Here is a 288,358-nt window from a genome sequence, read left to right as displayed (position 1 = left end):
ATGAGGAAACTGAGACAAGCATAGATCAAGTAACTTACCAAGGGTCACATAACTAAGAAATATCTGATGGAAAATTCAAAGTCAGGCCCAGTGTTCTATACACTGCACCAATTAGTTACCCTCAAAGAACTTTCAAAGAACAAATAATAAGTCTGCTCACCAATTGAGTGGAGATAATGGATGATGGAGAAAAGATAAGATTACTTGACTTTTCTTTCTTCTACTCATTCTGCCAAAGAATGAATTATGTGCTAGGAAGGATAGAACATAAATAGTAGAAATCTTAGTAATGAGATTAGAGGAAGCAACTAGGGGGCAATAAATATGAGGGGCAATATAGAATAAAACTCATATTTTAACTACTTCACAATTTTGCTTCTGCTTATCTTTATCGAGAACACATTTTATGAATTTTGTTATCCTGACTTTAACCTTAACCATTAAACAGAAAATGAACTTAATGAATAAAAAACACAGATATTTTGGTACTCTTTACACTATACACATCAATTTAAACCATACATTTCTGTTGAATAAGTTGAGAATTTTTGAGGTTGAATTTTTCCCAAGTAAGGTCTGTTTCGATTAAATCTACTTGTATTAATTTTAGATTTTAAGTTGTCCAGTCACAATCAGCTTGCCAAAGGCAAAATGAACTGAACTTATGGTAGACAAATAAATGTTACCAGGTTTCCTGGACAGCATATGCCAAGTTTACTTAATAACCTAGACTATGATAGGTAATTTGGGAACCAAATTCATCTCTTAGGAATTCTGCTTTATCCATAAGTATGGTGGAGCACATCTGTAAATCCCAACTACTGGGAGAGACTAAGCCTGTCAGATGTCTTAAGGTTGGGAGTTCCCCAATGCAATTGCCTATGCTGATAAAGAGTATCTACAAGATGGGGGCTACCATGTTGCCTGAGCAGAGGCAAGAAAGTGTGTCTCTATTTTCTCTTTGTAGAGATAGGAGTAGTGTAGATATATATTACATATTTTAGTAAATATATTAGTTAGTTTCAATGAACTTATACTATTTATGTTTTCTTCTTTGTTATTCATGATTATTCAGTCATGCTTCATTGAATCATGTATCTAACTCAGGAAAAAGCCAAGAATTAGAAAGGTCTTCAGAGGAAATCTAATGAAATGTTTTCATTTTATAAATGAGGAAATTGAGACCCATAGATATTGTGTCTACTCTAACGTAAAGTAGGCAGCAGAAGTAGATTTCCAAACAGACCCTTGAAAACTAGTGTCACTGCCCTTTTTCATTATATAGCACTCTTCCCCAAGATATATTTGGAAATAAATGTCAAGTTAAAACAAAAGATTACTATTTTTTTAATTTAAGAAGTTGGGGTTTCTTTGAGGAGAGAATTTCTTTCATCTAGGCAGATGATAACCCATTTCTAATTTATGTGCAGTCATTGAGAGTTACTTGAAAATCAAGACATTAAGTAGCTTGAACCTACCTACACAGCTTTCTGTATCAAAGTTGGTTTTGAATTCCATTCTTCCTTCAATCTATCCCCCATGGCGTGCTGCCTCTCATTTTTATTTGGCATTTTAAAAAATAATTCTGTCTGGAGGGAACATGCCAATTGATGAATCCATCTGAGGAAGTACCCACTTTAAAAGAAGAACTTTATTAATGGTTAGATAGCATCCTCATAACCTCTATTCTTTCTCCAGTAATTGCTGTTCCCTGACCCATTGGTCTGAACAGTTTATTTCACTTAGGGAAAATGATGTGTCTGTCACACATTAATAAAACATGCCCCTGGATTCTTTCATACTCTACTAGCATTTTCAGGTGGATGTATTATAATGATCCCAATGATGAAAGGACTATCAAAGTTAACTGTGCATATGAAGTAATATGCAAATGTAATGATCTTCATTTAGTCATTTAAGACAGGAAAATGAGAAAGAAAATATCAAGAGAACCAAATAGATGATACAGTTGAACTGGTCTCTAAAGTCAAGCAGAATTACCAGGCAAGGCCTGACACCTTGAGATATCTGGACAGATGTAGGATCTATGGCTAATTTAAAGTCATCCTCTAAAAGCCAAATAAAAATGACACTGAATTGATGACAGGCAATAAAGACCAAGTATTCCCCTGTAATCAGACTTGTAGTGGGGGCTGATTCTCTCTGACAGGGATACTGAAACTGCTTGAGCCAAACAATACTCATTTAGAAGTTTTTCAATTTCTGTTCATCCAAGGATGGTTACAGTAATTTGTGAGGCTTCACCATCCAGAAACAAGCTACTTACACCAACTGCAGCTCAAGCCACTAAACTATTAAAAAATTAAATTCTCTATTTTCAGGGTTTCCAACAAAAGGGCTGGAAAGTAAAAACATGCTAAGATTTGTAAATAGCTTCTTTTCAATGGCCCACGCTTCCTTTTTCAGGAAAAGAGGGAGTTGAACTAGATGCTTCCTAAGGTGGCTTCCAGCTCTAGATCTTACAATCCAGGGATTCAGAAAGTCAATTATTGGACACAAAGTGACTTTGTGTCAAAGTGGGCTGTGACTGTGTCTACATATATAGCAGGAAGACAATATAAATCTTCTCATGTGTGATTGAATTAGTCAGACTAATACATGGATGGGATGATGGCCATAATGAATACTTTATTCAAGAAATATTTTAAAAACTACATTGTGTAAAGCATTATTTTGTCCTTTGTGGTAGGTATAAAAATAACTAAGATTCAGTGTCTGGCCTTAAAATTTTGTTACCTATTTGGAGAGATGATATACATAAATAACTATATTATAAAGTATGGTAAATGCTCAAGAAAGGTATAAAATAAACAAACAAAAAGAATGTGCTTCTGAGAGCTCAGAGGAAGGGAAGTTTCCTTTTTGGCAGGGGAATCAGAGGAATTTTGATGGTGAAAGTGAGTCTTTCTTGATCTGTAATTTCTATGTGGTATAAATCCCTGTGATTCATCAATTTGACCAAAAATTGTGGTCAATAACTGTATATAAGTTAGACATTAGTTATGATCTGCCTAGATGAAAGAAATCCTCTCATCAAAGCAATTCCACCCAGGTCTTTGATCTTTAAAAATATATATATATTTGTTATTTTAACTTCATATTTATTTCTAGATATATCTTGAGAAACAGTGTTGTATAACGCAAAAGGCAATGGCACTAGTGTTCAACAGTCTGTTTGGAAATCTACCTCTGTTATTTACTTTGTATTAGACTAATCACTTAATACCTATGAGCCTCAGTTTCCTCATTTATAGAAGGAAGAAGTTTCATTAGATGGCCTCTGGGTACCTTTCTAATTCTAGACTATTTGCTAGGCATCATCTAAATAGCCAGTTAAACCAATAATTCAATATCTAAGGAGGAAAAAAGAAATAGTTCTAATTTCTATTATGCTGTTTTCCTCCATTCCCTTTGAATTGTTTCTGTTCATGAATCCAGAAATGGATTTAGAGCTAACATCAAGGTAAGAATTTGAACAAGAGGAATTTATTGAAATTAAATAGGTTCCATAAAAAAAAAATCTAGTCATCCTTCCCACTTATACTAGAGAAGGAATTCTGTTCAATAATTTAAGTCAAATGAGCAAAAAATGTATTAAATGTAACTGTTTTGAGTGCCATGTTATGGCTTAGAAGGCATAGAATTTTAGATCAGGTGATCAGATGTGGCCACTGGCCTTGGGCAACTTTAGATTTCATCAGGGCATAAAAGAGGATAAATAGAAGCAATTGACTCAGTGATTATGTGATCAAGAATATTTATTTAGCATATTTGAAGACGGCAGTAGTAGGTGTCATGAAATGATGATGGAAGTATTTTGTAGTATTGGAACAGTCAGTAAGTCAATGAAGACATATTAAGTGGCTACTATGTATATTTGGTGTATACAAAGAAAGATGAAAAACAGAACCTCCTCTCAAGGGTTATAAGAAGGGAATCACACCGCTGTTTATAACCTTCCCAACTGAGATGAGGACACAGGGTCTGGGACAGGTTTGTATGCTTGTTGACAGGTTGATAGATCAACATTTTTTTTAACCAATTACAGCTTTTATAAGCACTCCACCATTACTTTAATGTAACTCCTTCCTTTATGTAATGACAGAGAATATTCTTTTTTTTTTCCCCAGGAAGAGCATAATTTCAAGGTTACATTTGTGTTCTGGGCACAAATAAAGGCAGCTTAACATCTTGGTCTTTTTTTTCTGGAAGTCATTTATTTGGTGAGTTATGTAATAATTGCTTCATTTCATAGAAACTTTGATTGAATCTACTCATGGTATGATTATGGTACTGAAAAGGTGCCAAGTATAGATCAAGTTCATTTGATGAACTTGATGTTGCTTTGACCCACAAGTAGGACATGATTGGCCTAAAGGTTTTATAAAATAAGCACCAGGCACTGCTGTTAAGGGCAGGCAAAAAACCTTCAGTGAAAGAAAGCACTTAGTCATAGCCCTGACTGGGAGAAATAATCATATCATATATCTAAAGTCAGTGTGATGCACACTTAATGCGTGACTTTGTAAAGTACTTTGAGATGTATTGAGTGCTAAAGTTATCCCACAAATACATATTTCCTTCTATTTTAGTGCTCCTGATATAGACAAGTAGAAGAATGTTTAGGCTACTTCTGTGAAGTTTTCCAAGAGGAGAAAATAGAAAATTGGTTGTGTATTTCTAAATGACAAGAATTGTCTTTTTTCCATTTCTTTATGGGTATGAAAAGTACCTGAATTGGGACCTAATAACACTTGGGGTCCCATTTTGTAAAGCCTTTTTTTCACATTTTGTGATAAAAGCTCACTCAGAGTTTTGAGTTATCTCAACTGCTTTCTCATTACAAATAATCAGCCATTTAAGAAACAATGTATGTGGTTCACTCTACTTCTCAGCCTTTTGCACACAAACACACAAGCTCGCATGTCCTTCTTTTCGAGATATATAGCATAGTTTAAAGGTGTAACCAGAGCAGCTAGGTGATGCAGTGAGTAGAATGTAGGACCTGAAGTCAGGAAGACATCTTCTTGAATTCAAATCTGGCCTCAGATTTTCATTAGCTATGTGACCCTGGACAAATCACTTAACTCTGTTTGCCCCAGTTTCCTCAGCTGTAAAATGACCTGGAGAAGGAAGTGGCCAACCATTCAATTATATTTGCTAAGAAAACTCCAAATAGAATCAGAGTCAGACATGACTAAAACAACTGAACAACAATAACAAAAAAGGTAGAACCGTTAGCCTTAACTTAAATCAGGAAATATGGTTTAAAAAATCATTCTGCTAGTGGAGAACACTCTGACATGAGTTCATTGCAATATAATTCAGCAAGTATTTCTTAGATACCTACTTTATTCAAGATATTGTACTAGGTGCTGAGTAATTCAAAATTGTTTAAATAGCCTATTGTCTACCCTTCAGAAGTTAGAGTTGACCAACTGGCCTAAAACAGACACAGATGAGGACATTGGTTGTGGTAGGAATAAAGGAGAGATCCAGAAAAAAAAGTATTCAGGAAAAATTTAAGGAGGGCATAATAGTCTCATAGACTATAAGTAGAATAGGAATAATAATTGCTGATATTCTCTAGTTGTCTCCTAGGATTGTTGTGAGGATAATTGATTTGAATGTTGCCCCAGATGAAACATTTTTTAAATAAAAATCTGCAAGGATGAAAGAATCTGCATAAATTAATTTGAATTTCTCAGAAATTAAGCACAATATAAATATATATTCACACATATACACCTCGGTCTTCCTGACAAACTTTCTCACTCACTGTTCCTCTCCCTCCCTCCATCTCTCTCTCTCCTTCTCCTCCTCCTCCTCCATCTCTTTATATATACATATTTGTTTATGTGTATATATATTTAATGAGATGTGGATCTTTAGAGATGATGTGTTTAGAACTTAAATTTAGTTACCAAAGTATTTTTTTCTTGTATCTACAATGATTAATCTTGAATTTGATAAATTCTAAATTTCTCCAAATTGGGAATGATTTTTTTTTCCTTCTTGGACCAGATTTGTGATGTCATTGGTGACCAAAATTCCAAGAGAGAAATTTCCCTCTCTTATGGCTGATCAGGATTGGATCTGCAATTTATAATCTCATTAAATTGCCTTGGACATGAAAAAATTAAGTGATTGCTAAAGGTCATATACAAAATTGGGGAGCAGCTGGGTGGTACAGTGGATAGGATACCAGGACTAAAGTCAGAAAGATTCATCTTCCTTAATCCAAATGTGGCCTCATGCACTCTGTGACCTTGGGCAAGTCACTTAAACCTGTTTGTCCAAGTTTCCTCATCTGTAAAATGACCTGGATAAGGAAATGGCAAACTTCCCCAGTAATTTTGCCACAAAAAAACCAGGATGGGGGCAAGAAAAGTCAGCCACAACTGAAAATAACTGAACAACACCCACATAGGATATGTCTTAGAGGTAGGACTTGAACTCAGATATTGCTGATTTTAAGGCCAATTCTCTAGGCACTACATGGCGTTGCTTTTCTTGGAAATGTTTAGTTCTCAGTTATACAAAGACTTCTATTGACAGAATTGGAATAAACTAAATATGGATAGGCGTTCACCTTTGGGTAAATAGGGAGTAAAATGTCAGAAGACATAGAAGGAAACCTGTATTCATCTTTTCTCAGGGGATGTGACACATGATACCCATTATCTTTTTTTAGGCTGAATTGGTTCCAAAGGAAGAGAATAGAGTGGGCCAGTTAACCTATACTTGGAGTAATTTTGTCATTGGTCTTTTTGGCAAGGCTATATTCATCCAAAGGGGAATAGCTTTGGTCTCTTAAGAGGACCACCTCCTTTGCTCTTTGTGTGGTTGTTATGGGCTCCAAAGGCTTACAAGTGAGTCTAGACAGATGAGAGGAATTTGAAAGTGAGAGTTTATTGGTATAGAACAAGATGCCTCCCTTTCTGTGTATCTAGGAAGGCAAATTCTACTTTCTGGCATTTAAAGGCTAAATCCAAGATGACCCAAGAATATTGGAGGTTTCTTAGATTGTTTTCTGGAATCACTTCTGAAACTTCCATCTACATATCAGGAATTTTTACTTTTCAACTTCTCTTCACAAGAAATTTAGCCTAATTATTGTCTTTACAAAGATTCATGGGAGCAGCCTAGAAAGAATGAAGATATAAGGCCAACAATTTTCAGCTTTGGCTCTGCTTTTCCAGCCTCAGCATTCATGAGCACAATTCACATAAATTCTGAGGGTGAGGAAATATGCTTCTAATCTTCATAGCACATGGCTGCAATGCTCTAATGTGTGTGATAGTGCATTGTACATATTTATCAAAATAATCTCTTTGTTTGGTAGGCTGCATTCCTGGGAGAAAGGGGGGGTGGGATGAACAATTTCCTTCCAAATAAAAAGGCAAAGCCAAACAAGGGAAGGTTTGAAATCAACAAACAGAATCTGATTTGAAAACATCATATGGTTAGAATAGGAGTTTGTAGAAGAAGTCAATTCAAAATAGTAATCATTAAAATTGCTCTTAAGGTTATATTCCATGCTTCCTGCATGATCTTTTCTCACTATCCTACCACTATAACTTTTGACTCTGGGAGAAAAAGAAAGAAAATATAGAAAGATAACAATGTTTTTAATTTACACAATTTCTTTTCTCTCAATGACATGCAAGGAGTACCATAACCTTAAGAACATGTAAGCAAAATTTCAAATGAATATACTGTCTTTGAGGGCTTAAAAGTTGCTATAAGTTCAAAGAAACTTTAACTTCCATATAATTTCTAATTACCATGTCTGTTTCTTGAAACCCTCTTTATAGTCTTTAGCAGGCTTTCAAACAAGATATTTATTTAATGATTACTGAGATGGTTCAAAGAGCTTGGTTCTTTATTCTCTAACCCATCTCTACTTTACTATATCTTTCTATTTACATAGTAAAGGCCCTCCTCTCACTTCCCTTCCCTTCCCTTCCCTTCCCTTCCCTTCCCTTCCCTTGCCTTCCCTTGCCTTCCCTTCCCTTCCCTTCCCTTCCCTTGCCTTCCCTTGCCTTCCCTTGCCTTCCCTTGCCTTCCCTTGCCTTCCCTTCCCTTGCCTTCCCTTGCCTTCCCTTCCCTTGCCTTCCCTTCCCTTGCCTTCCCTTCCCTTCCCTTCCCTTGCCTTCCCTTGCCTTCCCTTCCCTTGCCTTCCCTTGCCTTCCCTTGCCTTCCCTTCCCTTCCCTTGCCTTCCCTTCCCTTCCCTTCCCTTCCCTTCCCTTCCCTTCCCTTCCCTTCCCTTGCCTTCCCTTCCCTTCCCTTCCCTTCCCTTCCCTTCCCTTCCCTTCCCTTCCCTTCCCTTCCCTTCCCTTCCCTTCCCTTCCCTTCCCTTCCCTTCCCTTCCCTTCCCTTCCCTTCCCTTCTTCAAATCTGGCCTCAAACACTTACAGATTATGTAACCATGGCCAAGTCAATTCTTTTTGCTGCAATTCCTCATCTATACAATGAGCTAGAGAAGGAAAGGGCAAACCAATCCAGTATCTTGATCAAAAAGCCCTAAATGAGGTCACGAAGTGTCAGACATAACTGAAAATCATAAGGTATATAATATGAGAGTGTAAGAAAATACTTACCAAAGATTAGATTAGTTCAGTGAGAAGAGATTTCAGGGAGGTAGGGAGCTTGAGAATGATTCATGGAAGAAATGACAGTTCAGTTGCACCTTGAAAAATAATAAATAAGTTGATTTTGGTGATTCACAGAGCCATCTAGGTTATGCTTAGCTAAGAAAAATTGGCTTGTGGGGCAAAAAAAGGAAAAGAAACTTTTAAACGTTTCCATTGTGCTGACATAGCCTGCTCCTCAATTCTCTAATACCAAGCAAGTCTTCGTACCATCACCTCTTTAACACAATTTGAAATGTTAGTGAAAATTTGAAGCAGGCTAAATATCCTGCCAAATATCAGGATGCATCAGTTCTGAAGCTAGGACAGCTGTTAAAGTGTTTTACTCCCAGTTTTAAAATATATTTTTAGTCTTATGAAGTTTCTGCAGTGTGACAGCATCCTTTAAAAAAAATAAAACCCTCATCTTCCATCTTAGAATCAATAATATATATTCATTCCAAGGCAGAAGAATAGTAAAGACTAGGTAATGGGGGTTAAATGACTTGCCCAGGGTCACCTAGCTATGAAGTGTCTGAGATAAAATTTGAAGCCAGGACCTCACATCTCTACACCTGGTTTTCAATCTGTTGATACAACTAGCAGTCCTCTTGACAGCATGTTAACTAAATTTTACCTTAGGTAAATGAATGTATTATTGAAAGGTTTTTATGTTTGGGTTTTTTTTTGTCTTTTGGAGCTGGAAAAGTTATTATAGTTCATGTAGCATCTTGCTATTATCTTATTGATGAGAATGCCAAGGCCCAGGAGGTATGGCAACTTGCCTAAAATAATAAAAATAGTAAGTGGCAGAGGTGAGATTAGAACCCCTATCCTTTGGCCTGTGGGAGAACCACACTATTTCCTCTTGTGGCAAATGTTTCTAAGATTGTTTTGTGGAAATCACAGTGATTTCTGTGGAATGCAATAATAATACAAAATTTGCCCATGCTTTCATAGAGCTTAAAAAGCTGCAATAAGGAACATCTCATTTCATTGGATTTGGGTATTTGTTGTTTCATTTATCATTAAGCCTGCTTTCTCTGGGGCCACCTCTTTTATGAAGAACTCTAGTACATTCCAAAAACAAAACAAAACAAAAACAAAAAAAAAAAAAAACAATTGTATTTGATGGAATGGTCAAAGTACATTACAATCAAGCTGAATTGCATGATTAAAATGATTGAAGTTTCTGATGACATTTTAGTAGCATCTGATATTTACATTTATGAAGATCTTATACTGCCATCTCCCAGAATAGGGTAATGACTGGCCAGAGAAAAGCTAAAAAATAAGAGCTCTGTTGCATTAACTATTGTTTCCCAAAGAAATATTTTATTTCTGCATTTATCTGCCCATAACTGATAGTTTGAGGTTTGGGGGAGGTAGGTAGGGGAGCAAGCTTTCCAAAACTTCTAGAAAATGATCTCAACCTTTTTTTGACATTTATGTGTTTTGCAAATAGGAGAAAGGATAGGAAATCAGGTACTTCTCCACTGGCAAGTAAATATGGTATGACAATTTGTTTTGGAAAAATAAGTTAAACAAGCCACTGGAGGCCTGGGAATGTAGTTTCTTCCACAAGCCATCTGTTACCCATATTTCTAGAGAAAAGAAAAGAGCGTATTTTGGCCATCATAAAAATATTGTAGGCTACTAAGCATAGCATCACTATAAGATTTTCTGGCTGCCCACCCTGTAGGTGCAACCCTCAAGAGTGGTGGGAAGTAAAAGAGAAAATTAAATATGACTGTCATGTTTGACATTGCAAAGAAGACACGTTTATGAAAAAAACACACATGTTTAAGAAATCTCCCAATGTGAAAACTCATGGTAAATATTTGTACTTCAGCCAATGTCAGACAACATGTGGACCATTAGCAAATACACATTGATGAAAATGATTATATTAATGATATCAGCAAATCATTAAAATGTGAGAGGAGCATGTTCTGATATTTGAAAAGCAATCATTTTGGTCTTTATGGATAGCAAGAATTCATTTAGTTTTTCTCACAAATGTACAAATGGCAAAATAAAGATTATCTGTACATCTTATACGTTTGGGGTTTTTTGTCTTAAATTATTAGTGCTGGAAGGAACCTAAAAGATAATCTTGTTCTACCCTCTTGTTTTACATCTAAATAAACTTAGGACTAGAGAGGTTCAATGACATGTCCTAGAAAAGAAACAAAGCTTATAGATTTCTACTCCAGCTCTGTTTCAACTACATGATATTCTATTTTATTAATGTCAACTAGAAGATAAATTTGTTTTGTCTATTTTCCTCCAAGCATGTAGATTATTTTTCACAAAAGCCTTCACCTATAGCTGCTAATGTCTCCCAATTGAAATGATATATTTTATATGTATTTTACCTATACATTCATATATACAACTTGCCTCCCCAGATAGAATGCAAGTTCTTTAAGGTTGGGGATCTTTTTTCACTTTGAGCTCCGTAGCATCAGCACCCAGTTCAGTGCCCAGTACGAAGTAGACATTTATACATGATTATTGATTAATTGATTAACACTCCATCATAGCATGGAGGTAACCCAGGATTCCTAAAGGCTATGCCAGTGGAGCACAAGCATAGGCAGTTTCTAAAACCATGGAAATACTTTATTTTACTTTTTTTTAAGTTTTATGATATGCACTTCTCATGGGAGTTTTTCGTATCTTCTGTCCAATATTTCTGTGACTACAAAAAAGCAAGTTGGGGGATGGGGAGAGAAATACCATCTTTATGTAGAATTTTCTCAAAACTATTCTTCACTGCTTTCCTCCTTTTGCTACTGTAATGGAAAATTTTATATGCAGTAGAAGTAAAAAAAAAATTTGTTATATAGAAGACTTCAGCAATTTCAGCTTATAATAGATTTCACCACTTATTTCTTTAGCTAGAATATGTGAAAGAATAAATAATTATCTCTTTAATTAGATAAGTTACCTTAAAAACATCGATGAGCCAGATTGTGGATTTTTTCTTCATTACCAGGAAAGCCTTTAAATGAAAGTCCAACAGCAGGCTGTCTATCATGGGAGGTGAGAGGTAGCTATATAAATTGAGAGCAGGTTATCATCACCAAATTAGTTCTATCAAGGGATATTTTTTAAAGCTACAGTTTCTTCTGAAAATTGTTCCCTTGGATGTAAAGAGATCACTACATGTAGAATGTAAGGTGTATCTATGTGGATGAAATCATGGATTATTCATTCTATCCTTCAATAAATATAAAGCACCAACTATGTGCAAGGAAATGTGATAAACATTATGGTTCAAAAGACAAAACAAGAATCAGTCCCTGCCCTTGAGGATCTTACCTTCTACTCAATCTTTGAAAAATTAGAACATGTATGTTTTCGCTGTGATTACAAATTGCTGGGGGAGCAGAAGTGTATTATTCAACCAGATAGTTAGTCAGCACTCTCTAAACTCCAGTCGTTTTTATTCTCTGTCCCACATAACTTAACACTATATTACATGGATTTGATATGCTGATCATGTCCTAGGTAGTTGACCTATCTTTCCACTTGGCTTCACTGATGGCATATACCTTATCAAAGATTTTATATGTATTTTGCTCCCATGGGACCCATCACAGCCCTACCATAGCACATAGCAATATTCAATAATAGGGTTTTTTTTTTTTACTGATTGATCTCCTACTGTGACAGAAAATTATACCAGAAAAATCAAGATGCAAATGAATTGTCAACCCAGATTTCATAGACTGAATCTGTCCTATGCTAGCAGATCTCCTCATTACTTTTTATACAGACATACTCTTGGACAATTATAGTGGTTAATTCCAAATAGGGTAAGTTTTATATAGTTTTGTTTATCCAAATAATTGACAGGACATGAAGAATATTCCCCTGCAGCTGTAGATGATTCAGCCTTTCTTCTCTCCTCATGGTTGTTTATTTCTTGTCTCACATCGGGAGCTGCACTCATTCATTAATGTGACCCACAAAACCTTTAGTGGTCACTGTTCTAACACCTACTTCCATTGGCAAGATGTATTCTTAAAGGGCAGCTACTTTTCCTCCTAGAGGTTTTAGGGATATTCCTGAGGGGTCAGTGTGATTTTCTCATACTCTTGGTTCAATCTCCTATTACATCATATTCTGCCCCTCAAAGTATTAGCTATCAATTGCAATTAACATCATCCCTATATCCGTGATTGATCCAGTGAATAGTGGGTCATTTGATCAATTATCATTGATGAACTTTAACAAAGAGATATGAAAAGATAGAACAAATGCAAAAGTACAAAAATATGCCCACCCCTAAAGAGGGGGGGCACACTTTCCCCTCTAACACCTTAGGGCAAGGGTCCCCAAACTTTTTAACCAAGGGGCCAGTTCACTGTCGTCAGACTATAAAAAAACTACGAACAAATCCCTATGCACACTGCACATATCTTATTTTAAAGTAAAACAAAAAACAAAAAACAAAAAACAAAATGGGAAGAAATGCAATATTTAAAATAAATAACAAGTAAATTTAAATCAACAAACTGACCAGTATTACAATGGGAACTATGGGCCTGCTTTTGGCTAACAAGATGGTCAATGCCTGGTTCCATATTTGTCATTGCTAGCTGTAACAAGTTCCAGAAGTGTGGTAGGGTCTGGATAAATGGCCTCAGGGGGCTGCATGTGGCCCCCCAGGCAGTAGTTTGGGGACCCCTGCCTCAGGGCACAAGGAAGGGTTTTTCATACTTAAAGTGGCTGGGATTAAGCATTTGTTCCACTTCCTTTTACTTGTGAATGTGACAGGCACTGAATGAGGTGTTTCCTTTCTGAAGGGCAAGGTGTCATATTTTTTTTTTTTTTTACAGTTCTGGGCTTAGTCCTTCAAGAGATTCCTTGGGGCTAGGCTCCTTCCCAGGCTCATCTGCCAACAAATGTTGGTATGGACTTGAATTTCTGAACTTCTAGTGTTCTTCAAACCTTTTGAATATTAAAAGAACATGACCCAATTTATTCCATCTACAGCACAATTCAAATAAGAGAAGAGAAAAAACAACAAAGAAAGAAAAGAGTTACTTGATGTATTCATAGTTTCATGTTGACCTGGATGGAGAAGAGAGGCTGTTGGTGCTCTCTTCACTTGGAGGCTTACAATATTTCATTCTTCTTTCTTAAATGCACCCAGAAATAAAAAAAAAAATAAAAAAAACACTGATTTGACCACATGGCTTCCTGTGTTTTCACACTTAATTCCAGTTTAATAGTCAATCAAAAGGCTCTTCTTCCCCATACAGTAAGTACAAAGAAACAACAGGAACAACATACCCTCACATGTTCTGAGGTGCAGAGTTTTTTTCTCCATTCTACAATTCTACCTCATCTTGAACTTCCAGAAGCTTTTCCCCTGGCCCAACTACACAGCTATCACCCATATGGAGGGACTTGAAAAGAATATAACATGCTACACAGGCTCCTAAGAACTGAACACACATTGATCAGTGCTTATTACATTTAAAATTGAATTTTCTTTTTGTTTCTGTACTTGGAAGAGTAGGATCATGTTAACTGGTCCTGTTGGTCTCATGTTCATTGATTGTGTTGGTTGTGGTTACTGAGCTTTATCTCAAAGACTCTAGTGACACTGACCTCATGAGAAGAATGCTGGATTTGAACAGCAGAAGATAATTGAGTCTCAATGGTTTGATATAAAATCTGATGAGACTAAAGTCTTGGATCATGTGTACTACCTGTATGTCCTTGGGCAATTAACTTAAGCTCCTTAAGTTTTATTTCCTAATTCTTTAAATGAAGGAAATTGGACTAGCTGGAGATTTTTCTCTGATATTCTTTCCAAGTCAAGATCTATGATCCTTTCATCTCTGGTTCCAAGTTTGCTGCTTTTTAAAATGGAGGATTTAGAAAAGATAACATCTACATTACCTTTTACTCTAAAATTTGTGACCTCAAATTAAAATGTGCCTCTGACATGACAGTAGGTTAATTCAACTCATTTGTAAAGTATACAGAATTATAAAACTTCTTGGTTTTTAGAAGATGAAATAAATGTAGATTAAAGAAAATATTTTAAGCTTTAAAATGACACATAATGAGCTCCTGAGTGATCTGCCACTAGAATTGTCTTCCTGTGATTGGTGACTAGAGCAGTATCAAAGAACTTCATCCTTCATAGGAATGAATGTAGCAACCATTCTCACTTTCTTTGGGTCTTCTGTTCAGTTCTCTTTCCACCATGGACTTCTAGCAAAAGAGATGTTCACCTGCAAGGATCCATAGTGTTTATTTAGCTCTATGGGAGGTCTTCTTTTCTGACATAAGTTCATGCCCTGTAATGCCATCAAATGGTTTGAAAGGGAATAGAACAAATCAAGCAGAATTTCTCCTTATTGTTCCGTTCAGCCATCCCTCCCAAAGTGTCAATGGAGCCTCAGCTTGAATATCTCTGCTGAGCTGGGACCCACTACTTCTCAAAACATCCCATTTCACTTTTAGTGAGTGAGCTGCATTGTTAGGAAGTTTATTCATAAGTCAAGCCTACATCTGGCTTTATGAATATAGCCTCTGATTATGTGAACAGGGTTCTGTCCTTTTAACAACTCCTGCCTTGACATCTTATTTCTATTGCTTCTTCCTGGTACTCACTTCACCAAATGCTCATCAGGCTACATTCTGCACAGATCCCTCCAGACTCTGGTCCTTTCCATGTTCTATCAGTCACCATATCAAGGCTATCTTTTGTATTTACTGCCCTTTTTTTAAACCAACCCCAGCAATCTGTCTGCTTCCTACTACCAAGGCAGCATGCCATAATGAATAGATGGAGTGCTGTACTTGGAGTTAAGAAGTCTTCCACTTCAGACACTCCATAGTATGAGATCTCTAGTGGCTCAGGGGAGAGAGCACTGGATAAAAAATACCCAAGTTCAAACCCAGCCTTAGATACTTACTAGCTTACTAATGTCTCTGTGCCTCAGGTTCCACTCTTTTAAAATAAGGGTAAACTTAATGAACTCATTGGTTGCTCCTTGTAATTTAGGCAGAACAGGGAATAACACTTCCCTATCACACACAAAAAATCTAGTCCTTTTACTTTCTTATAGTATGGCAACTTCCTGTAGTCTTGACTGCAAATGAGCAAGTGAAATATTACTGCATTCTGTCCTACAGAATAGTGGGATAGAAATTACTTTAATTGGACCCTAATACAAAGGCCTGTTAGAAATTCTTTGGACCCTAATACAAGGGCCTATTATGAATTGATGCTTGCTTACTCAAAATTTTACATACATAGATTTTGATATTTTGATTCTGATTTTGAATTTTTTTCTTTCTCCCAAAGTTTAACTTTCTTCCATTTTTCTTTATGTTTTTGGTTTGTTTTTTTCTTCTTCTCTTCTTTTGATAATTGACTCATTCACTTCCATAACTCAACCATGCATCCTGAGCTGAACTGGGTGTTTCTGAATACCCACTTGCGGGGGGGTTGTATTTTAATAAAAATCCAAGATTGAGAAATTTTTGTTTCAGAAAGATCTTTAAGGAAAGAAGTTTGCTAACTCCTAAAATTCAGAGAATGAACTGTTTGCAGAAAGATGCCTGAAAAACCTATACTACGTCAAGAAGATCCAGAATGAACTTTGGGTGTGGTTGATTGAACTGAAGGTTGATTGAACATTTAATTTGAATGTATAATCTTATGCCAAAAGGGAACTGATCCCGAATTGTTTTTGTCAATGCTCCAACTAAAACATTGGTTTTGCTTTCTCTCTTCTATTCCCCTCTTCGCTCAAACTATTGTCGTTTCCTCTTAGAAGGTAAAAATGTTGTATGCACCTGCAGTAAGAAGATTTAGAGGTACAAGATAGTTATGTATAGTGATTAATTGGGGAGACTAGTCCCCCAATCATCACCAGGGGGATTGTAAATTTTAGTTTTACTCCACCCTGCTTAGACTTTAGAATTATAGCAACCAGGAATGTATATATCCCCACTTAAGGATTAAGTGTGATGAGGATGGCCTATTACCAACATGTGCTAGCAAGTGACAAATCAGAAACAATTGACAGACCCCCTGGGTTGTCCTAAGCCAAGCTTAAGCTACCATTCATACATGTGAGACACATGTGATGTGAAGTGATGTAATGAATTGCCTATTTATTTTGCATCACTTCCTCTCTCTGGGTTCTTTCTCAGCAACATTAAGCTCTGGGCGGTGTTTTGGCATGCTGGCAGTGTTTTGGTTTTGTATTGTGGTTTATAGGTGAGGCATCTTCCCTGAGCGAATTTGGTGAGTGGTTAAGCTGATTCCTCCTTTCCTTGACCTTCTGAAATGACACTATCCTCCGAGGAAGCCCCCAATCTCGGAGGAGACCTTGTGGCTGGAAGCTGAGCTAGATTTAATCTTCTGAGAAGGCCCCTTGGCTGAGGCCTCTGAACTCCCTTTGACTTACTCCAGGTTGGAGAAAATCTCCTACTCTTACCCTTTTCTCTTTCTTCTTAATTTCTTCCTTTTATTATAATTAAACCACCATAAAAAATCCCAAATTGGCTTGAGTATTTTATTGGGATTGAATTTAAATCCTTGGTGACCACTAATATAATATATTCAGTCAACAACCCTAATTTTACCCCTAACATCCTCCTAACTTCCATATCATGAATTACCTAGAGGGAATACCCCCCCCCCTTGAATATTGCTATTCAAGTAGTATCTGAATACTTCCAAACCTCTCAAAATTTCTATCTTCTGTCATTCTTTAGCATTATAGATTGAAATAAAAGCAGGACCCTGCCATTGACCCTAATAGTCACCATGACCCTTCTATTGTATAGTATACCTAAATTTGAGTAGAGCTACCCATATAGGATATTAAGTTTGAAGGATATTTTTAAAGGAAAATATATATGAGAAAAAATATATTATAAAAATAAAGGGGAAAAAAAGGAAAAAAAAATAGTAATCCTTAGAAGTCTGTTCACAGTCAACCATAATGCTTTCTGGCAATTTTATCAGTATTTCAGAAACATCAGTAAAGTCATTTCAAGATTTAATAGGAACCAATTTTTTTTTCAGTAACACAGATGAGGACACTATACTTCTCTCCCTTCAGAAGAAAAGTGAGTTACTCTGGATATGCATTGTCAGATGTATTCCCTGTGCTGGTGAGTTTTGCCACACTTTTTTAATAAAGGATACTTCATAATGGTGTTATAGAGGCAGATTTTTTTAATAATTGTGATTTAGAGAAGACTTTAAGAAATGTACTATTAATTTAAAATGAGAAAACTATGAATTTAAAATTGTAAGTCAAAGATATAAATCCCTCCTTCCCCTAAAAAAACAAGAATTTAAGACCCAATTATAGGCATCATAAGATACCAGGCAGGTTGGTCACAAGCAACAAGGTACAAACCTAGAATTAGAACAAGAATGCAAGGTCAAGGAAATATCAGTGGCAAGACAGGATTAATGTTGATTTGCTCAAGTTGTAGTTTCATGAGGATACTTAAATTTCCTGTGCCTGAAGACCCAACCTCCACAAATGCTAGCATATTAGCTCCTTGGTAGTGCTTTTAACTTCCGGACTAGATAATAGGTGAAAATTGATTTTTTGGGGGGTGAATGCTACCCTCTAGCTTGTTAACAGGGTCATTTAGAACATAAAGCAGGAATGAAATAAACGTGCGTTATCGTTTTGCAGTTTGCCTGAAATTCCCCAAAGTTATGGAGACTTTTTTTAAAAGATAAAAAGTAATTTGGCTTTTCTGTAATTTTGTGTACTTGTTCCTTTCAGTTTGTAATAGAAATGACAGAGATGGTTTATTATTATTTTTCCTTTATGGAGTATCTTTCCTCTGATATACTCAAGGCACTTGGTTTAAAAGCAAGATGGGAAATCAGGCAGGGAAAGGGCATCAATCACAAAAACCACAGTCTGGTTATGAGACAAGTGTCTCTTTCCCTTAAAAAACACACCAATGCCAGATGGCCCTTTTTATACTTTTCCTAATGTAATCAGCATTAAATGTATACAAAGTTTATACACCCTTCATTCAAAGAATCTTGATACGATTTAAAAAGGAATTTCTCCCTCTGGCATTAGAATAAAGCATGTTAATGCATAGTGTTTGGAGTTGGATTGTAATAGCACTTATGAAATTTATACTTTACAGAGTACTTTCTATAGAGTCTGTGAAGTAGTTAGTGTTAATGATAGTACCTTCAAAGTACCGATATTTAAATGTCTTGCCTGGGATCAACCAACTATAAGTTTTAATTCAGGATTTGAACCCATCACCTGATCCTAGGTCCATCTCTCTTTTCCCTATCTTAATATTACCTTTCTCAACTCTAAGCTCTCTGTCCTGTGTAAAATATAAGCTTTGTCAGTCTAATTGAATAGTTGCTGATATAATTTGGTTGGATATTATTACTGGAACATTTTTGTGGTTATTCAACATATGGAAAGATTTTATTGAATTAGTAATATTTGATAATTTGATAATAAATTTGATTCAGTTAGTATTAACTAATATTTATGTAGTATGTTATAAGTATTCTAATTTTATCCTCATAACAATAATTGTAGGTGTTATTATTATCCCTATTTGACAGCTGAGGAAACTGAGGCAAACGAAGGTTGTGACTTGTTTGAGGTCACACTAAGTCTCTGAGACTGAGTTTGGATTCAAGCCTTCCTAAATTCCTAGTGTGGCACTCTATCTAGTCTGGCACGAAAGTGCTTCCACTACTCATAAATAAGGCCATTTAACCAGTGAAGTCTTTTCCTAATCACACCAGTGTGTTGTCATAGTGAGGCTAAGATACCACACTAAGCAACACTTTTACTCGCACTTAGTTTTTAAAAGGTCATCAAATAAAAGAAAAAAGTATCCACTTTTTAGTGAACTAAAATTTTCCTGCTTTTGCTTTTTGAAACTATTATGAATGAGCTATGAATGACCTATAAAAGAACTATTAATTTTCCTGTAATAAAAAACCTACAACACATAATACTAAAAAATAAAGGAAAAAAAAGGTTTATGGCAAGACAAGAAACACGTTTCCATGTTGAGGCACATGGAATCCAAGCATAACTTCCCACAATAAATGGAAATTGTAGATGCTACAAAGTGCTAAACATCTGTGTGGAGATAACAAGGATGTTGTCAAAATTAACATTTGGTCAGTGATGAAAGAGACTGGGATAGGAATGACCAGGTCCTAATGTTATGGGGTTCAGATGTGTACCCATGGGGTTTGGGAAGTATACCTTTTGAAAGAATGCAAGACTCCAAAACTTAGCTTAAAAACAAAAAGAGAAATTTATTAATTTAGAGAGTAATGTTGAGAATGGCCAGGAGGATAGCAAGGTGGAACAGCAAGATGGAAGGTTGCTCCCAGAACCCATCAATTCTGGGGATTTTATACTCTTGCAACAAATGCTGTGTTGACATGACTCTAGAGAAGTCATCACTCAGGCATTTGGTGGGGTGGGTTGGTCATCTGAATGGAGTCTACCTGGAGACATAGGGAATAACCCTCATAAAGATTCCTTAGTTTTAGGGAACAGATAGATGTCTCAGATGTAGCCTGATAGGATCGAGGCGTAGCCTGGAGATGCATCTCTCTGCCCATCTTAAATCTAAAGGACGATCAAAGGAGGACAATCATCTCAGGGTCCTATAGGGGTCATTAGATGTTTTAGGCTAGGAGTCATGAGGATGTAAGAGAGCAAAGGAATTTCCATGATAATAGTTTGCCTGAGCTTCTGGAGGTACAGTGCCCATGTCACTAACGCCTAAACAAACCCACTGAGGAAGACTAGGTGGTTGGTGACTATCAGGGAGATCCATTGTTTCTGATGGGAGAAAGAGTATGGAGTCAGGGCAAGAAACAGACAAGAGTCTAAGCAAGAAGGTGTAAGCATAATGGTAGTCAGACAGTAGGGAGCCCCTGGCCAGGTTCAAGGTCAGTAACAGTGAGTAGGGCAAATACTTGAGGAAGAATATAAAATTGTACTATGATGCTGTGTGGAGAGATTAGGGGCTTCTAAAGTACAGAATGAGCAGAGACTAACTTTGAATGGTTAAACAAACAGCAATATTTTATTTTTCTTACTTATTAAAAGGAGGAAAATGATAGCATAGGACTGGGTGGGGTTGAGAAGGCTTAATGATTAAGATGCCCTTTTGGCTTTTGGCTTCCAAGGAGAGAGAAAGGGAGAAGAGGACCAAGAACAAGAACAGAAAAGGAAGAGAAAGACAGGGGGAAGATGTGGAGAAAAGAAAAAACGAGGGGGGAAGAAGGGTGAGGAGGAGAGAGAGGTAGAGTTTTTGTAAAAGTTCAGACAAGAGTTCAGAAAAAGAGAAGCAATGACTAGAAGAGTTCAAAAAGCAGAAACAATTTCAGCCCAAGATTATGTGTTTTCTGATGTAGTCTGCATGAGAAAGAAATTCTTACCCATTAACTTCACAGAATTGACTTAAAATACTTCAGAGAACTTAAGGAAAAGATGCCTGACTGGGAGAGCTATTGGCTAAGAAAGAAAGCTAAGGAAAGATGTTGTTACTTCTGTCAGGAAGAGTATTACTAATCATTACACTTCAAGCAATTAGAAAACTGAGTTGTAGATGGATGGAGAGAAACCATTTAAATAAAAATGACCATTGAAGTATGGACAGACACCAAAAGAATAAATTGAGAAAGAAAGGTCTGTAGCTTCTTCTCTTCAAGAAAATGCTTTATAAATACTAAACCCTGATCTGATGCTACTTTGAATGGTAAAAACAACAGGAATACTTTTCTTCCTTATTCAGAGTAGGAAAAAATGAATGCATAGAGCCTATGGATAGTGGAAGATGTGATAGGAGATATAACCAAAGCCTCCTTCTTGGAGAGTATAAAAGAATCCTGGAGTCCTGGGGGAAGCAGAAGAGGGCAAAACATTTCTGGAAGCAACAAAGATTAATGACAGAGGAAAAGCAGAAGAAAATGGTGCCTGGTGGGGAGCAGGTCTAAGAAAGAAGAGTTAAATATCAGTAAAGGACACCAGTAGCTTTGAAAAAAGAGGCAGGAGTTATTGCTCTATACCTTTGCTAAAGTCACATGTTTCCTTTATGTTTCCTCTTCAGATGTAGATGCCTGTATAATCCAAGTGTGGCTGTGTCACACATAAATTCTATAAAGTTACATCTCTTCCTCCTCCATCATTGCAGTGAACCTCAGGCCATTAATGAAACATGCTTTCTGTCTAACAAAGAGATGATGGACATGAATTGCAGAAAGATATACACATTTTTTTTTGTATATGGCTATTACATAGATTTATTTGGCTTGACTATTCTTCTCCATCACAAAATGAGGGTTTATGTTTAATTCTTTGGAGAGGAGATAGAAAATGATAGCAATAACCTTCCCCCCCCCATCCTCCCTGAAAAAAAAAATCTTATTGAACACACAAACATACAGAGAAGAGAAGTAAGGAAATTCAGAGAAAGATAGAGATAAGCAGGTCAACTTAGAAATGAACACATTTAATTTATATGCTTTTTAAAGATAATTAAATAAATATGTAAACAAAAAGAATGACAATCACTGTCCTCAAGGAGCTTATACTTTAATGGAAGACACATTAAAGAGAGATAAAAAAGTGGTACAACTGAGCTATGGGGTCAGGAACAGAACTTTTCAAATTTAAATTGATTAAAAAGCCCATTTACACTGGTTACCTTTAATGGGTTTTTTTTTTCCTTAACTCATCCTTTCTGTCTTTATAAATAACTCTAAAACAGAAGGGAAAGGGCTAGACAAATGGGGTTAAGTGATCACCACAAGTAGGTAGTGTCTAAGGTCAGATTTGAACCTGAATCCTCCTGACTCTGGTCAGGAGCAGTCTGGTGCTCTATCCTCTGGGCATCCTACCTGCCCTAGACTATTATTTCTCCTCTCACCATTTCTAGCCTGGTTTCTAACCTTATCATTATTAATAATAATTGCCAAATCTAATGGCCCTTTAAAAAAAAAAAAACCTTCATCCTTCTTAACTTCTCTGTAATCTTGGACACTACCCATCACTCTTTTCTGGATATTCTCTCCTATCTAGGATTTCCTGCCACTGCTCTTCTGGTTCTCTTCTAGCAATTCTTATTTCTTCTCAATGTTCTTTCTTAGACCTTCCTCCAGGTCTCTACTACTAACTGAGAGCTTTCCCAAAGTCTTTGTCCTTTGCCATCTTTTCTTCATTCTCTACCATCTCTCTTGGAGAGCTCATCAGCTCCCATGAGTTTGATTATCTCTGACAACCTTGTTTTATGAAACCTTAAAGTACCCCTGGAGCACCCTAGATAGGATTAGTAGGTTTATCCTACACTGAACAATTAACCTTCAAATACCCATAGATCTTACATAGGATTAATAGATATAATCAAATATGAAATACCCTTTTGTCTTGGAAATTTCTACCATTTTATCTAGGTCACTCCCAGGTATTCCAGCCCCTGGCCAGAATCATCCTTCCCTTCTCTCCCTGTAAGCCAATCAATCATCCTTCCTTCCCTATACTCCCTAAAGAGTATATAAGACCCCTAGTTCTTAAGTTTCAATGGAAAATTCCCATTCCTGGTGCATTTTCCCAGAGTCTTAGTGTGGTGGTGATGTGTGTGAGCATGACTCTGTTGGTGGTCATAAAAGCATTGTCTCCCCTGCCCTGATTAAAGATGTCTTCTTTCTATCTGCTTTGGTGGTTTTATGTTTTTCCAGGTTAACATCTCTAAGCAGATGATTCTCAGCTCTATTTTTCTAGCCCTGAGCTCCTGTGTTATATCACCTATTACCTCTTAAACATTTCAAGTTGCACATCCTGTAGACATCTCAAACTCAGCAGGTAAAGGAATTCAGGATTTTCCCTCCCAAATTCACCTCTTATCTGAACTATTACTATTGAAGACACTTTCTTCATTCTCCAATCACCCAGACTTATAATCTCAAAAGCATCCTCAACTACCACACTCATTCATTACATATCTCCAAAGTGTTGTCCATTCTCCTTCACAAAATCTCTAGTAAATGCCCCTTTCTCTCCCTTCCCACAAGCCTCCACCTTGGTATAGTTCTTCATCATCTTATGATTGTATTATGGTTGGGTGTTTCTGCCTTAATAAAGCCTCTTGTCCTCCACTAAGCCACCAAAGTGATTTTCCCAAAGCCCAGATCTAACCCATCTCATTCAGCAAATTCCAGTGGCTCCTTATTAACCCTTAATCAAATATAAAACCATCCAGGAATTTTATACTTTAATTCCTACTATCTACTTAAAATTCAATGACATTTGCCATGTCCTTCTTATAACACAACACTCCATCTTCTGACACTGTACGTTTCAAATCTGCCTCTGGGATGCCCTCCTTCCTCACTTCTTCATTTCCCTGGCTTCCTTCCATATTTAGCTTAAATTCAACCTTCTTCAAGAAATCATTCCTAGTTTCCCTTCTCTTTCCCCACTTCCCTACTAGGTCCTTCCCTCTTAGAACTTATGTGCATATAATTTATTTGTATTTTGTCTCCCTCATTAATATTTTAATTCTTTGAGTAAAGGGTCTAAGTTTGTTTCTGAGGGGGCCTGGGGTTGCTTTTAACATTTCTCTTATCCTCATCTCTTGGTACATTTAGTAGTTAGCATATAGCAATCAATTAATTAATGCTTATTGACTCTCCCTTGCAAAGTGCCTTATATTTAACTACTTTGAATTTAATTATATTTTTCACTTCATATTTATGCTGGATATGCATAATTTACTAAATATGCTATTTATAAACTAATATACCATATGCATATTATTGTCCCACCCATTAGAATAGAAATTCTTTTGCAGTTTGGGATTTATTTAGTCTTTCTGTTTGTGTCTTGGCTCTTGGCATAATACCTGATACTTAGTAAGTACTACATTGCTTTTTGTTAATTAGTTGATGTCTTTTCAGCTTTTTCTTTGTATTAAGAAATATTTGTTTTAATTGGTGTGGTCAAATTCCAACATTTTTTTTAAAGCTTTTAAAAATAATTTTAAGAAATGACATTCTAACCACTGAATTTATATTCTTTGATGGCAAGGTGAATGCAAAGTTTATCAGGTAAGTGTTAAAATATTCCTTAATTTAACATGGCTATGTAATTTAAATAATATTGCTATCCAGTGACTATGACCTCTGCCTGAACGATATAAAGTAAAGTGCATTAGTGGGCTTATGAGCCATTGGTTGTGAAAGGATTCTGAGTCACAAAGTACCTAGGATGGTAAAAGAAGTAGGATATAGCACTGGCTACTCTACAAAAAATTCTGGTTTTCTACAAGTGTGATCAAGTCCATACTTTCTATACAAAATACATTTCTTTATATCTCATTTTATTATGTCTGAAACAAGAGCAAGACTTGCTTAACCTTATAATGTGAACTGACTTTTTCATTTGAAATTATACTAAGAAATTTATACTTCAAATGCAAAATGAACTCATGTGAAATAAAATAGCTAAAGAACTCTCTTTGTGGGAATCATTTTCTAGCACTGCCATAGTTGGTAAATAATAATGGCTAGAATCTATTTATAGAAATTTAATTTAAAAGATACTTTTATCTCAAATCCCTGGGATCTTGGTAATAAATGTTGTTCTCTTTTTTTTTACTTACTGTATTATTCATCAACATAGGGAACTACAATCACAGTCAAAGCTCTCACTAAGGAGTTCCCTTTTCCAATGTGAAAAGGCACCTTTTGTACAAATTCCAGTCAGAGACTCAGGGACCAGAGACCTGAGAGGGTGGGTGACTTGTCCAATATCACACAGCCAATCTGTATCTCAAGTAGTAGCTGAATCCAGTCATTCTTGCTTTTCTAGCTTCAATGTACTGAAGAGAAATGTGCAATTTGACGTGAAGTGACATTTTTGGGACCAAATAGCTAATGAATGAGCCAAGAAATTGGAGTTTTGACTCTTAAGAATGATCAATATTTCTTTTACCACTCAAGGCTGGCATAATGTTGATAACCCACTGTAGCATTTTATGTCTTCTTTAGATTTCTATTTTCATATGATATCTTGCCTTTTTTTCTTGACTAGACCTTTCTTTTTTTTTTAATTGGAAATCAATTCCTGTATTCTCACTAAGCATCTATCTAATTCAGTATTTTTATGATGCTAAAATATGAAACTTTGTTATGAAACTAAGTGTCTTGGTACAAATGGGACTCTTGTAATCAGCCCTTGATAATAGATGCTGTAATTATATGACTAGAATGGATCACATTGATTTTTGTGTTTGTTTTTTTTCTAGTTTTCTTGAATAATCTTATCTCACATTATTTTAATAACATGAACAAGTACTTTAATTGTTTTGACAACCCATAGACTCTATTCCATGCCTTTTTAATCAATATGCTTTGGAGTTGTTTTGAAAAATGCTATATGTTTTACTTCCAAAAATAACTTGATGTGTATCTTAGCTTGCTCTTGTTGTGATTCAAGGCATTAGATGTTCTGCTGGAGTTTGAAAGAACAAATATTTTACAAATATTTATGACATGTTTGTCTAGTAACTGGGAGACAACCATTTCACTTATCTCTCCAATCACCCAGTGGCAATCTAAGGTGATTCTAAGTACTGCCAGAATTTATTTTTCAACTCTTCTTTACTTAAGTAAGGGATTGATGGAAGACAATAGGAGTTCCTGACATTGACCACAAAACTTTGAAAGTTTTCAGTGCAACTTTCACTCTTCTAAGACATATAAGAGACCCTCAGACCTATACTGTAGAAAGTTGTTTTACCTTTGGTCACCCCATAGTTCTTTTCTACAGCTTTTCAAGATTAGCATCTTGATTCACCTTTCTAAATCATAATTTGAGAACTTTAGTGTCATACCCATTGTTTTTTAAGTCATTAAAGCATTGAATTCATAAAACAAAATAAAACATAGTGATTTGATAGTGGAGTCAAAAGAGTTATTCCCTTTTATCTCTCATGAATATTTTAATCTTTCAGTATTTAACTTATGTAAAACTAAGGAATCCCATAGATAATCCAGTACAACAGATAAAGTATCATCTGTGAAAGGGAATTTCTTTATCTTAACTTAATCAAGTACTTTGGAGTGCTCCACCCTTTTAACTCAGTCAGGAACTCATGAAGCCTTTTGATAAGAGTTTACACCCTCAGAGGACTGGAGGTGGATCCCACAGACACTTCCCCCTAGGCAGTACTAGGCAATTTTGAAGCTGTGATTGGTTCCTGTGAAGTGGGAGAGAGATAGGAAGTGACATAGAAAAAGGACTATAAAAGATGAGACCAACAAGAAGAGTGCATCATTCATTCCTTGGCTCTTCAAGGAGGAGACTCTCCTAGGAGAGGATTCTGGATTCATTCTGCATTGGTGAGTCAGATTGGAGGAAGACTCTTGGAAGAAGTCATGTTATCCTAGGCTCATCCTTGAATAGAGCTTTCTGTGCTGGAGAGGCTTGTGGGATGAGTGGCTTGAGCTGAAGGAAGAGACTTATAATACTGAGACACATATTGAAGAGGTTATCAAACTTCCACATGGAGACTGGGACCTGAGGGAGCTTTTGTCAGAGCTGAGCTGAATTTTTTTGGATCGGCAATTATAGGGCTAGGAAATATTTTCTACTTCCTGCTTATCTTTCTCTCTTTTGTTGTATTTATATTATATTAAATTATTGAGTTACTAACAGATTTTTTTTTACTTAAGAAGTTCATTATTTTTATAAATGGCAACCACAATTTCACTTTAATAACTCTCATATTGAGTCAAACCTAATTTTAAATTTTACACATCATAGTTTTAGAACTGTTAGGGTCTTTGTTAAGTGTTTAGTATTTATTTGTCGGGCACTATACTTAGCATCAATCCCCTAAAAAGAAGCAAAAACAAATTCCCTATCCTTTCACTCCAAATCTAGTGCATTTCTCATTGTAACATGCTATTACACATTATCCCTACAAAAAAAAGAAGTATATTATTCTATCTTTTGGAGGGTCAAACTTGGTTATTCTTTCATTCATTTTCAATTTTGTTGTTCTTTCTACTTGCAATGTTGTAACCAATTGTATATATCATTTTCTAATGCTGAATATTTCAATTTGCATCATTTCTTTCCATGTTTTTTTCTGAATTCTTTATATTTATCAGTTGTTATAGTATAGTATTATTTGAATACATTCATGTACCACAATTTGTTTATCTATTCTCCTATAAATAGACATCTAATTTCCTCCCAGTTCTTTGCCACTAGAATAATTCCTAAAATAAATATTTTGGTGTATATGGACTACCCTCTTTTTTAAAGCATTGTCACCCCTTGGAGTATATGCCTACAAATGGAATCTCTAGGTCAAGGTATCTTCTTGAACATCTTTACATTCAGTAAGAATTTATCCCCAACTCACCCCTAGCCATATCACTCCATTTTATCCTGTATATAGATTATTTGCATGTATTTTCTTTTCCCTTCTTTGACTGTGAAAACCTTAACAGTGGACATTATCTTTTACCTTTGGCTAATATATTTATAATACATAATAAAATGGAATATTATTTTTTCTATAAAAATGATAAATGTAATCCAGGATAAATTGGAAATAATCAACTGAGGGAAGGCACTAAAATTAAGAAAGATAAGAAAAGGCTTCTTGTAAAAGTGGATTTTAGATTGGACTTGGAGAAAGGAAATATAAGTGAGGAGGGAGAACATTCAATGTATTGGGGCAGCCAGTAACAATGCTAAGATTAGGGAGATAAAATACATTGTGTGGGGAACAATGAGGCCAATGTTATAGGATCACAGAACAAAATGGGAGGAAAAGTGGTTTGAGAAAGATGTAAAGCCACCGGATAGATGGAAGGCATATTATGAAGGACTTTGAATACTAAACAGGATTTTTTCTTGGAGGTTATAGAAAGTTTATTGTGTGGGAGAGTGACTTGGTCATACCTGCACTTAAGGAAAATCATTCTGACAGCTGAGTAGAGGAAGGAGTAAAGTGGGAAAAGACTTGTATTGGGGAGACCATTAGCAATGTAAGGATAATTTTTAGTGTTTTGACTTAAAATCTAAATAAGTAGTTGCCATGGGAAATTCCCAAATATGAAAATACCCAAGTCAGCTAGGGATTTATGGAGATTTTAATTAATAAAGAGTGAAGGAATTAAGGGAAGAAGAGAGAGACAGAGAGTAAGAGAGAGAGAGAATTAATTTAAACTGCTCTGGCTCAAGCTGAGCCACACAGTAGTTAAAGGCCTTGGCCAAAGTGGCCTCCCTGAGCCTAAGGGAAAGAGGAGTCAGTCTTATTACTCACCAAGCAAGCTCCAGTCCTCCACTGAATCTCCTGAACTGAGTTCAGAATCTAACTCAATTCAACTTTGAACTCAATTGTCTCCTGACTTTTTACCCCTTCCTTTTAAAATTTTCTCTTATGTCACCTCCCCTAAATTATTAGGTCTACCAATCATAGTAGACACTTTTTACCAGGACTGCCCATTCTTAGTTCTCACCTTCTTGGGTTCTCACCTTTTCTGGTTAGATTATATCTTCTGAGTACTTCACATCTCTTTGTTAAGCTTGACTTTTGTAAGTTACTTGACCTTTTTAGGTACTAATTTAACTTTTATAGGTACTTAACACCTTTTTGTATTAGATCTAAAAATAGACGTATCTTAAGGTTCTAACTTTACTATAAGGTATGAGTTAGGGACTTTCATTGTTCGATCAGGAGTTTACAACTTTATCTTCCCCTAAGGCACTGTCTGAGTAGGGTAGAGTAATTTCCAAGTTCCCAATACATTCTTGATTCTTGTTAGACCAAGTATCTCCATTGTTACAATAAGGGAATAGCTAAACCAAATCTTGCAAGGTACAGTCTGAGTAGTTTTCAAGATTCACAGCAAGATATTGCAATAGTTCAGACATGAGATTAGGAAAGCCTGTACCATGGTGGTAATAGTATCAGAAGGGAGAAGAGGGAATATAACAGATGGCATGAAGGTAAAATTAATAGGTCCTGGCAATATATTCTATATGGAGGTGGGGGGTGTTGAAAGCAGGTAAAGAATCAAAGATGACACATAGGTTACAAGTGTGGGTCATTGGGAGGATGATCTTGCACTCAGTTAGTAATAGAGATTTTTAGAAGGGGTAGAGGTTAGGGGAAAAGATAACAGTTTGCTTCTGGAAATTTGTGGTTTAAGATGTCAATGTATCTAGTTTGAGATGTCTAATAGGAATTTGGTGATATGAGACTAAGAGTCAACAGAAATGGTAGGGCTAGAAAGTAGATGTAAGAAACATTAACAAGGAGATAATGATAACTGAGATGGCGAACCAAATGACATCACCAAGTGAAATTGTAAAGAAGAAAAGAAGACCCAGGACAGAGAACACATGTTTGGAGTGAAGTGGCATCATTCTCTTTTGTTTTAAAAAAATACATAAGAGAAGAGGGGGAATGTACCCCTGAGGGGAGGCTTGGACCCTGAGGTATGGAGAAAGAGGGAAAAGGAGGAGAAACTCCTTTCTCAAAGTGGAGTTCAGGGGAGAACAGTGGATGTAACGGGTTGGCTCAGGGAGAGGAGAGGGGTTTTGAAAATTTTCCCCCTTCTGCCTTCCCTCCTTAGCTAAAGCTGCTCTCCCCAATTCGCTCTTGTCCCTCTTGTCCCTTTTCCACTACTCGAGACCAAAAAGGTCTCTCCTTGATCCCTTCACTCACACTCAGCTTGGGGAACAGATAGCTTTTAATGTTGACTCAATCAGATAATACAAAAGGAATAACGGGCAAGGAAGAATGGGAAAGGAAAGTGGGAAAAGGGGGTTCCTATCTCTATCTAAACCAGCAGTTCTCAACCTCTCAATTTGTAGCAATGAGAATACATAATGCATATCAGGTATTTACATTCTGAATCATAACTGTAGCAAAATTACAGTTTTGAAGTAGCCACCAAAATAATTTTTTGGTTTAGGGTCACTGCAATATATAGAGGAGCTGTATTGTGGGGTCACGACATTAGAAAGGTTGAGAACCACTGTTCTAAACCTTTTTCCCTCCCTCCTAGAATTTGGTGGGGGAAACTCAGGACTTGGCAGCCTGAGCCTCCTGAAAGAAAGTCAGGTTGATTCACCCCTGGGCAACAGGAGCTGAGGTAAAGTCTGCTCAGGTTTCTCTTCAGAAAGTCCTTTCAGTTGGGAAGTGTTGGGGGGAAAGATTTCCAGTCACCAGCAGGAAAAATTGGGTAACCCTCAGGAGAAAGTCTTTATCCACCTTCTCTCTTCCATGTCTTAAGATGGAGAGACCCTCACTGCTCTCCTCACCAGAGTCTTCTCTCCTCAGGAAATTCACTCCTGGGGACCTTCCCCTGTTGAGATGATCAATTTCACATACTCTTCAGTCTGACACTTTTTCTCTAGTGACAGCCTCTATCACAAATCTTCCATTTCCTGTTGTTTGCATGGTGCCACCTTGGCCCATGCCAGTTACTTATCTTCTATGTCTATTCTAATCTATCTATGCTACTTATTGTTCCCATCTAACCTCCCCCCTCCCAAAATAACAAATATAATCCTAATCTGTGTATTTGCTAATCTAAATTCCTATTTTATGCTAAGACTGAGTTGTGGGAAGAGGATTAGGATTATGTGCCAACAAAATTTTTACAATATAACAATTTCCTAATACAAAAGTCATTCCTATTACAATCAATATAAAATTTGAATCTTAAGTAAAATTGAACTATCCTATGCCTTATATAATGCTAATTCCAATGTAACAATTCATAACATTTATAGGTATATATATATATATGCATATATATATATATATAAACATGTATCTAATGAAATCTGATTTATTCTGTCCCTATGTTACCTCTCTAGTTACAAGAGTCCCTTTTCCATCCTAAACTACTCTGTTCCTGTCTATTAACAGTATTTTAACTTTCCTTTCTGTCTATATTAGTGGATTAGATCATTATTATGATATATATATATATATATATATATGTCTGCTATTTTTACACATTTACATATGTCACAAGTTATTTGAATACATATATATCATTTGGTAGTAGAGATCGATTTACAAATATACAATTCATGGGCTGTCCCTTATTTACAGTATAGCCCCTAATGTCAATGTGAAATTTGTTTGTGTTTTAAATATGTCATGGTGGATGCATATTTATTCCAATGTATATGTGGATGTACTTCCCTATATGTGAAGTGTACGGGTTAAAATTATGGCTGAGACTGAATGTAATAATATTTTTTGGTCACCAAGGATTTTATTTATAAAATCCTAATGAACACCCAAGTCAGCTGGAAATTTTATGTTGATTTAATTGACTGTGGAGGAGATTAAGGAGAAGGAAGAAGGAAAAGAGTAGGTTCCCCCCTCCCCCTGCCTGGCTGGTACCAAGCAGGGAGATTAGGAGATAAGGTTTTGGAGTATGACGGAGGAAGGAGTCAGGCTTGAACTCCAAAAGGGAAAGGGCTAAGCCAAGATGCCTGAACCTGAAATCAGCTCCAGGGCAAAACTCACAACCAAAGCCAGACAATAGCTGCCACCATGCCAAGATGTCGGAACACTTAGCACACTGCCAGCCAGAGTCATCTCTCCAGGAAAAGAGGAGGAGAGAGAAAGTGACATGCCTTATTTGGACAGTTTTACATCACTTTCCTGTGTCTCACCTGTACCAATGATGGCTTAGCTTAACTTAGGACAGCCCAGAGGTCTGTCCTTTTTTCTGCACATGTCTGTTGCCTTTTTTCTCAGATACTTAATCTTTGAGTTTGGTGCAGACCTTCCTAGTCTTGTTAAACTAAGGAGGGTGGGGAAAATGTGGACTTCCAAAGACCTGATTCTGTTATTCCAAGTATCTATATTGTTATTGATCAGAAAATAGCTAAATCAAATCTTCTAAAGAATGGACTGATTAGAGTGGAATAGTTTTAAAATTAATAGAAGCTAATGTGATTGATGATTAAAATTGCATGACCCATTTTCCTGAAGTTCATTCCCTAAAATGTCTTTGATTCAAAGTTCTTTCCAGTTGTCCGTGTATCTTCCATCTTTTGGTGTTGCTTGAAGTTTGTCACAGGTTTGGGATGCCTTCTCCTTTACAGGATATGTACTTTTCTATTGTCTCACCTTGAAAGATGATCTCAGGTATCTGGAACTACAGGATCATGGGTGTGTGTAAGATTAAAATGTGCGTGCATGTAAGAGTGAATATTTTGTTTCATGTGGGTGAAACTTTATATAGGATGTTTGTGCCATCCTCATGAGTAAAAGTGAGATTTTTTTTTTATCTAATGGATGTAGGTAACTTTCTTAATGTGTGATTGTAAGGCAATTATCCTATTCCTATGTGGTTGATTGTTGAGGTTAATAATATTTTAGTCTAGGCTTGAGATTGAAATTCGTATATAGGTTTTGGGAGGGGGGAGGTATATATTCAGTCTTTGACTTCTATCTTTACTGGTTGTACTGATTTAATCATTCCCACATCAATCTTATGTGCTGCCCATACACCCTGTGGAATGTCTGTAGGAATGTCATAAATAGAGATAATAACCTGCTGCTGATCAGTGGTCTCATCAAGCTGCTCCAAAAATAATAGAGGATAATGTTTCAGGGATTGTTTTGGTAAATGGAGGTAAATATTTCCTGATTGTTCACATTGTAAAGTTACCCCAATTTTACAAAGATTATCACATCCCAAAAGATTGTCTGGACACCCTGGTATTAGGTATGTATGGAATGTATGATCAATGGACAGTGGACCTAACATTACCATCTTAGATTTCAATTGTGGGATTTGTTCTATCTGTCCAGTAGCACCTGCCACTGAAACCATACCATCTATCGTGGTGTCCTGTGGGAGTGACTTTAATGGAGTCTTGTAATTTTGATCTCCCACATTGATCCATACATAGGGTTCTTGTATCTCTGCATCATATTGCAAACTAGATATTGTGTTGTTTGCATGCACAGGTTTCCCATTATCATCTTTATTTTCTTGCCCCGGGGCTTGTAATATACTTGTATCACTTTGGACCACTGCTGTCTGTGAGCTAACAGGTTGCACAGAGGAAAGGTTTGTGTTTGTATTAATTTCAGTTTGAGAACTGCTTGAATGCAGTTTCACTATAAAAGACTCTTCTGTTCCCACTCTCTTAAATTGTTTTGCAGTCTCTGGTTCATGGAATAGCAAGTCATTGGAAGTTTGATATTGATCTATGCTAAACACATCCCCAGGACTGGTACCTTTGAATGATATAGCATTTCTTGGACAAAAGTCTTTGGCTTTTGGATTTAAGTTCGTTCTCCCCTCATTTTCCCTTCTTTCCCCTCTTAGATGTATAATTTTTTCAGCTCCAAAGACTCTTGCAACAATGTCTAATTTACACTATCTTGTCAGGATGGTCAGCATACTTAACTTGCTGTTTGAAAGGTTTGCTAGCCCCATTTGATTTTCCACTGTCTAGATCCATTCAAACAAGCTAAAAATTTTTCCAAAAAGGATTTAATCTGTGCCTTGCTTTTCTTCATGCAGTTTTGTGTGCACGAGTATTGTGAACCATAAATGTCATGTTTCAGGTCTGCTATTATCTGTGAAATTTCATTTTCTATCTCAATTATAGCTTTTTGTATTGTACTTAAGTTGCTTCCCTTGGCATCTTGCCCAACTATCTGTTTCTCCACCACAAAAATTTTAAAATTTTCATTTTCCTTTTCACCATCTCCCTTTGTGAACTTTATGCTTATGCCCTCATGTTTCCTCCCTGGGGTACCCTCCAAACTTGTCTCTTTTCCACTAGATAATGCTAGAGCCTGGCATCATTCAGTATAATGCTTATTTGTCTCTACAACTTCTGAATAATGGGGTTTTGCCCCAGAAGCTATTGCTGCTTCCATGGATTTCAGGTCTGGGGTCTCCTGTTCTCTAAGTCTGCAGTGAAAACAACAGTGCTTGCTATTAGAGTCCAATCTCCCATAGTTTTTGTTATTATATACTTTTTCCTGATAATATGCATTTTTACCTTTTCCTTCTCTCTTATTTTGACCCTGTTCATAGCAATGTTTCATCAGGCAGTTTCTTACTATGTGTCCTTGATGAGAACACAAAAAGCAAGTCCTGGTGTCTCTTTGCACCCTCTGTTGACTTTGGGGTGTCTGTCTATACTGTGTGGTTTGTCTGTTAAATGTCTTAATTTTAGCCAGGTTCTTAACCTCCTCTAATTCTTTCTGCCTTAATATTTCAGAGGTCTCTTGGATCTTTTTCTTTAGATCATTCTTTTCTTTCCCTTGATCTATTTTGTTATCATGAAGATAGGTGTCAGTGTCTCTAAGTTCATTATGTGAGCTGGTGTCAAACTTAGGGTAATAATTCCTGAAGAAATCCCTCAAGTGCTTATCACAGCCCTTGAGAAATTGTCTCCTCATATGTACTTCTTTTGAATCAAGGTTAAAACCTAACAGTCCCTCAGTATTTTTGAAAAGGTGATCAATAAATGAGCTTGGGTGTTCATTTTTTTCTTGGGATAATCTGTCAAATTTTCCCCATGTATTGGGTCTTTCTGACAATTGCTTCATTCCCTGCAATAGATCCTCATGGCATTTTCTTAGACAAGTTATTGATCTTGGATTAGAAAAATCCAGATCCTCAAAAACTTCTGGCCAGCTCGTGAGTGAAGAATCTTTTCTAGTTTGCTCAATAAAATTTTTATGTTCCTGGGGTATAAAAAGTTCAGATAAAAGAATTTCTACATCCCCAAAATCTGGTTCATAGAGGCAAAATGCTCTTTTCAGTTCTTTAATTGAGAGATGCGGCTCTAATAAAAATTTAGGCATAAATTTACATAAAGATTCTAAGTCATGGATGGTGAATGACTTATGAACCTTCGCATGTAAAATGCCAGAGTTATCAGTGACCTTAGCTACATCATGCAAAGGCATAATCTTTTGAACCTTTGATGCATTTGAAAAATTGTTAGCAGATGCATTAATTGGTGCCTGTATGTTATTGGCAAGTTCATTTCCTCCGACTGCACCTAATGGCATCCCAGTATTAGTATTAGTAACTACATCATCCTTATTAGTCTGTCTCGTCACATTCCCAGTCCCCCCATCAGTTCCCTTACCCATGCTTTGTTTTCTCTGCATATAATCCTGGCAAATCTCAATTATAATAGGGATCTGACCAAGCAATGTTTCTAATCTATTATCAATGACTAGAGCATGCACAGTTTTCTTTGGGAAGATCAGGTTAGCACCAGCTTTGATATTCTTTAAACACAACATACATTTGGAGTATGATTTGCCAGAGGAAATTTCCATCTAGATAGTTCATTGGCAAATGTGTCCATCCCATAGTCATATTGGTTAATGTCTCTAAGAACATTGTCTATAATCCCTGCCACTATATTATAAATGATACAGTAGCTCCAATAAATGGCAATTATTCCTAGCACAGTCAACGAAAGTATTAGTTGTAATATGTTCCCCATTAGATGGTTTCTAGGCTCTAACTGTCAGGAGTTAACAGTTATAAAATAGTTGTTGTCCCCACAAGCTTTGCTTCTAGCTAGATAGTAGTTTCCCTTTTACAATAGACTCTCAGTTTTGTAACTGACCAGCGTGGCACTTGGTAACTGACTTGTTCTCCCCCCCACAAGGAATCAAGGTGTTTTTGATCATGTGTGGAAACTGCTAGGCAGAGTCAGTGACAAAGGCTGCTCGCCTCAGGAGTTGTAATTGACAAACTTCACAACTGACAGTTGATGGCAGTTGGTGACAGTAACTAAAGGTTATTATTTTTTAAATAAATGGAGTCCTTTTAAATCTGGGGTGCCAACTGTCTTAAAAATATAAAAAGAGTGGGAATGTACCCCCGAGGGGGCACTTGGACTCCAAGGTATGGAGAGAGAAGGAAAAGGAGGAGAAACCCCTTTCTGAAAGTGGGGTTTGGGGAGAACAGCATATGTAACAGGTTGGCTTAGAGAGAGAGGGGGGGGGGGTTTGAAGATTTCCCTCCTTCTGCCTTTCCTCCTTAGCTAAAGCTGCTCTCCCCAATTCACTCTTTTCCCTCTTGTCCCCCCTCCACTACTCGAGACTGAAGGGTCTCCCCTTGATCCATTCACTCACACTCAGCTTGGGGAACAGATAACTTTTAATGTTAACTCAACCAGGTAATACAAAAGGAATAACGGGCAGGGAAGAGTGGGAAAAGGAAAGTGGGGAAAGGAGGTCCCTGTCTCTATCTAAACCCTTTTCCTCCCTCCTCGAGTTTGGGGGGAACTCAGGCCTTGGCAGCCTGAGCCCTCTGAGATAGTCAGATTGATTCACCCCTGGGCAACAGGAGCTGAGGTAAAGTCTGCTCAGGTTTCCCTTCAGAAGTCCCTTCAATTGGGAAGTGTTAGGGGGAAAGATTTCCAGTCACCAGCCGGAAAAATTGGGTAACCCTCAGGAAAAAGTCTTTATCCATATTCTCTCTTCGAAGTCTCAAGATGGAGAGACCCTCACTGCTCTCCTCACCAGAGTCTTCTCTCCTCAGGAAATTCACTCCCGGGGCCCCTCCCCCGCTGAAGTGATCAATTTCACATACTCTTCAGTCTGGCACTTTTTCTCTAGTGCCAGCCTCTATCACACTTTCCAATAAGTAGAAGAGTAGAAGATCCTGCTGAAGACTTGATGAAATGGCACTTCACCCCTCACATCAGAGGAAGAGATAGATTCAATGGAATAACACTTTTCTTCCTGAGAGAGAATGGAGACCTAAATGGAGATGTGCTACAAGGTTAAGGAGCACCCTATCCTTTCACCAGAAAGTCACAGGAAATAGTTTTATTGTTGTTGCTGTTGCAAAGTGTTACTATGAATATTTTGGCATATATGTAGCCTTTTAAAAATCATTTGCTTCTTTGTGGCATATGTTGAACAGCAGGATCTCTGGTTCAAAGAATAGAGACTCTTGAGTCACTTTCTTGGCATAATTCCCAATTAGTTAAAAAAAAATGTTGGACCATTTCATGGCTCCATTAACAGTGAATTATGGTGTCTGAGTTTTAAATTTAAAAAAAAAAATCAAAATCAAACATTCCAATTTTTTTTGTCATTTTTACCTATTTATTGGTTTTAGGTGAGAGTTCAGAATTATTTTGATTTGCATTTCTTTCTTAGTAAAATGGAAAAGTCTTTCATAAATTTGCTAACAATGCCTCCTTTGAGAAATGTTTTTATTCATGATCTTGACCAATTTTCTATTGAGCAATGGCTTTTGATCTTTTATTTTTTAGTTAATTCGCTACGTTTTTAGATATCAGATCATTGGCAGAGTATTCAAAGACTTTTTTTAGCCAATTTCCCCCTTCTTATTCTATTTGAATTAATTTTGTGTATAAGTTTTTCACAAATGAAATCAATTTCATCTTTTGTGATCACCTCTTCCTCTCATTTGGTTAAAATTCACCCCCTAGCTAAACCTGTGAGTACTTCTATTTTTGGAAATATGGGATTTTAATACCATATTATATATCTATTGTGAAATTATTTTGATATAGGATATAGAGAATTGCTCTAAGTATAATTCTATCAAACTGTTTTCTCGCTTTCCAGAAATTTTGTCAGGTAAGGAGTTTTCACAATTAAGTTATGTTGGGAGATTATATTGAGTTATTGACTTCAGTTATTTCTGATTCTTCATATATAGTCAGATTCACTTTTCTGTTTTTAACCAATACCATATACTTTACTACTTTGTTAGCTAATTTGAGATCTAGAGGTGCTAATCCATAATACTTCCTTTCACAAAATGTTTTCCTTGAGATTCTATATTAATCAATAAAAAATTATTCCTTAAGCAATTATTACATGTCAAACACTGTAATCTTCTGTTCCCCCAAATGGGTTTTATTATTATTTTATTCTGTCTATAAAATAGTTTCTATTTGATTAGTAAAACATCACATCTATAAATTAATTTAGGTAGTATTGCCATTTTTGATACAGTGGCATGGATGACACAAATATGAGCACTGAGGGGTCCATCTCATTTATTTACTTGATAAGAATTTTTTAATTATATCTTTAGAGATCTTGAGTATTTAATCATAAATTCACTGCTAAATATCACATGACTTTTGTAGTTATTTTTAATAAGATTTTCCTTTCTATTATTTTCTCTCAGATTTTATTTTTGCTTTATAGAAATGAGATTGATTGTTGTGTTTATTTATTCTTCTTTATTGAAGCCATTAAACTTTGTTTATCAAACTTTGTTTATTCTCTAGGCTATTCTAAGAAAGATGTCATGAGGAAACAGGGATAGATTTATCTCTACTTCACCTATTTTTATGCCTGTAATTTCTTTCTCTTATTTATTGTTATTGCTAATATTTTTGTAACTATGCCAAATAACCACAGGGAGATGACATATATGGAGTTTACTCTTAAATTTATTGGGAGAGTTTCTTTGTTTTACCCATTGCATATAATGCTAGTTTGTTAAAAGATATATACATTTTATTGAAGTCTTCCTAATAGCATTAAGGGTGAAGCAAGGATGTCCATAATCACCACTATTTTTCAACAGCATATTGGAAATGCTACTTATAGCAATATGACAAGAAATAGAAATCAAAGGAATAAAAAAGTCAATGAAGAAACAAAATTATCACTCTTTTAAGATAATATAATGGTATACTCAGAGAATCTTAGAGAAACAACCCAAAAACTAGTTAAAATAACATTGCTAAAATTGCAGAATATGAATAAATCTATAAATCATCAACATTTCTATACATTACCAAATTTTTTTAAAACAACATGAAGATATAAAAAAGAGAAATTATATTTAAAATCATTGCAAAAATATAAATAACTTAAATGTCTACTTGCCTAGACAAACTTATGGACTATATGAACATAATTATAAAACATTTTTCACATAAATCAAGACTCCTATTTTAAATGGCACATGCTTGAGGGAATAAGGGAAAATGGGTACAATAAAGAACAATTAGTGAAGCAGTGAACTGGTCCAACCAACCAGAATAATTTTGAAAAATGCCCAAGGAACTATAAAAATGCATTCCATTTGATCTTGTAATTCGACTAGGATATAGACTAGGTCTATATCCTAAAGAGATCAAACAAGAAGGAAAAAGTCCTTTGTATAAAAGATATATTTGTATCTGGTGTCTTTATGTTAGCAAAGAATTGGAAGTGGAGGGGGGGGATGATATCAATTAGGGAATGGCTGAATAAGTTGTGGCATGTGATTGTGATGGAGTACTACTGTCTATAGGAAATGATGTGGAGGGTCAGAAAAACATGGGAAGACCTTTATGAATAGACTCAAAGTAAAGTGAGAAGAACCAGAGGACCACTGTACAGTAAAAGTAATGTCATAATAATGATCAACAGTGAAAGACATGGCTAGTCAGATCATTATAATGATACAAGAGAATTCTAAAATACTCATAATGAAAAATTATTTTCCATCACCAGAGAGAACTGATCAACTCTTAGCAGGAATTGAGTGTCAGAGGGACAGAAAGAATTTAGACCTCAAAATTTGAAAAAGAAAAGAATGTAAAAATAAATAAATAATTATTTTTTAAAAAAATCAAATGTATTACTTTATTTTCAAGATTTCCTCTTTTTATTTTAGATGTTTTTTTATTGACTTTTTAAAGTATTCATTATATTCTTTCCTTTTTTACCATTGCATTAAAAATATTTTCAGAGAGAGAGAGTTTTCTTTTGAGGTTGGATTTAATTTGAGAGTAAGGGCTGCTGAGTTCCCATTATAAATATTATAACTTTTTAGAGTTAATTGATAAAGGATTTTACCTTCTAAGGTACTCTTCTTGAGCATTTAGGTATATTACTATATATTTAATTCATTTGGGGGGGATGGTGCTTGGTTTGAAATGGGTTAGCAAATAAAGAAATTGACCCATGTATTGACTTGCTGGTCATGTGACAGAAGACCATACCATATTTAAAAAACAAAACAAAACCAAAAAACCTTTACCTTCTGTCTTAGAATTGATACTAAGTATTGATTCCAAGACAGAAGAGCCATAAGGGCTAGGCAATTAGGGTAAATGACTTTCCCAGGGTCAAAAAACTAGGAAGTGTCTGAGACCACATTTGAACTCAAGTCCACTCTACTCCACGCCTGATGCTCTTATCCACTGTGCTATTTAGCTGCTCATACTATACTTTTCAACAAGATTTTCAGTGTCAAAGAGAAACTCCAAATCAAGAAAGAAAGAAATGACATATATCAAAAAGATGTATTGCTACATAATAGCATTAATTTTATTTAAAAAAATAATTTATGAGGGTTCATTATTTGAACTGTGTGATTCATGTATTAAGAATCACATTTTCGATATAGCTTTTTTGGAGCAAATTCTTACAGATAAAAAACTGTATTTGCTTCAAAGTATTTTGGAAATTAAAATATATTTGAAATTCAAAATTACTTTTGATTGCTTCCTAGAAAAAACAGAAGATTTTGACTTTGAGACAATGGTAAAAAAGTCAAAAAGATTATTGAGCTCATCACCTAAGTATCTCCAAAGTCCTTAGGGATCCTTGAATTGAGGGAACATCTTTTCATCTCATTACATTGTGAAGGACCAGTCCTGGAACCGATTTTCTCCCTTCCCTGACCCCCTTGCCCCTAGAGCCCCTTCAGGCAAGTTAATGAAGAACTAGTTACCAGACTCTGGAATGTGCTAGGAACTGATAACTACCTCAACCCCAGGAGTTCCTGTCACCACCCCCTCCAGGATCTGATAAGGACCCCAGCCCCTGGAGTTTCTGTCAAGTTCCTGTTCACTCCCTCTACCACAAGAATTTTCTGGTCACTCCAGTTTATAAAAGGACTTTGAAATCCCAGAATCAGGGCTTGAGCCATTATTTTTTGAATGCCAAACCCAAACTGCAGTTTGTTTAATAAACTCCCTCCTGTGTGTTTCATTGTTGGTTATTGTTTCATCCTTGGGATCGATTGACCGGGCACTTCAATTGTTGCTGTGGGGATAAGGAGTGGCAAGAATACTTCCTTTTCAGAATTTAGTGATGGGACCTAGAGTTGAAATCATAAAAAAACAAAACAAAACAAACAAACAAACAAATAAACAAACCTCAAATAGTTAATGTTGGACAGCAAATAGCTTAGCTTTATTTGGCTGTGATATTCATTGATATGTATAAGCAATACCAAAAAAATCACAGTCATGATGTTATTCTAAGACAAGACTTTCTCTAGACTATCCTTTCTTTCAATTTTTATGAAAGAAAGTAACATGGAAAATCAGTCATTAACAACAATCTGTGAAATTAAAAAACCCTAGACATTTTCCCTTTGAGGGATGTTAGAATGAGAGGAAGGTTATTGATGTGAAATGTTTCCTTCTGTGCATACTTTGATGGCAAAGCTGTCTTTGATAATGCTCCTCTGTAAAACGCTCCCAACTCCTCAGATTAGCATTACCTGTCAAAAAGAAGAAAAAACTTAAATTAGCAGAAAGCTACCCCTCCCCTATTTTTTCTCTTTTGTCCAACTTCAGAGGTCAGAAACAAAGCTCCAGGATGGCAAAATATTTTATGCTTTGTGAATATTGATTAGGCTAGAGTCTCATTTACATGACACCAGGAGCTTCTGCTGTCTCCCTATGCGATAATGAGTTATAACAACCTTACATTTTCCTTTCAGTTACTCCTAACAACAGCTTCTCCCAGCCCTCTCTTTAAAATAAATAAATATTTAATTTTATTCAACAAGTATTTTAAGGGTCTCAAATATTTAGGGAGACACGGTGACAACAAAACCTTTTTTAAAATTTATTACACACTTGGAGAATGATTTGGTCACCACTGTGTATTTATGATAATGGCTGAAAAATTCTGAAGTCATGTGTCCCAACTTCTGAAGTGAAATAAAGAAAATTAGATTAATTTGGGTAGATAGCATGTTTTGATAAACTGAATACATCTATCACCTATCCCCACTTAAAGCTCATGTTCTTAGATGAAAACACCTTTATTGAATAAATCAACCAAATAAGGTAATTCAATTATATAAGTAAGGTCCTTATCAATTTAAAGGATGGAGAGATATGGGATGAAATGAAATGAAATGACCATAAGCAGGCATTTTGTTAGGATTGTCTAAAGAGACTCAGTAATACCCTCTGTGACTTATATAAAATAGTGATCCAGTTAGGAGCTCAGTATTCAAGGGGCAGACCAATTCTTCAGTGGGAGCAGTTCTAGCCCCACCCCAGAGAAAGAATTGTTTGTAGAACAAATGAGCTTTTGTCTCCTTTCCCAACCCCTCAACAAGAGGAGACTGGATACTTTCAAGGATTTAGAAGATTTGGTCTTCTAGCAACAGTTTGTACATCATGGGCACTGGAAAAACTAGACACATTGAAGAAAGGCATCTATGACTCTGCAAGCATCCTGGATGAAAATGGCACCATGTCTATAAAGGGAACATTAGGAGGTGAATGGAAGAAAAGGGAGGACCTTTTTGCCATATGTTGTCTCTATTCCTGAACCAACTTTTCCTCCACTTTCTGGGTACATATAGAAGTCTAAAATATTGGGAAGATTATTTTCTATCAACTATTCTTACTATATATGTAAGTATTCATTAAATAAGCTAAGTCATGTTGACTAATTGACATAAATAATATTTGTGTGTATGTGTGTGTGTGTGTGTGTGTGCATTTTGGGGGTGACAAGAAACCAATAAGACCCTGTGAACACTGGTACTAGCGAAACCATTTCTAGGTCACAAGGGATATGTGTGACTAGATAAGTAGCCAAGCGCCCTCTGAGGACCCAAACCATCAATACCTGTATGAAATTAAAATGACCCAGTGCCTGGACCACATTCATTCATTTTGTCCAACAACTACTTGTCTAGTACTAACTATTGTGCAAGGCAATGTGATATTCACAATGTTAAATCCTAGAACTAGAAAAAAACCTTATAGGTTTTCTAGACCAATTTTCCCTCTATAGAATATTTGATCCCAGGCTTGAAATGATCAGTGTATGGAATGTTTTTCTTATCTGTTTTTTAAAAGAAAGGGGAAACATGTCATGGAGTATTTTTGTTTATTGATGAAAATATCAAAAATTGTTTTAGCTAGTTTTTTTGTTGATTCTCTAAGGTTCTCTAAGCATACCATCATATTATCTCTAAAGAGTGATCATTTTGTTTCTTCTTTGACTTTTTTATTCTTTCTATTTCTATTTCTTGTCATATTGCTTACCTAGTGTTTTTGATAAGTTATTGAATAATAGTGGTGATTATGGACATCTGTACTTCACCTCTAATGCTATTGGGAAGGCTTCAATAAACTGCATATATCTCGAATTAAACTACAAATTAATGGAAAGAATTTTAGGTATTGCATTGCATTCTCTTTTGTTGGCTCTGTTACTTTCATTCTAATTTGGCTTCCTCTTTCATGTCTTTGCTGATGACTTGCTGATGATTTGATCATATCAAATAAGAATTTATCAAGTATGATAACAGGGCAGCTAGGTGACTCAATGGATATAGTGCTTGGTCTAAAATTAGAAAGACTCATCTTCCCGAATTCAAATCCAGCATTACTAGCTGTGTGACCCTGGGCAAATCATTTAACTCTGTTGGCCTCAGTTTCCTCATCTGTCAAATGAGCTGGAGAAGGAAATGGCAAATTACTCCAGAATCTTTGCCAAGAAAAACCCAAATTGAGTTGTATAGAGTCAGATAGGACTAAACAACATCAGGCATGATTAATCTGATTCAGGGGTTTTCTGCCATGAGGGACCAAGGCATAAAATAGAGACTGAAATAGAACAATTCATATGTTTCTCCTTCTCATTTGCATCTTGAAATTACATAGATTTGCCAAAAATAAACCATTCATTTAAATGGTTATATCTTAAATTAATGATTAATTTAACATTGAAGAGAAGGGATATCCTTGTTTTACCATGTTTTTTATTGGGAAAATATCTAGGCATCTCCAAGGAAACTAGTACAAGCATCTCCATCCATCTTTCCAGAAATTTATCTTTTCAAATATTTATTATATTCATGTAGATATAATACTCAAATGACACTTCTATACCAATAGAGTTTCAAAAGATAAATTAAGTTTCTACTTAGTGAAAGGCTTTCCTACATCAATTGATATAGTATGGGTTGTGGCAGTTTTATTTTATTGATTTGTTTGGCTAATATTAAAATATCCTTGCATCCCTAATATGTGGTTGTATGTGTTTTTAGGCAGAGGAACATATAAATACACAGTGAGAGAATGTTCATAGTGAGTAATTTTACTGTAGGATTTTATTTGCTTTTATATCAATATTCTTAATGTAATGATATATAGCATATATTCTTTGTTTTTATTTTATCTCTATGTTTGAATGTTATGACAATATTTGTCCATAAATGCAATTTGGTAGCATGCTTTCTTTTTCAGTCAGTAAAAATAATTTGTGAGGTGTTGGTATGAAATGCTTTTAAAACAATTGATACAATTCTTCAGTAAGTTCAGCTGGATCAGGTTTCTTTTTAAGTTTTTCACTTTAGTTGTTCTTTTATTATTTATTTAAACTTATTTTCTGAGATCAGTTTGATTAAGGTCTCTATTTCTTATTTTGTCACTAAGGTAATTTTACACTTTGTAGGCAATTATCCATTTCCTTTAAATTTTCCATTTTTTCATAGAATTGTTTATACTAGATTATGAGAAATTATTTTTTAAAATTTCCTCTCTATTGTGAATATACCTTAGGATTCATGTCTTCATTTTGGTGATTTGATTTTCCAAAGACAATATTATGTTAATAATTTGGAGATTCTGCTATTCTTTTCCATTTATTTGTTTTTTGAACTTTATTTTTTTCATTTTTTTCTCTTTCTCCCCCAAATTTCAAAATCATGTCTTTCCTATTGTTTAACCTATTGATTTTCTAGGTTGTTGTCATTGAATTTTTTCAGTCATGTCCAACTATTTATGACCTCATTTGGAGTTTTCTTGGCAAAGATACTGCAGTGTTTTGTCATTTCCTTCTCTAGCTCAATTTATCGATAAATTAACTGAGACCAATGGGGGTAGGTGACTTGTTCAGGGTCACATGGCTAGTAAGTGTCTAAGGACAGATTTTAATTCAAGAAGACTCATCTTTCTACCTCCAGGCCTAGTGCTCTATTCCCTGTTCTGTAAGTGCCCCAAAGTACAATTTTAAATTTATCTATTCAGATATACTCACACACACATACATATAAAATTCCTAGAATGCTTGTTCAACATCTCATAAATTGATTATTATTTGGCCTAATTCTCTTTCACAGCTGTTAGTTTTTCCTTGACTTGTTTTTTTTTAACCTATTCTAGTCAGGATTCCATTGTGGTATATTCATTTTGAACTCTGTCTTTTAAAATTATTTTATCATTTTAACCAATAATTGTCATGAACAGACATGCACAGTACAATTATACCTTATTTGCAGTTAAAAGTATGAAGAAATGTCACCAGCACAGAATGAAATCAGAATAGTGTCAGAATGGGATACCCCAGGAGTGAAACTGTAGGAAACTGGACATGGAACACAGGAATGAAAGAGGGAGAAAGACAGGTAGTTAAAAAATAGAGGTTTTATAGTACTAAAGTTCCACATTAACTAATTTTGCCTAGGATTCACTAGAAACTAATAACCTCCTGTTTTATTGTTAGTAGTTATGGATTTACATTAATAAAGATAGATAGACAGATAGACTGATATTCAGAAAGATAGACTAATAGTCAGATAGATAGATAGGTAGATAGATAGATAGATAGATAGACAGATAGACAGACAGGCAGACAGGCAGACAGGCAGACAGACAGACAGACAGACAGACAGACAGAGAGACAGATAGATAGATAGATAGATAGATAGATAGATAGATAGATAGATAGATAGATAGATAGATAGATAGATAGACAGACAGACAGACAGGCAGACAGGCAGACAGGCAGACAGGCAGACAGATAGGCAGACAGACACACAGACAGACAGACACACAGACAGACAGACACACAGACAGACAGACACACAGACAGACAGACAGATAGATAGATAGATAGATAGATAGATAGATAGATAGATAGATAGATAGATAGATAGATAGACAGACAGACAGACAGACAGACAGACAGACAGACAGATAGATAGATAGATAGATAGATAGATAGATAGATAGATAGATAGATAGACAGATAGATGATAGACAGACACATAGACAGACAGACAGGCAGACAGGCAGACAGGCAGACAGACACACAGACAGACAGACAGACACACAGACAGACAGACACAGACAGACAGATAGATAGATAGATAGATAGATAGATAGATAGATAGATAGATAGATAGATAGATAGATAGATAGATAGATAGACAGACAGACAGATAGACAGGCAGGCAGGCAGACTGACAGGCAGGCAGACTGACAGACAGACAGACAGATAGATAGACAGACAGACAGAAGTATTGGTATATCCTGATACCTACACAGAGGAAAAGAACCCCTGACTGGCACAATATTTTAACTGAAACATGCAAATTAGGATACCAGGATATAAAATTAGGTGAAACTAAATGAAATCAGGAAATGGACCTAAAATTACACATTTTGTCACTTTTTACTTATCTTTTCTCTTTTATTTCCATAGAATTTTATTGGAATTGGTTTTGGCAGGGAATTTAAAATGAATTCCATAAAGGCATAAAAGCAGGTTGATGTAAAAAGTTCTGAATTTTGAGACAGGAAGAACCAAGCTGAAATCCTGCCATAGACACCACTTTCTAGCTGTTTGATTCTGGGCAACTCTCTTAGCCTCAGTCTCCTCAGCTGTAAAAATGGGGATTATGATAACTTCTACTGCAGATTGTTGTGAGGGTCAAATGGATGGTATATGTGCTTTTTGTCTTTTTTCCCCTTTAATTTGCTGTTAAGCAGTAGTTATAGTTCTCTAACAACGAAGACCTTCAGAGTACAATGCTGATTTTTCCACAAGTAATATAATATCTCTAATCATTTTTCAGAAAATACAACTATCATAATTTTGCACAATAGAATTTATGTCAGTTTCTTCTTTAATGATTGACTTCAAGGCAGTATTTCAGTTATTTTCTGAGAACCTTTGAGTTCTTTGATCATCTATTATTTTTTTTCAGCAGCAAGTAGTTTTAGAATGACTTTATATCACTCCAAGAGATGGCAGGTTATGAATCTGAAATACTAACCTGCCCAGTCTAAAGAACTATTGAATGTCAAGCTACAAAGCACTGCAAAAATAGATTTCATAATAAATAAACTTTCCTTCCCTACAGAATATCATTTTTAAATCCTAAAATGTCCCTACAGACCCTTTGACTGATGCCTCTACTAGATCTATACCTTAATGAATTAAAAGAAAGAAGAAAAAGACGGATATTTACAAAACTATTAATAGCAGCACTTTTGGGGTGGCAAAAACAAAATGGAAATTAAGGTTGTCCCCATTAACTGTGTAATGGCTGAAAAATTATGGCATGTGAATATAATGGAACCTCCATATTGTAAGAATTGAAGATAGGGATGATTTCAGAGAATCATGGGAAGAGTTGCATGAAATGATGTAGAATCAAAGTGAGTAGAACCAGGAAAATAATCTGTAAGATAATATTAGAGAGAAAAGCAGCTTTGAAAGGCTTAAGATCTCTCATCAATGCAATGACCAATTAAAATTCAGTGAAACGATGTTGCATGCTACCCCTTTCTGGGAAGAAAAATGATGAACTAAAGATATAGAATGAGAGTTATTTTTATGGACATGATTAGTGAGGGATTTTTTTTTTGCTTCATCATGTTTAGCATAGTGACAGTTGGTTTTTAATAAATATTTGATGATTTGACTTTAAGCAAGCAAACATCAGTCACGTATATATATATATATATATATATATATATATATATATATAAGCATCATTGTTGTGAGTTTTCTTTTTCTTTTCTTTCATTTCTAATGTAGGGAGAAAAATAAAATAAATTCTTGTTAATATAATAGTAACAAACATTTTCTTTTTAAAAAAGCCCTTACCTTCCATCTTGGAGTCAATACTGTGAATTGGCTCCAAGGGCTAGGCAATGGGGGTTAAGTGACTTGCCCAGGGTCACACAGCTAGGAAGTGTCTGAGGTCACATTTGAACCTAGGACCTCCTATCTCTAGGCCTGACTTTCAATCCACTGAGCCACCCAGCTGCCCCTAGTAACAAACATTTTTAAAAGGGAGAAAAGGAAAAAATGAACTTTTCCTCTTCTGCCATTTTCTTCCATGGAAGAAGAAGCAGACACTGTTAATCTTTGGAAAATTGAGAGGGAAGATTTGGCTAATTCGCTTACTAATTTCTACAAGATCACAAAAGAAATGTAGTAAGTGACATTCTATTGTTGTCTTCCCCTCTTCAACTTTTTTAGCAGGAGTTAAGTGATTTGATTAAATTTGCTAAACAACCCAGTTCAGTCCAAGAAGCATTCTCTTATGGAAAAAATAATACTGTATGCTAGAAGCTTGAGGTCCAAAGACAAAACAAAAATCAATCCTTGTTTTCATGAAATATCTTTTGAGGGGTGGAACCTGGGTCTTTGTCTTATATTCAGCTATTGCATATAATGTTTTGGTAAAATAATGTTATAGTAAAAAAATTCAGTAAACAGCAAATGAAAGAAAAATTAAATTTAGAGCAGTAGAAACAGAACAAGTAAAAACAAATGCTAGAGGTGACACTATTTTAAAAAGTATTGTGAAATTATTTTACATATATGTTCATGCATCAGAAAATAATTGTATTAATTATAATTTTAGCAATGACTTTATTGTAGCACTTTAAGGTTTAAAAAGTGATTTGTAAATATCTCATTTGAGCCTCACTACAATGCTAGGAAGTAGATGTTCTTATTATCCCCATTTTACATGTGAATAAAGTAAAGGAAACAGAGGTTAAGTGATATGGCCAGAGTCACAAAACTAATGTGTCTGAAAAAAACATTTGAACCCGGGCCTCCATGTCTTTAAACCAAATACTTTCATCCACTGGACCACCTAGATAACAAAAACAAATTGGGAGGAAAATTCACACATAATGGTATTGCAACAAAAAAAAAAAGTTGATTGAGAGGATCTAACTCACCAAAGACCTTTAAATTCATGTTCTCATCTCCATAAAAATTTTATGAGAATAGTGGACACATTTATTGAAGGAACTTGATGAAAATATAAGAAGTGAAGGTAATCTTTTGGATAATTTTCTGTAGAGTATATTTCTACATCTTCACAATCATTCATGTAAACCATCTTGCTACACCCACAGATATTTTCAGTGGAAACTTATTACTCAGGAAATGTTTTCCTGCTTGTCAGACAGAATTCTCAGAATTTCTTGAGTTCTGGAAGACTTTAATTTAACTTAGGAGAGATTAACACAAATTCTCATGGGATACTGAGATTTATTATCTGACAACCCACATAAGATAGCAATCTGCAGATATTTAATATGACTACAAAAGGCCATGTATTACTAATTATTCAGTAAATATTAAAATATGTAGCTTGCTCTAATGTATTGAAGTTTCTGCCATTAAATACATAATGTGCATTGATCACCATTGTGATTTTTAGATTTTTCCCATCTTGCCTAGTCTGGCACCCAGGAATGTGCACACCCACACTACATGGGCATGTGCTCAGAAATGACAAATCAGAAACAACTGATTGTCTCCTGAGCTGTCCTAAGCTAAGCTTGAACCACCATTGGCACATGTGAGACACAGGAAGTGATGTAGAGAACTGCCTTTGGAGTTCTCGTCACTTCCTGGGAAGAGGGCTAGGTGCAAGTTGGATTCTGGAACTCAAGCTTGGAGGAGCTCCCGCAGATAGCTTTCCTTCAATTGGTCAGGTGAATGAAAAGGGAATGAAAAGGACTGATTCCCCTTTCCCTTGACTCTCAGGGGAAGGCTGCCCTTGACCAAGGCCTTGAAATCCTGCCTGGCTCAGCCTGAGTCGGAGCAGTTTGAGTTAACTCTCTCTCTCTCTCTCTCTCTCTCTCTCTCTCTCTCTCTCTCTCTCTCTCTCTCTTTATCTCTCTCTCTCTCTCTCTCTCTCTCTCTCTCTCTTTATCTCTCTCTCTCTCTCTCTCTCTCTCTCTCTTTATCTCTCTCTCTCTCTCTCTCTCTCTCTCTCTCTCTCTCTCTCTCTCTCTCTCTCTCTCTCTCCTCTCTTAATTTCTTCCTCATAAAATTCCATCCTGACGTGAGTGTTTCATTTTAGGATTTGAGAAATTAAAATCCTTGGTGGCCAGTAATTACTACATTTAGTCTCAACCCTAAATTGAACCTTTATACCATGTATGAGATCCTTCAGGATAAAACCTTCTATAACTCCAGGTGGTGAGGGTCTGGCTCAGGATGGCCATTACCAATTCTCTCCATTTCCATAAACACCTAAGCACACCTCAGACATTTGTTTGCATTATGTCAGCATAATGTTGGCTGAATGCATGTGCATGTTGCCTATGAGAACATCATATCAGTTTTGCATCTTAGCCATTTCTTATCATCCAACCAGAAGAAAATCACTTTTAGAGACATTGAATCTATCTAATAACATGTACTTGTCAGGCTTTATTGTTGTTCAGTGGGTTATCTTATAGTTTCTTTTTTTTTCCTCCAACTCATTTTTTTTTAATTTTATAGTATTTTATGTGTTCATTTCCATGCATTTTTCATTAAAGACAAAGATCATTTTCTTTTCCTCCCTCCCACCCCCCGCGGCCGACGCGTGATTCCACTGGTATCATATGTGTTCTTGACTTGAACCCATTGCCATGTTGTTAGTATTTGCATCAGAGTGTTCGCTCCGAGTCTTTCCTCTGTCATGTCCCCTCAGCCATTGTAGTCAGGCAGTTGCTTTTCCTCCGTGTTTCTATTCCCTCAGTTTGTCCTCTGCTTTTGGATAGTGTTTTTTTCTCCTTGATCCCTGCAGATTGTGCAGGGACATTACACCACCACTAATGGAGAAGTCCATTATATTCGATTATACCACAGTGTGTTTGTCTCTGTGTGCAATGTTCTCCTGGTTCTGCTCCTCTCGCTCTGCATCACTTCCTGGAGGTTGTTCCAGTCTCCATGGAACTTCTCCACTTTATTATTCCTTTGAGCACAATAGTATTCCATCACCAACATATACCACAATTTGTTCAGCCATTCCCCAATTGATGGGCATCCCCTCATTTTCCAATTTTTGGCCACCACAAAGAGCGCAGCTATGAATATTTTTGTACAAGTCTTTTTGTCCATTATCTCTTTGGGGTACAAACCCAGCAGTGCTATGGCTGGATCAAAGGGTAGACATTCTTTTATCGCCCTTTGGGCATAGTTCCAAATTGCCCTCCAGAATGGCTGGATCAGTTCACAACTCCACCAGCAATGAATTAATGTCCCTACTTTGCCACATCCCCTCCAGCATTCATTACTTTCCATAACTGTCATGTTAGCCAATCTGCTAGGTGTGAGGTGATACCTCAGAGTTGTTTTGATTTGCATCTCTCTGATTATAAGAGATGTGGAGCACTTCTTCATGTGCTTATTAATAGTTTTGATTTCTTTATCTGAAAACTGTCTATCCATTTCCCTTGCCCATTTATCAATTGGGGAATGGCTTGATTTTTTGTACAATTGATTTAGCTCTTTATAAATTTGAGTAATTAAACCTTTGTCAGAGGTTTTTATGAAGATTTTTTCCCAACTTGTTGTTTTCCTTCTGATTTTAGTTACATTGCTTTTGTTTGTACAAAAGTCTTTTAATTTGATGTAGTCGAAATTATTTATTTTACATTTTGTGATTCTCTCTATGTCTTGCTTGGTTTTAAAGTCTTTCCCTTCCCAAAGGTCTGACATGTATACTATTCTGTGTTTACCCAATTTACTTATGGTTTCCTTCTTTATGTTTAAGTCTTTCACCCATTTTGAATTTATCTTGGTGTAGGGTGTGAGGTGTTGATCAATTCCTAATCTCTCCCACACTGTCTTCCAATTTTCCCAGCAGTTCTTATCAAATAGTGAATTTTTGTCCCAAGACCTGGGATCTTTGGGTTTATCGTATACTATCTGGCTGAGGTCGCTTTCCCCCAGTCTATTCCACTGATCCTCCTTTCTGTCTCTTAGCCAGTACCAAATTGTTTTGATGACTGCTGCTTTGTAATATAGTTTGAGGTCTGGGACTGCTAGGCCCCCCTCATTAGTGTTTTTTTTCATTATTTCCCTGGATATCCTTGATCTTTTGTTATTCCAAATGAACTTTGTTATGCTTTTTTCCAAATCAGTAAAGAAATTTTTTGGGAGTTCCATGGGTATGGCACTAAATAGATAAATAAGTTTGGGCAGGATAGTCATTTTTATTATGTTGGCTCGTCCTACCCATGAGCAGTTAATGTTTTTCCAATTGCTCAAGTCTAGTTTTAGTTGTGTGGCGAGTGTTTTGTAGTTGTGTTCATATAGTTCCTGTGTTTGTCTTGGGAGGTAGATCCCTAGGTATTTTATTTTGTCTAAGGTGATTTTGAATGGGATTTCTCTTTCTAGTTTTTGCTGCTGAGCTGTGTTGGAGATATATAGAAAAGCTGATGACTTATGTGGGTTTATTTTGTATCCTGCAACTTTGCTAAAGTTGTTGATTATTTCAATTAGCTTTTTGGTTGAATCTCTAGGATTCTTTAAGTAGACCATCATGTCATCTGCAAAAAGTGATAACTTGGTCTCCTCCTTGCCTATTTTGATGCCTTCAATTTCTTTTTCTTCTCTAATTGCTACTGCTAGTGTTTCTAGTACGATGTCAAATAATAGAGGTGATAATGGGCATCCTTGTTTCACTCCTGATCTTATTGGAAATGCATCTAGTTTATCCCCATTGCAAATGATATTAGCTGATGGTTTTAGATATATACTGTTTATTATTTTTAGGAATGGCCCTTCTATTCCTATGCTTTCTAGTGTTTTTAATAGGAATGGGTGTTGTATTTTATCAAAGGCTTTTTCTGCATCTATTGAGATAATCATGTGGTTCTTGTTGGTTTGCTTGTTAATGTGGTCAATTATGTGGATGGTTTTCCTAATATTGAACCACCCTGCATCCCTGGTATAAATCCTACTTGATCATGGTGAATGACTCTTCTGATCACTTGCTGAAGTCTTTTTGCTAGTATCCTATTTAAGATTTTTGCATCTATATTCATTAGGGAGATTGGTCTATAGTTTTCTTTCTCTGTTTTTGACCTGCCTGGTTTTGGAATCAGTACCATGTTTGTGTCATAAAAGGAGTTTGGTAGAACTCCCTCTTTGCTTATTATGTCAAATAGTTTGTATAGTATTGGGATTAACTGTTCTCTGAATGTTTGATAGAATTCACTGGTGAATCCATCAGGCCCTGGGGATTTTTTCTTAGGAAGTTCTTTGATGGCTTGTTAGATTTCATTTTCTGATATGGGATTATTTAGGAAATCTATTTCCTCTTCTGTTAGTCTAGGCAGTTTGTATTTTTGTATATATTCATCCATATCACTTAAATTGGTATATTTATTGCCATATAATTGGGCAAAGTAATTTCTAATGATTGCCTTAATTTCCTCTTCCTCAGAGGTGATGTCCCCCTTTTCATCTTTGATGCTGTTAATTTGCTTTTCTTCCTTCCTTTTTTAAATTAGATTGACCAGTACTTTGTCTATTTTGTTTGTTTTTTCAAAGTACCAGCTTCTTGTCTTATTTATTAAATCAATGGTTCTATCACTTTCAATTTTATTAATTTCTCCCTTAATTTTTAGGATTTCTAGTTTGGTTTTCTGCTGGGGGTTTTTAATTTGGTCAAGTTCGAGTTTTTTTATTTGCATTTCCAATTGATTGATCTCTGCTCTCCCTAGTTTGTTAATATATGCACTCAGGGATATGAATTTACCTCTGATTACCGCTTTGGCTGCATCCCAAAAGGTTTGAAAGGATGTCTCGCCATTGTCATTTTCCTCGATGAAATTATTAATTGTTTCTATGATTTCTTCTCTAACTAAACGATTTTGGAGTATCATATTGTTTAGTTTCCAATTAGTTTTTGATTTGGTTTTCCATGTACCATTACTGATCGTTATTTTTATTGCCTTGTGGTCTGAAAAGGATGCATTTATTATTTCTGCTTTTCTGCATTTGTGTGCCATGTTTCTGTGACCTAATGTATGGTCAATCTTTGTGAATGTGCCATGTGGTGCTGAGAAGAAGGTGTATTCCTTTTTATCCCTATTTATTTTTCTCCATATGTCTATTAATTCTAATTTTTCTAAGATTTCGTTCACTTCTTTTACCTCTTTTTTATTTATTTTTTGATTTGATTTATCTAAATTTGATAATGGTTGGTTCAAGTCTCCCACTAATATGGTTTTACTGTCTATTTCTTCCTTCAATTCTCCTAGTTTCTCCATTAGAAATTTGGGTGCTATATTATTTGGTGCATATATGTTGATTAGTGATATTTCCTCATTATCTAAAGTCCCTTTTAACAAAATATAATAACCTTCCCTATCCCTTTTGATCAGGTCTATTTTTGCTTTGGCTTTATCAGATATCATGATTGCCACTCCTGCCTTCTTTCTGTCACTTGAGGCCCAGAAGGTCTTACTCCATCCTTTAATTCTGACCTTGTGGGTGTCTACCCGCCTCATGTGTGTTTCTTGGAGACAACATATGGTAGGGTTTTGGATTCTAATCCATTCTTCTATTTGTTTACGTTTTATGGGTGAGTTCATCCCATTCACGTTCAATGTTATGACTGTCACTTGTGGACTCCCTGGCATTTTGATATCCTTCCCTAATTCTAACCTTTCTTCTTCAGCTCTACCTTTTAGTCCAGTGATTTACTTTAAATCAGTCCCCCTTGTATTTCCCTTTCTACCCCCCTCCCTTCTAATTCCCTCCCTTATTTTCCCCTGTAGTCTTTTTAAAAATTCCCCCCCCACCCTCTCCCTCCCTTGTACTGCTTCCCTCCCCACCAGTCTGTTTTTTACCCTTCTACTCCTCTATAGGGCGCAAATCTATTCTCTTCCCCAATGGATTGGATTGTTCTTCCCTCTTTGGGTCAGTTTCAAAGTACGTAAGAGTTGAATATTTCCTATCTCCGACCTCTTTACCCTTCCAGTGTATCGATGTTCTCCCCCGTCCCGCCATGAGCTTCTTTGTGACATATAAATTTACCCCCATTTGTTTCTTTTCCCATTTCTTTTAGTCATAACCTCTTTTCTTTTTTAGCTTTAGTCATGTATATATATATATATACATACACATGTATATGTATTTATGCATGCATATCTCTATATACCTATTTATGTCTTGTCCTTTCATCCTATACAGTTTGTCACTGTTCCCTCTGAGTGTAGTTCTTCTAGCTGCTTAGGTGATAGCAACAGTTTTTAAGAGTTGCCAATGACCTCTTTTCTTATAGGGATACATATCATTTTAACTTATTGAGTCTCTTAAAAAAAACCTTTGTTGTTGTTGTTGTTTTTCCCCTCTTTTTTAATTACCTTTTGATGATTCTCTTGAATTCTGTGGTTGGACTTCGAATTTTCTGTTCAGGTCTGGTCTTTTATTTATGAATGCTTGGAATTCCTCTGTTGTGTTAAATGACCATACTTTCCCCTGTAAGAATATAGTCAGTTTTGATGGGTATTTTATTCTTGGCTGTAGGCCTAGTTCCCTTGCTTTCCGGAATATCATATTCCATGCCTTTCGGTCCTTCAGTGTGGATGCAGACAGATCCTGTGTTATCCTCACCATGTTTCCATGGTATCTGAATGGTTTCTTTTTGGCAGCTTGTAATACCTGTTCATTTATCTGATTGTTTTTGAATTTGCCTATAACATTTCTTGGTGTTGTCAGTTGGGGATTAAAAACAGGGGGTGATCTGTGGATTCTTTCAATCTCCACTTTCCCCTCTTGTTCTAGGATTTCGGGACAGTTTTCCTGGATAATTTCCTCTAGTATTATGTCCAGGCTTTTTCTTTTGTCGTGGTCTTCTGGTAGTCCAATTATTCTTAAATTGTCTCTTCTTGAACGATTTTCTAAATCGTCTGTTTTGTGAATGAGATGCTTCACATTTTCCTCAATTTTTTTATTCTTTTTGTTTTGTTTTATAGTGTCCTGCTGCCTTGTGAGGTCACTTGATTCTAGTTGTTTTACTCGGGTTCTTAAAGATTGGATTTCATCTTTGGCTTTTTGGTCGTCTTTTTCCTTCTGGTCTGAGTTTCTTTGAAGACTGTCTTTCATCCTCTTTATCTCGTCTTTCATCTCCTTTGCTTCATCTTTCATCTCCTTTGCCTCATTTTCCAGCTGGATGATTTTGGCTTTCAGGACACTATTTTCTTGTTTTAGTTCAAGTGCCTCTGTTTCCAGATGACTTATCTTAATTTTTAAGTTCTTTTCCCAATTGTCTTCAGCCTCTCTTAGCTGTGTTTTGAGTTCTTCCACAGCCTGTATCCAATTCGCTGGGATTTCTGGTTTATCGTTTGCTGATCTCTCCCCCTCTGTTCCATTTGGTGAGTAGTAGCTGTCTATTGTAGTTTCTTTCTTCTGTTTATGTTGTTTGTTCAAATTCACCCCTTCTTTCCTCCCTGTATTTGTCTGTGCTCTTGTTCCTCTCATTTTTCTGTTTTTTAGGGACTTCTATCAGTCTCCCCTCTTGGAGCTTTAACAGAGGATCTCTTGGTGTAATCTCTGAGGGAGGGTTGTTGGGGGTTTGAGCTTTCCTGTCCTCTGGAGGCTTTTGATTGGCTTAAAGTTCAGCAGTCAGTGAGGATGGATGGGGAGCCTGGGCTTCCCTATGTTCTGGAGACTTTTGATGGGATTGAGTTCAGCTTATTTGGGATGGGTTTATTCTGAGTTTTAAACTTCCTGGACGGCTGGAGCAGATATGGAGGATCTCTAAAGCTCTGGCCAGGCTGCCAGGTCTATGCTCCTTCTAGGCTGCCATCTTGACTTCGCCTCTAGGTTTCTGTTTTTTCAGAAGACCCAGCTCTCTAAGGGGGGAGGGGTTGTGGCTTGCCTGGACTCTGAGGGCTCCTGATGAGATTAGGTTCAGGTGGTGTGGGCCGAAAGATCCCAGAGCCAAAAAAGGGAAGGGAAAAAAAAACAAAGCAGCCACCTCCTCTTCCACAGTCTGTGTTGAGTGCCCAGAGACTGGCCGAGTTACTTTCAAGGAAAGCTCTTTGGAGCAACCCCTTTGCCAGCCCTGAGTTTTCTGTCCTTTCAGTAGCTCTGAGGGCTCCTGATGGGATTAGGTTCAGCTGGTTCTTTCAGAAGACCCTGCTCTCTAAGGGGGGAGGGGTCGTGGCTTGCCTGGACTCTGATGGCTCCTGATGGGATTAGGTTCAGGTAGTGTGGGCCAAATGATCCCGGAGCCAAAAAAAGGAAGAAAGAGAAAAGCAGCAACCTCCTCTTCCTCAGTCTGTGTTGAGTGCCCAGAAACTGGCTCTGGTTACTTTCAAGGTAGGCTCTTCGGAGCCACCCCTTTGCCAGCCCTGAGCCCTCTGTCTTTTCAGTAGCTCTGAGGGCTCCCGATGGGATTGGGCTCAGCTGGTGCCCCAAAGCTGGGACCTCCCCCGAGACCCAGAGGGAAGAACCCAGCCAGGGGGCCACAGGCTTCCCCCTTCTCTCTATGCTTCCCTGCCGTCTGTGTTGGGCGCTCCGGAGACTGGCTCGGGTTGCTTTCAAGGTGAGTCCTCAGAGCCCTGAGGTTCCCGCTGCTGCCTTGGGCTCAGCACTCTGGGTTGGGGGGGATGGGTCCTGGGACCTTCTTTCTGTCTACCCCTTAGATCTGAGTGATCTAGGGTTCTGGCTTTTGGGGTGGGGTACCTTTTGATCCAGGTCCAGGAGGAGGTTTCCCCAGGTCTATCCTGTTGTTCAGCTTGAATTTCGGTGGCCTAGGAGCACTTTGTTTGCGATCGGTAGGGAAGGGTTTTGGAGGTCTGAACTTTCGCTGCTTCTACACCGCCATCTTGACCGGAAGTCTATCTTATAGTTTCAAAAGTATTTCTGTAGATTTGGGAAATATTTCTCAATTCACTTCCAGTAATCTTTGTATAAATACTCTAGAGTGGTAGACTCTATGTTTCATTAATATTTAATGAATTTTTGTGAGGATAATTTCTTACTCTACTAGGGGCAATTTCACAATTCTGAAAGTATACTTTAAGACTGATATTTATTGCTTGCATTTAAATTTCTTTAAATGCTTTAAGTTTCAATATGCCTCAAGTTTAAATTAAACTTTTAACATTAACATAAACTTTTAACATTTAAACATTGAAAATGCCTTAGGTTTAAATATTTTAAGAGATAGTTAATGCTTCAATTGCTTATGTTTTTAATTGTCTTTGAATTTGAAAATTTGTGAATGTCTCTTAATGTGGAAAACATGGCATTTCTAGATATCACTGTCCTTTGGTTCAACTTGAACTCTGGATTCAAGTTCAGAACCTTCGAGCTCTAGTTTTCTTAGGTGCATATTAAAAAATTGAACAATAATCAAAGTCCAGTGACATAGTCACATAATTGGAGAAAAATTCCATAAGAAGAATGAAATGTTTACTATATTTTATTGATGGACATATGCTGACTAATCACATATTTAGACTCTATTTCTTCTTTAACTCCAAAGACATACTTTAATTCTATTCAGTGGTCGTGATAATATCTGTAAGGCTAGATTTTTCCCCTGGTAAATGCCTCATTTTATATTAGTTGTTACTGGCATTATATTGTTAGTGGCACATTTTAAATCAGGAACAGTTTTCATATGGGATATAAAACACTCTAGAATTCTAGCTATTCTAAAGCCATTTAAAATATTTGTAAGATGTGAATGAGCCATAAGAACTGAATTAAGTCAAAAGCTTTATGAAAATCTCTTAAAATAGTATCAGTGTTTTATTATTTTCAGTAGAAAATCTGATAAATTGTCAATGAGTTATTCTTCACACTTCAGGAACTTTTTGGCACAACCCTTCTGTTTCTCTGTATATTGTTTTGTTATAACTTTTTCTAAATTTCTTAGTAATATAAGGTATGAATGCTTTGAATGAAGTACCAGAATACATAATTGGTCTATATTTAATGAGATTGTTAGTATTTCTCATATTTTTGTTGTAAATATATGATGACTTCTTTGAACAAAGTTGGGTTTGAATCTTAGAGGAAATTCACAAAACACTTTGTTAATATTTCACATATTTTTGTGAAAACTTTGAGCTAATTATTATGATTTTTAGTTAGGTCTACCACTTTCAAGTATTACAGAGAAGATAAAGCAGGTAGACAGGTGCTAGCCAATAGGCTTTAAACCTGTCAGTGATCTAGGAGAATGTCTACATCAAGCATGGTGGAATGGGCAGAGGAGAATCATTTGTTCCTGTGGCCATGCAGGAGGCTGAAGTAGGTTCTGTGGAGTGCTTAGAGATTTGGTAAGATACAAGAGATGCCAAAGTCATCCACTGCATCCCAGGCTGTCTCTAGTCATCCTGGAATTTGTCCTGCTCCTGGACTTTGCTTACTCTGGAAGAGAGAGTGAGGCTGATATCTTTTGCAACTGCCTCACTGAAATCCAATTTACCTGAAGTCAACACATCACCCCACAATGCCTTTAATCTTCTTTGAAAATGAAGAATGAGGGGGCAGCAGGATAGCTCAGTAGACTGAGAGCCAGGCCCAGAGATGGGAGGTCTTAGGTTCAAATCTGGCCTCAGACACTTCCCAGCTTTGTGACCCTGGGCAAGTCACTTAACCCACATTGCCTAGCCCTTACCATTCTTCTGCCTTGGGACCAATACACAGTATTGATTCCAAGATGGAAGGTAAGGCTTTTTTTTTCTTTTTTTAAAATAATATTTTATTTGATCATTTCCAAGCATTATTCATTAAAGACAAAGATCATTTTCTTTTCCTCCCCCCACCCCCCATAGCCGACCTGTGATTCCACTGGGTATCACATGTGTTCTTGATTCGAACCCATTGCCATGTTGTTAGTATTTGCATTAGAGTGTTCATTTAGAGTCTCTCCTCTGTCATGTCCCCTCAACCCCTGTAGTCAGGCAGTTGCTTTTCCTCGGTGTTTCTACTCCCACAGTTTGTCCTCTGCTTATGGATAGTGTTTTTTCTCCTAGATCCCTGCAGATTATTCAGGGACATTACACCACTACTAATGGAGAAGTCCATTACGTTCGATTATACCACAGTGTTTCAGTCTCTGTGTACAATGTTCTCCTGGTTCTGCTCCTCTCGCTCTACATCACTTCCTGGAGGTCGTTCCAGTCTCCATGGAATTCCTCCACTTTATTATTCCTTTTGCACAATAGTATTCCATCACCAACATATACCACAATTTGTTCAGCCATTCCCCAATTGATGGTCATCCCCTCGTTTTCCAATTTTTGGCCACCACAAAGAGTGCAGCTATGAATATTCTTGTACAAGTCTTTTTCCTTATTATCTCTTTGGGGTACAAACCCAGCAGTGCTATGGCTGGATCAAAGGGTAGACAGGCTCCCCTCTGTCTCTCTCTGTTTCCCAGCTGTCTTGGTGCCCCGTGACTGGCTCAGGTTGTTTTCAGGATGTGGCCTTCTGAATAGCCGGTGCTGAGGGTTACTGTTGTCTCAGAAGACCCTGCACTCTGAGGAGGGAGGGGCCATGGCTTCCCAGAGCTTCGGGGGCTCCTGATAGGATTAATTTCCCCTGGGTTGGATTGAGTGTGTCTTAAAGCAGGGACCTTCCCTGAGACTTGGACGGAAGGATCCATCCAGGGGGCTACAGGCTCCTCTCCCCGTCTCTCTCTGTTTCCCTCCTGTCTGTGTGCCCCCACGACAGGTTGTTTTCAGAGTGCAGCCTTCAGAATAGCCGGCCCTGAGGTCCTTTTGCTGGCTCTTAGGTTCCCGCTGCTGCCTCGGACTCAGCGCTCTGGGTTGGGGGGGATGAGTCCTGGGACCTTCCTTCTGCCTACCCCTTAGATCCAAGTGATCTTAGGTCCTGGCTTTTGAGGGGCTGTACCTTTTGATCCAGGTCCAGGAAGAGGGTTCCCTGGATCTACCCTGTTGTTTGTTTTGAATTTTGGTGTCCTAGGAGCATACAGTTTGAGATCGGTAAGGAAGGGGTTTCCGGAGATCTGAACTTTAGCTCTCTCTAAGCCGCTATCTTGACCAGAACTCTGGAAGGTAAGGCTTAAAAAAAAGAAAAAAAAAGAAAATGAAGGATGAACACCAACAAGAATAGCAGTTACTACCCCATCTGTATCTATGAGGTTGTGTGAAAGTCAGGGGAATGGCCCCAGAATGGAAAGCAATAAAACTGTACAACTGAAGAAGGAAGATGTACTCATTTTTAGCATCATAAAACCATTGATTTAGATCTGGAAGGGACCTTAGAGGTTGAGTCCAAACTCTTCTTTTAACAGATGAGGAAACTGAGGCCCAGAGAAGTCACATAACTTTCTCCATATGGATATAGCTGGTAAGTGTTCAAGGTTTGAACTCAGGACTTCCTGACTCTAAGTTTAGTCCTCCAATTTATATAGTTAATGTATGTATGTATCTAAGAGGCTAAGGGTGAGTAGATGAGCTTAGTTATTTAAGTAACTCCAAGTTCTATATAAAGTAGCTATGATGTAATTATGGGTTACATTAATTTGATTTTTCAAGTCAACTTGGATTTCTTGAACACTTACAATGTGCCAGGCACAGGCTCAATTCTAGAGAAATAAAAAAAGTAATCTCTAGAACCCTCCACCAAAACCTAACCTTGTTGTGAATCAAAGAAGATCCTGTGCTCTTGAAGGCTCTGGTTGTGAACCAAAAACTCTTCTAAGCTTGTCCTAACAAAAGAAGGCATAATTATGATCCAAATATTTGTTTAATTTTGGAGATGCTCATTGTCAAAGGACTGGCCACAGGAAGATAGCTTTTTTTTTCTCCTGCCATATTAATTGATGAAGACCAGGTACTAAGACATATCAGGGGATAGTGTCCCCCAAAAATTAAAAGTTTGGATTCTTGAAGTATTAAGATACTTGTCCAAGTTAAGAGATACAATATCATGATGATCTCATCCCTGGAAATTTGTTTTGGATTCCTCATTTTAAATGGATGCTGACAACCTAAGTTGTATTCAGAAAAGAGAAGCAAAGATGATAATGGTTGAGAAAACATTTCTTATGAGGAAGTCAAGGGAAATGATAGAAGGAGTTAGGAAGGCAAAAATGAAGATTTTAATTATGGAGAAAACTCAGGATTGACATAAAAGTTGTCATCACATCTTAAAGGTGTAGCATCACAAAGAGGGATTGGAATTATTTTGTGGACCTGTAGTGGTGAGGATCAATGATGAATATTTTTAAAAGGAAGATTTGTGTTCAATATAAACATTTCTTTGAATGAAGAATAATTAAAAGTAGAATGGTATGTCTGGAAAATACTGAGACTCCCATAATACATGTGTTCAAATGGATCATCTGCTGTCCTAGAGAACTCATATGGTTTCTGTGGGTCTCATTTTTCTCATTTGCAAATCCAGAAAATAGAGAAAAATGAGTTTTGGGGAACTTTGAGCTTTGGTATGCTGTAATTGTATTCTGAAGAACTGGTATCACTGTAGTAAATGAGGTTCTAGTCAAGGAATGGTGGCTCTAGGACATCAAAGAGGCCAGAAACCCTATCACATGGCTTACTCATTGTGAATGGTCATTGCTTTTGCTCGAAGGATGCAGCCAGCAGCTTTATTTTGGGGCTTTGGCTGACCTTTTCTTGTATTTGTTGCAGCCTAGCAGCTCAATTCCTGCTGAAGAAAAGACCCCTAAGAATTTGGATTCAAATTATAGATAGGAATCTTCCTTTTTCCTTTTAGTACAAATTACATTAATGGAAAAGTGGAGTTCCACAGGATAGTCAGAGGAACAGGACAGTGATTTCAGAAATTTTCTGAATGAAGTAACTGGGGAGTTCTGATCACAATCATGTTTTGGTTTCTCCAAAGTAATTAGGAAATATTGTTCAATTACAGGCAAGAATGCTTCTTTTGAAGTCAGTCTTCCCTTAGAATATCCAATGGATGTTTTTAAAACTGTCTGTTCCATGTGGCTAACCTAAAGTTAGGTATAATTAAAGATGATGTTGCTTATTCTCACTTATTCCTGGCTTCCCAAATATTTATAGATTTAAATAACAAAGATTAAACAGTTACTGGTCTGACCATTCTTCCACAAGACAAGAAGAGGTATCAATGGAGTTAAAAAGAGATTAGGGTTTCCTAATATGCAAACTGGTATTCAATTGCAATTCATCAGATATAGCATTGTTTAAGTGCCTTCTGTTTATATTTCACTGGGGATAAGAATCACAAAATGAAAAAGCCTTGAAGCCTGCAGAAAATGCTTCCTCTCTTCTTTCTTTATTACAACAAACTCTTTGTCCCAGAGGTCAGAGTTTGTGTATTTAAGGAAACTGAGAAAAGGAAGTTGTATAGATGTGTTTATTTGCTATTGCCATGGCACTGTATTAAAAACCCTAGCTTCAATTTGTTATTTTTACCTTTTAAGACTTTTTAAGGTGTTCAAAACAATATCTCTCTTTCATTAAAGGAGATGTTAATTCCAGGGGACAATTTTGAAAATATAGAAATAGAGCATTTAAAGAAGAAGCAAGGAAAATAAAATTCTCAAACATTTCCTGAGATATTTCTAAACTAAATCCCCATCCAATAATGTTTACACTTTTTTTTGGTGGTCTATGAAAGTCTATAAAAGTTATTGAAAGCAATTGTAGAAAACAACAGGAAATCTAAATGAATTGGTCTTTTATTACAAGTGGTGTAGGAGGTTCTCTTCCCTCCAGGGGACAGATGGTGACTAAGAGGTTCAGTTTATTAAGCTACAGCATCATTTTGACAGTGGGATGTTGAAGTCAGGGTTCAAAAGTTATTTCCTCTGGCAGATTTTCTTTCAAGAAATGCCTTATTTGTGTGTGTGTGTGTGTGTGTGTGTGTGTGTAGACAGAGAAAGAGAGCATCTTCTAAATTGTGCTTTTTTTTCCTTTTTTCTTCTCCAAATAATTTCATTCAGTGACATTAAAGTACCTCATAAACACAATTAGGATAAAGAGAATTTTCAGAATACTTTATATGAACGGTATTTCTTTCAAAAAAGATCTGAGAAGATCTATAATAGTCATCATTTCTAAAATAAGAAGTGCCTGATTGTTGCTCAGAAAATCAAAGCAGGAAATGATGCTTCATTAGAGCTTCCATATCTAGTATGTGATCTATATATGATACATATCATATCTATATATTATATATAGTTTATATGACATACCATATACTATATATACACATTCTTTTTGTGTCTATACATATACATATACACCACAGCAGTTGGAAGAAACAAGAAAAGTCTCATATAGAAGATGACATTTGGTCTGTGCTTTGAATGAAACTAGAGTAGAAGTAGAGTTGAGGAAGAGGTGGGCTTTCCATGGATGGGGATTGTGTGGGACAGATTTTATTATATTTTATTTTATGTAATTGCATGAGGATCAGAGATGTTTCCTAAATTTGAGGAATTCTAGGAAGACCAATTTGACTGGATCAAAGAAAGTATAAAAAGGAGATTAATTTTTCATTAGTTTAGAAAAGTACATAAGAACCAAGTTATTAAGAGCATTAGATGCCAAGTCAAAGATTTTGTACTTTCATTAAAGAAAAAGAAAAGCATTTATTGAGTGCTTATCAAGCACTGAGAAAACTGCTGGAGATACAGGCACCAAAAGCAAGATAATTCTGGGCTTTGATGGAATTTCCATCCTATCAGAAGTAAATTTGAACCACTGGAATTTATTGATCAAGGGAGCTCCCTGGTTAGACTTCCTTTATGATTCTTTAGGAATTACATCCTTGCTGTGACTTGTGTAGTTCAGTGAAAGTCTGAGCTATTTGCAGAATTACTCAAGATGCCTAGGTTGTAATAGAGAGTTCTGACAAAACAAGACCCACTGAAGAATGAAATGGAAAACTATTCCAATGTATTTGCCAAGAAATCCCAAAAATTGGTATTGAAATGATAAAAGATATGGCACTAGAAGATGAGCCCCTAAGGTCAGAAGGTATCCAACATGCTAATTGGGAAGAGTGGAGGACAACGACAAGTGCTACTTATGGAGACCAGGCCAAACCTGAAAGGAAGCTCAGCTGCAGATGTGTCGTGTTGAAAGGAAAGTTTGATTCTATAAGATCATTATTAAATTGGATCATGGAATATAAGATTCACAAAGATAAGCTGACAAACACGAGATGGAAAGATTAAATATTGGCATCTTGGGTGTCAGTGAATTTAAATGGACAGGAATTGATCAATTTCATTCCGACGATCATGACATATACTACTGTGGACAAGAATCCCTTAGAAGGAATAGAGTAGTCCTCATAGTCAATAAAAAGGGTGAAAAAAGCAGTCCTGGGGTATGTAATCTCAAAAATAACAGAATCATACCTATTCAAATCCAAGACAAACTGTTCAGCACCACAATAATTCAAGTCTACATTCCAACCACTGATGCCAAAGAGGCCCAAGTTGGTCAATTCTTTAAAGATCTATATCTTCTATAAATACCTCCCCCCAAAGATGTCACATTCATCACAGGAGACTGAAATGCTATAGTATGAAATCAGAAGATAACTGGAATGACAGGGAAGTTATACCTTGGAGTACAAAATGAATCAGGGAAGAGACTAATAAAGGCTTATCAAGATAACTCCCTGGTTGTAGCAAGCATTCTTTTTCAACAACCCAAAAGACGATGCTATCCGTGGACATCACCAGATGTTCAATTTTTAAATCAGCTTGATTATATATTTTACAGTCAAAGGTGAAGAAGCTCTATGCAGCCAGTTAAAATAAATCCTAGATCTGACTGTGGCTCAAACTATGAGCTTCTTATTGCAAAATTCAGTCTTAATTTGAAGAATGTGGGGAAAACCATCAGACTGTATTTGTATGACCTAAAAAAACCCCTTATGAATATGAGGTAGAAATGAATAGATTTAAGGGATTAGATCTGGCAGATAGAATATTTGAAGAACTATGGAGAAAGGTTTAGACTATTTTACAGAAGGAAACAGCAAAATTCATTCTAAAAAAAAAAGAGCAAGAAAGCCAAATGGCCTTACAAATAGCTGAAAATAAAAGGAAAGGGAAAAGAAAAGGAGAAAAGGAAAGATAAGTGAATAAGAAATTTAGAGAATAGCCAAGAGAGATAAAAAGGTTTTCATAAATGAGCAATGCAAAAAAAATAGAATGAGAAAAACAAGAGGTATATTCAACACAATTAAAGATATCTGCAGAATGTTCCATGCTAAAATGAGTATGATAAAGGACATTATTGATTGCCCACATAATATAAAATATAGGTGGTCCATGAGATGAAATTTCCCATATATGGGGTAATGGTGGGACCCTAGGGAATTCAATAATTTTGATTTTTCAGAATAGCATTTTGCCTCTAGATAAATACTGAATTGTGACTGGTATCCAGGTGCCAAGAAGTATGCCAAGGTGGAATAGTGGGATCAGTCATATCTCAAGTCGAGAACTTTTTTAAGTAGTTGGAATAAAGTAGAAACCCATTTATGAGCCCTACCTTCACAGCTTGAGGGATAACTCAAGTATATTATTACCTAATGGACAGAGTATATATTCTATTCCTTTACTGAATTAATTAACAGGACATTTTGTGTGGGCCTGCAGCAGCCAAAGAAAAAGATGTGCCAGGTTTGGGAAATCACTGCTACAGCACTACCAAGTACAAACCAGTATAGATACCATTTGACCATACAATCTAATCCACTGATATGTCTGGAAGAAAGAAATGAAGATCCTGGGGCCCAGGAACTTCCTCAGTTAGAGAAGCAGTCACCAGGTGGATTCATACACATTGAGGATGCTGTGATAGCCTTGGGAAAAGGGCAAATGGGACACATGGCTAAGGAAGGTAACAAATGAAGATGAATAGTTGGAACAGGACCAGTTAAGTTGAATAGAAATATATGGCACCAAATTATGCATGCTGTGCCTATCAAATAATCAAGAAGATTGCAAAATCCAGAAAAGAAAATCAGTTATCACTTTAGTGATATCTTGATTCCTCATTCTCCTTTGCCCCACAAATCCAGAGATGTTGCCAAAATTTGCCTTTACTTCCATATTGTTTCTCTCACTTCTTTCCCTCCTTTCTAGTCTTAGCAGGTAGATAGATCAACAAATAGAGCATTGGAAAGGGGGATCAGGAACACTTGAGGTGAAATCTCGTCTCAGACAATTTCTCGCTTTATGATCCTGGGCTGGTCAATTAATTTCTGTCTGACCCAGTTTTATGTAAAATGAGGATGGTAATAGCTTGTGTCTAAAACCATAGTTGTAAGAATAAAATGAATTCATATCTGTCACATATCGTCTAAACCTTAAAACATTATATAAAACAGAAAAATATTATCATAATCATCATTATTATTAAATTCATATATACAACCACAAATCATTATTCAGACCTTCTTTCCCGGTCATCTGAACTGCTTCAAAAGCATTGAAATAACTTTCCCTTCTAATAATTTTCCCTCTCTCTCCATTGCTGACAAAGTGTTTTCTCTAAGATACAGTCTAACCATGTAACATTTACTGAAAGTCCAACAGTTCCCTATTGCTTCAAGAAATATGTGTGTGTATATGTGATACATATAAATATTGATATATATGTGTATGCCTCTGTAGTTTTTAAAGCCCTGTCTAACCTGGATCTAACCAACTTTTCTGACCTTTTTATAAATTACTCTTCCTCACACTCTGGTTCTGTCAAACTTGATTTCTTGTTGTTCCTCACTTATGACACTCCATCTCCCTTCTCCTTCCTTAGACTGACTGTCCTCCACAATTAAAATGCTTTTCTACCTAACTTGAACTCCTTAAGATTCTTATTTCTTTTAGAAACTTAACTTTTACACTTTTAAAACCTTAAAAATTTTAAAAACTTAAAAAGTTAAAAATATCTTTAAAAACTTAAGAGTACCTCACAAGAATTCATATTCTCAGACTCAAAGATCACTGTAGATGATGGATGCTATCATGAAATTAAAAGACATTAACTGCCTGTTAGGAAAATATTGCAAATCTGGGCAGCACACTAAAAATTAGAGACATTAATTTGCCCACAAAGGTCTGTAATAGTCAAAGCTACAGTTTTTCCAGTAGTAACATATAACTGTGAGATCTGGACAATAAGGAAAACTAATCAATGCTTCTGAATTATAGTGCTAGAGAAGACTTTTTAAGAATTCCTTGGATAAAAAGAATATTTAATCAGTCAATACAAGATATATTTGAAGCTGAAGCTTAACTGCTTTGGCCACATAATGGAAAGACAAAACTCATTGGAAAACACCCCCATGATAGGAAAGATTGAAGGCAAGAGGAAATGGGAACAGCAGAAGATGAAAGTGTCATTTCATTAGGATAGATAGCATCTTGGAACTAATTAACCTGAGCTTGGACAGATTTCTGGAAGGAGGATAGAAAGACCTGGTGCATTATGGTCCATGGGATCACGAAGAGATGGACACAGCTAAACTGAACAACAGCTACATAAGAGTTATCTTCTACATCCATAAAGTCTTTCCTCATCCCTCTCCATTACTTTTAGTGTCACTTCCACCAACTTTCCTTAATATTATTTTGTATACATATACAGATATTCTTTTGTGTCTCTTACATGTACATATATGTACATATTCACATATGTGTATATATGCATGTGAATTGTGAATGTACATATTTGTACACACACTCACACACACACACACACACAATGTTCCTAAAGTCTTAGTGAGGATTTAAGTCACTATTGTTAAAAACTACACTAAGACCTGTGAGATACACTACATATGTGTATATACATATGTGTGCATATATCTAAGCATATATAAAAATAGTAAAAAGGGCATAGGCATAGTAATTATTAATTAATTGTAAATCTTCAGTTGTCTATATCTATATCTATCTATCTATCTATCTATCTAATGTAGCCATAATATATTGCTATAGGGATGATCTATATTTATGTCTATAATAATATAATAATTACACATTATTAATGATATAAGAATATAATATTCCCATCATCATTTCCTGTCATTATGTCATGCAATAATTATGTATCTATTATCTATTATGTTTGTTATCTATACCTATCTTCACAAAAGAATATAAGGTCTTTCAAGGCAGATTTCATTTTTTATTCTTTGTATCCCCAGAACCCAGCTTGGTACCTTACAAAAGGTTTTTAATATATTTTTGTTGATTGATTTAGCTCCCAATTAATGAGCCATGACACATAAAATAGATAAAAGTTGCTATGGAAACTTCTTCCCACAGTTTTACCTTCTTTTTTCTTATTTCTTTATTAAATCAAAACAAAAACCCCTTACCTTTTGCCTAATACTAAGCATTGGTTCCAATATAGAAGAGTAGAAAGGGTTAGGTAATTGATGTTAAATGATTTGCTCAGGGTTATACAGGTAGGAAGGGTTTAAGGCCAAATCGGTACCCAGGATATCCAATTTCTAGGCCTGACTCTATATTCTTTGAGCCACCTACCTTCCCTTCTACTTTTATTTTCCACTGGATTCTAAAGTTGGAAGGGATTTCAACGATCAGCTAATTAAATAATGACCTAAAGTAAGAATTGCATCTACAGTATCCCAGACAGGTATTCAGCCACTGCTTAAAGATTTCTGGTGATTGAGAACCAACTAATTTCTAAGACAGCACATTCCAACTTTGGATAACTGATTATTAGAAAGTCCCCCCCCCCCCCAATTAGACTTCAAAGGCATTGTTTGTTTGTTTAATGGGATAATACTGTGTGTACGATATGCATATGTGTATAGGTGTATCTTCATCATCAGGTGGCTAGCCGACTAGTGATTTGTCTTTCTTGAAAATTAAAGTTGGTCCATTGCCAGTGATGTACTCAATGATTTTCCAGTGTGGAAGACCCTATAAGCAACTAGGTTTCACAGACATAGCCTTTGAGAATCCAGTTTGATCTCAAAATGAAGGATTAGCATGAACAGGCTATAATATATGAACAATGAAAAACATGGAGGAAGAACAGAAGTAGTGGACATTATCAAATAATTGTTTGAAGAAGAGATGATGGGCTGGTCACTTGGCAAAAGTGAGGAATAACAGGTAGATCTCCAGAGTGCTCTACCAGTCACCTTTTCACCTTCCATCTTAGAATCCATAATGTAAATTGGCTCCAAATCAGAAGAGCAGTAAGGACTAGGCAATGACAGCTTACCCATGGTCACACAACTAAGAAGTAAGTGTCTGAGGTCACATTTGAACCGAGGACCTCCCATCTCTAGGCTTGGTTCTCAATCCACTGAGCCACCAAGCTTCCCCCTAGTAGTTTTGATGTTGGATCAAAGCAAGAAACATCAACATATCAGGTTGACCCTCTCTTCTGACCACCCTCCCATCTTGGGAACAAGTATCTTGGAAGACTGAAAAATTTACACTCTGCCTTCACTTCCTCTCCTCTTCCTCACCCCTTAACCTTTTACAATCTGGTTTCTGACTGCATCACTCAGCTGTAGTTATTCTTTCTTATGTTACCAATGAACTCTTCAGAGTTTTCCCAGAAATCTTTGTCCTTTTATCTTCTCCCTGTACATATTATATTTTGGTAACCTCCTCAGCATCTATGGGCTTAACCCTTATTTCTATTCAAATGACTTCAGAATCTATGAATTCAGGACTATTCACTGCCCTGAGATTTAGTCTCCCTCTCAAAAACTCCAATCGGACATTTCAAATTAGATGCCCTTCACATTTCTCAATCTGAAAATGTCCAAAACTGAACTCATTATCTTTCTCTAAAAGCTCCTCTTCTGTTCTAAACTTTTTTTCATTTGTCAAAGTTATCACTCTCCACCCAGTCATCCAGATTTGTAACCTCAATAATGATCCTTAACTCCTCACTTTCCCTCATCCCACATATCCAGTCAATTGCCAAATCTTTCTATTTCTGCCTCCACGTTAGCTCTCATTTCTGACTCCTTTTTTATTTACTGCACTTACCACTTTAGTTTGAGCCCTCATTATCGCTAACTCAGATAATTATTACAGCCTCTTAACTGGTTTCTCGCTTTCAAATCTATGATTACTTTTATCAATCGAGCAAATGGATGTCAAAGTGATTTTCATTAAGTATAGATCTGATTCTGTCAGTCTCCTAATCATTTGATTCTCATGACTCCTTGTTGCCACTAGGATGCATTTGAAAACATTGTCCCAACTATTGTTCAAACATTGTTGCAAGTTACTCCCTTTTCCAAACTCTGTGATACCACCAAACTTGGCTTCTTTTTGCTCCTTTTATATGACAATTCTTGACATCTCTGCTTTTGTACTAGCCTTCCTCCAGGCCTGGAATCTACTCCCGGAATCTACTCCTTTCCCACCTCTGCCTCATAAAATTTCTTCTTTCATGATGCTGATAAAATACTGCATTTTACATAAAACCTTAAACTCTCTGCAAAACTACCTTATATTGAAGGATTTTGCATTTATTTGTCTTTGTTTTTCTTCTATTTATTTTTATTTGTCCATTTCTCTTTTTGTTACCTTTCCCACTAGAATGTAAACTCTTTGCAAATAGAGACCATTTCTTTATTTTTGCAGTGTTTAGTCCCCAGTACACAGCACATACTAGTGTTTATTTAGTACATATCTCTGAATGCCTCATTTGTTATGCCTCATATATTATGCCTCGTTTAGCTAGATTTTGATAGTCAAATGATTTCTGAACCAAATTACATCTATGGTTATATTTATCAAGGAAATCTTATATGCTATTAACATATGTATATGAGATACTTGACCAAAAGCTTTTAAAATTTATTTCCATTTACCAAGTCCAATTTATTTTTATTATTAATAATTTTATTTCGATAACAATAATAAATAAAATAAGTAAGTTTTTATTTATACAATAAAATACTTTTTATTATTAATAAAAAATAATCATAATGAAATCTTCCATCCCCTAAAGCTTTTAGGCAATGGCATAGATATGAAGTTTTGTCTGCTATAGGGAAATTTGCAAAATTCTCCCTATTTCCTTTACATATCTTTATCAGTTATCATTTTAATTCAGTAAAGAAGTAAATCATATTCATAATTATTTTATAAAGATGAGAAAAATAATTATATGAGTTAATAGTTGTAAAAAAAATTCCTAGGATTTTTGGTGGCCTGCAAAGTTAATATGAGCAAGCAATACAGACTGGTAGGCAAAAGACAATATGATATTAAACCCATTGAGAGAGGCATAATGTCCAAAATATAGAAGGTGATATCCTTCCAGGCTCAGCTCTGTTTAGATCATATATGGAATGTTATTAGATAGCCAGAAGAGGGTTATCTGAATAGTTGGTGGGCCAAGACCATTTCATATGTTGTTCTGCAATAATTGATTAAGTAGATTTCAGAAGCAGAGTATTTCCCTATACAAGAGGAGGTAAAAAAGTCTGGATGATGCTGTATTGAGGATATCATAGAAAGAATTCTTACATAGGAACACGCTGAACTAAATTGTATATGATGTTCCTTATAACTAGCAGATTCTGTTATTCCTCTCTATTACATCTATTAAAATATTTATTCTTTAACATCCATGATTTTTCCTTCAATTATTTGATATCCTTCTGATATTTCAAAAACCAACTCCAGAATACTTTTAAAATTGTGTCTCCTCAAAGAGGGCTTAACAAACTTCCAACTGTCGCAGTCAGAATGCAGATCAAAAAATATTATTTTTAACTTTTGTCTATTTGTGTTTTTATTTGGGAGTTTGGTTTTATATGGCTATTCTCTTACAACAATGAATGATATGGAATTATGTATAGCATTATAATATATGTATAACCCAGATTAAATTGCTTACCATCTCCAGGAAGAAGGGAAGGGAAGAAGGGAGATAATTTGGCTCTTACAACTTCAGAAAATGTATGTGGAAATTGTTATTGCTTGTAATTAGGAAAATAAGTATCTTAAAAAAAATAAAATTATGTCACCCTTAGGATGAAGTTCTGTATGTACTTGCTATGACCCAGTTGTTCCACTGGACTAAATAACTTTTTCACTGCCATCTTTAATTCCTCACACAGTACCTAAGACGTTAGAAGCCAAATTCAGTTCTTCTGTTCTTGATGATGAGAATAATTATAGGAATGCTGACAAATTTATTCTATTCTCTATTACTTGTTTGTTTCATGTATCAGTGTTGTTTAAATTATCTGACTTAAACACACCACACCACATATTTCTCTATTCTTCAGATTTACATATCAGATAGAAATATTCTATACCTGCCTTAGTAACCTTTAGCAGGTTTCTACTGTTTCTACTGGATCAGGGATTTCCAACCTATCTTCTTTTGACATCTATGGATATACATTGACATTCCTTGAAGCACAAAAGCTTGCTCTATCCTCATATGATACAGTTCCATTCTTTATTAGAAAAACATAGTAAATACTACCTAACTGTAAATCTTCAATTTTTTTCTGTTTTCTATTCTTTTCTATACATTCTTGTATTCTCCATCCTAATACTGCTCAAAGTCTGTAGCCTAAGCCTAGACTTTGTATTTTTCCCCTTTTAAACATTTGCTTCATTTTTTCATGCAGCATTTTATTCTTTCTAATAACCTAGAAAGTAGAGAAGCATTCTTCCAACCCTTTCAGCATCTTCTCCTATAGGGAAAAATTACTCTGGTCCTGGTCCAGAATAAATCAGAACCTCTGAATTTCTCAGACTCACAGGTAGTGACACATTCATTTCTGGATAGATATTCATTCACCTAAAAACAGGAAAGAACAAACATAAAGGAGGCAACCTAAAACCTAGACTCAGGTTTGCTCTGGCAACATAAATGCCTTTGATGTCATGTATTCTTGATAGCCTGGTGATAGATGTTCAGGCAGAGACAACTAGCTTACTCCCTCACCTCATTGTGCAGAATGATCTGACATGATTACAGAGGGAAGGGAAGAGAATATTGATAGTAAAGCCCCTCTTTTTAAAACATGAACAGAGTCATCAGTGTTTCCTGATTGTGAGTCAATAAAGGCACTGATCATGTCAGAGTAACAAGGCTCTTTAGCCCTGAGCTATCGTATAGGTGGAGGCAGCCAGGAAATTTGCCATTCTCAAAACTCCTAAGCAATAATTAGTCACCATGTCCTGGGATCCCTTAGAAGTTCCAGAGGGAATGTTGGAGGGAATGGGGCAAAGTTGGGACATTAATGCATTGCTGGTGGAGTTGTAAGTTGATCCAACCATTCTGGAGGGCAATTTGGAATTAAGACCAAAGGGTGATAAAAGACTTTCTGCCCTTTGATCCAGCCATAGCACTGCTGGGTTTGTACTCCAAAGAGATAATAAGGAAAAAGACTTGTACAAGAATATTCATAGCTGCGCTCTTTGTGGTGGCAAAAAAAAATTGGAAAATGAGGGAATGCCCTTCAATTGGGGAATGACTGAACAAATTGTGGTATATGTTGGTAATGGAATATTATTGTGCTCAAAGAAACAATGAACTGGAGGAGTTCATGTGGACTGGAATGACCTCCAGGAATTGATCTTTTCATTATATAAAGTTCCTTTTCTTAGCTGACTTTGATCCATATTTATATACAATTCCTGTCAAGGCCCTACTATGAAGAAGAAGCATTCCAGAATTGGGGCATAGCCAGTTAAAATGTATAGGGTCAGGAGATGGAGGGTCTCATGAGAGAAAAAACAAAGCATGTGGTATGATTGTGATGGAATTCTACTGCACTAAAAGAAATGAGGAGCAGGTTAATTTAAAAAATAATATATAGAAAGACCTACATGAAATTATGAAGAGTAAAATGATCAGAACAAAGACAACACACACACACAAAAAAACCAAATATTTCTTTTTTCAAAATGATTTTTGTATCTTTATCTTCAGAGGAAAAATTGATATATAGAAATAAGCAAGACATAATTTTATTTATACATATATCTTTTTGTCAAATGATGCCTTCTTTCATGCAGGGAAAGAAGTGAGGAAGGGTGACACCTAGGAATTTTAATGTAAGAAACAAGAAAATAAACAAAGAGGACAGTATCAAAGGATCTTAGAGAGTGTAGAAAGGGGAAGGTATAAGAGTGGAAAGGTAGAAAGAAGTCAAATATTCAACAGCTTTGAAACATAAACTAAGAATTGTACATTGGATTCTGGAAGTAATAGGGAGCCACTACAGTTTATTAAAATGGTGGTAGGAGGGAGGAAAAATCACAATAAAATTTGAACTTTAGGAAAATAATTTTGATAGCTGAATAAAAGAATGGAAAAAGTATGCAGAAAATTGTATTGGTGAGACTAATCAGAGTTTGATTTGATTTGAACTATACATATTAGATTCCTGCCAAGGCCTACTATGAAGAAAGCATTTTAGATATATCTGGTAGCCAGTGAAAATGCATAAGCTCAGGATATGAAGGGCTTACATGTGAGAAAAAAACAAAGAATGTGGAACACTATTGCAACAGTCAAGGTGTGATGTAATGTGAATCTGTCTTTGCCAGAGTATGAGAGTGTCAGAGTAGAAAAGGGCACATAAACAAAAGATATTACTAAATCAGAATCAACAGAACCTGACAATATTTGTATATGGGGGTATTTTGAGAGAGGAATCAAAAGTTTTGAGCCTTGAAGACTTGGTGGATAGTGGAGGCCTTAACAATAATAAGGGGAATGGAGAGAAGGGTTTTGGGGGAAAGACAATGAGTTTAATTTGTGATATGTTGAGTTTAAAGGACTGATGGTACATTTGGATTGAGATGCCTAAAAGGCAAGTGGAATGTAAATCTGGAGGTTAGGAAAGTGGTTAGAGTTGGAAAATGGATTTAAGAATCATCTGCAAAGAGATGGTAGTTGAAACCATAAGAGCCAATGAGATGACCAGTTGCAAATGTTGAGAAGGAACAAAGAAGAGGGACAAGAACAGACTTCCAGGGAATACCTGCCTTTCCCAGGAATTATTTAAATGAGGATTAAGCAAAGGAGACTGAGAAGGAACAGACAGACAGATAAGTGAAAACTTAGAGAAGTTAAAGGAGTTTGAAAGAAAGTCTAAAAGGCCACAGAGTGACCAAGAAGGATAAGGATGGAGAAAATGCCATTCTATTCGATTTGTCAATTAGGAGGTAATTGGTAACTGAAAAGAGTAGTGTTAATTTAATGATGAGGTCTCAAGCTAGACTTCAGAGAGTTATGAACAGAATGAGAAGAAAGGAAGTAGAGGAATTAGTTATAGATAGCCTTCCCAAGGAGTTTAGTCATGAGAGGGCATGCTGTGTCCAGTGATGGGGCTTTTTTTATGATAGGAAAGACATAGCATGTTTGTTGGCAACAGGAAAGCAATTAGCAGACAGGAAGAGATTGAAGATTAGTGAAAGATTAGGGAAGACTGAAGGGACAGTTTGCCAGAGAAGACAAGGTAGATAACACGATCATTCGTGTATTATAGGGTTTTGCTTTGGCAAAGAGAAGAGCCACCTTTTTAGGTGAAATAGGGCTTACGTAGGAGATAGCGAAGAAAGCAAACAGCCTCAAATTTTCAGAAAAATATGAAGCAAGACTTGAAAAGAAAGTGATTAAAGGAGAGAAGCAAACTCTTTGACATTTGCTTTGATCATGGTCTTCCCTTTGCTCCTTGACTGGAAGAAGATCTCATGAACTTTGGAGGTTTGGAAGATTTCCCAACTTTTCATCACCATCTTAGTGGCACCTCTAGTTGAGCTAAAGGTAGTGTGACTAGATCAACAGTCAAAAGCAGGCTAGACAAAAATTCAATTTCTACAGAGAGCAATGAAGAAGCTACAACAAATGTCTTGAAGATTTCAGCAAAATGATTTCCAAGAGGCTTGAGTTAACCTTTTCTCCCCATACTCTCCTTAAGTTTGAATCCATTTTCCACTGAAAATTGTTTGTACTAGTAGAAGAGTAGGGTATGGACTCTTGGGGAAGTGGGGGAGGAGACATTGTCTACATACCATTCTTACTATACCAGTTGAGTAAATATTCCATTTAAAAATCTAAACAAAAATGAAACTAGATTCTCAGCTGAGAAAGCAGAGGGAGAAGGAGCCATGGGAGGTTAAAGGAGGGATGAAAAGGATTTGAAATGGTGATATGATGAGTAAAATAGTAAATTGATCAGTAATGTATAAAATAATTGCCTTGCTTAGGTGAGAACCCTGTTGAGATTACATAATAAATTTGTAGTAGACAGTGGGCACAGTTTCATGATTTTCTCCATCTTCACTTGATAACGCATAAGTAGAAGTGAAGGCAATGAATCATGGAAATAACAGAAAAGAGTACTGTATGCAGAGTTCATCTGATTCACCACAGGGCCAGTAGGGAGAAGGTAAGGGAGTATAACCAGTGCAGAGGTGCTGAACTGAGGAAGAACTGATCAGTGAAGGGAGCAGAGATTATAGTAAGAATAAATAGGAATGAAGAGCACAGGTACCTAAAAATAAACTTCTCCATTTGTTGATAAGTGAACCTACAATGAAAATATCAAATTGGTCCCTTCCATGTGATGAGCATTTTAGAATCCTAGATTAAGTATTAGATGAGGCAGCTAAAGCAGGCATTGTAGAGAACTTAGAGCATCAAAAAAGTAAAAAAAATCATCCAGTACATCTTGGATCATTACCAGTTGTCCTGATTTCTGTCTTACTACTGGACTTGGTTGACCCTGAAGAGAGGAGGCCAACACTGAAAACGTTTCTGCAAATATGCTCACTTAAATCTAATTTATGCTTGAATCAAAAAATATCACCCCATAATGTCATTGGGTTTCTCAAAGATAAAGGACAAACAATACTAACAACCACTATATGTACAAAACTGAGAAGTATTGAGGATAAGAAGACAAAAAATAAATAAGTAAACTAAAAAATCAGTTTTGACCTCATAGGAGGCTGGCTGCTTTGTGCTAAGTAAAATTAACTAATAACTAATTAAATCTATGTCCTTATAAAACAGGTAGGCTTGAGAACTTTGTATTTATTTTTAACACTGCATACTCTCTTTCTTATACATAGCAAGCAAGTTGTGCCTCTTTGATTAAGTAATTGATTAGCTGAATAAAAAACAAACTAAATCAGCTGAATTAATTTCCCCTTAGGCAGTGATTTCTTAAATTTGCTAAGTGAGAAATAATGATCCCTAGAAATGGCCATATTTCAGCATCTAGCCTGTAACATTCCTTCAATAATGATGTGTCATCATATAGAAAATAATGATTTTAAATTCAAGGAATTGGAATTTTTCCTAAGTCTTGTAGAATGAAGTAAAATCCTACTTTTCCCCAAAATATGATTTTAATGGAAATACTAGTTTCATGACATGAGAACAAGTGATAAAATAGACTTAAAAATATTTAGGAAACCATTCAGGAATTTACAAATTGAGCTTTTATGTAAATTATTGATCTTGGACTCGGGATTAATACTTGTATGTTTTATTTCCCATTATTATTTAATAGTTAGTGATTTTTCCCAATGTTTTTAATCAAACATTTTAGTAGAAGTGACAGTAAGAACAGAAAAGAACAGGTTCAGGTCCTGTCTCTGACACATATTATCTTTGTTATGTCATATAAGACTCGACCTCTCAGCCCCTCAAGAAACCTTCTAAGAAGAGAAGTTTCAAAATAAATATTAATCTGCAGTGAGAGAGGGAATTTTCCCTCTGGGAAGTCCCTAAATCAATTAAATCACAGGTCAGATTAAAAAAATAGAAATTTGATATTATATGTGAATAGAAACAACCAAAACTTTAGTAACTATTTCTATAAAGATTATGTTCAATTCATTACATTTCTTTCTTTCTCCTTAAGTGCTCTGGATTCTCTGTCCATTTATTCTCATTTACCTTTTCTCTTTCCCAAGAAAATCTTCCTTTATGGAAAACATGGCCCATTCGGGGAAAAAAAAAAAAAACCAAGAACCTAAAACAGAGACTATGTGGTATTTCATATTCTCTACACAGTTAATGATATCCTAAAACTACTAACTCAAGTGTCTGCATGGGTGATTCTTGTGGGTTTAAAATCTAAAGCTTAATGGTGCATCAAGGTAGGGTTTTTTGTATTAGATTCTTTCATGATGTATTTATTTTCTCCTTCAGAGGAATAAAAAGAGAAAAGGCAAAGAACTTCCCTTGCATGTGGGGGAAAAGTTACATTAGAAACCTTCCTCATTTGAAGATATATTTTTGGATGCATCAGCCTTTGCTTTTTAGAAGATGGATTTCATTTTAATCTTCCTTAGTAAATGAGCTCTGACAAACTGATATGTTTTGTAAAATGTTAACTGTTCCCCACAAATTGAATGATTACCTAGCATGCATATTGATAAAATGTCTTCACTTTTAAATCTTCATACTAGTCTTCACTAAACTCATAATCAAAATGACTGCTCACTAATGAAAATGGTCCTCTAACAGATATAATCATGGCCACCTTGTTTTTTGTTGTGTGTTTTTTTTTGGTGAGAGGATACAGGATGCTGTGAGGGTTTACCAAGCCCTTCTCAGGGTTGTTCATCCACTTTTAGTGTCCATTTATCATCCAACTCTCACTTGTGGCTCCAAGAAGCTCTAGTGGCTTTACCTGGGCAAAACTGTCTGGACTGGTGGGCTAAATCAAGTTGAGAGTAACTGATAGCCTTCAGTTGAGTGGTGTCTACCCCAGGCATGTGAAGAGCCCCCCATGGAATGGGTAGATGAGAACACTTTGTTCCAATAGCCATGATGGTGGCTGAAGCACACACTGTAGAGTGGGTAGGACTTGGTCAGATATCAAAGATCCCAAGGTCATTCACTGGATCCTGGGGCAGAGCCAGTCATCCTGACTTTGTGTGCAGCCACTGGACTAGGATGGTTTCTGGAAGAGAGAGTGAGGCTGGTGCTGATAACTTTGTGGCACTCTACATCACTTCATGACATCACTGGTCATCTTTAGAAGGAAGGATCAACAATAGGTTGGTAGGTATAAACCAAAGAGAGATGATAAAGCATTACTAGCTGTACTGATCACTGAAAAGCAGCTTGTTTGTATAATTAACATATATGTTAATATTACTATCTTCTATATAGCAAATGATAATATAGTGATAATGCACTACATCTCTGGTGAAGACCTTTTCAAGCCAGATGGTAAAAGTAGGCAAACCTTGAATATACCTCCCCCAAAAGAAACAATAGGCAAATCATTAGAGAGGGAATAGCAATTTAGTTTTACAAAGAAGGATTCTTTTTAAAGGCTGAATTGTCTGACTGGTGGTAGAGAGGGGTGAGGGCATGGCCATTCTAACAAGGAATAATAATGAGAATCGTGATTTATTGCCCAGCTCCACAGGCCACCGCACCATCAGGGCAGGAGAGCAGGAAAAGAGAAATCCAATCATGTTCTCATAGACCTCTCAGCATGGGCTTGACTTGCTCATTAGCCAGTATCAGGAGTTTCACAGTCTTCAACATGAGAGAAGTTGTTTCCTCGAATCGGGAGGCCAAACTATGGTTTTTCTTGCCCTTCACTCCCCAGCTGGGAGATTTGCCTTTTTTGGACCATCATGAAGTTACTGCTTTCCAAGGTGAGTTTATATTCCCTGTGGATTGTTTGCCCATTTAAGCTAATATGCTTTCCTGATGTCGGGTTCCCTGGTAGAGAAGGCAGTGGGAAACTGAAATTAATATATGTAATGCCTTTCCTCCTTTATAATTACACTCACAGACAGATAGACAGACAGACCCACAGACAGACACACACACATACGCTTCTCTAGAAGCAGTTAAAACATAAATAATTTATTCATATGCTGTTTCAGTTTGAGTTTGTTTGTAAATCCTAAGAGTTTCCATGAAAACACGTCCAGTTGCGATGCCTGTGGGCTTGCTCTGTGGCTTGGAGCTAAAGGCCAGGGCACTTCCCAGATTTTTTCTGTCTTAAATCATTTCTGCCCAAACTAGAGAAACAAGCTCTGTGGTCCCGACTGAACTATCCAGACCAGGATTCTTGCCCCCAAACCTGAAGATCTTCTAAATCACAAGATGACGGTAACCTTAATCTTGAATTTCTTAAAAGCCTCTCAGTGCTGCGTCACAAATTGCAGGAGGATAAATATTTAGGGTGGCCCGTCCTCAAGATTTGAAGATGAGCCGAGTTCAGAAAAGCACACATCTTTTTTTCATTAAGAAAATGGCCTTGGCAGCTGCATGTAAGATGTTCAGTAGACGCAGTGAAACAGAACTGGCTATTTTAATGCAGCACAGTCTATGAATCAGCAGCCAGTGGTGGTTGTCTGTCAGCCCCAATCAGAATTCTTATCCTGTAGCAACGGGCAGATGGAGACCCAAAGTCCTATTCCAGTTCTGGAATGCATGCCATCTTCTGGATAAAATCACCTCTGTCAAAGCACAGCTGGGATGTTTGGATCCAGGGCAAAGAGGGAGTCATCTTTCAATAGCCCTGAGGTAGAGAAAATGACACTGTGTTACATCTGTTTATCTTTGAGAATATGATGAAAGGCAAGGTTATAGATAAACCAGGGCTGACTCTGGACTTTAGCAAAAATGGATTTTAAATATACATTAGACTCTGTAGATTCCAATTTCAATGAAATAGGTAATTTGTTAAGAAGTACACTGAGCAAGCAGAGCCTACAAAAACAAGTAGCTTCTCCAAATGTCAGGTTAACTGGGGAGTCCAGGGAAGATTTGGTTGCATTTATAGCTTCCTTTTCCCATGACAGAGGAAAATGGTTAACTCTGAGCATGTAGGAATATGCAGTGATAGTATCAGAGAGAAACTAAAGAAGCCTAAGAGGAAGAGAAAAGCCAAAAAAAAGAGAGAAGTGCCCAGGTTTTTGCTCTCATTTTGCATAGGAGGTAGGCACCAAAATATTGGAGATCTATAGAAAATTGTGGCTATCTTCCCTGAAAAAAGAGGGGCCTGTTATACTACAGTGCCATGAGGAATGGAAGGAAGGAGAGAGAGAAAATAAAATCTCCAATCAGGGAAGGGAATAAAGAAGTAAGCATTTCTTTTTCTTTCTTTCTTTTTTTGGGGGGTAAACCTTTACCAGATATCTTAGAATCACTAAGTATCAATTACAAGGCAGAAGAGAAAATAGAGGTAGATCATTGAGGGTAAGCCACTTGCGCAGGCTCACATAACTAGGATGTATCTGAAATCAAATTTGAATCCAGAGCCTCCCATCTCCAGACCTCTGGCTCTTTAACCACTGAGCTACCTAGCTGCTTCAGGAGTAGGCATTTCTATAGTGCCTACTATGTGAGAGACATTGCACTAAATGCTTTTTCTTTTTTTTTATCCAAATACCTTATTTGATCCTCCCAACAACCTTGCAAAGCAGTTGCAATGATTACCCCCATTTTAAGATTGTGGAAACTGAGGAAATAATACTAATAATCATCATTATCTTTATCATCATCATCATCGGTAGCATTTATATGGCACCTACTTTTGTTTGATACATATGCCAGGCAATATGCTAAATGCTTTACAAATATTTTCACATTTGAAGTGTTATTATCATCCCCATTTTACAATTGAGGAAAATGAAGGGTGTCACCCAATTCACAAAGCTAGTAAGTTTTTGAGACCATGTTTGAACTCAGGTCCTATTTATTCCAGACTCAGAGTTCTATTCACTGTACCACCAGCTGCCTCTGTCCCTTTTCATCTCCCTAATGAAACATCAGGGAACAGTTTTGCAAGACAGGATGGAAGCATATAACAGGATCCAGAACAGTTTAAATTCTGGGCTCGCATAGCCCAGGTCATCTCTTTGGGGACTCCCTTAAAAAGTAAGTCCCTATTTGTCTCATTATGTCATCAGTGATGAATTACTTTGGGAAATCTTAGACTACAGCTATTTTAGATCTAATCTATGTTTTAACAAAAGTAGGTAACAGATTCTGTAAAAGATCCTGTAAAAGTACTTAAGGTAACAGTGGTATTAGGCATAGGACAGTCTATTTCACTGCCCCAAAACTGTATAAAATGCAAATGGATTTATGACTGTAAAAGAAATCTAGAAAACACATAAACAGACTTGCAATGACTTACAAAAAATTGATACAATATCCCTCTCTATTTAATGAGACCTGATCAGAAGCAGAGCATAGTAGATTCAGATTTGAAAATAGAGCAAAAAAGTCATGTGTTAAAGTCTTGCCTCTTATACATGCTGGCTGTGTGATCCTAGGGAAGTTATTTGACCTCTCTAGGTATCTCTAAGGCTTTACGTTCCAGATATAGTATAGACCTGCCCTGATAAAGTTAGTTTACTCATCAGAGAGAATCTAAATCTTTCTTAGTACATTCTATTTACTGCTTTCCTTTTTTTAAGGTTGTTTGTTTAGGTAGAAATGGTTATTTGACTTTAAATTTTATTTATTAGAGAGTTTAAAAAATTATATACAAGGATACCTTCATGCTGTGGAATTGTTTATTTATCATAAGAGTTTAAAGAACAGAGCATAATTTTGTTTCCTTAAAAGTTCTTAAATTTTGAAATCAGAAAGGTTGATCTAAAATGTGTATAATGGATGTTGTTAAATTAATTTTCAAAGGCAAATAAATTTCTGAAGAACAAAAAAATTAAAAATAAAAAAATAAAATTAGTTTACTCTTCTGAGAGCTCTTTCTATCACTGAGATAGTGTAATTCTATATCCTAATAAACCCTTTGTTTTCTATGAGGTTCATTAAGTCCTTCTATGCCACTCTGTGTTTTGGACTCCCCTTGGAAAGGAATTAAAATTAGGGACAACACACTGATATCCTAATGACCTTTCTCCCACAGGGTCCTTCCTACACATTGTCCCCCAAATTTGAATCAACATTCTACTGTCTGAGCTCCACTGGAAGGAAAATAAACATTGGAGTTACAGGACAGACAACTTCTTTCTCATCAGACATGGTCTGAACACTTACTACAATAGTATGGAGCAAAGTCAACAACTTTTGTTTCTCCATGTTATGATTCTCCAAGAAGAGGATAGAAGGCTGGGTCTCTAAACTTTCAAACTTTGGATTCCTTATGAGGCACTTGTCAAAGCTAGCAAGACCAGAGATGTGTCCCTCTTTGACCAGAAAGCTGGATTCTGGGGTTATGTTCCCAGGAAATTCTGTACCTAACCTAACTAGGAGGTGTGAGTTCATGAATTGCATGGATTTGATTCAGGGGCCAAGTCAATGAGTATCTCCCATATACTTCTAGACAATGATCCATCACTGGCCTAGCTATTACCATCTCTTGAGCTGGAAAAGTCCATTGTCTTGTCTCTAGTATCTGAGTAGTGCTCAAAAGAGGATGAAAAAGAGAGATAATAGTCAGCCAGGAACTCTTCTCTGACCATGTAGATGAGCACAAAAAGTGCCTTTATGCTTTTACCCCATTGAGCCATTGCTGGATCTAGGAGTTGGGGAGAGTGTTTCTTCTGTTCTCTCCAGATGAAAAGCAGAAGGGAAAAAAAGCTAATAAGAAATCAAGATGCTTGACCAACTCCTGCTTACAAGTTAGTATAAAGAATGCTTCCTCCCAACGGAGTCCATCATCCCATAAGTCTAAACTAAAAAACTCCTTGGAGTGAGGTCCAAACACTGAAACTCATCATTGAGGAGGTGCCAAGGGGTGGCTCTAAACCAACCAATTCCTCCTGGGACAGTCCTAGTGACAGGGGTGTACACATCTTCTTTGGGAAAATCAAAGATTCCAGTATTTCACTTCCAGGCAAGCTCATTAAATTGATGAGAGAGTTCCCCTGATCACATTTGCCCCAACACAGAGACCCCCACACCCAGACCCCCTCCCACAGAAACACAGATTATCCTCCTATGTTTCCAGCACTTTGCTACCTGATGAGATAAAAAGTAAAAAAATAATAACATCCCCTGTTTTCATGCTAATCAGTTGACCAGCATTTAGTGCTGAACATTGAGGATACAAAGAAAGATGAAAACAGTACTTATCCTCAAGGAGTTCACCTTATAATGGAGGAAGGAGGAAGGAAGGAAGGAAGGAAGGAAGGAAGGAAGGAAGGAAGGAAGGAAGGAAGGAAGGAAGGAAGGAAGGAAGGAAGGAAGGAAGAAAGGAAGGAAGGAAGGAAGGAAGGAAGGAAGGAAGGGAGGAAGGAATGAAGGAACGAAGGAAGGAACGAAGGAACGAAGGAATGAAGGAATGAAGGAATGAAGGAAGGAAGGGAGAATTTATTAAATGCCTACCTTGGGCCAGGCACTGTGCTAACCTCTTTACAAATATTTTCTCATTGCAGTCTCATAGCAATCCTAGGAGATATTTGCTAGTATTTTTTAAAAATATATTTTATTCCCCCCAATTACATATAAAAACAATTTTTAACACCCATTTAAATTTTTTTTAGTTCCAAATCCTCTCCCTACCTCCCCAAGCACCTTTCCATGAGATATAACCAATCTGATATATATACATATATATATAATGTATATTTTACTTGTGCAATAATTTAAAACATTTTCCCATATTAGTCATTTGTGGAAGAGAATTGTGAAATAAATGAAGAAAAAGTGAAATATGTATGTTTTGGTCTGCATTCAGACTCCCATATCTTCTTTCTTTGGAGGTGGGTGGCATTTTTTATGCTTTGTCCCTTGAAGTGGTTTTGGATCTTGGCATTGTTGAGATCCTAAAGTCATTCATAGTTGATCATCATACAATATTTACATTACTGTGTGCAATATTCTCCTAGTTCTCATTTCACTTTTCATCAATTCATGTAAATCTATGCACAATTTTCAAAATCATCCTGCTTGTCATTTCTTACAGCCTAATAGTATTCCATTACAATTCTATAGGTAGGTGCTAGTATTATTCTTATTTTGCAACTAAGGAAACTGAGTTTAAGTAACCTGCCAAGGGTAACATAGTTAGTAAGGAGTTTCCATTCTTACAAGAAGGGCCTCTAACAGAGGAGTCCTCACTTTGGGGTCAACAAGGGACACTGGTTTTTACATATACCTTTGGAGCTGATTGTTGCTCAAACTGTTGTTTCTATCTTGTTTTCTTTTTAGATATTTTTGCACTGAACTTGTTTCCCTATTTTGAATGAGAATTTCCTCAGTTATATTGCAACATGTGGACTTCCAAGTAGGAATTAATCTGAGTGACCTAGAGGGTTATAGGTGAGAAGCCTCCACAAAATGTCTTCAAATCATATATCACAAGAGAATCTCTGATACAAGTTACATTCAAAACTTCAAGGATGTTAGTGATGGAATATTATTGTGCTAAAAGGAATAATAAAGTGGAGGAATTCCATGGGGACCGGAACAACCTCCAGGAAGTGATGCAGAGTGAAAGGAGCAGAACCAGGAGACATTGTACACAGAGACTGACACACTGTGGCACAATTGAATGTAATGGACTTTTCCATTAGTGGCAATGCAATGACCCTGAACAACCAGGAGAGATCTACGAGAAAGAACACTATCCATATCCAGAGGAAACACAGTGGGAGTAGAAACACAGAAGAAAAACAACTGCTTGATTACATGGGTCAAGGGGATATGTTTGGGGATGTAGACTCTAAATGAACATCCTAGTGCAAACATCAACAACATGGAAATATCTTCTGATCAAGGACACAGTGGAATTGTGCGTCTGCTACGGGAAGGGTCAGGGGAGGGGAGGGAGGGAAAGAATATGATTCTTGTAACCAAGGAATAATGTTCGAAATTGACTAATTTTTTTTTTATTTAAAAAATTTAAAAAAATACTTCAAGGATGTGTGATTCTGTAGTTGTGGGTAGTCCCTCCACTGATAATGATCAAAGGTCCTCTCTAAGCTCTTCATGAATTTCAGTGTCAGAAAAGTTCATCATCTTTTGGGCAACTGAGTGATAAATCTTTTTAAACTTACCCTAATTGGTTCTCAACTCTAGATATAGAATTTCCTATTAATCTTATGCTTGAAACCTTCTTAGTTTTATAAACATCACAGCTTATACTCTGCAGGCATGACCTTAGAGAACCCAGGATAATCCTTATGTCATGAAAAATTATTAGAGTGGGACGTCAGAGGAAGGAATGCATTAATTTTTTTTTTTTTGGAACCAGACCTATGACTTCATTACAATTCAGGAACTTCCAGTGAGGAAACCCCGTCAATCAGTGTACATCAGTTACCTGCTCTGTAACTTACAGTCTTAGAGCATTGATTGTCTGAACACTAAGAGATTAAATGATTTTCCCAAGGTCACACAGTCATATCAGAAGCAAGATTTGCATTCTGCTCTTTCTGGTTCCAAGATCACTTCTTTCTCCAATTTGATGCATTACCACTTTATTACAGCTGAATACCATAGTCTTTCCTTTCAGTTCCAGTTCTCAAATTTTGTGAGTGTGTGTGTGTCATAGACTCCTTGAGCTATCAGATAAAGTATATGAACTCATTCTCAGAATAATGTTTTTAAAAGCACAAGATAAAATGTATAACATTATAAAAGAAGCCAATTATATTGAAATATAATTATCTCTCCACAGATAGGAATAAATCTAAATAAAGTAATCCCTGAGTATCAGGAAATGTAAGCAATTCCCACACACGAGCTCTTAACAGTGTCTCTTGTAAGCTAAGAATAGTACTTGGGGATATAAATATTTCTATCTTTGTCTCTCTGTCTGTCTGTCTCTCTCCACAAGAACGCAGACCCTGGGTTAAGCAACCACACTCCTCTCTGTGTCTCTTAATGGAGCTATCTAGTCCTGAAACATCTCAAGAGCAGTTTTGATTTGCTTGTCTACATTTATGCTATATAATGCCCCAAAGGATACATTGACTTGCTTGGCAATAGCATCGTGCTTTGACTGTCTCAGAAGCTTAATTGGCTCCCATCATCTTTCCTTTATAAGCCACCAGAGCTTCATGTGAAACGTCCCTGAGAAGGATCTGTTTGGTTGGGCTTGCTGGGGTAACACTCTTCTCTAAACATGGCTAGTGACTTTGACACTTTGACATTGACAACTCTCTCTCTCCTATCCTCTCTGTTGCCAGCTGCTCCTATTGGTCCAATGTGTAAACAAGCAGCAAGTTCCTGAGCCTCAGTCTTGAAAGGCACCCCCACACTCAGACACACCCAGACACATGTGCATGCACGCGCACACACACACACACACACAGACCCACACACACACCTGCAGCTATTGCTGGCTGGAAAGATCAATAAAACTCAGCAGGGTTGTTTTTTAATTGGCAAATCCCCAGTGAAGGAAGGACCAGCTCTCCTCATCCCTTCACCTCCTATCTATCCTCCCTTATAATCATAACTCCAGCTACCATACTTGGTTTACCAACAGGCACTGTTAGCATATGGGAATTGCTTACATTTCCCGATACCCAAATATTCCCGATACATGTAAAGGTTCCTTCCCTGTGCTTAGAGCCTGCTTTATTTCCCTCACCAAATTCCTGGATGCAAAGGGACAACTTTGACAGAAGATGAATCCGTAGCTCTCTTTGGTAGAGTTTAATGAGTGTTCTGTCTTAGTGGGAAAACCACAGCTCTCAATATTTTTCCAAGTGGAATCTCACAGGCGGGAGAGAGGTGGACATTTTTGACATTTTCACTTAAGAAGGTGTTTGTTCAAACTAGAAAAACGGAACTCAAGAATACAACTTAGGAACACTTGAGAATATTGTTATGGACACTAATAATTTTCTAATGCTCTCTCCCTCCATCTTAGAATTGATCTCATCTGTTTTAAGACAAAGGAGTGGGGGCAGCTGGGTGACTCAGTGGATTGAGAGCCAAGCCTGGAGATGGGAGGTCCTGGGTGCAAATATGACCTTGGACACTTCCCAGCTGTGTGACCCTGGACAAGTCATTTAAGCCCATTGCCTAGCCCTTACCACTCTTCTGCCTTGGAGCCAATACACGGTATTGACTCTAAGATGGAAGGTAAGGGTTTAAAAAAAAAAGACAAAATAGTGACAAGGACTCAGTGCCTGGGGATAAGTGGCTTGCCCAGGGTCACACAGCTACGAGATGTCTGAGGACAAGCCCTCCAGGCTCCATGCCTGGCACTCTATCCAGTAGGCTACCTAGCTGCCCTCTCTTGACTCTTTAATGATGCCTTGTTTGTGGTCTAGACCTGTGGTTTCATCATGAATGCAGGAAACTCCAAATGAGGAAACTTTCCACTAGAATGGTACTGCTGGGAATTTTAGTAATAGCTTCCTAGGACTTGGAGATGCTGAATGAGTGACTTAGGGTGACACAGGTGGGATGGTCCAGAAATGGAACTTCTGATTCTAGGTTTTCTTGACTCAGCCTCCAGTTTACCTTCTAACACTGCCTCCAGCTTAAAGTAGGATAATGCTACTATTAATAAGGATAATGACAGTAATACCTTTTTTGTAGGGCTTACTATGTGCCGGGCACTGTACAAATGAACCCTAAAAGGTAGCTGCTATTATTATCTCTGTTTTACAGATAAGGAAACTGAGGCAAACAGAGATTTTTTTTTAAGTGCCTTGCCTGAGGTTACGCTGTAACTTAGTAGATGTCTGAAGACTCAGATTTTTCTAACTCTAGGTTCACTGAGCCGCTTAACTTCTAATAGGAAAATATAATTTACTTTTCATATAGAAAGGAGAGGCACCATGGACCTAAGAACCTATCTTTAGAGGGTGAAGGGGCCTTTGAGAACACCTGATATGATGCTCTCCTTTTACAGGCAAAGAACTGAGGTTTAGAAAGGATGAGCAACTTGTGCAAAATCATCCAGGGAGCAAGTAGCAGAGCTAGGATGTAAACTCAGACTCCATTTCGGCCCATTTCCTAGTACCATGATGGTTAGCAGTGGTGCATGAGTCCTTTACTTTTAGATTTCCTTTCTCCTTTATTTTATTTTTTTTAACTCTTACTTTCAGCCTTAGAATCAATATTTTTTTTTTTTGGTTCGAAGACAAAAGAGCAGTAAGGTCTAAGCAATGGGGATTAAGTGACTTGCTCAGGGTCACACAGCGAGGCAGTGTGTGAGGTCAGATTTGAACCCAGGACCTCCCAGCTCTAGTCCTCTGAGCTACCTAGCTTTCCACTTCCTTTCTCCTTTAGAAATAAAGATGCAAGAACCCAGTGCCAGTGTAAAACATGTGTGCCATGAGCAAATTTGGCACATTGTGATTCTCTGGTGCCATTGGCCACCAGTGATTTTCAATCATTCCTGCCACTGAGACAACATCATGAAATAAACACCCACTTAGTGAAGAGAGTAGAATATTTTTGTGTTAAAATGTGTGCTGTTGTTTGTTTTTGTTTATTGTTATTCTTCAGTTGTCTCCTCTTCATTACTCCATTGGGGGGTTTCTTGGCAGAGATACAGGAGTAGTTTGTCATTTCCAAAAACTGAAACAAACAAGGTGAAGGTCACACCGCTAGTAGGTGTCTGGGGCCAAGTTTAACTCAGGAAGAGGAGTTGTTCTGACTCTGGTCCCTATCTTCTATCCACTGAGTCACCTTGCTGCCCATTAACTGGGTACTAAATGTACAACACAATAGGAGACTTGAAGGAAATCCCTTATTGCCGTCCTCCTCCTGCCCCTCCAATATCGTGTTCTAGATCAATGGTGATAAATTCAAAGAGAAACAGTGGCCACTAAAACATACCTAGAGGTCCCTGTCGCTTGCCTATTGACTTAGAAAACCACATTTCAACATTACCTATGTTTATATATTTTGTTCAATATTTCCAAATACTTCCCAATTGCATTTCAATCTGTTTCTGCCACTTGAGAGTGTTGTGAGCTGCAGTAGGGCTCCCACGGTTGGTGTTTGACACCTCTGTTCTAGATTGCTGCCTCCCCTTCCCATCCCTGGAAGCAATTCTGCAAAAGCACCAAATATAGCTTTTAAAAGACCTGAGTTTGAATTCCAGTTTTGACCTTATAGCCATGTGACTTTATTCAGTCGTTTCTGAGGATCCAAAATTTTTATTTGCAAAATGATAGTAGTGATACTTGTCCTACTTATCTCTTTGGGTTGTGATGAGTATAAAATGAAATAATATACATTAAAAATGCAAAGTACATGCATGTAAAGTAATACTTATTAAGGCTTATTCTGGCTCTTTATTTCAATGCAGAGCAGGGGACTTTAGCCTTTCAAAAGCGATAGCAGTTGGTGCCTTCTTTAGCAGGCTCACTAAACCAGAACACCTTAAAGTATGGTCCTAAGTCAGTGTGCTTCAGGGGTGTCTGAGAGACATCTTACTTCATATTGAACAGGATCATCACTAAGGGGCTTGCAATTAATTTCACCCACAATTTTGCTTCAAGAATATAGAAGAATATATTTGTTGTTCACTAATTCAGTCACATCCAGGTCTTTGTGACCCAAGTCCATGGGGTTTTTTGGCAAAGATACTGCAGTGGTTTGCTATTTTCTTTTCCAGGGTGTCACCATTTTACAGATGAAGAACTAAAGCAAATAAGAGTTAAGTGAATTGTCCAGGTACACACAGCAAGAGTCTGAAGTCATATTTGAATTCAGATCTTCCTGACTCCAGACCCAGAGTTATTGTCCAGTCATTTCAATTGTGTTTGACTCTTCATAAGCCCATTTTGTGGGGTTTTTTTTTTTTTTTGGCAGAGATGCTAGAGTAGTTTGCCATTTCCTTCTCCAACTCATTTTTCAGATGAGGAAACTGAGGCTAACAGGGTGACTTGCCCAAAGTCACACAGTTACTAAGGCCAGATTTGAACTACTCATGAAGAGGAGTCTTCCTAACTCCAAACCCAGCACTCTTTCCACCTCATCACCTAGCTACCCTGTACTTCTAGGGAAGACTAATTAGGACAACTAATAGTTGGAGGAGGAGGCTGTAGAAATGATAGAAAAATGGAACAATATCTTCCCTCATAGAGATTGCATTCTACTTCTCTCAGACTGAAGGAGATTCAGTCATGAGCTCAATCCGTTAAGAAAACAATAAAATGAAGCAAGTTTTCATGGGACATGTACTGAAAGATTTTGTGTTGTTTTATTTTGTTTTCCTCTTTTCTGCTAATTGCAAACCTGGTGGCAGTTTTCTAAGAAACCAAAGAAAAATTAGAACAGAGTCTTAGGGAAATCGGTCTTTCTCAGCTATGGAAGTTAGTTCACTTCTGCCCTAATTTCAAGTCTGTTCAAATCATGTCCCCTTCTATGGTAGCTTTTCTAGAATTACTTGAGGAGACAACTTGAGGAGACAATTCAGCCACATGTCAAACTGGTTGTACTCATGGGGTCTGAGAATAGTGAAGCCATCGAAGACCATTAAAGAAACAAGGTGTCACCTATGCTGACAATATCTGCCTCTGAGAGCCTTGATGAACTTTGGAGGTGTCCTTGAGAGAATTCTCAAGGTTGTCTCTGAGAAGAAAAAAGCGTGAACTCTCACCCATATTTGATCGAGAAACAAATTGACAGCCACGTTCAAGTGCCTCGCTCAAGGTCACCCAGCAAGGCCAAGGAGAGAAGAGAGTTCTCTTCATTTCTAATTCAGGACCACTTTTCTACAAAGTCATGCTACCCTGAAAAGGAAGTGTGAAGGACGATCTTAGGGAAGCCTATACTTATAAGTGCCCTGGAATCCAGCATCACCAGAAAAAAAACAAAAACTGGTATACTTTGTGGCTCACTCATATTACAGCCCAGTGTCAGGACATTTAAACTCAGCACTTCATTCATTGCTGAATACAGGAAAATAACTGAAATGTAAACGATTTCCTGAGGCTATTTCTTGCTGACTTGGGCAGAACTGACTGAGGCCATTCCGGTTGACTCATCGGATCATCTGGTCTCTGAAACTTGACTTTCATTAGAGCTACTACCTTTATTCCCACTTTCATTTGGGTACTCGAGGTATTTTAGGGATCTTATCCAAAGAACCCAGATTTGCTGAATTTACTCAATCTGTCAGGATTGAAGAGCCACTAATTGATGATTAAGTAAAATTTAAGAGGTTATGGCTTTAACTTTTAGTATTGGATAAATATTTGATAGTTGGTGTCAGAAAACCTGGGTTCAAATCTCACACCGGATGTGTAATCTCTTAATGTCTCCAGGTAATTAAGATAATAAATTACAGGGGGAAAAAAAGGATTTGCATTGCTAGAAGGAGTATCCTTACTGGAAAGTCCTTTATATTGCCTAGATAGGTTGAGAGCAACAACAAATATCTGCCTTTGTGTGTGTGTGTGTGTGTGTCTGTTTAGAGAAAGAAGATGATACTTCCTGCTATAATGAGTTACTGAAAGTCCAAGAGATATGTCTGAAGGAAATGTATAAGGGGCATATATTGAAACAGTTTTCTTCAGAATTGACCCTACGGAATATCATTACCCATCATGAGAAACTAAGTGGCACAATGGAAAAAGTAATGTGCCTAGAGTCAGGAAGACCTTAGTTCAAATCTAACCTCAGAATTTACAAGCTATGTGACTTTGGGCAAGTGACTTAATCCTGTCCACCTCATTTTCTTTATCTATAAACTGACCTGGAGAACTAAATGCCAAACTGCTCTAGTATCTTTGCCAAGAAAATCCCAAAATAAGGTCATGAAGAGTCACATAGGACTAAACAACAACCACCCATTGATTGCATTGTTTGTTTTTTTCTGCTCTTTTTGTTTTCATTGTTTCTCATCTGAGGATCTCCTGTTATTCCTCTGAGGACACTCTCTCTACAAATGCAGATCAATTGATTTGAATCTTTCAGTCTTAGGCTGTTAACTTAGTGGTTAAGTGATTTTCCCATGATCACACAGCCAGTATGTCAGGGGAAATAAAGTTTCCTTGGTTCCAAGACTGGTGTTCCATCCACCATGCCATATTACCTCTACCTGAATAAGTTAGAGCAAAATAATTCTGATTTTATTGGGAAAAAATAGTACTGTGGTCTTGGGAACATAGATTCAGAGATAGAAGTCACACCTCAGCTGCATACTGCTGGACATAAAAATCTGATGACTTCTGACTCCTCAGGTCTTCTCATGTACCCCCATCCATATACATACATATTTAGAAATGGAATGACAGAATATCAGATTTGAATAAAGGCTCTATTTATTTATTCTAATTTATACTCAAAGAAGTATACAAGATGAGCCTCTGCTCTTGAATGCCAGAATTTTTCTGTCTTTGTTTACTGAATATAGTTTACCTGTCCTGTGTTGCATTTATCCAAGGTTCTTCTACCATAACACAGAAGCCTCTTCATCCTTCATCCAGCCCTGGAATTCTCTCAGTGGAAGTATCTCCTGCCCTGAGGGCTTTTCCCAGCATCTCCACTTACAGAAGGTGACAAGCCAGCTGTTTCTCCAATTGCTTTCCAGAATGCACTCTGGAATTCCCTTCCATACATACAAGGAATCTACATCTTCCCCCTTTTCCCTTTCTATATACCTTTTATGTGTAGCTTTCCCAATTAGAATGTAAGTTCCTTGGGAGCAAAGACAATTTATCTTTCTGTTTATGTCTGTATTTCCAGAACTTAACACAGTGAATACTTAATGTATGTTGAATGACTTGAATCATTTAGACCTAAGGTGTCAATGGCTTGCCTCCTTATTTCTTCCTGATAACATTTTAAAGAATGCTAGGATCATAAAATCACACAATCACACACACACACACACACACAAACACACACACACACACACACACAGAGTAAGGTAGTATCAGAAGGAAACTCAGATGCCATGGAATGCAACCAATACCTGGATAAGATTTCCCCATTTGGCATCCCTAACATTGGCTCATCTTGTCATCTTGAAAAGCCAATGCCTTTTCTGAGGCAGCCCCTTTCACTTTTGGACAGCTCTTATCACTACATCAAGAACATATCTATCTATCTATCTGTGCAAACTCTAGACTTGGGCTCAGGTTTGGTCCTCTGGGGCTTGTGGAAAGAAAACTAGAAATAAGTTCTGAACTTTCTGCCACTGTGTTGGAATGAGCAACAGTGGGGATATTAAGAGAGAAGAAATTGGCAAGACTGACAGTTGGTGGGGGAAAGGGCAACTGAGAGTGGCAGTTGGGTCTTGTGACTAGTACTTCCTTTCTGCTGGTTTTACTTCCTTCCTGGTGTTGGAGGTGGGATGAGCTCATTCTGCCCAGGCTGGAGTAGAGTGCCTCTACTTGCTTTAGCCCAAATATACAGGCCCAATCAGCTCTGAAGATTAAAACTTTCCTTGGTTGCTGGCTGTCTACTGCTATGTTTCTGAATTTGACAAAGCTAACACAGATATAGAGTAGACAGGAGTGGGAGAAACCCTCCACCAGCCTGTGAGGCCTGGCCTTAGCTCTGAAGCTGAGAAAAACTCCAACCTTATTTAGGGACATCTCTCATCTCTCTTTCCTGATACCTCTCCAATCCAAACTGGTTATTAAACTTTATCTTATTTGAATTTGCAGTCAGATAAGTGGATTATCATTTCTAGGACATAGAGGGAGCTGGACATCAGTTCAGTCATTCAACAGCAAACAGTCCTTATTGGATCCCTGCTGCTTCCTCTCAGCAGGGGGCATCTCTCTCCTTTGCCTCACCAGAAGCAATATTCCCTCTCTCTCTTAAACTCCTCCATTCCCTACCACAAATCTTCCTCATCCCTGTTTTTTCTATCCCCTCAATCTTTCCCAATAAATATTACAGGCTGAGCAGAGTCAGTTGAATTTCCTGGAGAAAGGACTGTCCTTTGAATTGTCTCAAAGACAATAACAGAAACTAAAGTAGAATGCCAGGCTTTATCCCAAATGTCTCTTATCTTATTGATGATAAAGAAAGAGGATCAGCACCTCATGAATTAGAATTAACGTTGTGTTAGGGATAAGAACAACTGGAATTGAAATAATATAGCTAAACTGATGCTGGCAAAGTGTTGATCAAAGTCCTTGAAACACTCAGCCTCGGGCCTTCTCCATAGAGAGTAAAACAGGAGTTCATTGTGGGTCTGTGAACAACACATCCTGTGAACTCCTCTCCTCCAGAATGTAGATGTGTGCTCTTCTCCTTCCTAGAGTAGAAGTCTGTCCCTCCCAAAGGCAGAGAGTTCATTATATACAGCTGTAGAGCTAAGCGGTCTGTGGGCATTGTCCCTAATGAATACCTGTGCCCTCAGACATTGGTCATTCCAGCATAACCTCCCTCTTTCATCAAAATGAATCATCCACACTAAACTGAAAGGAGCAGTGATACAGATCTTTACACATCATTCAATACTTTTGGAGTGTAAACATTTACCTTTAAACAACATGTGTTTCTTAAGTGCTTAGTACATGCACACCACTGGACTAAGCACAGGTAGAGAAAAGAAATTTGAGTAAGATATAATCTCTTCACTCATAGATACATTTGCATAAAATAACTTTTATAAATGGGAGGATGGATGGATGAATAAACAGATAGATAGACATAGACAGAGAGAGAGGTGGGGAAGAGTGGGGGAGGGAGAGAGGAAGAGAGAGAGAAGGAGGGAGAGAAGTAGGAAGAAAGAGGGAAAGAGGGGAGAGGGAGAGAGGGAGAGAGGGAGGAAGAGAGAGAGAGAGAGGGAAAGAGAGAGGGAGAGAAAGAGCAACTGAGAATGTTAAGAATATAATCCCACCCCTTTCTATTTTTCAAATTACAACATTAGGTATCATCAAAGCATTCTGGGTATAAAGGAAGCCAGTCTAAATTTAAGGTTGGTAGGGCAAGCAATGTTTCCTCCCCTAGCAGGGCAAATGACTGGTTCCTGAGAATTCTAGTTCTCTGCCTCAGACCATCTTTTGAGAGGGTTGGTGGATGTGGGCGAGTGTGTGTGGGAGGAGGTAAGTTTAGGTCTCTGGAAATCGGTGAAGGAGTGGAGTGGTTCCTGGTCTATGAAAGCATTTCCTTTTCTCCAGCTTCTCTGACTTCTTAACCCTTCTCCCGTTCTTCTTCTCCTTGGCAGACTCTTTATTCTCTGCACTGAAAAAAGTGGGAGGGGAAACTTTTTATTCCAGGTGAAGGAAAAAAAAAGGTTCTAGTTTCATCTCTGTTGAAGAGAATTATTAGGACCCCTCAAAGTCTTCTCGTTTTTAGGCTAAACATCCTGAATTCCTTCAGTCTGTTGATGTGACATGAACTTGAGGCCCTTCATCAACCTGGTTGCCATTTTTGGGGACAGTTTTCCATTTTCAATATATTTCCAGGGTTGTCCTATTTCCTTTCTCCCATATTTTTAGGGGCTAGTTCTTCCAGATTATTCAAATTAGTCTCAGACTACTTTATCAAAAAGGTCCCACAGAAAAGGAATAGGAAGGCAGTGACTACTATTGATGTGAGCATATACACCTAGAAGAGAAAGATTTAATCCATGATCAGTCTTGCATTTATTTTTTCTGAAATAAATGGTGCCCCTTAGGTCACATGGAGAGGGTTTTTTTTTTCCTTCAAATACCTAGAGAATTCCACACAAAAACAGATGACATACACTCTCCAAGTGGATTCTATATTAATGCTTGCAAAACACGCCTAATCGTCTAAAAAAAGTTTTGAATAACATTATTTTGGATCTTAACGTCTTCATATTTTCATCGGACACATTAAATGTACCTAGAATTCATGATAAAAAATAAACTTAGGAAAGCTAATTAATAATTCAGTCACTGATTCCATTCTGTGAGATAAATTGAAAGATCATTTGGAACGGTTTCTAAATATAACAGCCGTACTTAGGAAAAGTCCCTACAGAAGAAAATTACATAATGAGATACAGATATCCTCTTGTTCAGGAAAGATGTGCCCAGTAGGCTGACCAGGCAGCATTCACATAGAATTTAAATTGTGTAAAGCAGTCCTTGTCCCTATTAAAGTAAGATTAGTCGGAAATACAATGCCTCTTATTTTTGTCCCTAATTAAGCCACAAGTATCCATTCAAGTTAGAAATAGCATTGGTGATAAAGTGGAAAGCTCAGTTCTCCTGAGTTGGAATGAATATTGTGTTAGGGATAAGGAATAGGGATAAGAACAACAATAGTAGCTCAATTATCCACACTAATTGAAAGGATTGGTCATGTAGATAATCCAAGCACCATTCATATATGGTTTAGATATTATTTCAATGTACATTTACCTTCAAATAAGTTTAACATGTATTTCTCAAGGCCCACTGAGTGCACAGCCCAGTACTAGGCACAGGCTGACACAAGAAATTTGTATTAGGCAAATGCTGTGCTCATAGATCTCAAAGTATCTCACAAACTATATTTTGCTTATTGTAGTATTATAATCATTTTGCATTGAGCATACAGCAACTTATAGCATTTTTAGGCATCATTAAAGCATTGTGGGTAAAAGGAAAACTTGCTTCAGACATGATATATATATAATTTAGTGTAGATATATAGCACTTTTGAAAACATTAACCAGTCCCTCCTTTCTCTATTCTCCTGCCTGTCAGAACATTCCTTCACAGTGCTGGATCATTATCTAATCCCCTAACTGTGAATACCTTGAGCATTCTTTTCTCTATACACTCTTTCAGTATTGTTATCCTTTTTCATGCAATCAATTATCCTATCTATGAAAATGACTTTCAAATCTCGGTATCTTGCCTAAATCTCTCAAATTACAGTATCATAGACACCTGCTCATTGACCAGTTCTACTTCGATGTTCTGTGACTATCTTACATACAATAGAGTAAAACAGCACTCATTCTCTTTCTTCACACTCCCAAAGCTATCCATCCTCTAAATTTCCATGTTTCTACTGCAAGTTGCCATCATCTTTCTAGTCATCCAGATTGACAATCTTAGAATCATTTTTAAGTCTTCACTCTCTACATCTAATCAATCTCCAAGTTTAACTGGCCTTCCCTTTCCAACATCTCTCAGAAGAATCCAGTCTCAAGTCTCAGCAGCACTCTAATTTGGGTCCTTATTACTTCTCATTTGGACTACAGCCATAGCTTCATTTTATTTTATTTTTTTCATTAATGGAATTTATATACAAGTGTCTCAACCCCTTTCTCTCCTCCTTATGTCCTAGAAGGCATCATCTGGGAGACATATTTATATGTAAATTATAACTTTAATTTTTCCACTTTTCAGTTCATTCTCTAGAGGTGACATTCACAAGTTATTCTTTAAGTATTAAAACTGTAGCTGTATATAATGTTCTCTTGGTTCTACTCATTTTGTTGTTCATTACCCCATAAAGTTCTTTCCAAGTTTTTTTTTTTAAATTAGCCCACTAATCATTTCTTTTGGCACAGTAGTATTCTATACAATAGCTTTCTTGTTTTCCATCATTTCCCTTTCTAACCCAAAAGTCCACATAGCTGCTAAACTGATTTTAATACACAAAACTAACCATGTTACTCTCCTACTCCAAAATTTCCCATGGCTCCTTATTGCCTCTACATTCTAGAGGCAATTCTAAGTCTAGAATAAAATACAAAATACTCAGCTCAGCATTTAGCATGCCCCACAATCTTCTTATCTTTCCAACCCTGTTTCATTTTATTTCCTTTTACACACTGTATAAATTGAGATTTTGAGCTAAAGTCAGGCAGTTCTTTTGTCTTAGTTATTATTAATACAACTTTACAAAATATAATAGTTATTATTAATTTAAAAACCCACAACACTCCTTTTGGAGGGGGTTTAAATTGTCCTACTAGGAGTTCTATATATATATATATATGTATATATATATATATAAATCCATCCATCCATCCATCCATCTATCCATCTATCTCCCTTGCTTCTTCGCATTGTCAAAAGCTGGACTTCATGTCAATATGCTCTCCTCACCTTCTCCTCTAGCTTCCTGCAAAACATGACCCAAGGGTTACCACTTATGTGGCACCTCCCCCAGTCCCAGGAAATAGTTTGCCATTTCCTTCTCTAACTCATTTTACAGATTAGGAAACCAAGGCAAACAGGGTTAAGTGATTTGCCCAAGGTCACAGAGTCAGTAAGTGTCTGAGACCAGATTTCAACTAGATCTTCCTGACTTTAGGGCCAGCCCTCTATCCACTGTACCACCCAGCTCCCCAAGCACTATATTCTCTCGGATGCTTGAAATTACTTTGCATATATTTGAACTTCATCATCTGGCTACATGTTGTAGATTCCCAATATAATGTAAGTTCTTCAAAATCACTACAAATCCATACTGGAGGCTTTATGGAAAGCCATGGACAACAGTTGCAAAGGAGGAGTAAATATGGAGGAACTGTTGTCTATATTTTCTAGCTCTATGAAATGAAGATGGATCTTAGGGGCAGGATCATAGATCTAGAGCTGGAAGAGACTTAAGAGACAATCTAGGGGGCTGCTAGGTGGCTCACTGGATAGAGAGCTAGGTCTAGAGATGGGATGTCCTGGGTTCAAATTTGACTTCAGATACTTCCAAGGTGTGTGACTGTGGGCAAGTAAGTCACTTGTCTCCCATTGCCTAGTCCTTAAAATTCTTCCAACTTGGAACCATTCCAATGCAGATAGTAAGGGTTTCTTTGTTTATTTTTTTGTTTTTTAAAGAGGTCATTTAGTTAATGTCTTTGATTTTCAGATGAGAAAACTGAGGTTCAGTGAATCAACCAGGATCAAATAGATAATAAGTGCCAGAGTTGGGATTGAAGTCTAAGTGCTTTGGCTCCAGAATCAGTATTCTCTCCACTAGATCATGGTGTATTAAATTTTGAAGCCCTTGGTCTTGATAACAGATAAGTCAAATTATATGCAGTAATGGCAGAATATGAGCCATCTGAATAATAATGTAGATTGAATCAATTTTCTAGTCTGATGATTCTTTTTTTTAATGGACCTGTGCTTTCATAGAATCACATAATTTGAAAGTTGGAGTGGACCTAAATGGCCATCTAGTCCAAAGCATATACCAAGGGATTTTCCACTGTCACATACCCAGACAACTGGTTGCCCAGTGTTTGCCCAAATATCTCTAAGGAGGAGAAAGTTACCCTCTAGTCTATAAAGTCAGCTATATGACCTGATTTTAAATCCAGCCACAGACATTTACTCTCTATATAAACCTAGAAAAAAATGTAGCCTCTGTTTGCCTCAGTTTCATCACCTATAAAATGGGGATAATAACAGCACTTCACTCCTAGAATTGTTGTGAGGATCAAATAAGATTATAATATAAGGCACTTATCATAGCACTAGATATATATAGTAAGTACTAAATTGCTGTTGTATAATTGTTTCAGTCATATCTGACTCTGTGTCCACTTTGGGGTTTGGATTTTTTTTTGCAAAGATACTGGAATGGTTTAGCCATTTCCTTCTCTAGCTCATTTTACAAATGAAGAAACTGAGGCTTGTTTGGTTAAGTGACTTACCCAGGATCACACAGCAAGCAAGTATCTGAAGCTGGATTTGAACTTATGTCTTCCTGACTCCATGCCCAGTGCTGCATCCACTGTGCCACTTAGTTGCCCAAGTACTATATGAATGTTAGCTGTTGGCATGGCGAGCTCCCAGTGCAGATTGGCAGCTTCTCTTCAACGTGTAATTTCGGGGAAAGCCCATCTTCTTGACTTGAACTCTGAAGCCAACTCTCCCTCCATCATACAATGCTTCCTCCCTTTGAACATTTATGTATATATCCTAAAATAAGTATCTTTAGCATATTCTTCAGCATATCTGATTCAGACAAATGAGGGATTCACTCTTCAAAATGAGGACATTCAGAGAAGAAAGGAATAAGGATGAAGAGCCTTGTCCTATTTGCTGGGGTCAAATCCCAGAGGTATTTCCTTCCAGAACTCGGTTAAGCCTGCTTTAGGAACCTTGTAACAGGCCTTCAATTTCTTTCAGTACAATTATATATTATGGTCATAGACCATGCGGCCATTAACTTGATCCTGACTCCCTCTTTGTCTCTAAGAGGCCAGAACCCTCCTCATGTTTTTATTTCTAATCAATGTCATTTGCTGCGAAATGGTTTTATGAACTGCATTTTCAAAAAATTATAAAAGACAACAAGCTAGCATTTCCTAAGAATAAAGCATTGGTGTAATATTGATTTTAAAAATCCTTAAAAAAATCTCCAAACTTTAGACTTCAGTTGAAAATAGAGCTACTATAAATTTCAGCAATAGAGAGGATATTGATATGAAAATTTTAAGTAGACACCACATGCATTTGGATTTCCCTAGGAAATTCAGTAATGAAAATTGGCCTTTATTTTTTGATGATTGCAGTATAACCTTAACTCCCATTAATAGACTGATTTCCAGCCTTCTTTGTAAGGCTGAATTCTTTTCAGAGATTGGGCCTAAACAAGGTGAGCAGAGCATCACCTCAATTACCCCATGTCATTCCATTAAGTGATAAATCACTGATTGCTACTCTTCTTTGGCATTAAAACAATTCTGGCAATCCTGGCCATGGACAAATGCAACACTCTATCAGATAGTGACTTGGAAATGACATCTCTCTGAGCACAACAATTTGAGTTAATTTACTCCTTTGGAGAGTCAAGTTGTTTCATGATCTTGGAAAGAGAATATGCAACTATCAGTCTATTGGAGGACCTGAAAAATAAATGAGTCTGGATTTGGTTAAGAGTAAACCTGAAAAGATTCAGGAATAACAAATAGATATTAAGTCCTTGTTTTATTCAGAGAACTGAATAGTGAGGGAAATGCAGTGTTTAAAGAACTCTACGTTCGTAGAGTTCACAAGCGAGGAGCATTATGTGATTCACACACCTACAACTATAATACATGAAAACATATGACAACTATCTGAAGTTCAATTACAGAGATACATTAATTGGTTACTATTATTTTAAGTGTTGCGAATGCAAAGATAAAAACAAACAAACAAAAAAAAGCCCTGTCCCTTAGTGAACATGTGTTTTACCAAAAGAATCTAAGCTACAAATAGTTAAATGCATCAAGACCATTGAGAAGTGCAAGAGTGCCCATAAATTGGATCACCACGGAAGATCTTGTGAAAAGAACAATATATTCTCTGAGTCTTTATAAAAGACCAGGATTCAGAGAATTTGTGATGAGGAGTGCCTATACTCATGGGTTATGACTTGGGCAAATGAATGAATGCATAAGCTAGAATGCCAAGTCTAGGACTTGTTATCCAATTCAGCTGGAACACAGAGTACATGAAAGAAAGTAATATTAATTATGTCTTAAAATGTAGCTGGAAGCAAAACCATGAAGCTCCTCAAAATCTAGACTAAAGAAGTTGTGTTCTGTCCTATAGGCAAAGGGAAATGGAGGAGGGGGAGCAAATGCAGGCCATAGAGAATGGTGTGGCGCCTGTGCCTTCGAATTATTTTGGTACCTGTATGGATGATAGATTGAAGAAGTGAGAAGGACCAGGTAGGGTTCTCCAATGAAGACATCCAGTGAAGGAAAACTCTTTCCTTTCCTCCCATGCCAGTCCATTGTACTTTGGATAGCTCTAGTTGTTGTGGAGTATGTTTCCTTTCATCAAGCCCAAATATGTCTCTAAAGTTTCTACCCAACTAGTTCTACTTTTTCCACTTAGAAATGAACTGGGAAAGTCTAATCCATACTTTGTAATCATTTTCCATTTCGAGTTATTGTTTATAAATGTCTTTTTTAGTATAATAAATTTTTATTTTTCAGATTACATGTCAACGTGTTTTACTATTTGTTTTCAGATATTTTGCAAACTGTGCTCTTCCTTTCCCTCCTATCCTCCCCTCCTCAAGAAGGTAGATAATATGATATAGGTTGTACATGTAATATCATGTGATACATATTTCTGTGTTCATCATGTTGCAAAAGAAGACACATATATTCCTTAAACTAGAGAAAAATTCATTGACAGAATAAAGAATGGTATGTTTCAATTTGCATTCAGTCTGTCTATTTCCTTTATGATAATGGATATCGTTTTTCATGAGTCCTTTGAAGCTGTCCTGGATCCTTGCCTTGTTGATAATAGATAAGTCATTTATAGTTGACTGTTATACATTATTGTTGTCACTGGGTACAACATTCTTCTGGTTCTGCTCATTTCATTTGCCATCATTTCATAAAAGTCTTTCCAGGTTTTTTTGTGATCATCTTGTTTGTCATTTCTTCTGGCATAGAAATATTCCATTACAAGCATATACCAAAACTTGTTCAGTCTTTTCCCTGATTGACATCCCTCCCTCCAGTTTCCAGTTCTTTGCTCCCACAAAAACGAACTGCCATAAATATTTTTGTACAGATATGTTCTTTGCTCCTATCTTTAATCTCTTTGGGATATACACCTAGTAGCAGTATTGCTGAGTCAAAGAGTATGTGCATACCTTAGGCAGTTTTATGGCCCTTCGGGCATGGTTCCAGACTGCTCTCTGGAATGCCTGATCATTTTTTCAACTCTACTAGGAGTGTATTAGTATCTCAATTTTTTCACATCCCCTCCAAAATTTATAATTTTTTTTATAATGTTAACCAGTCTGATGGTTTTGAGGTGGTACTTCAGAATAGTTTTAATTTGAATTTCTCTAATTAATAGTGATTTGGAGCATTTTTTCCATATTGTTACAGGAGAAGCACATCCAAGTTTGTAGCAGGACCTCACCCTAAGAATGGGAGACTCAAACTGCTCAATCCATAAGTTAAAAAAGAATTTTATTTGAAGAAGTATGGTGGTATAATAGCATAATAGCTGGTAGAATAGTCTGGGGGCTAATCAGGTAGCCTTAAGGCTAATGGACAAACCCAGGGGCTAGTAGAGTATTCTCTTTGGAGCTGATGAAATAGCAACTCTCCAGATATGAAGTGCCAGGTTCTGCTGCAGAGTAGCAGCTTCCATACTCTGTGGATCAGAGTAGGCATATTTATTGGGGTCTGAGAGCTTTGTCATCTCCCATTCCAGAGAAATCTTCACCTTTCCCCAAAACCCTAGAAAGTGGGCATGTCTAAATTCAGGGGGAGGTGTGTTTTGGAGTTTGCTGTCATAGGGTATAAGGAGCAGGCATTAGTTTGAAGGATTCTTCTGGAAGGCCAGAGTCCCCAGTGTGCAAGTTCCATGTTCCCCTATTGTCCACCTTGTTGTCTTTGTCAATGTGGGAGAGGTCTGGCTGTCTTTCTGGAATGAGAATATGGTGATGGATGCAGTACATTGGAGGACCATGATAGGTAAGTAATTATATCTTTCAGTTCTAAGAACAACATGAGTAATTAATAAGCAGAACTGATGTCAGCATAGAATATTACAGATCCAGTACACAGAATGGGTAAAAGATCAATGTGCAATTCATTTTTTAATAAAGCTAAAACTACAAGTATAGCAGTAGATATTTAACAAGGGTAACTAGTGAGAAATAGAAGATTTCAAAATATAAGGGTCCTGTTCTTATTACTACTGTAAGATTAAAAATAATATCCAATAACTTCAAGTATTAAATTTTATAAGATTTATTAATAATCACTTGAAGTAGAGGAAAAGTATAACCTGAGTAAAGACAAGTTTCCCAGAGTGCAAAATTAGGAGAGAGGAGGGCAGAGCTACAAAAACTTATCTCCCAAATGTAAGGACATAAGGTGAGGACAAAAGTGGGAAACATAGTCCTAGGGTACAAAATTATAATTACACACTACCTCTCACTGCCCCCCTGTCAATCCACAGCAATATGACTAAATGTAGTTTTAATTTCTTCATCTGAGAATTGTCTCTTTATATATTTTGACCATTTTTAAATTGTGAAATATTTTGCATTCTTTTATATTTGATTAATAAGTTCTCTGTATTTTTGAAAAATTAAGCCTTTGTCAGAGATTTTTGCTATTAAGATTTACCCCCCCCCAATTTATTGTTTACATTTTAATCTTGGTTGCATTGCTTTTGTTTGGGCGGAAACTTTAATGTAGTCATTTATTTTACAACTCATACTGTTCTCTATCTCTTGTTTTACTTAATTTTTTCCATTATTCACAGGTGTGATAGGTAAACTATTTTGTGCTCTCCTAATTTGTTTATGGTATCATCCTTTCTTTCTAAATCATGTATCCATTTTGAATTTACCTTTAAAAATGGCATGAAGTGTTGATTTTATATATCTTTTAAAAATCTCAGTTGTTTGCCAAATTCCCCTTAGACAATTTAAATATTACCTCTGTGTTGGAATTATTTCTCTTTGTGACTTCAGCATTTCATTCTTGGGTCATCTTTTCTGGGATGCTAACTATTAAAATCTGTCCTTCCAGAACTAGGGTTAATGTTAAACTATGCTATATCATTCACAAATTCTAAGATGGAGTGGATATGTCTGCTCATAATATTTCCATCATTTTTATCCCAGGAGCAAAGTTCTTTCATCACAACAATGTACAAGAGAGATGAGAGAAGAGAGAAGAGAGATGCCAAATCTGAACTAGAGTAATGGTCTTGTGAGTAATGAGAAACATTGTAGAGGGAGGCAGTCTTAACAAAAGTTGTCAACAGGTTGGATGTGGGTGGTGAGAGAGAGTGAACCTCAGGTTCTCCTGTCTTTTAAAACCCAGATTTGAACATTTTGAGGCAAAAAATGTCAAACTATTATGGAGATGTTTATAGAATGCTTTATCCCTTTTTATCCAACAAAATTGAATTGTTCTATCATTTAATAAAAAATAATCAATCTCAGGTATAATAATTAATAACTGACTGGCTTAAATTCTGAGTCCTGATTCTGCCCACTAATGTGGGCAGTGTAGACAGGATTATTTTCTTGAAATCTTTCTTTGTATTTTTTGGTAAAGTGAAACAAAGACTTTTATTTTCCTTGCCAAACTCTTGGGATTGCTGCAATTCTGCAGCTCTATAAGAGATTTTATCTCCTTTAAAGTTAGTGGTGTCATAGGTTTTCATGTTGTCTCCTGACAGGCTAGAACAATGGACCAAATACAAGATAAAATTTAGTGGAAATAAATGGAAAAATCAAAATGTGTATTTTAAATGTCAACTGTAAAATCCAGGAGATGGGAGCAATGGCTCCATGACGCTTCTGTCAAAAATATCCAAGAGGTTTAGCAGTTGGTCAAAAATAATATCTTCACCTACATCAAGAACAATTGTATGAAGAAAGAGTGTGGTAATATTCTACTGTGTTATGGTCATTTGCAGTGATGTGGTCAGCTGTGGGCACTATATTTTAGGATAAAGGTAGAGCAGAAGAAGGTGAAAATAATAAAGCCTACCATTAAAAAGATGAATTGAAGAAACTAGAGATGTTTAGCCTTAGAGAAAGGAGAAAAATAGACATGATTTCTATCATAAAGTGTTTGAAAGGTTGTTATGTGGAAGAGAATGTCTATTGGTTCTGTTTAGTCCCAGAGATCAGTCAAATCTAGCCTGAAGTGGAATGAGCTGCTTTAAGAGGAAGGGAGTTCTCCCTCACTGGTTTTCATCAAGCATAGGCTCCAGGTTTTCCTATAAGGTACATGCAGGAATGATTCCCATACAGTTAAATGTTGATCTAGGTGACCTTTCAGGTCCCAGGACTAAGAATCTGTGAATACATGATTTCTATGAATTCACAGTAAATGCTATAACTGATTGTACTGACTTTTTTGGTTCTAACCTTTGATTTCATTGCTCTCGGCAATTCTCAGTGATGAAACTCTCTCTCTCTCTCATAATCTTAGACAACTACTTGGACACAGAAAAGTTAAACGATTTTTTCAAGAACACAAAGTCAATATAGGTTAGAGAAGGGACTTTGTGGTGGAGTAGGACATCTGGTTACTTGGATGGTTTTCCTTGTGTGCTGGTGTTTGTGTTAAACTGCATCATGTATCCTTGAGAAAAGTCTCATGCTCAAGCACTGAGAAATACTAAGACTGTCCTAATCCACTAATCTGTTAACAGCATTTATTAAGCATTTTGAATAGGACAGGGACAGCATTCATTATTGGGGGGAAAATGACCAAAATGGAAAACCCCATCCTCCCTCAAGGAACTTGCAGTCTAGTGGAAGAGAATTTGTACACACACATAATGCGAGACCAGAACATGTGCTAAATGCTTTCAATATTACTCCATGGGAGAAAGAAAGTGGGGCATCTCTTTCTAGGAGATGATGCCACGTAATAGAAGCACCTTGGAAAGACTTGGGGGCTTTCTTAGACATATTGTTCTTTTGACTACATAATTAGAAAGAGACTTTTCAAAGCTGAAACTAAGGATGCCTTCAAAAGACCAGTACTGGTTCTTGGTCACGTTTTTGCCTGTTCTCCTTTGGAGGATCTCTACTCTTGGTTTGGCTCCCTCAGGTGAGAAACCAAATGGACTTTCTTTGGTGTCTGCCAGCCAGCTCTGGATCCTGAGAGACAGAAATTTTACCCTTTCCATTTTCCACCAGGGACACCTTCTCTGCACTGGACCCACATTCACAGGGTGTGTTCATCCAATGAGTCAATCCCAAGGAGAAAAGAAACCAATCTTTCTCTCTCAGGAAAGCTGTCCAACCAGCTAGAATCCCAAAAGGTCATCAGTGAATTGGAGGCTCTTGGGATACAGAGGTATCACGAAGATATTCATTAGTCTCTGCCCTTCTCTTGCTGGGTCCAAGAGGAGCTAAAGGGTCTGAAGGTGTACTCAGTTCCAGCTATGCAACCATTTGAAAAAAAAAGGTTCTCATATGACCAGAAGAGTAAAATCAGTCACAGAATTTCTATACATGCTTCAAAGTCTCTGTAAGACATTTCTATCATACTTCATCACAATGCTCTTGGAAACTGACTTCACCCTCTATGGAACAGCATAAAAGTCTCTCTGAACCCCAACTGTACTTATTGGCATATGCAGAAATATACAAAATGAAAACAGAGTAGTTTGGGGAAAGGATGCAGAAGTGGCTTGGGGGCCTTCTCTAGTCTCTCAGATATGCCTGTAAGAGGGACTGAGGCCTGGTATAAAGACCTAGAAAAGTTACCTATAATCAGCATCTAGGCATAGAATGAGGAATCAAATCATTTCTGTCTCTGGAAGTGCATGGGGATGTTTCAGCTCTTTGGCTTGATTAAAGATGAGATGAAGAAGTAGTGATAGCTGATAGATCTCCTAGCCTATTTTATTCTACTCCAAATTTTAGCATCTTTATTTGGGGGGGTTATTTATTTTATTAAATATTTCCCAATTATAAGTAAAAAAATTTTAATAATTATTTTAAAATGTTATTTCTATATTCTCTCCTTTCCTCCTGCCCTACTCTCCTGTTGAAAAGGTTGATTTTCATTACACATATGAGGTTCCTTAGCATCTTTTAAAACTTACTCATTTAGTGGTGTACTCAAGTGGTATTCTGTATCCTTGCAGATGGCAATGAGTCCTGATGAGAGCAGAGCTGAAGGGCCCTGCCACTTGACCATTTTTCTTATGTGCAAAGCCTCTAATCTTTATCAGACTCATTCATTTACTGTTAATTCAATTCACTTCTTGAGATGCACATTGCCTACAGTTCCCTGTAGACTAAATAAATTAGAAATTAATCACTTCCTGAATTCTGGATCTGATTATTAAAATATACCTCTAAAAGGGAATACTCAAAGATTCCCTCATAGAATCTTTTACAAACCCAACAAGTTCAATAATTATTTAAATATAGTCACTTTTATTTTTTCATTCCTTTCTTGTTTATTGTTGACAGATGACCTTCCAACAAACTGCAAATATCACTTATGATCTGAACTTTTGGTCTCCATTCTAATGGTAATAACAAAAAAAATTTATTGTATACTAACAGTTTTTCAGGTTATTTGACAAATATAGAAGAAATGTGATCCATATCTAATGGCTGATGGTCTAAATAATTTATATATTTTAAGAAAAGAAAATGAGAAAATATAGGCTGAGAATGAGAATTATTTAGACATTCTGCTTTCAAATTTAAGCATTTCATAAGAATAGAATAGATTGTTTATAGCACTGTGATAGCAATGTAGAAATATATTTCAATATTTACTTCATGAATCTATGAATTTTGGTGGCAATAGGGCATGTAGATTATTATTATGAATTTCCTTAACTCGGGTTAATAGTCTGAATTACTGTAGTCAAAAAATTAAGGGGAAAAATCATTACATTATGATCAACCTTCTGGTGATGAGGTTTTTGGTTTAGTTTAGGCATGTTGCTAGTGGAGACTTTTAGGATCCTGGATCACTTATAGGACAAAATGCAGTATGAGAAGGAATTGGTGGAGAACAATGTATTTTTTTAAAAGATTTTTGGTCTGGATTCCTGTTTTCATTGGAGTGAAGAAATTCCCTCTATTAATGAAATTTGCAACTATTCTGTTACTTCAAGTTTTATAAGCTGATTTACCCATTGTGGCATAGGCAGCAGTCATCAAGGGTAGAACTTGCACTTCTAATTCTAAAGCAGCTCTCAATCCACTATACCATATTGCCTTTACATTACAAAAATATGAAAAAATGTTTCCAACCAATTTTTGTAATGGGGTTTCTCTCTCTCTCTCTCTCTCTCTCTCTCTCTCTCTCTCTCTCTCTCTCTCTCTCTCTCTCTCTCTTTCATACTCTTATCTCTCTCTCTCTAGATCTCTCTCCCCCCTTCTTTCTCTCTGTCTCTCTGTCTCCCTCTCTGTCTCTGTCTCTTTCTCTCTCTCTCATTCTCCTTCATACTCTTATCTCCCTCTCTCTAGATCTCTCTCCCCTGTCTTTCTCTCTGTCTCTCTCTCTTTGTCTGTCTGTCTGTCTGTCTGTCTGTCTCTCTCTCCCTCCCTCCCCTTATTCATCCTCTAAGAAGAATTCCTAAATGAACATTTTTTTTGTAAAGCCAACACTTCCTTGTGGATATTCTAATGACACTAACAAAATAAGAATTTTGGCTATTAAAAAAGCACTCTATATTGGGAGAGATGTGATTTCTGTCTTTGTTAGAGCCAAATAGTGTATAATGCTGATGCTAATTAAGTATTCATAGATGCCTAGAATCAGAATGGTTCATTAAAAAACACTAACCAAATTATGCCAAGTTCTTGACATTCAGACATTTTAATTAAAAATAAAAAATAGGATTTCTTTTTTCGAAACATTCTTTAGTCCTGTATATGTCGAAACAACAATAGTACTTCTTCCGTCTTTGTTTCAGCTCAGGTTCATGGCATATTTCATTGCCCTAGTTGGTCCTAATCCATATGATATCACCTTCTAAGATCTATCTACATTGATTTAGTAGCTATACTATATATGCAACTAATACAAATATGCAAGACTAAAAGCAATTCCCCATTGAAAAAGTAGTCAAAAGATATGAACTGTTTCCCCAAGAATCATAAACTATAAAAAACCATAACTAAAATGGCTCTAATCACCCATAATTAAGGAATAGAAAATCAAAAGACTTCTGATATTTCATCTTAAACCCAACAAATTGAAAAAAAAATCAGAAGAGGAAGGTCTCTATGTTGGGGGAACTATGGAAATATAAGCACACAAATTAGTCATTGGTGGGAGGTGAATTTGGAAAGCAATTTAGAAAATCACAATGTCTTTAAATACCAGACTGGGGAGTTTGATTTTTTATCCTGATTTATCCTGATTTTTAAATTGAGGTTTGGGGAAGTAGTAGTAGTAGTAGCAGCAGCAGCAGTAGTAGTAGCACCTGCAGTGGTAGTGATAGGAGGAGGAGGAGTAATAGTGGTTGAGATAGTAATGGCAGTAATAGGAGTAGGAGTAGTAGCAGTAGTAATAATAGTAATAGCAGCAGGAGTGGTAGTGGTAGAAGTAGTAACAGTCGTGGTTGTAGAAATAGTAATAGTAGTAAAAGAAGTGATAGTCCTTATAGTAGTAGAAGTAATAGTAGTAGACACAATAATCACCACCACAACAACAACTATAATAACAACCATAATAATAATAACTGGTACTTATATAGTATCTGCTAAGTACTGGGCACAGTGCTAAAAGCTTTACAAATGTTATCTCATTTTATCTTCATAACAACCCTGAGATGCAGTTGCTATTATCCCCATCTTGTAGTTGAGGAAATTAAGGCAAACAGTGACTTGACCAAAGTCCCAAAGTCCAGAAGTGCCTGAGGCTGGATTTAAATTTATGTCTTCCTGCCTCTATTCTCAGTATTCTTTCTAGTGTACCAATGAGGTACTTTTTTTGGTATTTTTTTGTATGTGTATTTTTGGTTTTTTTGAAAAATGTATTTAGCCAATTTAGAACATTATTCCTTGGTTATAAGAATCCTATTCATTCCCTCCCTCCCCTCCCCCCACCCTTCCCATAGCCAACATGCAATTTCACTAGATATTATATGTGTCCTTGATCAGAACCCATTTCCATGTTGTTGATGTTGGTACTAGGATGTTCATTTAGAGTCCACATCCCCAGCCATATCCCTCCAGTGAAGTACTTCTTAAGCATTTATTAAGCATCTACTCCATGCCAGGCACTTCACCAAGAACTTTATAAATATTATCTTATGTGATCTTTCATTTTCTAGCTGAATGCCTGAAACATTTTCAGTTACTTGGAGCAAAGTTACAAATAAATCACTGAAGGTATTATTATTATTCTAAAACTCCAAGAGAATGTTATTGCCAGAGCAATCTTTCTGTTTCTATCAAGGTCATAAACATCATGTTCTCCTCCAATTTTTTAAAAAACCCTTACCTTCCATCTTAAAATCAATATGACTCTAAGGCAGAAGAGAGGTAAGGGGTAGGCAATGGGGGTCAAGTGACTTGCCTAGGGCACACTGCTAGGAGGTGTCTGAGGCAAAATTTGAACCCAGGACCTCCTGTCTCTGGGCCTGGCTCTCAATCCACTGAGCCACCCAGCTGACCCTATCTCCTTTAATTTTAAAAATAATTTATTGAAGTTACTTCTGCCTCAGAAAACATGGTCTCATGTGAAAATCCTGAAATGGAAAGTCACTCATTCAGTCAATCATTGAAAGTACACTATGTATTCAATCTGAGCTAATCACTGAAGATAAATATAAAAGCCATTGAAAGGGGGCAAATAATTGGCTCAGTGGATATGAAAGTCAGCTCTGGTGATGGATTCAAATGTGACCTCAGACATTTCCTAGCAAGTTACTTAACCCCAATTGCCTATTCTACCCTGGAACAGATTAATTCAAAGACAGGAAGTAAGAGTTTTAAAAAAAAAAGCATTGGAAGCCTAGTCGTTTTGACTCAATGAACATTTTGAAGCCCCCACTTCCTGTGATGAAGGTGAGAAACAGCATGGCAGAGTTGGTAGAGGGCTGGCTTGGATTCAGAAGTCTTGGGGTCACACAGCTGCTGTGTGAACATGGACCTTCTACAGAAAGGTTTGCCTTATCCTTCCCACTGTCAGAGACTCTTCCCTTGGAGATTACCTTCCATCTTCTCTCTATCATTCTTAGTTGTACACAATGGTTTGCATACTGTCTTCCCCAATAGAATGAGAACTCCTTAATGTCAAGCATGTATTTCCTTTTCTTTGCATCTGCAGCACTTAGCACAGTGCCTCTTAAGCAAATGCTTAAGAGTGTTACATTAAGTGACTAAATCACCTAATCTCTCAGTGCCTCTGTAACTTCTTGAGAAATTACAAATACTTGAATGGCTTATATTTGTAGAGGAAGTTTCACCAAAAGGAAATCGCCACCCCTCAAATTGTACTAGATGCTATGCTAGAGGCTAAGAATACAGAAAAACACCTAACATTTATACAGTGCTTTAAGGCTTAGAAAGTGTTTTATATAGTTTATTTCACTTAATTTAATTCTCATAACCCTTTGGAATAGGTGCTATTTTTCTAATTTTACAGATGAGGAAACTGAGGCTAAGCCACTTGCCCAGGGTCAGACAGCATGCACGAAGTAGGATTTAAACTCATTTCTTTCAGTTTTTTGTCTGGCCTTTTATCCACTAGCTATAAAAGAAATCATGTCTTTAAAAAGAAAAACAACAACCCTTACTTTCTATCTTAGAATTGATACTAAATACTAAGTATCAATTCTAAGATAGAAGAGCTCTTAGGGCTAGGCAGTTGGTAATAAGTGACTTGCTCTGGGTTACACAGATAAAAATGTGTCTGAAGGAATTTGAACCTAGTACTTCCCAACTCCAGGCTTAATGCTCTATCCACTGTGCTACCTAGTTGCTCCAAATTCATAACTTCTATGAAGGATTTTGCAATCTAAAGGACAAGGAAAAGATATGCCATGCACACAAATAAATATTACATAAAGAAATCCCAACCACTATGAGCTTACTTTCTCACTTGTAGGTGGGATAGTAGTGATGAAAAGAAAAGAAAAAGAAAAAGATTGAATATTTTAAACTGAAAAAAACAAGGTGTTCTAAAGATCTTTGTGCAGTTAAAAGTTAAACCACACAAAATCTTTAGGATACTATAAATACAAATGACAATGAACACAGTACAAACTAAATATGTAAGTTCAAAGGGATGGATGATAAAGAAAGAAAGAATTATCAAGTTATCAAGGAAATGAGTCTTTTCTTGAGTATTGGGTGGGTGGAAGGAGTTAGAAACCCTTGGATTGGCACATAGGAGCAGGGATGGTATTTTAATTAGGAGGATTGAAAAGAAAAGAGTGCCATGAGGTTGAAATTAAATTTTAAAAATGAAAATATAAAAATATGATTAAAAGTCATGGGGTAGGAAATGCATTATATATTTGGGAAGTTATTGAACAGGAGGAAAAAATGAAAAATTCAGGACAGATATTTTCTGTTTCTTCCTGTCCTTGAAAAACAAAACAAAAGCAGCTCAAACTATATGATTACTTAGAAGAGGCAACATGATAAATTGAAGAAAGGTTCTAAAGTCAAAGAGCTTGAATTTATATCTTGTCCCTGACAATTACTCCTTGTGTGATGCTTGGCAAGTCAATTAAGGTCCCTATGCCTCAGTTTCCTCATCTGTAAAGTGAGGGAATTGAGTCAGATAGCCTCTGAGATGCTTTCCAGATTCAGATCTATGATTCTGCTTGGAAACTTCAGAAAGCAGTCCTAATAAAGCACAGAGATTTATTTTTTAACTTTAAAAAGACAATAAATAAATCAGTAATCAGGAAAGCATGTGAGATGCAGTAGAATATGCAAGATATGAGGAGCAAAGCCAGCTAGGTTTATGCATAGAGGTAAAAGTCAATAATCATGGCTGTACCAATTCCCTTCTATACTTTAATTATGGTGTAAAGCACGTATAAAGAAACGTTTATAGGTCTTTGTTACTTTGGGAGATAGATAGAAGTTCCTCCATCAAAGTTGATGGAATGATAGGGTAGTAACCTCATGGCTGGCTGATGGATTTAGCTTTCTGCTAGTGGCCGGCCTCCTTCCCAACTTTTCATTATTTCCCTTGAGATTCTTGACCTTTTGTTCTTTCAGACAAATTTTGTTATTATTTCTTCTGGCTACAAAGCAATCCTCTGGTAGTAAATTAAGGCAGTGGGTATTCTGGCAGCCAAGGAATCATCCCAGACACACAGGAGGAAGAGAGCATCATATGAGGAGAGCTGGAAGGGACCTTAGAGGCCATTTAGTCTAAACTCTTCATTTTATAGATAAGCAAATTGAGGCACAGTGACTTGCCAATGATCACATAGGGAGCAAGTGGCCAGGTTGGGGTTAGAATCAGAATCCTTTGACTACACATGCAGCATCCTTATTTGGTTCAACGACCCAACATGCTAACTGTGATATTTCCCTAAGACATGTTATTAATAACAGAAAGAAGGTTTTATCATAGCACACATATGTGGCAGTAGGGGAGTAAGTCTAGTACGAGGGTCAAAAAAAAAATCTACTGTGACTGTATAGACCTCTAAGTCCTTCTAGAGGGATCAATTTGATCCCCACCCGAAATTTCTTTCCAGATTAATTTGAATAGTCAAAGGAGACTTTGATACTTTTGTTCTCTGCATTTCAATATTATTCTCCCAACCCTTGCTGCCCTCTGTTCATCCTCAAAGTCTTTAGGCTACTCCTTGTTCACCTAGAACCTCCTTCATCTTTAAATCTTAGCTTGAAAACTCTTCCCCCTCTTCCTCAGTAAATTTACCTTCTGTTCATCTCATTCCCTCCTAAAAACTTTCTGCAGGACAAAAGTTGAGGTTAATGAATAGATGCACAATTTAGAATTTGTAGGAAATTTAACGACATCTTCTCCTATCTCCTTTGGTTTCCAGATGAGGAAGCTGAACGTCTGAGAGTAACAGCAACTTGTCCAAGAAGACAAAGCTGATTAATAGCAGAGTCAGAACTAAGTGCCAAGCCTCCTCACTCCCCTCCTAGAGACTCTTGTTCTATACTAACTCCTGCTAAGTTGTTTTTAAATGACTAATAAAGCTCTTTTTTCCTTTTTTATATTTAACAAAAAACTCAGGGGCTCCAGTGCAAGATCTGTCAATCAGTGTTACAGTCTAGTCCAGAGCAAAGAAAATTAAATTACTAAACAAAATGATTGGGAATTGGGTTAGGGGATAACAAGTCAGGTTCAGATATGTGGAGACAAGGATTTGGAGGTGAAATAGATATGGTAAATAGAAAAGTCATGTCAGAAACATACATCAAAATCAGGTTGTGAAGCCAAAGGCAAGACACTAAAGAGTTTCTTAAGAAGTCAATCAATAAGAACAAGAGAAATAGCTTAGGACACATTGGTAGGGAGAATGGATAAAGGCCAGATTGCAGAAGATAATTTAGCATCAACTCCTATTTTCCCCCTTTTCTACCAATTTCAAGTTAGATGCCACATTTTATTACTCAACTGTCCTCCAGAGTCCTGAAATTTACAGTTTCCTGGGATAAATCTCAAGACAGGAGAATCTCAGGTCTGCTAGTAGACTTTGAAGGGGAAAAAAAAAATTTCCTTTCTTCGGTTTGGCTTCTAGAACATCTCTAATCATACCATGAAGGCAATTGCTTACGCTGTCCATGAGGGGTAAGACTCCTGCATGTCACTGTCAAAATGACCTGTAGATGACCTGTATCACTCTAGACAAGGAAACATAAATCCCCTTGATAATGAAAAGTACACAGGAAATCAAATTGAGTGCTTTTGATTCAACATTAACATTTTAGTGTACTGTCAATGTGATTTTTAAAAATAACCTTTGGGTTCCACGTTTTAAGAATAACTTTTAAAACCTGCATGTTTCCAGAAGAAGGTAACAAGTATTGTGAGAGGACTGGCCAATGTGATGACTGAGGAACTGAGGGCATGGAGAAATCAGGGACGGAAGTGAGTATAGAGAAGGCTGGGCAGCCAATTGATACAATGGAAAGAGCACTAGTTCTAGAGTCATGAATTCAGATCCTCAGACACTTTACTGGCTGTGTGATCCTGGGCAAGTGACAACCTCTGCTGCCTCAGTTTTCATGGAGATAATAATTGCACCTACCTTCCTGAGAGATTGTGAGGATCAAATGAAATAATTGTAGAACATTTAGCACATTGCATTGGTGCTATAGTTGGTGCTATATAAGTTACAGGAAGAGAAATCAATTTGTTCTGCTTGGTCCCTAGAATAGAACTAGTGGAAATGAATAGTAGCATGGGAGTCAGATTTTAATTCATTCTAAGGAAAAACTTAGCAATTATAGTTGCTAAAAAGTGAAACAAAATGAAATACAGTAGGTGCCTCCTTCCTAAGGTCTCAAATCAAGGTCTAGACAGCCACTTGTCAGCTCTATCTTAGAGATGATTCCTGTGCAAAAGCATGTTGTACTGGTTGATTTCTGGGATCCCTTCCTACTCAAATTCTATAACTTTATTTTTGTTGTTGTTGTTGTTGTTGTTGTTGTAATACATGGTTACTTTGTGGATTTGGCAGAATAAATCTGTGAAAATATTATAATAACTTAATAATCACTTATCAGCCAAAAAAAGTCTTTTGTGATAGCCAAGTCAACTTCCAATAAGGGACTTACCCCAGATGTCATACCAGCCATGTGGCTGTTCCAAAAGAATGACTATGCTCATCACAGAGCTGTTATTTCATCAGATGCCTGTCTGGTTGTTTAAAGGACTAAAATAAAGCCGACTATATTTATTATTTGGCTACAAGGAAATTAACCCTCATTCATTTATCCAACAAGGCAAAGGTTATAAAAATTGGGGTCTCTTTAGAGCATAGAAATCGCCATCCACACCACTTTGTCAATTATAATGCTATTATGTCACTACGTAATACTACTTTGTCACTATGTCACTGTTAATTGAATATCATCACATTCTTCTAGCAGATAGGGACTCCTTGATTGCCCTATATTTCATGAGGATGTGATCATACAAAGAAGCAAGGTTTTAAAACTGACCATAGTCCTGAGAGGATAGAGGAAACAAGGAAGCTTCATTTTTTGGCTATCTCTTTGATTAAATCTGTTGCAATGGCACCAGCATTATTTTTTCATACTTACCAAAGCTAATACAGGAAATGCTTTCCAGCACTTTCTGTCAAGCTGTTTACCACCTCAAGTGGCTGTTAATACAGAGAAAATTACTCAAGTACACAGTGCATGTCTTAAATTATACAAGGTCATATTTTCTTGTCACTGCAATTTGAGTTAGAGATTTATTGAACCCTAATTTACTGTGCAAATGGGACCTTAAAATGGGCTGAAAAACATTTGGTTGAACTTCTCTAATGGAAATCAACAGCTTTCTCTCTCTTTTTTTGCCAGTGTACTGTAATAGTTGGATTTAGAAAGACTGAAATGGCACATTATTGATATAATTTATTGAACCAACTTGGGTCTTTTTATTTCTAAATTAGAGTAAGGTCCTGATTCAGTCATGGGTTGTAGGTTTCTGATGAAAAAAAGTCACAGAATGCAATAGATGCTTGAATCCAAAGACATACATGTTTGAGGGGAGGATGGCATTGTCTATTATAAACATGTTCTCAAAAGGATGGTGTGCTATGGATATTACATTAGGGAAGAGCCAAATTGAGACTTTCTTTTCAGAAAAGGACTATGGAATATTACACTAATGTTACGGCTTTCCCAATGCCCCAGAATTTTGAAAAAATAAAGAGAACTCTGTTTGGGGTGGAGTGAGCAGAACTTAAAATTTCTGTTTCTTACCAATATCAGGTTTTTCCTCTGGAAAATATTTTCCATTTAGGTAGAAAGAAAAGTAGATAACCAAAGAGGCTTTCATTTATTTATTTCAGAGCAGTCCCATTTGTATGAATTATGCATTTTGTACATCTCACTGTGTTGTGGGTGTTCTGTTGTTTATTACAAAAAAAAAGTGCCCATCTTGTCTACATCAGGAAAAATATATCTCCATGGTTTCTGTAAAAGACTGCATCATCTCTCTCAATGGCATCAAGCTGGAAAGTGAGAGAGATTATCAACAAATTATTGCTTTTAATGTGAACATTCATGACAAGAATATTCCTACATTTTTTAGAAAACATTTCTTCCAGAGTGGCATCACTTGTTAATGGTAGCCTGTCCTTCTTGATTTAAAACAAGAGGAAGAATGATGAAGGAAAGACACCAAGAGTCCTAAGTCTAAAATTTTGAAAATCATGCTGTTTTTAGAGTAGTATTTTTAGTTTGTATTTCACCTGGTGGGTATTTCAACTGAACTATAAAAATGCCAACATCAAGAACATCCCTAGCCCCTGTAAACAGCATGGTGCTTAGATTCTCTGAGCTGTCATCCTTCTGGCCAACCCTCCTTCTTTTGGCCTTCAAGGATCCTCATCATTTTAGACAGAAATGGCAATAGGAAAGAAATGAGAGGCAACAGGAAAGAGACTTACCAATATTTAAGGAGGAAAAAATGACTCCCCAATGGTGTCTGAATATCTAGGGATTAATTGCCTACAAACTTTTTAAAAAAAATTCTGCATATATTTTCCTGGATATAAAATTACAACTCTGATAGCAAGGAATTTTAATCCTCTATAATTCACGGAGAAGTACACTGTTTTTCTTATGACAGCTGTACTTCTCTATAAAGCAAGAAAATCCCATGTGACAGAAAGCAACAGATCTTCTGCCTACAGTTATTGAAAAAGAAGAAAGTTTATTCCTTAAACATTTCCACAGTCCTAAACTATAGCTGCACCTAATATAAATACCAAGGTTGTTGTTGTTGAGTTTAATAGACAAAATGAAAGAATGGTTTGTTTGTTTTTTAACTGTTCCTTGGTTAAATGACTGTTAAAAAGAACATTACATTTACTTTTCTATCTTAAACTGAAGTTTGAAAATAAACCAAGTACATGAATGAAATCTGTTTTGATTTTTAAAAATTACTCCCTTTTAATAGAAATAATTCTTATATTTTTCTCTTCCTCAAAATAATGTTAAAAGGTGAGGTTTCACAAAGAAGAAAGATGAAAGAAAAAATAAGGAGGGAGGAATTTCATGTTCAAATGACAGCTATGATATGAAAGTCTTCCTGGTATTCTTCCCCAATTTCCCTCCCCTTGTCAAGTACCTTTTCCCTCTCAGAAGTGATTTTTCCTTACATCTTCCATAGCACAGTATATAACCCTTTCCTGCTTATATTCTATTCTTTTAGAGTTATTGCTTATTTATGAATGTGTCTGTAACACAGGCTATCCTATACTAAACTGCCTGGAAGGTTGGGTAGATTAGTTTTCATTTCAATTCAATCTCTTACTGGGGAATGGCTTTAACTCTTTCAAGTTTGAATATCTTAGAAATGAGGCCTTTATCAGAGAATTTTGTTGCAAAGATTTTTTTCTAACTAACTGTTTCCCTTCTAATTTTGTTAATACACTAAATTTATTTTGAAAAAAACCCATTTAATTTTATAAAACTCAAATTGCCATTTTGTTGCATGATTCTATTATTTATTTAGTTGTAAGCTCTTTCCCTCTGTTTAGATCTTAAAAATAATTTTTTATGTTTCTGCAATTTGCTAATGATATGATTTTTAATATATTTAAATATTATTGGAGCTTATCTTAGTATATTGTGACATGTTAGTTTAAGTTTAAATTTAATTTCTACCAGACTTCTGTCTACTTTACTCAGCAGATTTTGTCCAAAAGTGTCAAATTCCTCCACTAATGGAAGTCTTTGGTTTTATCAAGCTATAATAATCTGCTAAATTTCTCTTTCTTTTATTTACCTGTACCAAATAATTTGGTCTTTTACTACACTGTTGTATAGTTTAAGATATGATACTGATAGATCCCTTTTATTCTTTTTGTTCCTTTATAACTTTTGTGATTTTTGACCTTTTGTTCCTCCATATAAATTCTATTGCTGATTTTTCTAGGTATGTAATTCTCTTGGCATTTTGGTTCATCATGGAATAAATAAATGAATTTAGGCTGTGTTGTCATTTTATTATTTTTACTTACCATACTCATGATTAATTCATGTTTCTATGGATATCTATCATTTAATTCTATACATTTGTTAAAATCATTATATATTTGAATTTCTGAATATATCATTATATCTTCAAAAAGAATCCTTTTGATTTCTCTTTGCATGTGCTCATTCTGCCCATTGATTTTCCCCCTCTTATTTCTAAAGTTAGTATATCTAGCATTATGCTAAATAATAGTGGTAATAATAAGTACCTTTTCTTTACCCATGAGAAAATTGGACATTATTTTTCTTCATGATATAATATGGTAAAATTGTTAATTTCATGTCTAGAATTAATTTTAATGTAGGTGATATTTGACTATATGAAATATGACATAACCCAATATATGTTACTTGTTATTTATTTAGATAAAGATTTATTTTATTGAGAATAAGATCTTGATATAAGGGAGGATAGGGCTGGGGGAGACGGTGCTCAAAAGTAAACCATTTATTAGGGGGATAGAGAGAGAAAATAATAAACAAGTAAAATATAAGAAGATGGGAAATACACAATTATCATCATCATGTGAATGACATGAACTCATCCATAAAACAGAAGCAAGTAGCAGAATGGATCAAAAATGGACCAAAAACCCAAATCCTACAATATGCTATCTACAAAAACTACATTTGAAGTAGGCAGAAATAGTATAAAGATAAGAGACTGAAGCAGATCTCTTTTGTCTTAGCAGAAGTAAAAAAAAAAAGCAAGACTAGCAACCATGATCTCAGACAAAGCTAAAACCAAAATAGATCCAATTAATACTAAATAATACTAAGATTAGTAATAACAATATTAAACATATATGCACTAAATGACAGCATCTAAGTTTTAAAAGAAGTAAAATGACAAATAGGAGGCAATAGACTGTAAAACTACAAGAGTGGAGGACTTCATTTTTTCCCTCTTAGGACCAGATAAATCAACCCCCCCAAAAAAAAATCTAAGCAAAAAAAAAAAAAGAATCTAAAGAGGTGAATAGAATTTTAGAAAAGTTAGAAAGGATAGACCTCTGGAGTAAACTGAAAAGAAATAAAAAAGAATATGCCTTTTTCTCAGCAGTGCATAGTACTTACACAAAAATTAACCATGTATTCGGTCATAAAAACCTTGGGCAAACAAATTTTAAAAAAGCAAAAATATTATTTTTTCAGTTTATAATACAATAAAAATTGCACTCAATAAATGGCTATGGCAACACAGAAAAAAATTAAATAGAAACTAAATAATCTAATTTTAAATAAAAAATAGATCCAAGAACAAATCTTAGAAATAATCAGCAATTTCATTGAAGAGAATTATGGGATATAGCCAAAGCAATACTTAGGGAAACATATCTTTTATGTTAGAGAAAGAACAAATCAATGAATTGGGCATGCAACTAAATAAGTTAGAAAAAAGAACAAATTTAAAATTCCTAATTAAACAATTGGAAATTTTAAACATCAGAAATAAGATGAATAAAACTGAAAATAAGGAAAAAAAAACAACTGATCCATAAAGCTGGTTGTATGAAAAAAAAAATAGATGAATTGGTTAATTTCATTTAAAAAATTATTCCCTATGTTGAAACAAACCTGAATTCCAGGTACAAACCCAACTGCTCATAATATATAATTTTTCTAATATATTATTGAAGGTTATGTGCTGATATTTCATTTTAATTTTTTATATCAGTGATCATGAAAGATATTAGTCTATAATTTTCTCTCCCTTTTTTATTCCTCCATGGTTTAGATATAAGGCCATATTTCAATCAAAGAAAGAGATTGGAAGGTTGAATTCTTAGTGTAAACAGTTTGCATAGTACTGAAATTAACTATTCTATGGTAGAATTGTAAATTCCGAATTTACTTGTAAGTGGACAAATATATTTACTTGTAAATAGAATAAACAAGAAAATAGGATGGGGGCAGCTGTGTGCCTCAGTGGATTGAGAGCCAGGCCTAGAGACAGGAGGTCCTAGGTTCAAATTTGGCCTCAGACACTTCCTAGCTGCGTGACCCTGAACAAGTCACTTAATCCCCATTTCCTAGCTTTTACCAGTCTTCTGCCTTGGAATTGATACATAGTATTGATTCTAAGAGAAAGGTAAATTTTTATTTTTTAATAGAATGGGAAATAATAGGATAGGACAGAATTAAATCAAATTGAAGAGAATTAAATTGCAAATCCTTATAAATCCTGGGCCTTTCCCCCCCTTCTTTAAGAGTTCATTTATAGTAAACTTAATTGCTTTTTCTAATATTTGGTTATTTAAACATATGAGTTTTCTTTTTTTGTTCTTCTTGATGTCATATTCCTACATATTCCTATAGGTATTCAAATTTTCCTTTTAATTATCACATTTGTTTACGTATGATAGGTTACAATAGTTTCTGCCAAATTTCCTCATTTCCTCTTCAGTTATTATGGATTCTTCCTTTTCATTTTTGACAAAAAGTTTTGTCTTTCCTTTCTCCTTAAAAAAATCATACTTACTATTTATTTTTATTAGCTTAAAAATACCTCTAGTTTTATTTATCACAACATTTTTCCTATCATTTTTATTCATCTCAAATTTAACTCTCAAAACAACACTCAAATATAATTCTCACAATTTCCATTTGGTTGCATAGTTGGAAATTTTTCTATTAATGGTTGTTTATGTTTTTATTGTGTTCTTAGTTCTTAATTTATTAAAATATGTAAAGTTATAAATTAGTCTTTCAGGAAGACACTAGTTTTATTTTATAGGTTTTGGAATATTGTCTATCACTTTACTTTGAAGAAATTTTCCATTCTTTCATAAAATTTGTTCTTTGATCCACCAATTCTTTTTTTAAAATTTAATAATTTGTTTAGAATATTTTTCCATGGTTACAAGATTCATGAGTTTTCCCACTTACTCTTCCCTCCCTCCTCCCAGAGCTGACAAGCAGTTCCACTGGGTTATACATGTATCATTGTTCAAAACCTATTTACATATTATTCATATTTGCAATAATGTGATCTTTTAACATCAAAACTCGAATCATATTCCCATCGAACCAAGTGATCAATCATATGTTTTTCTTCTGTGTTTCTGCTCCCACAGCTCTTTCTCTGGATGTGGATAGTGTTCTTTCTCATAAGTTCCTCTGAATTGCCCTGGGTCATTGCAATGCTACTAGTAGAAAAGTCCATTACATTCAATTGTGCCACAGTGTATCAACTTCTGTGTACAATGTTCTCCTGGTTCTGCTCCTTTCACTCTGCATCAATTCCCGGAGGTCTTTCAGTTCACATGGAATTAATTTTTTTTTCTTTTCTTGAAATAACAAAACCACTTTTTATTTTTCTTTATAACTCTTAGAGATATTAGTGCTCTCATATTTATTCTTTATCCATCTATTAATATATAAAATGTATCCCTTTATATCAATTTTCAAGTGAGTAAACATGTATACTTTTCAATATTTCTCTTGGATCCTGCTCTTTCATTTCAGAATTCCTACTCATATCTGAGGGATCAAGAATTCTTTGAAATAACATATTTCAACAACAACAAGTTCATTTTTTCCTCTAGAATTATAGGGTTTTTTTAGATAGATAATTCTTCATTATAAATCTTTGTATTTCCTGTATTTTGGAATATCTTATAAGCTCTCTCATTTTTGTTGTGATAACTATTAAGCCTTCTGTGAACATTATTGTGGCTCTTTGGTATTCAAATTCCTTTTTTGTTTGTTTGATTTGTCTTGCTTTTTACTTCTTGTCTTATTTTTTTTTAATCCTTTGACTTTGAAACTTTGGGCTATAATAGTCCAGGAAATTTTAATTTGGAATTTCTTTCTGGAAGTAACTGACAGGGGTATTTGTTTTTAATTTTCTTCTGGTACTAAGAGCTCTGTGTAGTTTTCATTTATAATTTCAAAAAGTGTGGTCTCCAGGTTTTCTTTCAGATCATGATTTTCAAATAGCCTCATACTTCTTATATTACAGGTTGTTTCTGAAATAAATGTTTCTTCCATTATTTTTTCCATTTCCCGATATTTTATTTTTGTGTTTTCATGAAGTCATTGCTTTCTTTTTGGCTCAATCTAATTTTCAATTTATCCAGTTCTCGAGTAAATTTTTCCACTCTATTCTAAAGAGCCAATTTTCCTTACATTATTTTCTCTTTAGATTTTCCATTCTGAATGTCTTAGAAAATTGTGTAATGGGGGTGGGAAGGAAGGAAAGGGTGTGACAGAGACAAATACAGAGAAAATTGTAGAGTCACTAAAACCTAGAGAAGAGGGAGTATGTCAAGATGAAAGGATGGTCAATAGTGTCAAATACTAGAGAGAAGTCAAAAATTCCTTTTTGGCCAACAAGTGATTTTATTCTGGTGTCCATTCAGTAAAAGCCTGGTATTTTGGCTGGTTGGCAACTTCCAATATCCTGACCTGTTTGTTCTTTACTTTTCTGTTATTTTCTGACTTCCTTCTGTGAGCCTTCTTGCTAGCCTTTAGGCAGACCCACCTGCTAACTGGAGCTAATCAGTGGAGGCTTTACAGACCCTTTTATAAGAAAAGCAAGAAAAACATCACATAATCCTGGAACGAGAATAGGGCAGCAGACTTCAGCATGGTTCTTACTATGGAAAAATCACAGACATTGTCGTCAAAAGATCTAGGTTTAAATCAGTTTAGTTCCTTCCTTCATAGTGCAATAGAAAGATTGCCAAACAAGATCTTCATTTTACTACCTTTGTGGCCTTGGGTAAATCCCTCTGGACCCCAATAATTTCATCATTACAATGACAGGATTGCCCTAGATGACTTTCAACATCTACTCCTAGATGCTAGATCCTATAATTCTTACATTTGATACTTAAGAAAACTGAGGCCCAGGGGCAACTGGGTAGCTCAGTGGATTGAGAGCCAGACCTAAAGATGGGAGGTCCTAGGTTCAAATCTGCTCAGACACTTCCCAGCTGTGTGAGTCACTTGAACCCTCCCCACCCCCCATTGCCTATCCCTTACCACTCTTGTGCATTGGAACCAATCCACACTATTGATTCCAAGATGGAAGGTAAGAGTTTTAGGAAGAAAAAAAAAAGAAAAGAAAACTGAGGCCCAGGGAGCTTAAAGAACTTATTTAAAGTTACTAAAAAATAGCTTTATTTTCTATGTGGCTAGTTAGTGGCACAACCAAGACCCAGGCCATGCTGGTCCTATGTCCAGCATTCATTTCATTGTACTTTCCTGTCTCCTTGTAAATAAATGCAAAGTTGTACACATATTACGTCTTGCCCAGGTAAGTATCTAGTTCACAATGTTTATGACATATCCAAAACTCCTTCCAAAAACTAATAATGCCTTACTATCTAATGCATTGCATGCATCTGGTGGTACTTGAATTGTACCTACGGTCTTTAAAAGATCTGTTCTAAAGAATTTAATAGCATATTTTCAACTTGCCTTTATAACCTGCTGCTGTTTATGTTCCATAATGAGAGCATCAAAGAGAGAGGGTAGGCAGCAGGAAGAAAGCTAATTAAACACTTTTAGGGTCACATTATTGGAAATGGGGCCATCTGGTTGATTGCAACAGTGGGCATTATAGTGCACTAAAGCATTTCAGAAACAGAGTAGAGCAGATAAAGAACAAGTCACACTTAAAATTCAAGACTCTTCCTTTTTATTTGAGTTAAAGGGAAAGTTAATACAATGGCCTGCTCATTGCTATAAAATAAATGACCAATTCTTTGACTAAATTTATGATGGTTTTCAGAATCTTAATACAAGATTATTTCATCTGAAGGGAAAAAATATACATGACTGTGTTCTCACAAAGGGCAATCTAAACATAGGTGCAGTTGCGTGGGAAAAGAGAATTGGTCCCGAGATAGGATTAGGAGGTAATTGAGACCTTTGCGTCTGAGGCCAGAGACTGGACAATTGGGAAAAGTTGTACTGCACAGCATAGCCCAGTGGAGAACCATGAGGCAAAAATCACAAGGAATGAGAAGACCTGCTGTAGCAGAGTGAGGGGAGAAGCATGCTTCTCCAAATGAAGATGTGCTTCATAAATGTGGAACCCCACTGTTCAGTTGCCCTTTCCTAGTTATGGCTCTGATAATTAATCCTTATTTAAGAGAGACATTGATGCTTTTTTTAAGTAACACAAAACAGTAACAACAAAAAGTTCTTAAAATGTTGTAGAAAATGTTTTCACTTGAAGCTGACTATAAACCCTGACCTTAAAGCTAATTTCACATTTTGAAAGTTGAAACAAAAAGCCCTAAGCCCTCAAATGATCACTTGATGATAGTTTATCAGTTCTCCTTACCTTGAACTACATGTCTAGTGACAACATGCCCTCCTTTCCTACCTGGTTTTGACTGTCGTGGATTAATGTAGAGGTTCAGTACATTTTAGGGAGTCACTCAATCTGAAAGAAGCTTACTCATTCAAAAAGAAAAGTCATGAACACAAACCAGTCAGAAGATGAAAGTCCTGTGCCACTGGGCCACACATGTTCCCATAAACTCAGGGATAGGGATGAGCGGGCTTTGTGATATATGTCAATCTACTAAACTAACATCATAGCAAAATTCATTTATTCAGTATTAGTGGTGCCAAAAAGTCTCTTTCAATTAGAAACAAGGTCCTTGCCTTTTATAGGTATGCGGAGTTTCAATAAGGGTGTATGGAGTGTGCAGGGAGAGCAAGCACCTCTGGCATTAGAGTTTGCTAAGCCTTTTTTAAGGCTGCTCCTCTATTTTGGTGTTACCTGTGACTCCATGAAGCTGTAGCTTGTGCAGTAGTCCTACTCAATAGATGGTGTACTCAAACTCCTCATTAAGTTGGGCAGTGGTGTCTACCCTAAGCACGTGAAGATTTTCCCCAGCAGGATGGGTGGATGAGAGCAATTTGTTCCAATTGCTATGAGGGCAGTTGAAGTAGGCACTATGGAGCACTTACAGCTTAGTTAGATATTGAGGATGCCAAGGTCATCCATTGAATCCAGAGCCATTACCAGTCGTCCTGATTTTTGTCTTACCATTTGATTTTGATGACTTGAGAATAGTGAGTAAGGTTGATGGCTCTGTGCAACTCTGCCTCACTTAAAACCAATTCACATCCAAGTCAAGACATCACCCTAGATGTCATTGGTCCTCCTAAATGAAGGACAAACAATAGAGGTTCAATAGCATGGTTAAGCTTGGATCTAGTTAATGGGAATTGAAGTGGAAAGTGTTCCCTAGAGTACTCTGTATTTTTAATTTAACTGGCAATTCTCATTTGCAGTAGTCAATTAGCTGTGAATACAACAGATCTCAGGCATCCTGCTATGATGACAATAGTAGCACAGGGAATCCTTGAGGCTATAAACAAACAGAGATACCATATTGATAAGTAATCAAGGTATTCATAGGTTTTTTGAAAAGTAGACCTCATTAGTGCTCTGCTCTTCCCCAGGAAAAAAAATTGAATAATAATTTAAATCTGTTTATTTTTAATTGAAAATATTATTGGTTCTTCAACTTTAAACATTTTCAGAGGGCAGATTTTTTTTTCTTTAGTTAAAGGGAGGGAAAATTATTTTGTCACCCACTTTTTAGAACCTGCCCATGACTGATGGAATTAATTCCTCTAGGTCTTTATGCTGCTCTCATTCTTTGGCTAGTGGGCTAAATTCTTGCTTACATTCATGAAGTTAATATTCTTTAAGAAAAAAATCATAGAAGTATGATTGTGAATTGGAATACAAAGATAAATAATATTTTGTTTTCCTCTACTGCCTGTAAGAGAATAAGTATTTTAATTTAAAAACTATTAGTTTGTTACATATTTTATTTAAAACAATACTAATCATAGTCAATCAACTAAAACACCTACTACTACTATTTATGTTAATCAGGCTCTCACATGTCATCATGAATTTATGAAATTACAGTCCAAGGAGAACAATATGGATTCCTCTCATTTGGAGAAGAATAACAAACAGGTATTAGAAGGAAAGTAGAAAATCTGGCAAGAAAAAAAGAGGAATTTTACAGAAAGTTTCTCTGATAAAGATCTCATTTCTCACATACATAAAAAATCAAGGTGAATTCATAAGAAATGAGTCATTTGCTAATGAATAGTAAAAGGAATATGAACAGGTAGTTTTCAGATGAAGAAATCAAAACTGTCTATAGTCATATGAAAAACTGCTCCATATTGCTCTTGATTAGAAAAATTAAAATTAAAATTACTCTGAGGGACCACTTTATACCTAGCAAATTGGCTAATATAACAGAAAAGGAAAATGACAAATATGGGGAAATTGGGACACTGATGCACCATTGGTGGAATTTTGAACAGATCTAGACATTCTGAAGAGCAATTCGTAACTATGATCAAAGGGTTTTAAAACTGGGCATATCTTTTGATTCAGCAATACACAAGTAGGTCTCTTCTAGAAAGAGATTTAAAAGAAAAGAAAAAAGCACTTATACTATGTATACAAAAATGGAGCAGTTCTTTTTGGAGTGGCAAAGAATTGGAAATTGCAGGAATGTGCATCAATTAAGGAGTTGTGATATATGATTGTGATGGAATACTAATGTCCTATAAGAAATAAAGAGCACCTTTCTTTTTTAGAAAACCCAGGAAAGACATGAACTGACGCAAAATGAAGTCAGCAGAACCAGGAGGACATTGTCTACAGTAACCATGAAATTATATAATGCTCAGCAATTCAAAGATAAACAATCAGTTCCAAAGGACTTGATGAAAATGTCCTTTGCCTCCAGAGAAAGACCTAATGGAGACTGAATGCAGAGGAAAGTGTATTCTTTTATTTTATTTTATTTTCTTGTTTTTGGCCTGTATTATCTTTCACAATATGACTAAAATGGAAATGTGTTTTGCATGACTGCACATATATGACTTATATTGAATTTCTTGCTTTCTTAGTGAGGGGGGAATGGAGGGAAGGATGGAGGGGGAGAATTTGGAACTGAAATTGTTTTTTAAAAGAATGTTAGAATTATTTTTACATGTAATTAGAAAAATATTAAATTAGAGGACAGTTACAATGATAGTAGAGGGGTTGGGTGGAGAAAGAGAATGTTTCTCCAAGTGTTTTATGATCTCTATTCAGAACTACTGTCTGGACTTTTGAAGGCTTCCTTTCAGGGGAAATGCCTTTTGAGGAGAGAGGAGGGAGGGTTCTGATGGATGTGCCTGAAACACACAGAAGTTGTAGGTTCTTGTTACTCTTTGAGATTGTAAAAGGATAGGGATGCTTTTTTTTTTACTACTTTTCTGCTCTTTTCCCTAACCCCCACCTCCAAGTGTTACTTTTGCTTGCAGCTAGTAGGCACTTAAATACTTACTTTGTTTCATTAAAAATAAAAAACCCTTCAAATTAATGATATTTTTTGTCTCATGTAATCTATAATTAGTCAGGAATACTCCTTGATTTAATTCTGATAGTTAATTGTACACAGAATGGTTTCAGTGGATAAATACAGTGCCTAGTTTGGAACATATAGAGATACACAGAATAAAAGTGTACCCCACTGTCAAAGGGCAGTTAAGGGGCACAGTGGCTAGAGTGCTAGACCTGGAGTCAGGAAGACTTGTCTTCCTGAGTTCAAATCTGGCCCCAATACTTACTAGCTGTGTTAACCTGAGAAAGTAACTTATCCCTGCTTCTCTCAGTTTTCTAATCTGTAAAATGAGCTGGAGAGGAAAAGACAAACCACTCCAGAATATTTGTCAAGAAAGCCCTAAATGGGGTCCTGAGGAGCTGAATACAACATAAAATGACTGAATAACAACTACCAGAGAGACACATTACTTAAGACCCTTTACTTCGAGGCTATAGAGTCATATATAATAAAAATTCTGTTGGCTGAGGGCAAAAGTGTCAAACATGTTATATTCTACCCACAATGCTCCTGTGTGAGGTCAAACCAGATTAAAACAGTTTCTATTTGATTTCAGTGTTTTGATGTGTTCACAACAAAGAAATATATAAACATGTATAGTTTTCCAAGTTAATTAGCCCACAGAGATTTTAATGTGTTGTTTAGTAGCTCCCATTTTTATTTGAGTTTGACACAGCTGGTTTAGAGTATCATGTCATCAGTGACACTTCCAGTCTCCTGAGAAGCTTAGCAGAGACATAGACCAAAGGTTGGTCATTTTTCATTCTCTCTAACCCATAGTAGGATTCTGCCTGCCCTTTTATTAGTAGTAGGAGTTTTTCTTATCTTATGGTTGTTGCTAAGATTTAATGCCATTCAGACAAAAAAAAGTCAAGAGGAAAACAAAGAAATATGGAAAGACATTTATTCAGAGAGAATGATTCCAGAAACTGGATAATGAACCATATGTTACTTTCTATTATTTATTTTGGATAACATTTTCTAAAAACATAAATAAAAACATGATATTTTAAATATACAGATGTGCTCATTTCCAGAATAGATTTTTGTAACCCACTAAGGAAATGTACCTAGTTGTATATAGACTTAGCCTCTTGTCTCTCTGTGATACCTGGGATTAGAAACACTTTTTCCTCAGAGCTAAACTCAGCTGTCTGACTGAAATTCATGTTGCCTCATTAGGATATAGTGTCTCTACTGCTGAATCCTTCCCTATTTTCTGTTAAAACATGGAGAGAGACATAGAGCCAGTCAATGAATATGATTCATTTCTACTGAACTTTGACCCTCTTGTCAGCTCATACCTTCTCAATATCATAATAACAAATGAAATATTTAAATATAGAGTGTATTTTATACTTTTAAATTGTTTCTCAATATAGCCTCTTTTTCATGTTTTATCTTTTCTTATATTTTTCCAGATTACATGTAGATACAACTTTAATGATTATTTTCAGACATTTTGTGATCTAGGTTCTCTCTCTCTTTCCTAATACTCCTTCCTCCTTAAGATGGCAAGTCATAATACAAGTTGTACATGTGCTATCATGCAATACATAATTCCATGTTTGTCATGTTGTAAAAGAAAATGCATATCACTTACATTAGAGAGAAATACATGAAGGAAATAAAGTAAAGAATAATATACTTCAATCTGCATTCAGACTCCATCAGTTCCTTCTTTGGTGGTGGTGAGCTCTTTTCATTATGAGTCTCTTGGAGTTGTCCAAGATCTTTGTATTATTCAAATTAAGTTGTTCACAGTTGATCATCATAAATTATTGCGGTGACTATGTACAATGATCCCCTCCTGGTTCTACTCATTTCATGTGCATCATTTCATAGAAATCTTTCCAGAGTTTTTGGATGATCTTGTTCATCATTTCTTATGGTACAATAGCAATTTATTATAATCATATACCACTATCATAGCCTCTCTTTCAAAACTGTTCAACTCTAGTATGCAGAATGACAAGGTTGTGTTCATTTGCTATGAGGATTTAGGAAGATTTGCCTTTCATTATCACAATATCATCTTCTAAGTGGTGTGTGTGTGTGTGTGTGTGTGTGTGTGTGTGTGTGTGTGTGTGTGTAAGTAAATCCTTCAGGAAATTCTGATTTTTTTAAAATATCTGATGAGTGTACAGGAAATGACTGACTTATAAAGAAACAAATGTAACAATCTGTAAGGCTAATGTATCTAGAATTCCATATCTTAAAACATAACTAGTTGCCACTTAGTACAGGAAACATTTTGTTTTCCTTCTAAAGTACTTAACTAAAGAGATATGTCACATTTCATAGATAGAAGGTTCTATTCTCCTATCAATTCTCAAATGACTGTGTGATCCCTGCATAGAGATGGGATAACCTGTGAATAATTGGCTAAGCCCTTGAAACACTGCCAAACTTACATCCCTTTCTCATAACCACTAAGGGACACTGGAAGGGAAATTGGTAGAAGTTGGATGTTGGAAGTGAACGGTAAGCAGGAAATAGATAATTGCAGATAGATGACTTGTTCTCCTGCTTCAATCAAGAAAAATGTGCATTTTTACAGCCTAGACCTTGACCTCTCAGAAGAAATGGAAGAGAACAACTTGGAATGTATGAGATGGAATATTTCATTTTGAATATAAATAGTTTAGCAAATAAAGAGGAATATATGTAAGCAATAATGTTCTTCAGAAAAAAAAAGTGGAGGGGGGAGCTCTTTCCACTAATTGAATATTGTATATAAAAAAGAATCACATTAATGCATAATTTACATGAATATAGATGTTAATCTATAGAATATAACCACTGAATTTCATGAATTGTAAAACTTATATAGGCATAACTAACCTAATGTTGATTTTTTCTATGAAAATACAAAAATAGGCAGAAAAAGTACTAAAGGAAAGAGATACTCCCATGGGAACAATGTTTTATTTTAAAGAGGAGAAACAGTGGGATTGTTTGAGAATGAGGTTAATGTTATGGAGTTTTAAGGTAGTCTAAGTCATTGTCACCCACCTGATTCCTATGTTGATGATGGAGAATGTGTCAGTGGTTTTGTGCTGTTACTGTAGAGTTGCTCTGCTACTGTTGTTAATAGACTTTTTTTTTTACATTCCTGATTTCATCTGTAAAAGGAGATCTCTAGGGAAGAAAATCCTTCTACCAGTGAAGGTCATCAGTCAATCAACAATAAGCATTCTTATGTACCTACTATGTGCCAGGAGCTGTGCTAAAAAAACTAGAGATACCAAAAAAGGCCTCAAGATGCTCACAATCTAATGCGGGAGATACTATGAAAAGAACTATGTTCATACAAGATATATACAGGGGAGAGTGGAGATATGCAATAGAGGAAAGGCATTAGCACTACGGGAGATTGAGAAAGGTTTTACAGAAGATGAGATTTTAGCTAAGATTTGAGAAAAGCCAGATAATCCAGGAGACAGAGAAGAAGAAGGAGGGAATTCCAGGAATGGCACACATCCAGTTAAAATGTCCCAAACTGGAGATAGAATTTCTTATTCAGGACCCAGCAAGGAAGGTCATTGTCACTGTGTGATGGAGTATAAAACAAAAGACAAGTGGAGGGTCAGCTAGATGGTACAATGGTTAGAGAGCCAGACCTGAAGTGAGAAGGACCTTGGTTCAATTCTAACCTCAGACACTTCCAAGTTTTGTGGCCCTAGGTAACATTAATTGCCTGGTCCTTACTGATCTTATACCTTGGAACCAATATTTAGAATCAATCCTAAGAGAACGTGAAGGTTTAATAAAAAAGAAAGAGAACTGAAAAGGGTGATGGGTGGGAGTTATGAACTCTAGAAGATTTCATATTTGAAACTAGAGGTGATAGGAAGTTACTGGAGTTTACTGATTAGGGATGTGTGCCATGTTCAGGCCAGCATTTTAGGAAGATTACTTTGACAGCTGAATGGAGAATGAACTAGAGCAAGAACACATTTGATGTAGGGAGGCCAGAAAGCTATTTCCAAGGTCTAGGTGTGAGGTGATGAAGGCCTATTCCAAGGCAATCACAGTATCAGAAAAGAGAAGGTGGAGAGGAATGCATGAGAATGTTGAAGGCAAAATCAGCAGAACTCAGCAACAGATTCGATTTGGGAGATAAATGATCTTAGGAGTTGAAAATTACAACTGCATGTGATCAGGAGTGACTGAAAAGATGGCAGTGTCCTTGACAGTATCAGGGAAATCAGAAGGAGAAAAAATAAATTCAGTTTTAGATTTGTGGAATTTAGAGTGGATATGTGGCATCTATTTTGAGATATCTAATAGGTAGTTGAAGATATAAGATTGGGGGTGATGAAAAAAATTAGGACAAGATAGATCAATCTGATAATAATCTGATAGGAGATGATAATTGAATTCATGGGAGCTGATGAGATCATCTGGTGAAATTATATATAAAGAGGAGAAACCAGGACAGAGACCTGGACACATTTTAGAAAGTTGCCTTTGTCCCTGATGACTTAATAGTCACAATAGTCACACAGTCAGTATGTTTTAAAACTTGAATTCAAGTCTTCCTGACACCAAGGACAACTCTGTTGGATGTTACCCCACAATAAGTTGGGTGGAAGTGTATTAGGATGTTATAAGGAAATTATATTGGTTTAAGAAATATGATGTGGTAATGCCCAACTGACAACACCCAGGAAGGTTATAGCCAAATTCAAGAACTATCGGACCAAGGAAAAAATATTTCAAGCTGCTAAGAAGTCATTCACATACCATGGAACCACAGTGAGGATAACACAGGATCTGGCTGCATCTACATTGAAGGACTAAAAGGCATGTAATATGATATTCCAGAAAGCAAGGGAACAAGGCCTACAACCAAGAATCATCTACCCAGCAAAACTGACTATATTCTTACTGGGGAAAGTATGGTCATTTAACAAAATAAAAGAATTCCAAGCATTTGTAAAGAAAATACCAGACCTAAACAGAATATTGATGCCCAAATACAGAACTCAAGAGAATCATCAAGAGGTAATTAAGAAGGGGGGGGGTAAGAAAAACAAAACAAAACAAAAAAACTTTTCTTAAAGATTCAATAAATTAAAATGATATGTATCCCTATAAGAAAAGAGGACATTGATAACTCTTAAAAATTGTTATTATCACCTGGGTAGCTAGAAGAATTATACTTAGAGGGAACAGTGACAAACTGTATAGGATGAAATGCCAAGACACAAATATGTATATAGATATATGTATGCATAAATTCATACATATGTGTATATATATCTATTTGGTTTGATTTATCTAGTTCTGTATATATATTATCTAGTTCTGTATATATGTGTATGTATACAACTAGAGTTTTTAAAAAGAGGTTAATATTAAGAGAAATGGGAAAAGAAACAAAATGTGGTCAATTTATATGTCACAAAGAAGCGCATGGTGGGAGGGGGTGAGAGCATCAATACACTGGAAGGATAAAGAGGTTGGAGATAGGAAATACCCAACTCTTCCATGCATTAAAATCGACTAAAAGAGGGAAGAAAAATCAAATACATTGGGGCAGAGACTTGATTTGCACCCTATAAGGAAGTAGAAGGGTAACAAACAGACTGGGGAGGGGCAATACAAGGGAAGGAAGGGATAGTTTAAAAAGACTGTAAAGAAAATAAGAGGGGAATAAGAAGGGAGGGGGTAGAAAGGGAAGAAAAAATAAGGGTGGGGTTTAGGGGGACTGATTTAAAACAAAACACTGGTGTATAAGGAAATAGTGAAAGAAGACCTCAATGCAATGAAAATATTAATAAGTAAGGGTACATGGAGAGGCAAATAAAAAAATAATTGGAAATTAAACGATACAATTCTCCAAAATCCATTAAAGATCAAATCATAGAAACAATAAGTTTTTTGAAGAAAATGACAATGATAAGACATCCTTTCAAAATCTCTGGGATACAGCCACAGCAGTACTCAAGGGGAAATTTATATCCTTGAGTTCATATATTAAACAAATTAGGAAGAGCAGAGGTCAATGAATTGGGCATGCATATTAAAACACTAGAAAGTGAACAAATTAAAAATCTTCAGATAAAGACTAAATTAGAGATCCTAAAAATCAAAGGAGAAATTAATAAAATTGAAAGTCAAAGAACTATTGATTTAATAAATAAGACTAGAAACTGGTACTTTTAAAAGAAACAAATAAAATAGACAAAGTACTGGTCAATCTAATTTTAAAAAGAAAAGATGAAAACCAAATTGACAGTATCCAAGATGAAAAGGGAGGCCTCACCTCTAATGAAGAGGAAATTAAGACAATCATTAAAAACTATTATTTCCAATTATATGGCAATAAATATGGCAATCTATGTGATATGAACATTTACAAAAATATAAATTGCCTAGACTAACAGAGGAAGACTTAGACAACCTAAACAACCCCATATCAGAAAAAGAAATTGAACAAGCCATCAAAGGACTCCCTAAGAATAAATCCCCAGATTCTGATGGATTCACAAATGAATTCTATCAAACATTCAAAGAACAACTAATCCCAACATTATACAAACTATTTGACAGAATAAGAAATATGATTTGGGATATGCTTATACATTGTGGATTGTCTTACAAGATATTTGAGAGAAAATAAATTTGTCTTTCTATTTGCACAGCAAGAAATTACAGCACTTCCCTTATTTAATTGTCTGACTTTCCTTTGAGCCAAAGTATTACATAGTAGAATGGTGAGAAGAAAGAAGGGCACATCTTCAGGCAGCTTTTTGCATGGCGTGTCTTATATTCCAACGGGCATTGTCTATCTTGGCTGTGAAAATTTTTTGGAACTCCCTTTGGCTTGGTTCCTTCCACCCTTCCTTATTGCAAGTTTGCTTGATAAATTCTGCAGTGGGAAAAATAATACAGAAAGATTTTACTTGAAGTAAATACTAATATGGATTATTTTTATGGCACAATTTGTGGGAATACAAAAGAATCTGTTCCAAAAGACTGAGCGTCCTTCAGGTTGACTCACATCACCTAAAAAGTATAAAAAAGCCATCATGACATGTGTTTCTCAGCACACATCCAAAACACTTAGGTCATTCAAGAAAACTTCAAATAATACTGTATTCAGGGGATCATCTAAGGGTCAGGATCAATTAAGGAGCTTCATATTATTTCTATATGCAAGGATATTATATATTCTATATCTAAGATTTTTTAAAAGTCAATATAAACAATGGAGCAGAGAAACCTCCAGATAATGACAGGTTAATTTTATAAAATTACTATGTCTAATAAAAAAAGGCAACTTGAAATGGAAAAAAGAAAGCTGGGCTTTGAAGCCAGGAAGGCTTGGGTTCAAATTCCATTTCTGACACACATTGGAAGTGTGACCTGGTACAACTTTCTCACTCATTGCTGTCCTCAATTCTATAATACTCTAACTTGAAGAGGAAATGCCAATCTTTTTTTGATAGAAACAATAATTACCTCCTCTAGGAGTTCCCTATATATTAAAAATATAGTTCCTAATCTGATCTCTTTTAATCTACTATGGTATTTAACTTTGCAAACTTAGGCATTATCCCTTACCACCTGATTACTTATTTGTGAAATTTAGAAAGTAAGGGAAACTACCCCAAGGCTTTCTTTGAAAGTTCAGAGAAGTAATGATTTGTCTTCACTCCTAAGGTTTAAATTTGCCTAAGTAAGGAAGGAATTGGATGGTTTCCTCCTCTTATTCTTTTCTCAGTGAATTCTCTGGCATGAATAGACTGACAAGGATTTCCCCATTAATTTACCCAAATAATGAAGAATTGGGAGAGAAATAGTAAGATCTCTCTCTTTAGGGGCTATCTAAATTCTCTTGAAGTTCTGTCTATGTTCACAGAAGCTTCATAGGAATGGCTAGGGATGTCTAAAAGCATCACATACGATGATTGCCTCGATCTCAAAATCTCTTATTTAACAAAAGAAACTTTATTTATTTCTTCCCAAAATTTTAACTCATAATTAATTAATATTAATGACTCAAAAGTGGGGAAAATGGGAAGGATTTGGGCTCTGCTAGATTGTGGTCAATTATTTTGCTTGTGTGTATTATCAGCAACATACTTTCTCAGATTGGATTCTAAGTGCATGGTATTTTTGTTAGAGATTTTTCTTTATAACCCTAGATGTAACAAATGGCATTTGACAAATGGACAATTGGAAGGAGAATAAATGCATTTAGAACATCCTTTTCTTTTCATCTTGGATTTCATACATTCAAAGGTTTTGTTCCTTGTGTAACTGAAACTAATAATTTAGTAAAGAGTCTTTCCCCAGGGAACTTGTGCCTAGTCCATGTGCTACAGGGAGGAGGCAAAAATACTTCTATAGGTTGTAAGAACTCCAAAACATGGTAGAATGGGAAGAGCCTTATTTCCACATATTGCTAGATCACCAATTGATATGCATGAGGCACTGAGAGCTTAACAAAGTGCCTGGATCTTAATAGGTGATTAATGAATGCTTGTTCACTGACTCAATGTCTGTTGGCTAATTTTTTGACTATGTGTCTATGTTCTGAACAAATATGAATAGTGTAGAACTTTCCCATACCATAAATATTTCTGAGTTTAGTTCATTTTCCATGGAATGCTGCACTCAGGTGGGCTGGAATTCAAGAAATGACCTTTGCTACTTTTACTTGTGTGAGCTTAGGTAAGTGTCTGGATATCAGTTTCTTAAATGTTAACTGAAGGGGCTGCCCTAGATTTCTAAACCTCCCTAGGAAAGAGTCCCTGATGGCAAAGCTGAGGATCACAGGCTGAAGGATCCTGAAAAACACTTTGACCTATTATTCTATGGACTTCCATTTTCCGTTGGGGTATCCAGGGAAGTCAATTCACAGAATAGAGTCAATTATCAGGCCATATTCTCATCTGCTGGGTGTACCTTGTGAAATTAAATATTATACTTCCACCCAATAAGCTTTTCTCTTTTGTTATATAAATATTCCTTTAAATACTAATATTATGTACGTAGGAGATCAACCAAGAGACATCACAACTGATTAAAAAGAACTTTATATAAACTATAATATTCAATAGAGCCTTATTTCTACAAATTGATATAGTCTTACTAATGTGATATGCATGCAGGTTAGGAGAGCTTGGCACTGTGGCCAGGGATTTAATACATGTCTAATAAACGCTTATTGGCTAAGTGCTTATTCCATGTATCTCAAGTCTGAAGAAATATTAACAAGGCAAAACTTTCCCATACCATAAAACTGGATTACTTCATTTTCTATAGACTATGGAAGCAAAGAGTTTTCATTCTGTTGTATTAGTTTCATTCCATGAAACAAGTTCCCATAAATATACTATTTTAGATGAAGTGAGAGGAGCAATGACTTGCATAGGCACTAATAGATATGTTTACCCATGAATGCCTGGTTGGGAAGGGCAAAAAGCCATTGCCTCCTTTATATTAGGAGACCTGTAGATTTAGAACTAAGTCTGACCCCCTAAGATGAGAAGATTGAGATGCCTAATGGTTAAGTGGCATGTTTGTAGTCATGAAGACAGTGGATGCTACATGTAGGTTTTGAACTCAGGGCCTTTAACTCAAGATCCTGTGCCTTTCCTACTTGTATCTTACTACCTCATGCATCAATCATAGTTTTATTTTCTCAGAACCAAGTGATAGCCATAAACGGTTAAATGGAACTCAAACTTAACATAAGCCCAGGAGTAGTCTGAAATACATTTGCCCATTTTTTTGAGTTCTTGCATTTAGCTTTACTAGACCCACAAATAACCCATTACAGGTATAAATAACCTGTTTACTAAAGCCTTTTGAGGTTCATCATATATTGGTACTTCATGCTTCTGGTAAAGCAATAACATCCAGGTGTTTGTGAAGCTAATCTCTCAGCATTCTTTTCATATTGCTGTCCATGGACAGGCAGTGTGGTGTTAGGGATGGAGCTCTGTAAATAGTCAGGAAAGCTGAGCTTGAATTTCTCACTAAACTAAGAAGCTGAATAACTTATGGAGAAGTCAATTAGGAATAGTGGGAAAGGCATGGGTAGAGGTACAAGTCTATACTTCTATATAAACTTCTATAGGTTTCAGCTTTCTCATCTGAAGAGGTTGAGCTTAATGATTCCAAAGGTTCCTTCCCACCTTAAATTGATGAGCCTCATAATGTAAAGGAGCCAAGGGCTTGTACTCTCTTTTTGTAGTTCTTTTCATTGAAAAATGTCTATTTTCCTCATCTGAAAAATGGGAATACTACATCTACTGACTACTTCACAGGCTCTCTCCATAGGGTAAACACATTGCCAACCTAATGTAATGTACAATGTGAGATGACCGACCATCCAGAAATAAATGGACCTTGCAATGTATCTGTAAAATGTCCTTGTACAAAGAAAGGAAACAAATCACCTTTCTGCCACATTTCAACCCACTACACATTTCCCATCAATGGATATTAAATATATCAACGCAGGCTTTCCTGGTCAGGCTATCATATGAATCTCTGTGACAAAGCATTCAGCATTTTAGAGGCAAAGGTATTTACATAGTGCAGAGTGCTGGAGTGGGGTTTGAATCCCAGTTCTGATATTTAAATGTAATGTAACCATGGATAAGACGTTTAATGCCTCCTTACCTCAGTTTTACTACCTATAAAATGGAAATAATAAAAACTTTATAATTTAAATTAAATTGAAAAGATTTTATACAAATAAAATGAATGTAGCCAAAATTAGAAGGCAATAAGTTGGGAGAAAGTTTTATAGACAGTTTCTCACATTGAAGTTTCATATCTAAAATATAGAGAACTTTGTCAAATATATAAGAATATGAGTCATCCTCCAGTTGATGAATGGTCAAAATATCTGAATAGCTTTTGTATGAAGAAATCAAAGCTTTATATAATTATAGAGAAAAGTTCTATAAATTATTATTGACTAAAGAAATGCAAATCAAAATATCTCTTAGATATTATCTTATTCCTATCAGATTGGCTAAAATGATAAAAGGGCAAATGATAAACATTTGAGGGAATGTGGAAAAATATGGACATTTAAGGCATTGTTGGTGGAACTGTGAATTGATTCAACCATTTTGATGAGCAGTCTAGAATTATATTCAAAGTGATATAAAACTATGTATACTTTTTAACTCAGTAATACTACTCTTAGGTTTATTTCCCAGATTGTTCAATGAAAAAGGAAAAGAAATTCTATATTCTAAAATACTTAAAGCAGCTTTTTTGTGACAACAAAGAATGGAATCAATTGAAGGATGGTGAACAAATTATGGTGTATGATTATAATGGAATATTATTGTACCATAAAAGTTAACAGATGATCACAAAAAAACCTGGAAAAACTTATATAAAGTATTACAAAGTAAAGTGAGCAGAACCAGGAGAACACTGTATTTAGTAACAACAATAACATGTGATGGTCAACTGTGAATGACAGATATTATTTATCAACAAGGCAAGGATACAGGACAACTTCAAGAACTCATGTGGAAGGAACAGATGGAGTCTGAATGCAGATTGAAACATACCATTCTTCACTTTATTTCCTCCATGACTTTTTCTCCAGTCTAAGCAATATATGACTTGTTTTACAACATGAAGAACAAGGAAATATCTATTATATGATAATATATGTACAACCTATATCATATTACCTGACTTCGTAGGGGAAGACAGAGGGGTAAGAGGAAAAGGGAGGAAGAATGAGACAGATTTTTGGACATAACTAATGTGAGAATTTACTTTTCTTAGATAAATGTATTTATAATTCATTATATGTTATAATATTGTTATGTGTAAAGGTAAAAATAAATGGTATCAAAAGAAAAAACCTTTAGTAACCTTACTCATAGAGTTATTATGATATATTATATGTATTATATATATAATAAGACATATTATAATAAGATAACATACATAAAAGTCAATTCTCTCCTCTGTCTCAGTCTCTGTCTTTCTGTCTCTCTGTCTGTCTCTATTCCCTGTACCTATTATATAGTAGGAAGGGGAAAAGAAGGAAGAAGGGAGGTTGAAGCATGGGAGTATATGAGACTTGCATAGCAGTTATGGCAAGTTTTATTCAACTCATGCATCCCCCAAACAGCTTAGATGCCAAAAGGGATCTGTCTAGAAAATTAAAGATATAGCTATTCTACCACAGATGACAATTCTATCCCTTTAAAAACCCTAGAGAGAAAGTGGTAGGAAAGAGTAATATTATATGCTAAATGAACACAACACAACCAGAAGTATGGTTAGAGAATGTGTTGATGATGAGAGAGAGAATGGATGCCTCAAAACTTGTCAGAGCAGAGATTTAGGTAAGGAAATCTCTTCTGACTCCCTGAAATGAAGTCATCAACATGTGTCCTCCTGGAGTTAAGGGAAGAACTGAGTTTTATACCCTTAATGCTTCAAGACATTTTTAAATTAATGACTTAATGAAGTGTTTAGAGGAACCTAATGTATACAACTGGAGAGCAGTTAGGACAGAGATGGAGAACTGACAGGAGAAAAACTGTCAAGCAATGCAAAGTGATGTTATAATTTCCCCTTCTCTTTAAAGTTAAAGACAAATTCTTCATAGTGAATTTTCTCATTAAAAAAACATTTTTCTTAACCTGTTCATTGAATTTCTTAAAAGTCTACCACAAGCCACCAGGTAAATATATAGTTAAGAAACTTCTAAAAAATAACTTTTCTATTTGCCTGAACCACTAAAAATATTTTTACTGAACTATTCTTGGTTCTTGAGTAAGCATTTAAGCACTTTTTACTCTTCAAAGAACTCATTTAATTCCTATTTTCAAGCACTTTTTACTCTTCAAAGAACTCATTTAATTCCTATTTTCAAAACACACGCATTATTGTACAATTAATGCTTGCCAAAATTTTCTTCCTTGAAATGAAAGTTGTTTTGATTTTTATGAGTGTAGGAAAGCATCATTACCTATGTCAACAGCTTGCTGTTTTTTAACCAATTTAATCATAAAATGATAGGAGCAATTTTGTTACTCTTAGGGGAACAACAACATTCCAAGCTGAGAAATGACATACCTAATTTTATCCAAGTAAATGTTTAAATCTAATGTAAATTTTTTTCAAAGTAGTAATAATACATATTAAATTTCCCATCCAACTTTGACCTTAGGAGTAGAATTATGTCTCTTTAAAGCTGAGGCTAATGGTCTTGGAATGTTTATTTATGGAGGTACTTGTTAATACTATTGAGTTATAGCCTTCCCCCACCTTTGACTAGGGTGCCATGACCAAAGCCTGACAGAGACAGTAAGTACTAGTCCTATGTCTCTAAGGATTCATATATAATATTTACAAAGGTTCACGGAGTGTGGAAAGGGCTTAAGAGCTGGAAAGGACTTTAGAGTTGGCCTGGTCCTGGTCTACCTTATCAATTTATAGGTGTAGAGCTGAGAGTGACCTAGGCATAAGGAAGGAGACAAATGAAAGGAAGGGGAAAGAACCAGGAAGAAGAAGCAGAAGCAGAAGCAGAAGCAGAAGCAGAAGCAGAAGCAGAAGCAGAAGCAGAAGAAGAAGAAGAAGAAGAAGAAGAAGAAGAAGAAGAAGAAGAAGAAGAAGAAGAAGAAGCAGAAGAAGAAGCAGAAGAAGAAGAAGAAGAAGAAGAAGAAGAAGAAGAAGAAGAAGAAGAAGAAGAAGAAGAAGAAGAAGAAGAAGAAGCAGAAGAAGAAGCAGAAGAAGAAGAAGAAGAAGAAGAAGAAGAAGAAGAAGAAGAAGAAGCAGAAGAAGAAGAAGAAGAAGAAGAAGAAGAAGAAGAAGAAGAAGAAGAAGAAGAAGAAGAAGAAGAAGAAGAAGAAGAAGAAGAAGAAGAAGAAGAAGAAGAAGAAGAAGAAGAAGAAGAAGAAGAAGAAGAAGAAGAAGAAGAAGAAGAAGAAGAAGAAGAAGAAGAAGAAGAAGAAGAAGAAGAAGAAAGGAAAAGGGATGAAGAATGAAGAATTTATTAAGGGACAATTTATTAAGCACCCACTATGTTCCAGGTGCACTGTGCTTAGCACTTTTCAATTATCTCATTTAATTTTTTGTAGCAGACAAGAGCTAGATACTGTAATTATCCCCATTGTATAGTTGAAGAATCTGATGCTGAGAGAGGTTAAGTGACTTCCCCAGAGAATTACAAGTAGTAAGTCTCAAGGGCACAATTCAAATTCAGGTCTTTCTTGCTCTGAGTCCTATACTCTATCTTCTACACCATCTAGTGACTTTTAAGTAAATACTTACTATCTTCAAGATTGGACTTTTCCTTTCATGAAGTGACTACCCTTCTGATTTTTTAAATATAACTGCTAATGATGTCACTTTCCTTCATGCTACTTTATCTTCCCAGACTTGTCAATCTCCATCAGTCATTTAATATCACCTAACTTTAAATGTTTCATTGTCTTTGACCTTCCCTCTTTCTTTCCATTCCTAGGATCACAGACATAGATGTGGGAAGGGCCTAAGAAGCCACCTACTTCAACTCTCTTCATTTTACAAATGTAAAAGTTGAGACCAAGAGAAGTTAAGTGATTTGCTCAAAGTCACACAGTTAAGGAGCAGTCAGAATTCAAACATGTCTTCTTTTGACTCCTACTATGGAACTTGTCCATTGGTCTCTACTTCTTTGCCTTCTTATAATCAATAATATCATCACTTTTGTATAAAACATATCAGTAACTTCCTATTTAGCTTCCACACTTTGACAGATTATTTATCCAGAGGAATTTACACAAAACAGACTAGGATAATTTTTTATCACTAGATTTTTCATTCATTTGATCAAAAATTATTCTTTTCCTGCTTCAACCAACAATTAATGTTTGTCTAATATATTTTAATATATTACAGGGAATGGTACAGGTAGAAGTATAAGATATGACCCTTGTGCCAAGAGTATTAGGTTCCAGTAGGGAAGAAAAGACTAAATACATAACCAACTTATTAGTGTACACTGAAGACACATTATAATTAATGAAAAACTTATGTGACAGGAACTGTAGACCCATAATGGTTTTGAAGAAAGGGAGATTAATAAAAGCAGGAAAGGGCTCCCTTCATCATCTTTTCTCAAAGTAGCTTCCTTTAATCCTTTTATTTACAAAGTTATAGTCATTGTGTTTATTATTCTCATGTTTTATGGTTCTGTTTATTTCACTCTGTATCAGGATAACAAAACTATATACTACATCTCTATGATATATAAATATTTTTCATGTTTCTCCAAATTCTTAATTTGTCTTACCATATGAGAAAATAATAAACTATTAACATTTATATATCAGAAGCTTTTTCAGCTATTCCTCAATCAGGGTGCACCTGATTTTTCTCTAATTCTTTTGTGGATTTGAAGAATGTATGTGTGTGTGTATATATATATATATGTGTGTGTGTGTGTGCATTATATGTTAAATATGTGCATTGTTATAGAATTCACACACTTCATATACATCCATCACTTATTCTCATAGTAGATTTAATATATTTATATTCATTTATATAATTTATATTATGTATGTATATAATATAAATAATATATGTGTATATATCATATATACATATAATATATAGTTATAAAAGTTTTTCATATAAATATATACAATCTGCTGTAATTGTATATATGTTTAATATATATAAAATCTTTTCTCTTTCTTTGAGCTACTTGAGGCATTTATGGTATAACATTGATGGCTGAAAGGGCCTAGGCAGGTTAATTACTAAAGTCATATTATACCTTTTTGAGGTTTCATAAAATGTATTAGTGTGGCTATTTTCAGATAACCCTTCAAAAACTTACTGTTAGCTCATGTTGTCATCTTTAATAATTTACTTAGTGTGGGGTAAAACATGAAAGTTGTTTTGATTTCTGTTCTCTTATTATTAGTGATTTAATGCATGTTTCATATATATGGTCAGTTATAGATTGTGAACTTCATTATCCCTCTTTTAGATAAAATTCCCCTCATCCCTATCCAGTCATAGCCGTGAAATATACTTCTTCATTTCTAGTTATTTTATTACATGGCCGTTTATATGCAATTTTATTTCTTATGGTATTATTGCTATACTATTTAACAAAGATGATCCATATTTGATACTTCTCTTTCTCCTTCCTCACCACTTACTCCCTCGTCAACCATTTACAAACTGGCTCCTAAACCAGCAATTTACTGAAACTACCCTTTATCTTTGTTAATAAATGACCTATTAAAGGCAAAATCCAACAGCCCCCTTTTTCAGTCATTGTTATCTTTGATCTCTTTGCAGCTATGTGACAGTTGATCATGTCCTACTATTCCATATTCCTCCCTCCTGAGTTTTCTAAAATGATCAGGAAATGTTTCTTAAAGGAGGTTGATAATGAACTTAATCCTAAAAGATATTATGTACTGTAAAAGGAACAGATGAGGAAGGAGATCCCTATGGGGGACAGATGGATAAAGGTATGGAAATATGAAAAATAAGCAGGCCACTTTGGCTGGGAGGGAAGAGAGTTCACAAGAAATAATGTGAAATTAACTTGTAAAATTTTGTTCAGGGCTTTGAATACCAGGCTACGGAATTTATATTTCATCCTAGAAGTAATAAGTAGACTCTGAATATTTGGTTTCTGTGTAGGGAAAGAGGCTGGAATTAGGGGGACCAATTAATATGTTATTATAATGAGAAAAGAGGTGATGAGGGCTCTCCTGAACTAGTATGATGCTAGTGCAAATAGATTTGAGAAAGATGTTGTATTTTTTTAAAAATCCTTATCTTCCATCTTAGAATCAATACTAGGGTTCTGGGAAATTTAGTTTAGGGTACAAAATTCTATTTACACAGATTTAAATCCATGATTTCCTGGTTTTGAGCCCTGTACTTTTTTAAAGTATCAGTAGGCTGGGTACAGTTGGGGCCTTTTGTACCTAACCTCTTTAAATATTGTTTTTTTTCCCCTGTCCAATGGGGAAAAAATTGGATCTCTGCTTATCTTACTTGTTTGTTGATCAAATGAGACAGAGTATGAGAGTATATGAAATTCTTTTGTTAACTAGAAAGCACTATACAAACACAAGGCACTCACCTTGAAAATTGCCCAGTCTAGGAATAGTTTAGAGTCTAAAAAATATTTTAAGGTCCATAGATTATTGGCATTCAGAGGCTACATGATATAATGGTATGATGGATCGAGAGCCAGCCAGGATGTCAGAAAATCATTGGTTTGGTTCCTTTTAGACAAATCATTTTTATCTTCATAGTGCCCCCAGACAATTCTTTAATATTGACTTAAAGAAGATTGCTGATGATCATCTGTGGAGTTTCCATATCTAGTCTTCCCTATACTCTTGAAATCATCATGTATATGAAAGCACACACATATGTGTTATATGCTAACATATGTGTTTGCTATCGAAGAAAAAAATAATTGTCAGACTGTCACAAATAAACAATGTGAAAGTTATAACTAAATGAGAACTTTTCAAAGTCAATGTGCATTTGAGATCAGACTGGGCCAAAAAAGATTAATTTATTGTGAGTTTGATTTATTGTATGAAGACAGATCTGCCAGGTTCCCAGGTCATAGAACTCTGGAGTCTGTTCTGCTCATAACACAGTTCAAAGAGAAAGGCACTCCAAAGAACCATTAGATGCCTGAAGGAACTCACTGTAAGGGAAACTAGGAGATAGCTGGCAAGACTTGTCTATGAGAAAGAGTAAATGTGGCTTGGCAGGAAATGCCTGGAAAATGTGAAGCAGGGATGGAGTGAGACAGCGTCAAAGCAAAGGCTGTGTTTATGAAATGAAGTTAAAATTATGGTACTACCAAGCCCCTTCCAAACCAAAGGAATTAAAAGCATGGAACAAAACTGGCTTCAGGAGGCTTTAAATAAACTTGCTGTCTTCCCCAGCAACTGGCCATTTACAACCTTCACCTGTGATATTATTTGCACCTTTGTATTATAATTTAGGTTTATGGTTTGTATTCAGATTTATTGCAAGTGGCTATAAAAATGAATGAGCATGTATTTAAACATAGAGGAGTGAAATACATAGAGGAGGAGCACATAAATAAAAATAGGGAACAGGATGTAAGGATTATATTTATGCCCTGGATACTTTATATAGGGTATGGGAAGCAAGCAAGGCAAAAAGTATTCTATGAATCTCTCCTCCCTCCTCTCCCCACAGTGATGACAATTTTTGAAAGCACGAAAAAACTCCATATGTGTATATGTATACAAACATACATGTATATGTAAATATACATGTGTAAATGTGTATACTTGCATATGCATGCATTCATATCTGTATGTGGGTATTTATCTATTCTTTCTGCTTTTAAAAAAAAGTCATCACCAGTTAGAAAAAAAAGGTGCAGAGAATATTCCTTGCCTTGCTCACTTCCTATACCTTATATAGAGTATCTAGCACATAAAAATGCATGTCCATAAACATGTATGTGCATGTATCTGTATATACATTTGTGTGTATACTTCCTCATGTGCCAGTTAATTTTAGAGTTCATTTAGATTCGCTCAGATGGGGTGGGGAGTTCTTTTGGCCACAACAGATGGTCACAGTCTGTAGTTTAAGAAAATTTTAAAAAATAAAAAGTAGATCATATAAGAAGGAAAGCAGGTTCACTTCAAAGATAGCAATGCAATGCAATTCACAATTATTAAATGCCTACTATATATAATATAGATTTAAGTCAACATGAAGCATTAGTGAGAAATGGAAATAATCTAATTGTGAATGAGACTACAGAAATAGGCTATAAGCTAGAAAATAATAAGGTTACAGATGGAGTCCTTGCAAAAGGTAAAAATGAACTTTGAGAAGGAATAGGCATTTGCAAGTTGAGTGAACTTAAACAGATCTCACAATTATTCATTTGTTTTCATGTCTTAATTTTCATGACCCTATTTGGCATTTTCTTGGCAAAGATATTTGTGGAGTGGTTTGCTACTTCCTCCTACAGCTCATTTTACAGATAAGGAAACTAAGGCAATCAGGGTTAAGTGACTTGCCCAGGGTCAGACAGCTAGGAAGTATCTGAGGCAAGATTTAAATTCAAAAAGACTCATTTTCCTGACTCCAGGTTTGGAGCCTATCACCTATCCCTTATGCTTCATCAGGCACAGAACAATGGAGGTAGAACTAAAGAGTAAAATTAATAAAGATGTGGGAAAAGAATGGATTCTAGGTATGCAGCATGATTTGCATTATGTCATGGAAGAGGGAAAGGGAAGAATAAATTGTTTAGATAGCTAGTGGTCCAGTTAGTATGAAAAATATGGGCTATAACAAGAAATAGAATAAAATAAGACTGGAAAGATAGCCTGGTGGCACAGAGAGCCATGCTAGGATAATTATTTGGTTTGCTGTCTTTGTTGCTATCATTCAGTTGCTCAGTTGTATCTGATTCTTCATGACAGCATGAACCATAGCATGGCAGGACCTTTTTTCTATCTTCCACTATCTCTCAAAGTCTGTTCAAATTCATGTTCATTGTTTCTCATCTGCCATAGTCTTTCCCAATATCAGTGGGTTTTTTTTTCCAATGAGTCCTATCTTCTCATCATATGGCCAACATATTTATGCCTCAAATCAGTATCTGACTTTCCTATGAAGACTGGGTTTCATTAAGTATTGACTGATTTGATCACCTTGCTGTCCAAAGGACTTTGAAAAGTCTTCTTCAGCACCATCATTAGAAAGTATGGATTCTGTAGTGCTCAGCTTCCTTTATAGTCCAGTTCTCACCACCATATATTACTACTTGAAAAGCCAGAGCTTTGAATACATGAACCTTTGTCAGAAAGATGGTGTCTCTGCTTTTTAGTATGCTGTCCAGATCTGCCATAGCTTTCCTGCCAAGGAGCAAGCATCTTTTAATTTCATGATTGCAGTCACTGTCTGCAATGATTTTTGAGCCCAAGAATGTAAAACCTGACACTGCTTCCATTTCTTCTCCTTCTACAGGCCAGGAAGTGATGGATAGTTGGTGATTTTTTTATGTTAAATTTCAAGCCAGCTTTTACACTTTCCTTTACACCCTCATCAAAAAGCTTCTTTATAGCTCTTCTTTACTTTCTCCTATCAGAGTGATATCATCTGCATATTTGAGATTATTGATATTTCTCCTAACCACTTTAATTCTGGCTTTTGATTTTTCCAGCCTGGCATTTCACATGACATACTCTGTATAAAAGTTAACCAAATAAGGTGACAGTATATAGCTTTGGTGTATTCCTTTCTGATTTTAACAACCAATCAATTGTGTCACATTAAGTTCTAACTGTTGCTTCTTGGCCTACATAGAGGTTCCTCAGGAGACAAGTAAAATGATCTGTTACCCCTTTGTCTTTGAGGATTCACTACATTTTGTTGTGATCCACACAGTCAAAAGGTTGTATAGTCAATGAAGCAGAAGTAGATGTTTTTTCTGGAACCCCCTTGCTTTCTCCATAATCCAATGGTCTCTAATTCCTCTGGCAATTCTTTGTTCACATATTGCTGAAGAATTTTGCAAAATCTTAAGCATAAACTTGTTGACTTGTGGAATAATGCCAGTTCAGTGATTTGAACATTCGTTGTCATTGTGCTTCTTTAGGATTGGGATATAAACTGATCTAATAACCCAATGGTCATTGTTGAGCTTTTCGAATTTGCTGATATATATTGAGTATAGCATTTTAACAGTATCATCTTTTAGAATTTTAAGTAGCTCAGCTGGAATTCTGTCACCTCCACTAGTCTTATTGTTAGCAATGCTTCCTAAGTCTCACTCAATTTCATTCTTTGGGATGTCTGGCTCTAGATCAGTAGCTACACCATCATGATTATTGGTGATGTCAAGATCTTTCTTGTATAATTCTTTTATGCATTCCTGCCACCTGTTCTTAATCTCTTCTATTTCCATTAAGGCTCTATAATCTTAGTCTTTTCTCAGACTGTTTTTTGCATGAAGGATACTATGCAATTACAAAATATAATATTTAAAGGTTGAAATTTTAATTGATTTTATAGCATATTTATGACATTTTATGATATATTTTAAAAATCAAAATATTTTATGTCTTATGAAATGCTTTATGTCTATACTTCATATAGGAAGTGAGGAGTCACTTAAGATTTGTGAACAAATGGATGGCACAGTCAGATCTGTTGTGCATTGGAATGATTGTTTAAGTGCTGTGGGAATTAGATTAGAAAAGAGAAAAACTATAAGCAGTTTTCTCACTATGGAAAGTTGGATTTCTCTGACTTATCTAGAGACAATCATTCTTGAGATATTTGGCAGATAACCTGGGTCTCCCAACTCTTAGATTGCATAAACATAAGACTGATTTACTATCATTGATCTAACTATCTCTTTCATCTTAACCATTTAATCAGGACAGGTTATAGTTACTCTCTTATTAACTAACAAGTCTAAGGATGCCCTTGCAAACTCAGCTCAAAATTTCCTGAAAAATCATATAAGTGCTATTTAGGTTGTATCACAGAGATGTAGTCTTATTCTAATTCTTTCCCATTAGAAATTCCCATTAGAATCCCACAAATTCAAGTGACATATAAAGCACTGAATTTGAAGTGATATTTGAATCTTGCCTTAGACACTGATGAGCTTTGTGACTTTGGACAAGGATACTTAGGCTTTCTCAGTGAAGTGGCACAGCTGATGGAGTCAGGAAGAACAGAGTTAAAATCTAGCATGTGGCCCTGGTGTGATTTGAGGCTGCACAAGAGTAGTAGTAGTGCCAGTGTAGAAAAGGGGGCATATTTGAGAGATGCTACTGAACTGAATTCAACAGGTCTTGGCAATAGATTGGATATAGATGTGGGGACTGATGGGGAAAGATAATGAGAAGTCAAGAATGACATCTAGGTTGGGAGTGTGTAATTGGAAATCTTGTGCCTTTGAAGTACATTTCCCAGGAGCCCATTGACTTCCTGTCATTACGTTCTGACATAGACAGGAGATAAATTCGATGGGCTGGGCTTCCATGGCTAGCTCTCTTTCCTTCCTAGGTCAGGACATTGGTGGAACTGACTGTTTGAACAGGTAGATTAGCCATGGGCATGTAGTTTTATTTTGTTACCTTTTAATTTTGTTAATTCTAGTGAGTATTAATAAATATTATAAAATACTAACAAATCTTATAAAATATATTTCTATTATTTGTGTTGTTATTGTATATTAATTTTAATTTTTTAGAGGAGGCCAAGGGTCTAGAAACATGGTATTAACCTTTATGTAGTAATAGGGAAAATATAATAAGATCAAACCTAGTCAAGTTACTTAATCTCTCTCTGTCTCTCAGTTTCCTCATCTATAAAAACAGGGACATGAACTCAATGGCTTCTAAGCCCCTTCCAGTTCTAAATTTATTAATCTATAGTTAAGCAGCTTGAATTAAGTGTTAAAGTCTCTTTCAGCTCTACTATTTTATTCTAGGAACCACAAATAGTTAATGAATCTTCTCAAATGCCCTAATGCCTAATATAAGGAAATAATGCTTCGGCACTAAGAAAAGGACATTAAAAAAAGAAAATCAAGAATGTATTAATGTGAGGCAAAGTGAAGTAACCAAGGAGATCAAAGTTGACTTAGAAAGGGCACCAATGTGACCTTATTTAAGAAAATCAATTAGATTTGTGTATTCATTAGCAGTATAGAAATCTTCAAACATTAGAATCATAACTGATTAACAATAACAAGTAATTGTGCATAACATTGTGGCTATCTACTTGCTTCAAAACACTAACAAGTAAAATAAATATATTACCCTTTTTGCTACAAATGTGAAGATTGGATTAGGTTTCTTTAATATGACTTGAAAACATTCAAATAATTCAAGTGGTTCAGATAAATACATGTCAGTCATTCAGATAGTCGCAGCACATTAAGGATATAAATTGGCTAAAATTCCTGCCACAGTGAATAAAAAAAAAAAGCTAAATTGGACATTTTGACCTCATCCAGGCACTTTTTCCTTATCATAGAAAGAGCAAAGATTTACCAAGGTCATAAGGGAGAACTTACAGGAGTCAGAACTGAGAGTTGGAAGGGATGCCAAAGCCATCTCATCCAAGCCCTTCATTTCACCAATGAGGAAACTAAGGTTGGGGAGATAAAGCAACTAGTCCAATGTCACACAATTCATATGAGTCAGGATATGAGGTGAAGCTTATTCACCTTATTATTGGGACTAGTCAGGCACTCTTACTAGAGTCCATATTCCTTTCAACGTTCCACATTATTTGCTCCAGGATGATTGATTCTTTCCGTAAAATGGTGCTGGTGAGCACCTTTTATTATCATCATTGCTGCATTTTCTGCTGTATGGGATACATTGCAGAGGTTTTTTTCCTGTATGGGAATTTGGACACTGGGTACATATGGCTCATTATTTCAATTTATTTTAACATTCCTTGAGGAAACTTCAGTTTAATTTGGGAGTTTTTTTTGGTTTCTTATTTTCACAGTGAAATTTTCCCATGCACTGTAACCTGCAACCTATTTTTCTATTCCTTTTGTGATGGGGCCTTGAAAACTTCATTGAATCAGCTCTTATTGTTGCTTTTGGAATTAGACATCAGTCTTTTTCTCCCACTGGGGGTGTAGATAAACATGCTTCTCTGTTCCCTGAACAAAGCATACAACTATCCAAAGGGAATGTTTTCTTGTTCACGTATTTCTAGAAAATGCTTTGCAATGAAGCACCCATAAACAGAATTAAGTGAAAGAAATTCTGCACTGAGAATCCCTAAATCCAAGGACTGAAAGGGGCCACAGAGGCCCTCTAGTCCAACTCCTGGATTAAAAGAATCCCCTCTACAATATAATGAACAAATGGTGATCTGCTACTTGCTTGAAGACAGTGGTGTTAAGGTTGTGTGTTGAACTACTCTGGAACATGGTTGCAGAATACAGAGCCACTGCAAATAAAGGCATTCATGGAGCATCATTTGGGCATATTAGCATAATCTGGGGGATCATTTTCTTTGAGCCTTCCCCTGTCAGAATTAGATAAAGAAATAACTAGTAGTCCATTTGGGATAGAATAATAAAGGATATAGCAAAGAATAGAATAAAATAAGAATGAGATGATGGGTTTCATTAATATTGAGGAAATAAAATGTCCTGCTAGAGTTGTTATTTTGCTCTATAATGTAGTGGGAAACCACTAAAGATTTCTGAGCAGAGGGATGGCATGGTCAAGTCCATACATTAAAATGATGATGTGGACAATTATGAAAATCATATGCACACATTTCCAAGGGCTTTAAGCTTTACATAGGGATGAGAAAGCCTGAAGAATATAAAAATGTTGTAATATAGCTAAAGGGTACCTAAGGTACAATGGATACAGTGCTTTGCCTAGAGGCAGGAAGAATTAATCTTTATGAGTTCAAATCTGACCTCAGACACTTACTAACTCTGTGACCTTGCACAAATCACCTAATCCTGTTTGCCTAAGTTCCTCATGTAAAAAAAGGAGAAGGAAAATGCAAATTACTTTAGTATCTTTGCCAAGGAAAATCCAAATGGGGTCAAAAAAGTGGGACACAACTGAAAAACAATAATACAGCTAAGATATGATTATGTCCAACTTACCAGTAAAAATGTTTTCAGAGATCAATATCTACTATTGCATAATCTGATGATGCTTTAGTAAGATTTGGTACAACCTCTCTATATAATTCTTGTAACAGGGACAGGGTTCTAAAATCTTTTTCTCAAATATAAATTTTTTTTTTCCATTGAGGGAGAGGGACAATGGATATACTTTCCCCTGGGTGACTATACTTGGCCTGTGCTGTATGCTCTGTTATTTATGTAGGGATCCTGTGAAAGAATATGCAGATACTGTATATGCATATTCATAAAAGGAAATGAAAACTGGCATTTATGACTCATTAAGTGACCCAGTTATTATTTACTAACCTTCATAAAAACTTGCAACTTTCTTTTAGCTCTAGGAGCTAAAATAATTCTCTGTTTTCTATTCCAGGAAATGTACAGGAAATGTATTTTCTGTTCTTTTTTAAATACTTTATAGTTGTATATCATTTTTTGAGCTGTCAAAGAATGGTTGCTGTTTTTGTTGTTTTCCATTTGATTCCTTTCAAGGACTGGTAGGATGGGTATTTTTATTCTGATTTTATAAATAAAGGAGATGAGGCTCAGAGACCCTGTCACTCCACCTTTATTTTACAAATGTACATATGCGTATAATCACATTAAAATGAACAACAAGGGTATCTTTAAGGATGAAATGAAGTGACCAAACAGCAACCTGGAGTAATATCAATATTTAGTGAAATTACTTTCTCTCCTCTAAAATGTCTCTCCTTTTTTTCCAACACCTCTGATTCTACCCCAAAATTTGGAGACTGAGGCAATGGGTTGGATTTTCAGCTTTCTAGAGGGCAACTCTGATCCAGGCTTTGGATTGTTGGGGCTGGACAAAACAAAACAGATGCAGAAGTTCAAAAAAGATGGGATGGGGTGCTATAAATATTGTCTATTTCACAGTTTCTCTTACTGCCAATCTTGGCTAAAAAGTCAAAGAATTTCAGTTAGAAGAAATATCAAAAGTCATGGTCTTTTCCCCATGTCCCCAACAAGTCATAACCCAACAAGATCCAGGTGCCAAACTTGCTAGTTAAAGCTCTGCAACCTACTCCCTTCCAAGGCAGACCATTCTACTTTGGAACAGCTCTGATTGTTGGGAATTTGTGTTTAAGCCCTCTTTCATTGTCTCTAGTTCTGTTATCTGTGACCAAAAAAGCAAACGTCTAATCAATTTCCCAAGCTAAAGGACTTCCTTCAAATCCATCAAATATTTGAAGATAGCTGATATTTTCCTTATAAGCCTAATTCCCTCCAGGATAAAAATTCCTAGTTTCTTCAGTGAATCTTCATAGAGGAGGAAGATGAGTAGAGACCCTATACCATTTTGGTCCCTTTCCCCTGGATATTTTCTAGCTTAGCAATGTACTTCTAAATTGCAACACCCTGTATTTCAGATAATATTCTTGATGTGATTAGACCAGAACACAGTAGAATTAGACTCTGACTTCCCTAAATCTTGATGCAATACTTTTCATTGCAACCTGAATTTGCACTGGTATTTTAGGAATCCAGTATCAGATGGCTGGAATCAAATTAAAGATTTCATATCTTTTCCACTTGGTCTATTCATTGGGAAGTTGATTTTTGACTCTATGTACTAGACTTTACTTTTATCCATTTAAATTCTATTAGAGCTTTTATATTTGGCCCAATATGACTGTCAAGATCCTTTTGGATCTTGACTCTTTTTAGCATTCAGTGTGTAGGATGCTAGAATACAATGTGTAGGATCCAATAGCATCCAATCTAGCAATCAAATTGTATTAACTTCAAAACTGGTAAGCATACCATATCTATATCTATCTATCTATATCTATCTATATATTTATGTAAAACTTGCTAAAAATGCTAAAATAGTACAAGGCCTAGGAACTAGCAATTTATTTACTCTAGATTCTCTAAGTTGACCAATTGATAAGTATTATATTTTGCTACTCATTTGAAGTCTATCTATCTATCTATCTATCTATCTATCTATCTATCTATCTAACTCGACTCTATTACCTAACCTATCACCTAGTCTACCTAATTCCTGCCCGTAGAGTAATGTGAGAAACTATATAAAATCTAGAGGGGAGGGTGTTGGGGGTGTGGAGTTTGTGTGATTGTTGAGAGCAGGGTAAAACCATTTTCTCTCCAGCCCAGTTAATGCAATACCAGTAATAATAAGTAACAAGTTAATGCAATAACAGTAATAAGAGTAAGGAGCATAGGGCAGGTTAACATTGAATGCTAAGGGTGAAGGTTTGTCTAGCCCTTTACAAGAAATGAAAACATTTCCCTTAGAGAATTGGAAGGGCACTTTCATTGACTGGCAAATGTTGGCCCATTCCTGTTAGCTCAAAGAAGCAAAGTTATCAGCATTGAGAAGTGAGCAAGCAGCCATTGTAGGAAATGACGGCGAAGCCATGTAAAGGTCTTATATTCCTAAAAACAAAAAAGAGAGACAGAGAAGATGAAGAAAGTTAAATTGATGGTTGGGAGTTGAACTATAAAGAGGATCAGGTTCAGGGAATCCAGATGCATGAACTTCCCAGTGAAGACTTGGATTCTAGTGGGATGTACAAAGAAAAAGAAAAGAAAAGAAAGGGCATGAGCCCTCCAGTACCAGAGGTATGAATTGTTTGATTTATAGATGTTCCCTAAATGCCAGTGTTCTACAAGTTTATTCCCACTCTTCCCTCTGATGCTATTTGTATTTGCATTAGAGCACACCCCAGGAAGTAAAGGTTGAAAACTACTGTTATTGCCATGCCATTTTAGTACATTCTCTTTCCTTAAATTAATTGTGTCTCATGGCTCTTAAAAGTAAGCATATTGGGGACTTCTGGGTAATCATGGCTGCAATCTAGACGCGGCACGTTTCCTCTCCCCAGCACCGAACGAAATAGACTACATCAAAGGAGCATAAAATCACCTTTGGAGGAACAGAAGGACTCCCCAGTACCCCACAGAGGCAAAGGTACGTGGGGCTTGAACATTTCCACACTAAAATAAGAAGGAAAAGCTTGCACAGAAAAGTGAACTGAGCCGCCCTTCCCCCACCCCACCTCCCCCACTAAACCAGAGTGAGCTACCTGAGAGCTCACCAGAACAGCGAGTGAGTGGGGAGCGTCTCTGTCTGGGGGGGCACTCCAGGGTCCTTGGGATCTGGGGACTGCCAGGAAAAAACGTCTCAGGGCGCTTTCACTGGAGAAGCCAGTGGACTTCGGGCGGGCTGCGCTGAACAAGGCGCACGGATTATCTGGGCGGAGCTGAATACCTGGGCTGGGAGGCTGGGAAGAACTAGTCTGAAGCAACCTAAATTCACAGAAAAACCACTCTTATAACCCAGACCCCAGACCAAAAAGGAAAGGGAAATAAAACCACCAAAGGGATGGCTCACATGGCCCAAAATCAAGCCTCCAGGAAGAAAGGGAAAAAAGTGACTATTGAAAACTTTTATGGTGGAAGTACCCAAGGGAAAGAGGAGAATGAAGAGGAAATCCAAAAAAATTCAGAACACGCCTCCCAAAATGGAAACTATCAACAAGCTCTGGAAGATCTCAAACTGGAACTTATCCAAAAGATGGAAACCTTCTGGAAAGAAAAATGGGAGAAAGAGATCAGCTGTCTGACAGATAAGACTGCTCAATTGGAAAAAGAACTCGAAGCAGCCAATACAAGGGCAGACAAGGCTGAAAAGCAAATCCAGTCCCTAATGTCCAGAATCAAGCACCTAGAAGAAAGTGAGATGATAAAACAGCAAGAATCAATAAAGCAAACCCAAACAATTAATGAATTGGAAGAAAACATAAAATATCTCACTGAGAAGGTCACGGACCTGGAGAACAGAGGAAGACGAGAAAATCTCCGTATCATCGGTCTCCCAGAAAAACCAGAGGTAAACAACAAATTGGATTTTATTCTAGAGGAGATTATAAAAGAAAATTGCCCCCACGTTCTGGAGCAAGGGGGCAAAATAGAAATAGAAAGGATTCATAGAACACCTTCTATACTAAATCCCCAAAAGACAACGCCTAGGAATGTAATTGCCAAATTCAAGAGCTTCCAAGTAAAGGAGAAAATCCTACAAGAAGCCAAGAAGAAGAGCTTCAGATATAAGGGGGCTCCCATAAGGATCACACATGACTTAGCGGCTAACACACTAAGAGACCGCAAAGCATGGAACACGATATTTAGAAAGGCAAGAGAGCTGGGTCTCCAACCAAGAATCAACTACCCAGCAAAACTGACTATATACTTCCAGGGGAAAGTATGGGCATTCAACAAAATAGAAGATTTCCAAGCATTTGCTAAGAAAAGACCAGAGCTCTGTGGAAAGTTCGATATCCAAGCACAGAAAGCAAGAGAAACATGAAAAGGTAAATATGAAAGAAAGGGAAAAGGAGATAAATCTTATCTTTCTCTTTAAGTCAAACTCTCTTCTATAAGGACTACATTTACATCTAATTATATATATTAATATGTGGGGAAAATGTTTTGTGTAACTCTCATAAATTGTATCATCATAAGAGTAGTTAGAAGAAACATGCATAGGGAAAGATTGGGGAATCAAGAAGATTTGGGGAAAGTTGGGGCAAAGAAAGGAAAAGGGAGGGGGGAACCGTGATAATACTAAGATTAACTTCAAGAAATAGGGGGGGAATCAATAGAATAAACTTTCCCATATAAAGATACACATGGGAAGGGGAGGGGAAGAACTCTCATATGAGAAGGAGAGGAAGAGAGCGTGAAGTGGAAGTACTTAAACCTTACTCTCAGTGAAATCAAATCTGAGAGGGAAGAACATCTAGATCCAGTGGGATCCTGAATTCTATCTTATCCATTAGGGCAAGAAAGAAAGGAAAATTAAGGAGGGGGAGGGGGGAGGGAGCACAAAAAGGGAGGGAAGGAGAGGGGGGAGGGGAAGGGAGCACAAAAAGGGAGGGGCTAGAAAGGGAAGCATCTCAAGGGAGGGGACTAGGGGGACTGACCTAAAGTAAATCACTGGTTCAAAAGGAGAAAGCTAAAGAAGAAAGGTCAGAACTAGGGGAAGACATCAAAATGCCAGCGAATCCACAAATAACAATCATAACTTTGAACGTGAATGGGATGAACTCACTCATAAAACGCAGACAAATAGCAGATTGGATTAGAACACAAAACCCTACCATATGTTGTCTTCAAGAAACACATATGAGACGGGTTGACACTCACAAGGTTAGAATTAAAGGTTGGAGTAAGACCTTTTGGGCCTCAACCGATAGAAAGAAGGCAGGAGTTGCAATCATGATATCTGACAAAGCCAAAGTACAAATAGACCTGATCAAAAGGGACAGGGAAGGTAAATATATTCTGCTAAAAGGAAGTATAGACAATGAGGAAATATCACTAATCAACATGTATGCACCAAATGGTATAGCATCCAAATTTTTAATAGAAAAACTAGGAGAATTGAAGGAGGAATTAGACAGTAAAACCATATTAGTGGGAGACTTGAACCAACCACTATCAAATTTAGATAAATCAAATCAAAAAATAAATAAGAAAGAGGTAAAAGAGGTGAATGAAATCTTAGAAAAATTAGAATTAATAGACATATGGAGAAAAATAAATAGGGACAAAAAAGAATACACCTTCTTTTCAGCACCACATGGCACATTCACAAAAATAGATCATACACTAGGTCATAGAAACATGGCACTTAAATGCAGAAAAGCAGAAATATTAACTGCAGCCTTTTCAGATCACAAGGCAATTAAAATATTGATCGGCAAGGGTACATGGAGACCCAAATCAAAAATTAATTGGAAATTAAATAACATGATACTCCAAAATCGGATAGTTAGAGAAGAAATCATAGAAACAATTAACAATTTCGTTGAAGAAAATGACAACGGCGAAACATCCTTTCAAACCTTATGGGATGCAGCCAAGGCAGTACTTAGAGGAAAATTCATATCCCTGAGTGCATATATTAACAAATTAGGGAGGACAGAGACCAAGGAATTGGAAATGCAAATCAAAAAACTTGAGAATGAACAAATTAAAAACCCCCAGAAGAAAACCATACTAGAGATCCTAAAAATTAAGGGAGAAATTAATAAAATAGAAAGTGACAGAACTATTGAGCTAATAAACAAGACTAGAAGCTGGTACTTTGAAAAAACAGACAAAATAGACAAAGTACTGGTTAATTTAATTAAAAAAAGGAAAGAAGAAAGGCAAATTAATAGCATCAAGGATGAAAAGGGGGATCTCACCTCAAATGAAGAGGAAATTAAGGCAATCATTAAAAACTACTTTGCCCAACTATATGGCAATAAATTTACCAATCTAGGTGATATGGATGAATATTTACAAAAATATAAATTGCCTAGACTAACAGAAGAAGAAATAGTTTTCTTAAATAATCCCATATCAGAAATTGAAATCCATCAAGCCATCAAAGAACTGCCTAAGAAAAAATCCCCAGGGCCTGATGGATTCACCAGTGAATTCTATCAAACATTCAGAGAACAGTTAACCCCAATATTATACAAACTATTCGACATAATAAGCAAAGAGGGAGTCCTACCAAACTCCTTTTATGACACAAGCATGGTACTAATTCCAAAGCCAGGCAGGCCAAAAACAGAGAAAGAAAACTATAGGCCAATCTCCCTAATGAATATAGATGCAAAAATCTTAAATAGGATACTAGCAAAAAGACTCCAGCAAGTGATTAGAAGGGTCATCCACCATGATCAAGTAGGATTTATACCAGGGATGCAGGGCTGGTTCAACATTAGGAAAACTATCCACATAATTGACCACATCAACAAGCAAACCAACAAGAATCACATGATTATCTCAATAGATGCAGAAAAAGCCTTTGATAAAATACAACACCCATTCCTACTAAAAACACTAGAAAGCATAGGAATAGAAGGGTCATTCCTAAAAATAATAAACAGTATATATCTAAAACCATCAGCTAATATCATCTGCAATGGGGATAAACTAAATCCATTCCCATTAAGATCAGGAGTGAAACAAGGATGCCCATTATCACCTCTATTATTTGACATTGTATTAGAAACACTAGCAGTAGCAATTAGAGAAGAAAAAGAAATTGAAGGCATCAAAATAGGCAAGGAGGAGACCAAATTATCACTCTTTGCAGATGACATGATGGTCTACTTAAAGAATCCTAGAGATTCAACCAAAAAGCTAATTGAAATAATCAACAACTTTAGCAAAGTTGCAGGATACAAAATAAACCCACATAAGTCATCAGCATTTCTATATAATTCCAACACAGCTCAGCAGCAAGAACTAGAAAGAGAAATCCCATTCAAAATTACCCAAGACAAAATAAAATACTTAGGAATCTATCTCCCGAGACAAACAGAGGATCTATATGAACACAACTACAAAACACTTTCCACACAACTAAAACTAGACTTGAACAATTGGAAAAACATTAACTGCTCATGGGTAGGACGAGCCAATATAATAAAAATGACCATCCTACCCAAACTCATCTATCTATTTAGTGCCATACCCATGGAACTCCCAAAAATTTTTTTTACTGATTTAGAAAAAAACATAACAAAGTTCATTTGGAAAAACAAAAGATCAAGGATACCCAGGGAATTAATGAAAAAAAATACAAAGGAAGGGGGTCTTGCAGTCCCAGATCTCAGACTATATTATAAAGCAGCGGTCATCAAAACAATTTGGTACTGGCTAAGAGACAGAAAGGAGGATCAGTGGAATAGACTGGGGGCAAGCAACCTCAGCAAGACAGTATATGACAAACCCAAAGATCCCAGCTTTTGGGACAAAAATCCACTATTTCATAAAAACTGTTGGGAAAATTGGAGGACAGTGTGGGAAAGATTAGGCTTAGATCAACACCTCACACCCTACACCAAGATAAATTCAAAATGGATGAATGACTTGAACATAAAGAAGGAAACTATAAGAAAATTAGGCGAACACAGAATAGTATACATGTCAGACCTTTGGGAAGGGAAATACTTCAAAACCAAGCAAGAATTAGAAAGAATTACAAAATGCAAAATAAATAATCTGGATTACATCAAATTAAAAAGTTTTTGTACAAACAAAACCAATGTAACCAAAATTAGAAGGGTAGCAACAAATTGGGAAACAATCTTCATAAAAACCTCTGACAAGGGTTTAATTACTAAAATTTATAAAGAACTAAATCAATTGTACAAAAAATCAAGCCATTCTCCAATTGACAAATGGGCAAGGGACATGAACAGGCAATTCTCAGCCAAAGAAATCAAAACTATTAATAAGCACATGAAAAAGTGCTCTACATCTCTTATAATCAGAGAGATGCAAATCAAAACAACTCTGAGGTATCATCTCACACCTAGCAGATTGGCTAACATGACAGCTATGGAAAGTAATGAATGCTGGAGGGGATGTGGCAAAGTGGGGACATTAATTCATTGCTGGTGGAGTTGTGAACTGATCCAACCATTCTGGAGGGCAATTTGGAACTATGCCCAAAGGGCGATAAAAGACTGTCTGCCCTTTGATCCAGCCATAGCACTGCTGGGCTTGTACCCCAAAGAGATAATGGACAAAAAGACTTGTACAAAAATATTCATAGCTGCGCTCTTTGTGGTGGCCAAAAATTGGAAAATGAGGGGATGCCCCTCAATTGGGGAATGGCTAAACAAATTGTGGTATATGTTGGTGATGGAATATTATTGTGCTAAAAGGAATAATAAAGTGGAGGAATTCCATGTGAACTGGAACAACCTCCAGGAAGTGATGCAGAGCGAAAGGAGCAGAACCAGGAAAACATTATACACAGAGACTGATACATTGTGGTACAATCGAAGGTGATGGACTTCTCCATAAGTATCAATGCAATTTCCCTGAACAATCTGCAGGGATCTAAAAAAAAAATACTACCCACAAGCAGAGGATAAACTGTGGGAGTAAAAACACCGCTGAAAAGCAACTGCTCGACCACAGGGTTGGAGGAGATAAGACTGAGGAGAGACTCTAAACGAACACTATAATGCAAACTCCAACAACAGGGAAATGGGTTCGAGTCAAGAACACATGTGATAACCAGTGGAATCATGCGTCGGCTATGGGAGAGGGAAAGGCGGGGGGGGGGGGGGCGGGGAGGGAGGGGAGGAAAAGAAAACGATCTTTGTTTCCAGTGAATAATGTATGAAAACGACCAAATAAAATAATATTAAAATTTAAAAAAAAAAAATTAAAAAAAAAAAAAGTAAGCATATTGGAGGCCAATGAGATACAGTTTTATAAAGGTGGACCCACAGAGTATCTGGAACCCATGGGGTAGTCTGGAATTCAAACCTACAACCCATAAGTACCCATGATGGGCAAGTAGTTCAGAAGGGAATATATTATTTTTGTAATTTATAGCTTCATCATCCTCAATTTCCAGTCTATTAGTCCTGTGACAGCAAGGAAACAAGGCAAATATGGCATAGACTATTTTTAATTAAACCATTCTGCTTATTGGAGATTATAATCACCATTTCTTCTTATGGATATAGATTACATTTTCCTGTACTAATGCCCTATATAATTTTGGCAGGAATTGAAGTCTGGATTATATATTCTCCATTATGCATTTCTTTAATCTTCAAACTTCTCATCCATTCCCCATGATCTTTTAAAGATCACATTATAAGGCCTTGTATATCTACCCTAACATATCTGCATGGTGGACATTATTATTTAATATTTATATAGACCCTTAGCTCAGATATGCCTGGAGTCAGGAAGACTCATCAACTTGAGTTCAACTTTGACCTCAGATACTTACTAGATTTATGACCCTGGACAAGTAATTTAACCTTCTTTGACTCAGTTTCCTCATCTGTAAAATGAGCTGGAGGTGGAAATGGCAAACTTTTCCAGTATCTTTGCCAAGAAAACCCCAAATAGGATCAAAAAGAGTTGGACACCACTGAAAAAACTAACAACATAATTTACATCCATTATCCCTATCATCTCCACAAAAGCCTTGTCAGGTAGATAGTGTAATTACAAGGAAATGAAGTCCCAGGCTTTTGCAATTGCAGAAACCAAGGCTCAAAAAAGGTAAACATCATTATAATGGCTATATAAGATGCTTTACATATGCATTTGTGCATATATGTATATAGTTATATATATATAATTTTCTACAATCTTCACAACTGACAGGTAAGCATGATTATTATCCTCATTTTACAGATGAGAACATTGAGGCTGAGAAATCTGTTAAGTGATTCATACAATGTTACAGAACTGGTTAGAGCATGAAACATCATTGAAATCTTGGTCTTCCTGTCTCATTCACTATACATAAAGTGACCTACGTGAATGACTTGACCAAGATCACGTGGATATATATGGGAGATCAAAGACTGGCATTGGATTCCCAAACTGATGCCCTTTTCATTACATCATACTACTTCCCATTTTTCTAGTTCCTCCCAATCGCCCATGCATGCAGATGACTAAGACTTATTAGCTTAATTGAAAAGGAGCATCAGGACACTTTGAAATATTTTTACCACTGCTCCATCCAGACTAAGAAAAGTTGTAAGAAAGAAAAAAAAATTAATGCAACAGTGTGGTTTCAGTTATACCAAAAAACTGAGGCAATTATACTGATCACTTTAAAAAAATGGGGGTGAGAGAACAATCCTGAATTGCTCTTGCCATAATTATTCATTCAGAACATTTAAATCAGAAAATCTTCAGAAGCTAGGATTATCTGGATAATAGGCTCAGCTCTTCAAAACATTTTACTAGTATGTACCTAGCATTTGTTACAATTTTCCTTTAAAGATTTTGCATTGCTGTTTAAAAAAATTTAAGAATAAATTCATTGAGTAATTTTACAGTAGTATCACCTCTGTGAAATAATTTGCTTTCTACCACCTTGTTTCCTAGCATGGCAGATTATGATAGACTAGTTCTAATGCATGGTATGGATGATAATGTTAAGAGAAAATAACACATTCTCCTATTTACTCATTTATGTTTCATATCATCATACACAGTTTTGGTGGTTAGTGTCTATGAGCCAGGGGTAGGAGAACATTGCTTTTTCTTTAATGTATAAAAGTTATATTTACCTTCACAAGCTAAAATTTTAACTTTTTCTAGTTTATCTTCTTTCTTTTTCGGAAACTCCCCTTTCAGGCTTGATTGACGGGAACTTGCCAGCTCCTCAGGACTGAACAAGATATCAATAAGTCCATTTAACAAGCAGGCTACTCGATAATATTTCTGCTGCTTTGCCTTCTTCACTACAGAAGATACTTTAAGTTGGTCCACCAGCACTTTGGAGTATTTATCTGGATCCCGAGGATCTATAATCAAAGGTTTTGTATTTTTATCCTGAGAAGAGAAAAATAAACTGAATGTGATAATACGACATTTTTATAGTATTAATCTGTTAGCATAGCTATATTCTCATAGTAGAAGAGCTAATACCTGGATTCTATTGATCCAAAGATAAGCCTCATTTACCCATTTAATATCCAAAGTAATTTTGACCTATAACCATACTCTTTGTACTTTGCCAAGAGTAATGCTAATGGGCTAGATACACATGTCATCATCTTGTACACTCCTTCCATGCCAAGAAGAAAAAAATATATTCCAGTATTGCTTATGATCAAAAAAAGGTAGTGGTAGACAAATTTTAATTTGGTCCAGGTGTAGAAGGAAATGGACATGTTTACCTTTAGTCCTCAAAGAGCATGGATCTCAACCTAAGCTAAGTATCAGAAGAGAATAATAAAATGGAGATATGTGTCTATAGATAAATATCGTCATGTGATATGGAGGTGACATGGGCAAGGATGAGGTTCATGATTGGTCTGTTGGCCATTTGTTTTAAGAGCTAGGCTTCTAATAAACACAACATGGGTTCAAATTGCTTTTGACTCTTAACTAGCTGCATTATCATGAATTGTCTTTAAACCTCAGAGTCCTTATCTGTAGAATGGGAATAATAATGCCTATAGCATTTACTTCAAGGGGTTGTTATGAAGTTCAAAAAATTGACTAAAGAAAGCACTTTTCAAATTTCATAATGCTTATAAAAATTACTAGTATTATCTTGGTGAAGATGGTAAGCTAGAGAATAAAAATTCTATAGAGAAAGGGAAAGGAGAAAACTGAGTAATACCATGTGTTTTACTTCACCATTGTCATATTGTGAATGGAGAGAAGATGAGAGGGAAGGAATATCAGAGGAAGGGCAAGATTCACGAGATATTTCTTTCCAAAGGGACATCTCCCTCTTTTATCTTTTTTTTTTAATACACCACTGTCTATCTCTTGGTAATTGATACAATATAATTTTAACAATTAATCTCGTTATAATGTTCCTAGAATGTAATATACACATCCAGGAAATAAAAATGGCAGAGCAATGTCAAATAAGAGTACCCATTAGTACACAGATGAAATAGTTACTTAGGGAAAAAAAGAGCTTTTTTCCCTATGCTTATTATGTGGTCATTTTATGTAATGTCCGTGTATATCTATAAGTTATACTTTCAAAGACATTCCATTTTCAATGATATAGACAAACATTTTAAACATTTGGGTGGGACATGTTTCTAAATTTAAATAATGAAGTGATAAAATAGTCCATAAAAATGATAAAATGGCAGGAATAATGTCTTTTGACTTATGCATAAATTAGATTTAAGGAAGGCAGAGTTGCACAAAGTTATTGGTCTTACTTGCTTCCAGAATTACTGGACATTTTTTTTCTTTCCAAACATCCTTACCATCTGTCTTAGAATCAGTACTGTGTATTGGTACCAAGGTAGAAGAGTGGTAAGGACTAGGCAATGGTGGTTAAGTGACTTGCCCAGGGCCACATAGCTAGAACATGTCTGAAATCATATTTGAACCTAGGACCTCCCATATCTAAGCCTGGCTCTTAATCAATTAAGTCATCTCACTGTCCCCCAGAGTCACTGGACTTTGATGTCTCTGAATTCTGTATAAAGTTTGTTTGACTATATCCTATAGATTGTGGGAATTTTTTTATATGTTGTCTCCCTTATTAGACTGTGAGCTCCTTTGGAGCAAGCACTGCCTTTTACCCTTCTTTCATATTCATAGCACTTAGCATAGAGTCTGGGCACATGGTAGGTACTTAATAAATGCTGATTGACTAAGTTAACTTATTTTTATTGGATAAATATTGTCATTTGTGTGCATATTTTAAACCCTATATGATGAACAGGAAAAGAGTACTGATCTGGGAGTCATAAGACCTGAGATCAAATCCTAACTGCTACTTTCTTACTACTTAGATGTACACCCTTAGCCAAATCATTCAACTTCTAGGGACCTTGGTTTAATCACCTCAAAAACTGAGTGAGCTGCACTAAATAGCTTTTAAGATCCCTTTTATTTTAAGATGAAATCCTATTACTTATGACTGACTTTGTGCTCTTGAAAGACAGGAACTCCCTCTTTCTTAATTTTCCTTTTATTGGACATCTCCATGAAAATAAAAACTCCTTGAAACAAACAAACACCATTTTTCTACATTTTGTATCCTCAGTGCCTAGAACAGTGGGTAGACATAACCAATATCTGCCCATAGGTAAGGAATATCAAAATCTGAATTATCTAAGGAATATTAATTACAAAAGCATAGCATACAGTACTTAGGACAGTGCCCGGCACATAGTAAACTTTTTTTTTTTCCTTAACCCTCATCTTCTGTCTTAGATTCAATATTAAGTATGGGTTCCAAAGCAGAAGACTAAAGGCTAGGCAATTGGACTTAAGTGACTTGGTCAGGGTCACATAGCTAAGTGGTTTCTGAGTCTATATTTGAACTCAGGACCTCTTGTCTCCAAGCTTAGCACTCTATCTACTGAGTCACTTAACTGTGCCTGTAATCTTTTAATAAATGTTGGAATTCTGGGTTAACATGGCTACAGTGTAGACATAGGACTCTTCCTCTCTCCTCATCACGTACCAATATAGACTACCTCAAAAGGCCCCACAAAAAACAAATTTATATGAATGAAGGGACTCCACAGTAGGGCACAGCATTGAAGGTACATGGGAATTGGGCATTTCTACACTATAAGGGAGTGAAATAGCTTCCACCAAAACACAAGCTGATCAACCCTCCACCCCACCTAAAGAGCCAGAGTCAGAGTCAACATGGGCTAGAATCAGTGAGCGAGTGAGGGGGTACCTCTATGTTCTTGGCAGCTGACTAAGACTACCCAGGATGTACCCCTAAGAACAGCGAGACTTGAGACCCCAGCAGGCTGAAGAGAGCAGATGTTGTGCTCAGAGATAGCCCAGAGAAGAGTAGTAAATAGTAAAAGCTGGGGAGACTTCAAAGGTGGCTTCAGGCAAAAACTGCTTAGCTCCATACACAGAGAGCCTGCCCTCCTCACTCAGACTTCTGACTCGAAGGGGAAAGAAAAGCCAGCATACTGATGGAAAACAATGCCCAGGAAAAAATAAGTTCCAAACACCAAGAAGAACAAGAAGAAGGCATTGACCCTGGAAAAAACTTTTTGAGAAAAATCCAGACTACAGAGGAAATAGTGGAAGGTGACAAACAAGCAAACACATCCAAACCTTCCCCCCAAAATGGAAATTGGCCACAAGCTCTTAAAGAATTAAAATCAGAGCTCATGAGAAAGATGGAAGAGTTTTGGCAAGAAAAATGGGAAATAGTTCAAAAAGAAAACAACAGTTTAAAAGACAGGAACTCCTAGTTGGGGACCAAAATTAAATAGCTGGAAGCTATGAAAAACAAGATAGACCAAACCAAAAAGGAAAATCAAAAGATTATAGCAGTGAAAACCAGTCCTTAAAGACCAGAATTAGGCAATTGGAAGCATATGATCTTGCAAAACAGCAAGAATTAATAAAGCAAAGTCAAAAGACTAACAAAATAGAAGAAAACATAAAATATCTCACTGATAAGATGATAGATTAGGGAAAACGATCTTGAAGAGACAATTTGAAAATCATTGGTCTATGTGAAAAACCAGAAATAACCAGAAATCTTGATACCATACTACAAGAAATTATCCACAAAACTGCCCTGATGTTCTTGAAAAGGAGGGCAAAATAGACATTGAAAGAGTTTGTAGAATACCCTCTACACTAAATCTTCAAAATAAAACACCTAGGAATGTAATAGACAAATTCAAGAGCTTCCAAGCTAAGGAGAAAATTTTACAAGAAGCCCAAAAGAGACAATTCAGATATGAAGGAGCACCAATCAGGATTATACAAAATCTGGCAGTTTCAACACTAAAGGACCACATGGCTTGGAACAGGATATTCAAATGGCAAGAGAATTGGGTCTTCAGCCAAGGATCACCTACCCATCAAAACTGACTATAAACTTCCAGGGGGAAAGCATTGGCATTCAACAAAATAGAAGTTTTCTAAGTATTTGTAAAGAAAAGACCAGAACCAAGCAGAAGGTTAGATATCCAAACACAAAATCAAGAGAAACATGAAAAGGTAAATAAGAAAGAGAGAGGAAAGAAAATATATTATTTAAATTTTCTTCTTTAAGGGCTTCAATAATATCAAATTGTTTATATTAATATATGGAATATATGGAATAATATGTGGAATATATTTGTAACTCTCAAAAATTATATTCACTATTATAATAATTAGAAGAATTATTCATAGGTAGAGAGTGGGGTAATAAGTACTCTAAGATGATATGCAATAACAGAAAAACGGAGGGGGAATAGAAGATGGCACCAAGATAAACATGATAAAATAAGTAGGATAATCTATATCATACAAAGAGGTGCATGAGAAGGGGAAGGGAAGAATACTATTATAAGAAGGAGAGAGAGTGCTAATAGGGAATACTTAAACCCTACTCACAGTGGATTCAATTCTGAGAGGGAAAAGCATGTAGGTCAATTGGGTTATCAAATTCTATCTTATTCTACAGGGAAAGTGAGAAGGGAAAAACTAAGGGGGGTGGAGCAAGGAGTACAAAATGGGAGGGAAAGATAGGGGGAAGGATCTTAATAGACCCTAAAAGAATAAGAAGGGTACTAAAAGGGAGGGGGTAGAAATGGAAGTATAATAAGGATGGGTATTGGGGGACTGATTAAAAGCAAACCACTTGTTTAAAAGGGGATAGTGAAAGAAGAAATGGCAGAATTAGGAGAGGATATCAAAATATTGGGGAATATACAAGAGGCAATCATAACTCTGAACATGAATGGGATGAACTCATCCATAAAAAAAGAAAGCAAATAGCAGAGTGGATTAGAAACTACAATCCTACCATATGTTGTCTACAAGAAACACACATGAGTAGTAGGTAGGTCTACATAGGTAGACACACACAAGGTAAGGGTAAAAGGCTGGATCAAAATCTATTGGGCCTTAACTGAGAAAAAGAAGGCAGGAATTGCAATCATTAAATCTGACAAAGCCAAAGAAAAAAATATATATGATTGAAAGAAATAAGGAATGTAATTACATACTGATAAAAGGCAGTATAGATAATGAAGAAACATCAGTAATCAACAAGTATGCACCAAATAGTGTAGTATCCAGATATCTAAAGGAGAAACTGGTGGAGTTTAAGGTGGAAATAGATGGTAAAACTATACTAGTGGGAGATCTGAACCTTACTCTATCAGATCTAGATAAATCAAACCAAAAAATAAATAAGAAAGACATAAGAGATGTGAATGAAATCTTAGAAAAATTAGAGTTAATTGATATGTGGAGAAAAACAAATAGGAACAAAAAGGAATACACCTTCTTTTCAGCAGCACATGGTACAATCACAAAGATTGACCATGTAATAGGGCATAAACACATGGCAAACAAGTGCAAAAGAGCAGAAATAATAAATGCAACCTTTTCAGATCATAATGCGATAAAAATATTAATTATTAAGGGTACATCGAGAGGCAAATCAAAAATTAATTGGAAACTAAATAATATGATTCTCCAAAACCAGTTAGTTAAAGAACAAATCATAGAAATAATTAATAATTTTTTTGAAGAAAATGACAATGATAAGACATACTTTCAAAATCTATGGGGTTCAGCCAAAGCAGTACCTGGGGGGAAATTTATATCCTTGAGTTCATATATTAACAAATTAGGGAGGGAAGAGATCAATGAATTGGGCAAGCAAATTAAAATAAAAACTTTAATGTGAACAAATTAAAAATCCCCAGACAAACACTAAATCAGAGATCCTAAAAACTAAAGGAGAAATTAATAAAATCAAAAGTAAAAGAGTTATTGAATTAATAAGTAAGACTAGAAGCTGGTATTTTGAAAAAAATAGACAAAGTACTGGTCAATCTAATTTAAAAAAAGGAAAGAAGAAAAGAAGAGGAAATTAGCTTAATTTCATTAAATTAAATTAAATTAAATTTCATTCATTAAATAATCATTAAAACCTATTTTGCCCAATTATATTGCAATAAATATGGCAATCTAAGTGATATGAGTGAATATTTACAAAACTATAAATTTCCAAGATTAACAGAAGAAGAAATTGAATACTTAAATAATCCTGTATCAGAAAAAGAAATTGAACAAGTGTGAATCTTAAAAACTGCTCAGACTATACTTTAGAAGATTTGATTAAGCTATTCCCATTTTTAACAATGGAGGTACTGGGTCAGGAATGTATTGAGAACTATTAAAATTACTCCACCCTACTCAGACAGTGCCTTAGGGGAAGATAAAGTTGAAAACTCCTGACTGAACAATGAAAAGTCCCTAACTCATACTTATAGTAAAGCTAGAACCTTAAGCTAGATCTATTTTTAGATCTAATGCAAAAAGGTGCTAACTACCTATAAAGGTTAAATTAATCACTAAAAGGCCAAGCAACTTACAAAAGCCAAGCTTAACAAAAGAGGTATGAAGTACTCAGTAGATTTTATCTAATCAGAGAAGGTGAGAACAAAAGAAGATGTGAACTAAGAATGGGCAGTCCTGGGAAAAAAAGCATCTACTGTGATTGGTAGATGTGAAAATTTAGGGGAGGTGATACAAGAGAAAATTTCTTTAAAAGGAAGGGGAGTTCGAAATTGAGTTAGTTGTAGTTCGATGTTTTTGGATTGGAAGTTAGGTGGAGTTCAGTTTGGAAGCTGAATTGGAGGAGAAGTTCAGGAGTTCAGTGGAGGACTGGAGCTTGCTTGAGACCATCTTGTGGTGAGTGATAAAGACTGACTCACTCTCCCTTAGGCTCAGGCCTAGGCCGGCCTAGGCCCTTTCTACTACTACTACTACTACTACTTCTCTCTCTCTCTCTCTCTCTCTCTCTCTCTCTCTCTCTCTCTCTCTCTCTCTCTCTCTCTCTCTCTCCCCACCCCTTCCCTTAATTCCTTCATTTGTATTAATTAAAACCTCCATAAAACCCTCCCATGCCGACTACTTAATTTTAGATTTTTAAATCAAGACACTAAAAATTATCTATACAGCTTGGCTGAAACCTTTAGTTTTGGCAATTCACAGTCTTAGCAAACCATATTTTCACGGTTATACAAGTCAAGGAACTCCCTAAGCAAAAATCCCCAGGGCCTGATGGATTCACAAGTGAATTCTATCAAACATTCAAAGAACAACTAATCCCAATATTATACAAACTATCTGACATAATAAGCAAAGAAGGAGTTCTACCAAATTCCTTTTATGACACAAATATGGTACTGATTCCAAATCCAGACAGGTCCAAAACAGAAAAAGAAACTATAGACCAATCTCCTTAATGAACATAGATGCAAAAATATTAAATAGAATACTAGCAAAAAGACTCCAGCAAGTGATCACAAGGGTTATTCATTATGATCAGGTGGGATTTATACCAGGAATGCAAGGATAGTTCAATATTAGGAAAAACCATTCACATATTTTACCATATCAACAAGCAAACCAACAAAAATCACATGATTATCTCAATAGATGCAGAAAAAGCCTTTGACAAAATAAAATAAAATACTTATTCCTATTGAAACACTAGAAAGTATAGGAATAGAAGGGTCTTTTCTAAGAATAATAAATAGTATTTATCTAAAACCATCAGCAAGTATCATCTGCAATGGGGATAAACTAGAAACCTTCCCAATAAGATCAGGAGTGAAACAAGGATGCCCATTATCACCTCTATTATTTAACATTGTACTAGAAACACTAGCAGTAGCAATTAGAGAAGAAAAAGAAATTGAAGGTATTAAAATTGGCAATGAGGAGACCAAACTATCACTCTTTGTGGATGATATGATGGTTTACTTAAAGAATCCTAGAGAATCGACTAAAGGGCTAGTGGAAATAATCAACAACTTTAGCAAAGTTGCAGGTTACAAAATAAACCCACATAAATCATCAGCATTTCTATATATCTCCAACATATCTTAGCAGTAAGAGTTAGAAAGAGAAATTCCATTTAAAATCACTCTAGACAATATAAAATACTTAGGAATCTATTTGCCAAGACAAATAGGAACTATATGAACACAACTACAAAACACTTTCCCCACAATTAAAACTAGATCTAAACAATTGGAAAAACATTAACTGCTCATGGGTAGGATGAGTTAACATAATAAAAATGACAATCCTACCCAAACTAATTTACTTATTTAGTACCATACCCATCAAACTACCAAGAAATTTTTACTGAATTAGAAAAAAAAAAAACTATAACAAAGTTCATTTGTAAGAACAAAATATCAAGAATATCAAGGGAAATAATGAAAAAAATGTGAAGGAAGATGGCCTAGCAGTACCAGATCTCAAACTATACTATAAAGCGGTAGTCATCAAAACCATATGGAACTGGCTAAGAGACAGAAGGAACGATCAGTGGAATAGACTTGGAGTAAGTGACCTCAGCAGGACAGTCTATGATAAACCCAAAGATCCCAGCTTTGGGGACAAAAATCTACTATTCAACAAAAACTGCTGGGAAAATTGGAAAACAGTATGGGAGAGATTAGGTTTAGATCAACATCTCACACCCTACACCAAGATAAACTCATAATTGGTGAATTACTTGAATATAAAGAAGGAACCTATAAGTAAATTAAGTGAACACAGAATAATATACTTGTCAGATCTTTGGGAAAGGAAAGATTTTAAGACCAAGCAAGAGTTAGAAAATATTACATAAAAAGAAAATATTACAAAATGCAAAATAAATAATTTTGATTACATTAAATTAAAAAGTTTTTTTGTACAAACAAAACCAACACAACCAAAATTAGAAGGGAAGCAAGAAATTGGGGAAAAATATTCATAACAAAAAATACTCTTTGACAAAGGTCTAATTACTCAAATGTATAAAGATCTAAAATCAATTGTACAAAAAATCAAGCCATTCCCCAATTGATAAATAGGCAAGGGATATGAATAAGCAATTTTCAAATAAAGAAATCAAAACTATCTATAAACAAATGAAACTAGAGGAATTCCATGTAAACTGGAACAACTTCCAGGAATTGATGGAGAGTGAAGGGAGCAGAACCAGAACATTATTCACAAAGACTGATACACTGTGGTACAATCGAATGTAATGGACTTCTCTACTAACAGCAATGCAGTGATCCAGGAAATTCTAAGGGTGTAATGCAGCAATTAGAAGTGATAAGGATGATGGAGAGAAATTGATGCAAAAATTCAAATAAAAGGCTAGCAAGGATATTATAGCAATATATCTTGGTGATCATACATTTCACAAGATAAGAAGCTGTTTCAGTATTATGATACCAGATCAAACAAATGCAGAAATACGTGGATAAGGAATTGGAACTGTTAACTATTTCACAAGATAATTCTACTTCTCAAGAAGACATATGGGCTGACATATTATTAGAAGTAATTCTGAAATCGACCTCACTGAGAAAATAATTCTTGCACTTTATTCAAATGACCATTTTGTTTATAGGCAGCAGGGAGCTTTCTCTATGTCTCCAGCTCAAAGTGAGCCTTGAGGGCTTCAGATATGCACCCCCCTGATGATTTAATTAAAAGATAAATGAAGGATTAAAAATGGAGAAAAGAGAGAAAGACTGATAAAAAGTAAATGCAGAAATGAGAAGGGAAGTGAGCTAGAAAGGAGAAATAGCTTGGTTAGGAACAATGAAACCAACAGGAAAAAAACAACATAATAAATAAGGACATAATAAGCAGATCTTTTAAGACCAACATAGAAAATAAAAAGAAATAGAAGCAAATATACATTCCCTATTATTCAAGTTCACAAGAACAGAACAATAAAAACTTCAGGAAAATGTGTCAAATTGTATCAATTCTTATATATATATATATTGTGTTTGTTCAATCTCCCTTATTTTGATTCCTACAGTTTCCTCTCTTCTTGGCAGATCATAGCCAAATGACATCCAAATAAAACACTTCTGCACATATGGCAGCAACTGTTCCATAACAGTTCTTGCTGTAAGCTGTAACTGTTTGGCTGATCAATAGAGACTATGAATGTGGTTATATCATGAAGGTTAAAGATCACACTGATCAGGTTCACTTACAATAGAATGGCTTGGGTAACCTTTCTGTTACAACTGCTTTAAAAACATATTTATCCCCTCTCTCTCTCTCTCTCTCTCTCTCTCTCTCTCTCTCTCTGTCTCTCTCTGTAGCTCTCTCTCTCCCTCCCTCCCTCCCTCTTTCTGTCTCTCTCTCTGTATCTCTCTGTCTCTGTCTCTGTCTGTCTCTATCTCTCTCTGTATCTCTCTGTCTCTCTGTCTCTCTCTGTAGCTCTCTCTCTCGCTCTCTCTCTCTCTTTTTATCTCCCTCTCTCTGTCTCTCTCTCTCTGTATCTCTCTCTCTCTCTCTCTCTCTCACACACACACACACACACACACACACACACACACACACACACACACACACACACACACACCTCTTCCCTCTTCAAAAACGTAACTATTTCTGTTAAAAGAACCACAAACCTTTCATGCTCACCAAGGTTCATAACATCAACATTATCCTCCACCTCTCAATCTGCCCCATGTACTACCCATTCTTCCATAGCACCTCCAAAAATGGCCACTTCTGTTCACTCACATAGAACCCACTTTAGTTCAGGTCTTCATCATCTCTCACCTCAATTATTGCAAGATTATGGGTTTGTTTGTTTGGGGTTTTTTGGTGAGATATGTGGGTTCCTTGCTTCAAATTTCTCCCCTATCTGTGCAGGGAGTATTTTTCTTTATGATTGGATTTGTATTACCAGTACTTGGTAGATCATGAGCACTTGGTAAATACTTGTTTATTTGACTTGATTTCACTTTATGTCTCCTTAAACAGCTCCCTGGCTACTAAGATTTCTATATCTGGAAAGGTCAGGTAGGAAGAACAGCCAATGAAGTTCCTTCTCTTTGCTCTTCCCTTGACTCCAGCCATTCCAAGGTGGCTTTTCATACTATATGGTTGAGTCAGGAGTCACCAACTACAAGCCTTCCAGTGAAACAAAGGATCCTAAGACCAACTTATATATACTGTCACTGTATCCTAAAGTCCTCTGGACCTTACCCTTTGTCCTTCATCTGATTCCTTTAAATATGTTATTTCCTCCTATTAGAATGTGACCTGCTTACAGGCAAGGATTATCTGTTGTTTTCTATTTATAACCTCAGTGCTTAAAAAAGCCCTTAATAAATGTTCATCAGTTTGTTGGTTTATTCCTCCCTCCTTCCTTGACTCCCTTCCTTCCTTCCTTTCTCCCTTCCTCATTTCTTCCCTCCCTCCCTCCCTCCCTTATTTCTTCCCTTCCTCCCTCCCTCCCTCTCTCCCTCCCTTCCTTTCTTCTTTCCATCCTTCCTTCCTGCCTCCCTCCCCTTCTGTTATTAAACTATTTCAAAGCTAAATTTATATTTAGGGGTTAAGAGGGATGGGTCTAGGGTCAGGAAGACTCATCTTCCTGAGTTCAAAAATTCAGTTTCAGACATTTATTAGCTGTGTGACCCTGGGCAAGATCTAATTGTAAAAAGTGATCTGTAAAATGAACTGGAGAAAGAAATGGCAAACTACTACATTATCTTTGCCAAGAAAACCCTGAGTTAGAACATTAACTAAAATGACTAACCAACAACAAATGCTTTCCTATTGAATTGAGATTTTACAATTTTGTTAGGCAGATAGTATGGTATAATGGACTAGACAATGGACTAGGCACTGGACTTTAAGTCAGGAAATCCAGCCTCAGACACTAACTTGTTGTTGGACCATAGCTAGTCACTTAATCTACCTATGCTTTAATATCCATACCTTCCTATGTAGATTGAGATTATCAAGCCTACAGTTCAACAGAGGTGTTTGAGACTAAAGGAGGCAAAGGATTCATTCTGAACTATAGGTGGGCAGTTGGTTTGTATATGCCTCCAGAAGATGAAGTCATGAGTTTCTGGGAAACAAATTGAGTTCAGCCAAAATTTTACTTTCCTGCACTTCTTTGAATTTCAGGTCTCTAATCTTTGCTGCATACAGATACCCTTTCAATATTTAAGCATCTCAACAAACTCAGTAAACTTTTGAACTGTATCTTCTCCAGATGATCTCTCTGTTTTAGGCTCTCTTACTTTGCCAGGTCAGCTGATTATCCATATCCATCTCTGTCTGTTTGTTTGTCTCTCTTTCTGTCTCTCCTCTTGTCAAAGCACTGGAAATTAAAGGAGTGCCCATCAATTCAGGAATGACTGAACAAATTATGGTATATGAATATAATAATGTATGTAATGTAATGCATGTAATAGAATTTGTACTGTGCAAATGACAAATGATGAATTCAGAGATCCCAGGGAAGGCTTATATGAACTGATACAAAATTAAGGGAGCAGAGACAGTAGAATAATTTCTACAACAAAAATATTATACAAAAAAACTTTCAAAAAATTAATGTCTCTGATTAATAAAATGATCGACCATATTTACAGACAATTGATTATCAAATACCTACCTCCTGACTTGGAAGTGATAGAGTAAAGATGTTAAGTGAGAGATTTTTTATTAGACAAAGTTGAGGTGAGAATTTGTTTTACTTGACTATGCATATTTACTATGAGGGTTTGGTTTTTCTGTCTTTTTTTCCTTTCTTTTAAATTAGGGGTGGAGTAGAATCAGAAGAGAAAATAACCCTTGTCATTTGAAAAATAAAATAAATGGAAAAAAATTCAGTTTGATTCTTGGTTTGTTTTGCTAACCTTAATGCATTTCATTTCATCAAAGAAGATAAGGGGTTTTGAAGGTACAATTGTGCCCTGGAGGTGTATCCAAGTAACCAAGGGAAACATTTATATTATGTTAATATTTAAATGGCTTCCATTAAAACCCTAAAAACAGCATTTCTCTAACTTTAAATTATAGAAGGGCTGTGTTCAGCATGGAAGACTACAATTTATTTATCTTCCTGTCATTTTTAGCACTCCATTACAATTGCATTTTAATTATGATGATTATACCTTGAGATTTTATTCTAATCCTATGAAATATCAGCTAGTTTCTACATCCATGTTAATTGTACTGTATATTTGAAATAACATTAAGACTAAAGTACTTTGTAGTAATGAAATTCACCAAAAGAAACCAAATATGATTTAACAGGAAGTTTCTCAAAATTACTTAAAGTTGTCAAAAATAAAAATAGTCCCTCTTTCCAGAATGGGACAGCATAAGAGGGACAGAAAGTAAATGATCCAATTTTCAAATAGGGAGAACTGAGCCTATGAATTACATGCCAATAATGATAACTTCACTTTCTGGAAAAATCTAGAATGTCTTTTTAGAAAGTCAGTTATTGAATATATAGAAAGAGAAGCAGTGATCAGGCAGAAAACCTATTGCTTCAATTAGAAGAAATCTTGCCATACTAACCTCATTTCTGTTTCTGACAGGGTTAGTAGAATGGTTGAAAAATTTCCACATGTAAAGTTTGCCTGCATTTTATCAAGCATTTGACAAAGGGTCTCTTACTATTCTTTTGGAAAAGACAGAAAGAGGGAGGCCAAGCTATTATACTGTTAAATGGATTCAGAATGGTTGAATGAACAAATCAAAAGAGTTGGGATTTGATGATTTTATGTCAACTTGGAAGAAATAAGAGTGCCCCAGAGATTTTGACTTCACCCTAGGCTCTTTAACATTTTTATAAGTTACTTGGATAATGGCGTAAATATCAAAGAGATGCTTATCAAGTTTTCCAGTGACACAAAGGTGAAAGGTATAATGAATACATTAAATGATGGAAGAGGAAATAGAATTATTTTGTTCTGAGAAAGAACTGGCAGTCAACAGTGTGAAAAGCTTCAGACAGGTGGACAATGAGAACTAAAAAAGATACATCTAAAGTAGTTAGGAGGTTGCTTGTTATAGTAGGGAGGACAATTTTAGAAGATTTTACTGGGAGCAGAAGCCTGATTTCAAGTGCTTTGAAGAATGAGCACTGAGAAAGTAGAATTATGCTATACTCCTTTATGACCTTTATAAGAAATTTAGCTACCAGTGTGAGGAAATAGAAGGTATATAGCTACCTTGGCACAGAAGGGTAAAAGGAAGCATTCTTTTTTAATGATTGGTGTAAAGGTGAAAATTAATGGATGGACAATAATTTTATGAAATTATGTGATTGCCAATATTTATCATATCTTGAGTCTGAAAATTATTTACCAAATAAGAGAGGAAACAATAAGGTAGAGAAATGTGAAGGGAATATAAAACTTATCTGCCCTATCTTAATCCAGGCAGAGATTAATTAGCTCTCAACCAGGAAGGCTGGTAGTGAATAATCATTTGACCTCCTCCAAGATGGAAGCCAGTCTCTCCAGAAACTAGGAAAGGAGTCAGCCTTTCACTCACCCCACAAAGTAGTCCAGGACTCAGAGTCCAAGTTGAAGCCAAGCTCCATGTACACAAACCGAGTTACAGTCTCTAGCTAAGCTCCCTGGAAGACTCTCTCCAGTCAGGAGACTACCTCCACAAGATTGACTCAAACTGCAAAAATCTCAGGGCTTTTTGTGGTGACCTCCTATCCCTTCTCCTCTTCACAGAGGCCAATCACAGATCCAAATTGTCTAGCACTGCCCATGGGGCAGAGTCTGTGGGAACCAGTTCTCACTCTCTGGAGGGGTGAATATTTATCAAAAGGATTCACAAATATCTCCATGATTAAATTCCTGAGGGTGTAAACTCTGATCTTGGGATTCACAAATTTGGGACCAAGTTAAAAGGGTGGAGCTCTCCAAGTAAGTGACTTGTGAGTTCTGAAGTACTTTGCTAGCTTCTCACCTAGTACTAAGTAGGGTGTTCAATCTTTTGTTAATTCAATTCAAAAGTAAACAAATGAGAGTTAATCTTGTCTTCACAATCTAAGTAGAGGTACTTAAGTTAGTGTTAACTCAAAATAGATAAAGGGAATAAAGGATTCCCTTTCATTAGTGTAAACTCAGAACAAAGAATTGAAGGTTCAAATAAGTTAATTTATGGAAAAAAATTTACTCACATTAAAATATTATGTGAATGCTAGGTACTATTTCATTATAAATATGTCTATATATGTTTCATCTCCCATTAAGATTATGAGATCCTTAAAGGGCAGGGAGGGACCTTACAATTTTTGAGTCTTATATCCCCAGCATCTAACAAAATTTTGACCCATAGTGGCCATTCCATAAATGTTAGCTGAATTGAACTGAATTTTCCCATTGGCATATTAATGTCTATAGCAACAATTATGGAAAATTCTGCACAAGCTTGGTCTTTTTGGTCTAACTTTATAAAACACAAGACTAGTCGAAAATCTGCAGGTTAATCCCTTAGAGGGATCCACTAAAGACAACATAATTGATTCCACCTTGTAGAATAATTATACACAGCATGGAAGACTGTCTGCTTCAGTACACCTCAAGCATTCTAATTTTGAGCTTTAAATGCAACTACAAACAAAACATATGGACTTTTTTACCCCTGAATTCTGTGAGACTAGTACATAAGGCCTATGTTAGCCCAATTCTTAGCTTGAGATCACTTGAAATGAACATACCCTGATTCCAAAAGTGCCAAGAAATCTCTGTCTCCACACCAAATGTTCCATCAATTCCAAATAATATATTATTTTAAATTATGCCTTCTTCTTTTCACTGTTAGGTGATTATCTGCTAAAATTATAAGGCATTTAGTGACTTTATTTTTCTAAAATTTTTGGTTTTAGATCCACAGGCTTTATTCAGAGTTCTTCTTATAGGTATGAAATCTCATATGTCCTTCCCTTGGTCCATAGAAAATCCTTCCTCTGATTCTTTCATGGAGATTTTTGATCAGTTCTAAGAAAACTAGCAAACAAATAGTCACTTCCCTGAATGTGAAAGCAAAGTATATATCATTAGGGATATGTTGGTTAATGTTAAACAACCAGCTCTCCAAAGAAAGAGAAAGAAAGGAAGGGAAAAAAGGAAGAAAGAAAGGAGGGTAGTTAGAGAAAGAAGGAAAGAAAGAAGACTTCCATAACATACTTTTAAGTTTAATCTGCATTATTAAGATTCCCCTTTATTTTCTTAAGTCTAAAATCAACAAAACAATAAATCTAACCTGGATTGTAACATTTGCTGATTTCTGAGGTGAAAATGCCTACAACAAAAACTTAATAAGCTCTCCTAAGACAGTACCAGCCAGCTACAGCACACCCTTGGCATAGAATTGTGCTTCTGAAGCCCAAGATCAGCAGACCACGTGGTCTTAGCTAGTTATAACTCTGTGTGCATTCATTATCTACAGGACAAAAATCTAGCTTCAAGAATCAGAATAAATCACATAAAATAAAGGCCTATTACTGAAGTGGATTTTCTCAAGAGGGAATTGCTCTGAATCATTATCCAAACTGACCTAATCTCCTACCTTCTACTTAATAGTGAGTGTGAAGGGCTCATTGTTGGTGACGACTAGTAAGTACATCTGCAATAATGAAATAATGAGTACTATTTGTAGTAATTTGGCTAATCTTCTCTTCCCCGGTGCTACCTTTACACAACTTAAAACCAAATGGATTAGTGAGCAACACAGAGCCTGAGCACTATAGACAAATACATCTATCTTGAGGCAATAATAAAAGAAAGAGATTGTTCCAAGGTGCATCAAGACATAAAATACTATACAAGAGATAGAAGATGCACACTTGGGAAATGTCTTAATAGTATTGGGGGTGGGGTATAACTTTAGATCAGTCATTTTCTTCTGCCTTTTTAAAGCCACAGATAAAGCCTTTCATTTCTCTGGCTGTAGTTGGAATTCATATTAGCAAATGATCCCTGTCTGACCATGCCAAATGGCTCAGGAATTATCAGGCCATAATTGAACTATGAAAATCAGATTGTATTTACAATGATATTATTCTACTCAACTTCTAGTACCACCACAGAAGACCAGGATGAAGTAGAAATGAAATATTTGTTGATTTAAAGTAATATATTTTAGAGTTATTTTCTCTTTAAAGAAATGTTGTATCATGTTGCTAAATCTTAGAAACACAAATTGTGAGCCACAAGGAAACACCAGTGTCATCCAATTCAATCCATAAGTGAACTGAAGGACTTCTTTGTCAGCTTTGACAACTGGTGATGAGTCCTTGTTTAAAGATATTTAAGACTTGAAAATTTACTAAAATAGTTGCCAAACCAGTCTGGGTACTCTCCTCTGCCTCTGCTCTACCTTGTCAACATTCTTGCTCAAATATGTTATTCAGATCATAATAGGAGGAGTGCTATAGTCTGGGTGATCTAGCATTGGATTTACCTTCAGAGAACCTGTATTTGAATCCTGCCTCTGCTGCCTAGTTGCTCTGTAAGTTTCTTAATGTCTCTGGGCTTTTGTTTCATTCTTTGTAAAGCAAAGGATTTGGACTAAGTTACTTCTGTGATCTCTCTAAATAATAGACATTATGATACTACAATATGATATTATGTTATGAATAGGGGAGACCAAGCTGGGACTCTGGCCCTCTTCATCCTGGACACTGTTCTCTGATTAGCAAAATCTAAGTTTTAGTTAATTTTAGAGACCCCACTGGCCTATATTGAGTTTGTAGCCTATTAAAATAACATTGCTTTGTACATGATTAATTGTTTGACTTTCGTGGCTCTATATCACTGATTTTTTTAAATTCAGAATTGATGTCATAAATGATACTATGAAGTGTGAAGTGTGAATCAGACTTTCTTTGTCTAGCATCAGTAACTTTTAAACTGACCAACCAAAACTGAAAACACCCCTACGTAACACTTTGTTATCTAGTAAGAGAATTCACAAGTCACTTACTTGGAGAGCTCCACCCTTTTAACCCAATCAATCAGAAACTTGTGAATCCTATGATAAGAGTTGACACCTTTAGAAGATGAGAGGTGGATCCCACAGACACTTCCCCTTGGGCAGTGCTATGCAATTTGGAAGCTGTGATTAGCCCTTTTGAAAAGGGGAAGGGACAAGAAAGAACAATAAAAGTCCTGAACTTCTTCAGCTGAGGGTAGTTGTCATCCTCTTCAGTAATTATCTTTGACTGGTGACCTGCCTCTTTAAGGTAACTTGGGACTTGGACTGCCTCTTGGGTGAGTAGCTGGCCTTCCTTTCCTGGTGTCTGGAGAGAGATTAGTTTTGGAGAGGCCTTCCCTTCTTGGAGGAGGCCATGTGGGTGGAACTTCGAGTCCCTGTTCAAGGGTTAACAAGCCCTGGCTGAGCAGAGCACTGGAGCAATATTTAGTGTGATAGGCTAGACATCTTGTCTATCCACTTTTTGTATTTCTCTACTTTCACTCTTTCCACCCTTTTGTAAATAAAAAACAATTAAAAGTTATTTTGACTTGAGCTCTAATATTTTAAATCAGTGACCTACCAAGATTATTTTAAAATTCTCGCATATTTAGTCAAATCCTTAATTTATATATTTACAATAGTTGAACATAATAAACCAACAGAATATCTGAAAAATCAAAATTGTGGATGAAGCAAGAGCAATGGAAAGGATATATATTGGGTTTTAAGTATCACAGAAAAACATACTTTCATTTGAAAATGTGACCTCATGTCACATTTCAAGATTAAGAATAGGTTAGTTAATATGTCTAGTCTATTTTGTCTTCTACTAATGTGAGATTTTTAATATTTTTGTAATGCATTTTCTATTTTTTAAAATTTTGACTTTACTAGCATGTAATTGTGAAACTCTGATATAATTAATTTCTTATAACTTTTTCAGTTAATTGCAATTTTACTTTATTGGTTTTTTTTTATTTGAGAATTCTATATCCTCCCTTTTCCTTTTTATCAGATTAACTAAACATATCATTATGTTGTTAGTATTTTCAAAGAATTAGGCTTTCATTTGTCTTTTCCCATTTTATCTATTTTTCTTTGAATAAAAAATATCTTTTATACTCATTTTGAGTTTACTTTTTGATTTTCTAATTTTAAAAAGTTCAGGCTAAGTTTATTGTTTCCTCATTCTCTAATTTGTTCATGTATGTTTTCAGAGACACTTTCCCCCCTCTGATGACTGCTTTAGTTGCAATTTTGATGGATTATCATCTTCTTATTCTTTCATGTAGTTATTGCTTTTAATAATTGATTTTTCAAATGTTTTTAACCTATCATCATAAAGTCTCTACTTAAATATAAATATTTTGCTTATTTTTTACTATTTTTATTTTATCATGATTCATAAAAGATACATAGTATAACTGGGTTAATATATGATGTTTTCTGTGCCCTAATGAAGTTTTAAAAATAAATATACATAAGTTGTTGAGACAAATATGAATTCTTTAATATCCTCAATAAAGAGATGTCATAAGTCAGACCCTGAATGATAATACCAGATAGCATTTATGGAGTACTTTAAGGTTTGCAAAGGTTGTATTCTCATCACCATCCTTGGAGTTAGGTGCTATTATTACTCCCACTTTACAGATGAGGAAACTGGGGCAACAGAAGTCAAATGACTTGTCCAGGGTCAAACAAGTCATTGTCTTAATGAATCTTTTCAAGTTGAGGTCTTCCTAATTCCCAGGCCACTATTCTATACACTGAGCCACCTAGCTGCCTCACCAGGTCTTTCAAGCTTATGGTTTGTTATGTCACTGTACCCTCAGTATTGAGTAGCTTGAGTAAGAGACATTGACTAGGAGTTCTTATGCTTTAATTTTTCCAGTGTTATTTCATGAAGTTCTTACCTTGTTCAGAGTTTCTGCCTTCTTCCCTTGGGGATTAGGCTGTAAAATGCTGTATCTGAAGCCTATTTCTTTTTTGAGAGGATTTTGCATTATTGGTCACAACTACATTTTTATATGGACCAGACTCATAGGTTGAGAAAGCACAGACTGGTTCTAATTTTTACTCTTGGGGAAAAGACTCATTTGGATTTGGTCATAGGTTACCAAAGTATTGAAGTAAGATACATCATATTCAATGTAACTCATTGTTAAAGCTTGTCAAGAAGTCTCTGCATACCTAGTCTATCATTCAGTTTATGAACTAGCCCAGTCAGCTAGATATCACATAAAAGTGTAATATGCTGCTGGTCCAAACCTTTAACCAAATTACTGATAAAATTGTGGGATGGAACATGATTAGGAACAGAATACTGCTTTTTTTTTTAATGAAAACTATCTTGGGAAAAGAGTGCATTTATTAAATCTCATCTTGTTAATTTCTGTTTATTGGTTCAAACATGACATTTTCAGATCTTGGCTCTGTCATCCAATGCATTGTTTATTCCTCTCAGATGGGATACAGTAGACATGCAGTAAATATTTGTCAATCATTAATTGATTGATGTTATACATCACAAATTATACATAATAATAATGAAACTTTATGACAAAATAACTCTAGTAGAACTTTGGGGAGTTGAGAATGTTCAAATATGCCAATTATGCTAGAAAAAGGTTGCTTAGAAAACACTAACTAACTAAATAATCAAGTAACTTATACAGTGTACCTCTCTCTCGTAGTTACTAAAGATTTCTGGTGAAATTACCTGAAGATTCAAGTCATCTCTTAGGAATGAAGAATAAATATTCGTTGGAGCTGTTTTTTCCAAATGGCTCAAAAGTTGCTGTAGATAGTCTATTGTCGTCATATGGATGTCTGGAGTAAATAACCTATGTAGGACTTAAATCAATGGAAAAGGTAATGTTAGAGACATTTCTAGAGTAATTTTGCTACAATGTAATAAATTTAAACTACACTGAAAGAATATCCAATTTCAATTATTTGGTAAATTTGTCCAGACTCCAAAAATAAATAGACAAATTATATGTTGTTTTTTTAATGGGGAAAGGCTAAAAAAAATTATACATATATATGCATATGATTGAACTTTACTTGTTTTAAAAGGACTCGGAGGAACTCATTTAAACATGTGAAGATGAGTTACCTGAAGCAAATAAAACAGATTATTTGAATTCATAATGACTAAAATAACATGAAGAAAATAATTCCCCAGAGTACCTCAAGTCAAATCATATTTGCAATAACTAATACTGGTCCTAAAGGACAGATGAATCACCTTCTTTTCTCTGTAGATATATAGGAATTACAGAGGCACAAAGTTAAGATATATTGTCAAGAGTTGGTCTCTGAAAAGCCAAAATTTGGCTTTTTTTTTAAAAGAATTCTTTCAGATAAAGGCATATTAGGAGGTGATTGGGGTATTAGAAGAAACAATTCACCAAACATTTATTAAACCTATATATTCTATAAATAGTACTAATATTATGTAAAGTATTTATTAAGCACATACTAGTATTGATTATGTTCTTATTTATCACTTATAATACATATGGTAAGGTGCTGAGAAAGCTTTCAATAAAACATTTAAGATAAGATAGTTTAGAGGTCATCTCTTTAAATTATTTTATACACAGGAGGCAGAGCCAGAATGGCAGATTACAGGCAACAACTGTAATATTTATTGGGAAAGGAAATAGGGAATTGGAAAACAGGGGAATAAAGGGAGATTTGTAGGGGGGTATGGAGGAGTTAAGGGGAGAGAGGGGATATAGCTTGGTGAGGCAAGGGAGGGAGATGCCCCCTGCTGAGAGGAAGCCGCAGGGGTCCGATAAGGACTTTTTGTCCTGGAATGATTGAGCTAGTTCAGCTCCCTCTATGACCAGAAAAGATAGTCCACTTATCTGACTGCAAATTCAAATAACATAAAGTTTAATAACTAGTTGGGATTGGAGTTTTTTCTCAGTTTCAGAGTATAGGGCCAGGCCCCAGAGGCTGGCGGAGCGTTTGTCCCACTCCCGTCTACTCTCGTTGTTCTAATTCAAAATCTTTAGATTTAGATAATTCAAAACCTTTAGAAGCCTGTGTCTTTGGGCTGAACCAAGAAGAGCATGCCACTCCAGACTGGGCTGAACAAGCTCCTCTCTCCTCCAACCCCAGGAACCCCGTCTTCCCCCAGATGGAAGGAAGTTATAGTCACAAGACCCAACTGCCACACCCAGTTGGGCCCTTCCCCCACACAAACTGTTAGTCTAGTTTCCTTTCCACACAACCCAACTGAACTGCCTCAGCATTTCCCTTTAAACAACCTTAATTCCTCAAATTAAAATTTGGAGCAACAGAACTAACAAATGCAAAAGTGAGACATTTTCTTGGCCTAAGGAAATGTAATAGGTTATCAGAAGAGGTCTGTGACACTAAGGCAGAGGTCTATCTGGAGAATATGTGGCAGCAACAGTGGCAGTAGAAGCAGTAACTTCAGAACTCTGCCTAGAAATGGTAAGGGGTTTGGAGAACTTGTCAGAAAGGGATTATTGGGGAGTTCCTGGTGTCACTGGGCACAGCTGGTGCTGATTGACAACTTAATTACTCACACCATCTCTAGGTTGCTGTTCCATGGTGGAGAGAAATCCTAGTAGTTAGTCATGAGGAAGCAGAAACAGTGGTTTCAGTTCCAATGCAAAGTACTTGTAAAGCCCAGAGCAATGACCAGGAGAGCAGTGACCATACCTCTCTAAGGATCACACTACCTAAGAATTATCAAAAGCTTGAAGACCTCCCAGAACTAACTCTGAAAAAGGCAATACAATAAAGTCTGAAACTTAAGACAATACTTTCCCACCCCACGGTGAGTAGAGTCCAACTTTAATATGAAGTTCAAAGTCAAGAAACTGACTGGAAAAATGAGTAAATGCCAAAAAAAAAAGAACTTTATCACAAAAAAGCTACTATGATGTCAAGAAAACATACCTTAACTCAGAAGAATCCAACAATGTGAAAATAGCTAAACCCAAACACTTAAGGAAAATGCTAATTGGATCTAAGCACAAAGAATTCCTAGAAAAGTTAAAGAAAGACATAAGAGGAAAAGAGGGGAAATTTGGAAATTAAAAGTGATATAAGAAAAATACAAAAAGAGAAAAGCTTCATAAAAGAATACCTTATAAAAACAAGAATTGATCTGATGATAAGAGGTATAAAAGCTCTGAAGAAAAAAGACCCCCTTGAAAAGCAGAATAGGTCAAAGAGTAATAGAAATTCACTCAAGAGAACTTTAAAAATAGTATTAAACAAGTGGGTGTTAACTCTATGAGTCATCAAAAAACTCAAAAGAATAAAAAATAGAAAATGTGAACTATCTCATCTAAAATAGAAAATAGATTGAAGAGGGATGATTTAAGAAATATTGGACTATCTAAAAGCCATGTCAAAAAAAGTCTTGACATCATATTTTAAGAAATTATAAAAGAAAACTGCACTAATATCCTAGGCTCAGGGTAAAATAGATGTAGAATGAATCTACCTATCACCTCCTGAAAATGATCCCAAAATGAAAACTCACAGGAATATGTAGTAATATTCCAGAACTCTCAGGTCAACTAGAAAATAGTTCAAGCATCCAGAAAAAAATAGTCCTGATATCTTGTAGTCATAGTCATGACAAGATTTAGCAGTTTCCAAGTTACTTTTTCCAGGAGGCAAAAAGGCTATGATTACAAAAAGACTAACCTATCCAGCAAAATGGAGTATAATTCTTTGAAAAGAATTTGGAAGGGGCAGAGTCAATATGGATACTCAGAAGCAACAAAAGTCGAGTCTTTTGCAAAAACCTTTCCATACCAATCAAAAACAAAGTGCTTCAAGGGGATAGAAAACCAAATCTAACAATAGGACAGAGCCAGGGGACCCTCCTGTTTGTTTCAATTTAAAAGGTACACAAAGAAGCCTGAATTCTCAGGTTTAAGGAAAAGGAAGAAGGAAGGTCCCAGGACCTCTCCCCTACCAAGAATCAGCTACCCAGCAAAACTGACTATATACTTCCAAGGGAAAGTATGGGCATTCAACAAAATAGAAAAAAAAAAAACACATATGATGGGGGCCTTGCAGTCCCTGACCTTAAACTATATTACAAAGCAGCAGTCATCAAAACAATTTGGTACTGGCTAAGAAAGGAAGATCAGTGGAATAGACTGGGGGAAAGTGACCTCAGCAAGACAGTATACGATAAACCCAAAGATCCCAGCTTTTGGGACAAAAATCCACTATTCGATAAAAACTGCTGGGAAAATTGGAAGACAGTGTGGGAGAGATGAGGAATTGATCAACACCTCACACTGTACACCAAGATAAATTCAAAATGGGTGAATGACTTAAACATAAAGAAGGAAACCATAAGTAAATTGGGTAAACACAGAATAGTATACATGTCTGACCTTTGGGAGGGGAAAGGCTTTAAAACCAAGCAAGACATAGAAAGAATCACAAAATGTAAAATAAATAATTTTGACTACATCAAATTAAAAAGCTTTTGCACAAACAAAACCAATGTAACTAAAATCAGAAGGGAAAGAACAAACTGGGAAAAATCTTCATAGAAACCTCTGACAAAGGTTTAATTACTCAAATTTATAAAGAGCTAAATCAACTGTACAAAAAATCAAGCCATTCTCCAATTGATAAATGGGCAAGGGACATGGATAGGCAGTTCTCAGATAAAGAAATCAAAACTATTAATAAGCACATGAAAAAGTCTTCTAAATCTCTTATAATCAGAGAGATGCAAATCAAAACAACTCTGAGGTATCACCTCACACCTAGCAGATTGGCTAACATAACAGCAAAGGAAAGTAATGAATGCTGGAGGGGATGTGGAAAAGTAGGGACATTAATTCATTGCTGGTGGAGTTGTGAACTGATCCAACCATTCTGGAGGGCAATTTGGAACTATGCCCAAAGGGCGACAAAAGAATATCTACCCTTTGATCCAGCCATAGCACTGCTGGGTCTGTACCCCAAAGAGATAATGGACAAAAAGACTTGTAAAAAAATATTCATAGCTGCGCTCTTTGTGGTGGCCAAAAACTCGAAAACGAGGGGATGCCCATCAATTGGGGAATGGCTGAGCAAATTGTGGTATATGTTGGTGATGGAATACTATTGTGCTAAAAGGAATAATAAAGTGGAGGAATTCCATGGAGACTGGAACAACCTCCAGGAAGTGATGCAGAGTGAGAGGAGCAGAACCAGGAGAACACTGTACACAGAGACTAATACACTGTGGTATAATCGAATGTAATGGACTTCTCCATTAGTGGCGGTGTAATGTCCCTGAACAATTTGCAGGGATCTAAGAGGAAAAAAAAAACACCATTCATAAGCAGAGGATAAACTGTGGGAGTAGAAACACCGAAGAAAAGCAATTGCCTGAATACAGCGGTTGAGGGGACATGACAGAGGACAGACTCTAAATGAACACTCTAATGCAAATATTATCAACATAGCAATGGGTTCAAATCAAGAAAACATGTAATGCCCAGTGGATTTACGCGTCGGCCAAGGGGGGGGGGGGAGGAAAAGAAAATGATCTATGTCTTTAATGAATAATGCTTGGAAATGATCAAATAAAATATTAAAAAAAAACTAAATTGGAAATCATAAAAATCAAAGTTGAAATTAATAAAATTGATAACAAAAGAACTATTGAACTAAGAAATAAGACTAGGAGTTGGTACTTCGAAAAAAACAAATAAAATAGATAAATTACTGATTAATCTAATAAAAAGGGAAAGAATAAAATCAAATTAACAGTATCAAAAATGAAAAGGGTGACCTTACCTCTAATGAAGAGGAAATTTAGGTAATTATTAAGAACTATTTTGCCCAACTATATGGCAATAAATATGAAAATCTAGGTGGAAGATCTCTAAAAATATAAATTGTCTAGATTAACAAAAGAGGAAATAGATTACTTAAATAATCCCATCTTAGGAAAAGATATTGAACAAGTCTTCATGGAACTCCCTAAGAAAAAAATCCCCAGGGCCTGACAGATTCACATGTGAATTCTATCAAACATTTAAAGAGCAACTAATCCCAATACTACACAAACTGTTTGAAAAAATAAGCAAAGGAGTCTATCAAATTCCTTTTATGACACAAATATGATACTGATTCCAAAGCCAAGCAGACCAAAGACAGAGAAAGAAAACTACAGACCAATCTCCCTAATGAACTAATGAACATAGATGTAGAAATCTTAAATAAAATACTAGCAAAATGAGTCCAATAAGTTATCACAAGGATTATTCATTATGATCAGGTGGTATTTCAATAGTTTAATAGTTTTTAAACAGCAGAAGGAAAATTGGGAATGGTGCAACACTTGAACCTCACTCTCACCAAAATTGATTAAATAGGGTAGAACAATATAGACACTTAATTGTATACAGAATATAACTTATCCAATAGGGAAATAGGATGAGAAAGACATAAGTGAAAGGGGAGAGGGGAGTAATAAAAAGGTGGGTAGATTAAAGATGATAGTGGTTAGAAGCAAAATAGACTTTTTCAGGCAGGACAGGTTAAAAATATATAAAGAAAGGTAAGAGAATATAAGATGGAGGGAAATAGCTGGGAGAATACTTGTACTCTATAGTTCTAAGCTACAGAGGTCTAAAGCATTTCCACATTAAGCCCAAAACCAATATGATGAGCTCCCAAGAGTAGAGTAGCAAAAGGCTGCCTAATGAAGGGAAAACCTGATCAGATTAAAAATGAAGCAGTTTAAAAACCCTTATGCCATTGTATGATGGAAGCAGGTCTGTGAGAGACTGATTGGGAAAGATAGGGAGACTCACTGTTTAAAAAAAAAGATAACTATGGATTGATGAGTTTGGGCAGTGTCTAGTAGCTAAGTCAATTTGCTATAGAGAGCATGAAGGAATGTGAACTAAGTCTGGAAAGATAGATTGCGGCTGGGCTATTGAGGGCTTTCATTACCAAGGAGAGTAATTTTTAATTTATCCCAAAGATGACAGAGAACCAATGCAGATTTTGGCCAATGGATCATTGATATCATCAGATCTATTTCTTGGGAATTTGTGTGAGAATCTATGGAGAAAACAAATTGTGGGAAAAGAGTAGAAGCAGAGTACCAATTAAAAGGCTAATTTCAGGGGCTTCAGGGGCAGTTAGGTATCTCAGTGGATTGAGAGATAGGCTTAAAGATGGGAGATCCTTGATTCAAATCTGGCCTCAGATACTTAACTGTGTGACCCTGAACAAATCATTATCTTCCTTTGCCTAGCTCATATTGCTCTTCTGCTTTGCAACCAATATACAGTATTGATTCTAAGGTAGATGATAAGGGTTTAAGAGAAATAAGAAAGACTAATGCAATATTTCAGGAATGAGATGATGAGGGGGGCTTAAATTAGAATTGTGGCTATTTTGGATGAAGACTGATGGAGGGATACAAAAGGAGGTAAAATCAATGAGACTTGGTACCTAGTTGACCAAAGACATAATATGTTAAACTCAACAGAGATAGGGAAGTTTGGAAAAACAGGGTTTAGTCAAGTCACTAAGCATTTCTTTTGTACCTACTATGAGCCAGGCACTTTGGTAAGCACTAAGTATACGAAGAAAGAAAAAAGAAAATGTACCTGATCTCAAATGTTCAGTCTAATGGGGGAGACAACATGCAAACTATGTGCAAATAATCTATATAGGATAAATTGGAGATAAGCAACAGAAGGAAGGCACCAGAATTAAGGGAAATCCAGAAAGACTTTTTATGGTAGGTGGGATTTTATCTGAGACTTAGAGAAATCCAAGAAGTAGAAATGAGGAGAGAAAAAGTTTCTGGCAAAGCAGCCAGTCACTGAAAATGCCAGGGGTCATGAAATGAAATATCTTTTTTCCAGGAACCTCAAAGACACCAGGGTCACTAGGACACAGAGTACATGGAGGAGAGTAAGATATAAGAAGATGGGAAAGGTTGGAAGGAGTCAGCTTATGAAGACCCTGCTTTTGAGTTATCTAATAAACCTTTCTACTTTTGTAACAATGGTGGAAGGAACAGAGGGAAAATGATTTCCAGGATCTGGTTAGACAGGCATGTGGGTTATATTTGCTATTATCATTTTAAATATGTAATCATGAGAAAGTTACTTAAACCTCAACTTATTATATTGGAACATTGGTTTTTCTAAAATTTCCAATGTACAAAGATACATTAAGGAATTATTAATTTTAATATTTTCTATGAATACCAAAGAGTTCATTGAGAAAAAAGGGAGGCTCAATATGTATCAAAATATTTATAGAAGCATTTTTTCAGTATTGTAAAACTAGAAAAGAAATAGATGCCTATCAGCTGGAAAATGGCAAAAAAAAAGTATGGCACATGAATATAATCACCATATGTATGATATAGTATGTATCGCCAAAATGTAAGATCTGACGTATTGGAGGATACAGAGAATCATGAAGTCTTAAATGAACTGAGGCAAATTGAAGTAAGCAGAGGCAAAAAATAATATACACAATACCTATTACAATATAAAAGGAAAGAACAGCCACAAAAAACTAAAACTGAATGTTGAGAAATTACAAAGAATAAACTTGGTCTTAAAAAAGGCTTTAGTGGTCAGGTATGTGCCTCAGTGGATAGAGAGCCAGGTCTGGAGACAGAAAGTTCTGAATTCAAATCTGGCCTCAGACACTTCCTAGCTGTATGATCCTGGACAAGTCATTTAACCCCAATTGCCTAGCCCTTACTCTTCTTTTGCCTTGGAACCAATATGTAGTATTGATTCTAAAATGGGAGTTAAGTTTTAAAAAAAGAAGAATATAAGAAAATACCAACTTTCACTCCTTTGAGAGGTAGATTTTTCCATGGATATGGAATACTGCATATATTTTGAAATTTCTTTTGATAGATTGTTTCAGAATTCTTTTTCCTTTTCTTTATTTTGTCTTTTTTAAGATATTTGTTATAAGGAATGGTTATCTGGGATTGGAATTTAGATAGTATAATAACAAAAATTTCAACAAAAAATTATTTTAAAAAATATATAACAAGTGATAGTTTACAGAACTCTTTCCTAGATAGTGCAAGCAGTTAAAATGCTCATTTTACAGATAAGAAAACTAAAGCTCAATCATTAAATAGCCTGCTCCATATCATATAGCTAATATGTAGAAAACTTAAGACTTAAAACCAGCTTTTCAGATTCTTCATTCATTATTCCATTGTTTGAAGAATGAAACTACCATATAGATTAAAAATAGAATAAGAAAGTATTCCATATCCATTTCTTTCAGTTATGGCCTCTTGACATGATGTCATACTCCTTGTGAAATTTAATTGCAAGTATTTGTAATATCATTTCCACTTGTAAAATTTCAAATTAAAGTGGATAAAAGCCTGAAATATTCCCTCCTGAGCTGTTCAAAGATAAGCAGTGGCTTTCATGTCAGTTTTCAAAACAACCAATTTCTAAAAATTGGCTTTATGAAGCTATGGATCACTATAGCAAAATGTCATGTTCTCAATTAGTTTTCTTACTTAAAAAAGAAAAAATTGAAAAATATTTTTAATTTCTCTACTGAGGCAGGAAACACTTTGCCAAATAAGAGTTCCCAGAATCCTTACTGGATGAGAGATGTTACTAGGGCTTCTTTCCAACAGGTTTGAATACTTGTATTGCTCAGAAGAAATAGGAAAATGGGTGGAATCCTGTAAACTCTATGGGGTTAGGCTGACCACTAAGTACCTTTTGTTAAAATCAAGTATTAAATAGGAGGGTAGGAGGAATGCAGATGGTGCTGAGTACTGAAGATAAAACTTTTCACATGTGCCTGAGCTACCAGAGAGAGAATTTAAGTAAAGGAACCATGAACTAGAATTAACTCCTGTGATATTTTTGAGGGAGCTCCATGAGAAGAATATAGAAGGAGAGCTGAGATGAGGTTCATAAAAATGGTGTTCTGGACTACATGCCCTTTGATCCAGACATACCACTGCTGGGTTTGTACCCCAAAGAGATAATAAGGAAAATAATTGTACAAGAATATTCATAGCTGTGCTCTTTGTGGTGGCAAAAAAAAAATTGAAAATGAGGGAGTGCATATCGATTGGGGACTGGTTGAACAAATTATGGTATCTGTTGGTGATGAATACTATTATGCTCAAATAAACTGGAGGAATTCCATGGGAACTGGAAAGACCTCCAGGAACTGAAGCAGAGTGAAAGGAGCAGAACCAGGAGAACATTGTACACAGAGACTGAAACATTAGGCACAATCGAATGTAACTGACTTCTCTACTAGCAGCAATGCAATGACCCAGGACAATCCAGAGAAACTTAAGAGAAAGAATGCTCTCCATATCCAGAGAAAGAACTGTGGGAGCAGAAATACAGAAGAAAAACATATGAATGATCACATGATTCAATAAGGATATGATTGGGGATTGGGGCTTTTAATAATAATTTTATTGCAAATATTAATAACATGGAAATAGGTTTTGAACAATGATACAGTGGAATTGCTCATCAGCTCCAGGAAGGGGGAGGCAAGAGAGGAGGGAAAGAACATGAATCATGGAACCATGGGAAAATATTCTAAATAAATTAATTAATTTAATTTTTTTAAATAATAAAAAAAAATAAAAGTGGTGTTCTGGAATTTGAAATTGAGACTTCTGAGAATTTCTCCTTTATGTATACATTCAAATGTGCATGCTTAGCTACTAATATATTGCAAGAGGCAGCCAGAAGGACAGATGGTATGCATGCCATTTTCTTAGGTTTCTAAGAGGTCTGTGATTATGAAGTTGTGTTGGTCTCAGATACAGGTTATTTTAAAAAGAGGACGTGAATGGGGGTGATCTGTTTATGAGATTTAAGCTGAGATATGTATCTTAATGTTTGATTGAATTTACTCTCTCAACTTTGGGGAAGAACACAATTGCCTCTCAAGAGTCCAAAATATTCTAAGTTCCCTTTAACTCTCCCCTGCACTTGTCCCATATTCCAAACTATCTCTAGGACATCTCCACGAAAATGCTCCATTGTCAATACAAACTCAACATGTCCAGAATTAAACTAATCCTCTACAACTCTAAACCAATTTCTCTGCCCAAGTACATTCGTTATGTTCGTATGAAACTTTTATTGTAGTCTTCCAGGTTAGAAATTGTGGTAATTTTTGGTTTTTCCTTCTCATTCATCACCCATACCAAAATTGCCATGTTTTAGTGGATATATTCTGATCTTCACTATCCTATGGAATGCCAATATAAGTTTCTAGTTAATTTCTCTGACTCTATACCCTCAACTGGGATGACCCTCTTCTCTACCTATTGTCCAAGAGGCATGAAGAGAGAGAGAACTTCAGGCTTGCAAAGAAAGCTGAAAAGTCAGTTAGAGCCTGGCCAGAGAGGAGATGAACTGAGAGACTTTTTCTCTCGGAATTTCTGACCAAGGGAGAGACTTTCTTGGTTTCTGGATAAAGGTGGAAGAAGTTCTGAATGGATCTTATTAGCTTCTGTCCCAGGCTAAAGGACCCTTGGGGGTGGGGGGGGGGCTTCTGAAATTAGGCTGAGAAAAATTCAACTTTTGTTGGTGGCTTTGTGTAATTGAAAGAAGAAAGAAGATTTTAACTATTGTCCTCCAACTCTGACTGTCCTTGAGTCACAGCTGTGACTGGACTGACATTTCCCAAACCCTTTTAGATTAGGGAAACCTTCATCCCTCTCACCTCAATTTCCATCCTTTCTTATCTTTCCCAATAAACCTCCTTGCCTGAGAAAGAGAACAAGAGTATATTCTCTAAACCTCTCAGTTCACCTTTGAGTTACATAGAAAGGTGATTGACTAACAGGGGGGAGGGGAAGGGAGGCAGGAGGATTTTTGGGGTGGAAACCAGTAGGTGAATGGAGGAAGAGGGTAGGAAATATCTTGATCCATTAGCCACCAATAGGGATCAATAGGCATCCCCAGAATACCCCAGAGTACTCCTCTAGTAGCATCTCTATCTCTCATTATCCCCTCATCTATCTCCATTTCAAATAGGCATCCTCAGTTTCCCCTAGTACTTCTCTAGCAGTCAGAATATATATCATTTACCACAACCAGAAATAGTTTCCACAGATTATTTCTTTATTATGCTATTGGTAACGTATTCATTCTTCAAGACCAGATTCAAGTCTCACCTCTTCCAATACACATAGATATATCTATTCTCTGATTTCTTTTAACATGTATCTCATTAGAGTTGAGAATATAATATCATTCGAATTATTTTATATGTCTGTTATTATTGTTCTTCCATCTAAACTACAAGTTCCTTGAAGACAGGGAACATGTCCACCACTATTTCTTTCCTTCATAGCACTGAACATCACATTGAGTACAGTAGATTCCTTTTTTCAGCATACATTATTGCATACATTATGAGATACTACATTAAGAGCTATGGGAGGAGCAAAAACAAATAAGACATATCTCATGCTCTCTAGGATCTTAAGCATTACTATGCAAGACATTGTGGATATAAAAATGAAATAAAAGCTTTCAAGAATAAAACAGAGATGTAACATATATAAGTTAGTGAGAGAGGTCATGAGGAAAATATTGATTTGGAGGATGACAAGGGACTGTTATAGAACTAGGTTTGGAGGTGGCAATAAATTGTCCTCTTTTTAATATTACCATTAGACTGTAAACTCCTTGGGATTAGGGACTATCTTTTAGCTTTCTTTTTATCTTTACCACTACACATAAAATCTAGCATATAACTGGTATTTAAGAAATGATGCTTGTTGACTGTTCCCAGAGAAAGAACAAGAGAGATGAAGGAAGTAGTACATGAGTGACAGATAGGCAGAGGGCACTCTTATACCTTTATTCAAATCACTTGATAGGAATGGAATCCCTCTCTTTCCATGACATTTTTTTGGTCCCAAGAACAAGATGCCAGCATTGGGTAGGTTGAAATTTTCCTGAAGAATAGTACATGGCTTCCTTTGTTTGGAGCCTTATAGATATAGAATTAGGTGAATTTTCACCCACTGTGGTACAGTGTATAGAGTGCCATGCTTGGAGTCAGGAAGATTCATCTTTGTGAATTCAAATCTGGCCTCAGACATTTACTAGTTGTATGACCCTGGATGAGTCACTTAATCCTGTTTGCCTCATTTTCTCATCTATAAAAAGAGCTTCAGAGGAAAATGGTAAACCATTCTAAATATCTTTGCCTAGAAAACCCCAAATGTCATGACAAAGAGTCAGATACAACTGAAAAGACTGAACAGCAAAAACATCAATCAGTGAGTATAGCTCAGACCCAGTTATTGATCGATTTATTGAGACAAAGCTGAACCTTAAAAGAGTGCTAAAACCGAATGGGCAGACTGTTTGGGAGGATGGTATCTGAGTGTATGGAATGCTTTCTATGGGATACCATAGTGAGGAGGAACATCACTTTTTGTAGGGTAAAAAGATAGGCAGTGACAAAATAGGGGACAAGATTCTTGAGATGGATAGGTCTTAGATTTCTGAGGTGGCTAGCTGGATGACACATATTATATATTATATAATAAGACACATATTGAATAGTTATAATATTTCATTAGAAAGGTATGAATAAGATATTAACTCTATGAGGGTAACATTACTGAATAGAGAAAGGTTCATGAAAAGGAAAGCATTTGAAATGGGCTTTGAAGGATGGGTAGTTTCAACAGAAAGAAATGCAGGGGGAAGAAAAGAGGACATTTTAGCCCTAGAGAATATGAATAAGAGAATAAATGGAAAAGCATAGGAGATTTTCAAAGAACCTTCTAAGTTACATAACTTGTCCTAGTTTCTCCCAAGCACAGATAATGTGAGAGGAAGTAGTATACAATAAATCTAGAAGGGTTAAAGGCTTCAAATGTAGCACTAAAGAGTTTGTCCTTATCTTGGTAAATCAATCAGGAGTCACTGAAAGTTTTTAATACAGAATGTTATAAGATAAGAGGCTTGTTAAAAAAAAATAGTCAGAAGTAAGTAGGTTTGTTGCCAACTGTACAGAAAGGGCCAGATTAATGTGAATAATGACTCCCCAACAGTGTTGGTTGAATTCATTTAGTGTATTCCCATTGAACTGGAACCATTTGCTATATTTTATAGAATTGGAACTGCAAATGGTGTGAATTCAAATGGTTGCAGCCCCATCAGGAGATTCAACATTCACTGTATTTAGGATTTAGCTATAATCATTCAGATCAAAAGTGATAAGAGCCAGAATATCAGTGTTGGCAGTGGGTATGGTTAAGAAGGGACAGATTCATAGCCTTCAATATTGTTACATGGGGTTGTAGACACTGACTCTTACTGCTCTGCTTAATACTTCCTGAATGGGAAGATGAGTAAATTTGTTCCAATGTCCTTGAAGGTAATTGAAGCAAGCATTATGGAACACCTAGAGTTTGGTTAGACATTGAAAATGCCAAGATTTTCCACCTGCATCCTAGCCATCACCAGTCATCCTGATTTTTGTCTTGCCACTAGATTTTGATAATTCTTAAAGAAAGTGAGGCTAACAACTTTCTGCAACTCTGCCTTGGTTAAATCTTACTCATCTATAAGTCATCTCTTCTTCAGGTCATTGGTCATCTTTGAAAACAAAGGGCAAATACTAACAACTTCCTGACAATATTCTAAAAAGTAGGGGATCAAAGTTAATAGGCTCAAATAGGAGGATAAGGATATTTTCAGAAAGCTATGGGGTTGTTAGCAACTGTGACTTCTAGCATGCTATTTTATAGCCTTCTAATCTAACTTTTTTTAATTCATTTTTAAAATATTAAGCACCTATTTTTGGTGGAACAAAGGGTTGGATGAGGTACAAAGATAAGTTTTTAAAAGTTGCCTAAATTACTCTCCTAGGCCATCCCTATACATTTCCACATAATATTTTTCTCTTTTAGCTTCAACTAGATTATAAGTACTTTAATTAGAAGTGACTAGATCTTTTCAATTTTCATACTATTTCATAGTAAGGAATGGAGGCTGATCTGTGATTTTATAATATCAGAATACTCCTTTTGCCAGTACAAGTCAGCAACTTATAATATTGAACAGTTATCTAAACCACTGAATGATTAAGTGATCTATCTTGGGTCACTCAGCCCATATAAATCAGAAGCAAGACTTGAACTACATCTTCCTGACTCCAGCACAAGCTCTCTATTCACTTTCCCACAGTCATCTGTTTTGTTAATTTGATTTTTCTATCAGGCATGTAAAGCTCAAGTGATCAAATCGTAACTGAAAAGGAGAAAAAAGGCAAAGATATGTTCTTTACATTGCTAGTTCCCTCCAAAGCCAGGAAACAGTTAACTTCATTTTTTCTTTGTTGATTTTCACTGCCTCAAAAGAATACAAATCTCCCTATAGGTCTAGTCTTTTATGGCTTAAATGTAAGGGTGGGAAGTAATACTTCTTCTTTGTCACTGCCTGACTATATAAACCAAAAAATAGTCTCTCCTAGTGTCAGTGTTTTATTTAGATTTGCCTTCCCAATAGGAAACAGGAAGTTTGTTACTAGAAAAAGTATTTAGAAGTTGGCTTGGGAACTGAAATGAATATCAACTTAGTTGTGCCTTCCCTGTAAAGGCAGCTCTTGGTTGCCTAGGAAACAGCAAGCAATGTATATGAAGCAGGGCATCATGTAGCTTTATGTTATTGCAATCAGGCATGCAATGTCTAACTACTACATGTATATATATACACGTAATATATATATATGGAATTGCTGGGAGAAGGTCTGGTTGGCAATGAAGAATAGGGATTTAAATTTTATAACATGTCACATTTCCCATTAAAGTATATTCCCAAAATATTTCCCAGGCAGAGTGAATATCCCAGGGATCATAAATCTGAAAGATTTCCTATTGAACACATATCAACTTAAAGAGATTACAGTCTAAAAGACAAAGTGTCACTCAATATGTGGGCCACATATATGCTGGTATTCTGTTCATCTTTTCTTTATGCAATGGGGATGAGAATCTTAAGTTTGTTCAGACTTCATTTTCAAACAGTCTTACATATTAGCCAATAGGAACTCAATTTTATCGCTAGGGGAAACACTAATTCTCAGCTTGGGAATAGTGAAAAACCAAAACCACAGAGGACATTATCTAGGTGAAAAATCAGGTAATTCAGAAAGAAACAATAGTTCTGAAATGTTCAACTCTTCAACAAGGTCATTTAGCTTCAAACCTTTCATGTATAATCTCATGAATAAGATGAGTGATCATAGATTCCTCAATTTAGAGCTAAAAAGTCCCATAAGTTATCCAGTTCAGCTATCTCATTTTCCAGATTAAGATATGGACCTAGAGAGCTTAAATGACTTGGCATTAAATGGCAGATCTGGAATCAAAGCATAGGCTTTCCGACACCAAATTGTATGTTCTTTCCACTCAGGCACAAAATAGCGACAGATGCAGTTGGAGATCAGCATGCTCCTACAAGCAACCTCTCTCTCATGTTCTGAAATGGTTCTTAAGAAACCACATGAGCATGCCACCACTAAACTCTAGGCTAGCCACTGCTCAGGAATTAAGAGTTTTGGAAGATAAAATATTTAACCACATTTTAAAATATAATATTTTATTTTCCCCCAATTAAATACAAAAACAATTATTAAAATTCTTTATTTAAATTGTGAGTTCCATAAGACTTCTCTCTTACCTTAGCAGAATAATGGTTTGGAACATAACATATACTTTTAGACTAAAATGATGCTTTGATTACTTTTTCTCACCTATTTTCTTTCTCTTTTTTGTATTTTGATATTATGAAGGATGATCGAGGGTGATTGAGACACATTCAAAAATGAAAATATTATAACAACAAAGATATCAATTTTTAATATATTAAAAATGTGTCAGAAAAATTCCTAGTGATCTAAAGGAGTTATATTAAATTCTCTGCCACCTTCCCCCAATCTTACAGTCTTACAATCTTACAGTCCCCCAGTCTTACAATCAGATGAGTAATTTATCTACATAACAGTATGTAGTCTATCATTAGAAAAACCAAGTGACATTTTCAGATGATGGGGATAGTCCTTTTTGAAAAATAGTATTATTTCCTTAAACATGAACCATTTTAGTGCTGAACACATACTCCAACCCCTTCCCATACCATATTTGAATTTTTTCTCCAAGAAAAGATATGTTTTTATTTAAATTTTAATCTAAGGCACCACAAGTTGCATTATTAGGCCCTCTGAAAGGATCACTATGAGCCTGAATTTGAGCAAGATCTCTTAAGAAACAATATCTTTGAGTGACAAATACATCAATTGAGTCTAAATGGGCAGGAAAATCATGATTTCCTTTCTTCTATGGTACCATCACTGACAACTAGTTCCTGAGGAGCATCATGTACCGTTAACACTCAAATTGTCAATTCTTCTATGTAGGAGTTCATAGCAAAGGTAAGGAGATAGCTAGATGACTTCAGTGAACATAGCTATGAGCCAAGAATTGAAAAGACTTGAATTCAAATCTGGCCCCAGACATATACTAATTGGGCATTCCGGGCAATTCACTTAATCTCTGTTTACCTTAATCCATCAGAGAAAGAAATGGAAAACTACTCCAGTATCTTTGCCAACAAAATCCCAAAGAGGAGCATGAAGAGCCAGACAGTCCTGAACAACTGAACCACAATAGCAGCAAAGTTAAGAGAAAACCAAATTGTATAAGAAGACTGAACAAACTATAAAATAAATAATAAAACACAAATGCATAATATACACATAAATATATAATCATGGTACAAAAGATTAATATCATATCATGCATATATTATGCTTACTGTTTCAAATCACTTTGCATCCATTCTCATTTGAATATCCAGCAGCTAGGTGGGGACCCAATGTATAGTGCTGGCCTTAGGAATCAAGATCTGAGTTTGAATCTTTCCTCAAACATTTATAAGCTGTATAAATTTTGGACAAGACAAGTCACTTAGTCTCTCTTTGCCAGTTTCTTCATCTGTAAAATGGAGGAAGTAATAGTGCCTCATGGAGATATGAGTATTCTACAAGGGAATGCTGTATGAAAAGCATTTTACAATCCTTTATGAACTACATAAATGGTAGCTAAAATTATTTACTTACTCTGTGTTGAGCACTGTGGTATGTGCTAGGAATGTAACTCACCAGTGAAGGTACAGTCCTTGGCCTCAAAGAGCTCCTATTATCCTAACAGGGGAGATACATGTGCATATATAATGGTATATATATATGTATATACACACACACACACATGTGGACATAGATACAAAATGAGGACGAGGTAGTTTGTGAGGGAATACTATGTGTGGATCAATAAAAGCTTTATATAGAAAGTGGTGTGTGAGTTGAGTTTGAGTTTGGAAAGAAATCAAAGATTCCAAGAGGCAGAGAATTATATGAATAAGGAATAGCCTGTACAAAGGCATGGAATCAGGAAATGGTATTTCACTTTTGAGGAATAGCAAATAGTCCACTATGAGAGGATCGTCTATGGAGAGCAGTAATGTATAAGGAGAATAAAAAGGTAGAAAGTCTAGATTTTAAGGGTTTTAAATATAATACTTGTTCCGTCATGTCTAATTCTTCATGACTCCATGGACCATACTTCTTGGCAAAGATACTGGAATGCTTTGCCATTTCCTTCTTCAATGGATTAAGGTAAACAGAGGTTAAGTGACTTGCCCAAGGTCACACAGCTAGTGTCTGAGTTAAGATTTTAACTCAGGCCTTCCTGATTCCAGGTTTAGTGCTCTAACAACTGAACAACCTAGCTGCCCAAATACCATACAGTGGTGTTTATATTTCATCTTAAAGGTAGTAGGGTGCCATTAGAATTTATTGAGTAACAAATGTAACAAAATGACATGATAAGACCTGAGCTTAAGGAAATTCTATCTGGCAACTTGGTGAATGATGGATTAGAGTGGAACAAGGCTTGAAAAACAAATATTCTCTGTTTAAAAACGTTTTACAATGAAGGTAAGGGAGATTGAGTGGTATTTCATAGAATATTAGTACCAGAGGGGTCCTAAAGATCATATAATTCAATCGCCTTGTCAAACAGATAAGGAAATGGCCTCTGAGAAGTTAAGTGATGTTTCCTATTAGGTTTAAGGTTTTGAACCCAAGTTCATGCCTCTAAATGCAGAGATCTTTCTCTTATTCAAATACTTATCCAACATCACATAACTGGTTAATGGGAAAACTGATAAGGCTTCCTGAAGATAATGGATTTTGAGCTGGGTTCAAAATTAAAGGTATGTTCATGGGGAAAAACAAAAGGATCAGAGGATGACATGAAGGAAATGGACAACTATTGGAATAGAATTCTACTAGTGCAATAATAGGATGCAAAGCTAGATATAAGTGGCATTTACCACTATTGTTCACCCCTTCTTTCTTGATATTCACTCTTCACTTCTCTACAAAATTTATTTCTAGTTCTTTTCCTAACCCTACAATTGAATTTACTGAGTCTTGGCTCTTTCTCCATTTCCTTATTTGTGGTCATCACCTTGGCTTTCTTTTCTCTATACATTGTCTTTTGACAAGCTTATTCGCTCCTGTGACTTGAATGACCACTTATATGCTATAAACCATCAAATCTTTATAACAGGAGTTACATATTTTTTCCACAGAATTTCAGTGCTAGAAGGTTTTGGAGAGGTCATCTAATTTAACCCATACCCTAATAAGAATCCATTCTACAATATAAATGGTCCTCTGTCCTCTGAGATAGGAAATTGACTGCCTTTGGAGTTGATCCATATCACATTTGGATAACTCTAATTGTTAGGAAATGTTTCATAACATTGAGTTCTTCATCTACTTCTCTGTGGCTTTCATTTAAAAATGAAATAAGTTCTTATTCCTTTTACATTATTCAAATAATCATATAATGTATATGTGGGTCACCCCCACCATACTCATACCACCCATCACTAAGGGTATATTACCTAAACCCATTCTCTTGGTTGGTTTGCTCACTCCAACATGTACCACATTCTCAAGTTTGGGTTCCAACACTATAAAGATACATTCAAACTCTCTTTTGAGTCCTAGGAATAACCTCTCTCCCACTTTAGCTCTTAAACCCCCATAGATATACTTTCATTCACACAAACTAGCCATGCATAATAATGAATCATTCAGAACTTAAGCATAAGCATTTACTTATCAATAAGACAAAGAAAATTATCACACTAATTATAAATTCTAAGAATTCCTATATTTAAACAAATATAGGAATAATTACAATCTACACATATACTGCGTCAAACAACTTCAAATACACTTGCTAACTATAGACATGAGTGGATACACACAGAAACATGGCAGGAAAACAAATGAGAAAGGAAAATCCATCGGCTTTGGTAATTCACAATTCTGGTCTATAGGTATGAATGTTATTGTTCCTTTTAAGAATATCTGTGCCATATGAAACTTCTTTTCTTGCAATTGCTCCCATTTAGAGTTTTTATCATCCTCTAGCTGAGCAAATTTTTATCTTCTGTTTTTGAACCAATGAAACACTTACAAGCTCTTTCAATTTAGAAGCATCCTTAAAATGGTATTCGAAAAATGTTTCATTCTGTCTTTGCCTAGAAGTTACTTTTAAGTCACAAAGTTACCAATCTCAGAAGGCATGCTTTCTCCTCAAAATATAGATAAAACCAGTTATTTATTTACTCACTAGCTTGCATTGTCACTTAATGAACTCATTACAGAGCTCTCCACAAAGCAATGCAAAGCCTTCCCTTCCAATTGCTTTCCCCTTTCAAACCAGAGTAAGCAACTAGGAACATTCCTTCTGAGAGGCTTCATTTATCTTAAAGCCTATATTATGCTAAAGGGTAATAGTGAACACCAAATCTCTTAAACTATGAATCTCTAGCCAATCAGAAATCATGTGGACAAAAACCTTCTGTCAGCTAACAACTCAATTTGCCATTTCTTCATAGATGTACAACTCCAACCAGACTTCTTCAACATTCCCCCCTTCACTTTTTTTTCCCCTAATCTGCTTTCAGTGGCTCAAATCAGAGCCTCCTGGTACTTGGTGACAAGGTTAAAAGCTCAACAAATTTCCCCTATAATACCAACATTCTTTATTTAATGATCCTTTAATTTTAAGATAATTATGTTTATTTTGTGATCTTTTTCTTTGTGTTAAAATCATTGTCATATGCAAATACGGTAAGGTGCCTTATAGGTTTATCTATTCCATAGTTTTTTTAAAGGGTCCAATTTAAGTTAATTCAAAATTAGTTGTTCAAAATTAAGTTAATTTAATCCAAATCAGTTAATGTGAAAACTGTGTAATTGTTTTTAATAATTAAAAATTCTTGTTCTGCTTCTCTATTGTAATAATTAAAATTATGAGGCTGATAGTAGCTTAATAACTTTATTAAGTCAAAGTAGTAGTAGTAGTAGAAGAAGAAGAAGAAGTAGAAGTAGTAGTAGTAAAGAGAGGGAAAGGAAGGAAAGAGGTAGAAAGATACTTAACTTTCTAATCTATTGGTCACCATGATGGGCCTGTAGCTAAACACTGACAAGGGTTCCTTTTGATCTCCACATTCCTGCCAGAAGACTTTACCTGCTGGGTCTCCCCTTATAAGGTATTTTCTCCACCCACTAGCTCTCACAAATCACATCACAGGAACCAACCATAGTTTATTAATTTTCCTGGGCACCCAGGGAGCAGTGCCTGTGGAATCAGTTTCCTCTATCATTGGTTCCTTGATTCTTGAACTTCCCTTCTCTTATCTATATCTTATCTATACCTGAATTTACTCAGTGGTCTTTGACCTCCAGGCCACTGAGAGATGATGTTATAAAAAGGCAACATAACAAAGAGATAAATTTGCTTCCAAAATCCCCCTGTGATTCTAAAACATGCCTAGTCTCCCCACTGAATTATTTCACATAAACAGCTATTCATACAAAAAATTCAGTCCCTGAAAAGCTTAAATTAGATGCAGAATAACTGTCAGCTCTTTCAGAATTAAAACAAGCTATCCTGTTTACCTCTGCTCTAGGCATTCCAGACTATAAAAAGCCATTTACCTTGTATGTTCATGAACAGAGAGGGATGACTTCAGGTGTTTTAAATCAAACTTTAGGGCCTGTTTAGCATCCAGTTGCTTATTATTCAGCCAAGCTGTATCCAGTAACTTCAGGAGCCCCACCCTGTCTTAGAGATGTAGCTGCTACAGCTTTGTTAGTAACTAAATCTGGTGATTTAATATTGGGATGTCCAATAACTATAATATGCCCACATGAAGTCAAGGCATTGTTGTTAAGGCATTTTCAGATCAAAGACTCGCTAGGTATGAGATAACCTTGTTGGGTAATAAAAATATTACCTTGAAACACTGTACAATCCTTAATTCTGCCACTTTGGTTCCAGATTTACCATTTTCAGGAGAACCATTGCACAGTTGTGAATCTTTAGAGTTTATGGCTGAAAAAGCTTGAGATAATCTCCTGTACACTTCTTTAAACAACCCAGACTTAGTTTTATTCATTGAAGGTTTTTCTTTCATGAGGGATGGCATACACTACACTGGAGTTGCTATAGTCACAGAATTTGCCACTCTGTGTTCAGCTTCACTGCCCTCAAATATAAGTGCTCATGGTGAAGAACTAATAGCTCTAAAACATGACTGTATAATTGTCAAGGGTAAGAAAGCAACAACTTACACAGACACTAGATATGCCTTTGAAATATGACATGCAGTGGTTATGCTATGACTCCAAAGAGGGTTTCCAACCTCTGCTGGAAAGTGTATCACAAAAGCAGAGATTATTAATGAAGTGCTTTCTGCTCTCCAACTACCTGAAGCTCTAGCTGTAGTTCATTCTTCTGCTCATACAGGTGGTACTGACCCTATCTCTAGAGGAAACCACCAGGCAGATACTGCAGTAAAGCTTGCTGCTTTAGAAGGACCTGAGTTGATTTTAGCTTTGACAACTAGTAATGACTTCTTATATACAGGATATTTAGGTCAAATTGTGAGAGCTCCACGAACCTGGAGTTGTGGTACAATGGAACCTCTAGACTTCTTGCTCCATTACCTACACCCAGGAGACAAAGTATACATAAAGAACTTCCAGAACACTGGAGGAACACAGTCGGCCTGGGAAGGTCCATTTCATGTATTGTTAATCACTCCAACAGCTATCAAAATTGGAGAAAAAAACTCTTGGATTCATTGCTCACATGTAAAATGGGTACCTTCTATTGAGTGACTGTATCCTGTCACATATATTGTATTTCTTATTTGTTTTAAAATTTAATTTTGTTTTTAAGTTTACATATAAATCTAATTTAAAATATTCCATCACACAATGTAATTTTCAGTTATTATATTTTGGCTATTTGTTATATGTTCTGTTCTATCTGCTTTATTGTGACTTCCTCCTATGATCGTACTGGAGATTATACCATTATCAAAGTCCATAGACATGTTGGACACACTCTTTTCCATGACAAAGCCATAGGTCCTTATGGATGCTGGGTTTGCCACCAGGTCCATCAGAGTTCTGTTTTGTCATGGGCAACAATTGAAGTCCACAATAAAGAGACATTACCACAGCATGTAAAACAAGGAGGCCTAATGTTGCCTAAACAACTTTTTGCTCCTTTTGCCTTTGTTAGTTGTCACATAGATGATGATGGATGGACTCCACCCAAAATGGTTACAACTACAACCTATCAGTGATTTTTGAGGAATTTAATGAGCTGAAAATCTCAATTGATTTTAATGGGTCTTCAGAAGTAATTTTTAGATATCTAGGAATACCACTACCTCTGACTTATCGTTTGCCTGCCTTTGACTTGTGTGTGACACAAGTGTGTGAAAAGGATCCATTGAGTAGTAATAAATACCTGGGTGACAAAGTGAAATGCAAATGCACCATTCTATTCCCCACCTCTACATTTATCTGTGCTAGAGTACAGCTTAAAAATTCAATGGATGGGACATATAAATATATGCCTTTTATGACTGGTACAATCTCATCCCAGAGAAGGGAGGATTTCCCATGGGGCTTGGTGATCTCTGGACAGAATTATATTTGTAACTCTTCAGCTTACTCTACCTTTCCACCAGGTTGGTATGGTACTAGTGGTTTAGTCTAGTCCCACCTGTCTCCATGCATGATCACTACATTGGACAGATAGACAAATCCATGGCCAGAAATCTAGGTTCTTGGTAGCATTCTAGACCCAAGAGGTTGAGGCCAAATTCAGCAGCATCTTCATTAGCAGTACAGAAGTTTTTCTGGGTACTCCTACCAAATTTTGGAATGATGGATAATAGACTCCATTAGAAATATCTCAGCTGAGGTGGATTGTCTCAAGACACAGCTCAAGCTATGTTCCAAACTGCTAAAGCCATCTCTTACCTACAGGAAGAGATTGACTCTTTAGCAAAACAGTTCTGTAAAATTGACTGGCCCTTGACATTTTCACAGTTATATTGGGAGGTGCATGTGCCTTTACTAATCAAACTTTTTGTTCTTATTTAAATAGATCTGAGAAATTGTGACAAATATCCATGAGCTTCAAAAGCTTTTAAATGACTAACAGCAAATGTCTATAGAGACTCATGTGAATCCTAATGATAACTGGTAGAATTTCTCATGGTTTCAGGGAACAAGTTTGGTTACAATTGTCATCAAATGGGCTCTTATAATTTTGGGGATTGTGGTACTTCTTAGAATCTGCACTAGCTGTTGTAGTACTATTTATAACCAGCTTTTACTGGATGAAAAAATTATGTACTCACACCATGCATCATGACCAATTTAGAAAGGAAATCGAATTTGCTTTTGTGTGAGAAACCTTTGTGTTGTGCCTCTGTTTGACTGGTACATTGTCACATGAAATGTGAACTAGGAGTTTGATTTTTTTTAATTTTTATTATTGTTTTTCTTATATTTGCAGGATATTTGATTTTTTCTTTCTTTTTATTTTTTTGTACTTGAGTACATGGAATTAGCATTAATATTTTTTTATTTTGAAGGATAAGTTTAAAATATCCATTATCCCTAATACCAATGCATGCCCAAAAGCTTTAGACTATGGAAACCTGCCATAAATTATTAAATATTATGGGACTTTAACAAATAATTATGTCTAATTTCAGAAAAAGGTATCACAAAAGCGCCACTGCCCCGTGCTAAGAGGTACAAGGTCAAAGAGACCAACTATCCCTGTGGAATTGATAAGGATATGCACTGAGATGGAAGACTTGTTTTGAGGTTTGAGGAAGCAACTATTTGACAAATTCAGATGCTGGACTTCCCCATGCCAGATTCCTACAAGCTCCTTAGTTTGGCTTTCATTTTGGCTCCCCTATCCCTGAGATTGAAGGTAAAATCAGACCAGGGAATCATATTTCCCTTTTACCACAAAATCTAGACCCTTATCTTTTATACCATGGCAATTTTCTGTAGTCCTGGCTGCCAATGGGTAAGTACAATATTGCTGTAATTATCCTGCAGGCATGAAGAACATAAATCACTTTAATTGGGCCTTGCGGGTGATTCAAGGACCTGTTATGGCTTTATTTATTGATTAATTCATTTGTTTGTTTGTTTGTTTATTTATTTATTGCTCATAATTTTATACACATAGATTTTGAGATGTTTTTTTATCCAGAATTTAATTTTTTCTCTTCTATTTGTTTTTGGTGGGGTTTGGTTTTCTTTTGAAAGCCATGGTTGAGTTATGAGGTATATGAATCAATTTTCAAGACTTATGAAGTATGTGTATCAATTTTCAAAAGAAAATCGCCAATACCCTGAATCCAGAAACCAGATATTTTGGAGATGGTCCCAAAGCATGCCTACAGAAACCACAAACTACATCAAAAGATCCAGAATGATGAACTTTGGGATATAATGAACTGAACTGAAGGGAATTCTAAAAGTAAACTCTTATACCAAAAGGGAGTGCCCTGTAATTGGTATTTTGTCAATGCATCTGTCAATCATTTTTGTTTCCTTTTTCTTTTTCTTCCCTCTTATTCCCCAAATTGTTGCAATTTCCTCTTTGTAAAGAGGAATGTTTTACACACCTCTACTAAGAGAAGCCTTAGAGGTATTAGCTACATATGTGGAATGATTCTTTGGGGAGACCTGACATATTAATCACCTAGAAACCCCAAAGGAGGAGATTTTAATGTGCTGGCCTCCCAAAAAATCAAAAGGGGATTGTGTGAAGGGATCTCCCTCTCCCAGAAATCACATATTGAGGTCATCCCATCTGCATCCCTGCACTATCTGGACTATGTCATGTGAGAATACTCCAGCATGAGTCATGAGACAGAGAACTAGGCACATTGACTGGGAAGGGAAGGGGGAGGTTAAAAGTTTTGAGACAAGGAAATGGTCTCTCTCTATTCACTTGGATGGTGGTGGTGGAGGTCCGTGGCTGAGAGATATAGCCATGTAGAGAGACACATGGTTAGATTAGAAATAGGCTTTAATCTCTATCTGCCTTCTTTATTCAAGTAATATTAATAAATTCTCTGGAAACTAAGAACCAGAGTTTGTAATTTAACTTTAACATTATCCAACTATTTACAATCAAAAGAGGCATCACTCTCCAGCTTTTAAATGGTGATTTAATTTTTATATTTATTTCACAGTTAATTTTATGCCCATTTTAAAATAATATGCTTAGAGCTTATCTGAAAAAAAAATCTTTACTAATGAATTTTTTTGCAATTTAAAATTATATTAAATCAAAGTGGTTTTTTTCCCCTACCCTTTCCAGGCACTAAACTGTTCACCTATAAATGAGACAATAGCCTTTAAAAATTTATTTCATTTTTTGCTTTAAGTAAAAGTAATTTTTATTCCTCTTTCAGCACCAATCTGTTATACATAAAAGAGCAATATGTTAAATTAAAATGCCTTATACATGAATCATAAAATCAAAGAACATTAGAAGGTTCTCAAGTCCTATTTTGTTTAGGAATCCTCTCTACAATACTTCCAACAAGTGGTTATTGAATCTTGGCTTACTACCTCTAGTAAGAGCAAATTCATTAGCTGGCTGGTTGAATGAGAAATAAGAGTATCATGTTAACCTCTGAGTGCCAGGCATACCCTAATAAATCAACAGTACTTAATAGGTTCATAATATCCATTGAACTTGAATGCACAGGGGCCCTGATAGTGCTAGAGATACTAAAAACTCTAGAATATAATGTCAATCTTTTCATTGGTCAACACAATTCTAGGATGGAGAAGGGCACAAATATCATATATCCCTCTGGATGCCTCCCTATGAATCAGTATCACCAGCACAACACAGGGCCTATTTCCATGACCTTCATGGAAACTTAGACCAAATTGCTCATATGCACTTATTCCACAGGGAAAGTCTTCATATTTTTGGAGTATACCACTCAATGATAAATTTGAGATCTGTCAGTTACCCTCAACCTGTTGTAGCCCATCTGTCAAGATAATTTTATTGGAGTATGGCCACTGTGGATGCCATAGCTTCTTGAAGCCCTGAAGTTCTCAACCAGAAGTGCTAGCCCTCTGAATATGCCATATACACAAACCTCATCAAAAGTACATGTAACATTCCACATCTATAGCACCTCTACTCACCTCTCTATTTTTTAAATGTGGTTTTAATTAGCAGGATTCTCCTATCCCTTTGAAATATAGAGAAAAGAACAAATTCCTGGCAATAAATATTGCCTTTTTTGTCTGTGTTGTATGCTTCTGCTATATATTGCTATCTATGTTAGAGCAAGCTACTATTGAATCATTTTTTTGGATTCCCTGCAGTGTTTAGAACAGTGCTTTGAACATTGAGTATTTAATAAAAACTGATGAATAAAAGAAAAAGAAAAAAAATATTAGGACTTAGTCCCAAAAGGCTGCATACTCCTGGACCCCACAAAATACCATTAGAATCTCATATGATCATAGATTTAGGATTGAAAGAAATTTTTGAGGTAATATATAGCCCTTTAATTTTTACAAATAGGAACACCGATTACCAAGAACAATGACGTGATGTTCCCAAAGGCATACAGAATCAAAATCCAAACCCTTACCCTCTAATTCTAAAGCCAGAGTGCTTTTGTCAGCCATGCCCTGCATCCCAATTACAATGAAACACTTTATTTTTTAGTTATTGTAATTGTAGTGTTGAATTTCAGTGTGCTGTTTGAATATCTCTCCATTCCATACGGTTTTTTCTTTTTTAATTTAAATTTACTTATTTGTTTGTCATATTAAAATGCCCAGATAACTCCCTCCCTCCTCCCCTTAAAGAAGGCATCATTCAACAAAAAAAGATAAATGTGCAGAAAAATTATGTCTTATTTATTTCTATTTATCAGTTCTTTCTCTGGAGGTTTATATGTTTTGTTTGCTTTCTTCTCAAGATTTTCTCTCTTTAGAGTGAAATAAGTCATCAATAGGTTATACTAGACTGCCTCTCCCTAGAATAGTTATCCATAATAAAATATATGAATCACAGCTTATCAACTATTACTGTTGGTGCTTAGTCTAGGAAAGTTTACATCTGGCTGAAACATATGAGAAAATTATTTAAGTGATACTCAGCTATGCTATAAATACAGAACCTACTGAAAAAAAGAGAATATAAAATCAACCATTAAATAAATGTGTAGAATTATCATTGAAAATCTACTCACAAGAATTCTTCATTTCTTTAATTAATTGCTTCAATTCTTCATTTTCTTTCCTTAGCTCTTGGTTTTCATTAACCATTTTTCTTAAAGAATCAAGTAGACATTCTTCCTCCGTTTTTCCCTCGTCTTCCCAGGGAGGGGAGGGTTTTTCATTCATAAATAATGGTATTTTTGATGGTGTTGACTTAGACTGTGACAGAGCTGACTGATATGTGTTCCATATTTTTTTATTTTCAATATTTCTTAAGAGACCAGAGTTGGTAGCAGTTTTAGGGGGTTCAAAAACGATCTTTCTTCTTTTGACGGGTACAGAGGCATCATCTTTAGTTTTTTCACTAACTTCGGGTTTCCCCCTTTTTGTTTTTTCCAGAAACAAATCTGTAAACTGAGATGAGGACCTTTTGGAGAGGCCATTATCTTTTTCCATAAACTTCATACTAAGAAAATGGAAAATAATAACAACAATATCAGGAAACAAAAAACAATGTTTTAGAATGAGTGATTTATCTTTTTAAAAAATGATTCAAGCTTTTCTTTTTTTAATTCCTAGGTAATCAAAGGTTAGTTTCAAGAGTGGAGGCTTGGATTGTGTCATAAGTTCTCACAAATAGAATAAGGAACCCTTGCTTTGAGCTTTTCCTTATAAAAATCCATTTCAGGTCCTGGTCCCTTTTGTATAATTTGAAAATTCTATCAGAATACCAATAACAGCAAATAGCAAGATGTTATGTATGTTTGCTAAATGGGAAATATCCCTCTTCGCCTTTGATATTCTAATATTAGCAGGATTCCAATTTTTAAGGATCAGTATAAAAGTTCCCATCTTTTTATTTGCAATGGATAAAAGAAGACATTGTTATATGCTCTCTCTCTCTCTTTCTCTCTCTCTCTCTCTTTCTCTCTCTCTCTCTCTCTAACTCACACAGAAAAATAAAATTATTTATGGAATTACAATTATAATTGTCTGACAAATCATTACAAAGAAGTGGAAATTGAGGGTGATAACTATCAATCTGGAAATGGCTGAACAAGTTGTGGTATGTGATTGTGTTTTCAAAAAAACTTTGAAAGACTTACATGAACTGATGAAAATTAAAGCAAGCAGAACCAGGAGAACATTGTATATAGTAACAGCAATATTGTACAATGATTGGAGGTGAATGACTTAGATATTGTCAGCAATATAATGACCTGAGATACTACTGAAGGAGTTATGCTGATAAAAGTTATCCCACTACAAAGAAAGAACTGATGGAATCTGAATGCAGCTTGAGGGATACTTTTATTTTCTCTTTTTTTTAGTCTATATTTTCTTTCACAATGTGACTAATATGGAAATCTGTTTTGCATGACTGCACAAGCATACTCTATATAAAATTGCTTGCTTTCTCAAAGTGGGGGAGGACAGGAAGGGAAGGAGAGAATTACTCAAAACTTTTAAAAGTAATTGGAAAAAATATATATTTCTTTAAATATATATATACATATATATATTAAAAGAAGAGTTAAAAAACAGTTCTCACCCTTTAGAAGCTTATCTTCTCAGGCCAGGTAGTAGCAGCAACTTGCAAATATTTTTTTATATAGTACAATGGCAGACTGAGGTTCTCCCCAGAGCTTAGAAGCCAATTTCTCTAGGCTGAACAGACCTTACAGGACTTTATAGAAGAACTGATAAGCCTGTGTGAGTATAAGAGTTAGCACTGAGGCGTCCCTCAACAAAATCTTTAATCTTTTAGGGTTAGTTACCAAGGCTTCTCTTTGTATGTCAGAAGTCAGCAATTTGTTCTTATTTCATGATAATACCAGATAAATGAGGGATTTATTCATCAGAGAAATCCAAAGATTCAAAGGAAGATGGTTTGTGTAGCAGGGGGTCAATTCTTATGGGCAAAATGAAATGGAGACTTTGGTGCAACGTTTTCAAAAGAAAAATCTGTTGTGTTACTACAATAAGAAATTGTTATAAAACAAATTTTTGGCTTGAAGAATGACTCAAGTTTCAGATGTGTATGAGAAAAGATGACTTCCCATTCTTTAAGAACAAAAGAAATTACAAATATGAAACAAAAGAATCCAAACTTCCAATGAAACAAATGGAAAAACTGGGAAAGAAAAAAACACAACAACCCTGTATGGAAAGTTTGAAAAAGAAAGTAATTGGCTAGTCCTCAAAGTTCAATTGAGGAAAATGTAGAGAAACATTCTCAAATACCAAAAAAATTATCTTAGTTACTTAAAAAATATCTTTTCAAGGATTAGAAAAAATAAAATGCCTTTTATATACAGAAAACAGATTAAGAATACAGCACAGGTCAAGGAACCAGGAAATTTAAGAACCCTTTACCATCATAAGCTTGAAAGCATTATGAAAAACACCTGAGCTAATAAACCTGGGATATTCAGAGTGGTATCAGGATTTCCCTGCTACTATGCTTCCATCTTGACTCCGCCCCCTCCCAACCTGGTCTCAGGATAGAAAAAAGACTAAGCTGGCAATATACTCTGATGACATTAAAGGCTTAAATTTCCCAAATTGTTTAAAGTACCTCAGTTATTTAAAGGTGAGTTCAAGTTCAGAAATAACTACTTGGCTCCTTCTTCCTTCCCCCCAGATTGAAAATGGATGGCAACCATTCTGAGCAGCTAGCACAGGGATGGCCCTCTTGAGATTTCATTATTCCTTTAGGCTCTGGACTCATAAAACTTCCACAGGAGACAGCTTTCCATCAAAGATGACACAAGCAGAAATTTCCTGCCATCGGCACTGAGGGATAATGGGAAGCATAAAGTGAAGGGAGGCAGACTGGGGTTTCAATCACTATCAAAACTACTACTTCATAGTCCAAAAAAAGACTCCCCATGGTCCACAGGAGCTAAGCACTACAGTAAAGAGCTTCTGAGTGTTTGGAGACTCTTACTAACTGGACAAAGCACACAGCAGAAAAGCCTATACAGAATTCTCAGGCTGAGTTAGAAGGAGGTGTTTGGAGATCACTTTCACCAGATGAAGTATACTTGTGTTAATAAAACCATTTAAAGAGACTATAAGTGTTTCAGTGTCTCCCTGGAAACATGCATTCCAAACCCAAGGCTAGCATAATTTCTGCCTTTCTCTGATTGGTGATTCACTTATGCTCCAATGTGAAGGTAATAAGACTCAGTAATTCGACTTGAAACCATGTAGATAGGTTGTTTAAGAAAGCAAACATTTCAAACTGAAGTTAAACAAGGGCAAATTAAGGTATATGCTATTGAAGGAATTCCAGGTCCCATTGTTCAGAACCCTTTCAAGCAGTCACTACAGTAACCATAATAATTGAGGCAACTGCACTTTTCAGTACCTTTTCCCTCAGTATCACTGGGTCAAGTCCTACTGAGTAGTATACATCATCTGTTTTCCTTTCACAACTAATAGTCATCACTATCATTTAATATTTATATGACAACTACCCCTATAATAAACAATCTTTCTGATTATTCAATGAACCATAATTATATTTTCATTTTGAAATATAATTTCTTTTTCTCAAAATTTGCATGATTCAAAATACCATTGAGCTTATTTTTCTCAACTGATTTGCCATCATGCCCGTTCTTAAATTTCTAATCTACACTCTTTCCAAAATAAGTTAGAATTCCTAGCTTCCTTCAAGACTCAGATCAAGTACCACCTCTCTTATGTAGAAGTACAATAATATTAAGAATTGATTTAATTTATCAACAACCTATAGCCAAGTTATTTCTGGTTTGGAAGGAGTGATGTCCAAAATGGCTTGGTTGCCCATGACCTCTGACGTAACTCTGCCCTAGAAGATTTAAGATGAATGTTTCTAGAAACCTTGAGCAAGGAAACAAGACAATCTAGGTTAGCATTCTATCCTAGTGATGGTGAACCTTTTAGAGATGGAGTTCTGGGCCCAACCCCCTAACCCACCCCCCAAACCAAATACTGTGCTCCTCCCTACCACCACATGTTGGGTATGCCCTGCCCCTTCCCTTCCCTTACTCCACATAGGGGAGGGAGAAAGTGCTCCCAATGGGATGCTAGGCAGAGGGGTGGGTGATGTGTAAAAATGTAATCAGGCATGATGAAGAGGGGGAGGGCAGCAGCCCCCCCCCAGTCCCTCTACCTTTCTAGTAACGAACTCTGGGTGGGTGGGGTTGGGGAAGGAGGGTGGCTGAATGCCCACAGAACATTCTGTATGCTCCCTTCGGCACCCGTGCCATAGGTTTGCCTTCACTGTTTTATCCCATTCCTCTAGGACTACTCCTCTCCAGGAACCAATGGAGGTCCTCCCAGAGATCTAAATCAATATAACTAAATACAAAGTGGAGTATATACCTCCCTTTTAGTGGAAGAGGTCCCTCCCTGGGAAAGACAATAATATTATCTATACCTGAGTTAAGAGTCAGCCTATCAGCCACAAGAAATTTATTAATAAGCATCTTCCTTATTCTAGACAATGTACCAAGCAGTGGGGATATGAAGAAGATTAAGGACAGTCCCTATTCTTTAAAGATCTTAATGTATAATAGAGGTGACTACATTCAAACAACTACGTAGAAAAAAACGTACAGGATGAATGAGAGATAAGGAACAGAAGGAAGGCACTAATATTCAGGATGATTAGGAAAGGATTCTTGTGGACAGTTGGATTTTAGCTGGGACTTGAAGGAATCCTGGAAATAGAAATGAGGAGGGAAGTCATTTTAAGCTTAGGGAACAGCCAATGAAAATGTGTGAAGTTAGGAAATGGAGTGTCTTATGTAAGGAACAACAAGGAGCCTAGTGTCACTGTCAGGAAGTCAATAAATATTTTAAGTGCATACAATACACCATTCATGGACCTAAGTAAACCCTGGGGGTTGAAAGAAGGGCAAAATGATTTATAATTTCAAGGAGGCCATAGTAGAGTGGGGGGGAACAACATACAAACAACTGTGTAAAGTAAGTTATCTACAGGATAAACTGGAAATAATCGTCAGCAGAAAGACATTAGAATTCAGAGGGATTTGGAAAGGCTTCTTTTAGAAGGTAGTTTAACTAAGATTTGAAGGAAGCCAGGGAGACTGGTAGGCAGAGAGTAAGAGGAAAAGCATTCCAGAATGGGAGACAACCAGTGAAAATCTCCAGTCAACTGAGTATGTTGTATAAGGAACAACGGATCATTGTCACTAGATTGCAGAGTATGTGATGGGGTATAACATGTAAAGATTATAAAAGTGTGAGGTAGATGAGGATATACAGGACTTTGAAGGCCAAACAGAGGATTTTATATTTGGTCCTAAAGGTAATAGTGAGTCACTGGTAGTTAGGAAGTTGGTGGGGAGAGTAACAACATAGATGTGTGCTTTAGGAAGACCACTACCACAGATGAGTGGAGGATGCACTGGAGTGAAAAGAGACTTTTGGTAGGGAGAGCAAGCAATAGACTCTTGTTAGTGGTCAAGGTGTGAGATAATGAGGGCCTGCACAAAAGTGGTGAAAATATCAGAGGAGAAAAAGGGGCCCATATGAAAGATATCATAATGGTAAAACTGACAGGATTTGTCAAGATTGGATGGGAGGGGAAGAGAGCTGATAAGTCAAGGATGACAACTAAATTTAAGTCTTGGGGACTGGTTGGATGGTGGTACCCTTGACAATCCCAGGAAAGATAGAAAGAAGGAAGGGTATGGTTTTGGATGTATGGAACTTAAAATATCTACAAGATACCTAGTTGCCAATGTCCAATAGGCAATTAGAGATGCTAAACTTGAGGTGAGCAGATCGGTGAGGAACAGATTAATAGGTGTAAGAATTAGTTGCATAGTACTGATAATTGAATCTTTGAGACTTAATAAGATCTCTAAATCAGGTAGGAGGAAAACCAAGAGAATAATGTCACAAAAACTTAGAGATTAGAGAGTATCAAGGTGACCTTAATGTCCAAAGCAGAAGAGAAGTTAAGAATGATGAAGACTGAGAAAAGGTCATTAGATTTGTCAATTAAGATATCCTGGGTAACTTTGGCAAGAGGAAGTTAAATTTTCACTCATAATCTCTTTCCGGGGGACTTTTATAAGGATTTGGAAAGGACTTAACATTTAATATGAATTTCTTAATATTTCTAGAGAAACTAAAAAGGGAAATTTCAACATGTAATAGGTCCTCCATATCCATAGGGGATACATTTGAAGACCTACCACAGATGTTTGAAACCACTGATATGAGAAAACACCTGCTGATCCCATATATAACATAATTTTCTTGTACATACATACATATAATAGTTTAATTGGTAAAATAAACACACAGTAAGACATTACCAATGTTAAATATAGTAAATAAGACACATTATTGCATTATTATACAGAATTGTATTCTCTCTCAAGGTAAATGGATGTTCAAGGAAGATTAGCACTTCTGATGTGAGGGTTGGCTGAGCCTTTGTCAGTGATGTTCACTTGTGTCCACCTGGAACTCAGTTCACACATGTGGCTCCAAGAAGCTATAGCATGCACAATGGACAAAACCTAGCAAAACCATCTCACCAGATTGGCTAAACCAGATTGATGGTAACCTACCAACCACAAACCTTTAGGCAAGTTAGGGGAGATGTCTACCCCAGGCATGTGAAAATTTTCCATGATGGAATGGCTGGATGAGGACAGTTTGTTCCAACTGCCATGAAGGTAGCTGAAGTAGATACTGTGGAGCATTTAGAGCTTGGTCAAATGTTGAAGATGCCAAAGTCATCCACTGCATCCTAGGTCATCACAAGTCATCCTGAGTTTTTATCTTTGATGGCTTTAGAAGATAGGGTAAGGAAGACCATTTGGTGCAAATCTCCTTCATTCTAATGCACATCATGCACATTAAGACATTATCCCATTATGTCATTAGTTCTCTTTGTAAACAAAGGCAAATAGAAATTCTTCCTTTTTTCTTTTTCTTTCTTTCTCCTTCTATCTCCTCCCTCCACTCTCTCTGTCTCTGTCTCTGTCTCTCTGTCTTTCTCTCTACCTAAAAGAGAGATAAGTCACATACTGTGCTGATGGACCTCAACATCTTATATAGCCCATACTTGCTTGGTGGGCTATTTGAAATTTACAAACTGGGGCTTTTCAGATTGTTCTGGAATACCCCAAATTTTCCAATTTTAAAATTTTTTTCTGTGGTTAACCTTAGGTAACTGAATTGGCAGATATGGGGGCCCTACTGTACTTCTTTCACAGTATTTCCTCCTCAGCCAAAAGACAGGGGTTGGGTAAATAACCTGGATGTAGGATGGATGTAGGAGGTATTTGGCAGAATGGGAAAGAACCTTCTGAGGCTTTTTCAGGGCTACTAAGAAGGTTCTTTCCCATTCTGCCAAATACCTCCTACATCCATTTGATTTTTACCTTTAAATCTTCATCCCAGTAGCTTAAATTTTGTCCACATTAAAACACAAAGTGAGAAAATACTGTATGCTATAATCAAAATTTTAGTCTCAATGTGAATCAACTTCAGATTTTATGCTAAAAGGAGATTTTCATGAAGGATCAGTAAGAACATATAGAAGCCTGGGGAACAAAGGAATAAATTATTTGGTAGTCTGGGTCTTGAATGGAGAGATTGAGGAAACTTCAGGCAAACTGTTCATTTCACAGTTTTCCTAGAGGTTACCCCCAACTAGAAACTGCTGTGGTATTATATAGACACAATACTTATTCCCTTGGACCTGGCAATTAATTGAAGAAGACAACCTTGACATAAATGCCCAAGGGCAGGACAGAGAGACAGTGTAGTTAAAATGTTAAAGCAAAATATGCACAGTCATATGGTTTTCACATCAAACACACTTCAGGGTAATGTTCCTTTCAGGTAGAAGGGAGATTAGGAAAGGAATTGTCAGAGTCCCATCTTGAGATTAGACATGGCAGATGCAGCTGTTAGAGTTTCTCTTTTCAGTTCTGGGAGGGCTTAAAGAGAAGGTAAAATTTCAGGAATTATTTAGTTATACACAGTGAACCACATAGTGTTGGCCAAAAAGTGACTTAATTCATGCTGATAAGCCAAATAAAGATACTTCAGACCCAATAAATCCAATTCAAAAGTAGAGATAGACAACAGTGTAGAAGAAAAGGGAGAGAAACCTTAGATCTGAAGAATCTAAAAGATCATTAAGGATAGTGTTACCCATGATTAGATAGGAGCCTAGAAAAAAAGATATCAATATGAGCCATAGGATGATAGGATTTAGAGATGAAAGGAAACTTAGAGAGTAGATCTCCCAATCTCAATATATTACATTTGAGGTACTGAGAAGAATCTGTATTTACTACAATTCAATGTTTTATTTGGGCAATCTATTCTGGGGCTACAAATTGATCTACAAATCAACTATAAAAGTTCAACTACAAATGAAACTGTTTTTGATGTAAAAAATGAAGCCTTTTCCTCAAAGGATAAAGGCAGAATTGAAATCACAAAGCAAAGCTTCAATCATGATTTTTTTTCTTCTGAAATGGAACAGTGTTAAAACCTAGTTAGTTATTGCAAGATGATACAAGACAAACTGGAGCTTCAGTAAAATCTTGTTCCTCGCTATAACACTTTATAAATCATATACAATAAAAATCTAATATGGAACAATTAATCTAGAAAGAAAGATTGTTAATTGTTATTGTCTCCTATGGTCTGTATTATAAATGGCTTCTCCCCTACTTCAGGTTTTTAAAAATATGCTCGCACAAGACAGGTGATTTTGGAAAAGATTTTGGTGGGGCCTGGTGTATGGGTGCAAATATGTGTACTTATGTATAAGGGGTATGAAGGAAATTTAAGTTATCTGGAAATTTGCCCCAATTTTTCATTTAACTCTGGAATGATAGGTTTGGCCTACATACTCTCCAGTTCAGGAAGTGAATAAATTCTTCCTCCATGATTAGGAGTTTGAACAATAGAAGCAGCAAAGATAGTGGTAGAAATAGAAGTATCATCATGATTATCTCACCACATGAGGTTTGTAAAGCCCTTTCCTTATAACCCTATTAGGTTGGTATGACAAGGACCAATTATTTCCACTTTATAGGGTAGGAAAGGGAAGTTTAGAAACTTTTAAGAGCAAATGAGGGAACAGTTAGGTGGCTTAGTGGATTGGGAGCCAAGGCTATAGAAGGAGGTCCTGCAGACAAATTTGGCCTCTGACACTTCCTAGCTGTGTGACCCTGGGCAAGTCACTTAACCCCCATTGCCTAGACCTTACTGCTCTTCTGTCTTGGAACAAAAACAGTATTGATCCAAAGATGGAAGGTAAGGTTTGTTTGGTTTTTTTTTAAGACTAAATGAGATAGTACTTATAAAGCGCTTAACATAGTGCATATCACACAGTGGGTTATAGATTAATATTTATTCCCTTCTTTCTCTTCTTTTTTTAAGTGACTTGCTTATTATCAAACATTGAATAATTGTTAAAAGCAGGTTATATGCAAGTTTCTTGATTCTAAGTTCACTGTCCTTTCTTTTCCAACTGTCTGTGCCTTCATTGTGAAACAAAAGAATTTCAATCTTAGCACTTATGAATAAAAGAGATAAAATTAAGTGTTGTATTAAATACTTTAATCCTGAACCATTTAGTAATTCAATATTGCTCTTTGCCAAGCTAATTCTATTCCATAATTGTCAATTCACTTCATTTAGAGTTACATATACTTATCCTAAATGGGCATGTGTGCATATATGTCAATATATATGTACACACATATATATATATATACACACCCCTTTATGATCTACTTTATCTGCTTTAAGCTTTAATAGTTTAAAATTACTCAAGACTTTTGTTAATACGTATGTGCACCAAATGCACCAAAAACCCAAACAATGCAGAAACTAGACCCTTTTCAAGTGTTCAGAATTATCAGCTACTTAGGTTATTTGGAGATGGATCAAGGAAGAAGGGAAAGATGCAGAGAGACAACAAATAAATGTGGAAACAAAAACAATAAGGCCTATTCAAAAATAACTGAAATGAAGCAGTGTACTTTGAAAGAGGGCTTATATGCATGGGTTATTCAAATATGAAATTAAATGAATTTCAGATAGGCATTAGAAAATAAAATAACAAAGTTGATAAGATAGTCAAGACATTAGTATTGATCCACTAAAAAATTCAAAGAAATCTAGCAGCCCTAATTCTTACTTAGATAGGGATTTGCCATTCCTGCTTATATGAATTCAGGGAAAAAAAATATAATCCTAAATTGGGGGCAATAAGGAAGAATAAAGGCAGCTGGGTGGTTTAGTGGGTAGAAGACTAGACCTTGAATCAGAAAGAGTTGATTTCAAATGTGGCTTCAGATACTTCTTCTGGGCAAGTCACTTAACCTCTGCCTGCCTTCAGTTTTCCAATCTATGAAAAGGGAATCCAAATAGTACCTACTAACAAAGGTAAGTACTTAATAAATGTTTCTTTCCTTCTTAAAGTGTTGTTGGTTTGGTGTTGGGCAATTGCCTTCCTGGACCTCATTATTCTCATCTGTAAAATGAGAGAATTAAACTAGATAACCTTTTTTGATTATTTTTTCAACTCTAAATCTATGGTTTAGATCTGTATAGCCTTCAAAATTGGTAGTGATGGAAGAACGCATTTCCACCATTCAGAACTTTCATTTCTGAAGATTTCTAACAATCTGACAGCCATCAATTTGGAGCTAAGAGGAGTCTGTAGAAGATACCTAGTCCTTTCCCCTCAATAAAGCCCAAAAAAGTAAAGTAATTGTATAAGACCACACTACTGGTGGTGGAAGAAGCAGGACTCAATGCTTCTGTCTTGATTGGGTCATAAAGCCAAGTTCCTTGGACTTCTCCAAATTGTTTCTATTTTAAAAAACAAAACAACAACAACCAAAAAAAACATCTTTTACCTTCTGTCTTATAATCAATTCTGAGTATCAGTTTCAATGCAGAAGAGCAGTAAGGGCTAGACAACTGGATTTAAGTGACTTGACCATGATCACACAGCTAGGAAGTGTATGAGGTCAAATTTGAACCCAGGACCTCCTGCCTCCAAGCCTGATACTCTTTTCGCTGTCTGAGTTGCTTCTTTTAAAAAAAACAAATTTTTAAAGAAATTTCTAAACTTATTTGAAAAGATTTTGTTTTTATCGTAGTGTGTATCCATTTCAACCAACACAATTATCAACTCCTCTAAACAGTTCTATCCAGCCTTCATGGTTTGCTATAGCCAGAAAAAAGGATTAACTGGTGCCAACCTTTTGGCCAGAGACCTCTCCACATTCATCCGTGCTGGACCTTGGACTATAAGCTCATATTTCATCATTGGACTGGAGTGAAACAAAGCCTTTATAATTTCTCTAGACTTAAAGCCTTTAAAATTTCTGCTTATAGTCTTCCAGAATAGTCTGGGTAACCAGGATTAACTCTATCCCATGACTAGAGAAAAATTTCATTGGAAAAAGGACTAGGAAATAAAAAGAATTCTTCTGCAACCATGAGACATTCATAATGAATGCCTTTATAAATGAAATAAAATAAATGATTAAAAAAGGAATATACTTGAGTTACTGATAAAGAAGCAGAACACAGATAGCCTATTCCTGTTTTTATGTATCATGGGCTTCTCCTTGTACATTATGCTGAAACTTATGGACTTCTTCAAACCAATTACATTACAATACTGTTATCAAATGAAGAACAACAACAACAACAACAAAAAGTAGATCACAGGCACCAGGTTAAAAAACTCCTCCTTGTATTATTAATATATTTAAAATTTTCAGAACTAGTATACAAGTTTATAGATGATACAATATGAGTGAACAGAAAATTATGAGCAATAAACCATGTCTAAATCCTGCCTTCAATACATATGCATTAATCCTCCTTCTACCACCTTCATATCTTGTCCTCATACTCAACCTTATATAGCCTCTGTGAAATGAATAGAACATGATGCTTTGTATGTTAAGAGGTTTTCTATTAAACAAAACGCATCCAGACAGTGAGGTTGGCACCTCCCATAAAGCTCAGAATAGGAAGTGTTCTTGTGCCTTTTATAGTTTTTGCCTACATAAAACAGTGAAATTTGGAAACATCCATTTGGAAGATGCTAGGATTCCCTCAGATCCTATACAGTGTGGAATTCTAGCATATGAACTCTTTGCTCCCAGAGATGCCCTTGATAACCAGCATCAGTACAACAAGGATATAGAAGTTAGAGATTGAATAAATAAAAGGCTTTAGCCAATACATACTCATGCCAGTGAATCTGGAGCCATCTGACTTACTGTCTAATATGACTGTTAAGAGATTTGTTTTTTTTTTAAATACAACCAGACCAATTTGAAGGAAACACTGTCATTTATTTGTTCATTCCTCTCTTTGTTCGTTCATTCATTCATTCATGGTCACAAGTTCTAATAAAAAAACACTAGGTTGTTTCAGGATATTCATAATCAGTAAATTATTATTTTTGAGATAAAAACCTTATAAGCATGAAAGCCCAGTACTTTCCTCCTCTGAACCTTCTATTACAGCTCATTAGTCCTATAAAAGGTTAGGAACAGTGGATCAAGGTCAATGGGCTAATTTCAAGCAAACTTTGAGCTTTAGTGCTAACTCATACACAATTTAAAAAGGAGAAAGACTGCCTAGCTAACTTCCTATGCTCTATAATGCTTATCTTTCAGTGTCTTTCTCACAGCAAGAATTAACAACTAGTGAACAATAGCTAGATGATGATAATGAATCCTCAACTTTATATAAATATTTTTGTACTGCTGGAAACCTGAGTAGAACACAATGCCAGTATAGGGTAAGGGTAGAGTTGGTATGGGAAATTATCTTAGAATAAGTACACCTTTAGGTAAATCCTAAAAGGATGGATGGACCCAGATTCATAGAATGGATATTTAGAAATGCTCAATGTGGGATGATGTAAAAGCAATTAAGACAGAGGGATAAAAGGCAAAGAAAAATAACTTTGTACACTTTAGGAAGGGTAAAATTATACTTTTATGTCTTCTTTTAGGACTTGATAAAAGAAACACGAGAAAATTAAAGAGCCTTGGAATTAAAGTTGAAATGGAATTATCTAGATAAACTGTCTTCAAAAAAGCACATCCCCTATTTCATTTTCTGTATGCTTTTTTGAAATTTGAGATATCTTTCACAAAATAAGTAATATGAAAAAATGTTTTATATAATTGCACCTGTAAAATTGATATTAGAGAGGCAGTTAGGTAGCTCAGGGAATTGAAAGCCAGGCCTAGAGATGGGAGGTCCAGGGTTCAAATATGATCTCAGACACTTCCTAGCTATGTGACCTCTAGAAAGTCACTTAATTCTCTATTGCCTAGACCTTACCTTTTTTGGGGGGTGGGGGAGTTGTTTGTTTTTTGCCTAAGAACCAATACACAGTATTGATTTTAAGGCATAAATGTTTTTTTAATCTTTTTATCTATATCAAATTGCTTACCATCTCAGGGAGAGGAGAGGAGAGAGAGAAGGTCTGAAAAAGGGAGAGAACTGAGAATTCAAAACTTTAAAAAAAAGAATATTAAAATTATTTTTATACTTAATGATGGGAAAAGAAAATATTTTAATAAAGCATATTCATATCTTTAAATGAGGGAGAGGGGGTCATGAAGAAGGGAAATGGAGAAAGAATGCCCTGACTTTCCATTACCTATAATGCCAGAGTTTTGAGTTTTCAAATTAGGGAACTGAAGACATCTTGGGGATTTATAGAGGATGAAAATAGGAGTAGAAAGAGACTAATAACTGGTTTTGGATAGGGAAAATAAGAAATAACAGGGAAATAAGGAATTATCTAGTTGAAGAGTATGATTTCACTGATGTGGTTGCAAATCACAATTTCACCCACACCTTCTCAAACTGACTTGCTTATGTCTCCTTTTCAATCTGCCATTAGAGGTTCACTTCATTTGCTGGGAATCTCCTTCCAGATCTTATTTGATGAAGATGTTGGGACTTGTGAGTATGACCACAATTGATTTTTTCAAAGAATCCCAGCCATGCTGCTCACTCCACTCATAGTTCAATTCCTTCTTTTGTTTGCTCTACCTCCTTATCTCTGTGTGGGTACCATTCTCCCCACCCCTAATTTTCCAATTTCTCTTTTTTGGGAAGTCTTCTATTAGAATTAAGCTCCTTCAGAGTAGGAACCATATTGGTTTTGTTTTCTCTATCCTTACTGTAAAACAATGCCTAGCTAAGAGCTTAATAAATGTTTCCTCCCTCTCTGACTATCTCTCCATTCATCCATCTCTGTTTTGATAGTTATCTGTCAAAGTCTATTCATCTAACTAAAGCATCCTTCATTTAGCTGCATTTTTGTTATTTGTTTTTCTTTTGTTTGTTTTTTGCTTTGATTTTTAATAAGACAAAAGCAACATTTATTTGGGTGATAGTGGATTTCATTAAGGAAGAGCTGCCCTATTCTGGGGCCATCATGTATATATGATAGTATCCACAAAGAGAAGCATCATCTGGAGGACTTCACCATATCTTAGGGAATTCTTCTCCATTTGAATTCTAATGGAGAAAGTTCAAAGATTCTTAGAATGGGAAACTGCAATTAGAAAACAATGTAAGAAAGGAACTTTGGTTCAGAAAGAGATGGAACAAATAAAGCTGGTTGTGCCTAGAGAGAGAAAATGAAAATATTCATTTCTCTAATTTTTTCTTGGGTTCTTGTGTTGCTAATTTCCTTTTATAAAATCAGTACAGGATGAAAAATAGAAATCTTTCTTGTGATAGAGCAGATAATTTCTTTAAAAATTGCTCCTTTAATTAGAAAAAAGACAAGACAATTCAGTTTTTGGAAAATGAAAATTCTAATTCAAAATATAGTCTAGGAAGCACTGTGTACATGAAATCATGCATAGAAAAGGATTGATGATTAAAAAGAGGGAAACCCTGATATATCTTAATTCAGCTTATTAGTGAATTTTATAGCCCAGAAGAGAAAATACTATACACAACTAGTTACATTAAAGGCAAATATGCCCTAAGTGAGGGAAGCAATGTTAGATTAAAATATTGGGATTAAAAGAAGATCTTTGACAAGTTACAGTAATGGGCTAAATCTTATTTAGATAACAGGCAATAATGGGAGGATCAAAGAGACACCTATCTAGTTAAACCATTCCCTAAACAAGAATCCCTTCTATAGCAAACCTAACAAGTAAGGACTACATAGCTCATACAGGCTCATGAGAATGTTCAATATGTTCATGCATCAGAAATTGGCAAATAACTACAAATCAGTTCTTGATTTATTGTTGACTACCTAGACTTGAGTGTTGTAGAAAATGCTAAGCATATGGATTAAACTTAAAAGGTTATCAAGCAAAAAAAAAATTTTTTCTCCTGGACAACTGGATTATTTTTTCTCTTTTTCTTAAGTTTTAATTTTTTAGTTTAAATTTAAAATTTTCTTTCCATCGTTACATAATTCATGTTTTCTCCCTCCCCTCATCCTTCCTTCCTCCCTCCTGGAGTTAACAAGCAATTCTGCTGAGTTATACTATAGATAAATATATATATATATATATATATATATTTAATCACTCAAACCCATTTCCACATTATTCATTTTTGTAAAAGAGCAGTCCTTTAAAACTCTAAATCACATGCCCATATAAAAAAGTGATAAATCACACGTTTTCTTCTGTGTTTCTACTCCCACAGTTCTTTCTTTAAATGAGAATAGCATTCTTTATAATAAGTTCCTCAGAATTATAATGAATCATTGCATTGCTTTTAGTAGTAGTCAATCACATTTGATCATCTCATAATGTTACAGTCTCTGTGTATAGTGTTCTACTGGTTCTGCTTATTTCACTGTACGCCAGTTCATGTAGTAGACAACTAATTTTTAAAAGTTCACCAGAACACTGCTGAGGAAACTCATCTCCCTCCCAAAATGCTTCTTTTGAACAGCTCTGACTGTTAGGCTTATATTAGGACTAAACTTACTTTTGTAATGCTCACTCATTGCTCCTAATTCTGCCCTCTTGGGACAACTCCAAAAGGTATAATCCCTCCTCTGCATAGCAGACATTCAAACTCAAATTTTCTTTTATTCATGCCAAACACCCAATTCTTTCAACTAATTCTTCTATGATATAACCCATACTCTCCTTAATTATCTAGTTGCTCTGCTCATATGCTCTCTAGCATATAAATGTTCTTCCTAAAATGTGATAGCCAGAGCAGACCAGAGTTCCCCAAACTAGAGTATGAACTGAGTCATCTGTTGTGTCCTCAGCACTGTCTCCTGCTAGAATCTAAAATGACATTTTTGAAATTCAAAAGCAATTAATGTGAGGTCCCATACTTGGGTTCCAAAAACAAAATGTTTAAATAAGTTCAAAGTGAAAAAGCGCTGGTGATTTTAGTGTATTCCAAACTCAATATGAGTTAACACTATGACATGATAGCCAAAACAGCTAATAAGCTCTCAATCTCTATGAGAAGCAGTGTCCCAAATTAGAGGTGGTTCTCCCACTATGTCAGGCCATATTTCTATTGCAGTTATTCATGTATTGCCATAATTTTGAAAGGATATTGTTATACTAGAAGTAAGAGACAAAGATCATCAGGGGCCTAAAATTATGTCAAACTAAGTGGAGCTTAGAACTTTTATTCTGGAAAAGAGAAAACTTTAAAGAGGATATTGCATGTATATCTAAGTATTTGATTCTTTTCTAGACAGACTATATTTAAATGGGTATAATTTATACACTTGGCACTGTACAACATTAAGTTAGGTGGTATGTACCCCATTATGGGTCAAAGATACATGATCTTTTGAGGAGTTCATTTTCTTTTGAGATATTCCAATATTGGAAGTTCTTTAAAAAAAAAAACAAATAAAAATTGACTGGTCTGAGTTTTGTCCTTTGAGACTAAGCAGATTATTTCTTCTACATTACAGAATTTTAAGTATTTAAAGAAAGAGTTCATACCTCTTTCCCCCCAGTAGTTTCTTCTTTACGCTAAACATTTGTAGGAGTTTCAATCTTTCTATTCACAGTATGACTTTGAATCCCTTTCTCATCCATGTAGCTATTCTCTAGATGTATTCCAGCTTTTCAATATCTTTCCTCAAATGCGTTCTCTGCAATTAAACACAATATTCCTGTGTGGGACTGACTAGGGTAGAATAGTAACATCATCTCTTTCATTCTGAAAACTAAATTTCTATTCAGAACACCTAATAGTATGTCAGATTCTTGGCTCTTACTGAGTCCACCAAAATCCTAGATATTTTATTATTAATGATTCTCTATACTTACTTCCCTTAGCATATACTTATATAATTTATTTCTGAATACATGAAAATTTTTGTCTCAGATAGTCAGTGTGATATAATGCATGGAGGGCCAGGCTTGGAATCAGAAACAGCACTACCTCTGACACACACTGTGAAAAGGGGCAAGCCACTCAGGCTCTCAGTGCCCCAGGCAATTCTTTCAGACTATACAGTACAGACAAGTTGCTGATCTGTACTGGAGGAGTTTCCTTATCTTTCACTGATAAATTCATAGTTTCTGAGCAAATATTTATAAGTAAATATACATATATACACATAAAAATGTGTACTGTATACATATGTGTATTATATATGTTAATGTAGACATATTTAATACATACACATATGTATTAAAATCCATCATCACAAAAATCTGTAGGTATTTTAGGACCCTAATCCAATATTCCAACAAATCAGGTATTCCACTTAGCATCAAGTCATCTGTAAATTTCATAGGATCTATGCATTTTTTTCAAAATTGTTCATTTAAAAAGAAAAGGAAACTGAGTTAAAGCAGCTAGTAAATGTAGCTGCTGACTCCCAACCCCTTGTTCTTTGCAGCATACTACATTGTCCTTTATCATCACCTGATAGAAACAGCATCATACATTCTTACTACGGTCAAATCTTAATCTCACATAACAACATAATTAGGTATTGTTGATTTTTTAAAAATGGACAATCCACAGATACTATATTTAGTATTCAATTACAATTAAAATTAAAATTTCAAATACAAATTTAATGACAAGATAGCCATTTATTTGCCTTATAACCTTTCAGAAGGACCTAAATAATAAAGGTGTACATAGGAACCTGGGTTGTAGTTGTGGATCCAAATAATCTTTAATTAACTCTTTAAAATGTATTTTAAAGTATAGAATATTATATTAAAATTAGAACTTATCTTATGGGGCCTTTTGAAAAAAAATTCTTTATTTTAGTTCTGATCTTTAGTAAAATACCTTAAAGGGACAGGATACATTTAATAGATGAACTAAAATGTGAAATGAATAGATTAATTAAAAAATGCTTGCTCATCAGGTATGCACATGACTCTTTAACATTCAGATTCATTTCAGAAAAAAAACCTACATTATAAACACAAAGGATAAGCTCCTAATTGAATATGAGGTTGTTATGATTGTGATGTATCCCCACTCCACCCCCCAGTGGAATGAAAACGTGATTAGTAAACCTAGAAAATTTAAATAGTTCACTCATATTAAGAAAACATCTGTATTAAATTATACCCTTGATTCAGTTTCATATAGAGACATTGAATATTATTTCAATAACTGGAAAAGTATTTGGCTTTATGCCTATTCCTCCTCCCAATGGATTTTTTTCTCTTGATTTACTTATTTCTGTTAATCACACCACTATTCGTCTAATCATACAGTCTTGAAAACTTGGCACTATCTTTGAATCTCCTTTCTGTTATTCACCTTTCAGATTCAATCAGTCACTAAATATGATTGTTTGTTGGGTATATGGGAGAAGAGAATATTGCTTCAGGCAAAGCAGCTAGACTAGATGACTTCAGAGGTCTGTTCCAACTTCAGAATTCTCTGATTCTAACATTCCTGTTCTTGAACTATTTTTCAAATATGTAAATTTGAATATTGATGGATTTGTGTAAATGGTCCCTTTTAGGTAACTCATAAATCTGAAAAATCAAGTATTAAAGTAATTTTGTAATGGAAGATAACAATGATTGCCATGTTTCATCATCCACTATGTTGAAGAAAGAGAAGGAAAAGAACAACTATGAGCACTAATGTCTGAGGAGACATCATGGCTTAAAATTGTGGTGATGAGAACTACCATAACCCAGGGCAAATGCTCTGCTAAGCCCAGAAAAGATAGTTCCGAGTAATGGATAGCCCATTAACCAGGACAGACAAATGGAATAGAGATCTAAAAGGAGTTGATGGTGGGGAAAGGGTTAATCCAGAATGAATTCAACTAAAGATCTCTTAGATACATTCTCCTTTATAGCTTCCTTCAGATATTGAGGAGGAAATAGACCATAACAATTAGTTGTGAGGGGACAAAACATAATTCTAGAGAGGGAACAGGGTAATAGAAGGCTATGAAGCAACAAAGTTTCATGATAGCTTTTAAATTTATTTTTATTTACCTGAGGTGAATTTGGAAGTTTATTTAATCAAAAACCTCAATACCTATTTTGTTTTTAAATGGTCCTTGATATAAATCCATATAAGTAACCCTCTTCTTACTAGCTTTTATATAGAAGGATACATTTTGGGCATTCATAGAACTGATGTTTATTTTCTAATGACTCAGAACAAAAAAAAATACATTGGATGCACTGGATGCTCACAACACCTAGGAATTTAATAAGCAGCAGGTTCGCCTTGAAGTTTAGCTCAAGGGGGTTTTCTATTGCAAGTACCAAAAAGAGCTCTTTATCTCTGTGCCCTTTTTTCCCCATATCTCAATATTCACTCTGAGTTACAGTGAGCCTACAAAATTTGAGACTTGGAGATATTTATCAATCAGGTATTCCCAAATATATAATCCCTATTCCCAAATATGTAAAGTGTACCTGTCTTTAGTGTAAAAATAAATTTTGGCGAGTTATAAAATAAAATGTTTAGATGGAAAAATTGTTCCAATATAGGTTTAAAACTTTTCAAAATTGTTTAACTCACCAATCAGGTTCAAACTGTTAGGATACATCTATATAAATATACAGTTCTGAGCAATTTCTACAGCTATGCATATGTTATGTACAAACTATTTACATGTTGCACAAGGAAAATAAACATCCCCCCTTAAGATAGTTTAAGAAAACCTTAAAGATTTTCTTTAGAAAGTTATGTATATTTTCTTGATTTTATCTCCAACAAACTCCTGTGATAAAAGATCTTATTATTTTAATGTATACAATTATTATTTTCCCAAGATGATTTATCTGTATTTATTTATTTCTATGGATACTCATCACCTGGTTATAATGTTGCAGTTTGTGAGAAATGTGTCCTATATGTGTATGTTATTTTGGAGTGAATATTTACCAAACCTTTAAAGTTACCTCCTCTGCTACTGACTTCTGTCTTTGTGTTGTTACTATATAGTGTTTTTTTTTGCAACTATAGTGAAAGGGTGTAGTGTTAGAATGGCACAAAAATCTTACCACTCATGTCCATGTCACTATGTGTTCCTCTTCTCTGTGTTGATTTTTTTTCTACAATGTTTTTGTTACAGTTCAATCATCCTTTTTGCTGTCATCTATGTTTCTTCTATGTTGTCTTCTTCTTTGTCTTGATCTTGATCTCTGTCTCCATTTTCTTCTTCTTTCTCCTCCTCCTCCTCCTCCTCCTCCTCCTCCTCCTCCTCCTCCTCCTCCTCCTCCTCCTCCTCCTCCTCCTCCTCCTCCTCCTCTTCTTCTTCTTCTTCTTCTTCTTCTTCTTCTTCTTCTTCTTCTTCTTCTTCTTCTTCTTCTTCTTCTTCTTCTTCTTCTTCTTCTTCTTCTTCTTCTTCTTCTTCTGCTTCTTCTTCTGCTTCTGCTTCTGCTTCTTCTGCTTCTTCTGCTTCTTCTGCTTCTGCTTCTTCTGCTTCTTCTGCTTCTGCTTCTTCTGCTTCTTCTTCTGCTTCTTCTATCTTTTTGACCGCAACCAGGTTGTCTGAAGTAATCTTTTCTTCTGTTACTGCTGCTTTTTTCACAAGCAAGCAATGCAGCCATGTTGCTTTCTCTAATACATGAATAGCTGACAGTGTTGTCAAAATAATATGGAAAGGTCCTACCCATAATGGCTGTGTTGCACTAGTTCTATTAAAGTTTTTTTATGTAAAGAGAATTCTCAGGTTTTATTGAATGGAATGCATAATCTAAAGGACCCCCTTGAGTTAAATATCGCATTTCTTGTAATTCTCTAACCCTGTTTTATAATTCTGTGATATATTCAGCAAGTGCAAGATCCCCTCCAAGCATATATACATAAGCTGTTTTAAAACTTTTTGCTTGCAATGGTGAATGTCCAAATAACATTTCATATGGTGAGATATGCATAACTCCTCTTGGTCTAGTGAGCAGATAGAATAGCACTAGAGGCAAAATCTCTGTCCACTGCAAATGAGTTTCCATGCTTAATTTCTCAACCATAGTTTTGATTTCTCTGTTTTGTCTCTCCACCTGCCCAGAACTTTGGGAGTAATATGGGACATGAAATTTTGGTGTGATACCCAGATTCTCATAAACTTGTTTTAGAATCTGTAAAATGGCTCCCTTTGTCAGAATCTATTCTTAGTGGTATACCATATCTTGGAATGATCTCTTTCAACAAAATTTTGGCTATAAAGCTTGATGTGTTTTTATTAGATGGAAAAGCTTCTGGCCATCTAGGAGTTGGTCCACTATTACTAAACAAAATTTAAATTGTCCTGATTTGGGTATGTTGATATAATTTATTTGCAAATGCTCAAATGTTATGTGAGTTAGTGGATGACCACCAAAAGCCTTATGCTTTAAATATGCTTTGGTTAAGTTGTGCACACACAGAGCAAACTGAGCAGATCTTATTTTCCAAAGTGCTAATTCCCAGAGCTTACCAAGTTCTTTTAACAGTATCAATTAATGCTTGTGTCCCAAAATGACCCTTTTTGTGTATTGCTTGGCAGATGTAAAAGTAAAATGCCTTTGGAAGAATTGGTTTTCCCACTGATACTATCTAAATCCCATTTTCTTTTCTACCTCCAAAATTTTTCTCCCACTTCTGAATCTCTTTGTTATTGTATGGTTTTTGTAAATCTATGGTATCTATAACAGAGAGATTCATAATGCAAACTGTAGCATTTTGCACAGCATATCGTGCAGCCATATCCACCATACAATTTCCTCTGGCAACTAAGTCTCATCCTAAAGATGAGACCCTTTGCAGTGAATCACTGCCAACTCTTTTCATAGTTGGAGAGATGACAATAATTCTCGAATTATTTCTGCTTGAACGATTCTTTTCCCACTAGATGTTAAAAATCCTCTCTGAAGCCAGAGAGAACCAACAGCATGACAAATTCCAAATGCATATTTGGAATCAGTATAAATAGTTGCATGTTTGTCTCTTGGAAGCTCACTTGCATGTTTTAAAGTGATTAATTCTGCTCGCTTAGCATTTAGGTTCCTTTGTAGTGAAGCAAACCATAGGATCTCAAATTCACTTACTACCACAGCACCTTTAAATCTTATTCCATTCTGCATATATGATGATCCATCTGTGAATAAGACCAGGTCAGGGTTGTCAAGAGGTGTGTCTGACAGATTTTTTCGAGGAATTTCTATTAATTGCACTACAATTTCACAATCATGCAATGGTCCCCCCTGTGTTGGTAAATCAAGTAATAACATAGCTGGATTTAAGGTATTGCATCTCTTTAATATTATATGTTCATTCCTCAAAAGCACTATGTCATATTTAGCCAGGCACTGATCTGAAAATGCCTGCGTTCTGAATTTTCAGAGAAATACCTCAACTTCATGTGAACAATAAACTGTCAGTGGGCAGTCTAACACTAAATCTGCAGATTTGGTAACAAGCAATGCAGTTGCTGCCACTCCTCTTAAGCATGGAGCTATTCTTGTGGCTATGGGATCTAGTTAACCAGAATAATATGAAATAGGACATTGGTTTGGTCCTAAACTCTGAGTTGAAACTCCTAAAGCTATTCCTTTTTGCTCATGGACATAGAGCGAGAGTTTCAAATAATTAGGGATACCAAGAGCAGGAGCTGATAATATTGCCTCTTTTATCTTTGAAATTGCTTTCAAATGCTTTGATTTTAGCTTCAGCAGATCTTTATCAGTATCTTTTGTTAAAGTAGTCAGTGGTTTTGTAAGTTCACCATAATTAGGTAACCATTATTTGTAAAATGGTTCCTAAGATAGCTCTGAGTTGCCTTTTGGACTTAAGGACAAACAGCTTTTGTATGCCTGCTACTCTCTTCTGGGAAATGCTTCTGGACCCCTCAGACAGCACAAACCCTAAATATTCTACATGAGGAAGACACCATTGATGTTTAGTGTTTGATATTTTGTGTCCCCTCTTGTAGAGCTCACACAGAAGATGTTTACTATCACATAGTAACACTTTTGCAGATGGTGATGCTAGAAGTAAATCATCTACAAAGTGAATAATTTATTGTCCTTAAACTGAATATTTTTCAAATCTTTGGGTAAGATTTAAGAAAACAATAAGGGACTTTTACAGAATCCCTGTGGCAAACAGGACCATGTATAATTATTTCCCTGCCAGGTGAATGCAAATATTTTTGTGAGTCTTCCTGTATAGGTATCAAGAAAAATGCAGAACATAAATCAACCTTAGTAAAATCTTTTGCATGACTTGGGATTGATGAAATGACAGTAGCAGGACTTGGTACAACTGGGTAAGATTTTACCACATGATCATTAATAGCTCTTAAATCTTGAATGAATCTATAGACTTTTTGTCCTTCAGCACCTAGCTTGGGTTTTCTAACTGGTAAAATTGGGTGTTATATTCAGAGACATATGGTATTATTATGCCTTGCTACAATAACACATTTATTATTGGGGTAATCCCATCAATGTCCTCTTTGCTAAGTGGGTATTGTGGAATGGATGGTGATGGACCTCCTTTAGTCAGCACTTTAATAGGGGTTGCTGATTTTAATAAACCTACATCTATAGTATATATAGTCCATAAGTCTTTTGGAATATCATCTGGTATCTGATAGATGTTATTCCCTTCCCCCTCTGATTCTACTATATCTAGAAATAATACAGGAAAACGGTTTAGGGATTCTACTGGGAGATTTAGAGAAATATCTCCTGTTGGGGTATACTATTGTTGCTCTCAATTTACAAAGAAGATCCCTACCCACTAGATTCATTGGGGAATTTGGAATTAAAAGAAAAGAGTGTTCTATACTTAGAGGTTCAAGTAAAACCATTCTAGTTTTTCCATCAAAATATTTTATTTTATAAATCGCCAAAATTTATTTTTACATTAGTGACCTTTAGGAGTTTAACTATCCTTGATGACTTTCTCCTAGTAATCAAAAAATCTGGCAAAAGGGAAATAGAACATTTAAAGAAGGTATGAATTTATAATGAATAATGAAGTATTTTTATCTCCTTAATGAAGCAGATAAGTTAAAAACCAAATCTTTTTTTAAAATTTTATCTCATTCTAGGGGGTAAATTAATGTCCCCTTGTAATTACATAATTTCTCCTTTAGGAATTTGGATGTACCTGTATTTAATATTGATATTACTTCATCACCTATGGTTCCTTTTATCAATATACAATTTCCTTCCTTCCCTACATCTTTTAATTATGTCAGTTTTTATAATTGCTGTGCCTGCTTTTTTTACTTTAGCTGAAGCAAAGTAAATTTTGCTCCAGTCCTTTACTTTTACTCTAAGTTTTCCTGCTTTAAGTGAGTTTCTTGTAGAAAGCACATTGTGGAATTCTGGCTTTTAAAACACTCTACTATCCTCTCACATTTTATGGGGTGAATTCATCCTATTCACATTCCAAGTTATGCTTACTGTATGTTTCCCTTCATCTTATTTTCCTCTGTCTTTCTCTCCTTTTTCTCTCCTTTCAACCTTTCCCTGTTTATAAATGGTTTTTGCATCTCTTTACCAGCTTCCTTTTGACTGCCCCCCCATCTACTACTTCCTTTCCTATTGGGTAAGATAGATTTCCATACCCGAGTGAAGGTTTTATTCTTACTTTGTGCCAAATATGATGAGAGTAAGATTTGATCATTGCCCATTACCCCTCCAATCTTTTCCTTAAACTGTATTGATTCCTACATGTTTCTATCTATGTAAGATAATTTACCCCAACTTTCTCTCCTTTTCTCTCTTCCCAGTGTTCCAAGTCTTCCATATTTCTTATCTTTCATATTAACTGAAGGATAGAAATACATGTTTTATTGATGAATAAATAAAGCAACTTTCATTTCTAAATTATGCTATTTTATATGATTACTTTGAGAGACATGCATACCTAATTGAAAAATTAAGGACTTAATGGTAGCTAGATGGTATACTAGATAGAGTATTGGACCTGGAGTAAGGAAGATCTAAGTTCAAATTTAGCCTCAAACACTTTCTAACTGTAAGACCTTGGGAAAATCACTTAACATCTTTTTGCATCAGTTTTCACATCTCCAAAATGAAGATAATAAAAGCATCTACTTCACAGGGTCATTGTAAGGATCAAATGAGATAATTATAAAGTGCTTGGCATAGTGCCTGGCACCTAGTAAATGCTATATAAATGTTACTAATCATCATTTTTATTATTCCTCTATTCCTCCCTCACTTTGTTTTTTAAAAGAAAAAAGCATACAAATGATTATGCAAGTTTACTGAAACATTGCAGAGTCAAGTAATTTGTTAAAAAGCAATGACTGACATTTTGAAGAATAGATAAAGTTCAAACACTATTTTTTTTGCTGCATTATCTGGGAGATCACTTGAGTCATGCATACTTCAAATGTCAAACACATTAGGCAGAATTCCCCATAAACAAAGGCAGAACTATTAACCAGTCGTCTTCATGTTTACTTATGCTTTGAGTTTCTGTATAAACTTCAAAATTGTTCATTATCCCTTTACTCAAATTCAGATTTATGACTTAGTCAACAGGCCATTATATGCATACTAGTTTTCCATATAGAAAACTGATCATTCTGCTGACACAAATAAGAAAGATTAGAGGAGCTGAAATGTAGGAATGAAATATAATGGCTTTCAATTTTTCATTTAGAATCTCACATAAACTATTGGTCTGAATGAGCACATTTTAGTGGTTATGATAGCCAGAAGTAAGGCAGAGGAGCATTATCAAATTGGCTGTGTTATTTGGAATAAAGCTGGGATCTATGGAATCCTTGAATAGATTTTAAGAGATATAAACTAAGATGGAGAAAAAAAATAAATTTTATTTTCATGAACCTTTCGCTTAAATTTGGCTTTTCCATCAATTATGAACATAGTAATATGTAAAGGTCTATATTTATCACCAGATTGCCAAAGGGCCCATAATGTACACCCATGTGTACATTCACAAACTCACACACCCACATTGTTTGTCATTTTCAAAGAGGATGAGTGACATTGTGGGGTGATATCTTGACTCATTAGTGAATCATATTTAAGTGAGGCAGAGTTGCACAAAATCATCAGCCTCACTCTCTCTTGCAGAACCATTGAAGTTCAGTGGCAAGACAGTCTGGATGCCTGGTGATGGCCAGGATGCAATGGATGACATTGGCATTTTCAATGTTTCGCCAAGCTATAAGTGCTCCACAGTACTTGCTTAAGCTGCCTTCATGACCTTTGGAACAAACTGTTCTCATTCATCCATTCTATCAGGTTTTACATGCCTAGGGTAGACACCCCCCACCCCAGGTCACTGACAAGTTTTTTTTTTTTTTTTAGTTACCTTTCTTATAATGTGGCCTGAGAAATCAGACACAAAGGTTGTTTATTAAATGGCATCTTCTACAGTCTCTTCACTATAGCTTATTTCAACAACAGGCATCTTAAAGCTAGAGGTTTCAACACTTTGCTTTCCTTTCAAAGAACATTGCTTGGCTCACATTAGGCTTTCATTAAATAACAAATGTTGATTGTTAAAAAAAAAAATCCCTGCACATAAAATAGAAGTACTCCAGGGAAACAAGATTCAGTCAAATAGAAGTGAAGGCTCTCTTACAACTCATATATTATTATGATGAAACACTATGGTATTTCCTAAAGAACTCTAGATTTACATGCTAGGAAATGATAATAAGGGAGCAACTTTTAAGTTACTTCATTTTGTAAATCTCAAACAATGAAAACATACATCATGTAGTTAAATATTATTGGGAGATTTGGGGGGCTTTTGCAATTAATTGATATTCCATTCTAGAAAATGCTCTTGGATAAAACTTAGAAACCCCATTTAGCTAAATAATCCTATATCCTTCAAAACTATATTATAAATTGTCAATTCTTAACTTTGATTTTGGTATGCGGGCTGAACCAGATTGAAGGTAAATGATAATTGTAAAGTCTTTTATGTACCAGATACAGCCCTAAGTGCTTCACAAATATTATATCATTAACACATGAATAACCCAGTGGAATTGCTTCTCAGCTCTGGTGGGGGAGGGAAGAGAGGAGGGAGAGAATATGTGTGTATACATATATATAAATTATATTTATAGAATTTATATATTTTTATATATTATATACATTTATATATAGAATTGCCATTCTATATATAATTCTATATTTAAAATACTTGTATATAGAATATATGTATATATAGTTATTTACTTTATAGATACTATATATAGAATTTTATATTATGTATGTTTATATATATATATTATACATACTTATACATATATAACAACTAGGTCTACACATATATATACACATATAGCTGTTGTTTGTATATTTATATATGTAGATATATGTATATACAAATACAAATGTATGTGCATGTATATGATTGTATGCATGCAGATATATATGTTTTATATATTTATATAGACATGTTTATATATAGATGTTATATTTGTATATGTATTAATACATAATACACACTATCTATATGTATGTTTATATATACATATATAAACTCATATATGTATATAATGTATATTCAAAGTTACATGCATGTATGTTTAAATGCAGAAATAGCATATTCCATATATGTGGGAAGAAAAGATCATGTTGTTGTAATATGGTAGGAGACATCTAAATGGGGAGCAGATGTTGCTTCCATTGGTATCTTTCCTACTCAAGACTAAAGTACCAGCTCCATTGGTAGTATCATAGTATGTGCAATCATTTTACCATCTTTATGAGTATGACAAGTGCTTTGGAAAAACATCATTACTCACCTTGTAGGCTACTAGACACTAACTGCTGATTTTTTGCCTTTATCTAGTCAAAACCTTGGATGCATTGTAAATTTAGGGAAGGGACTTCTCTCTCTGCCTCCAAGAACACTGGGAAAAGGGAAAAGCAAACATCGAATTGCTATTAGAAATGAGGAAAGAAACTTATGAACAGTTTCTGTCTCATCAGAAGGCTGTCATTTGCACAGATAAAGCAGTAAGAGACAATCGAATCTATAAGACAAGAACATTCTCCAAAAGGCCATTTGGACTCAGGCTCCAGATTGATGCAAAGGTCAACCGAGCAGCAGCAGTATCCAAACTTTTAAATATCTATAAAACAAACCACCAGGAATTCATCCTTTGGCAGTTTCATCCACATAAGCTCAAAGTCATTTTTATCCTAAATCCAAAGCAATAATTTTTTGGTTTCAAGGCTTGTATAATGATAAGGCAAGAGCCACTATCAATAGAGATATACTTTCATGAGACACTGCCATATTGGCTACTGTTACTATCTCTCTCTCCCACTGTCACCATTTTCTCTTGTAGCTGAGATGGGAGAGGGAATGTGTATAAAAGGCAGAGTCTAAACTGGAAAGGGAAAGGCCTTGGTCAGATGCTTTACTCATCCACCAGGCAGGTGAGACTGAAAAACTTCCTCTCTTCATTGCTAATAACCCTCAGCCATGCTGTTTGCCTCTCTGGCTCCAGGCAGATAAGAAAAGTTGCACTTAAATGGCCAGATGTGTAGAGATACACACAAATAAGAAATATACTCCAGGACATTTTCTTGATTTGAAAGAATAATGTCACAGGAAACCTCAGAAAACTTAGAAACATAAAAAAGGAGCCAAGGAATCTTAAGGATTGGCATAATCTCATCGCCTCACTTTTTATTAATCATTCCTTCCAAATCTCAATCACATTCATACCAGGTGACCCATTTAGGATAGAATAACTTAGGGCAGTCTAATGATACCATCTTCAGTGTTACCCTTGTATTCTGCTGGCACTTAAGAGTTCTCTAGTGTGATGTGGGAAAGATAGAAGGGAGATACCTGGGAATTTTAATGTAACAAAAAAAATTTTAGTTAAAAATAAAAAATGTAGGAATTGATACATTTCTGTATCTATATTAGACTAGATGTGTGTAAAATCAATGAAATAGGAGGCTTATTAAATAGCTTCTTAGTATTCAAAGGAAAAAAATGGGAAGAAAAGCTATTGATACAGACTTCAGTTTCAAGTGTCATTAGCCTGCATCTATATGCTTTGTCAATTCAGTGGTTAAGAATTATAACAAGGCAGAACAGGGCAAGTTAATTGGCTAAAATCAGTTTGGCCAGCATTTACTCTGAAAGGCCGGGAGGATAGTCTCAGTGGGTAAGCAATCAGCATTAATACTGAAAGGACTAAAACCTATTCAGTATTCAGGGTCATTATCTGAAGGGATAATAATGAAAGAGATACAATCAAAGTATATCTAACATGCCACATCTATAGTACTCATCCCACCCTTTTATTTAAAAAATATAGCACAAATCTATTTTCTCTGCCTCCCACTATCCATTCCATTGGGAAATAATTGTTTTTAAATTCTTTAAAATAAATATGCACAGTCAAGCATATAAATAGATTTAGATATAGATATGTATATATGTCTCATTCTGAATTCTAAATCCATTACTTCTGTCATGGATAGCAAGTTTCCTCATTGTTACTCTGAAGTCATGAATGATCATTGTATTATACATAATTCTTATAGTTTTCACTTTTTAGTGTATACATATATCCATATATCCATATAGATATATGTGTGCATAGTTAATTGTTATGATATAAATTATTCTCTTGGTTCTGCTCATTTCATTCCTAATCATTTTATAAAAGTCCTCAAAATGATTTCTTTTTATGATATTGATGTTACAGTAGAAATTATTTTTCTGGTTCTGTTTACTTTATTGAGTCAGTTCATGAGTTTTTCCAAACCTTTCTTAAATCACCTTTTCTCTCATTTCTTATGGTATCCCATAACATTCATTTAGTATAACTTATTCAACCATTCTTCAACCATAGGGTATATCCCCATAGTTTTCAGTTGTTTGACACCATGACATGTTTTTTGTATATATAGGATCTTTTCCCTCTCTATCTCTTTATAGCCTCAGGAGACATATAAATAAGTCAAAGGGCATGCATGGCTTAGGAATATTTTGTGTATGGTTTTAAATTGCTATCCTGAATGGTTGTATCCATTCAAAGTTCACCATCAGTGCATCAATGTGTCTCTGTTACTGAGTCATGGATTATCCCCCACAATGAACATCTTTCCCTTTCCCTCTACTCATATAACCAGCACCCTTGTTCATGCACTCATTACTTCTCTTATACTATTTCTATTGACTCCTTACTAGACTCTTGGCTGCCAGACTCATCACTCTCTAATCCGTCCTCCAAATATTTACCAAAATAATTTTCCTAAAACATTAACCTAACCATGCCACCTATTTTAAGAACCTCCAAGGATTCCTTACTATTATTGCTGGGATAAAATAAACACTTCTTGGATCTTTTTTAATGGGCAGCTTTTGTTTTTAATATTATTTTCATTTTTTAATACATCCTAGTCCCACGCCTATTCAGTGAGCTGTACCTTATACTTCTTATGAAACCTCTAAATCCAGTGTCAGAAAAAGGTGGGCCTTTGGCACTATTTGTAGATCTAGGGTCACCCACGGTTGATATTGGACCCTTTTCATAATGTCTACCTATTTCCCACAGGTGGTAGTTTCAAGAAACTTTGAAGTGTTCAGGTTAGCAGCAACATAAGGAGAGTCTCTTTTGCAAGTCATGGGTTCTTACAAAGGATGCTGTGGGCTAGAGTACATAGGTTCTTTAGTGTCTTCAGCACCCAAGGAAGTCTAAAACAGTGGTGTCTTTCCCTGGTACTGGAGGACATTCATTAACCAAAGATCCAGTTTCTTCCTTAAGTCCCTATTAGAGCGTCATTCTTTGAGGGTGTTGACAAACAGAGCTCCGTTTCCCTTAGCTCCTGCAGTTGTCAACTGATTGTGACACTCAATTAATAAAAATAACTGCATCTCACCAAATTCTATGGTACTTGCAGATCCACTGAAGGAAGAGGTCCTTGCCAAAAAGGACTCCTATTGCACAAGAGGTTTGGGGAAGTTGCTCAATGGGAAAGTCTGTCCACAAACTTTTATTTTGGACCTAGAATCTAAAGTCCTAATTGGCATAGCCAAGGGAGCAACAGGTAAAGCATTTTGGTAATAATAATGATAGCTAATATTTTTATAGTACCTTAAATTTGCAAAGCACTTCACATTTATTATTTAATTTGATCCTCACAGATCCTGTGAAATAAATACTATTATTATCTCTAATTTTCAGATGAAAAAATTAAGGCCAACAAGAAATTAAATTACTAAGAGCCACACAGTTTGCAAGTGTGTGAGGAAGTACTTTAACTCTAATACATCTGACCCCAAGTTCTTTCCAATATGTTATTTAGCTACCTCAATTTAATTCACTAAAACCTCACTTTTTATATTGACTATTTACATTCTCTTGCAATAATGGGTAGACTAAATGGCTATTTATTTATCATTGACCCAATTTTCTTCTTGAAGCTTAAAGTGTGGCAGTTATAAAACTCTGATAGTGAATTAGAAATTTTAACTGTAAGATATACCCAGAGTCCATATGCTGGGCTTACATAGATGAGATTCAGTTCTGAGAGGGAATTATTCCTCAAGTCATATCTCTTTGGCTTATTTTAGACTTATCAGAATATAGCTTGTGTCCATAGATGTGGGGTCAGAAATGAAGAGTCTAGGAAGTCTCCCAAGATACATATCTGCAACATCAGCCACCTCTGCCCTAAGGCCACCATAACTGGCTCATTCTTAGTTTTGTTGCACTCATAGTAACCCTATTTTTTTCACTTGCTTAGTATAGTCATAACTGACCCAAAAGGCCCAAACCAAGCAATTCATCCCCAATTGATCCATGGAAAACCAAGTGAATCAATTTATCCACCATCAAAAATGCTTTAGGATATAATCATCCTGATGGAGGTCTCAATATCTATCCAATAGACTTCTAATCTTCCCAAAAATGTTTCCATTGGTTATTTATATACTCTCCAAGGAATCACAATACCAAATAAAGGCTTACCATCTTACAAAAGCATCCAATTGAGGAGATAATTTCCTACACCACCATACACTCATCTCTCAGTTTGTTATTATTACATATTATTTTCTCTTAAAAATTATGTGTTTGATGAGGTAATAACAAATCATGGCATATGAATGTAATATAATGAAGTTGTACTTTAAGAGATGTTGAATATGAGGAATTCAGAGAAAGATAGGAAAATTTGTATGGATAGACACAAATTGAAGGGAGAAGGACCAGGAGGATAAATTTCACAACAATTACATTAATGTAAATCAAAATAATAGGTCCCTCAGCTCTGATTAAATGCAAAAACCAATCTTGGTTCCAGAGAAAAGAAGACACAACTACTCTCTCAGTAGAGATTGGAGCCTTGAGGCATAGAATGCTACATACACCATCAAATTAAATTTATCAGTTGATTGTGCTTAACTTTTCTTTCTCATGAAAAGGGGTCAGTGGAGAAAAATTGCTTAGGAAAATAATTCTATATGAAATCCAAAAACCATTAGTAAAATATTTTAAAAGTATATTGAGAAAGAGAATACTAATTAGAAGTTCATTATTATAATATCTTGCATAATCCTCTAAAGAAAAAATATAATTTAAAAGATAGGAAGTTATTCAGTATCATTGACTATTGCTGGAGTTTGGCATTTCATAGATAAGGTTCCAATTTTTTTTGTCAAAAACAATAAGAAATGAATTATCACTTTTTAATGTTTGAAATTAGAAATGACTGGCAGATAAATTCACAGCACAAAATCTTATCATAATTTACTAAAGATTTCAGTTTTCTTTGCTTCTAAGGCCTTGCATAATTCAAAAGAGAAAGTATACTTAAATCAATGAGCCAGAGGATGTCACTTTCAACCTCCCAATATATCATATGGCAATAATCATAAATAGCATCTGCTTAAATTAAGTTCATACCTAAAGCCACGTTGCTATATAGCCACACAGAGACTGAATCATGGAAATCAAAGCTTTGACCAGATTCAGAAATTGTCTCAATTTAGTTAAATTCCCAAATTTTCATAAATATAAATAAATTCAAAAGTTATAAGATGTTTGATTTAATTTGAGGCCATATTTCTCTGGTATATGTTTAAAAACTCATATTTGGATAATTAGCTTTAACTGATTGAGATCTCCTAGTATGTTCACCTTTTTTAAACCACTAAACTATAATGAGCAATTTGATGAAATCCATGACCAACTCTCTTCTGTCTGTCCTGATCTCTCTTCAGGTTTTTCATCTTTGCCTACCCAATTAGTTGTTTTGCCCTCAGAAGAACAAAGTCTTTATTGCTATATCTTGTGATATGCATTCAAATATGTATGTTTCCTGAAGGCAAAAGTGTCTTTAATTCCATGCATCCTCTCTTCTCTTCTTCCACTTTGATTTTAATTGAGATTTAAATAACAGCTATTCAGGGCCTCCTGATATGAATTGTTATGGATCTTTCAACATATCTAATTCCTCCTCTGACATCTGGAGTTCCAGCTCTAAACCCAGGACCAGAGAATTTGTTTTTCATCTAAAGATTGAAATGAGCTGTCATATGTATGTGGATATGTCACTGTTGCAGCTGTAACAACATCTGGAGGGGATGGAATCAACTCAGAGTTATTTCTTCCCCCAAGAGTAAGTAACTCTAAATTAATCAATCAACAAGCATTTGGTAATAGCTTACTAAGTGGTAAGTACTATAAAGCACTTTTTAAAATTGCCTGAAATCGAAAATTAGTCCATTGGACATAATCACCCATACCTAGGAAACAGCTTGGTATTCAGTGATGGATAGGCTAAATGTTAAAATATCTGACTCTCCAAATTAACTTCTTGAAATAAGGATGAAACTTAAAATGCACTTTTAAAACTCTACCCATGGACAAGTTAGAAATAGCAACTATAACATATCACTTAGCACTGGAAGCCTTAGACATATCTATGGAGTTCAATTTTGGGAAGTTACTATCTTCCAAATCATATCTCTGACTAACTTTTTACCTACACAAAGTTTTCTCTGAGATTCACATAATATAATTTGTACCTAGGTCTTCATTGATGTAGAGTCAGGAATTCAGTCTAGGTAATCTCTTAAGTCACATGAATGACCTCATATGGAATTTCAAGGTAATTCAACCTCCCAAAACACCATGATCAAACCCACTTTTGGCTTTCTTGCTCTTGCTCCCAGTCAATTCTGTCAGGATATCTCTGAAACAGACCATCTCTATAACTGACCACTTTTTATCAGAGACCTAGTACATAAGGGTAGCTCTACCCCCAAACAACCTGAACTAACTGATTCAAATAAAATTAATGAGTCTTAAGGAGATATACTGATCCTCAATGAGGTTTCTACCCCTTCAAAGATTAAAAAAAACATCAAAAGAATTTATCTTACAACACACACACAAAAAAATCCCCTTGAATTTCTGTATCAAAGACAGAACCATACTTCATTAAACTTATTTATCACAGTCATAGACAACTACGTGACACAGCATATATATTGTCAGGCCTGGAGTCAGGAAGACATCTTCCAGTGAAGTTCAAATCTAGCCTCAAACACTTACTAGCTGTGTGACCCTAAGAAGTCACTTAAGCCTCTATGCCTCAGTTTCCTCATGTGTAGAATGAACTGGAGAAGGAAATAGAGAACCATTCCATTATCTTTGTCAAGAAAACGCCAAATAGGGATCACGAAGAGTTGTACAGAACTGGGAAAAGAATGACTAAACACATATAATTTGTTATTATTTAGTTGTATCAGTTTTGGGACTCCTGATTTCATTTCTATAGCATGGTAACTGGAAGTATCTTGGTGATTCTCACCAGTTGTGTGATGCCAGAAATGAGCAAGAGAAGATGAAAAGAATTCTCTTCCTCTGATTTTGAGAAGTTCTGCATTCAGCTACTTCTGAACATAAAATATGGGAAAGAATCCAAAATATTTTAGTGAACTATATAGAGTTAATATAAGGGTGTTGCTTTTAAAATTCATTCATCTCTTTCAGTCCTAACAATTCCAAGGACAACAACTAGTACCTCAAAACAGGGGGCAGAGAAAAGTTGCAGGCAATTCAGCATCTGAAATGGAAGACTCAAGAAGTTCGACTTTAGCCTCAAAATTCAACATGAAGTTAAGGAATCATGTTAGCATTTCCGCACTAGCACAGCTGTTACATCAAGAAAGGATGTTTTGCTATTCTGGAGGTTATCAAGCACTTTTATGGGCTATTGTTGCATTTGAATGTCTCCCGCTAGAAACACTTAAGAATGGAAGAGACTGAATAAAGATTAAATCTTCACCCAGTTTGATTATTCCACATATGCAAAAGTATTCCAGAGCTTAACAACTTTCATGTAGACTGGTATTCAATCCCTTCAATACTGGAAATGATTGATGAAGGATTTTTTTCCAGTGGGACTACAGGTACAATGACATCATTTAGAACCTCATATACTGAGATGGATTACATTTCATTTTTTAGAAAGTGAGATGTCAAGGACAGAGAAATGGAAATTGCTTTTTGGCTGTCTTTCTAGTCTTCTTGAAGTAGGTCACAGAACCACCATGAAGGTTCAAAAATTTGATCTTATCATCCTGAGTAATTTTCACAAGGTTAATTAAGAGATTTCAGTGTTATTTGAATATTAGGTAGGATATTTAAGTGCAAACAACAGTTTCCATCTTTTGTTTCCCACACTTATACCCAAGATAAACATTAAGGATCCTTCTCAACTCAAATCTATCTTTTGGATTGAATTTTCTCCCCTCTTTCCTCCTCTCCTATCACAATAATTACATAAGGCACCTTTGACATTTGTTTTGGGATGAATACATTTCTTCTACCAGTCCTCATAGCTAACCTCAGAACCATGAAAGTAAATCTTGTGAATTACTTATCAATATTGAATGAGCAAAATGAAGCAAATAACTTTGTCCTTAGAATTCTGCAACTATACCCACATTTCTGTGTTCCCCACACACACACTTATAGAATTATCTCCTTCCCCACATTTTCCCAAAAAGTTTGAGTCATTGTTTCTATAATCACTTCAGAAGCTACTGGTATTTCCCACTTACCCAGGAAGGAAAACACTACTATATATAGTTGAATCTGCAATTTTATGAACTTTCTATAATTTGCCTGTATCACCATTCCTTAGTGGTAAAAACAGTTAACTATCCTTTTAACTATATGATACTATAACTATTAACAAAATTATTTCAGGTACCCTACTTAAAGTAAGAAGTTTTGGTTTCAAATCTGACATCTTTAGACACAATTTTTCTGAGTCCCAATTTCTTCTCTCTCAAAACAGGGATAATAATGCTTATTCTGTCCTCTCCCTTACCTACTCTGTGAGGAAAGTATTTTGTAAACCATTAAGCCTTATATAAGTATATTCTATACAGTGCCTTGCAGGATGGAAAAAGGAAGGGATTTGAAGTTTTAAGATCATCTCTAACTTCAGCTTAAAATTACACTTATTTCTTCAGTGATTGGACACATATTTGTGGGTCTCACTTTTCTCATCTGGAAAATTTAACTGAATTTAAAAACAATGTATTAAGTGCCTAGTATAATAGATACTGGGCAAGAAATGCAAAAACAAAAATGAGGGAGTAGGACTAAATGGCCTCTCTGATTCCTCCAACTTGATATAATATGTTCCTTATTATGATAGCCTTAGAAAGGAAACTCTTTAGAAATTGAACAATAATTAAAAAAAAAAAAACCTCTCAGACTAAAATGCCTCCACACAGCTTTCCATTCATTAAAAATTAGAAACAGAAAAGGCCTATTAGGCAAAAAAAAAAATAATTTGCCTGTCAAGACAGAATAATTCACCCATGAACAGAAATAATGTTATGTATTTTCAGCATCATTACAAAACACATTTTAAAAACCTTAATGGCTTGATTGACATTTTAGAGAATGATTTTAAGATTTTTGAAAATAAATGGTTTTATTGATCACATCACAATGACAGGTGATTCAGTGTGTTTCTGTTATCTCTACCAAATGAAAATTATACTTGCTATTTTTCATAAATTATGAACTTTTTATACTGAAAATTTAAGATACTCTCCCTACTTCATCATCCCTCAACATATATGCTTACACTCCACCAATAAAATGAATAGAAATATCAGTATTACCGGAGCATACTTGATTTTTTTTCCATATTAAGGAAGGAATGGGCCCCTTGGGTTGAAATGGAAAAGGGTGTTCCCTGAAGTCTTTAGTCTTCCAAGCTTTCTCCTCTAGTGGGTGTAAACCTGCTGCTGTTGAATAGTACCAGAGGAAGAATTCTCTTATTCTCACACTCAAAGTCTACAGATAGACATCACAATGGCCCAGCATTCTCCTCCCTCCCACCCTATCACAATAGAGAATATCATGAAGTCAGAGAATGTGCTTATATCATCTCTCTAACAGCATTTGTCCTCTTCCCTGGGGAAAGGTGCTGGACACTTAGCTGGCTTAAGTCCCTAGGGAAACCCAATGAAGTTTTGAATTCAGTCATTGAGCAATTCTTAAAATAATTATTTTTCTGTGCTACATACTATGGTACAAAAGGCAAAAAAATTTTTTTTCTCTCTAGGAGGTCCCATTCTTATGGGGAAAATAATATTCAGACAGTTATACACCTAGAAAATTCAAACAGTGTGAACAACAACCTCGGAGGGAAGCTTCTCCATTCTGAGTACCAAAAATACCAATCAGAGAAAAGAAATCACAAGGCAGAGAAGATGGTTAGCCTATCAGTATGCCTACAGTAAACAAGGATTTGTTATCTTTTGTTTATTCCCCTGTGACATTTGGGGGAAATGTTAGCAAAACTGAAGTGGAAATGATTGTAGCCTTGGAGCTAAGATCCCCTTAAGATTTCAAATACTGTCAGAAAGATTATATATTCCATACCATGTAGTCTATTCAACTGCTTTTTACTTTGAATTGAAAAGCTGGCAGGAGCAATAAGGAGTTGGGGAAACAATTTTTAACATTCTGTAACAGCATCAAAGAAGAACTTTTGGATAAGTATCTCAAAGCACCATCACTCATGTCATGAAATGTCCCTATTTATAAGTCTGGACGAAAAAATTTTTGCCTGGGATAATCCTATATACTGCCTTTGTGCTAGAGACAAGATAAGTTACATGGCACCAAGCAAACCCATTTTTGTCTTCCCCAAACTATCTTCCTCAGCATTTCGAGACAGTATGCAATAATAAATTGAAATATAAGTGAGATGGTCATTCTCTCTAATCGGGAATAGAAAATGCCCAAAGCTTTAGTTTTATAATAATGTTGGTTTCAGTGACACATTGATGAGCAGGCTTTTCAGAAAAATCTGCTGGTAAAGTTTATTTCCAAGGCAATTTCCTTAAGAGGTTTTCAAAAGGAAAGAATAGCCCAAACTTAACTTTGATAGCATCTGAAATGCATTTCTACTGAGACCTATTTGAAAATTCTACTCTAGATCCCTTCCAGACATTGAACAAAACGAAATGCAGCTGTCTCAAACCTCTCTTGGATTTTTTGGCCTTCTCTACAGTTTAAAAAAAAAAGAGAGAAAGAAAGAAAAAAGAAACAGAGGAAATAACTATGGAGAGAATACCCAATGGTAACTGGGTGTCTTGACCTTCTGAAGTTATATTGAAAAAACATAATGTTGTCCATATTATATAGTTGTTTGGTTCTTGTGAGTGTTTGCTTTATTTTGTTTTCTACTTGTTCATATCCACTAATTTCTTCCCCTTAGCATACTAACAGGTCCAGGTCTTCTCCTAATCAAAAAACAAGTCCAGCTATTTTTCTCTCTCTTTCTTATCCTTCACTGACAAACTCCTGTGTCAAATAGTTTTGCATTTACTACTGCCTTTATAATCTCACTCCTCAGTTTTTTGCAATCTGACTTTCACTTCTACTACTTTACTGAAACTGCTCCCTCACAAAGTTAATCTTTTTGTTGTTGTTGTTGTTTTCTTCAGATCCAGTATCTTGAATCATTTCTCATCTTCAATTGACTCCTCTTCAAAATATGACCAATATAGCCTTTTGCTGCTCTTTTTTCCCTTGACGGTCATGACACTGCATGCTCAAGGTTCTTCTCCCAACATTCTGACTGCCTCTTTGTTACATCCTCGGTCAAGAAGGACTTTGCCTTTATCTGACCTAGCATATTGAAAATGTAATGGTGTCTCCTTACGCTAGCTTAGAGTACTTTTTAAAAGATTCCATTTCACTTTGTCTATCTAAATATAAAAACATTGACAACTCCCTTTACTACTCCAGGCCACTTTGATTTAGTTCACAATGTGGATAGAGCCAGTTGCTTAGATTATGTTTAAATATGTCTTTTTCTCAATAGTCATTTGGAATATTGTTCACCTAGTTCTGCTCATTTCAATCTTCATCAATTGATACAAACATTCCCATGTTCCTCTGCACGCTTCATATTAATCATTTCTTATAACACAATATTTCATTACTTTCATAATATATTCCACAATTTGTTTAGAAACTCCCTAAAGTTCATATTCTTTCTAGTTTATTTTATTAATCACAAAAAGGGCTATTATATTTGGGATTTTCTCTGTCTTTGACTTCCTTGTGGTGTACAGTAATAGGAACCCTGAGCCAAAGGACATGAAGAGTTTTGTGACTTTTCTAAAATGATTCCAAATAATTTCTCAGACTAGTTCGATCAATACATATTATCATCCAAATCCCCATAGTCTTTACTGAACAAATCATTTTTAGTATATCATTTTAAGCATAGTCACTGATATTAACTTGGCTTCTACATTTTAATTGAGTATTATGTGTGTTTTGTAGCCTAAAGTGATTTTTAACACAAAGGGAACCATATAAAATGTTTAATCAATCTATTGGTAACAAAGAAATTTCCACACTAAAATGTTGTATTCTTATGAAGGTGAAAACTGCTCCCTCTCCAAATGATGATAATGCCAAGGTATTGTGACTTAATAACTGATGTTTTTTTTTTTTCCTATATGGCACATTACATAAAGTCATCATTAGAAAAATGTAATGGTTAATTCATTAACATAAGAAAAGTTCATTTCACTTTTGGAGATATACCCTATTAAATTAAATGGAGGGAAAAGCTTACTGAAAGAATTTTATCAATACACATTACTGGTTATTATGTGAAAAATTCTGCTTGATCTTTTATACGTTTGTTTTTTAAAGAAGTTAAGTCAGAGAATATGCTCTGCTGTTTCTAACCAGCTAATCTCCAATTGGAGTAATACATTTTAACCATTTTCTCAGCTGTTGCTACCAAACTACTGAGCATTTGAGGAGAAAATAGAGCAACTGTCTTCATCCTGTCCAAATTTATGATGCTTAAGAGGTAGGGGCAAAATAATAGCTTGAGTGAACATATTAGTGTCCATTTCTCCTAAATTAACTCCAAATTTATAAATTCAACAAAGTAAAATAAACAAAAAAATCCCTTTTTTTTTTTTTGGTAAATTCCTCACAAGAAAGATCGCCTCACAGATAATAAAGAATAACACATACAAAAAAAAAGGAAACAAATATCATACTTCACAGTGAAAGAAATTATATAGGATCTTGCATCTATAAAGATGAAATTAAAATAAGGAAAACAAAAGTAAAGATAGATAAATGGGCAGCAAAACAGTGAAAAAATTTGGGGAAAATTCTTAAGAAAATGTCCTACTGTCCTACTTAGGGGAAAAATGGGAGAAGTGGAAGAAGAATCACTTTCAAAATCAAAGAAAAAACTGACTAGAAGAGATTCTACAATACAAATTAAATAGAACAGAGCTTGGAGAGAAAAGCTAAGTATAGTTGGTTTCTTAAAAAAAAACATAAGGAATCCAAGAGTCAGAATATTGTATTTCAGAATATCACAGAGAACATTTTTAGAGGTATTAAAAACAAAGGATACACTAGAAACATGTGACATGGAGGAAGAACAATGACTCTGGAGTCCAAGGATATGAATTCAGATTATCTTTCTGATTCCACCATTGTGACCGTGGATAAGTCTATTAACTTATAGGCATTGAGCCTCTGCAAAATCTATGAAATAAAAGATGTGATACTAGGCACAACCTTAGGACCCTTCTACCTTTGGATCTATGATTCTATCAGTTTGGATTAATTAATCAGTGGATACTGTTTAAGAGGAACCTAAAATTCACCTCATTTATAAATAAATTTCAGATACAAAGAATCTTTTTTACCAGCAATCAATATGAAACAAATAATAAAAGCTTGAATTACATACCATATTTAGCTGTAACAGAAAATGAAAAAAAAGAGTTGGAAAATGGTATAACAAAAAAAAAGCCAAGAGAAGTTGATCTTTAGCCAAAATTGCCAACAAGTAAACCTATACATATCTTTCAGGGGGAAAAAAAGTATTTTTTCTTTTTTTTAATTTACATGAGACCTTCCAGACACTTCTGATGAGGAAACCTTCTTAATTGGACTTTTTGGCAAAAAAACTGACCATAAAGTCAAATCTGAAGATGAGATAAAGTAATATTAAAATATTATCACTTGTAAACAATAATGGTGGTTCAGAGTATTCACATCCTGAATGTAACAAAAAAATGAATCATTGCTCTGGAGTTCTAGCTAACAAAAGGAAGCCTAGGGAGAAAAGAGCTATAGAAAGAACCAAAAACAGACAGATCATCATAAACACATAGTCCCTTTCTCTAAGGAACTTAATGTATAATAGAGGTAACTACATTTATTTTTGAGTGTCTGAAAATACTTTAAAGGGAATTTATCTTTCTATATATTTCTACTGGACTTTGTTGATAATATAAAGAAAATACTGATCATTTTTGTGGGTTTATTTTATATCCTGCAATTTTGCCAAAGTTCTTAATTGTTTCAAATAGGTTTTTGGTTAATTCTCTAAAATTCTCTAAACCATCATATTATCTGCAAAAAGTGATAGTTTTGTTTCCTCATTGTGTATTCTAATTCCTTCTATAACTTTTTCTTCTCTTATTGCTGTAGCTAGAATTTCAAGTACAATATTAGAAAATGGGGTGATAATGGGCAACCTCACTTCACCACAGATCTAATTGTGAAGGCTTTTAACTGATCCTTATTATAGATAATGTTTCTTGATGGGTTTAGATACCATTTATCGTTTTAAGGAAAGTAGTATTTATTTCTATATTTTCAAGCATTTTTAATAGGAATTAATGCTGTATTTCATCAAAAGCTTTTTCTGTATCTATTGAGATTACCAGATGATTTTTTTCTTACTTAAATGGTCAATTATGCTGATAGCTTTCCTAATATTGAACTAGCCCTGCATTTCTAGTATAAATCTCACATGCCATAGAGTATGATCTCTGTGATATATTGTAATCTCCTTGCTAGTATTTTATTTAAAATTTCGGCATCAATATTTATTAGGGAAATTAGCCTGTAGTTTTCTTTCTGGTTTTTTCTTCTTGTTTTAAATATGTTTCATAAAAGGAATTTGGTAGAACTCCTTTCCTCTATTTTTCCACATAGTTTAATACAGTATTAGATATGTTCTTTAAATGTTTAGTAGAATGTACTTGTGAATCTATCTGGCCCTGGACATTTTTTCTTAGGTATCTCATTTATGGCTTATTCAATATATTTTTCTAAGATGGGGTCATTTAAGTATTCTATTTTCTTTTCTGTTCAACTGGGCAACTTATATTTTTGTAAATATGCATTTCACTTAAATTGTCAGATTTGTTGGCATATAATTGAGCAAAATGGCTCCTAATGATTTATATTATTAGTGTTGCATGCACTCTTCATTTTAAATAAAGATAACTTCATGATCTTACTTTTTAAGACAAAATAACCAATAGATTATATATTTTATTATATTTTTCATTAAACCAGCTCCTGTTTATTAGTTCAATTTTTTTGCCTTCAATTTTATTAATCTCTCCTTTAATTTTTAGGATTTCCTATTTGGTTTTTCCTTTATAATTTCTTGAAATATGATGTCTAGGCTCTTTTTTGACCATTGCTTTCAGATGTGATAATTCTTCAGTTATCTCTTAGTCTATTTTTAAATCATCTGTTTTTCCAGTGATATATTTCACAATTTCTTCTATTTTTACACTTTTTCACTATTTGGTTGTTTCTCAATAGGTCATTAAGTCAGTAGCCTCCACTTGTCTGATTCTAATTTTTTAAGAAATTATTTTCTCCAGTGATATTTTTATCTCTTTTCCCATTTGACCAATTTTATTTTTTTTTAAGTTTATTTCATCAGTGAATTTTTGCATTTCTTTTTTCTGTTTGACCAAATTTTCTTTTTAGGAATTCTTCTCTTCAGTGAATTTTTGTGCCTCTCTTAGCTTTTGGTCAATTCTACTTTTTTTTAAATGTTTTTTTTTCTATATCTCTTTTACCAAGCTATTGAAACTCTTTTCATAATTTTCTTACATCGGTCATTTATTTTTTCCCATTTTTTTCTCTCTCTTATTTGATCTCTTAAACCCTTTTTAAGTTTTTCTAAGGAATTCTTGCTCACCTTGTGTCCAATTATTTGTTTGTTTTAAGTCTTGCTAGTAGATATTTCAACATCGCTGTCTTCTTTTCAGTTTGTGCCTTGATATTCTCTGTCACTATAATAGATTTTTTTATAGTTAGATTCTTTTTTTTTTGTTGTTAATCATTTTCAAGCCTGTTTCTCCTTTATTTTAAAATTAGGTTCTTCTCCTGGGTTGCCAAGTTTCAGAATTGTTCACATTGGTAATTTCAGAGCTCATTCTGGGTTTTAAGAAATTTTTGGTACTTTGGAAGTGATATGATCTAAGGAAAGGGGTTTCTACTTCTCTCCTGGCTTCTTCTTTGGTCTTTACCCAGGAAGGGAACTTGTTTCCCTACAGCCAAAAGTGATAGTTCACCCCTAAGCCCTGGAACTGTGGCATCTCACCTTCTTTCTTATAGCCACAATGCTAGTTCTCTCTTTTTTTTTTCGTTAAAGGGCAGGACCCCTGCTCCTCTGAGTTTGCATATGCTAGTGATCCTTTGTGATCTGAAACTATATATGAGCATTGCAATAAGGTTCTACACCCAGTTCTAGGAAAGGATCTCCTATATCTCTTTCCGATTGGTTATGAGATCTCCTTATTTCGGGGCTGAGAGTTCCCAAAGCTGCTGCTACAATTATTGTTTTAGCTACTTACAAAGCCCACTGTTGAAGTTGCCTTGGTATGCACTACCCTCCAGGTAGATCCCAAAACACAGCATCATATATCTTTCCTGCAGACCTCCTAAGTTCCCTTTGACCAGAAAAAAAGGCTCATCCCAAACATTTGTTGATTCTACTGATAAAAATTTGATTTGAGACATTATTTTTATTTGAAGAATAACATTAAAAGAGTTCACCTGAGTTGTTGACTTATTCCACCATGTTGGCCCTATCCTAAGTATTTAAATTAATAATTATCTTAAACACAAAAATATAAAAAAGACCTGAAAAGTAATGTATTAATGTAAGAGAATGTCTTGTCTATCAAATAATGTGAGTCATATAGAAAAATTCAAGCAAACAGAATTTTGGGAGTTTCATTTAAAAGGTACATAGAGAGGGGGTAGCTGGGTGGTTCAGAGGTTTGAGAATCAGGCCTAGAGATGGGAGTCCCAGGTTCATATCTGACCTCTGACACTTCCTACCTGTGTGACCCTGGGCAAGTCACTTAACCCCCATTGCCTAGCCCTTACCATTCTTCTGCCTTGGAACCAATACAAAGTATTGCTTCTGAGACAGAAGGTAAGGGTTTTAAAAATAAAAAATAAAATAAAATAAAATAAAATAAAAGATACATGGAGAAATCTTCATGGGAATAATACAGAATTGATGCATTTTATAAAAGTTGATCACTTATTAGAGCATTAAGAAACCACATGTATATATAAATATATCATATGCTTGTATAATACATATTATATAACAGAAGGAAAGAAAGGAGGAAGGAAGGAAGGAAGAAAGGAAGGAAGGAAGAAAGGAAGGAAGGAAGAAAGGAAGGAAGGAAGAAAGGAAGGAAGGAAGGAAGGAAGGAAGGAAGGAAGGAAGGAAGGAAGGAAGGAAGGAAGGAAGGAAGGAAGGAAGGAAGGAAGGAGGGATGAAGGGAGGAAGGAAGAAAGGAAGGAAGGAAGGAAGGAAGGAAGGAAGGAAGGAAGGAAGGAAGGAAGGAAGGAAGGAAGGAAGGAAGGAAGGAAGGAAGGAAGGAGGGAGGAAGGGAGGAAGGGAGGAAGGAAGAAAGGAAGGAAGGAAGGAAGGAAGGAAGGAAGGAAGGAAGGAAGGAAGGAAGGAAGGAAGGAAGGAAGGAAGAAAGGAAGGAAGGAAGGAAGGAAGGAAGGAAGGAAGGAAGGAAGGAAGGAAGGAAGGAAGGAAGGAAGGAAGGAAGGAAGGAAGGAAGGAAGGAAGGAAGGAAGGAAGGAAGGAAGGAAGGAGGGATGAAGGGAGGAAGGAAGAAAGGAAGGAAGGAAGGAAGGAAGGAAGGAAGGAAGGAAGGAAGGAAGGAAGGAAGGAAGGAAGGAAGGAAGGAAGGAAAAGGCCTTGACTGCTTTTTATTTAGACAATAACAATAGAAATAGTAATCAATAAATAAAATAAGAGAAAAATAAGCATTCTGTAATTGAGACTAATTTGATAAACAAATGAGTTGTTCAAGGAGCAAATTATGAGCATAAAATTATTGTATAATAAGTATAATAGCAAAAGGAATATAAAAAACGAGAATATATGGAATGAAATGTAATGTACATAAAAAATTCATATTCATGAGTGGTTAAATTAACAGAAGCAAAATAAAAGAACTTATGATCTGAACAGGCAATTAGAAAATCAACAAATTAATAAAATTCAAAACAAATCTAAATTTGGGCATTTTGAAATTAACAACAAAAAAATAGAACTAACCTAACACAAACATGAATTAATAAATGAAAACCAAAAACTTTTTTAAAGGTCTACAGAAGTGAAAAAAATATTTTAAGAATGTAAAGTCACATTACCAAAATAAAATATGCAAAAAAAGAAATCACAATGAATAGTAAGTGAAATTATTTGCAAAACAAGCCCACTATACTAATTATATGCCAGCATTACAAAAAAAAATTAATTCAGATGGGTAAATATCTATAAAAGTTTATATTGGAGATAGAAAAACTTTTTTTTAATAAAATGCAACCTATATGCATCTTATATCTTTTAAAAACATCAATAATATAATAAAGGGGGGATTATTTGTCTGAGATGAAATTATTTCTAATAAAGAAACATAAATTTTCCACTAAGAACAGAAGTGAATCAAAGATGTCACTAACTTAATTATAATTTCATGTATTTATGAAAATAAAACATTACTCACAAATAAATTAAAATAATATCTATTGGGAAAGAGAAGACTAAAACACCTGTGTACATCTGTTTGCACATATCATCATTTACTTTAGAAATTAGAAAATCATTTTTTAAACATCTGAGATGAGTAGCATCAGTAAAGCAATGCAGTACAAAATAAACCCATGAAGTCATTACATTTAATATATCAATAACATGAAAAAATAGGGAACCATAATTTTAAAATATGATGATGCGTTAAATACATGGGATTTTCAAGACATGAAGATTCATATAAATATAATTACAAAACAAATGTTTTTTGGAAAAGGTTAGAACAAAGCTACTAGAGAAATACTTAATATTTATGACTAAAGAAAGCTAATGTAAAGATGATAATAATAAAATAAATCTACATACAAGATCATATATGAAAATACCACTAGAATACTTTCCAAAATTTATCGAATTTTTAAAAAATCATAAAAAATGAGTCAGGAATATTAGGAAAGCAATGTAAAAAAGTAGAAATTGCAGCCAGACCTTAAATTATGCTATAACACAGTAATTATGTAAATAATTTAATACTGTATAAAAAATAGAAAAGTAGATCAGTGGAATATGTTAGCTATGCAAGATTTAGCACCAAATGCATGTCAAGTGAACACAAATTACAAGGGAAGGAACTCATTATTCAACAATATTTCTGGGAAAGTAAGGATGCTAGTTTGGCAGACAATTTAGATTAGTCTGTGATATTATACCTCAGTAACTTCCAAAAGGAACTAAGATCAAAATATAAAAATGTATGCCATATAATATATAGATGAATGGGAAGCTTTTTTTTCATATCTTTGGACAGGGTTAGCCAGTCATTATATAGAAAAAAACAATGAAAGAAAAAAATAAAGATTTAGGGCATGTAGAATGAAAGACTTTTTGCAAATATGAAAGCAATATTTCTAAAACATGTAAAAATGACATATACTATAAAATATTCCTGATAAAATAGGCCACTGGAAATCTATATGGTACTGATACAAATTAATATAAGAGCCATTCTTCAATAAGTACATGACCAAGGGATACAAAAATATTCTGAAGAGAAAAAAAATCAACAATTATTTGCAAATGTGTTAAACACAAATAGTTATTTAAGAAATAAGAACAAAAATTACACCAAAATACTATCTTAAATTTATCCAAATAGATCATGAAATTCAAGTTTTAAAATATAGGGACATGGGCTCAATGAGACAGGAAGAAAAGATAGATTACTATAAAAATATTTATAGAAGCATTTAGTTGCAATATTCAAACAATTAGAAACAGATTCGTTGTCTAGCAAATTGGAATTAGCTAAATTATTAATTACATATGAAAGTAATGGAATATTATTACACCATAAAGAATGTTGGATATAAAGAAGATAGAGAAATATGAAAAAGATATAAAAATCATTTCCTGGGAACAAAGCAAAATCTATATGTGTCTATATTTTTATTAGCTTTGATTAGTAAGCTGGAGCCTGACAATAAGGGTCATTAATGACAACTAAAAGATTTTATATTTTCTTCAAGAGAAAATAGCAATGTACTTAAGGTCCTTGAACAGAGAAAAACGTGAATGTAGTTGAGCTTTGAATATTATTTTGTAGCTGTGAGTTTTATGATTTAGAGAAAGAAGAGGATGTGAGCTAGAAATCCAAATAGGAAAGTTATAATTATCCAAGCAGGAAGTAAGTTCCTGTACTAGGGTATCTAGATGGGAAAAGGAGACCAATGGAAAAACATTTAGTAGGAAAATCAACAAGATTTGGTAAATTATGAGCAAAAAAAATTGAAGGACTGAAAAGTAAAGATAATTCTGAGCTTTTGCACTCAAGTGACCAGAAGGGTAATGGTATCCTTAATCAGTTAATAAACAGTATTAAACACCTACTGTGTCCTAGGCATTGTGTTAAAAGCAGTTGATAACAAAAGAGGGGAAACAAGTAGTAAGCAAATATATAAAACCTAGCTATACACAGAATAAATAGAAAATAAATTAAAGAGGAAACATACTATAATTATTATGAGTTGAAAAAGACTTCCTGTAGATGATGGGGTTTTAATTGAGACTGAAAGGGAGCAAGGAAGCCAGAAAGAGTGTAGATCCTAGAGATGGATTATCTCATTTGTAGAACAGCTAGTAAGTCAATGTCACTGAAGTATATGTGGTGGTGGTTAAGAAAGTTATTAAGAAAGCTACAAAGGAGGATATTAGATTATGAAAAGCTTTGAACACTAAGTAAAGGAAATTGTATTCCATCCGGGATGTGATAGGGAGGTATTAAAATTTAATTGGGAGGCGAGGGTCATAATCTGTATTTTTTAAGTTGCTTTGGTGACCCCAACAGTGGGTGGTTTGGAGTGTGGAGAGATGTGAGGCACACAGACCTATCACTGAGTTATTGCATTAATCAAGGTGTGAGGTGATGAAAAGCATAGTGATAGAAGTGTCAGAAGAGAGAAGGTAGATTCAAGAGATGTTGTAAAGGTGAAGTTGATACGTCAATAAAAAATCAACTGTATGAGGAGTCAAGGATGATATCTGAGTTGTGAGCTTGAGAGGCTGGGAGGATGATATCACTCTATAATAATACGGAAGTTAAGAGTGTGGTAGAGACTTGAAGAGAGAGAGGTTTTGCAGGACAAGCCAAGATGAAAGAACCAAGGCTGGGGACTTGGCTGTCAATGAAGAAGAAGGTTCCAAATGGAATGTTCCCAGGAGTTGGCAGTTGAGGCTGGCTGAGGACCCTTGTAGGGCTGGTTTAGCTTTTGGCTCTCTGACCAAGGGAGAACCCTCTGCTCTCTCTCTGAGATTTGACTGACCAAGAGTTGGAGGAAAGCAAAGCTGAAGGAGAGACTTTTTCTTGGTGGCTTTGTGAAAAAGAAAGATTTTAAACAGTTGTCCTCCATCCATCTCTCTGTCTCTCTGTCACAGTTAGTGACAAGACTGATTATTTCTATAACCCTCCTAAGTTCTCCTTATAGTTTAGGGAAACCCATATCCCTCTTACCTCAGTTTCCCATCCTATTATCCCAATAAACCCCTTACCTGAGAAAGGAAACTAGAGTATTTTATAGTCCATTCAGGGGGGAGGGAGGAAGCCAAAAGGCTTCCAGAAGTGGGCAGTTAAGGGAGGGAGGGAGGGAGGGAGGGAGGGAAGGAAAGAGGAATAGGGAGGAGGAGGTTAGGAAATATATTGATCTACTAGTCATCAGTAGGGATCAGTAGGCAGACCCCAGGGCATTCCCCAGCATCTCTCTAGAACATTCCCCTTTAGCAGCATTTCCCTGTAGCAGTATCCCCTGTGGCAACATCTCTCTATCTCTGTAGCAAGTGTCCCATTCTAGTAGCATCATTCCCTAGTCACAAGCCAGAGCATCCAGTCATTACAACAAGTACTAGTGTCACACAGATCATCTTTTCTATTTCAAGAGGTAGGTGGTATTTAGAGGGAAAGATAATGAGAAGATAATGAATTCCATTTTGGACCAGGTTTACTTCATATGGCTCCTGGACATCTAGTTTGGGATATTTGAGGAGTTTAGAATAACATCTAGATTGTGAGCCTGGGAAGCACTATGAGAAAGTGATGTTCCAGAAAATCTAGAAAGAAGGAAGCATCAAGGAGAAGACAGTGATCAATAGCATCAAGGACTGCAGAGATATTGAGGAAAAGGAGAACTGATAAAAATCTATTGGATTTGAACATTAAGAAATTGTTGGTTATTTTGGAGAGAGAAGTTTCAGTGAAAAGATAAGATCAGAACTGCATGGTAAGAGGTTAACAAGAGGGTTAGATTTAAATCAATATCCAATAAGTCCAAGTATTATATTTTATAAGATTTATTAATAATCACTTGAAGTAGAAGAAATAAAAGGACAAAAGTAAAAGTCTGAGTAAAACCTGCTTTCCTAGCCAACCAGGGTAAAAAGGAATGAGGGGTGGGGTCACACAAAACCTATATCCTCACATAAGGTGAGAAGAAACTTGGGAAGCTGGACAAGAAAGTTTCTGAGGAGTGCATTCTAATTATACAGGTGAAAGGAAAAAAAATTAAGAAACATAATGTAGGTATCATTTCAAAGAATTTAGCCACAAAAAGCAAAGGGTATAGGATTATAGTTTTCAGGGACTGGAAGGATCAAGGAAGAATAAATGGGAAAGAGCCATATTTGGGAGTTAGAAGAGGGATGATGATGATATTTTGTATATGTCAAGTGGGAGAATGTCTCTGAGACAATCTTTAGAAATGTCCAAAAGATGATATTGGATTGGAGATCAGCAGTCCTTAGGAATTTGGTTTGTACTTCTATACACCAATCACGCATTAATTTCTAGCATAATTTTTTGCATATCCTCCTACTGGATAATGAGCCCAGAGGTTATAACTTATTTAATCTTTGTATGAATTTAAATCATGGGATACTATATGCTCAATATAATTAATACTGAGTCTTACTTGGAAAGCAATGGGGAGGTACACAATTGTGCAAACAGCAACACATACTAAAAAAACATGAAAGAAACATGACACTGAAATAGAGGATGTAGATAAATAAGAGTATGACTGAAAAAAGGTAGGGAAATCATGTGACAAGTGCAAAGGGAAACTATTGAATAAAGCATATGCCCATATGAGGGCAGTGATAGTCCTCACAATGTCAAGAGAATGTGAGAAAGGCTCTTAATATGGTGAATAGACTATGGCAAACTTAAGGGAATATGTACAAGAGTACTGTAGGATGAACAAGCTTGAATTGATTACCAAGAACCATTGGAAGGAATATCCACATTGATAAAATCACAGGTGTTTCTTAAAAAAAAAAACATACCTTACCTTCCTTCTTAGAATTGATATCAAGTTTTGGCAGAAGGCAGAAGAGTGGTAACAGCTAAGTAACTGGGGTTAAGTGATTTACTCAGCCTCACACAACTAGGAAGTGTCTGAGGTCATATTTGAACCCAGAACCTCCCATTTCTAGGCATAGCTCTTTATCCACTGAGCCACCTAGATGCCCAAAAGATCTATTTCAAAATATTTCAACATACTCCTCCAGCAAACAGCACAAACCTTTAAACATAGCAGGTCTTCAATGTTTTTTGAAGTTGAGATATATACTCTATTAGGAAGAATTGTTAGATTTATGGAAGAAATGTTTGAAGCCAGTTGTACACCAGCAGAAACAGGGTTGCTACAATTGCATAGGTTCTTTGGAATGTTTAAAAATCTGATATTTGTATAAATAACATGGATAATTCAAGAAGAAAATTAAGTATGTTTCCTGAGGTGCCTGAGAAAATGTGACTGTGTCAAACTGGCCAGATAGTACGGTGCTCTGGATCCTGGGAAATAATAATATGGGAGCTATTGAATTTTCTTCCCTGGAGAGCTTTCAAGGCAGGATAATTGCCTGTTTGCAAGCATGCTTTAAGTATACTTCTACATAGTACCTGAGGGAATAGACTACATGACTTCTAGAGACCTCTTCTAGGACTAGGATTTGATGATTCCATAAAGATGAGGGGTTTTGAGCACTTCCTGAGGGAAATTATTTTCCTTCCCAAGTTTCTTTCATTTCAGCTCACGGAGGCTATGTGGAAGTATGCTGTTTGCCCTGGCAGGCAGCTAACTCTCAGAGAGTTTTAATTGTAGATGATGCCCCTATTAGTTAGCGCTTTATACTTTATGCTTCCTCTTCAGATTTGGCATAGTAATATGGGGCAGGTTTCTACAAAGCTTTATGACAAGGAACTTGCCTCACCTGTGCCAATATAAAAGGACAGCAGACAATGTCTCCCACTTTCAGGGAACGTCTTTATATCTAGATTTTACCTGATTTTGTAGACACAAAATTATTCAGAAATATTAGTACTTGCTGAGTTGAAATCAGAACCAAGATGTGGGTGGGAAGAATACATAAAGGAGGAGAGATTTTATTTTTTATAATTTTTATAACTTGTATTATAAAGAATAAAATATTGTATGCTATAATCATAATATATAAATACAATGAGGTTTTTTGTAAAATTGTAAAATAATATTTTATTGTTCAAGATCTGCATTTACAGATCAGCATGTTGAATGGGACCATAATTTTTGTAGTCAAGCATCAATCTACTCGGCATCATGAATGAAAGAGTTCCCTTAAAGCTGTGTATAATGAATCTACACAGCTAGGTTATGAAGTGAATAGTGGTGAACCCTGTGTTGGGAAGATCTGAGTTTAATGACCTCAGACTCTTACCTTGTTGTGTGGTCTTGGGCAAAACTCTGTCTCAACTTTATCTGTAAAATAGGGATAATAACTGCACCCACCTCCCTAGAGTGTTGGGAGGATCAAATCACATAATAATTATAAAGCACTTAGCACAGTTCCTGGAACAAAGGAAGTGCTATATTTGTTGTTATTGTTGTTCAGGCATTATTCAGTCATATCTGACTCTCTGTGACCCCATTTGGGGTTTTCTTGGTAAAGATATCAGAGTGGGTTGCCATTTCTTTCTCTAGTTCATTTGCTGAGGATTGGGCATCCAGGCAAACAAAGGGTTAATGTGCTGGCAGAGTTTGGCTGCTTCTCCAATCTGGGCACATGCCACAGAATGTGGAGGCACTGGCTGATGGCTTTCATTGTTCCTACCACTTGAGTTCTGCGGGCACAAAAGTGAAAGGCTGATTCACAGAATGATGATTCAGTGGTTCTAGTAAAAAGTAAGAAAATAGCATTGTGGGTATTCACAAAGTTGCACTTGCTCTGCCAGGTTTTTAATGCCAAATCCAAGCTATCCTGAATTTATAGCCCTATTAGAGTCCAAGTAATATAATTAAAAACTATAGCTGGCACATAATTACTAATTATACCATAACCACCAAGCTTCTTCTGGATTTTAATACTTATTCATAATTTCCCTCACTAAATCAAATTAACCATCTTGGATAGCCATCGGCTAAATGTTTTCTTTATGTCCTACAAGTGGAACTATTACATTCCAATGGGGCCAAGTGACCTTTGCAGATGGTACTGAGTTAGTCATGTAAGTTTGATATTTAATTAGAAGTGAGACAGGATTTTTGTGTCATATTGAAGAAATAGTGCACCAAGCTGAAAGTCTAGGGGTACACCTTGGATATAATCAATATTCATTCAGCAAATACTTGTTGAATAAATGCACAAATGAATGGAGAACAAAATGGACAGATGGGCAGATGAATAAATTTCTAATACAAATCCCAAGTTATTCTCTGATGAATCAAACCATTCTCCAGTTGGCAGCAACTGAACAGCTAGAGGTAGACATGAAAGCAGATACAGAATGTCATAATGTATAGAAGTACCAAGATTCAAAGTCCATCTCTGACACTTATTTGATTTGTGAACTTGGTCTAGGCACTTGCTTTTTCTATACCTCAGTATTCTCACCTGAAAAATGAAAATAATGATCATTGTAAAGCCTCTTTGTCAGGGTTGCAGAGGGGTCTCAATGAAATAATCTGCATAAGTGGCAAGATAAAGCCAGTTGTCAGGAAGATCTGAATTCAAGTCTAGCTTCAAGGAAATTACTTCACCTCCCTTTGCCTCAGTTTCTTCATCTATTTTCAAAGATATCCTCTCAAAAGGGGTATCTCTCCTTTTACCTCATAGGCAGCCATAATTCCTCTCTCCCTTCAACCCCTCCATTCCCTGCTACAAAATAAGGATAATAACACTAACCACCTCCCAGGGTTGTCATGAGGACATGTTTTTTTTTTAAACCTTTACCTTGCATTTTAAAATCAATACTGTGTATTGGTTCCAAGGTTGAAGAGTGGTAAGGGCTAGGGTTAAGTGGGATTAAGTGACTTGCCCAGGATCACATAGTTGGGAAGTATCTAAGGCCAGATTTGAACCCCAGAATTCCCTTCTCTAAGCCTGGCTCTCAATCCACTGAGTCACCTCACTGCCCCTGTGAAGATATTTTTAAAGTACTTGCACCTAGTAGGAGCTATGCAAATGTTTATTTTCATTATTACTGTTATTACTCCATAAACTTAATAGTGCTATGTCAAATATCAGTGTTCACTATTATAAGATTCAGAAAGAAGAGTGGAGATAGATAGGAAGCAGGTTCAAACAAACCAAAAACAAAAAACTATGTACTTCTGAGATTTTTTGAGATGCTTCCCTACTTGAAGATTAATACTTGCAAGAAACAATATTCTCTGGTAGTTAGTTATTCTAGGAACCTGGTTATCCAGACCCTGATTTCCACCTCCAAACTGATCTCCTTATTTATTTGAGTTCCCATATCTTCCTGTTTCCACCACCAAAAAAGTGGTGAAAAGCAAGGGTGGGCTAAAGCACTGAACAAATTATTACATTTTCATTGTAAGAATTACACCTTAGAAATAAGCAAATGCTATAAAATGGACCTTGATTTCTCATTTTGTTTATTGTCTAGACTTAACATAAAGGATAAAATATTAATAATATAGATTAAGTATAATGCAAGAATCCCCAAACTTTTTACACAGGGGGCCAGTTCACCGTCCCTTATACTGTTGGAGGGCCGGACAATAAAAAAAAAAAGCTATGAACAAATCTGTCTGGGATAGTGGAGGCTGCAGCGCTAACTGTGATGGGCATGTAACACCTTACACAGGGCCATCACCACCATGGTGGAATCCCCTCCCCCAGATTGCCGCTCACCATGCCAACATCTTCCATTGTGCAGTCACATAATCCTTTGCACGGTGCCTCGTTCTTGCAGAACAAGGCGCCATGCAAAGGATTATGTCACCGGAAGTAGTACTGTATGTGAACGATGCCATGCTTTATGGTGCTGCCATATACAGTGCTCCACTCAATGACCACAAATCAAAGAGGTGCCCCTTCCGGAAGTGCGGTGGCCTTGAGGGGCCACATGTGGTCTGCAGGCCGTAGTTTGGGGACCCCTGTATTAAAGTATGTTCTGAATATATTAGGGATGGAGTGGGTTTAGGGGGAGTGCTACTTCTTAAACATTTACCAGCACATCACTGGAGAAAGCTGCTAAATTCAATATTCAATCTTTTCAAAGGGTTGCAGGCAGCATGCAAGACTATTCAAAAAGCACCAAATGTGAATCATTTCTGTATTTTTCTGCTGCATCCTTTCAATCTCTGAAATGTTCCCTTTGAAACAAAGTGATCAGAATGTTGTCACAGTATCTGAATAATTCTATAGATTTATAGTTTATATGACTACATAGATATTATTTGCCTGTTTCCCATTCTGATATAATCTCAATTATTCAGGGGCTGTTTATTCAGTTTATAGAGGATCAAAGTTCTAAGCTTTTTTTTATCTTAGCCCTTCTGCTATCCATATTTTAAGTATTTCATTGTTCATTATCCAGTTCACTAGTCAGAGAGAAGAGATAAAAATCAAATTAATCCTCTTTACTACTTAACAGTTGTGAGTGTATGTAATATTTAAGTTTAGTGAGGAAAACATTTGCTGCTGCTGAATAAATAACGGCTTTTTATTTCCTGCCTCTCTCAGGTACATGTTTTAATAAATAAAGCCTATTTCCTATTACCAGATTAGAAGGAGAGACTGATCTTCTACTGCATTAACATTTTTAGTTGCTTTTTGATTTTTACTTTTTCTGATCTCTGACTTGGATTTCTGCTATTAGAAGTTAACTAGAGTCTTAAAAATATCATTTAGGGGGCAGTTGGGTAGCTCAGTGGATTAAGAGCCGGACCTAGAGACAGGAGGTTCTAGGTTCAAATCTGGCCTCAGCCACTTCCTAGCTGTGTGACCCTGGGCAAGTCACTTGACCCCCATTGCCTAGCCCTTACCACTCTTCTGCCTTGGAGCCAATACATAGTATTGACTCCAAGATGGAAGGTAAGGGTTTTTTAAAAATATATATCATTTAATTTCCTGAGGATTACACAAATATCTATGTTAAAATTCATAAACCACCATCTGAATAATATGTAAGTCAAATTTGCTCAAACTATCCTTTACTTTAAAATTCATTAGATTCTTGATTTCATCAGCATGGATACTCTGTCCACTAATGTCAAACACACATTTTCTATCCCTAAGTGGACAGTTTCATAGTTAGAATGGACAAAATATATAATAATAATAATTTCCGAAGGGTCGTCAGTCTTCTGGCAATGAGTCTCAGAACTTAGCCAGGTTGGTCTCTGGAGAGCAGTCCATGGCCAATTTAATATTGGAAACCTTTCCATCTTGATAACACTGCCAAACTTGTGCTCCAATGGAAAAGACAGGTTTACCTCTAGGCCAAAAGGAGGTATCAGGAGAGGAATTTCAATATTAAAACCTTGAATTCAAGTGAAGCCTAAACCTCTGCTCCTTTTTTTATGATATTCTTCTATTTAATTTGGGACTGGCAGAGCAAAAGGGATCATTTAAGACTCAGTCTTCCTCTCTCCCCTAGTTTGGAAGTGTAACAGCCACTCACAGACCCCATCCCTTTACTAATTGGCACAGAAGTTTTAATCTGCTCAGGTTTTCAGACTGGAGCTGGTTCATTCCTCCTTAGGCATCCTAGGAGGCCCTCTGCTCCCAGGGCTTCCTTTATTGGTTCTGAACTTGATATGGAAACCCAGTCAGCTTTAGCTCTGTTGCAGATGGAAACTCCCAAGCAAACTGCAGAGGTCCAACCTCAACCTCCCCAATAACAGAAACTCTAGCCATGCTAGGTTCTCCCATCTATTACTTTACGTATGCCTGTTTTGTCTTCTTTGCTGGTCTATTCCCAAGGTTCTGTTCTTGGTCTAATATCCTTCTTTTTTTTTATTCTCCCCTTTAAGAATGAAGAATTTAATTCAGTACTATGATTTCAAATATCACCTCTCTGCAGATGAATCTTTAAATTCAGCTCCAATCTCACTTTACAAATACAAAAACTAGTGTCAGCAATGAATGGTCTATAACAAATCTTGACTTCACCAATTCTCCTAGGCATACCACCTTTGTCCCAAGCTATCATATTCTTATACTTACTCATATTCATATATTTTCTATCATTGTTGTAGAATAGAGGATAGGAGCTATTTTCATTTTTGTCTTTGTATTTCAATGCATATTTCACATATTTCACAGAATAGGTACATAATAAATGTTTGTTAAAGAAATATAATAGAAAAGGAGAGAGTTATTGTTCAGTCATTTCAGTAGAGTCCACTCTTCATGTTTTCATTTGGGTTTTTCTGGGCAAAGACACTAGAGTGGTTTTCTATTTTCTTTTTTAACTAATTTTATAGATGAGGAAACTGAGGCGAATAGGGTTAAGTGACATGCCCAGGGTCACACCACTAGTGTCCAAAGTCATATTTGAACTCAGGAAGATGAGTCTTCATGACTTGAGGCCCAATACTCTATATACTGTACCACCTAGTTGCCTTGAACTTCCAGTAGAGTGGCCTAACTTAATTAATTTTGCAAAAATGTAGTATTAAATACAATGATTTCAAAATATGTGTCACTAGGAAAAGTATTATAAATAGGCTATTGATCAAATGATGTTGCAGTGTGAATTTTTAAGGAGTTTTATTGTAACCATATTAACAATGATTTGTTGTTTGTTTGTTTGTTTTTTAAGTGAAAAAGGGAAGCTTCCAGAAATCCTAGGTTCAAATCTCCACTCTTGTTAGCCAAATGACGCTGAACAAGTGCCATTCCCTTTCTGGGCCTCAAACTCTTCCTATACAAAATGGAGATGATAATATTCATATTATCTACTTCACAGGATTGTGAAAAAAGCACTTTGTAAACTCTAAAGCCTGATAGAAAAATGAGTTTTCTGGTTGAGCCAACTTTATGCAGATATAATACCCATTGCTTTGGGTATATATGGGGAGTATAGTTTGCCTGCTAGTATTTCTCTTGGCTTTCTCATCTATAGCCATTTATCACTGAAGATTTAATCAGCCACAAATAGTTCAATTTTTTTAGCAATATAATACATTTCCAAATCCACATGGCCCCCTCTTCTGCTGTTTTCAAGTTTATATCAGAGAAAAAATTCATAGAGCAATCACATTAGCTTAGAGCTCTCAACTAGGAAATTACTTAGCATTCAAGAAAAGATTTTGTTCTCTGGCCTAATTTAAATTTATGTTTTTCTCTAGATAACCATTGGCCTCTTTTCAGTTGAAGTAAAAATCAGGATACAGAAAAAATTCAGGTAAAAAGAGAGAATAGAATATATTAGAGTATAACTTACTATACATATATTAAAAGGGGAAGTTGGGAAAAGAACAGACTTTTTTTGTAGGGTGGAAGACATTCCTTCATCAGTCTTTGTCAACTGTTCTACAACTATTAGCGTCAGCCAGAATATTCTGCCCTGAGATGCTTGTAGCAGAGGAGGAGGTTGATGATCTTCCTTCCTTCATTTTCTCCTTTTAATCTCTTCTTTAATTTTCTCCTTTTTCCTATTGTGCCTATGGTGTCACTTATCTCTAAGTCAGTTTTTAATAATTCAACTAAAGATTTATTAAGCTCCTTAGCCACTGGGGAGACAAATAAAAGATTCTGCCCTCAAAGAGCTTAAAGTTTAATGGGCGAAGGCAATGCCTGAAAGAGGAAAGCAAGAGGTATTTTATACCATGAAATTGAAACCTAGCAGAGCTGCAGATTCATAGAAGAGCAAGTTGAATGTCTAATTTCTGCCTTCTATAAAGGAAGACTTTGGGAGGCAAAGCTACAAGGAGGACTAGTGAAGGTATCCCACATTTACTAATGCATCTCAACTTTTGGTTCTCTATTTCTCAATCTCTGAAAAGCATTCTACTTTAAGATGTTCCAGGTTTAATTTAATTTCACCTCCTAATTCAAAGATCTTGACTGTCTCAGATTGTTCTCAGGGCTCAGAAGATGCATGTTTCTCTGAACCACAAATCTCAAAATGCCATTTAGTTCTCAGTAATATGGTATTTATCTGTATTCTTTTGTTACTGCTTTTTTTTAAGTCATAATTTAATAGTTTCAAAAGGTTGCCAATTGTAATAACTAAAATTAAATTATGATTCTGTTAGTAGCTTTAACAATTTAGTTTAATCAAAGTAGAGATAGTAAAGAGAGGGAAATGTAGGAAGGAGGTAGAAAGTTGCCTAGCCTACCACCTTGAGTGCTGTTCCTAAGAAGCGAAGCTCATCCCCACAGGGTTCCAATCTCCAGCCAGAAGTCCACCAGGAGATTCTCTTCAGCAAGAGTCCCCAGAGTCAGCGTCTCCCTTCAGCAAGCATCACCAATTCAGTAGTGTCTCCAGCAAGAGTGCCACCAATGCAAGAATGAATGTCCTTCAGAGTCACCAGAGCCAGAGAGTCCTTTCAGCAAGAGTCACCAGCATTCCAGTCTCATTAGCCTGAATCACCAACCCAGGAATGAATGTTCAGACCTCTGGTCACACCTTTATAAGCCCTTTTTCTCCACCCACTAGCTCTCCCACATCACATCTCAGGAAATAATCATAGTTTCTTAGTTTGTGGGGGGAGGGGGGAAAACTGGAATCAATTTCCTGTCTCTTTGGTTTCTACTTCCTTTCACTGTGGGCTGGTCTATCCCTGCACATCTCAATGGTAAGGGACCTCCAGGTCCCTGATTAATTAAATGAAAACAAAAGGAGGGGAAGTCCAAGTCCTTGATTAATTAAATTTAAAAAAAAGGGGAGGGAGATGAATTCCTTTTTCACAATACCTATATTTAGTATAAGCAAACTCAGCACAACTCTGAGCTGACTGATGACCCACTAGTAACCTCACTGCAAACCTCTCCATCTTAAATCATTTCCTTTATCGACATCTCTTTTCTTTCCAAAAACCAATCTGTTTTGCCACCCCAGTTACTCTACATAGAATTTGCAAAAAGCCCATTTAAAGGGTAAAAAAGTACTAACTTTTTAAGAAACCTATTTCTAGCTAATTATTTTTGTAGCCTAAGTAAAACAAAAGAACAAACTTAAGATGTCTCATAAACTCCTATTTTAAGGAAATTTCTTAATTCAAATCTCTTTCACCAAACCAAATCTTCCCAAGATAATTTCTGAATGATAGCTAAAAAAGCAATCTTCTATAGAACATTCCTTAAGCTTAAATAAAGCTATTGCATTCAGAAGAAAAAAGAAACAAACCCATTAAACAATAGATATTTGGGTTTGATTTTTCCAAAGACAGACCTTAGAAACATTTCCTTTCTTCATCCCTATATTTCTAGACAGTAGAGGCAATCCATCATACTTGCTTGAAACAATTTGGACAAAAAATAAACAAATAAACAGGCAAATTAAATAAATAGATAAACATATGGATGGTGTTGTTTCAGTCATTTTAGATTTCATGACTCCTTTTTGGGGAGAGGGTTAGTTTCTTGGCAAAGATACTAGACTTTTTTGGCCATTTCCTTTTCCAGCTCATTTTTTTTTAAACCCTTACCTTCCGTCTTGGAGTCAATACTGTGTATTGGCTCCAAGGCAGAAGAGTGGTAAGGGCTAGGCAATGGGGGTCAAGTGACTTGCCCAGGGTCACACAGCTAGGAAGTGGCTGAAGCCAGATTTGAACCTAGGACCTCCCGTCTTAGGACTGGCTCTTACTCCACTGAGCTACCCAGCTGCCCCCTCCAGCTCATTTTTAAAGATAAGGAACTGAGACAAATAGGGGTTAAGTGGCTTGTCCATTATCACATAGCTATGAAGTGTCTGAGACAAGATTTGAGCTCAGATCTTTCTGATTCTGCACCCTGTATCCTATTCACTGTGCAATCTTGAGGCTGCAAATATACAACTAGATACTAACTGACAGCTAAATAAAATTGTTGGACCAAACAATAGTTTAGATTAACTTTTCCTTCATTCCCACCTTTCCCAATCCAATAGTCATCTAAACCCACTTAGACCTGACCTCCAAAAAAAAAAAAAGCCTGCCCTGAACAAACTAGTCTGAATTACTTAGCACTTTTTTCTATATTAATAAATGTGCATTACAGTTATAGCCAGTCTAATGTATTTAAATGGCTCCAAAAGAAATACATATTTATGCAAAATAATATTATGATGTGGGTAGATATAGTTTCAAATGGATGAGGCATTTCTGGATGGGATTGCTATTGGAAGGAATGAAAAAAAAAAAAAAGGAAGGTTTATAACCAAACTCAGGAAAGCCAGTGAAGTATCTCTGGTATAAGAAAAAAATCCCCCTGCCCCCTGATATGAAGATTAAATTTTAATATTATTAGTAGTCTTGAGATAATCATAATTGTAATTCTAAGATTGTTAGCATAAATCATGATTTTGGAAGGCTTTTGTGAATATTCCGGTATAAGTATTAAGGTTTTGGATTAAGGAAATAACTGCTTTTGAATAGGCCTTAGTATCAGCTCCATCCTTCACAGTTGCTATATCAGGCAAGCTAACTTCTAACCCTTTATACGTTAGGATGACTGACCTTTAGTTCAGAACCTGGTACCATTCATCACCACCTGCTCTTAGCTCAGCCATCACTGCTTCCCCCCTTTCCATCAAGTCATGGTCAAAAGATTTCTTTCACCAAATATGACTTCCTAGTTGACCTAACCCAGGGTCAAATAAGGAGTGCTTCCTAGCTGACCTAACCAATGAAATTGCTTCTGGATGTCTCTATTCTTTGAGGGATCTGACTATTTTGTACTATTTTTGTACTGTCATAAAAGTTGTCTGATTCTTTGGGACTTAAAGGAAGGTCTCTCACAATGCTTGGGTCCTTTGCTCATGACCAGGGATTCGCCTTTGTTGTGGGACCCATTCCCCCAATAAACCCATCTTTCTTTATAACTTGGATATTTTGCTTATCATTTCTGTGCTTATAATTAGAAAAAAATTATACAACCCTAGTACCCTGGACTTGTGGCAAAGTTCAGTAGCCAAAAACTGTGATCCAAAGCAGAGGGGATGGAGAAAGGTGGAGAGTAGACTAGCTAAGGAAACTCTAGCTGGAAACAGAAGGGCCATATAGATGGGCGTGAAGGAGAGGCAGGAAAAGAGAATCTGAGCTAGGGGAAGCTATGATGTGATCCACAACCCCAGCTAGGCACCTTGAGCATCCAGAGGGAAAATGGCAGACTGGGGCTGGTGGGGGAGATGGGAGGTGGTGAGACTGAATTCATTTTAGCATTTACTAGATACAAATCACTGTGCTAAACTCTAAAGGATACAAGCATGAAGAAATTTGTCATCCACAGGGATTTTAATAGACTAAAGTATCAGATCAGAGAAAGCTTCGTGGAAATATTAGATCTTTGAAAGAATAATTTCAAAAAGCAGAGCTGGAAAGCAATGCAATTGCAGTCATGAGGGATGGTAAGGAGAACAGAAACACAGAGAGATAAGCAAGAGAAGGATAAGGAGAGATGCTGAATAATCCAATTTGGCTAGAATAATGAATGTGTAACTGGAATAAAGTAAGATAAGGCTAGAGAAGGAAGTTGGAGATGAGTTCTGGAGGGTCTTGAATGTTCAAAGTCTTCTATGCACTGTTAACATATGAGAACATACAGTCTGAATTCAGGTTAGACTCAGTTTGCTTTCAGTAAAGTATTAGTTCCTTTATGAAACTCCCCTCTCTTGGAAAAGCTAAAGCTAGCTTCTTACAGTGCTGTAATCACCACTGTTTGCCAGAAGGGGTCAGCCTTTGTATCGCTTGTGAATGCTATTCTAGAGTTGTTGAAGCCTTATAAAGTGAAACCTTTCAAGATGAATGAATTTCTTCTTCACACTTTGTCTCTCGGTTTTGTAGAAGCAGAATATTACAGGATATATGAAGTCTCACGAAACCTCTATATGTAGCTACAAAGTTGATGATTTTTTCTCATATCCAGGTTCATTTTTAATTTCTTTTGATTTTTAAAAAATTATATCAGAAATTAAAACAAAGGCAAGACAGCCTGGTTTGTACTGACAAAAGTCTCAATTTTCACTACAGCTCATCAAAGGACACAGAGATTCCTGGCTTCTTCTCTTCAGAAAATATGAATTGTAAATAATCTTACTGATTTTCTGGTATTTGATCCTTGTTATTCTCTTATCTCATTCCTACTCATTATGTTGCAGATGGTCATAAATGACTTAAAAATGTTCATGTGAAAGATTTATAAAATATGTTTTTCTTTTTTTAAAAATATTTTCCATGTTTACTTGATTCATTTTCTTTCCCTCCCTCTATCCCCCCTTCCATATCTGACAAGCAATACCACTTGTTGTATAAATGTTGTCACTTGATACCTATTTCCATATTACTTACCTCTGCTATAAAGCAATCTTTTAAGCCTAAACCCCAAATTACATACCCATATATATATATGTGATAAGTGATGTCCTATGTTTTGCTTTTGCATTTTCTGTTCCCATAGTTCTTTCTCTCAATGTGGATAGCATTCTTTTGCTAACGTCCTTTCAGAGTATCCTGGCTTGTTGCATTGCTACTAGTAGCAAAGTCCATTACATTGGATCATTCCACAATGCTTTACTTTCTGTGCACTATATTCTCTTGGTTCTGCTCATTTCACTCTGCATCAGTTCACTGAGGTTCTCCCAGTTCATATAGAAATCCTCCAGATCTTCAATCCTTACAGCACAATAATATTCCATCACCATCATACACCAAAATTTGTAAAATAAGGTTTTAAGGCTATGGGTGAGAGCTCATGCCTACCCTCCCAACCCACAAAATGGTGTAGAGATGAAATATGATCATATTTTCAATTATTCCATTTACAACAAATTAATAATATTATTTCACAACACCATGACACTATGCCTGGGTTAAGGGTGGGGAGGGAACTGTGACCAGTGATTTTACTTTTCAGCAGTCAGGAGAAGAATGTGTCACATTATCAGTAAAGTGCTCAACCTCCCCTATCATACATGCCACCCAATACCAGAGGATGCTCTGGTCCTTCTGATTTTCAGAGGCTTAGATAACAGTCACTTCTCTGGCTGCCCCTTTAAGACTTTTCTTATATCTAAGGTATGGCTTGGTATTTTCACCAATCAGATCCTAACTCAGAGTCCACCAACATCCTCTTTTACTCACTCCTAATGAGTTTCTATTAAAATTAACATATGCACACACTTGCTTATAACCTTTAATAAGAAATAAATCAAATTAAATTTTATTTTAGCGACTATTATTTTTATTGACAATCTATTGACTCCACACCTAAATGGTGCCCTTGTCATTCTCCTTTAGTTCATTCATCAACCCTTTAGGAGTCAGGTTAAAAAAAAACAAGCTTTCCATTTCTACCCCAATTCCCAATTTGCTCCTGGTGGACATCTGGTAAGAGGATTTGTTTGTCTAAGGCTCTTCCAACCAAAGGTGAACTCAAGGGATCATAGGATGTTTATTTATTTATTATTTTATTTATATTTATATTTAGAGCTAGAAAGGAACTTCACATTTTTCACTTTATAGATGAGGAAACTGTAGCTTGGAAAGAATAACTGCTTTGACAACAGACATAGTGCTACCTGAATCAAGTAGGTCTTCTTGACTCCCAGTCCAGAGCAATGTACAGTCCAACATGATGTCTGTTTAGTTCCTTAGAAATCCGAACTGTTTATGTGACATAAGCATAGTACAACTGTATCTACAGTTCTTTTCAGTGCACAAATTTAGTATGCATTTCTGTACCTATAATTGCCAGAAAGATCCAAGGAAACTTTCCTATAGGATACAAACTCTGTAGTTAACCTTAATTCCATTGTATAGAGGGAAGGGGGAAAGGGCCAACTACTGGGAAACAAGTCATCATTCATTCAATCTCACATCCTATATTCAATCCCTCCTTTTTTCTTGATTTCACATCCCAGAAACCTTTACTTCTTCAGAACAAAGATTTATGTGGGTAAATGGTGTTCTTTACTTCTCTATTGCAATTTATTGTATAAATATTTATATCAACTTTATAACATATGTACTTAGAGAAAGACTGAACAATTTATATAAAGATAGACATACAGATTTATTTATGAATATATACAAAAAATCTATGATACATAATAACTATAAAGTACTATATTACTATAAAATAGCTGACAAATGCTCGCTTATGTAAAAGTGAAATGACTGGTTTATTCAAACACATCCCACTTAAAAAAAATTATAAGATGCCTAACCAATCAATCTCATAGATCTCATACCAAGCTTGGAAAAGTCCCTGAAAAGAGGATGATACTATCCAAGAATTATTTTTGTATATGTCAAGGAATTGTCTATAAATTCTGAAGTGAAAAAAAAAAACAGTTATTCACAAAATTGCAACATGAATGGCCTCGTAGCACATTGCTGTAGGCTTTTACCCCTTTCAATTTCCCCCTCCTCAGTTTTGGTCAAAAAAGGATCATTTGAGCTTGGAATGGTTGGAGTAGAGTAAGGAGGATTTTTAGGTATTTCTCCATTTCCCCAAGTACTCTAGAAATATCCCCACATCAGCTGAATTCAAGAATCTTCACTGGGGACCCAGGATAGATAGACAGATTCCTGATGCTGAAAGGTAGCTCCTTGAGCACTCCATAAACAAGAGAAAAGGAATTTCCAACAACTTGAAGCTCTGTGGTGCTCCCTTTGTCAAGTGGACTTTCTAAGCTTGAGCCTACTTTGTCCTGGACTCCAAAAGAACTTTTGGGAGAATGTGTCACAAAGTTGTAATTGCATATGTGTACTGCCTTTGTAAATACATCTTTTCTTTAGTTCATTCTCCTCCCTAATCCAATTCTCTTACCATATCTTTTGTCCTTCTGTAGTACCTTGACTCAGAATGAAAAATTGTTTCTGATTGCTGCATTCCAAGTTAGTCTGTTATCATGTAAAAGACATTAATTAATAAGCAAGCACATATTATTTGGGTACCTATTATGTACAAATAAATCCAGAGCTTCAAAAGTTCAAGAATCTCTGGTAATGTGAGATTGAAAGTGAAATGTATGTAAGAAATGAAAAATAAGAAAATTGAGAAACAAGGTGGCCTGGATATACAAATTTCATATTATACTTTGGTACCATTTTTTTAAAGGCTAATTAGTAAAATAAATTAAGTATACAACATAAGGAAACAAAGAACAGCATAACATTTGACAGACCCAACCCCCCCCCCAGTTACTAGGGGAAAGACTCATTACTGGACCAAAACTGCTAGAAAAACAGCAAAAGCAATCTAGTAGAAATTAGGTTTAGACCAATATCTCACATCATATACTAAAATAAACTCCCAAAAGATATTTAACTTAGGCACAAAAGGTGACATAATAAGCAAATTAGAGGAACAAGGATGAAGTTATATCTCAGTTCTAGGAATAAAGAAAGACTCCAGAGAATTATAAAAGACAAATAGTCCATTTTAATTAAATAAGATTAATTTTTTATAAACAAATGTGGTTAAAATAAGAAAGGAGAAGGTTAACTAGGAAAATATTTGTAGTAATTTGCTCTGCAAGCTCTGATATTTAAGATACAGAAGAAACTGATTCAAATTTGTAATAAAAGGAGCCATTTCCCAATAAAAATATTAAAAATAGTTCAATTTTTCAAAGGAAGAAATCCAAGCTATTAACAATCATATAAAAATTCCCCAAATTATTGATAATTACAGAAGTTCAAATTAAAGCAACTGTGAGGTGCCACCTTATTATACCCATCAAATTAGCACAAATGACAAAATAGGAAAACTATAAATGAGAAAAATTCATCAGGAAATTAGACTAATTCATGTATTGTTAATGGAGCTATGGATTGGTACAGCTATTCTGGAAAGTAATTTGAAACTCTGGCTCAAAAGGTAACTAAACTGTACCTATACTTTGACCCAGTGATTCCCCCTACATAGCATATATGCAAATGAGATACATAAAAAGGGGAAAAGCCACATGTAAGAGCATTTCTGTAGCACTCTTTTTGTTATGAATGTAATAGAATATTATTTTTCCATAAGAAATTATGAAATGTTTATTTTTTCAGAGAAACTAGAAAGAACTCTATAAACTGATGCAGACTAAAGTGATCAGAATTTCAAAAGCAATTTATATAATATCAGTATCAGAGTTTGTTTTTCTTTGAGCTAATCCATCCCTTAATATTCCCTCCTTTTATTTCCTTCTTTTTATTCCCTCCTATTTCTCTGGTGAATAAAATGTATTCCTGTACTGAAATCTTTATGTGTACATTATTTTCTGTTTTAAGCAGGTCACACGAGACAGGTTCAATATCTAGCCGTTCCATGTTCTGAAAAACTACTTATTTATATATGTCTAATTGCATATTCTGATTATGTGAGATAATTTTTCTTAACCTTCTTTCCCCTCCTCTTCCCAGCATATTCCTATTATTTTCTCTTTTAATTCTTATCTTTAAACTATTAAGACTTAAAAGATCTACTCTCAGGCCTTATCTAAACCCTCTTTGACTCCAGGTGATAATAAGGTTCAGAAGGGACATGCATTATCTCCCCATATTAGAATGTAAACAATTTATAGTTGTTTAATATTTCATCATTGTTCACTCATGTTTGCCTTTTCATGTTTCACCTACCTCTTTTAAAATTTAAATGTATTCGTTTGTTTGTTTCCTACATTAAAATACTCATGCAACTTTTTTCTTCTCCTCACTCTGTCAAAGGAGGCATCATTTGTTTCTCTTAACTCTTATGTTTGGACTTCCAAGTTTCTACAAACTCTGATTTTCAATAAGAATGCTTAGACATCTATTTCGTAAAAGCTTCATTATTCCTTCTATAGAATTATATTCAGATTTGCTGAATAACTTATTCTTGGAGTAATTTAGAACTTAAAATATACCTCAGGTTTTGCAATTGATCAAACAGTCACTTGATAATCTCATTATTTTCCATAGATTAAATTATCATCTTAACATGGCTGATTCCCAGATCTATATATCCAGTCCTATTGATTCTCCTGAGCTATAATCCTGTATTGCCAAATGATTTGTATATCTCAAAACCTATGTCCTACAAACACCTCAAATTCAACACCCAAAACAAACTCATTTTCTTTTTCCTCAAAACCTTCCAACTAAGGGTATCACCATCATCCTATATGCATAGGCTCATAACATTGGTGGTGAGGATACTCAGCTTCTCCCTTTCCCTACATATTCAATCTATTTCCAACCTGCAAAGAAATTGGGGTGATTTGTCATTTTCTTATCCAGCTTGTTTTACAATTAATGGAACTGAGAAATAATTCAGTGACTTGCTCAGGGTAATACAGCTAGTAAATATCTGAGGTCAGATTTGAACCTAGGAAATCAAATCTTCCTGACTCCAGGTCTGCCATACTATCCACTCCACCACCTAGCTGCCCCTTCCAGAAACTCTAGGATCCAACTAAATTGACCTGTTTGCTGTTTTTCACATGTGACTTCCATCTTCCATCTTTGCATCATTGTCCTGGCTATTCCTCATACATGTAATGCTCTGTTCCCTCATACCTCTCCTGCTTAGTTTCTCTGTCTTTCTTTAAAATATTAATAAGGAGTCTGTCTCTGACCTCACTCCTATCTTCCCTCCCACAGGATCATAGGACTTCCATTGAAAGTTTGGAGGTGCCCCAGTACTGTGATTTTATAGTACACTTTCTACCAGAAGCCTCTCTTTGTTCCCTTTACTACTAATTCCTCCCCTTTTGAGTTTGTTTTTCATCTACTTTCTATATATGTGCCTAGTAATTTAAATATTGTCTCCCCCATTAGATTGTAAGCTTTTGGAAAGAAAGCAAAATCTTTTGCACATTGTAGGTGATTAATCAGATATTTTATTATTAATTAATGGTATATATATATATATTATAAATAAATATGAATTGCAAATATTTTAACTAACTGACTGATGAGCTGATATCTGAGGCTTCCTTCCTCAAATCTAGATATCCTAATATGTGACAATATGATATGTCAGCTTAGCAATATTCCTGCCTTTCATTTCATTAATTTCATTTTTTTTTCATTTTTATAGATGACCAAGGAAACCAAAAAAAGCAGGTAGACTTCTCTGGAAACATTTAAAGAATTCAATGGCTCTTAGACTTCAGGGGTCTTTTTTGTTATTGATAATGTTCCCCAGAGGTGTGTATTCTGAGCAGGAGTGCCCACTGGCTTTTGCCTGCCTGGAAGGATCTCCTAGTGAGCCTTAAAATAGATGGAGAGTTTTATCCAATAGCTTTCTGTTATTATTTACTAACAAGGTAACAGCTACTTAGCTACTTTCAATGTGTAATGGGCAGGGTGCTGCAAAGGGATAGATTAAACACATCCCTCACATGTAAAAAGGGGAAAAGACCTCCAGCAGTGTTTATGTGCAACAATCCTCTGGGTGCTGACAATGTAGCTGTCCTGTCACTTGCTATTAATGCCTCAGACTACTCAGAGAATGCCCTGCATATTCTGCTATTGCTCTCCAGATTCCACATTAAGAGAAGCAACATAAAGTTCCCATAGTTGAAATAGAAAACCAATGAAACGGTTATTGCTGTACATTTCAAATTGATTTCATCTTTTAGAGATACGAGATTTATTCACATGTTCATGTTCAGAGAATACTTGTCTTTTTTTCCCCTTAACTCTTACTTTCCATCTTAGAATCAGTACTTGTATATTACTGTGTATTGGTTCTAAGGCAGAAAAGTGGTAAGGGCTGGGCAATGGGGGTTAAGTGACTTGCCCAAGGTCACCCAACTGGGAAGTGTCTGAGGACAGATTTGAACCCAGGAACACCCATCCCTAGACCTGGCTTTCTCCACTGAGTCACCCTGCTGTCCACAAGTGGACTATGCTTGTTTTTAGATTTTGGTAAATTCCTTCACTCTTTCCTCTGTTCCTTTAAACACTATCTATCCTATCCTATTTTTTTCTATCCTATTTTTATCTTCTGGAAAGATCACAGAAAATTTTGTTATGGCAGACAATTAGGTGTGATTCTGTGTTGAAGGAAAGAAGGAAGGAAGGAAGGAAGGAAGGAAGGAAGGAAGGAAGGAAGGAAGGAAGGAAGGAAGGAAGGAAGGAAGAAAGGAAGAAAGAAAGGAAGAAAGGAAGAAAGGAAGAAAGGAAGAAAGAAAGAAAGGAAGAAAGAAAGAAAGAAAGGAAGAAAGAAAGAAAGAAAGAAAGGAAGAAAGAAAGAAAGAAAGAAAGAAAGAAAGAAAGAAAGAAAGAAAGAAAGAAAGAAAGAAAGAAAGAAAGAAAGAAAGAAAGAAAGAAAGAAAGAAAGAAAGAAAGAAAGAAAGAAAGAAAGAAAGAAAGAAAGAAAGAAAGAAAGAAAGAAAGAAAGAAAGAAAGAAAGAAAGAAAGAAAGAAAGGAAGAAAGGAAGGAAGGAAGGAAGAAAGGAAGAAAGGAAGAAAGGAAGAAAGGAAGAAAGGAAGAAAGGAAGAAAGAAAGAAAGAAAGAAAGAAAGAAAGAAAGAAAGAAAGAAAGAAAGAAAGAAAGAAAGAAAGAAAGAAAGAAAGAAAGAAAGAAAGAAAGAAAGAAAGAAAGAAAGAAAGAAAGAAAGAAAGAAAGAAAGAAAGAAAGAAAGAAAGAAAGAAAGAAAGAAAGAAAGAAAGAAAGAAAGAAAGAAAGAGAAAGTCTACCTACTCTGGGGAAAGGATACAGTTCCCTAAGCAAAGGAAACCACAGGTCCAATCTATAATCCATTAAAGAGGAAAAAACCTTACCTGCAATCCAACTAGGTTTGTGCACTATATACAGAACAAAAGATGCTAGGTTTAAGCTTTGCTATTAATAAAGGAATAATTCTGCAGTCTAGACTGGTCAAATGACAGTAGAAATATAGAAATCATCTTGTTCTTTGCTTTTGTTCTATCTAAACATAAAATAATCTATCAGCCTCCAAGATTTCCATTTTGGGCCACATACCTGAATTTTGAAAGAAGATTGTTC

At 35.7% G+C, this 288,358-nt stretch overlaps 1 protein-coding gene across 10 annotated transcripts; it reads right to left on the bottom strand.

Annotated features, from left to right (window-relative positions):
* Nucleotides 1–138,475: 138,475 nt before the first annotated feature.
* LOC103095644 (uncharacterized) lies at nucleotides 138,476–254,338 on the bottom strand. Of its 10 annotated transcripts, XM_007487098.3 has the most exons (8): nucleotides 254,181–254,338; nucleotides 244,801–244,908; nucleotides 233,537–233,688; nucleotides 219,100–219,317; nucleotides 216,554–216,987; nucleotides 188,521–188,654; nucleotides 167,606–167,870; nucleotides 138,476–138,695 (listed from the first exon to the last, which is right to left on the bottom strand). In XM_007487098.3, exons 5-8 carry the CDS (start codon nucleotides 216,984–216,986, stop codon nucleotides 138,565–138,567), a joined length of 963 nt encoding a protein of 320 aa, XP_007487160.1. In that variant the 5' UTR covers nucleotide 216,987; nucleotides 219,100–219,317; nucleotides 233,537–233,688; nucleotides 244,801–244,908; nucleotides 254,181–254,338; the 3' UTR covers nucleotides 138,476–138,564. The 10 variants fall into 10 exon arrangements, with proteins under 10 accessions (XP_007487160.1, XP_007487157.1, XP_007487162.1 ...); XM_007487095.3 differs by lacking the exon at nucleotides 219,100–219,317; XM_007487100.3 differs by lacking the exon at nucleotides 233,537–233,688.
* Nucleotides 254,339–288,358: the final 34,020 nt, after the last annotated feature.

Source organism: Monodelphis domestica, chromosome 3 (assembly GCF_027887165.1).
Source record: "Monodelphis domestica isolate mMonDom1 chromosome 3, mMonDom1.pri, whole genome shotgun sequence".
NCBI lineage: Eukaryota > Metazoa > Chordata > Mammalia > Didelphimorphia > Didelphidae > Monodelphis > Monodelphis domestica.
The sequence above is the reverse complement of the archived record's forward strand: the minus strand, read 5'-3'. Positions and strand labels throughout refer to the sequence as shown.

Excerpts from the sequence above, each read along its gene's own strand:
- LOC103095644 (XM_007487095.3), bottom strand. The coding sequence starts at position 233,574 with ATGTTTAGCGTAAAGAAGAAACTACTGGGGGGAAAGAG. Across the intron at positions 167,871-188,520 it reads GAGATGACTTGAATCTTCAG|GATAAAAATACAAAACCTTT; the intron begins GTAATTTCACCA and ends TTCTCTTCTCAG. Across the intron at positions 138,696-167,605 it reads TAAAATTTTAGCTTGTGAAG|AATTTATCAAGCAAACTTGC; the intron begins GTAAATATAACT and ends TTCCCACTGCAG.